The 252,149-nt window shown below is 42.4% G+C and overlaps 4 protein-coding genes, 1 long non-coding RNA gene and 1 other non-coding gene across 43 annotated transcripts; 3 read left to right on the top strand and 3 right to left on the bottom strand.

Annotated features, from left to right (window-relative positions):
- Positions 1–4,164: 4,164 nt before the first annotated feature.
- On the bottom strand, positions 4,165–11,715 carry LOC143681749 (uncharacterized). Its single transcript, XR_013174814.1, has 4 exons — positions 11,507–11,715; positions 9,658–9,767; positions 5,109–5,194; positions 4,165–4,723 (listed from the first exon to the last, which is right to left on the bottom strand). It is a non-coding gene; the product is annotated as an uncharacterized LOC143681749 (long non-coding RNA).
- Positions 11,716–38,812: 27,097 nt separating this feature from the next.
- On the top strand, positions 38,813–85,001 carry SPART (spartin). 6 transcript variants are annotated; one of them, XR_013174809.1, is made up of 10 exons: positions 38,813–38,981; positions 46,602–47,395; positions 50,871–51,068; positions 53,163–53,330; positions 69,047–69,170; positions 73,334–73,528; positions 74,677–74,835; positions 74,917–75,007; positions 81,765–81,932; positions 83,474–83,573. XR_013174809.1 is itself a non-coding variant. In XM_077159039.1 (9 exons), exons 1-9 carry the CDS (start codon positions 38,960–38,962, stop codon positions 81,521–81,523), a joined length of 1,800 nt encoding a protein of 599 aa, XP_077015154.1. In that variant the 5' UTR covers positions 38,813–38,959; the 3' UTR covers positions 81,524–81,715. The 6 variants fall into 6 exon arrangements, 5 of the variants coding, with proteins under 5 accessions (XP_077015154.1, XP_077015153.1, XP_077015150.1 ...); XM_077159039.1 differs by lacking the exons at positions 81,765–81,932; positions 83,474–83,573 and adding an exon at positions 81,475–81,715; XM_077159035.1 differs by lacking the exon at positions 81,765–81,932 and having other exon boundaries at positions 38,814–38,981; positions 83,474–85,001.
- Positions 60,133–88,601, bottom strand: LOC143681748 (olfactory receptor 1J4-like). 7 transcript variants are annotated; one of them, XM_077159070.1, is made up of 4 exons: positions 88,522–88,601; positions 88,253–88,366; positions 62,288–62,415; positions 60,133–61,355 (listed from the first exon to the last, which is right to left on the bottom strand). In XM_077159070.1, exon 4 carries the CDS (start codon positions 61,306–61,308, stop codon positions 60,400–60,402), a length of 909 nt encoding a protein of 302 aa, XP_077015185.1. In that variant the 5' UTR covers positions 61,309–61,355; positions 62,288–62,415; positions 88,253–88,366; positions 88,522–88,601; the 3' UTR covers positions 60,133–60,399. The 7 variants fall into 7 exon arrangements, 3 of the variants coding, with proteins under 3 accessions (XP_077015185.1, XP_077015184.1, XP_077015186.1); XM_077159069.1 differs by having other exon boundaries at positions 88,253–88,595; XM_077159071.1 differs by lacking the exon at positions 88,253–88,366 and having other exon boundaries at positions 88,522–88,586.
- Positions 88,602–88,694: 93 nt separating this feature from the next.
- On the top strand, positions 88,695–200,838 carry CCDC169 (coiled-coil domain containing 169). 21 transcript variants are annotated; one of them, XM_077159045.1, is made up of 10 exons: positions 88,699–88,950; positions 89,859–89,938; positions 138,147–138,257; positions 138,339–138,379; positions 158,187–158,285; positions 158,551–158,604; positions 189,510–189,569; positions 190,476–190,573; positions 197,716–197,827; positions 199,668–200,838. In XM_077159045.1, exons 1-9 carry the CDS (start codon positions 88,868–88,870, stop codon positions 197,813–197,815), a joined length of 726 nt encoding a protein of 241 aa, XP_077015160.1. In that variant the 5' UTR covers positions 88,699–88,867; the 3' UTR covers positions 197,816–197,827; positions 199,668–200,838. The 21 variants fall into 21 exon arrangements, with proteins under 21 accessions (XP_077015155.1, XP_077015172.1, XP_077015160.1 ...); XM_077159044.1 differs by lacking the exon at positions 199,668–200,838 and adding an exon at positions 197,941–198,043; XM_077159047.1 differs by lacking the exon at positions 199,668–200,838 and adding an exon at positions 177,475–177,560.
- On the bottom strand, positions 114,884–114,988 carry LOC143681848 (U6 spliceosomal RNA). Its single transcript, XR_013174904.1, has one exon. It is a non-coding gene; the product is annotated as a U6 spliceosomal RNA (small nuclear RNA).
- On the top strand, positions 199,743–251,765 carry SOHLH2 (spermatogenesis and oogenesis specific basic helix-loop-helix 2). 7 transcript variants are annotated; one of them, XM_077159065.1, is made up of 12 exons: positions 199,743–199,850; positions 212,339–212,452; positions 220,938–221,152; positions 227,246–227,307; positions 227,407–227,499; positions 234,404–234,503; positions 236,000–236,110; positions 241,424–241,571; positions 241,985–242,076; positions 242,485–242,543; positions 247,274–247,523; positions 249,672–251,765. In XM_077159065.1, exons 2-12 carry the CDS (start codon positions 212,339–212,341, stop codon positions 249,703–249,705), a joined length of 1,278 nt encoding a protein of 425 aa, XP_077015180.1. In that variant the 5' UTR covers positions 199,743–199,850; the 3' UTR covers positions 249,706–251,765. The 7 variants fall into 7 exon arrangements, with proteins under 7 accessions (XP_077015180.1, XP_077015179.1, XP_077015177.1 ...); XM_077159064.1 differs by having other exon boundaries at positions 227,395–227,499; positions 249,675–251,765; XM_077159062.1 differs by having other exon boundaries at positions 227,395–227,499; positions 249,672–251,764.
- Positions 251,766–252,149: the final 384 nt, after the last annotated feature.

Genomic DNA, 252,149 nt, shown 5'->3' with positions numbered 1-252,149 from the left:
GAGATAACAAGTTATTACTCACAGATGTTCACACTGTAGAGAAAGAGGACACTACATGCCATGCAGTGCCACCAGCAGGTTGCAGTTGGGAACAAAGTGAACAAGCAGGGACTGTGGGATACAAACATTACAGTAACAAAAGGGGGGGGCTTGTTCTTGTGGGAAGATGCAAGTGGAGTGTTTGAATGAGTAAACTGGCAGGGAAGTAACTGAAGCACGCTACTCAGGTATAAGCAGGAACCGCATCTGGTCCCTTTAATAAGGATGGTTGTTTAGGTAAGGGATGTGATCCATGGGAGAAGGTTAGGGAGGAGAATTTGTGATTAGATCTTTTGAGGCCTTCTTGATTTCACTAGATGTCAAAGCAGCAATATTATTAGACTTTCTTAAACCTCTCCCACTATCATATACCAGAATCTGTTGCTTCATAACCGACTAACTCAAAACTCTCACTGTGACATAAAACAACAACTATTTTCTTACATGTCATGAATTCCTCTACATTAAGAATAGGGGCTAGGCTCAGCAGGGTCCTTCTGGTGACTCATAGTCTCAACTGAGGCATAGATGTTGATCCGTCAGGCTTAGCTGGAGCATGGGCTGGTTCAGAGGGACCGAGGTACCTTTATTCACTGTCTGGTGCCAGCATGGGGAATGGCTGGAATCATCAATATTAAATGCCCAGACATGGTTTCACTGACATGATGTAGACTGGCCTCAGAGCAGGTGTCCCAGGATGACCAAGTAGAAACTACTTCTTACCAAGCCTCAGAAGCCAATCAGAGTCCTTCCTCTCCCACCTTTCCCAGCCCGTCTTTAATCTCTTCCACTCCTGGGTGAGAGGATACCAGAACCCCTAGAACAATAGCTTATCAACCTGGAAACGTGTGGACTAATTCTAGATGCCCTTTACACATAAGGAAGTTGAGGCCCAGAGAAGAGAAGGGAATTTTCCAGGGTCCTACTTTGACTAGGTAGCAGAGTTCTGGCTAACATACCACAAAAAGTAGTCTTCTCTGGGATCTCAAAGATGTTAACAGTTTGCTTCCCATTTCTGACTGCCTTGAGACTAATGCCACTTGTTTCTGTTTTACAACCATTGCCTCACCACTACAGTTTTATTTTGGCCTGCTGGGTCAAGGGGTGAAACCAATGATGTCAGGTTTCTGCACTCCAAGAGACCTATCTCAGCCCTGACCTAGTGAGACTTCAGAGATGGATGAGGGAATGTGGATGGAGCAAATCAGGATCAGTGAGGCCATCCCCTCCATCCAGCCCTCTTCAACCCCAAAGCAAGTAGCTCCTTTCTGATCCTGAAGCCCAAGTATCCTCTGAGCCCTAATATTGGCTAGCATTATATGGGCAAATTTTGAACATTTCTGATCATGTGGAGCTGGTGAATTTAATTCACTCTGTTGATAACTGATGTTGGGCTGAGGATACACCTGAAATGACATAGGCTGAAAAGGCACAACTTTAAAGCCAGGCCCAAAAGGTAACAGCTCTGTTATGTTCAAGTCTGTTTCCTCTGATAAGAATGCCAAGGAGGAGGAGACCAGGCCCAGAGGGGATCCTAGGATGGTCCCCATCCATCTCATATCATCAGAGGCTACATCTTGAGGGGAAGGGCAAGGGCTGGAGAAGACACAGAGCATTGGCACGATTGTTCTGGGATCTGAACAACTAATGATGTGAGGAATAACCTGCCAAGCAGCATCTCAAATATTTTTAATCCTTAAGCTCTAGGCCTCAAGATTGTTTAGGCTGTGACATGGGTGTACTTCCAGGGCAGTCATTTTGGGGCAACTGTGAGAGTTCCTAACACCATCTGTGTGACTTGGGCAGGGCCAGAAAGGGTATCTGTGAGGGCTGTGTTGATAAAATGGGATAGAAGGAATTATTTGTATTGATATAGCTTGTCACATCGTTTAAGGGAAAGACCATGTTCTCAGGCCTAGCATAGATGGGGCATAATGGCACATATAAGGTGCTCCATAAATGATTGTTATGAAGGTCACTCATCATTTCCCTGCATGCACACACAATTGTGGCAAAGGATTCGGGCCGTCCATGAGTCCTCTCCTCCCACACACCTTCTAGCAGCTCTCATCTCACCGGTGGGAGTTTTAGGACATGGAGGGATACTGTATGCCAGTTTGAAAGGATTTATGTACCCTAGAAAAGCCATATTTTGATCCTGATCAATCTTGTGAGAGCAACCATTTCTTCTAGTCCCTATTCAGTACTATAGGTTGGAAACTTGATTACGTTATTTCTACAGAGATGTGACTCACCCACTTGAAATACACTTTTGAAAATTCAAAAAAGTATTAACTTTTGAATAGATGGAGATGTGACCCCACCCATCCCAGGTGGGTCTTGATTACTTTACTGGAATCCTTAAAAAGAGGAAGCATTTTGGAGAAAACTTGAGAATGATGAGAACAGCAGAGACAAGAGAACTGCTCAACAGCCAGCAACCTTTGGAGATGAAAGAGAACACCCCTGGGGAAGCTTCGTGAAGCAAGAGGCTTGGAGAGGAAGCTAGACAACATCACCATGTTCCCCATGTGCCTTCCCAGTTGAGAGAGAAACCCTGAACATCACTGGCCCTCCTTGAGTGAAGGTAACCTTTAGTTGGTGTCTTAATTTGGACATTTTTATAGACTTGCTTTAATTGGCACATTTTCTTGGCCTTAGAACTGCAAACTCACAATTTATTAAATTCCCCTTTTTAAAAGGGGAATATTGCATTCCAGCAGCTAGCTAACTAGAACAAGCCAGGAGCTCTAAGGAGTACCTGGGCTCAGAGAAATAGCCCCAGAAATCCTATTCCAAGGTTAAATAAAGTACCCTATGATCTCAGAATGGCATGTTGGTTGTATTTGACTTTCCATGTCTGTCAGCCTAGTAGTGACCTCAACTGTTCCACAGCTACATCCAGTTAAGGGGAACTACACCTCACGCATGCTTGGCAGAGCTCTGTTGAGCACTTGGGAGGGCTCCACATGCCAGCTCCTTTCTGGTTTTGGCTTCTCAGTGTGCTGGCTGAAAGTGAGACTGTGGGCTGGGAAACTCTACCACCACTATGTCGTTCTTTTTTCCAAAATTTGTTCATCCTGAAGGTCCATAAACAATAGTAGGGCTCATACTCCCTTGAATATTCAGGGGAAATGAGAGTGCAGTAGCATTTGCTGCAATTGGAGCAGGGAAGACCAGCAATTCCACTCCCACATATATATATCCTGGAGAAACTGTCACACATTTTGTATAAGTTTGTTTAAATAACGTGTTCTTTTAATGCTGACAGGTCACAAGGAAGGAGCTCAGGCTCCCACCCCCTGCTCACCCTGTAGCCATGACCGAAACTCATGGTCCACTGGTGACCCTTTCCCTTCTCCCTCCTCCTCGCTGCAATGCTGATGCCTCTTGCCAAATTCTTTCAATAGCCAGGGCAAGAAACCACATCAAAGAAGGACTTACAGAACAAACTTCACCAATAAAGAGCCAACAGGTCAGGATAGGCACAAAGAGAAGGAAGCAAAAATACTAGCCAAAGGCAACCAGATGAGTAGCCAAATGCAGAAGTGAGGACCAATAAGGGACAGCGAACTTCAGAGTATAAAAGGAGAAACACATTACACGGCAGGTGGACATTTTCTTCAGGTTCTTGGAGAAAGTGTTCCTTTACCCTTTTCCCCTTCCCACTTCCTTTTCCCCTTCCACCCCTCCTCCTCCTCCCCCTCCCTCCTTTACAATAAACCCCTTTCAACCTCAGTTCGCTGGGTTATGAGTGTTGGACTGAACCAACCCCCAATTTGTTCTAATGAATACAAATCCAATATGGTGAGTGAAGACCTACTTCAGTGGGTCATTTAGATTAGATGGTTTACTTGGAGATGTGACCTACCCACTTGTGGGTGGGACCATTTAAATAGGTTGTTCCCAGAGGGAAGTGATCCCACCAATTCAAGGTGGGTCTTAATATGCTTACTTGAGTTCTTTAAGAATTTTTTGAAAAAGGCTCATAACTGACACAAACCAAGAAATTTGGAAACGTAGAAGAAAATGCTCCAGAGGAAGCTGTTTAAAACCAGAAGCTGGGGGAGGAGGCACAGCAGATGTCACCAGTTGCCTTCCTACATGACAGAGAACTCATGATTACCATCAGCCTTTCTTCAGATTCTCTAGTGTCTTAGTTTGGTCATTTTTATGGTCATAGATCTGTAAACTTATAACTTAGTATATCCCCTTGTATAAGCCAACTCATTACTGGTATATTGCATTTTGAAAGCATTAACAAATTGAAACACCAACTCTTCAAGAACTTTCTCTTTTTGTGGTTCCTTCAAATACTTAAGTTCTATGTCATGGAGAAGATTCTGAGCTAGAACACAGCATGATTGTTGTGTGGATATTCACAGGAATTTCCTAATGCCACTTTTGGGGGAAGCTACAGGCCCATTCAAGGGAGTTAGGGGGAGGCTGTCCTGTTAGTGGAAGAAATGGTAGGCATTTGGAGGAGGAACTGCTGAAAAGGGAAGAGGACCTGAGAACTACAGGCACCCACCATCTCCTCTTACAAGATTCCTGCTCCTAAAGTCAAGAACTGTCAGAGAACAGTTATTAAGAAAAGATAGAAGATGTCAAAGTTGAGAATTCGTTCTGGGAGAAAACAGTATTAGAATCATTAACTCCAGGGCTTCAGAGAAAATAAGAGGTCCTGTTGGAGACAAAAAAAATGATTTACTCTCAATCCATTTTCCCCTTGACTCAAGGTGGAGAAATTACAAAAAGATCACATTGAGAATTCCTTTGTTCTAAGATTCCATAGAGTTAACTGTATTTAAACATTAGAAGAAGATGCAATAAAAATATTGGCCATTTATACAGGCTTTAAAAATGTATAAGCTCTCTTCTGATTTGCAAAGCTCTCCAATTTCCAGAAGAGCAAATGAAGTTCAGAGCATTTAAAGGGTTTACCCAAGGTAGAAGATGATGGTGCAAAATTGCTGGTGACAGAAACAGTCATCCTGTTACCCCCTCCCCTCCAGCCTTGTGCCTCACCACCACCTGCCCCTGTACTCTTCTTGAGGAGAGATCCTTACCTGATGAAACTGAAGCTGAAGCAATGGCCACAAGGCACAGGAAATGAGAGAAATGGGCTGTTGAGCAAGCATTTGGGAGGATCCTCCTGTCAAGGAATGTGAGAGGTTCCAAATCCAGTACAACACTTTCCATGTAGCACCTACTATGTCCCTGTGGGTGCCATAAGGAAACAAAGCCAGGGGCAGAGGCAGGGCAGGTTTATGAGTAATTATTACCACTTCGAATAGCAATGAGATGTTCATATTCAGGGAATGGGGTTCTTTCAGAGGTGAGATTCTAGGGATAGAAAGGAGTTATAGGTGAGGAAATGCTTCACAGAAGAACACACAGTTTTGAAGGATGAATAGGGCTCTTCCCAGGGAAGAAAGTATTGGGAGAGGATACCAGACATGGAAAATAACTTGTCCAAAGCACAAAGGCTGGAAATATCATGGTGTGTTCCTGGCAATTACAAGTATTTCAGTTTTGCTGGTCAGAAGACGAGAGAAGAGGAGGCACATAAGCCTGACTATCAGGCAGCTGAATCTTGGAGGATCTGAGGTACTGTGTGAATGGCTGGGACTTTGGGAATGCCTAAAGGCCAGCTCCTCATGGAAGTGATATCTCTCTGTCTCCAGAGGAAAGAGGAGATGGGCAAGGAATCCTCTAGGAAGCACTAATCTTGGCCAGATATGCTGAATCCTAAAGTGGGTAGCAACTGTGGGGTCAAGGTAGGAGTGGACCAGGAGACTTGGAGATGAAACAGGATAATATTGCATCCCACATCTGGCAAGACAGAGAGCTCATGGCTTGGCTGAGCACTGAAGGAGGTGGAATAAAAGAAAGTGATCTCCCTCTATGGTGACTGCTGGTCCATAAGCAAGAAGAGGAATTCACATGAAAGAAAGAAGGAACATGTTAGATATATAACAGCAGGTTGTAGACTGCTAATGGGTAAAATACTGGGATATGACAGCCACAGGGAACTGGGGGCTTTGGTGCTTGGAGATGTCAGAGAGAAGAGACTACCTGACCATTTCCTGACTCCTTTGCCTGCTCAAGCACCCCTTATATCGACATCTCCTCCATTCCCAGTAGATCCCCTTGTGGCTGCAAGCTGTTACTGCAAATTGGCACTTGAAAGACTGGAACCAAGTCTGAGGCTGTCACAGTTACCCTTTCCCTTTGTCACAATGCAATTAACCTACTGCTGATTCATTGGCAGCTAACCCAGTCCCTTGGGGGCAGCAGCCCCTAAAGCTGTGGTCCTCCAGAGGTGTGAACAATTGATATTCTCACTTTCATTTTAGCAATTCTGATAGTTCTTTATAAAAAATGTTAAAATATGCTTTAAAAATGTAATATGGTGACCCACAGAAGTCGTCAGCCTTGCTGCAATGTCCTAAAGGGGAAATATCAAAAGTGTGCTACAAAATCAGCTTTGAAAGTTCACAATACTCTAAAATCTCATTCACATATGTTTAAGGATTTGTCTCTACTATTTGAGGTTTGGGAGCTTATTTTCTTAAACCTATCCTATTATCAAATTCCAGAAATTTTTGCTTCATAAGCAATTAACTCAATATTGTTTTGCTTGAAACAATCATTTTCTTATATCTCATAAATTCCTCTGTACTAGGAATTGGGGCTGGGCTCAGTAGGGTCCTTCCGATGCCTCATAGCCTCAGCAGAGGCACAGATGTTGATCAATCATGCCAAGCTGGAGCATGGGCTTGTTTGGAGGGACCAAGGTAGCTTGATTCATCCACCTTGTGGCAGCCTGGGAAATGGCTGGAATTGTCAATATTAGGTGCCTAAATGTGGTTTCTCTGACATGATGGTGTAAGACTAGACCTGCCTTAGAGTAAGTGTCCCAGGATAACCGAGTAGAAGCTACATCTTACCAAGGCTCAGAAACCACACAGAACAACTTCTATTACATTTTATTGGTTACAAACAAGTCATATGGCCAGCCCTGATTTAAAGGGAGAGAAATTAGACTCCACCTTTTCATAGAGAAATGATAAGTCTACATTGTAGCAGCTTTCATTGGGCTAATTGTGGTGGCCACCACAATGTATCTTTTGCACTTTCCCTCCTCCTTACCTCCCTTTCTTTACACTCCTCTTTTCTGCCCTTCTTCACTTTATTTCCTTCTTCCCTTCTTCCCTCCTCTTTTGGCAAACTAAACTCACAAGGACTCTCCCTAGGCATTACTTAGTCCCTTTCTCCCCCACCCTTCCCCACACATCTTCAATCTCTTCAACTCCTGAGTGAGAGGTAGCTTGAGGGACCCCTAGAAACAGCATATCAGCCTGGAAGGCTTTGCTGATTCTAGATGCCTTTTACACATGAAGGGGTTGAGGCCCAGAGAAGACCAGAGCATTTCCCAGGGTCCTATTCAAACAAATAGCAGAGTTCTGGCTAGTACACCACGATATAGTGGAGTCTTAAAGGTTCAACAGGTTGCTTTCCATTTTTGACTGACTGAGACTAATGCCACTTGTCTCTGTTTAACATTCATTGCCTCACCATTACGATTTTATTGAGTGCTTGGTCAAGCAGTCTTCTGTACCTAGAGGAACCATTCTCAGCCCTAGCCTGGCTCCCAGACATCAGTGATGGATGAGGGACCCTTTAGGGCAAAAGCCATGCTTTATTGGGTTCTAGGTCCCCAGGCTTAACATATGCATGGGGCATAATGGCGCACAAAGGAGCTTCAAAAATGTTTGTTATATAGGTCTCTGCTCGTCACTAGTCATTCTTCTGCGTCCAGGCCCAATTCTTGCCAAGAACTTTGGCCATCCACGAGTTCCTTCCTCCCACACTTCTGACCTCACTGGTGGGAGGTCTAGGGCATGGAGAGATAATGCTAATGATTTTCAGTCCCTCTTTGCCCACAGACACCAGATGAGCCAAGCTACCCCAGGGCCTCGCTCATATGGAGGCCCCTGGGCTCTTGTTCCTGCTGGTGTCCTTTCCACTGGCCCACGCATTTCTTTCTGACAAACAAATAAATGGGCAATTCCTTTCTCTTCACACTCCCCTTCTGAGGAAAAAAGGAAAATAAGGAAAGGAAGAAAAATCATTAAACCAAGAGAAAGAACATAAACTGAGGGTGTAATTTCACAGCTTCTCTGTGGCCAGAACACATGATAGTCCCTTATCCATGTGGCCTGCTGCTGTGGCTGCTGAAACTTGAGCTGGAACTCTAGGAATAGGAATTGAAAGCATGATAGAAGGTAGGAACAGAGGTGGCCACCTGGAAAATTTCAGCCTGGATTCAACCTAGCCACAGAGAAGAGAGTCTGAAGGGGTTGTCCTGGCGTCTCCAAAACACATACACACATAGAGAGGCTTCTATGAATTACAACACTAGTCTTGTTGATTTGTCAGAGGACATGATGGCAAGGACACATACAGACATTTGCACACCAGTGTTTATAGCAGCATTATTTACAATTGTCTAGAGATGGAAACACAGCCATAATGTCCATTAACTGGCAAGTGGCTAAACAAACTGTGGTATATACATACAATGGGATATTATGCAGCTGTAAGACAGAACAAAGTTATGAAGTATGTAACAACATGGATGGACATTAAGAATATTATGCTGAGTGAGATTAGCCAGAAACAAAAAGACAAATATTATATGGTCTCACTGATATGAACTGACACTACTGAATAAACTTGAAGAATTTTGTTGGTAACAGAGAGACCATCAGGAGATAGAAATAGGGTAAGACATTGGGTAATTGGAGCTGAAGGGACACAGATTGTGCAACAGGGCTGAATGTAAAGACTCAGAAATGGACAGTACAATACTACCTAAGTGTAATATAATTATGTTAAAACACTGAATGAAGCTGAATGTGGGAATAATAGAGGGAGGAGAGCTGGGGGCACAAATGAAATGAGAAAGAAAGATAGTCAATAAAGACTAAGGTGGTATAATCTAGGAATGTCTAGACTGTATAATAATAGTGACTACATGTACAAATTTTTAAAATGTTTCTGCATGAGGAAGGACAAAGGAATGTCAGTACTGCAGGGTGCTGTAAATACATGGTAATTAATATTTTAAAATTTCAAATTATGTGTGAGACTAAAGCAAAAATGTTTATTTGGTACAAAATTTATACTTTGACTATTACATTTCCTAATACAACTTATGTAGACAGCTTAACTGAACACCATAAGTACAAGGAACCTTGAGAAGGACAGGAGATTTTGTTGGTTTCTCCAGAGTGGTGCCCCAATAATTCCCAGAATCATTTGAACAGTGAATAAAAAATTATTTGGAAAGTCCACTTCAGGGAATGGTGAGAACGGGGAAAATTCATCTTCCCCAAGTTGAATTTTTGATATTCTCACAAGAAATCTGGACAACCAAAGCTATAGGCTGAGCCATGAGTTTGGGGGTTTGTTCATATAAAACTTACCCCCACAAAGGATTGGAAAGCCTACTTAAAATTAGGCCTAAGAGTCACCTCCAAAAAAACTTCTTTTGCTGCTCAGATGTGGCCCCCCTCTCTCTAAGCCCAACATAACAAGTAAAATCATTACCTTTCCTTTTTCATAGACATGACATCCAGCAGTGAAAGTCTCCCTGGGAAAATGGGACTTGACTCCATGAGATGAGTCTAGCCCTGACAGCACGGGATCCACAATGACTTCTGGATCAAAAGGGGAAAAAGAAATGAATAAAATAAGGTATCAGTGGCTAAGGGAGTTCAAGTAGACTCAAAAGGCCTCTCTGTGGGGTACTCTGACACAAGCTTCAGCTAGATACCGCTAATTACCATGGTCTGCCAACTCCAACCAACACCATTGCTGCCAACCCACAACACCCACGGCCTTATGAGAGATTCTACATAAGCTTCACACACTAAGATTACGTCTAGAAACCTACAAACTCCAGATGGTTACTAGGCCAAGTAAGTCCTGAAACGCAGAGGGACCAGCTTCTCCAAGAACATCAACTATTTCCATCCCCGTATGTTATACTGCCGATACCCCTCTGCAACATGAAAAAGTTAGAATGGGCAGAGTCCAAATGTCCTTAAAGATTGGGAGACGTGTCAAAGGAGAAGGAGGTGTTATAACAGAGAATTTAGAATGTAACAAATGAGCATGACTGCTAAATCACTATACTGGCATTTCTACTATGGCGCTAGGGTCTTGGAGCAGTTAGAAAACCCAAAATTGTGAAACTGTAACCCATATCAAACCCTCGTCTGATAACTACTTCTTACAGTGTACTTCAAAATATATTCCTCATTGTATGAATGTTATATTCACAGTAAAAAATATTATAAAAAATAAAAAGAAGGCAAAGGGGCCCAAGATAGGTGAGGCCAGCACCCCCTCCTCTTTAACAGGTGCTTGGAGGAACTCAGAAGACCCTGCCAGACAGATGGGGCCCAAGCCCCCATGGAGAAACATCTAAAACCAACCGCTACAGGGGGCTTTTGCATACCATGGCACCAACCTCCTCAACAGGCAAAAATCACAGTAGTAACTTCTTAACCCAACATAATGCAATTTCATATTTTCAGCCACTCATTGTACATTTTTTTTAATTTACCAAATAAAGAATTAACGTACCAAAAAAGAAGACACTACAATACACCAATAAATAAACCAGCTGCTGATAATTATACACCACCCATGAAAGAGTTGACAAACTACATATACACCCGCATGCGATGGAAATTACCAACAAACGCCACAAAACTAACACAATCAATAAAAACAATAATCACACTCACAAAACGACACGAAGAAACGCAAATAAGACACAGAAACTACACTACAACAACTGTTAAACCTATTTTAACATCAGTTCTGCCATAACAGAGCCTCCAAAAATTCCGTACAAGAATGTTTGTATGTTAAGAATTACAATCATTGCACATTTTAAGAGAAAAGCCTTGATCAAACATCCAGTTGGACAGGTTTGGCCTTTGGGCTGGCGGTAGTCACCAGACTGCGCTTCCAAAGGAAACTGAAGTCGGCGGGTTAAGCCAAAAACGCTCCCACGGAAGGCTTTCAGGCCCTGCCTGCGGGGTCAGGGCCCTGAGAACAAGGACCCTAACCCTGCGGCCCCGCCAGCAGGCCCCTTCCCAGGCCGGAACCCCGCTCCCCGCTCGCTGACCCGGCTCTGCCACCCCTCTCCTGCGCCCAGCCGCCCCACTCCCCTGCCCATCTTCGCACTTCCGCGCCTGGCGCCCCGCTCCCGCACCCGGCGCCCCACTCCCAGGCCCGGAGCCTCACCACCCGCGCGCGTTACTCCCCGTGCCCCGCACCCCACCGCCTGCCCAGCACTACGCCCCGCCGGGTGCTCTTCCACCCCCACTCGCGCCCGCTACCCCTGTCCCCGGTACTCTGCCACCACGCGCCCGCCCCAGCTCACCTTGCCGAGCTGCAAGTGCTCCCCTGCAGCATCTCGGCGATCTCTGGCTCGCGGCTGCAGGGCGGCGGTGGCTGCGCGGCCGAGGACGATCCGGTGTTCAGGCCGTCCAGCCCTTTCCTGACGTGGAATTTCCCCCACGGTCTCTGTGAAGCCCCCTCCCGAGGGTTCCAACGGCCCCAGGGCGCGCGTGGGACCCGCACAGGAAACACTGCGACTGCAGCCCCGCGCCCAGCTGCCCGCTCACCTGGCCGCGGGCGGACCCCGCACCGCCCCCGCCGCTCTCGCTCCGGCTCCGGCTCCCGTCCAGCCTCCGCTCTTGGTCGCGGCCGCCCGGCCCCACGCAAACGCCCGGGACCGGCCTGCCGCTCACTGGACGGCCGCGGCTCCCTGAGGGTCTGCAACCAGCTCCAATGCCCGTCAAGCCACCACAGACACCAACGGCCGTTACCGCACACGGCGCCACGGGGCGGCAAACAGGTCTCAACTGAGCAGGCGGGTGTGCGCAGGCGCAGCACGACCCACCAGGCCTCTGGGCGTGCGCAGGACCCGCTGAGCTGGCAGTCAGGTGTGCGCGAGCGCACCAAGAGGACCCCGGGCGGCGAACTTGGACGTGCGCATGCAGGTCAAACGGCCAGCTGCTGATACAAACAATAAACTATATGCTAAATAAAAAAATAAATGACATATTATCATAAAATACACAAATGAAAGGGCCAGTATTATCCATTATAAGCATGTGATGATATATCAACAGATTTAATAAACATGAAAATTTTTTTAAATGTTTAAAATGTCTCCAACATGTTTTAGGCTTTTCTAGGTGAGCAGGTTGCCATTGAATTCTTTACTATAAACCCAGTGCTATTTCTTGCTGCTAGTTGCATGGAACTCTACAACTTTTCTTCAGATGCTCAGCCATTGTGCTATGAATCTTATTTTCTGGAGAACTAATGTTGTGTTTCCATATCAGAATATTCTTACATATGCTCTACTCACTGTGACATTAAGGATGCAATTACTTTAACTGGGGAAAATAGTTTTCAAGAAGTAGAGCAGTGAGGCAAGATCTTTTTTCAGAACTATTAATATAATTCTCCATTTATTGACATAAGCTTAGTAACACCTTGAAAACCTCAATGTGTCATTGTTCAAATGAATTCAAATATTTCTTTCAAAATAAAGGGGAGAACAAGGTTAATGATAGAAGCATTTCATTTTTAAATTATCAAAATTCTGCTTTGCTGATTTAAAATAGAGAGGGCTATTGAAAAGTAATTCATAAGAGCTCTTCCAATTTATACAGGGCCTAGATTTTATCAATATATATTCTTATGCTTAAAAGTCATTGTTAATTCCATAATTTTTAAGAGAAGATTAGTGATGTAAAATATTTACATTTATTATTGATATGTACCATAGCTCAACTTTTTAAATGATATTTGCAAATATGACCTAAAACTCTATCAATGGGAAAAATATTTTTTCTTATTTGGGAAAGGTTTCTTGGGCATTGTAGGAAGATTAGCTTTCCTTCCCCTTCCCACATTATTAAAAATCAAATAGGAGCAACGACTCATGATTGTGATAACAACTAACCAAAAAATCAAACCAACACCCCACACATTTCCTACTATTATGCAGGGAGAAAAAGTGTGGTCTTCAAGGTAATATTCAACAGTTCAGAATATTATTAAAAATGTGTCCCTTCAGTTTAAATACAAAATTCCATGTCATTGGGTAGTGCGATAAAACATTGGGTAGTGCGATAAAACAAAGAAATTACTAGATATCTCCTCTTTAAATCTTTATTTATTCATATTTCTATTTTTTGTGCGATAAAACAAAAACTGTATTTTGTTTTCTGCTAGTTGAGTGACATGATCTCGTAACTATCTACACTTTCTATTTACCTTCAGTTTTCTTAACAATCATTAGCATGGGTAATTTTTAAAATCATAAAATAATAATGTTTTACTTTTACATGGAACACTACAATTTGTGATGATTTATTTGTAAAAATTCATAAAAAGGAATTGCTATTTAAGTAATTAAATTTTCATTAAAAACTTAGAATCATGTATATTCTTGGCAATAGAAATACAGTTAGGTTTGCTAGCCCAGGCAGGTAAACAAGGTAATTTCTAAAGGTGATTTTGGAAACTCAGAATATTAGAGCTAGTTGGGGCATTAGTGGGCTCAGTGTTTGAGTTTACTATTAATATATTACATTAATAAGGGGAATTGTATAAGAATTTGTGACCAGACAACTAAATGTACTAAACCTGTGAATTTATCTTAGTTTCTGCCATTTTCTACTAGGAACAGACTTTTGTCCATGACAGTTTTAATTGTTCCTGATGTCATACTAATATTTTTGGATCCCCCCAAAGAAATTACTAGATATCTCCTCTTTAAATCTTTATTTATTCATATTTCTATATATGTACATGAATATGTGTATGTACATATATTTATATATATGAATGTTTATTAATATATAATAAAATTCATATACCTACTCATGTCTGTCTGTTCATACTATAAATCTTGAATACAACAGCACAGATGCTAGAAAAGTTACCACATAAGTAATATCTATGATTTGCCAATGTATTTCTCATATCATTTGCTTTCAGTAAAAGAAAATAAAACTACAATTTATAAAGTTCTATCATTAGATTATCATTAGTGATTTACAGCAGCAACATATAGGTTAGGACTTGCTATGCATCAGGTTGCTCTGTATAGTTCAGTAGCAACCCTCTTCCTAATGTTTGGTATTCCATTGTGAAAAGAACTAGAGATGAGGCAGTCTATAGGAATAATTGCACAATTAAAAGACAGACTCAGGTTGGTTTTGTACTAGTAACAAGCCAAAGTCCATTTATATAAGTATAGACTTTTAATGGATTTTATATTAAATTTACAGAAAAAGGCTGGAATTATTTCAGATTTGGAGGTTTCAAAGTACTTTTCAAGGACAACAATGCCCTACAATAGCAGTTAAATATGTCATCATTATCAAGTTCTATTTTCAATAATCTTCATTTCCCAATTTTTCTATTTATAAGAATAGAAAAAGAGGACATATATTAGCATATTTGGGGGGTTAAAATATGTAATTTTTTGTTTGATGTTTATGTTTTGAAACAAATGGGTATTAACATTACATTAAGAAAAGTCTTAAGCAAAAACCTTCTGTAAGATTCACTGCATCCTTACACTGAAGGCCTTATTTAGCAATGGAAAAAATGTCTTGATACCTGGAAGACTTTCAAATCCTATGCAAAATATGAAGATCATTTTAAATAAGTTGTTTTAATTTAGGATAGCTTTAGTTTTACAGAAAAGTTGTGAAGATAGTACAGAGAATCCTCAATTTACCCACACCCCATTTCCCATATTGTTAAAATCTTACATTAGTATGGTAACATTATGGACTTAGTGTTTTCTTTCTAAGAATGTTTAAATTTATTGATTCAATAACAAAATAGTGAAGATTCTTCCTTTCCAATTTGGATGACTTTTGTTTATATTTCTTGCCTTATTGCTCCAGCTAAAATCTCTAGCACAATGCTGAATACCAGTGTTGACAATGGACATCTGTGTCTTGCTCCTGATCTCAGTGAGAAAGCTTTCAGTCTTTCACCATTAAGTAGTATGTTACCTGTGGATTTTTCATACATTCCCTTTTTCATGTTGTGCAAGTTTCCTTATATTCCTATTTTGAAGTGATTTCCTCAAGAAAGGATGCTGAATTTTGTCATACCTTTTTGCATCAATGGATATGAACATGTGTTTTTTCAACTTTGTTTTAATAATATGGTATATTAGATGAATTTATTTTTGTTTTCGCATTCTGCAAAACTAGAATAAAATTCATTTGGTCATGGTGAATAATTCTTTTAATATGCTGCTGGGGTCAATTTCCAACTGTTTTGTTGAAGATTTTTGCATCTATCTTCATTAAAGATATTGATCTGTAATTTTCCTTTCTTGTAATTTCTTGTCTGTCTTTGGTATTAGGGTAATGTTAGCTTCATCAAATGAGTTAGGCAAGTTTCCCTCCTCTTCAATTGTTGTAAAGAGTTTGGGCAGGAAATATGTTAATTCTTACTTGAATGCTTTGCAGCATTCACATGTGAGGCCAACTGGTCCAGGGATTTACTCTCTTAGGGTTTTTTTTTTTCCAGCTTTTATTTTATTTTTAAATATGTTTGAGTGTTAAATATAACATATATACAAAGAAAAGAAAGAAAAAGGAATGATTTTCAAGTACACTTCCACAAGTAGTTACAGAACACATTTCAGAGTTTTTAATTTCAGAATTTTTCTTCTAGCTGCTTCAAAACACTGTAGGCTAGAAAAAATATATAAATATTTTTCACATGAAAAATAGCATGTATTCAAAAAAGCAATACATTTGAAAGCACAACACAACAAGTAGTTGTAGAACAGATTTCAGAGTTCAGTATGGGTTACAATTCCACAATTTTAGGTTTTTATTTCTAGCTGCTCTAAGATACTGAAGACTAAAAGAAATATCAATATCATGATTCAGTAATCATACTCATTTGTTAAATTCTACCTTCTGTGCATAATGCTATCATTAACTTTGATCTTTCTCCTACACTTTAGGGGTATTTTTCATCTTGGAAGGGGCTGTCAATAGTATGGGATGGAAATAGTTGAAGTTCTGAAGAGGTTGGTTCCTCTGCAATTCAGGGCCTGTCTGGTCCAGGGGCCCATATGGAGGTTGTAGATTTCTGGAAAGTTGCCCTACTGCATGGAACCTTTGCAGAATCTTATATAATACCCTAGGTGTTCTTTAGGATTGGCAGAATGGTTTTGGTTGCAATTAGGCAAATTATGGTATGCAGCAAAGTCTAAATAAAGCTTGCATAAGAGTGGACTCTGGACCCTATTTGAACTTTCTCAGTCACTGATGCCTTATTTTATACACTTCTTTCTCCACTTTTGGTTAGGATGGAGTTGATTCCATGGTACCAGGGCCAGACTCATCCTGGAGCATCATTTCCCATGCTGCCAGGAAGATTTTCACCCTTAGATGCCATGTCCCACATGGGAGGGAAGGCATTGATTTCACTTGCAGAATCGAGCTTACAGAAAGAGAGGCCACATTTAAGCAACGAAAGAGGTCATGAAGAAGTAACTTTTAGGCATGGCTATAGGTAGGATAATCTTCTCTGCTTCATACACATAGGCATCACAAAAGCAAGCCTCAAGATCAAGGGCTTGGCCTATTGATTTGGGTGCCCTAGTGTTCGACAGAGTATCAGGGGTTTCTCTGGTAGTAAAGTTTAATAGATTCATATTTTTTCCTCCATCCCTCAAGGGAATTATCCAATACTCTCTGATTATATGCTTAATATTTTCTGAGATATATTCAGTCATCACATTAAGCTATAGAGGAATAAAGGCCTTCATTTTTATTCTGGGCTCACCATGTTTGGATTGTTTAAATGATCTATCCAGACAGCTTGAGTTAGATTATGTGCTACAGAAAATTTAGATTTTAGACAAAACAAACCTTTCTTCCTTTGGTCTCAAAGAGTAGATGAAGTTCTAAATTATAGACAATGCCTTCCTTAACCCTGTATTCTGAATTATCTCAATCTTGACCAGATTAGCTTTGTTCTTATCTCTAAATACCAAGTTTACATTCATACAACAGACTCTCAAAATTCAGGTATAACAAATGCTGGGCCTGGGGCTGGGGCTGGGCCTGGGGCTCGGCCTGGGCCTGGGGCTGGGCCTGGGGCTGGGGCTGGGCCTGGGGCTGGGGCTGGGCCTGGGCCTGGGGGTCAGGGGCCAGAGGCTGGGCCTGGGACTGGACCTGGGGCTGGGGCTGGGGCTATGGATTTACCTAGGGCTGGGGCTTGGCCTAGGGCTGGGGCTGAGGGCCAGGGGCCAAATGCTGGGCCTGGGGCTGGGGCTGGGGCTGGAGCTGGGCCTGGGGCTGGGGCTGGGCCTGGGCCTGGGCCTGGGGCTGGGCCTGGGCCTGGGGCTGGGGCCGGGGCTGGGACTGGGGCTGGGGGTCCGGGGCCAGATCTGGGCCTGGGGCTGTGCCTGGGGCTGGTCCTGGGGCTGGGGCTAGAGCTGGGCCTGGGCCTGCGCCTGGGGCTGTGGGTCAGGGATAGAGGCTGGGGCTGGGCCTTGGCCTGGGGGTTGACCTGGAGGTTTGGTTGGGAATGGGGCTGGGCCTGGGGCTGGGCCTGGGGCTGGGCCTGGGGCTGGGGCTGGGCCTGGGGCTGGGCCTGGGGCTGGGCCTGGGCCTGGGGCTGGGCCTGGGGCTGGGGCTGGGCCTGGGGCTGGGGCTGGGCCTGGGCATGGGGGTCAGGGGCCAGAGGCTGGGCCTGGGACTGGACCTGGACCTGGGGCTGGGGCTAGGGCTATGGATTTACCTAGGGCTGGGGCTTGGCCTGGGACTGGGGCTGAGGGCCAGGGGCCAAATGCTGGGCCTGGGGCTGGGGCTGGGGCTGGAGCTGGGGCTGGGGCTGGAGCTGGGCCTGGGGCTGGGGCTGGGCCTGGGCCTGGGCCTGGGGCTGGGGCTGGGCCTGGGCCTGGGCCTGGGGCTGGGCCTGGGCCTGGGCCTGGGGCTGGGGCTGGGACTGGGGCTGGGGGTCCGTGGCCAGATCTGGGCCTGGGGCTGTGCCTGGGGCTGTGCCTGGGGCTAGTCCTGGGGCTGGGACTAGAGCTGGGCCTGGGCCTGCGCCTGGGGCTGTGGGTCAGGGATAGAGGCTGGGGCTGGGCCTTGGCCTGGGGGTTGACCTGGAGGTTTGGTTGGGAATGGGGCTGGGCCTGGGGCTGGGCCTGGGGCTGGGGCTGGGGTCAGGGGCCTGGGGCTGGGGCTGGGGCTGGGGCTGGAGCTGGGGCTGGGGCTGGGCCTGGGCCTGGGCCTGGGGCTGGGCCTGGGCCTGGGGCTGGGCCTGGGACTGTGGCTGGGCTTGGCCTGGGGCTGGGTGTCAGGGATAGAGACTGGGCCTAGGGCTGGGGCTGGGGCTGGGGTGGGCCTGAGGCTCGGACTGGGGCTGGGGGTCGGGACAGAGGCTGGGCCTGGGGCTGCGGCTGGGGCTGGGGCTGGGCCTCGGGCTCGGGCTGGGGTTGGGCTTGGGGCTGGGCCTGGGGCTGGGCCTGGGCCTGGTCCTGTGGCTGGGCTCAGGCTGGGCCTGGGTCTGGGGCCAGGGGCCAGAGGCTGGGCCTGGGGCTAGGCCTGGGGCTGGGGTTGGAGCTGGGCCTGGGCCTGGGCCTGGGGCTGGGGCTGGGGCTGGGGTTGGGGCTGGGACTGGGGCTGGGCCTGGAGCTGGGGGTCAGGGGCCAGAGGCTGGGCCTTGGGCTGGGACAGGGCCTGGGCCTGGGCCCGGGGCTGTGGCTGGGATTGAGCTGGGTCTGTGCCTGGGGGCAGGGCCTGGGTCTAGGGCTGTGGCTGGGCTGGGCCTGGGGCTGGGTGTCAGTGATAGAGGCTGGGCCTGGGGCTGGGGCTGGGGCTGGGGCTGGGACTGGGCCTGAGTCTCAGGCTTGGACTGGGGGTCAGGGGCCAGAGGCTGGGCCTGGTGCTGGGCCTGGGCCTGGGGTTGGGGCTGGGCCTGGGGCTGGGCCTGGGGTTTGGGATGGGCCTGGGGCTGGGCCTGGCCTGGGCCTGGGGCTGGGGCTGGGGCTGGGCCTATGTCGGGGGGTCAGGGGCCATAGGCTGGGCCTGGGGCTGGGCCTGGGGCTGGTGCTGGGGCTGGTGCTGGGGCTGGGGCTGGGGCTGGGGCTGGGCCTGTGGCTGGGGATCAGGGGCCAGAGGCTGGGCCTGGGGCTGGGGCTGGGCCTGGGGCTGGGCCTGGGACTGGGCCTGGGGCTGGGGCTGGGACTGAGCCTGGGTCTGGGGGTCAGGGGCCAGAGGCTGGGCCCGGGGCTGGGGCTGGGGATGGGCCTGGGCCTGGGCCTGGGCCTGGGGCTTGGGATGGGCCTGGGGATGGGCCTGGGGCTGGGACTGGGCCTGGGGCTGGGGCTGGCCTGGGGATGGGCCTGGGGCTGGGGCTGGGACTGAGCCTGGGTCTGGGGGTCAAGGGCCAGAGGCTGGGCCCCGGGCTGGGGCTGGGGATGGGCCTGGGCCTGGGCCTGGGGCTGGGGATGGGCCTGGGGATGGGCCTGGGGCTGGGCCTGGGCCTGGGGCTGGGGCTGGCCTGGGGCTGGGGCCTTGGGCTGTGCCTGGGGCTTGGCCTGGGGCTGGGGCTGGGGTCAGGGACCTGGGCATGGGCCTGGGGCTGGAGCTGGGGATGGGCCTGGGCCTGGACCCGGGGCTGGGCCTGGGGCTGGGTTGGGGCTTGGCCTGGAGCTGGGACTGGGGCTGGGCCTGGACCTGGGGCTGGTGCTGGAGCTGGACAGGGGCTGGTGGTCAGGGCACAGAGGCTGGGCCTGGGGCTGGGGCTGGAGCTGGGGCTGAGGGTCAGGGATAGAGGCTGAGCCTGGGGCTGGGGCTGGGGCTGGGGCTGGGGCTGGGCCTGGGCCTGGGGCTGGGCCTGGGCTTGGGGCTGGGCTGGGCCTCGTCCTGGGCCTGTGGCTTGTCCTGGGGTTGGGCCTGGGGCTGGGCCTCGGGCTGGGGCTGAAGCTGGGGCTGAGTGTCAGTGATAGAGGCTGGGCCATGGGTTGGGCCTGGGCCTGGGTATGGGTCTGCGGCTGGGCCTAAAGATGGGGCCGGGCCAGGGGCCGGACCTGTCTGGGGCTGTGGCTGGGCTTGGCCTAGGGCTAGGTGTCAGGGATAGAGTCTGGGCCTAGGGCTGGGGCTGGGGCTGGGGCTGGGCCTGGGGATGGGGTTCAGGGGCCAGAGGCTGGGCCTGGGCCTGGGCCTGGGGCTGGGGCTGCGGGTCAGTGATAGAGGCTGGGCCTTGGGGCTGGGGCTGGGGCTGGGCCTAGGGCTGGGGATGGAACTGGGGCTGGGCCTGGGCCTGGGCCTGGTGCTGGGGGTCAGGGGCCAGAGGCTGGGCCGGGGCTTGGGCTGGGCTGGGCCTTGGCCTTGGCCTTGGCCTTGACCAGGGCCTGGGCCTGTGGCTGGGCCTGGGCCTGGGCTTGGGGCTGGGGTCTGGGACCAGAGGCTGGGCCTGGGGCTGGGCCTGGGGCTCGGACTGGGGCTGGGGCTGGAGCTGGGGCTGGGCCTGGGCCCGGGGCTGGGCCTGGGGCTGGGACTGGGACTGGGCTTGGACCTGGGGCTGGGGCTGGGGCTGGGCCTGGGGCTGTGGGTCAGGGCACAGAGGCTGGGCCTGGGGCTGGGACTGGAGCTCGGGCTGCGGCTGAGGCTGGGGCTGGGTCTGTTGCTGGGGGTCAGTGGCCAGAGGGTGGACCTGGGGCTGGGGCTAGGGCTGGGCCTGGACCTGGGGCTGGGGCTGGGGATCAGGGGCCAGAGGCTGGGCCTGCGGCCAGGCCTGGGCCTGGGGCTGGGGCTGGGTTGGGGCTAGGCCTGGGCCTGGGCCTGGGCCTGGGGTTGGGGCTGGGCCTGGGGCTGGAGCTGGGGGTCAGGGGCCTGTGGCTGGGTCTGGGGCTGGAGCTGGGGCTGGGACTGGGGTTGGGGCTTGGCCTGGGGCTGGGGCTGGGCCTGGGGTTGGGACTGGGCCTCGGCCTGGGGCTGAGTGTCAGGGAACAGACGCTGGGCCAGGGGCTGGGGCTGGGGCTGGGGCTGGGGCTGTGCCTGGGCTTGGGCCTGGGGCTGGGCCTTGGGCTGGGCCTGGGGCTGGGGCTGGGCCTGAGGTTGGGACAGGGGCTGGGCCTGGGGCTGGGCCTGGGTCTGGGCCTGGATTTTGGGATGGGCCTGGGTCTGGGCCTGGGTCTGGACCTGGGGCTGGGGCTGGGGCTGGACCTGCGTCGGGGGGTCAGGGGCCATAGGCTGGACCTGCGTCGGGGGGTCAGGGGCCATAGGCTGGGCCTGGGGCTGGGCCTGGGGCTGGGGTCAGGGGCCAGAGGCTGGGCCTGGGGCTGGGGCTGGAGCTCGGGTAGGGGCTGTGGCTGGGGCTGGGGCTGGTGCTAGGGTCAGTGGCCAGAGGGTGGACCTGGGGCTGGGGCTAGGGCTGGGGCTGGGGGTCAGGGGCCAGAAGCTGGGCTTGGGGCTGGGGCTGGGCCTGGGCCTGGGCCTGGGCCTGTGACTGGGACTGGGGCTTCGGCTGGGTTTAGGCCTGGGGCTGGGACTGGGGCTGGGGCTGGGGATCAAGGGCCAGAGGTTGGGCCTGCGGCCAGGCCTGGGCCTGGGGCTCGGGCTGGGGCTGGGTGTTGAGCTGGGTCTGTGCCTGGGGCTGGGCCGGGGGTGGGGCTTGGGCTTGGCCTGGGGCTGGGAATGGGGCTGGGCCTGCACCTGGGACTGGGGCTGTGGCTGGACCTGGGGTTGGGGGTCAGGGCACAGAGTCTGGGCCTGTGGCTGGGGCTGGAGCTGGGGCTGATGCTGAGGCTGGGGCTGGGGCTGGTGCTGGGGGTCAGTGGCCAGAGGGTGGACCTGGGGCTGGAGCTAAGGCTGGGGCTTGGGCTGGGCCTGGGGCTGGGGTTCTGGGACCAGAGGCTGGGGTGGGGCTGTGGCTGGAGTTGGAGCTGAGGCTGGGCCTGGGCCTGGGCCTGGGCCTGGGGCTGGGGCTGGGGCTCGGGCTGGGCCTGGGACTGGGGCTGGGCCTGGGACTGGGGCTGGGCCTGGGGCTGGGGCTGGACTAGGCCTGGGGCTGGGGCTGGGGCTGGGGCTGGGGCTGGGACTGGGGCTGGGCCTGGGTCTGGTGCTGGGGCTGGGGGTCAGGGGCCAAAGGCTGGGCCTGCGGCTAGGCCTGGGTCTGTGGTTGGGGCTGGGCCTGGGCCTGGGCCTGGGTCTGAGGCCGGGCCAGAGGCTGGGCCTGGGCCTGGGGCTGGGCCTGGGAGTCATGGGTCTGTGGCTGGGTCTGGGGCTGGAGCTGGGGCTGGGACTGGGGCTGGGCATCGGGCTGGGGGTCAGGGGCCAGAGGCTGGGACTGGGGCTGGGCCTGGACCTGGGACTGGGACTGGGGCTGGGCCTGGGGCTGGGGCTGGGCCTGGGGCTGGGGCTGGGCCTGGGGCTGGGTCTGGGGCTTGCCCTGGGGCTGGGACTGCGGCTTGGCCTGGGTCTGGGGCTGGGGCTGGGGCTGGGGCTGGGCCTGGGGCTGGGGCTGGGCCTTGAGCTGGGGCTCAGGGGCCAGAGCCTGGCCCTGGGGCTGGGGCTAGAGCTGGGACTGGGGCTGGGCTGGGCCTGGGGCTGGGCCTGGGGCTGGGCCTGGGGCTGCGGCTAGAGCTGGGCCTGGGGCTGGGGCTGGGCTGGGCCTGGGCCTGGGTCTGTGGCCGGGCCACGGGCTGGGCCTTGGCCTGGGCCTGGGGCTGGGCCTGGGCCTGGGGCTGGGGCTGGGGCTGGGCCTGGGGCTGGGGGTCAGGGGACTGGGGCTGGGCCTGGGGCTGGGGGTCAGGGGCCAGAGGCTGGGCCTGGGGCTGGGGCGGGGCCTGGACCTAGGCCTGAGGCTGTGGCTGGGGCTTGAGCTGGGTCTGTGCCTGGGGCTGGGCCTGGGGCTAGGGCTGTGGCTGGCTGGGCCTGGGGCTAGGTGTCAGTGATAGAGGCTGGGCCTGGGGCTGGGGCTGGGGCTGGGGCTGGGCCTGGGCCTGAGGCTCGGGCTGGGACTGGGGGTCAGTGGCCATAGGCTGGGCCTGGGACTGGGCCTGTGGCTGGGCCTGTGGTTGGGCCTGGGACTGGGGCTGGGGCTGGGGCTGGGGCTGGGGCTGGGGCTGGGCCTGGGGCTGGGGCTGGGCCTGGGGCTGGGCCTGGGCCTGGGCTTCTGGCTGGGCCTGGGACTGAGCCTGGGTCTGGGGGTCAGGTGCCAGAGGCTGGGCCCGGGGCTGGGGCTGGGGATGGGCCTGGGCCTGGGCCTGGGGCTGGTGCTGGGGCTGGGCCTGGGGCTGGGGCTTGGCCTGGGGCTGGGACTGGGGCTGGGCCTGGACCTGGGGCTGGGGCTGGGGCTGGACCTGGGGCTGGGTCTGAGGCTGGGGCTGGGTCTGTTGCTGGGGCTCAGTGGCCAGAGGGTGAACCTGGGGCTGGGGCTAGGGCTGGGACTGGGGCTGGGCCTGGGGCTGGGTGTCTGGGGCCAGAGGCTGGGCCTGGGGCTGGGGCTGGGCCAGGGCCTGTGCCTGTCGGTGGGATTGGGGCTTCGGCTGGGTTTGGGCCTGGGGCTGGGACTGGGGCTGGGGCTGGGCCTTGACCTGGGGCTGGGGCTGGCGGTCAGGGGCCAGAGGCTGGGCCTAGAGATGGGGCTGGGGCTCGGGCTGGGGCTGGGACTGCGCCTGAGGGTGGGGCTGGGCCTGGGGTTGGGCCTTTGGCTGGGGCTGGGGCTGGGCCTGGGTCTGTGGGTCAGGGCCAGAGGCTGGGCCGGGGGCTGGGGCTGCGGTGGGCCTGGGCCTGGGGCTGTGGATGGGGCTTGACCTGGGTCTGTGCCTGGGGCTGGGCCTGGGGCTAGGGCTGAGGCTGGGCTGGGCTGGGCCTGGGGCTGGGTGTCAGTGATAGAGGCTGGGCCTGGGGCTGGGGCTGGAGCTGGGGCTGGGCCTGAGGCTCGGGCTGGGACTGGGGGTAAGGGCCCAGAGGCTGGGCCAGGGGCTGGGCCTGGGCCAGGGCCTGGGCCTGTGGCTGGGACTGGGGCTTCGGTTGGGTTTGGGCCTGGGGCTGGGTCTGGGGATTGGGGGATGGGTATGGGCTTGGGCCTGGGGCTGGGGCTGGGGCTGGCACTGGGCCTGGGACTGGGGGCTGGGCCTGGGGCTGGGCCTGGGGCTGGGCCTGGGACTGGGCCTGGGACTGGGCCTGGGGTGGGGGCTGGGGGTCAGAGGCCAGAGGTTGGGCCTGGGACTGGGACCCTGACCCTGACCCTAACCCTGACCCCGAACCCCGACCCCGACCCGACCCCAACCCCAACCCCAACCCTAACCCCAACCCTAACCCCTAACCCTAACCCTAACCCTAACCCTAACACTAACCATAAACCCTAAACCTAACCCTAACCCTAACCCTAACCCTAACCCCTAACCCGAACCCGAACCCTAACCCTAACCCCTACCCTAACCCTAACCCTAAGCCTAACCCTAACCCCTAACCCTAACCCTAAGCCGAACCCTAACCCTAACCCCTACCCTAACCCTAACCCTAACCTAACCTTACCTAACCCTAACCCCTAACCCTAACCCCTAACCCCTAACCCTAACCCTAACCCTACCCCTAACCCTAACCCTAACCCTTTATCTTTCTTTCTTTACCTTTACCTAACCCTAACCCTAACCCCAACCCCAACCCCAACCCCAACCCCAACCCCTAACCCTAACCCTAACCCTAACCCCTAACCCCTAACCCCTAACCCCTAACCCCTAACCCTAACCCTAACCCTAACCCTAACCCCTAACCCCTAACACCCTAACACCCTAACACCCTAACCCTAACCCTAACCCTAACCCTAACCCTAACCCTAACCCTAATCTGCCAGCAGTTTCCCTTTCTGCACAGCTGGAGGTGACCCTGAGTCTGCTTCTTCTTCCAGCTCCCCACTCCCAGTTTATAGCACACCGCCTGCACTTACACCTTTTCAGGAGCATGTGGTGCTCTCAGCTCTCTCTGAGCACACGCAAACACAGCAGCTGGTGGACTGCAAGCTCATCAAGATTGCTCCTGCCTGCAGTACATGGACAGTGTGTCTCTGCTACGGGGACTGGGCAGATGGCCGTCAACCCAGCGATCACTCCCTGTGCCCAAGGCCTGCCCACCGGGGTGACAATGGGGTCTGCCTCCAGGCTCCCTTCAGGGCTATCCACTAAGACACACATGGGGAGGTCCCCCATCTAGCTACAGGGTAGGCTGCAGCCAAGGATGGTCAGCTCCCTTCCATTGCACCTCCCTGGGCCACAGCTGCCTGGTGGGTTCTCAGTCCCCCCATGACCCACCCCACTCTGCTCTCCCGTCCTGGGCCCACACCCAACATCTCTCCTTCCCCAAACTCCCTGGAGACCTTGCTTGGAATGGGGGAGAGAAGTGAAGAACATTGTGTGGTTAGATTAGAATTGGGGCTACCAGCATGAATTCATGATTTCCAACCTTAACCCTAACTCAAACCATAACCGTAACCATAACCCTAATTCTAGAAAGGACACAGGGAGAAAATATCCAGGACAGCAAGTCTCTATGTGTGAGTAAACTAGGATGGTCTTTCGGCAGTTTAGGTGAAAAGAGCATGAGCAAATTAGGTACAGCAAGTGGGTCTGGTGGGTCTGGTGACAGGGATCCCCACTGGGGAAGTGCGATAGGAGGCAACTGACCCTCCTTGGCTCCAGCCTGCACAGCTGCCAGCTGGGAAACCCTCCCGCCATGGTTGCAGTGGACAGCAGCCATGGGGAGCTCGGAGGTGGGTCAATCATGCACTGTGGGGCCTGGTTTTGGGACAGGGAAGTGATCACCCAGCTGGGTGTGGGAATAGCTGCTTTGCACTTGCAGTCTCTGGTAGGCCCGCCAGTGCTGCAGATCTGCTGTCAGCTGATCCCCCACGTGCTGGTCAGTCCCCCACTGCCCGTGGTGGAGCATCCCTGCTGCTGAGCATGCAGACCTCCAGGAGCTTTGGCCAGGAGGGGCGGGGCTGAGGAAGGAGGATACAGGTAGACAAGGTATGTCAGGTCGTCTGCATCAGGCCTGGGGTGGAGCAGAGCAGGAAGGAGGAGGAGCCTCACTGTCGCCGCCTTCTGGGCAGAAGGGGCAAGTACAGGCAAGCTATTCTTTATTTTTTATTTTATTTTTAATAGCTTTCCTTAATTTTTTAATTTCCCACCACTTTAAAAGCATTCTTCCTATACATTTTTAGTAGTAATAAAACGTTCTTTTCATTATTTTAAAAAAATTTTTTCTATGAATTTCATATTATATTTTTATTCTTTATTTTCTATATTTTATTACACATATTTTTATTATTCAATTTCATTTATTTTTTATTGCTATTATTGTTTTTCTCTTAAATTTTCTCTCCCTGTTGTGGGCACCAGCCAGACTTCACTCCCAATGTATCCTGGAATGTCTCCTTTTTTGGGCAGTCACCACGAGCTGAACCCAAGTCTTCAGTATGGCAGGCAAGAACTCTCCCTGCTGAGCCACTGTGGTGCACCCAGGGTGTCTCCTCTCGATTCTAGTTGAAAGTATAATCAAAGAAAACTTCCCAGCCCTTATAAAAAGCATGAACGTGCAAATTAAAGCAGCAGCAAACTCAGAATAAATCAGAATAAGCCCTCTCCTAGACACATATTAATCAGACTTTCCAGTGTTGAAGAGAAACAGAAAGTCCTGAAAGCAGCACAAGAAAATCGATCTACTACACACCAGGGAAAACACATAAGACTGACTTCAGACTACTCAACAGGAAGCATGGAAGTGAGGAGGCAGTGGTGTAATACTTTTAAGATCCTGAATGAGAACAACTTTCAACCAAGAATGCTTTATCCAGGTACTTTATGCTTCAAAATTGAGTGAAAGATTAAAATTTTCAAAGACAAAGAAAGATTGAGAGAACTAGTCCACAGGAGGCCAGACCTATAAGAAATACTAAAGGGAATCCTGTCAGCTAAAAAAAAAAAAATACAGGAGAGGAGGTCTGGAGGGGGGCACAGAATTGAAAAATATGAGCACAGGTAATTTAAAGGGAAACATAGAAAGAGAGAAGGATTGTAGTATGTAAATCTGACAAATAAAACTAAAGGACAAGATGGAAGAGTCAAGAACTGCTTTCAAAAGCAATTACTTTAAAAATAAATGGACTACACTCACAGACCAACAGTGAAAGGTTTAGGAGGCAAAAGAGTGAGAAAGAAGGAAGGTAGACCGGGAAATTTAAAGCGGGTGGGTTTATTTCTGCGCTCCCGGGCTAAGCTCACCAAATCCAAAATGGAGGGGGGTGAGTCAGCGCCTGGGTGATGGCGTGGGCAGTTTTTAAGCAAGCAGGTCAGGTGATGTCCGGAAGGGGAGGTTCTCCAGATGTCAGGTGTCTGGAAGGGGCAGTTCCAGAAGCCATGTTGGGAGGGGCGACACAGCCTCCGCAAGCTCCAGTTGCAGTGCCCTTCCCCGTTCCCACGACCTAACAAACAGAACAGATCAAAAAACACAATTCATCTATATATGCTGTTTATAAAAGATACACCTTAGACTCAAGGACACAGATTGAAAGTGAAAGGATGGAAAAAGATCTTCTATGCAAGCTGCAACCAAAACAAAGTAGGACTAGCTATACTAATATTAGACAAAATAGACTTTAAATGTAAAGACATCACAAGAGACAAAGAAGGACACTACATATTCATAAAAGGGACCAGGACAATCACAAATGCCCCCAACCAAGGAGCACCACAGTACATGAGGGTATGGGAAAAACTGAAGAGAGCTATCAACAGTAACAGTGGGACACTTCAATACACCACTGTCTACTTTAGATAGAACAACCACACAGAGGATCAACAAGGCAATAGAGAACCTAAACATTGGTATAAATGAATTAGATCTAATAGACGTATATAGATCACTATAGGCCAAACCACCAGGATACACATTCTTCTCTAGTGCACATGGAACACTCTCCAGGATAGATCATATACTAGGCCACAAACTGAGTCTCTATAAATTTAATAAGATTGGAATTATCCAAAGCACTTTCTCTGATTACAACAGAATACAGTTAGAAATTAATAATCACCAAACAAACAGACTTTCACAAATATATGGAGATTAAACAACACACTCTTAAATAATCCATGAGCTAGAGAAGTTGGTAAATATCTGGAGATGAATGATAACGAGAATACAACATATCAAAACTTATGGGATTCGGGGTGCAATGGTAGTTTGGTGGCAGAATTCTCGCCCAGCTTGTGGAAGTCCCAGGTTTGATTCCTGGCCATGTACTTCCAAAAAATTTTTTTTTAATAATTTATGGGATGTGGCAAAGGCAGTGCTGTGAGGGAAACTTATCGCCCTAAATGCCTACATTTAAAAACAAGAATGAGCAAAATTTGAGGATTTAACTGCTCGCCTGGAGAATTTAGAGAAAGGACAGCAAACTAACCCCAAATTTTTTTTAAAAAGAAGAGAAATAATAGACTATGGCAGAAATAAACAAACTGGGCAACAATAAAACAGTAGGATCAACAAAATTAAAAGGTGGTTCTTTGAGAAAAATCAATAAAATTCATGGTTCCCTACCTAGACTAACAAAGAAAAGAAGAGAGAACATACAAATAAACAAGATCAGAAATGAGAGGGGGTTCATTAGCACAGATCATGAAAAATCATGAGAATATTATGAACAACTATATGCCAACAAACTAGACAACTTAGATGAAATGGACAAATTCCTAGAAACACATGAATTACATATACTGACTTGAGAAGAAATAAAAGATCTCAACAATTCAATTACAAATAAAGGGATCCAATCAGTCATCAAAAATCTTCCTACAAAAAAAAAAAAAAAAAAAGCCCAGGGCCAAATGGCTTCACAGAGGCAATTTATCAAACATTTCAAAAAGAACTAACACCAATCCTGCGCAACCTCTTCCAAAATATTAAGGAAAAAGAACACTACATAGCTCATTTTATGAAGCTAACATCACTCTAATACCAAAATCAGATAAAGATGATATAAGAAAAGAAAACTACAGTTTGAATGAAACTTTCTCAGTATCATGAAGGGCGTATATGAAAAACCCATAGCCAGCATCTTAGTTAATAGTGAAAAATTGAAAGCATTCTCCTTGAGAATGAGACAAGGGATGAGACAAGGATGCCAACTGTCACCACTGGTACTCAACATTGTATTAGAAGTCCTAGCTGGAGCAATTAGACAGGAGAAAGAAATAAAAGGCATCCAACTGGAAAGGAAGAAGAAAAACTTTCATTATTTGCAGATGGCATGATCCCATACTTAGAAAACCCTGAGAAATCTACAGCAAAACTACTTGAGGTACTAAACAAATTCAGCAAAGTGGTGGGATACAAGATTAATGTACCCTAACCCCAAACCCTGAACTTATCAATTGCAGGATAAATCCATAAATATCTAGAGATGAAGAAAATGAGAATACAACATAGCAGAACTTATTGGATGTCACAAAGGCAGTGCTGAGATGGAAATTTATCAAACTAAATGCCTATATAAAAAAGAAGAAAGAGCAAAATTCAGGGACTTACCACTCACCTGGAGGAACTAGAGAAAGAACAGCAAATTAACTCCAAAGCAAATGGAAGAGAAATGACAAGTCTATTCTGGAAGCTTTTCTGCGCTTCTTCTAAAAGAGTGGGGAGCATGTTTCCAACCCCACCAGGCATCTTATTTAATTTCCGACAAGTGTTGGGGGTGGACTGAGTTAAGTACAGGTGTTTTAGAAGAGGCTGGGCTGCCGGGCTATCAGGATCTTCACTGGTTTGGGTGCAGACCGCATCCCTGAGTCTCTATAGGAACGGGGTTGAGGTTTCTTTTTCATCCTGATAACATTCCTCTACCCGGGATCAGTTGCTGGTGTGAACTGTGCTGGCCTCTGATCCCTGTAAGAAGAGGTCTCAGAAATGAGCCAAGCACTGAACAGGGGAGACATGGGCTTGGTCCCTTTGAGTTCAGGAGTCATCGTTAAAATCCCAGTCCAGATTGGCCTCCCAGTTGAACTGGTCATCCACTGGCCCGTGGAGGGTGATGTTGGCCTGGGAGCTCGCTAGTCTGCAGGTATTTGAAACAGTTTGGGAGATTTCTATTCCCAAAATAGCAGACTTGCCAAGGCCTTCAGACCCTCTCAGGTTGGCTTATGAACGGTGAAGAGGGTTCAGGTACTTTCTACCACCAGTCGGAGCTGGGGAGAGAACTTATCCTTTAATTCAGCTAGCCTAGCTGCCTCTGACAGTCCCAATACATGATGCAAATATAGCCAAACCATAGCTGGAGCCCCCCTGCCCTGGCAGAGGGAAGTAACTTGGTTACGAGGACTAAGGGGTGTTGTCCAGTTGTCCCTGGATTGGGTTTTTCAGAGGTTGAGGCCGAAGGGTAAGACGGTGGGGAACTGGAAGTTCCGACGGGAGCTGAGGGTTGGGTGACTGGCACTGATGGAGGACTGCAGGCCTCAGCAGAGGCCAGGGATTTTCACAAAGGCTCAGCAGGGCTGCAAGGGAGGGAACTGAATTGGAAGGCATAGGAGGCATTCCTGAAAACCATACAATAAAACTCTTCCTCAGACTTTCCAGTTTCATCAAGCCACACTATCCAAGCATTTAACAAATTAATATCAAAATACACTTTTGGCAACCAGCAATATCATATTTTGGCCATATTACAGTAAAATATTTAATCATTTCTCTCTTAGACCTACCCTTTCCTAGTGTCAACCAATTTTGCAACACACATTCTAGGGGCACAAGAGGTTCCCCATTTCCTGGAGAGGACTGGCTATTTCCCATTTTAGACACAGGTTAGTTACAGAACAGTTTTTACACAGAACAGTTAAACAGAGGACCCAATTCCAGTTTTATTCAGAGGGTCTGTGAGAGATCCCAGGGCATCCCTGAAAACGGATCTACTTGCCCAGTCAGGTGGATTCACTTGCCCAGTCAGGTGGATTCACAGACAGATAACAGAGACCAGTGGTCCTGACAGGAATGATTCAAGCCTGCAAAGGCCTGACAATCTCAGGTGTCTCAATCTCCTGAATGGTCAGAGTCCTCTTGAGTCTACTCAATGGGGAGATGGATGCTGGCAATCTGAGGGTCTGGCCAATCCAACAACGAAGCCATCTGGTCCTGGACTTTTCTTTTTGGGGGAGCTTTTTGATGAATGATTCCAATCTCTTATGATGAGTTTGCTGAGGTCATCTATTTCTGCTCAAAGTTGGTTGTTTATGCCTTTCTAGGAAGCTGTCCATTTCATCTACGTTACCAAGTTTATTAGTGTATAGTTGGTCATAATATCCTCTCATTACTTCCTTTACTTCTCAGGGTCAATGGTTATGTCCCCGCATCCATTTCTGATTTTATTTATTTGCACCCTCTCTTTTTTTGTCAGCCTGGCTAAGGGTGCATTGGTGTTGATTTTCTCAAAGAGCCAACTTCTGGTTTTGTTTATTTTGTCTATTATTTTCATGTTCTTGATTTCATTTATTTTTGTTCTAATCTTTGTTATTTCTTTCTTTTAGTTTTCTTTGGGGTTAGTTTGCTGTTCTGTCTCTAGTTCTTCCAGGTGAAAAATTAATTCCACGATTTTTGGCCTTTCTTCTTTTCTAATATAGGCATTTAGGACAGCCAATAAATCTTATTATCAGCACTCCCTTTACCACATCCCATAAATTTTGATATGTTGTTTTCATTTTCATTTGCCTCAAGGTATTTACTGATTTTCCTTGTAATTTCTTTGTTGTCTCACTGGTTGTTTAAGAGTGTGTTGTTTAGCCTCCATATATTTGTGAACATTCTGGCCTTTTGCCTTTTATTGATTTCTGAATTCATTCCATTACCATCCAAGAAAGTGTTTTATATAATTTGAATCTTTTCAAATGTATTGATGCTTGCTTTGTGATTCAGCATATAGTTCAGCCTTGAGAATGATCCATGAGCACTTCAGAAAAATGTGTATCCTGCTGTTATGGAGTGTAATGTTCTGTAAATATCTGTTAGGTCTAATTTATTTACCCTGTTATGAAAAATCTCTGTTTCCCTATTAATCCTCTGTCTAGATGTTCTATCCATTGATGAGAGCAGGGAATCGAAGTCTCAATTACTAATTACTAATACATAGTGTCCCTCTTTGTCTCTTTTAGTTGTTTTACATTTGAAGTCAAATTTATCTACTATTGGTATAGTTACTCTCACTCTTTTCTGGTTGTTGTTTCTGTGAAATAACTTTTTCAAACCTTTCACTTTTAACCTCACTTTAACCTTGGGTCTAAAATGAGACTTCTGTAGACAGCATATAGATGGATCCTGTTTTTTTTTTTTTTTTTTTTAAATCCATTCTACCAATCTATGTATTTTGACTTGAAAATTTAACCCATTAACATTTAGTGTTATTTTTGTAAAGACAGTACTTTCTTCTACCATTTTATCTTTTGGATCTTATATGTCATGTCAAATTTTTTCTCTTTTTCACCTCTACTGGTAGTCTTCATACTATCTTCTCCAGACCTCTCTCTCCCTTGTCTTTTACTATCTCTTATACTGCCTCCTTTAGTATTTCTTGTAGAGCTGGTCCCTTCATCACAAATTTGCTCAGTTGCTATTTGAAAATATTTAAATCTCCCCATTGTTTCTGAAGGACAGTTTTGCTGAGTATAGATTCTTGGTTGTCAATTTTTCTCTTTCAGAGTCTTTAATATATCATACCACTGCCTTCTTGCCACCATGGTTTCTGCTGAGAAATCACCCTTTTACCTAGTGTTTTCTGTTGCATGACTTTCTTCTCTATCTGTTCCTTGGCATTCTGTTCAACTTATTCTAGACCCCTAGCATAGTTCTGTGTAAATGATCTGTTTAACTGAAATTTTCAGCTCTTGTTTTTCTGTTTCTTGTCCTGCCTGTATGGAACCATTTTTTTTGAGGAGGGTCTCCTCAAATATGATCAACCACAGTCAGATTTTCCCAGACCAAACAGGCCCACATCTGAGGGGAGATAGTAGCCAGTATCAATATCAAGATAGTAGCCAAGAACCTGCAGGTTGTCAGACTTTCCCATGAAGCCTCTAGACTCTGTGTTTTTCGTGTCCTGCCTAGCATGTGGTTCTTGTGTGCCCTCAGCCACTCACCTATGCAAATTGTTGCAGTGGCTTAATTTCACAGCTTCTCCCTACCAGTGGTGTGGTTGAGACCAAAGCTGAGGTAGTAGGCGGGCTTAGATTATTTCTGTTGCACTGCCCCTGGGGCCTGAATTCCCTGAAGCAGCCAGATGAGCTGGGTGCTGACCCCCTTTTCTTGGGGAAGATACACCCTTTAGGAATTAACCCCATTCACTTGCCTAGTTACTTAGTTTCTCAAACATGCCTTAATTCCACCCTTTCTTGGGGCACTGCTGGAGCCTGCCAGTGCTAGCAGTTCTAGTTAATGGTCTAATGAGTTATTAAATAGTTAAACACACACACACACACACAAACACACAGATACATACAACTTCTTCAGAGCCTGACCCAAGCTCCCCAGGCTTGCCAATCAAGGGCTGGAGTTGGTACGTGTCCCCAGACTCTATGTGCTCCATTTTCTTGGGATCCAGCCTTTTTCCAGTATTTTGTGATGTCCAACTCAAAAAGCCTCTGTGTTTTGTTTTGTTCTGTTTCCTATCAGTCTGGCCCCCTCTCTGCCAAGGCAAAAACTTCTGATTCCTTTAGTGCTTATTCCAGGTTTATCTGTGCTTGGGACCTGTTTTCAGCAGTCAAAAATTGTTAATTCCACAATTGAGCTAATATCTTCCTGCTAGTAAAGTCTGTTTCTTTTCCCCTTGGGGAACCAGCCTGCTGTGTCCGTGAGGGAAGGCACTGGCCTTGGCAACTTGGGAAACTTACAGTTCTGTGTGGGATCTTAGCCATTTCACCCACTCCAGACTATTGTATGATGTATGTTTGGTCACTGATGACCCCCAACAGTTGTTCCATACTTTTCTTGGCTATTATTTAATAGCTCCTGTGGAGGAAAAACTACATCACCATGCCACCATTTGCCCCACCTGTGGCTAGGAATAATTTTAGGAATATCATTCAAATGCAAGTTTCTTTACATTCCATGTCCAATTGTTAACTGTGTTCCAGAGTTTCACCTTAAAATATTGTAAATGCTGGGTATTGCCATTATATATATGTAGGATACAGAGAGGGCAATATTTATGATGAGGAATAATTTTAATCTTTTAAACCTATTTCACTTTTCAAGTGTTACCTGAGTTCTAGAGACTAAACAAATTTCACTTGTCAATATTGTAAATGCCGTAGATATGAGGGGTAGGCTTAGCTCACAGGTTAGCATAAAAATACTGTTGGTGTTTTCATTCCACTTCATATTTCCCTATATTCTATGTACAAATGTCAACTTGGATCCAGAAATAAAGCCGTGATTGACCTAAAAGTCTAGGAAAGGCTGTGTTGATTGCCATTATATATACATAGGATATGTTACAGTTATGTATAGTATTATTGTTGGGAATTATGCAAGTGTTGTTACCCAGTTTCTGTTCCCCTACATTCTGTGCATGCATGGTAATTGTGTTCCAGTGATAAATGCGAATTGCACTGTAAATCCTTGAATGGGTGTTGATTACCATTGTAGATAGATAGATAATTAGATAGATGGATAGATAGAATGGGGTTTGATTTAGATTACAGAGTAAGATTTATTTTAGTCTTTTCATTTCAATTCATATTTTTCCAATTCTATGTCCAAATGTTAAATATGTTCCAAAGAAAAGTCAAGTTTTACCTTAAGTATCGTTAATGCTGTGGATTACCATTGTATATATGTTCAGTAGATTTAGGGTTAGGGTTATGCTTGGGAATTAGGTTAGAGATTTCATTCCATTGCATTTTCCCACACATTATTCTGATCATTAACTGAGTTCCAATAAAACCTGTAAATCTGTAAAGGCCATGTTGATTAGCATTCACTATTGTAGGATAGCGATGGTTCAGTGGTATGGTAAGAATATTGTTAATGTTTTTATTCCAATTCATGTTATCCTACATTCCACATTCAAATGTAAACTTTGTTCCAGTGATAAAACCAATTTCCCCTGTAAATCTTCTAAAGCCTGTGCTGACTACCATTGTGTATGTGTAATACAGATCAGGATTACTGTGAGCTTTACTAATACTGTTGGTGTTCTGATTCCAAGGCATGGTTCCCTATATTCTGTGTCAAATTCTGAACTTATTTTAAGAGGCAAAGCCAAGTTTTACTTCTAAACTTGGAAATGCTGTGTACTACATCCATGTATTCACAGGGACAAGTATGGTTAGGGCAGCATTGGCAATACCGTCAGTGTTTTCTCTGCATTCTAGGTCCGGATGTTTACTGGATTCCAAGAATAAAGCCAAGGTTCCCCTGTCAACCTGGAAAGGCTGTGTTGATTATCATTTTTTATATGTAGGATGAGGCTAGGATTATGCTTAGGGATACGAATTATGTTACTCTTTTCATTCCAATTCATGTTTCCTTATATTCTATGTCCAAATGTTAACTCATTTTGAGAGATAAAACCAAGTTTTACCTGTAGATCTAGGAAAGACTTTGTTGGTTAACATTGTATGTATGTTGGAAAAGGTTAGGGTTGGGGGTATCATTATGAATAATTTTAGAGGTTTCATTTCAATTCATGTTTCCCTACATTCTATGATGGAATGTTAACTGAATTCCATAGATGAATTGAAGTTTTCATTCCAATCCATGGTTCCCTACATTATATACCTGAATGATTGATTTCCAAAGAGAAAACCAAACTTCACTTGTAAATCTAGGAAAGGTTTTGTATAATCTTTGTATGTATGTAGGATCAGGGCAAGCTTTAGCATTAGAGTTAGCAATAGTCTTGGTGTATTCATTCTAAGACATGCTTTTGTACATTCTATGTCTGAATGTTAACTGAGTTCCAGAGATAAAACCAAATTTCACCTGTAAAGTGTGTATGTGTATGATAGGGTTATTATTACGGTTACTTATAGGGATTATACTAGTGTTGTCATTCCAATTCATGTTTTTCAAAATCTATGTCAATGGTAACTGGGATCTACAGATAAAACCAAACATCACCATAAACCTTGGAAATGCCTAGTTGATTACTGTTGAATATTGTAGGTTGTGGATATGTTTACTGGTATGGTTAAGAATTCTTTTAGTATTTTATGCCAATTCATGAACCCTACTGTTTTGCTTTGCTAATGTTGCCAGAATGCACTATGCCAGAAATGGGTTGGTTTTTATAAAGGGAATTTATTAAGTTCCAAGTTTACAGTTCTAAGGCCATAGAAATGTCCAAAGTAAGGCATTCATAGAAAGATACCTTGAATTAAGAAAGGGCCAATGATATTCAGGGTTTCTCTTTTAGCTAGAAAGGCACATGGACGTCTTATGGTTTTCACTCCTAGTTTCCTCAAATGGCTTTCTCAGGGGGTGGGGATGGGGGGGGGGCGTTTTCTTTCTGCAACTCCAAACTTCTCTGTGTCAGTGCTGAAGCTTTTTACAAAATGGTTCTGTTTTAGTTTGCAAGTTGCCAGAATATTATATACCTGAAATGGAATGGCTTTTAAAAAGGGGAATTTATTAAGTTGCCAGTTTATAGTTCTAATGCCATGAAAATGTCCAAATTAGGGTAAGGCTATAGAAATGTCCAGGCATCCAAGGAAAGACATCTAGGTTCAAGAAGGCCGATGATGTTCAAGGTTTCTCTATTAACTGGAAAGACACAGGGCGACATTTGCTAGTTTTCTCTCCAGACTTCTCCAATGGCTTACCCAGGGCCCCATCCATTCTGTTGGCTGTACAAGTTCTGGTGCCTCTAAAGCTTTTTCCAAATGGTTTCCTCTTAAAGGGCTCCAGTAAGGAACCCCTCCTTGAATGGGTGGAGACACCTCTCCATGGAAACCATCTAATCAAAAGCTACCACCCACAATTGGTGTGTCACTTCTCAATGGCAACAATAAAAAAAGCTCCCACCCAGCAATATTGAATGAGGATTAAAAGTACATAATAGATTCAAACCAGCACACCTTCTATTTTAAAGGACTCTAGCAAGTGATCCATCTAATGGCACATCAAGGCACATCTCCTTGGAAACCACCTAATTAAAAGGTCCCACCCACAATTGGGTGGGTCACATCTCCATGGAAACAACTTAGTCAAAAAGATTCCACTCAACGATATTGACTAAGAATTAAAGACATGGCTTTTCCAGGATATAACGGTTTCAAACTGGCATGCCCATATTTTATACTCAAATTTTAATTGGTTCCAGAGATAAAAACAAGTTTCACCTGTAAATATTGTAAATGCTGTGGATTACCATTGTATATATGTAGGTTAGGATTATAGCTAATGGTGTGAAATTATATTATTGTTTTCATTCCCCAACACTTATTTCCTAATATTAACTGTTTCAGAGATGAAACCAAGTTTCACCTGTAAATCTTGGAAAAGTTGTGTTGATTAACAATGTATGTATGTAGGATAGGTTCAGGGTTAGGGTAAGGGTTAAGAATACTGCTTGTGCTTTGATTCCAATTACATGCTTCTCTATTCTACGCCTGAATGTTAATTGAGTTCCAAAGATAAAGCAAAGATTCAGCTGCAACTCTTATAAAAGTTATGTATTACCTTCATATATATATTAGATATGTGTAGGGTTAGGGTATTGATAAGAATTATAATTTTCATTGAAGATTCATGTTTCCCTACATTCTATGTCTGAATGTTAACTTAGTTCTATAGATAAAGTTACACCCATAAATCTTGGAAAGTATGTGTTAACTTCGTACATATGTAGGTTAGTTATTGTTAGGGTTAGAATTATGTTACTGCTTTCATTCTACTTAATGTTTCCCTATATTAAAATTCTGAATGTTAACGTAGTTTCAGAGATAAAACCAACATTTTTTTCTGTAAATATTGTAAATGCTGTGCATTACCCTTACTTATATATATGATAATGAAAGGTTTAGTAGTAGGGTTAGGAATTCCTTTAGTGCTTTGATTCCAAGTCATGTTCCCTTACAATCTATCTCCAAATGTTAAGTGAGTTCAAGGGATAAACCAATTTTTTCCAGTATATCTTGTCAAGACTGTGTTTTATGTTCATGTATGTAGGATAGGTTTAGGGTAAGCGTTAGGTTTAGATATAGTGTCAGTATTTCCACTCCAAAACATGCTTCCTTACATTTGATGTTCAAAAGTCACAGATTTCCAGGGAGCAAACCAAATTTCCCCTCTAAATCTTGGAAAGGCTTTGTGGCTTTCCATCGTCTAACGTACGAGGCTGGCAAAGACGTTGAATGTTTCGCGAATATGGCGTTGTTGACTCAAAGGAAGTACCTGGAAGTCAACCGAGCAAGTGTTTCAGGTTTAGAACTGAGTTGCATACTAAGTGCTCCGTGAAAACGGCGTTCTGATGCGGCGATTCGCCTGGACTCCGGAGCCTCCTTAGTCCCCCGCCACTGGGCTCGACGCCGCCAGGGCCGGGCTTTCGCGCACGCGCAAACCCCCAGGCGGCGAGCGCGCGCTCTAGCAGCGGCGGAGCCCAGGGCCCACGACGCCGTCGAGAGAAGGCGACTGCGCAGGCGCGGCCGACGTGGCCACGGGAGGCCCTAGCCGGGCGTCGACGCCCGGCCGTTCGCCCCCAAACGAACGGGGCTTCCCACCCTCGCTCCGCTCCTATCCGCGGAGTTTTCGGGGGGAACTCTGGGGTTCGAGACGGACTGATGCCGCCCCGTCCCCCGTCAGGTCAGAGTGCATAGACCTGAGTTGGGTGGGCCGGTAGCGTGCGCAGGGAGCACGGTCGTGTGGGCGTCTTATGAAACAGCCGTGCGACGTCCCACCTCACCCCCCGCGCCGGCTCTGACGCCGCGCGGCCGGTGTCGTACAAGCTCGGAGCGCTTCGTAAACTCGCGCATGACGAGCGCGCGGGGGTCGCCGGGATCGCCGGAGAGTGCGCGCGGGGAAGGCCGGGAGCGCCGGTTTATCGGAGAGCGCAAGGGCCGCCGGGAGCGTAGGCGCGTCGCGCGGTGGCCGCCGGGAGTGCTGGGGTATTGGACGGCGCCGGTCCCCGGGCCGCGGGGCGCTGGGGCGGTGGCGGCGTCCACGAGGCACAGGTGGGGCTGCGGCGGCTGCCCGGGGGTGTCGGCCTTCTGCGAGTTCCGGTCCGGGGCGGCGAGAGCGCGGCGGTCCGCTTACGGGGCGGGCTCGGGTGGGTTCCGGGGAGCCGTAGCGGACGCAGTGATTCCGAGGGGTCCAGCTGGAAACTTTGCTCTTAGTTCCGCTCCGCGTCCTGTTTCTGCCTCGGAAGCCCCTCCGCCTACCCCGACACCTCACCCACCTTCGCAGCCGAGCGAGGGGCCCGGCCGCCAGATACAGTTTCCCAGGCGCCTGCACATCTATTCATGGCCAACCTGCTGGAGCACGGCCGAGGCCTGCCGACCCGATTCTGGGCTGGGAAATTTCTCAAATATCTGTCAAGCCATCCACCATGGAATCTGACTCTTCCATCTACCAGGCCTACCCTTGGGCAAGCTGCTCGATATCTGTAAAACGTTCTCTAAGTTAGAAATAATACCAGTCTCCAAGCGTTTCTGGGCGCGGCCGCGTCGCTCCTCCAGTGTCCAGAGTTTCTCCCGCCGTTTTCCGTGAACTCTGTCTCTTTAGGGTCCTCCTGGTATACCTTACAATTGAGTGAATTTGAAGTCAGCTTTGTTGTCGACTCTGAAATAGTAGACTCAAATAGGAAAGCGTTAAGCGTTTTTTTTCCTTGAAATTTCCAAAAGGAAAAAGTGGAGTTATTTTCTGATGTGCCCCCCGTTAAAATCCGTGTACGTGAGTTGACAGCTTTATATGCCTTTGTTTGGAACAGAAAGCCTTCTCATGTTTAGCTTTCTGCACCCCGGAGTATATCTGGGACACCTAGGCAGCCAGGATAGGATCGGTGCTCCGGGCGAGATCACAACAGACATTAGGGAAACGCCCCCTCCCCGGCAGGAGAGCGACTTCTTCCGCTAGCTCTGGTGTGGTGGTGCTGAATTATTCAAGAGTACTTATGACGCCGACCCGCTGGTGATCACAGGTTTTTGGGTTTTATTTTTACATGGGCAAGCTCCAGGAGTCGAACCCGTGATCACAGGTTTTTAACGTTGCTGAGAGTGTATTTCACAGTTTTACCTTTGCTTCTGAACGATTTATAAATGTGTGCATGTGGATGTTTGAAATAAATACGTTTTACTTATTTTATTAGAATGTTAAAAAGGTAACTTAAGTGCCCCATTGAGATCTAGAACCAGGTTTTGGTTTGTGATTTAAGGCTTTATACTCTTGTAGATACTGCTTTATTTAATAGTTCAGATTGGCATTTCAGAGATTGTTTTCTTTTCTTAGCTTTAAACATTAAAGCATGTGAAAACATGTAATTTGAACATGGGCATTTTTGCCACGTTTTTAAACTTCGAGGCACTGGATAAACACTTAATTGTGCCTAGAAATAGGATAGGCATGATTAAAAAAAAGAGAGAAAATCACCATCTTACAGTGCCTCTTCCTGTGAATGGTATATTCTTAAAGACTGCTGAAACCGTAGCAAATCTCAATCAGAAAATAAAAGTATATTTTAATATGTGCTTTTTGTCTTTCTATATCCAGGCAGAAATTGGTCATTCAGTATGCTTCACCTTCTGGGTTTCCAGGCTCTTCTTCCAGCTAAACTGTGTCTCTATGATGGAGATGCCCTCCAAGGCTACTCAGCTGCCTACCCGTGGAAGTCTCCCTCTCACACCACTGTGCCTCCCCTCTCATAGCCAGCCTAGCTCCTCCTGTGGCACAGTATTTAGGAAATCTGACAGCATGCTGCATGTAAAAGGGACTTTGAACTAGAGGAATGTCAAAGTGAATATTGCTTCTGTCTAGAGCCCCTTTATCATGCCTTCTTCTACCTTAAGATGTTACCTATGCTTTAAGGTTTAAACCTTTCTATCAAAATATTCCAAGTTCCCTTGCTCTGCTAACTTTATGTAGAGTTTGGTTTGGAATAAACCTTTCATCTCATTCTCTTGATAAATATCTTTTGAGCCATCCACCATGGAATCTGACTCTTCCTTTTACCAGGCCTGACTTTGGGCAAGCTGCTCAGTATCTGTAAAACGTTCTGTAAGTGAGAAATATTATCAGTCCCCACGGGTATGAGGATTAAAGGAAATTTACGAGGGTGCCGGGCACATAGAAAAAGCTTAGGAAGTGGTAGTCTATTATGGTGCTTCTTTGGGCCTGAGGGCATTGTACATTTCATCCAGGTTTTTAAAATAGTGCCCTTAATTTGCTCATGTGCACCCAACATAATTTTGAAGACTGTCCCCTTTGATACTTTACATCTTTTAAGTAGTTACAAAGGATAGGATTTCCTAACATGGTATATTGTCATTTTAATATAACGTTTGTACCTCACTCTTAACTGTATCCAAAGGAGTATAATAACATTGCAATTTCATATCCATCACCATCAATTTTTAAAATACATGCTATACAGTTCTTTATTCTTGAAATTGTACCTTGATTTCCACCCCCATGCAGAATATTTTAATATAATGTATTTTATGTGTGAATGCTTTTTATTGTCATACTTTTAAGTGAAATATTCATGAAAATTGAAACTAAAATTTGAAAATTTTCTAGGAGTTAAAAATTTTCTTTTAGATTAAGTTATTTTAAGTAGTATTTAGTTGGAAACAGCATAAATACATAGAGGATTTTGATAAATGATTCTTAAATATGAAAAGTAGAACTTTAGAGGAAATTTGTCTTAAGGCGATGAGTAGTTTGTTGTACCAAATTAAAGGAGGCTTTTTCAAAGCTTTGTCATTTTGCTTGGCTCTAGGAAGGGCTTTCTACCCAGGGGCAGTGCGCTTTAGTAAGAACAGGGGTGGGTGAAAGATGTACCTTCATTTTGTGATGTAGGAGGATTGTGAAAAGGGCCTGGGAGAGAAGACATGGTAACTCCATTGTAGGCACATTCCCAGGCAGTTTAGTTTTAATAAAGACTACCAATTGAAGCAGAGGATATAGAAGTCTTTTCCTTATAATTATATATGCTGTTGGTACATGATCCCTTGAAAAGTCTTATATATATATAAAAGTCTTATATATCACAGGGGTGGTCATTTCCTATTTTGAAGGACATTTAGAATAGTGGTTCTCAACCAGAGGTGATTTTGCCTCCCAGGGGACAAATATTTGGCAGTGTCTGGAGACACTTTTGGTCATCAAAACTAGGGAGAAGAGGTGCAACTGGCTTCTCATGGACATGGACCAGGGATGTGCTAAATGTCCTGCAGTGAATAGGACAGTCTCTCACAGCAAAGGGTTGCCCAGCCCAAAACATCATTTGTGCCCAGATAGAGAAACTCTAATTTAGAAAGATGAGTTTTGGAATCAGACTTAACTCAGTATAGGGCAGGGGCCAGCAAACTCTTTTTTTTTTTTTTTTAAAAAGACTGTTTGGGTTTGCTAAAGCTGCCAGAATATGATATACCATAAATGGAATGGCTTTTGAAAAAGGAATTTATTAAGTTGCAAGTTTACAGTTTCTTAAGGCCATAAAATGTCCAAACTAAGGTATCCAGGGAAAGATGCCTTGACTCAAGAAAGGCAAATGGATCTGGAACACCTCTGTCAGCTGGCAAAATATGTGGCTGCTGTCTGCTGGTCCTTTAGCTTCTGGTTTCAAACAGCTTCCCCTGCATCTCCAGATACCTGGTTCTCCTGTTGGCTCTGTAGGCATTTTCATTTCTGAGGTTCCTCTAAAATGTTTTTTCTTTTAAAACACTCCAGTAAAGTAATCAAGACACACCTTAAGTGGGCAGTGTCACAGCTCTATCTGATCAAAAGCTCACACCCACAATTAAGTGGATTATATCTCCACAGGAAAATCTAATCTCAGCGTTCCACCCTAAACAATATTGAATGAGGATTAAGAGAACATGGCTTTTCTGGGGTACATGACATTTTCAAACCAGCACAGAGCCAGATAGCAAATATTTTAGGTTTTGCAGGCCACGTAATATCTCTGTTGCATAGTCTTTGTTTTTATAACCATTTAAAAATGTACAAATCGTTCCTTTGAAAGGCTCCGGGGCCTTTCAAAACACGTGATCTGGGCAACTAACTTTTCCAAGCCTCAGTTTCCTTCTCTGTAAAGTAATCATGCCTCAAGAAGTGGTGTTGAAAATTAGATGAGGGAAATGCTAGCACAGTGTCTGGCTGGCATACTTAACACTTTCCAAATGGTGTCCGGTGATTATGGTGTCCTGTGGGTGCCAAGGCCCAAGTTGTTCTCTGACCCCCCAGCCTCCTCAGGTGCTAAGGAAGGTAGAGTGCAGCATGTTCCTGCTATAGTCCCTAAGCTCTGTGGAAAGGGGAGGCATCCTGATAGCACAGCAGGATAGGATTCCAGGAAAAAGGATGAATAGCTTTTATGCGAGACTTAGGGGAAGGATAAGGAAAGTGGGTTTTGTAAATTAGAAACTGAGTATATTCTGTTAAATACCACAAAGTAGTTGCATGGTAAGGCTGATAGCGGCTTGCTTAATTTATAGATTTAAAAAATATGGTTAGTATATTGTCGGAAGCTAGATCAGCATCTCTGATGCCTTTGTAGTATAGATTGCTGCTAAACGAGTTTATCACTTTAATTATGTCATAAATTTTAAGGAGAAAAAGTAGCTGTGCAGTTGGCTCTGTCCAGTAGAGGTAGCCCCCAGGCACAAGTGGTTACTGCATACCTGAAATGGGAATAATGGAATGGAGGAATGCTGTAAGTAAAATACGCACTGGGTTTTGAAGACAAAAAGAATATTAAAGTATCTCATTAATTTTTATAGTGATTATACATAGGAGTAATGTTTTTGATGTGTTGGAGTACATAAATGAATTTCACCTGTTTTTACTTTTTAACTCGTGGCTGTTCGAACATTTAAAATTGCATTATAATTCTGCTGGGTAGTGCTGCTCTATAGCTTCAGTTTACTTTTCTTAAGTTAGTAAATAACTTTTTATCATAGTTAATATTTATTAAGCACATAAGGAATTAAATATTTCCTTAAGACTTCCAATGAAAATCAGAGGTCTTACCACCGAAATCTTACCCTTCTTTCCAAATGCAGCTTGTTTCAATTTTCTTAGCCAGTTCTTTTGTTTTTTCTCTTTATATTTCTAAAGCAGTTTGCTTTATATTTTATATTGATGCTTTTTGATTTTTCAGTTCTAGGCATTATCCATTAACTTCCCAGTAGGAAAGATGAGGTTTTAGTTTTTATCCTACACCATGTGCACGCAAACTTTGTATCCATCCATCTTCCCATCTCCTCAGTATAATTGTATCCTAATTTTGCTTGTGTTTTGAGTCATTATTTACGTTGTACCATTGATCAGGACTGATTAATGGTTAATGCAATACACCATGATTTCTTTTTCTTTCTAGTTCAGCATATTGTCTTCCCTGGAGTAAATAATTGTCTTGACTTTTATTTCCTTAGTTTTCCATGTATTTATCATTAATTAAACCCCGAATCTTCCCACAGTTGGGTAGATTGAGCTCAAAATCTGTAAATATTCTATAAATTTCAGTTTCTTGAAGAAATCTTTTTTGAATCACTTCTTCTACTCTAGTCTGGACTGGTTGCACAACTGTCATCTTGGGGTGGAGAGAAATCGTGTCCTAGCTGTTTCATGTAGGGTAAATCTGGGAGTCTAATTTGTTAACGGGCTTTCAACCAATCCTTTTTTCCACCTCCACCGTTACTCTTCCAGAGGAAGATTGAATTCCATTAGTTCCCACAGTTTTTGAAGGTTCTTTGATGTGATGTAAACAGGACTGTGTCTCTGATTTCCCCACTGACAGCTTAGGCTCCTGTGTTCCCATGTCTGCATTGTGGGTTACCCTAGCCTGCTTCCTTTGTTGCCCTCCCTTTTTGTATTTATGGTTTATGGCTTTGTTATTTATCAACTCTGTTGAGGGACGGCATAAAGGGAAGTGCATACAGTGCACAAATCGTGAATCTACAGCTGAGTAGTTTTTATACATGTACCTACCCTTGTAGTTGTCACCCAGATGAAGAGAGAGCATTTATACAAACCACAAGATACTCTCATATCCCTTCTAAGTCCCTACCATAAGTACTATTTTGACTTCTTTCATCACAGCCTAGTTTTGCCTGTTCTTCAACTTCATTTATGTAGAATCTTATAGTCTGTGGTCTCAGAATGATGTCTTGTGTCTGGCTTCTTTAGCTCAAAGGATGGTGGGATCTGTCTGTGTTGCAGGCCTGTTTTGTTTTAGGCCTCTGTGCATTACTGTGTTATATGAATATACCATTCTCCGTTCTCCTCTTGATGAGCATTTGAGTGGATTCAAGTCTCTGGCTTTTGTGAATAAAGATGCTATGAACATATCTATGCATATTTATGCTTTCATTCCTCTTGGTTATATACCTGCCAGTGGAATTGCTGGGTTGTAGGGTGGGCGAATGTTCAGCTTTAGTAGAAATTGCTGATTTTCCAAAGTGGGTGTATTTTTTCATTCCCCCAGAAAAGTATGAGAACTCCAGTTGCTATCTTCTGCCCCAACATTTGTCAGTCTTTTTACATTTTAGCCTTCTGAGGAATGCATGATGGCACCCCATTGTGGATTTTATTTGCATTTTTTGAGGAATGGGGTTGAAACCCAAATGCTTATTGGTATTTAAATACCTTCTCTTGTGAAGTATCTGTTCATGAAGTATCTGTTCATGCTTTTTTCTCATTAACACAATGATTATCCCTTTTTAATGACCTTATTATAGCCATTTTAGTGGGGTTTTTGGAGGAAACAGTGTGAACTATCCATGGATAACCTGCCACCTTTAAATGCAAGTCAGTTAACTTTAAAGCTTCATTGGGATATTTTTTTCGTTTCTGTCCTCTCCAAGGTATGAGTCAATCTCATTTGTAACTAGCTGGCTACTGGATATACTCTGGATTTATATTATAATAAATTAATGAGACTCTCGTTCTAACCATAAAGATTTGTATGCTATCAAACTATTTCTAGTAAGAAATTGGAAAAAGACAATTATTCAGTACATCTTCTGGCTTTATTCTCTTCTGTTTTTTAATAGAGAAGATGTTTACAACCAAGAGCATTCGTTTATTTATCCATTCAAAAATATACATTGAGTGCTTTCTCTGCCAGGTAGTAGGCTTAGAAAAGTATAATATGAACAAAACAAGCGAGGTTACTATCCTTTTGAAATGTATTCAGGTGTGAGAGATGACAATAAGTAAACAAATGACTAAACAAGTTCATTATAAGTAATGTTTTCTGTTTTGCAGAAATGGAGCAAGAGCCACAAAATGAAGAAGCCCCTGAAATTAAGATCATCAGAGAGGCATACCAGAAGGCCTTTTTATTTGTTAACAAAGGATTAAATGCAGATGAATCAGGTCAGAAGGAAGAGGCAAAAAACTGCTATAAGCAAGGAATAGGACACCTGCTCAGAGGAATCAGCATTTCTACCACGGAGCCTGAGTACACAGGGCCTGGGTGGGAGTCTGCTCGACAAATGCAGCAGAAAATGAAGGAAACACTGCAGAATGTGCGCAGCAGGTTGGAGATTCTGGAGAAAGGTCTTGCCACTTTACGGAATGATCTTCAGGAGGTGCCCAAATTATATCCAGAATTTCCCCCCAAAATGTCAGAAAAGCCACCTGAATCTCAGTCTTTCAGTTCACCTTCTCAGCACGCTGAAGTAAATGGAAGCACTTCAAATACAAGTAGGGGATTGGGTCCTGGGTCCTTACCATCTCATAGTTGTCCAGTAGAAGCGCCTCCTGCTTACACGCCTCAGGCTGCTGAGGGTCACTACACTGTGTCCTACGGAACAGATTCTGGCGAATATTCATCAGTGGGGGAAGACTTTTACAGAAATCATTCCCAGCCACCTCCTCTTGAGACTCTGGGGCTAGATGCAGATGAGTTGATTTTAATACCAAATGGAGTACAGATTTTTTTTGTAAACCCTGCAGGGGAGGTTAGTGCCCCATCATATCCTGGTTACCTTCGAATTGTGAGGTTCTTGGATAATTCTCTTGATACAGTTCTAAACCGTCCTCCTGGATTTCTTCAGGTAAGCTGAAGAAAAACCTAAAAATAATTTTCTACATATATAAGATACATCTTTTTAGTTTAATATTTGTAATATGTCCAGGATAAGTACACAAAGGTTATTATAAGTTCTCATTCCTTTGTAAATATATTGCATGCAGTTTATGAGCCTTGAATATCTATTTATGTTTGTTAGTCTTTCCTTTTCCCTTTTAAAAAATACCAAGTCTTGTTTTTTAGGGCTTTGAGGAGAATTAAAGTGTCCATCCCTAAATTTTTAATTCTTGATATGAGGAAGAAACATAGTATCTAAAAGGTTTTCTGTAACTTGGGTGGATTTATAACTGGAAATACCCACAAAGTAGGTCATCAAGCTCCAGCTGAGGCACTGAGCTGGGCTAGACCCAGCCCATTGTCCAGAACAGTGGCTCTCACCTGAGGGTGATATCTACCCAGGAGGTGTCTGGCAATGTCTGGAGACAGTTGATTGGCACAGCTGGGGGATGGGTCTAGTTGATAGAAGCCAGGGGCACTGCTAAACATGTTAGGCAGGATAGCCCTCATTAAAACATGATCTGGCTCAAACTGTACACCATGCTGAGGTGAAAAGACCTGCTCCAGAAGTAGAGATTGTGACGGTAGTTTAGGATGGAATTCTGACAGTCCCAGCACATACGTTCACCAGATGCCACTGTCTGAGAGCCAAGACTGGTACTGATGTAGCTATGGAATTAGTGCAGTATTTTGAAGGTGCTGGTCCAGTAAACAATCTGGTTTTTAAAGGTTGGATGTTGGTATGGGGAGATGGGTTATAAAATAAGGACTAGTAGGATACATTAGGTGCCCAAAAGAGTTTGCATTGAAGAAAGGTCACTATTTAAGCAGAGCAAGTGCTTTTGTCCAGAGTTCAGATATGAATTAGTTACTGTCTACTCGCAGTTCTTGCACATATTTTATATGGAGTCAACTTGAAAGTTCCTTAAAGACAGAGACATAAAAGGGTTGTAGTCAAGAGATACTTTGGGCAGTTGTTGAAAGGAAGGCTTCATTACTGAATAGGAAGAATTGTAAATATTGTAAGTTATTTTAGGAAAGAAGTCTTGTGATTAAAAAGGATGGGCCTTTCTGGGTATCTGCCTGTATATAAAAAAAAGGCGAAAAAGGATGGGCTTATTGATTGGAATGGGGATGGGATTAGGAAAACTATAACTTTCTGCTAATCTGGTACTAGTGTTGCACTGTAACAGTAGAATTTGAAAGATCTTTGTGGCCTCTGCAGCTGAAGGTGAGATAAATGAATGTCAATATCATATATTAGTCCAACCATTCGAAAGATGGTTATACCTTTCTTATACCTACTTTTTGGTCCTAAGTGGAAAGTGAAATTTAATTTGAATCTGTTTACGTGGCTTTCATTTATATGGATTCAGGTATTTGTAGCATTTCCTAGGTAGCCTTACCATATTACTGAGTGTTATTATACTAAAAACAAAAACAAAAATTCAACAACGTATTCAGTGTTAAATATAATTTCCTATGCTGCAGAGGCCCCTAGGATTCTGTCTATTTAGGAAATTAGAGTAAAATAATCTGGTTTTAAGTAGACAGTCTTGGAATTCTAGGACTAGTAAAAAACAAGTTTTCTCTTGGTTTTAGTTTTAATGTAGTTTTTACACCTCTTAGAATCTGTTTTAAATCTTTAGTCATTTCATGCAGAATTTGGACATGAGATTACCCTCTGAGATTGAAACTGGGAGAAATCAATGTGTGATGAATGAGCTCACCAATGTGTGAAAACCTATCCTGAGAAAGGTGTATAAAGTTTTGTTTGAGGAAATTTAGGGGATATTCCAGTCAAACAGGTGACCAGAATGTAGTTAATCTTAGGGAAATCTTGGAATAGTAAAAAGAAAAAAAAATTTTTGTCAAATCCATAACACTATTATTACTTTCTTAATATTTTAAATAAATATTTAATAACAAATGATTCATTTGTTAATCTTAATTTCATCATAAATAACACTTTGAACTGTGGGAATGAGGTACTGTTTTTACTTAATATGTATTTGAATACATAACTTCTCAAATTTTAAGTTTGAGTATTACCTGAAATAGTTTTACATACCACAAATAGTTCATATATCATACTTTGAAAAACAGAGTAATCAGTTGTACTGTAACCAGTCTGAAGTTTGACTTTTAGAAGAGCTGGAGATTGACTTCTGATATGACTAGAAAAGAAGAATCCATTAACAACAAGAATTAAAAATGGTTAGTAAGCAGTTTCCAGGAATGAGTCAGTCTGTAGCTCCTTTATGTACTGGTGGTCAGAGGTGAGGGGAGTATACCAGAATGTTCCATCGTCCATGTGGAATCTTTCATGCTGTCTAACCCTGGATCACCAAACAATGTTTTGATAACAGATTGGCCTCCCTGGGTGACGGGCATCGTTTGAAGAATGTATTTCAATGAAAATGAATGCATTTGGAAATTCCAATTTAAACTTTATCTCATCTGCATTTAGATAGCCAGGGTGTGTTGGCAGCTGGACCTCCCTAGATGATATCTCAGGGCAGCTCTATCATTTTGCTTTAACTTCACAAGAGATAGTAACTCCATAACATTACTTATTTTTTTTTTGCGGGGGCGGGGGGGTGGTACATGGTCTGGAAATCGAACCCAGGTCTCCTGCATGGAAGGCGAGCATTCTACCACTGAACCTTACCTGTGCACCCACCATGACATTACTTAATGTTCTATTTTAGCTATGTCATGTTGGTTCTCTTGGGCTTAAATAATTATTCTGCATTTTGGGAGCTTTGCTTTTAATTAACAGTTGTTTTGGCTTCTCTGGCGCCAGACTGCACGTGTTCAAATCATAACTCTACTTGTTAGCTGTTGAGCCTGGGTAACTTAATCTCTCTTTACCTGTTTTCTTGTCCATAAAATGACAATACCAGTAATGAGCCTTATAGGATTATTTTGAGGATTAAATCCATAAATCATGTAGTATACCTGAAAACAGTATTTTTTATTTATTTATTGCTACAAAGGGATATCTAATTTGAATAATAAAGAAAACCTAAATTAACTTTGACTGTTATTTATTTAAAGCTAGAGTCATTATTGGTTAACACTGGGCTGTTTAAGGCTACCAGTTTTTTTACATGGGCAGGCGCTGGGAATTGAACCCGGGTCTCTGGCATGGCAGATGAGAACTCTGCCACTCAGCCACCGTGGCCTGCCTAAGGCTACCAGTTTCAAGACTATAATTTTTAGTACAGTTTTTATGATTTGCAATATATTCAGACTAGCAAATGGCCAGTTTTCACTGGGGATTTTGTTGATTCTGATGGTTCTGTAAAGCCTTGTAAAATACATTTCCAAATGTTGATCTTGAAATGTATGAAATGTTTATTTCTGGTATAATAATTTAAAAACCTAGGTGAAAATCTAATTCCATTAATTGCTATTTTTTTTTCCCTTAACACCTTTAGGTTTGTGACTGGTTATACCCTCTAGTTCCTGATAGGTCTCCAGTTCTGAAATGTACTGTGGGAGCCTACATGTTTCCTGATACAATGTTACAAGCGTCAGGATGCTTTGTGGGGGTCGTCTTGTCATCTGAATTACCTGAAGATGATAGAGAACTCTTTGAGGATCTTTTAAGACAAATGTCTGACCTTAGGCTCCAGGTAACTTATATGATCATCTTTAGAAGAAAATCTACTTTACCATAAAGCATTTCTGCTATTAAAAGAAATTTTATCAAATAATGTGAACAAGGGAGGATTCTAAGCATATATAACTTGCTTGTGTGTTCACAACAGCAGTTTGAGAACTTTCTGCAAATAGTATTTGGGTTTACGATGGGGGGGTCACATTGTCTGAGTTTGAATTCCAACTCTTCCATTTAATAGCTATTAAACTTGGTCAATTTACTGAACCACTCTATGCCTTATTTTCCTATTAAAATGAGAGTAATGGAACATCTCCCTTGTTGACTAATTGTGAAGATTAAAAGAGTTGATGATGTGAAGCATTTAACATCAGTGCTACCCTGTAGTAATGCCCTGAGAATGTTAATTCTTGGTCCCACCACCATTACTGCTTGGTTGGATAATTCGTCTAATGTAACTAAATGATGATTATTTCAGCAATAGCAGATGGGTTATGGTACACATTTTAGGGATATGGTTGGCATTCTGAAGGGGAAACAGGTTTTAGTTGAGAGAATTATCTTTGTTCTCGTGGTAAATGAAAGCCAAATAAAAAGGAAACTGTGGTTTCAAATGTGACCATCCTGTGTATTTTCTCTCCTTGGTAGCCCATTTCCTCTGTTCACATGCTTATCTGTTATAGGGAGTTGAACTAGAGAGAGGGCTCTCTTGGGATTTTCTTACTCATCCTAATGTATGGTAAGAGGAAAAATAATTTTTTATTATAAATATTGACAGTTGTCTGGGATTGAATGAGATTGACAGCGTAATAGTATATCTTCTTTTCTTTCCTTCAGTCAGCAGATATTGTAGAATCTATTACTAACCAGTTTGTGTCTTAAATGATGGGATTGGAGAGAGTGAGAATAGGAAACTGCAGAGATTCACATATACACATGCAGCCCCTACCCTTAAGCATCTTATAGTCTGTTGAATAACCACAGTACAGTATGGTAGGTGATAAAATCAAAGTATATATCAAGTGCAGGAAGGTGATCAGGGATGGTTTCATAAAATATGTCTCTTTGAGTTGAGTCTTGAAAGATTTGTTCCTGTTTGCTCAGGAAGTAGAGTATATTTGGAATCCATTCCTATATTTAAAAGATCAAAGGTGATGGGAGCTAAGTAAAATATCGAAGAGTCATCTCAGCCTAGGTTGTGAGAACTGTTAGAACAATCTGGAGATCAGTAAGCCAATACTTTGGCATGGGCAGCAGTTGTTTAAGCTGTGTGAACAAAACTCATAGTACCATACGTAATTCTGAGACTCCGTGTGCCATGGGGAGCTGATGCATGCCTGGACATGGTTAGATGGACCTGGTTCAAGGCCTGGTTTTGTGGGGCACTAGACGAGTGAAATGGTATTCTCGGTACTCATGGACCTAGATAGAGCTGTTTGTCCGTCACCCTGTTACTCCTACATTTGTTGGAACTGTGTTACTGGGCTTCAGGAAAGAAATTAAACAGACATTTAGGTTAAATGCTTATTTTCTCTGTTCAGTTTTATTTTTTGGTTGCATGTCATTTTTAGTTTGCTCTGTTCTCTCAGATCTCCACAGTAAATGAAAGTTGCTAGCTATAATTTTGACTTGCTTTTACTCTTAAGCACTCATTCAGCTAAGTCTGTGCTAGCAAGGTATCTTTAAGTATTACATATAAAAAACAAATGGAAAACATCAGCCTTTCAGCAGTGCAGAATAGTTAAACTGGATGTGCTTTTTGTTAATTGCCTTTCAACTCATTTTCGCCTTGTATATATTTTCTAAAACTTATTATTCATTTACTTAAATTCAAAGATAGCTGCATCTGATTAAACAATAACTTATACCAACAACTGCCTTTAAGAATTTGCTACAGGCCATACTATGAACCAAAGAACTCAAAGACTTGAGGTTTGTGAATGAGATAAAACTAAAATATAGGGAAAAGTAGATTGTCAAATCTACTTATAGATTGTCAAATACTGGCATTTGAGCAAGTGGATCATTAGGGGATAGTGTAACAGAGCTTGGAGGAAAGTCATCTAAGAAAATGCTAATTTTGAGCTAAGCTTAGACCCCTACTTCCTAGGCCAGCTGGAACAGGGCAGAAGGAGAAAGTGAATTCCAGATCCCTGGAAGAGCAAGATGTTCCTCTGACCAACAGCAGGAAGCCCCTGGCACTGATGTGAGACAGTTGGGTCCTTCATTGGACCCAGGCAGTAAGGATGTGCGTCATAAAGAGAAACGTGGGAAAAAGGTAAGAAACAGTAAGATGAATCTGTGTTCCATTCTAGAGACACATGTCACCAGTGTCATTTACTAAATTATCTCATCCCCTTTTTCTAAGGTAACTTGCTCAGAGTCACAAAGTGATCCTTGGCAAAAATAATTCAAGTCATCCTGACCCATGTACTTCTCAGACGAACAAGCAAGCAAGCAAACAAACAAAAAAACAACCAAACTAAAACTCAGCAATGGTGCTGCAATAAGGAGATACTCACATGGAAAAAGAATGAAATGTGACCCCTGCCATACAGCATACAAAATAATAATAATAATTCAGGTCAATTATAATATTTAGGAATTCTGTTTTTTTTAATTAAAAATTACAAGAAAGAAACACAAGCATTCTTAACATATGCTAATTGTGTACTGCATATATAATCAGTAATTCACAGTATCATCACATAGTTGCACATTCATCATCATGATCATTTCTTAGAACATTTGCATCAATTCAGAAAAAGAAATAGAAAGACAACAGAAAAATAAAACAAAAACAGGAAAAAAAAATTATACATACCATACCCCAACCCCTCCCTTTCATTGATCACTAGCATTTCAAACTAAATTTAACATTTGTTCCCTCTATTATTTATTTTTATTCCATATGTTCTACTCGTCTGTTGACAAGGTAGATAAAAGGAGCATCAGACACAGGGTTTTCACAATCGTAGTCACATTGTGAAAGCTATATCATTATACAATCATAATCAAGAAACATGACTACTGGAACACAGCTTTACAATTTCAGGCAGTTCCCTCCAGCGTCTCCACTACATCTTGGATAACAAGGTGATATCTACTTACTGTGTAAGAATAACCTCCAGGATAACCTCTTGACTCTGTTTGGAATCTCTCAGCCATTAATACTTTGTCTCATTTCACTCTTCCCCCTTTTGGTCGAGAAGGTTTTTTCAATCCCTTGATGCCAAGTCTCAGCTCATTCTAGGATTTCTGTCCCACGTTGCCAGGAAGGTCCACACCCCTGGGAGTCATGTCCCATGTAGACAGGGGGAGGGTGGTGAGTTTGCTTGTTGTGTTGGCTGGAGAGAGAGGCCACATCTGAGCAACAAAAGAGGTTCTCTTGGGGGTGACTCTTAGGCCTAATTTTAAGTAGGCTTGACCTATCCTTTGTGGGGTCAAGTTTCATATGAGCAAACCCCAAGACTGGGGGCTCAGCCTTAGGCTTTCGTTGCCCACACCGCTTGTGAGAATATCAAGAATTCAACTTGGGGAGCTTGAGTTTTCCCTCATTCTCACCATTCCCCGAAGGGAACTTTGCAATTACTTTTCCACTCAGTGATCAAATCACTCTGGGATTCATCGGTGCATCACTCTGGACAAACCAACAAAATCTCATGTCCTACCCAAGGTTCCATGTACTTATGTTGTTCAACCAACTATCTATATAAGTTATATTAGGAGATGCACTAGTCAAAATATGAATTTTGTACCAAATAAATATTTTTTGCTTTAGTCTCACACATAAGTTGAAATTTTAAAATATTACTTACCATCTATTTTCAGCACCCTACAGTGATGACATTCCTTTGTTCTTCTTCATGCAAAAATATTTTTTAAATTTGCATATTTAGTCACTATCATTATACACTCTAGGCATTCCTAGATTATACCATCTCAATCTTTATAGTCTATCTTTCTTTGTGATTTCATTTATGCCCCCAGCCCTCCTCCCTCTATCATTCTTACATTCAGCTTCATTCAGTGTTTTAACATAATTGTATTACAGTTAGGTAGTATTGTGCCGTCTATTTCTGAGTTTTTATATTCAGTTCTGTTGCACAATCTGTATCTCTTTAGCTCCAATTACCCAATATCTTACTCTATTTCTATCTCCTGATGGTCTCTGTTACCAACGAAATGTTCCAAGTTTGTTCACTAGTGTCAGTTCATATCGGTGAGCCCATACAGTATTTGTCCTTTTGTTTCTGGCTAATCTTACTCAGCATAATGTTCTTAAGGTCCGTCCATGTTGTTACATAGTTCATAACTTTATTCTGTCTTACAGCTGCATAATATTCCATTGTATGTATATGCCACAGTTTGTTTAGCCACCCACCTGTTGATGGACATTTTGGTTGTTTCCATCTCTTGGTAATAATAAATAATGCTGCTATAAACATTGGTGTGCAAATGTCCGTTTGTGTCCTTGCCCTCATGTTCTTTGAGTAAGACAGCATATAGATGGGTCCTGTTTTTTAATCCATTCTGCCAGTCTATGTCTTATGATTGGGGAGTTTAATCCATTAACATTTAGTGTTATTACTGCACAGGTGGTACTTTCTTCTACCATTTTACCTTTTGGATTTTATATGTCGTATCTAATTTTCCTTCTTTTTACTTTTACTCGTAGTCTTCCTTTCTACACTCTTCTCCACACCTCTCTCTTCTGTCTTTTGGTATCTGTCTCTAGTGCTCCCTTTAGTATTTCTTGCAGAGTTGGTCTCTTGGTCACAAATTCTTTCAGTGATTTTTTTGTCTGAAAATGTTTTAATTTCTCCCTCATTTTTGAAGTATAATTTTGCTGGATATAGAATTCTTGGTTGGCAGTTTTTCTCTTTTAATAATTTAAATATATCATCCTACTGTCTTCTCGCCTCCATGGTTTCTGCTGAGAAATCTATGCATAGTCTTATTGGGCTTCCCTTGTATGTGATGGATTGCTTTTCTCTTGCTGCTTTCAAGATTCTCTCTTTCTCTTTGACCTCTGACATTCTGATTAGTAAATGTCTGGAGTACGTCTATTTGAATCTATTCTCTTTCGGGTACGCTGCACTTTCTTGGATCTGTAATTTTAAATCTTTCATAAGAGTTGGGAAATTTTCAGTGATAATTTCCTCCATTAGTTTTTCTCCTCCTTTTCCCTTTTCTTCTTCTGGGACACCCACAACACGTATTCGTGCGCTTCATAGTGTCCTTCAATTCCCTGTGTCCCTGCTCATATTTTTCCATTTTTTTCCTTGTATTTTCTTTTTCTTGTCAGATTTCAGATGTTCTGTCTTCCAATTCACTAATCCTATGCTCTGCCTCTCGAAATCTACCATTGTAGGTTTCCATTGTTTTTTTCATCTCTTTTCCCGTGCCTTTCATTCCCATAAGTTCTATGATTTATTTTTTCAGACTTTCAGTTCCTTCTTTTTGTTCATTCCTTGCCTTCTTTATAGCCTCCCTCAATTCATTGATTTGGTTTTTGATGAGGTTTTCCATTCTGTTCGTATATTCTGAATTAATTGTTTCAGTTTCTGTATCATTTTAATTGTTGGTTTGTTCCTTTGACTGGGCCATATCTTCAATTTTCCTAGTGTGATTTGTTAGTAATGCTGGCGTCTAGGCATTTAATTACCTTAATTAGATTATTCTGGAGATTGCTTTCACTTCTCTTACCTAGGGTTTTCTTGCTGGATGAATTTGTTGTCTATCTATTCTTTGACATTCAGTTCAGCTTTATCTGGACTTCTAGCTTAGGTTTTGTTTAACAGAGGAGAATTTTTCACTTCTTGTTTTCTTGTTTCTTGCCCTGCATGTATGGTGCTTTTTCCCCCCACCCTTAGGAGGGTCTATTTAGGTATTATAGACCCCAGCTGGATTTTCCCAGATAAAACTGGCCTCCTATCAGGAGGAGAGAGTCACTTGCATCGGTTTTCCCTGAGGGGGAGACCCAGCAGGTTGAAAGACTTTCCTGTGAAGTCACTGGACTCTTTTTTTCTTATCCTTCCCAGTATGTGGCACTTGTCTGCCTACAGGTCCCACCAGCATAAGATGATGTGGCACCTTTAACTTTGGCATACTCTCCCTGCTGGGGACGTGGTGGAGACAGAGGAGAGGTTGTAGGCTGGTTTTAATGGCTGCAAATTACCAAGCCCTGGTGTCTGAATTCCTTGAGGGAGGGTTACCACCTGAGTTGGGCTTCACCCCTCTGCTGGGAAAGGCACAGGCTCCAGACAAGCCCTCAAATGAGCTTGTTTCTGCCTATGCCTGGGGCATTTGCAGCCTGAGAAGCCCTGCTGCTGTATCCAAAGGCAGTCGACTCTTTGTAGAAACACAGCCTCAAAAACCTCTGTTTCCTTTTTTTTTTTTTTTTTCCTTTTTCTGTCAGCCCTGCCCCGTTGGCGCCAGGGCAAAAATGAGCAACTTCCGCCTTGACCGGGTTGACCTGCACTGGGGGACTATTTTTAATAGTCAGAATTTGTTAATTCCACAGTTGGCGCTTGGTTGGGCTCAGCCCCTGCTGCTGGTAAAGTCCCTTTCCTTTCCCCTCTGGGAAGCAGCCTGTGGGGGAGGGGCACTGGCTGCCGCAGCTTGGGGAACTCACAGTTCTGGGGGGGCTCACCGCCGGTCCAGCTGGTCCAGACTGGGGTACACTGTATATCCGGTCACTGACGTGGCCCCAGGAGCTGTTCTGTACTGTTTCTGATTATTTAGTAATTGTTCTGGAGGATGAACTAAAATGTGCACATTGCTAAACTGCCATCTTGGCCCGGAACCTATTCTGTGTTTTGTGGAGAAATTTTTTTCTTCAACTGTTTGAAAGATTTTTGTATTTACATTAATGGTGCATACCTTTTTGGTTTTCTTTTTTTTTTATATATTTTTATTTAAGAAAACAAACTAGTATACTTAGAATCACCAAAAATGGATACTGTGGTTGGTTTAACCATTGGCATAATTAAATAAAATATCCAAATAATCATTGTAAAACCTGTGTTTGCACTGTTTCATACACCAATTTAAAATTAAGGCAACAAAGAAAAAAATCTACAAATTCAGATAGTTTCTTAAATTCTAAATATTAAGCACTAAAATATCATTTGATCAGCTGTCAAAACTGTGAATGTTCTCAAAATATTAAGTAGAAAGTTATGACAGTTATGTATACCTACATTGCTTTAGCAATGATTTATGTTACTAAACATTTTCCTGATTTCAGGAAAACTTGAAAGATACAAATGTTTAACAATTAACATATGAAAATTTTAACCACCTAAAATGGATACCTTAGTTAGCTTATCCATAGGCATATTTAAATAAAATATCTAAATAATCATTGTAAAGCCTGTTTGTGCATTATGTTTCATAAACCAATTAAACATTAAAGCAAGGAAGGAAAAACTCCATAGATAGCAGAGTTTCTTAGATTCTAAACATTAAACACTATCTTAAATACCATTTGATTAACTATGAAAACTGTGTACGGTCTCAATATTAAGTAGAAAGTTATTAGAAATATCAACTTTGCTATAGTAGTGGCCTATGTTACTAAATATTTTCAAATTTTTTATTTCAGGAATTTCTTGATCTAATATTACTATAGCTGCCTATAGTTTTTTTTATATACTTTTTTTTTGTCGTTGTAAAATAAAACATATATAAACAAAGCAAAGAAAGAAAAAAGCAATACTTATCAAAGCACACTTCAACAACCACCTACAGAACAGTTTATAGAGTTCGTCATGGACTACCTCATCTCAGATTTTCCCTTCTGGCTGCTCCAAAACACTGGAGGCTTTACCGGAGTCATAATAATGAAATCATACAGTGTCTGTCCTTTTGCGTCTGACTTATTTCACTCAGCATTATGTCCTCAAGGTTCATCCACATTGTCATATGTTTCGGGACATCATTTTGTCTTACTGCTGCATAATATTCCATCATATTTGTACACCATGTTTTGTTTATCCATTCATCTGTTGATAGGCACCTGGATTGTTTCCATCTCTTGGTAATTGTGAATAGTGCCTCTGTGAACATCAGTGTGCAAATATCTGTTTGTGTCACTGCCCTCAACTCTTCTGGGCATGTACTGAGTATTGATATTGCCAGGTCATAGGGTAACTCAATATTTAGTTTTCTGAGGAATTGCCAAACTGACTTCCATGATGGCCGTTATACATTGCCACCAGCAGTGAATAAGTGTCCCAATTTCTCCTTATCCTCTCCAACATTTATAATTTCCTGTTTGTTTAATAGCAGCCATTCTTCTGAATGTGAGTTGATATCTCATTGTCATCTTAATTTGCATCTCCCTTATAGCCAGTGAAGATGAGGAGCTCTTCATGTGCTTTTTACCCATCTGTATTTGCTGTTCAGAAAACTGCCTGTTCACATCCTCTGCCCATTTTATAATTAGGTTGTTTGTTTTTCTGTTGCTGAGCTGTATAACTTCTTTATGTACACAGGATATCAAGCCTTTATCCAGTAATGTGGTTTCCAAATATTTTCTCCCATTGAGTTGGCTACCTCTTCACCTTTTTAACAAAGTCCTTTGAGGCACAGAAGCTTTTGATCTTAAAGAGTTCCCATTTGTCTGTTTTTAATTTTGCTGTTTGTACTTTGGGTGTAAAGTTTAAGAAGCTACTACTTATTACTAGATCTTGAATATGTTTCCCTGCATTTTCTTCTAGAAGTTTTGTAGTACTGGCTCTTACATTTAGGTCTTTAATCCATTTTGAATTAATTTTTGTACTCTTTCATTCTTTTGGCTATTGAAATCCAGCTCTCTCATGCCCATTTACTGAAAAGACTATTCTGTTGCAGTTCAGTGGTTGTAGAGGCCTTAATATCTATAAATTTTTGGTGATCAGTCTCTGCATTCTCAGTTCTATTCCACTGGGCAATCCTTCTATCTTTGTGTCAGTACCCTGCTGTTTTGACCTCTGTGGCTTTAAAGTAGCTTTGAAGTCAGGAAGTGGTAGACCTCCCAGTTCGCTCTTCTTTATAGGATATCTTTAGCTATTTAGGGTCTCTTTCCCTTCCATTTAAATTTTTTTATTTTATTTTATTTTATTTTTTTTACTAGCTCTGTCATTTATTATGCAGTAGCAAGAGCAATGACTAATAATGTCATCTCAGAATTCACATTTGATACTAAAGAGTTATAAGAAAAGAAGAGAATGACTATAAAGAAATGCAATTCAAGGGACCAAATGTGTACTGAGCAGTTATTCCACACTGAGCTTGAGATCAGGGGGTCTAGCATCAGGGGATATGTGAATATATGTGTCTGTTAAAAAGGAGAGCAAATGTCATTGAGATGAGACTGTTGCCCTGCTGAAGAGTCTCTCCAGGGCCCCTTTTATGTCCCTGTTTCTTAGGCTGTAAATGAAGGGATTCAGCAAGAGGGTGACCACTGTGTACGTCATAGAAGCAACTATATCCTTGTCATTGGAGGTGCTAGATGAAGGGAAAAAATACAGCCCAATAATTGTTCCATAATGCAGAGATACCACAGAGAGGTGAGAGCTGCATGTGGAAAAGGCTTTGCAGATGCCCTTGGTAGAGGGGACCTTCAGGGTGTTGGCCGCAATGCAGCCATAAGAAACAAGTATGCATATTAATGGCAGAGTAATAACAGCTACTCCCACTGTGAAAATGACCAGCTCATTGAGGGAAATGTCTAAGCAGGACAGCTTGAATAGGACAGCAAGGCCACAAAAGAAGTGCGGGATGATGTTGTCAGCACAGGACAGCTGGGCCAGGAGGAGGGGTTTGGACAGAGCACTGGCCCAGGAAAGGATCCAGGACACAGCTACCAGTAAAGTGCACAGTCCCTCCCTCATGATGGTGGTATAGTGGAGGGGGTGGCATATGGCCACATAGCGGTCATAGGCCATTGAGGTGAGAAGAAAGTCCAGATCAGTAAAAAATATGAAAAAATACATCTGTGCTATGCACCCTGCATAGGAGATGGATTGCTCCTGAGTCTGCATGTTCATTAACATGTTTGGGACAGTGACAGATGAAAAGGAGACATCAGTGAGGGCCAAGTGGCTGAGGTAGAAGTACATGGGGTGTGGAGGCGAGAGTCCAGCTGATGAGCAGGATGGTGAGCAGTTCCCCAGCACCGTGGTCAGGTACATGCCCAGGAAGAGGCAGAAGAACCAGCCCTGCTGCTCTGGCCGGATGGGGAGCCCCAGGAAGAGGAATTCAGACATGTGGCTCTGGTTCTACAACTTCATGATGGTCTCGCCTCTAAGGTTCTCTGTTACATGGGAAGGCACATGGCGATGTCTACTCGCCTTCTCGCCTGGCTTCTGGGTTCCAGCAACCTTCCCTGGGGCAATTCTTTTCTGCATCTCCAAACATCTGGGTTGGGCTGTAAGTGCTGAGATGAGGTATGCTGAGCTGCTTGGGCTGTGCTGTGCTGAGTTCTCCTCTCCCCAAGTACATTTTAACAAATAGTTATAGAACAGGTTTTAAAGTTTGGTATGGGTATAGTTCCAGGGCTTTTTGTTTTTTGCTTCTACCTGCTACAAGACACTGGACACCAACAGAAATATCAATATAATGATTCAAAAGTCATAGTCATTTGTTAAATCCTATCTTCTCTGTTATATTCCTCCTTCTCTTTAAATAACATATATACATAAAAGCAATAAATTTCAAAGTACATCACAATAATTAGTTGTATAGCAGATTTCAGAGTTTGGTATAGGTTACAGTTCCACAATTTTAGGCTTTTATTCCTAACTGCTCTAAGGTACTGGAGACTAAAAAAAAATCAGTGTAGTAAATGAGCACTAATACTCATTGGTTAAACCTGACTTCTGTATAACTCCACCATCACCTTTGATCTTTCTCCCATTCTTTAGGGGAATTTGGGCTATGCCCATTCTAACTTTCAATTTGGAAGGGGCTGTTGATGATATGTGATAGGGGGTTGGAACTAGTTGATGTTCTGGAAGGGCTGGCCCTTCTGCATTCCAGGGCTTATCTGGTCCAGGGATCTATCTGAAGGTTGTAGTTTTGAGAGAATTACCCTAGTGCTTGGAACCTTTGTAGAATTTTATATAATGCCCTAGGTATTCTTTAGGATTGGCAGGAATGGTTTAGGTTGGGATTTGGCAAGTTATGATGGATAGCAATGTCTAAATAAGAGTTCAACTTTATTTGAACTCTCTCAGCCACTGATACCTTATTTCTTACAGTTCTTTTCCTCTTGGTCAGGATGGCATTTTGATCCCATGGTGCCAGGGCCAGGCTGATCCCTAGGAGTCATCTCACATGCCACCAGGGAGACTTTCATTCCTGGATGTCTTGTCCTATATAGGGAGAGGGCAATGATTTCACTTGCAGAGTTGGGCTTAGAGAGAGAAAGGCCACATTTGAGCAACAAAAGAGGTCCTCTGGAGGTGACTTTTAGGCATACCTATAGGTAGGCTAAACTTCTTTGCTGCATACGTAAGCTTCACAAGAGCTAGCCTCAAGATCAAGGGCTTGGCCTGTTGATTTGGGTGTCCCTAATATTTGGCACAGTATCTGGGGTTTCCCTGGTGGTAAAATTTTATAGTTCCATATTTTTTCTCCCATCCCTCAAGGGACTTTGCCAATACTTTTTGAATATCTGCTTAATATATACTCGGGGATGTATCCAGGCATTACATTAAGCTATACAGGACTAAAGGACCTCATTCTTATTCTGGCCTGCCTGTGTTGGGATTGTTTCAATGATCTATCCAGACAGATTGAGTTAGATTATGTGCTACAGATAGCCTAAATTCTGGCATAATAAAACTTGATTTTTTGGTCTCAAAGAGTAGGTGATGCTCTAAAAAACAGGCAATATCTTCCTTATCCCTGTAATCTGAATTACCTTAATACCAGCCCAATTGGCTTCATTCTTATCTCTAGATTCCAGGTTATACATGTATAAAACAGCCCCTCAAAATCCAGAAATAATTACCACTCCGGACTAAAGGTGACTGCTATAAGAGCTTACAATCTAGGCCCCAGTTTTCTTATAAGTATTTTCTACAAGACATCATGCAATATTAACTCTTTTGTTTCTGGCTTCTTTTGCCTCACCAAATGTCCAACATATTTATTCACATCATTGCATGCCTCATGACTTCGTTCCTTTTTGTAGCAACACTGCTTGATCATATGCTTACACCATCATTTGCCAATCTACTTTTCAGTTAGTGCATCTTTCATCCACCTCTATCTACTGGGCCTCATGTATAATGTCCAAAGTCAGCAATCTGTCAACACTCTCAGTTTTAATAATTTCATTTTTCCCAAGAGAAAGATAGCCAGTAACCACACCCTCACCAAATAGAAAATCCAAACCTCCCCCTAACTCTTGTCTCTCCCTCCATCATGTGCCCCGGTATTGCTGTGGTACTGTTGATATTTTCCTGTTAAACATAGCCCAAAGCATGCAGTATTTTTCACCCTATGTGCTGAAATTATGCAGTCTTTCTACAAGATTCATACCTTTGCAGTAGTTCATGCAAGAATTTATTTGTATTTGTAGTTTTAATTGGTGGGACACATGAGTCTATACAATCCCTTTCAATCAGTTTCACCTTCAATATGGTAATATTACTTACTGATCCACTAGTGAACTGCCTTCATTTCTGTCTATTCCTTACAATTTAGCAAACTGTTCACTCATCTCAAGCTACTATGTGTGATACAGGATACAGGGGATCTAGAGAGATCCCCTGTATTCTGTATTATAAGCCTCTGAGTTTACCTTTACTATGGTCATAAAAGTAGAGTCATAAAGTGTCTGTCTTTTTGTGTCTGGCTTATTTCACTCAGCATTATGTCCTCGTTTTGTCATGTGGTTCAAGACATCATTTCGTCTTACTGCTGCATAATATTCCATTGTATGTTTATACCACATTTTGTTGATCCACTCTTCTGTTGATGGACACTTGGATTGTTTCCATCTTTTACCGATTGTGAATGGTGCTGCTGTGAACATCCGTTAGCAGATCTCTGTTTGTGTCATTGATTTCAGTTCTTCTGGGTATATGCTGAGTAGAGGTATTGCTGGGTCATAGGGCAACTCGATATTTAGTTTCCTGAGGAAATGACAGACTGTCTTCCATAGTGGCTATACCATTATACATTCCCACCGGCAGTGGATAAGTGTCCCAGTTTCTCCACATCCTCTCCAATATTTGTGGTTCCCTGTTTGTTTAATAGCAGCCATTCTTATAGGTGTGAGGTGGTATCTCATTGTAGACTTGATCTACATTTCCCATATAGTTAATGAGGATGAGCATCTCTTCATGTGCTTTATAGCCATCTGTACATGCTCTTCAGAAAAACGTCTGTTCATATCTTTAGCTCACTTTATAATTGGGTTGCTTGTTCTTTTGTTGTTGAGTTGTATGATTTCTTTATGTATACAGGATATCAAACCTTTATCCAATGTATGATTTCCAACTATTTTCTCCCATTGAGTTGGCTGCCTCTTCACCTTTTGACAGTGTCTTTTGAGGCGCAAAAAGCATATGATTTGGAGGAGATCCCATTTGTCTGCTTTTTCTTTTATTGCTTCTGCTTTGGGTGTAAAGTTTAGGAAGCTGCCTCTTATTGCTAGGTCTTGAAGATGTTTCCCTACATTTTATTCCAGGAGCTATATGGTACTGGTTCTTATGCTTAGGTGTTTGATGCACTTTGAGTTAATTTTTGTATAGGGTGTAAGGTAAGGGTCCTCTTTCATTCTTCTGACTGTTGATATCCAGTTCTCCCATGCCCATTTATTGAAAGACTATTTTGTCCAAGTTCAGTGGTTTTGAGGGCCTTGTTGGAGATCAATTTACCATTAGTTTGGTAGTCTGTTTCTGTACTCTCAATTCAGTTCCATTGGTCAATACTTCTGTCTTTGTGCCAGTATCATGCTGTTTTGACTACTATGGCTTTATAATAAGTTTCAAAATCAGGGAGGCTTAATCCTCCCATTTTGTTCCTCCTTTTTAGGATATCTTTAGCTTTTCAGGGTATATCACTTCCATTTAAATTTGATGACCAGCTTTTCCAAGTCTTCCAAGTAGATTGTTGGGATTTTGATTGGTATCGCATTGAATCTGTAGATCAGTTTGAGTAGAATTGACAACTTGATGACATTCAACCTTCCTATCCATGAGCATGGAATGTTTTTCCTTTTAGGTCATTTTTTATTTCTTTTAGCAATTTTTTGTAATTTTCTGGGTATAAGTCCATGACATCCTGGTTAGGCTTCTTCCTAAATACCTGATTCTTCTGGTTGCTATTTAAATGAAATTTTTTCCTTAGTTGCCACCTCAGATAGTTCATTGCTTATGTATAGAAACATTACTGATTTTTGTTCATTAATTTTGTTACTTTGCCTAATTTGTTTATGAACTCAAGTAGGTTTGCTGTAGATATCTCCATGTTTTCTAAGTGTAGAATCATGTCATCTGCAAATAATAGAAGTTTTACTTCTTCCTTTCCTATTGGATGCCTTTTTTTCTTGTCTGATCACTCCAGCAAGGGTTTCTAATACAGTGTTGAATAATAGTGGGACAGTGGGCTTTCCCAATCTTAAAGAGAATGCTTTAAATTTCTCACCATTAAGAATGATGCTGAAGGCAGGCCACAGTGGCTCAGCAAGCAGAGTTCTCACCTGCTGTGCGAGACCTGGGTTTGATTCCCAGGGCCTGTCCATGAAAAAAAAAAAAAAAGAATGATGCTGGCTGTGGGACTTTCATATATGCCTTTTATGATATTGAGAAAGTTTCCTTCAATTCCTGACTTTTTTTTTGTATGCTGTATGGGGTCACATTTTATTCTTTTTCCATTTGACTATCACCCTTTTGGGGGGGAGGGGGAAATACATCGAACCCGGGTCTCCTGCTTGCCAGGCAAGAACTCTACCACTGAACTACCCTTGCACACCCCGATTCCTGACTTTTGAAGTTTTTATCAGAAAAGAATACTGAATTTTATCTAATGCTTTTTCAGCATCAATCGATATGATTATGTGATTTTTCCCTTTTGATTTGTTAATGTGCTGTTTACGTTGATTGATTTTCTTATGTTGAACCACCCTTACATTTCTGGTATGAATCCCACTTGATCATGATGTATAATTCTTTTAATGTGGTGTTGGATTAGATTTGCTAGTGTTTTGTTAAGAATTTTCGCATCTATGTTCATTACATAGATGCGATATTGGTCTGTAATTTTCTTTTCTTTTATCCTTTTTGTTTGATTTTGGTTTGTTTTTGTGTAGTTCTCACCATCCTATAATATGTCAGAGGTTTGGGGTAAGATATGCTACTCTGTCATTTTTCTTTTATGTTCTCTTTTTTTAAATCAGTTTCTTATTTTTTTTCACAGATAGGCAACAGGATAAAAGATTTGGTGTTTTTTCAAAATATGCTTTGTTGTTTCTTTTTTCATTTCTTTGATTCTGTATATAATTTTCTCTAAATGGTAAATTTGCTTTAGAGTTCAGTAAATTTGCTGAGTGCTGGAACACTGGGCATATATAGTGGAAAAAAGTTTAAATCTCTCATCTCAAGAAATTTAGTCTAGAGAGGAGAACAGATTAGCAAAGAGATAATTTCTCTTGAATGTCATTGGATATTAAGTATAGTCCAGCCTAATAGATACGGGGGATTTGGGTAACATGGGAAGCAGTCAAGAGCCTCCAGAGGACATTGTAGCTAAGATGGTTCTTAAAGAAGAACAGTACATTGCAGGGACCCTTTGTGAAAGTAGTTGTATAACCAGATAAAGGAAGGAAGAAAACAGCTTGGAGTGAGTGTCCGGTTACAGCAACGAGTGTTATTCATGGCTATGGCTCAGTGGTAAGTGCTCAGTGGATATTTTTCAAAAAAGTGACTACCCCGTGTTATACTCTCTATATTTACTTGCAAAATGTTGCTGGGGTTTATGTTGAACATCTTAGCCCAGCTTCATGAGGATTTTGGAGGTTCAAAATGGTTCTAGAAATGTGTTACTTTAAATATTCTTTTAAAAGTTAATGCATAAGAAACCAAGATCATAAGGTACAGAAAGGATTTACAGTGAAATGTAAATTTGCCTCCTACTCCTGTCCTCCAGCCATCTATTTCCCCTCCTCAGGTGTATTATTTTTAGCTTCTTATGGTTTTCCTTCCACATTATGTTATGCATATTAAAACATAGGGCGGGCCACGGTGGCTCAGCAGGCAAGAATGTTTTGCCTGCCATGCCAGAGGACCGGGGTTCGATTTCCGGTGCCTGCCCATGTAAAAAAAAAATTTTTAAATAAATAAAACATATATATATTATGTGTGTGTAGATTTAATTTGAAAAATATGTAAATAGTAGCACATAATGGTTTTTTGCTCCTGGCTCTTTTTCCAAACAATATATTTGGAATTTCTATATCTTTAGAACTTTCTCACTTTTTAAAAATTTATTTTAATTTCTTGGTTCAAAATTCGAATTTTGTAAAAAGATACATACACAGAAAACCCTTCCTCCACCATTGTCCCCACACACTAGTCTTCTCTCTTCTATTGAGGTCTCCTGTCTCTTTCCTGGGTTTCTCGTGGCAGATGAAAGCAAATACAAATACCACAATTCTCCCCCTTTCTTACACAAACATTAATATACTATGTACAGTGTCCTGTATTTTGTTTACCTTTTTCATTTGATAACAAATCCTGGAGAACTTTCCTTATCACTAAATAGAAAATTCCCCACACTTATACAGCTGGGTAGTATTATACTTATATAGCATTGTTTCTTTAACAAATTCTTACTGAGGGATACTAAACAATTTCCAGCTTTTTGCTATCAGAAATAATACTGTAACGAATTACTTTGTAGATCCATTGATTAATACATGTGAGGTAATTGATGAGATAATTTCTCAGTCACACGATAGATACATTTGTAATTCTAATGTGTTGCCATCCCTAAAGGTTATTCCATGTGACACTTCTACCAGCAGTGGATAAAAGTGCTCAAGGACAGCTTTGGCAGGAGCCTTTCTGTATCCGGGCTGTCTGGTAGAGGAAAAATGGTTTATTAAAATATCTTCATTTGGATCAATTTTCTTATGAGCAAGGTTTAGCTTCTTTCTGTATGCTCAGGATCCTTTGTATTTCATTTTCTGTGTGTTTATTTCCTTTGTCCATTTTTATTATTGGGTTGGTAGTCCCTTCCTTCTCAATTTCCATGAGTTCTTTATATATAGGAACATGCAAATATTTTTCCCGAGATTTTACTTATAGGTGGCTTCCCCCAGCCCCTCCCCCAGTAAATGTGGTTTTTGTTCACTTGTTTAAATGTTGTTTAAATTTATTAAATAATATTTAATAAATGCAGTTCTCATCTGCATTTATTTTGGGCACTTTGATTTTCAGGTTATTTTATAATACTTGTGAGGTCTGATTTAGCTTGCTCCAAAGTTCTTAGGGTAAATTTGGCTTTGAGATTTTGGGTGTTGGCTCCTAGCTTTCCTAGCAGCTGTCAGGTTAATAAAGTACAGGTCCCGGTGTGTTCTCTGTAGCCATTCAAATAGGATGACAGGTCTTTGTGCTTATATATTTTTACTTATTTTATGTTAATTACTTAATATCTGTCAAAATCAGTTTATTTAGATGCATCCTTCTTAACTAGTTAAGTCATTTGCAGTATCTTTAGCTTAGTCAGTACAAGGCTCACGCTAGTATCTTGGAATGATAAGTATATGAAGGAACTCATAGTCTAGTCAAGAAAGAAAGAAGTTTGTTGTGGTAAATGTGAATTGATAAATGCAACATTAGAAGGTATTTTGTTATTTAAATCTTAACAGTTGGAGCTTGTGTAAGACCAGAATGGCTTTTAGCTTAATGGCAGCTCCTGAATTGCATTTTTATCTGCCTCTTAGTACTTAAATGTTTCACGTTTTGAAATGTTTCTGTTGTTGTTGTTTAGGCTACAGATGCTTCAAGGGAAGAAGTTAATCTGAGTCACATTGTACCCTGTGAACCAGTGTCAGAAGAAAAAGCAAAGGAATTACCTGAATGGAGTGAGAAAGTGGCCCAAAACATCTTGTCAGGTATTAGAGTAGTATTAGTTTTCCCTTATAATGTGAAACCCATATGACTACTTGGAAACAATAAAGATGTTATTCATAAGGGGATACTTAGTAAGATAATATTCTAAATGGCCAGTTAGGAAGTAAGTAGTCTCTTAGAATATCACATATGGTCATTTGAGTGTAAGTTCTTTTTTGGCCTCTTGTTTTACTTTGGGGGAAATTGGTAGTGAAAAGCTTCAGGAATCCTCAAATTCTACTAGCTCCTAACATTAATTAGTTCTTTTCCTTTCCCCTTTGAAATCCCTTGTGAACATACCCTCCAAAAAAATGAAAATATGTCAGTCCCTCTTTGGAAGCAGAGCAGACTACCTAACCACACAGCAGTGCGGTTGTCAGATCTGAAGAAGCTCTGTTTGGGAAGTAAATGTAGCCATTTAAGTACAGTTGAAAGTCTTCAGATCAGTTTTTCTGAATTCAGAATGATAATTACTGATGTATGTTTTCCCACTTAAGTTGATTAACATTTCACTTAACTTTTTTATTGTGTATGGTAGCTTTCATATTTATATCTTCTGTTTTATTTTTTTAAAAAAAACATTGCTGACCACCTCTCAGTAGGTCAATTTCATGACCCAATAAAAGGGTCTTGACTGGTCGTTTAAATGACTGTCAATACAGGTTGCATCTCTGTATTAAAATTTACAAAGTGTCTAAAGCAGAAAAATCCAATAATATAAAAAAAACAGGAAGACAGCCATATTTGCTTGTTCAGCCTGAGCTGTCAACCACAAAAAGTGCCAAGGAGCCTGCCACGGGTGCTACAGTGCTGCCTTGCCACTGCCCTCGAGAACCTGCTCCTGTGCCCACTTCCCTGACCATGGCTGGTGTGTCTGTTCTCCCACTGCCCTGGTGATGTCCTCACAGTACTGCCAGGCTCATCAAAGCAAATATGCTGAGCTGCCAGCCTTCATTGACCAGTGGAGAAAGAGATCAGACCCGCCCACACAGGGAAAAGAAGTGTAGTGGAGAGTCTAAAATGAGGCCTCATTCATGCTAGGGACTGTGTCAGGAGTGCTTGGCTGAATCAGAATGCCAGATTCTAGCCGACTTGTCAGCTTTGTGAGCTTTTCATTGTTTTACAAGATGAAAAGTTACAGTTCATCTCCCCTGGTCAGACGAAACTTGTTTTAAAAATGTTAACAGTTTTTTTTTCCCCATTTCCCTCATGGTTTACTCAGGTCTGAACCTGTCTGTAAGATGAGGAGTGGTTTTGCAGGTGATTAGTATTTGCATTTTAAATAGAAAAATGCACAAATTATAAATAGGGGAGAAGGGACAACCTAGTAAACCTATTTAATTAGAATGTTAAAAGAACTCTTCTCTTAGATACTAACATTTTAGCTAAGACTTGAATGATGGGGGTGGGGAGGTGGGAAAGCTAGCCATTCTAAGATCTTATTCCAGTCTGAAAGAACATCAAATGTAAATACCATATGTGGAAAATAAAAACCACTCTGAAAGGTTTCATACTAAGATTATATGTATTCAGTTCTGGGTTTACTATAAGTTGATCAGAATGTCTGGGGAAAAAATGACTAAAACTGACGTATTACTTGATGTAATAAAGCTTGTTTTCATTAACAAAACCCAAAACCCAACAAGATAAAATAAGTGAAAAATAGTTAACTAGGTGCTAATAATGCCCACCTATAACTTCCTTTTTATCTTGTACCTTCAGAGCTAGATATCCCTTATAGTTGGTGATGGGAAACCCATTTAACTGCCCACCAGAGTGTTTGTTTCTTTAAGTGCTTTTTAATAGGTAGAATGAAAAACAGCCAAGTCACTATGTTTTATTTTTTTAATTTAGTTTTTAAATTTATTATTATTTTTTGTCTTTATTTTAGGTCACTATTTTAGTTTGCTAAAATAGAGTGCCAGGATGCAGTACACCAGAGATGGACTGGTTTTTATAAAAGGGATTTATTTAGTTACAAATTTACAGTTCTTCAGAGGAAAGGCATCTAACTTTCATATGAGTTTCTCTGTCACATGGGAAGGCCCATGGTTGCTTCTGCTGGCCCTCTCTCTAAGCTTCCAGGTTCAGACAGCTTTTCCCGTTCATGGCTGTTTTGCATCCTCAGATGTCTGGGTCTGAGCTGCTGAGCTCTCTTCTAACCTCTCTCTCTTTTAAGCCTCCAGTTAATTAAATTAAGCATCACTCATTGGGAAGGCACTCCACTTAGCTGACCCCAATGTAATCAGCCATAAATGAGTTTCACATACTGATGATATAATTCCATAGCTACAGAACAACTGGGCACAATCACCTGTCCAAGTTAACACCTGAACCTAACTACTACACTCACCAAATTATTAAGGTACAAATACATAAAATAAATGGGTAGAATATATCCAAGATTTACCCAAGGAAAATTATCTAAGAGACTACTTTTATCTGACTTTTATGCAGACTGTATATAAACATGAGTAACCAGGTATCTAAATTGAGCTCATTCACCTTAGCACATGATCGGTTCCTGTTCACTGTCAAAGAAGGTCAGTAAAAGCTAAAGTCTTACATTTTTATGAACTTGCTCCACAACGTGAAAAATGAAATCACAGTGTTTAAAACTTACCTGTGTAGAATGTTGGTGTGAGCAGCCCAGACCTGCACTGTAAGAAGGCATCTGCCAAACGTTTTAGGTGGAGTAGGGGCTAGTAAATTAATTTGGGGGGAGGGAGAGGAACAATAACAACAAAGAGATTGGAGTCCAGCACTGAGGCGTTCTTCCTCCAACAGATCCCCGTAGACTTACTAGTGTCCTTGACTCTGAGGTCTGTAGAGATGTTTATTTTAGAATTGGGTGTTATATTGCCTTCCCCGGCTGCTCTAACAAACTGGGTGACTTAGAATAACAGAAATTTATTACCTCCAAGTTCTAGAGTCTAGAAGTCCAAAATCAACACATTGTCTTTGCCATGCTCCCCCTGAAACCCATAGGGAATGAATCTTTCCTTGCTGCCTGTAGCCTCTGGTATTGCACAGTCCCTGCCATTTCTTGGCCTGGTGATGTATGGCTCCAGTTTCTGCCTCCATCTCCCTAATTTCTGTGAACTCCAGTCATTTTGGGTGGGGACCCACCCTAACCCAGTTTGGCCTCATATAAATTCTATACTTCTTCAAAGTCCCTATTTCCAAATAATGCTACATTAACAGGATGGAGATTAGGACTTGAACATGCCTTTTGGAGGGGCATAATCCAACCCATAATAGGATATAAAATAAACAGAACATTATGCTTAAGTATTTTATGTGTCCATCTTTTAAATTTCATTGTTTCGGCGCACAGGCAAGAAGGAAGTGCGTGAAATTATAAGGTCTTTCCAGAGGTGGTGACACTTTTCCTCCTTGTCTTAGAGGAGGCCATTCTTAGCTATCATTTCTTGCTTCTCAGCACTCTCCCACTCCTTTTCTCACATGCCTACTGAATCAAGGCCTTTTCCCTTTATAAAAAGAGCCCCCACCATCCTGCTTTCCCTTCAGTAACCTCTTCACTCACACATGCTACAGGAATCCTGAGCAAAGAAAGCAGAAGGCAATGGCCCACTCACAGGAATGGCTGCACCATCTGTGCTCTCTTCCATTCTGGTTTGGATTTTCTGCTGTGCATGCTTTGAGTTTTCATGTCTTTCTTATTCAGATTTCTGTACTTTGCAGAAGCATAAAGCAAGCATGAGTTTGCCTTGGCATTTCAGATACAGATTTTCTTTGGTTTCCAGTTTGTTTTTCACTTTTGTGCTTTTCTCTCTCTGTGGGTCATGGGGAAAAGAATGCCTGAGGTAAGGTAAAACAACAGGAATACTTGGGTCCTCTAGTCAGATCCTGTCTCAAACGTACCAGACCTGCAGTCCTTCCCTGGCAGCTGTGTACTATGATAAACAGCACTTCCATGGCGACGACAGAGAGTCATGTTGGACTCTGATCTAAATACTGAAAGATGGGCTTAGCCAGACAAGATGTCAGATAACTGTAGGTACAGAGTAGACTTGAAAGACTACTGCATGTTTGAGATCTGAAGATTTAACTCATTTTCTTTTCCATTTGGTATTATTAATTAAAGAATTTAAAAGTATACTCAGCCCTAATTTTGTTCAATTTAAAATTTTCCTTTGAAAAGGTGCTTCCTGGGTCAGTTGGGGTTTAGTTAAAGGTGCTGAATTTACTGGCAAAGCAATTCAGAAAGGCGCTTCTAAACTCCGAGAACGTATTCAACCAGAGGAAAAGCCAGTGGAAGTTAGTCCAGCTGTGACCAGGGGACTTCATCTAGCAAAGCAGGCTACAGGAGGAGCAGCTAAAGTCAGTCAATTCCTAGGTAAAGTAACTTTAGACAACTTTATCTTTTTTCAGTTAAATTGAAAATCTCTAAATTCAGGGGTTAATTTAAATGCTCAATTAGATAGTTTGATCTCAAGAATAAACATTAAGACAAAGTAGTTTCACCCCACTGTTTATAGTGGGGCCTGCAGATAAGCAATATCTACTCTCTGGGAGCTCATCAGAAATGCAGAATTTCAGACCACAGGCACACGTACTGATTCAGAATCTACAGTTTTACAAAATCGCTAGGTGATTCTTATTTGTGGATTAAAATTTGCTAAACACTGGGGAAAGGGTTGTTGTGATATGTTGGAGAGGAGAGGGTACCTTGGAAAAAGTTATTCCAAGTATATTCGTATAACCTTGATTCCTAAGAGGGAGATGACACATCCTTTTAAGGTCAGTGCACTGCATAGTAATTGAGGGTGGAGTGGAGGGGTGTATCATTTGAGAAAAGTGGACTTGATGTTTCTGGTGCCAACTCTCCTAACTGATGGATTTCTAACTGGTCCTTTGAGAATCACTGCTCCAAAGTTTGGTATTTTAAGATAGTCAGGTAACTCCTTTATGGATTACCATTACACTTAGTAGCATTGTCTTTTGGTAGTTAGCAGTCTTTTGAGTCAGAATTTTGTTTACTCTTTTTTTTTTTGCATGGGCAGGTGCCAGGAATCAAGCTGGGTCTCTGCAATGGCAGGCAAGAACTCTACCTGCTGAGCCACTATGGCTCGCCCAGAATATTGTTTACTTTTATAATTAAATGCCTTACTATTTTAGTATGATATTTGCTGATGCTGTGAAAGAAGATAAATACTGTTAGCTGGAAAAGACAAAAGTGGGCTTCTCAGTCTTGCATTGCAGCAATCAAAAGAAAAGTAGATGGTTTTATTTTAAGCAAAGTGCTGGAAAGACCCATGTATATCTAAGAGGTAGGGTTATAAGTAGGGTCTACAAACATGTCCTTAGATGAAATGATAGCCTATGTTTAAAAACAACCAGCCCTGCTTCTCATCCTTAAGTAGAAGTAGTAACATTATTCAGTAAAAACACTTAGTTACTCATCTAAGGATTTTGCTAAATAAGGGTGGTAAAATCAAGGGAAGAGTACATTTTTCCTAAATCTTTTTTTTATGGTTTTATTAGTTGATGGAGTTTGCACTGTAGCAAATTGTGTTGGAAAAGAACTAGCTCCACATGTCAAGAAGCATGGAAGTAAACTTGTTCCAGAATCTCTTAAAAAGGACAAAGATGGGAAGTCTCCCCTGGATGGTGCAATGGTCGTGGCAGCAAGTAGTGTTCAAGGTAACTAGAGGGCCCGGAATTTACATAGGGGTGTCTTTTTGCTTAGGGCTGTATTTTACTGACTTCTAAATATATTTGCAGGATTTTCGACTGTCTGGCAGGGATTGGAATGTGCAGCCAAATGCATTGTTAATAATGTTTCTGCAGAAACTGTACAAACTGTCAGATACAAGTAAGTTGAACTTTATCATTTTAATGACTAAGTCTTATAATTTATAATTTGTAAAGTACCACAGTAGTTAAACTGATTATATAGGTATTTTCATTATGTATCTGGGAAAACAAATTTTTTCTACTCAATATTTTCTTAAATTGAGAGAAGAAAATAGCTTATTTTTAGTAAATTGATAGAATTCCTATGGCTTTGCTTTATTTTTACTAATCGGTATCAGTATTTGTTCATCAATGCAGAGAACAGGCTTAATTTTTCTGTATATCTTATTAATTACGTGTTCTTTGTCTATAGTTTTGATGGGGAAAACATCAACTAAAATTAAACTCTTATACCATATTAGTATTACTCCATTATGTATGCAAAGTATATTAAATTTTATCACACCTTATTTGAGTCTCTTTCCTGCTGTACATTTGTTTGTAGTGGACAGATGGAATGTCTCTCATTTCATATATTAGAAATGGACAAACATAGAAATGAATGATTTGCCGAAACTCATCTGATAAGTGGTGTTAAAGATGAGATATAAAGCATGATAATCTGATTTTAGTTCTTTACTCTTTCTGACTTAAATAATATTAGAAGATTCAGGGCCTAAAGAACTAAATCCAGTATTGAAGAACTGAGTTGCTTTTTTACCTTTGAATTGTTTTGGATCTGAATATTTAATGTTTAAGAAGAAGAAAAGAAAAATAATATAAATGTTTTCAGCTCTTGGTTATCTGTGCTAATTATTCACTCACAGGCAGTGTTTGAATTCCTACTTTTTTGTTCAGTGCTTTGCCACATCTGTTTAATTGTCAGTACTACCTTATTATCTCCACTTTACTGATGAGGAAAATGATACTTAGAGAGTAAACACCTTGATAAAATTACACCCTTAGGAAATGGCAGACCTGGGATGTCCTCTATCCAGTCTCTCTGTCATCAGTGTGTGGTACTCTGCCACCACTGCCTTTGGTGGATCAGCTGGACAAGTTTAGTACCCCATAGTTATTTTCTCACACTAACATGTTTTTAGATTTCCTCTCAATACAGTAAATTACCTTTGGCTTAGGAAATAACTAACTTAATTTTCAGTTTAATTCAGTTTGATCTGTTCAGTGCAGGGCATGCATAGCTTTGACTCAAAGCAACATGTCATGTCATCTTGGAGTGTCAGTTTTACCAAAAGACTTGAAAATAAAATGGAGTAGATCTGAACTTCTGATGGAAGTGCAAAACCCAAGCCTGCCAGCTCACCCCTGGCTACTTGTGGTATTGACCCTGTTTCCTGGGGATCATTCACATGCCCTGAGGTTACTTTGATGGATCAGTCATACTTAAAAGAGTAGTTTTTTCTTTTGTAGCAAGAGCAGGAGATGGTCCAAAGTGCTTTTGGCCCAGAAGTTTCCATTAGTGTTATCATTGTTGGCACAGATAATAGGCAATCATATTAGAAAAGTAGGAAATGCTTTGTTGGGTGTGTCTATTTCTTACTTTTAACAGAAAAAAGAGCTTACCTAAATACAATTAAGTAGAGCCTTATTAAAAGTGGGGATTCACATAACTAGGTAGTGGTGTGTTTTTTTGTTTTTGTAGATTTAGTATGCTGTCTACTCCATACCCATTTTAACGACTTTGAATTTCTGGTCCTTAGTGAGGAGACACAATAGGATATTTTAAATCGTTCTGAGCTAATTTGTTGCACTATGATGTATATTGCTATTCTTTTAATCCTTTTCTCTAGAGATTCATGGAGTGAAAATTACAGGTACTAGGCAAGTGATTATTTAGTTAAATTATTTTGTATTTCTTACTATGAAGATATTTCAATCTTAGTAGTAATTTCTGCCACTAGAAACTTGGAAAGATTGGAAGGACAGCAGGGAATATAGGGTTTTGTCCAAATAACTTTGTTTTTCTCACCTTTGAAGATAATTGACCCTTAACATAGAAGAAACTGCAGATGGAGTGGAAGAGCTAGTTGTTCCTTCATTTACTTTGGCTCTCAGTTATGCTTGTTCTTCAAAAAGTTTTTGCTAGTGAAGGCATTTGCATTTTTTCTACTCCAGTCCAATTGTTGATAGTATAATGAAGAAAATTTGTATTCTTTCCTTATTGCCCAAGCAGTTATTTTAAAGCTGCCTTAATTGTGTGCATTATGCATAGGAGAAATATAGATTTCCTTCTCTGATTTCTGGGGATAGAAGCCAATACAGAGGATTATCTTTTCATTTAGGCACTATTAGAATCAGATTGCACTAGAGAAGTATATTCTCTTTTGCCTTTTATGGTTTTCATTATGCATGCATGACTGTCTTGATGGATAATGATCTATATAAATATGTAACTGTACTCTTTTTTTTAATTTTTAGGTAAATGTAAAAAAGACTAGTCATTAAGACTCAATTTATTTGATTAGTCATATATGTACTTTTGTATTGTTTTACATTTAGGAATGTGGAGACATATGGGGACAATGAAAGGCAATAAATAATTTAAACCTGGCACACCTGATTATACACAGTATCTGTTAAATAATTCATCACTCTTCCACATAGCTTCCTCATTTTACTTTAAAGACCTTTTCCCCTCACTTTAAATTGTTTATAGAGGAGAGAAATATAGCTGTAGTAAATTAGATCCGTTTCTGTTTTGCCCCTCAAAAATTTTGTGAAGAGTAAGCTTAATGGTAAATATTTTCCTTCAGGGAATATACTGTTTTATGGTACATATTATCTTATTGTTCAGTGAAATTTAAATTCCCCCATAAATTTTTATTTAGGAAAATTACACTTTATCTGAAATTCGTTTTACAAAATAGTAGAACAGCCTGAGACATTCCAAAGGAAGTGATTGCAAACATAACACACTAGATGAAGGGGAAAATTCAAATCTAGTGAGAGTAACTCTGCTGTGTGTCATCTGTCCATTTTTCTTGTTCTGCTCTCAGGCATTAAATAGTATCAATCTTCTTTTTTCTATATAATTTATACAGATATTTAAACATAGTCATTATGTCCACCCCTTAATTTTTCTTCTAAGTGGCCCCAGTTTCTTTCACAATTCCATAAATAGTTTAGTTTCTAGATCCTTCATTCTGGTGACCTCTTACTTTTGATAGGGACATATCAAAGTTTATCAGTGCTCTTAAAATATGATACCCAGAACTAGATCTAGTATTCCACATGTTGTGTGATTGTAATCAAATACAGTGGGATTTGCCCCCCTTGTTCTGGTCATATTTAGTACTTGGTAAATATTATTGAATGAACGATTATTCACACAATATTTACAAAAAATTTACCATGTTTTTAGGAGCTGTTACTCCATTGACCCATATCAAACTTGAGGTCTTTTTAATTGAACCTTTAAAACTTGGACCTTCATCTTATCTTTAGACGATTGATATTAGTGCCTAAAATAAGAACTTTATATTTACTCATTTAATTTGTCTCTGTTGATTTTGACCCATCATTAAGTCTATCCTGTTGCTTCCTATTGAGACGGAGCTCGAAGGATATTAAGGAATGATGAGAAAAAAAGAAAGGAAGAAAGAAAGAAAGACATAGACGGGCTCAGGGGGTCTGAAGCTTGAATTTACTTCAGACAGACTTCAGACAATTTTATTCTCAACCAGATCCTAGTTATATACCACAGGATGTCAATAGATATGCAGGCATTTCCTGAGGGAGCAAGATTCTTATCTCACGGTGTTCTTCATACTTAACATAACTGTTTGGGGTAAACATTCTCTTCCTCCCAGACTGCTCTACATAACAATCTCCATAGTTTACCGCCGCCATCCTGAGGCCAGCAGCTTGCAACAAATTCTGTAGGTCTTGCTTTAAACTCTTGGCTTCTACATTATCCCTTCATTTTGGCCCTTGATTTTATTGTGTCATGTTGGCCAGCCTTCCGGTTTGTGTCATCTGTAAATTTGAAAGACATGTTTTTTTTTACATCTAGATTTTTTCTAGAAATTTTCCTGGATGAAATTTAATCACATGCTTCCTGGAGCCTCCTACACACATTGACCTTGCTCAGTATTTCATGCTTTGTACACTGGTGGTTCACTGTCTGCAGATCTCCTTTCAGTATTCTCATTTAGCTAATCTTTCCCTCTTGTCTTAGCAGACTCCTCAGGGTTACCGTCCTCTGCACCCATCCAGTAATACAAGTTCCTTCTGAGATTTGATCTGTGCACAGGCCTCCTCTACTCTTCTGGGCAGTCTCATCGACATCTTTGGCTGCAGTGGCCACTAAAATGCGCTGTGTACTCTCTGCTTTCTCTCCGTTTTCTCTTATTGTCCAGGCTCATCCTTCCCGACCACACCAAAGCCTGTCCATTTCTGTCTCCTGAGTATCTCTGGAATGCATCCCCTGCTCTCCAGCCTCATTATCCAGCTTACTGCAGTTTCCTCACTGATCCCTCTGCTTCTAGTCTATACCCTCACAATTCACAGTGCAACCAGAGTTGGGGAGATCTTTCTGAGACATAATTTTTCATGCTATTCCTCTGCATTACAAAGTTGTATTGATTTCAAGATCAAGTTTAAATTCCTTAGCTTCACCTCCTGGCATTTTCATTAATTGGTCACAGCCTTTCTGCTTTAGATGAACAGATTAAACTTTTTTTTTTTTATTAATTAAAAAAAGAATTAACAAAACAATTAGAAATCATTCCAATCTACATGTACAATCAGTAATTCTTAATAACATCACATGGTTGCATATTCATCATTTCTTAGTACATTTGCATCGATTTAGAAAAAGAAATAAAAAGACAACAGAATAAGAATTAAAACAATAATAGAAAGAAAAAAAAACAAAAAACCTATACCTCACATGCAGCTTCATTCAGTGTTTTAACATAATTGCATTACAATTGGGTAGTATTGTGCTGTCCATTTCTGAGTTTTTATATCCAGTCCCGTTGTACAGTCTGTATCCCTTCAGCTCCAATTACCCGTTCTCTTTTTTTTTTTTAATTAATGGAAAAAAAGAAATTAACCCAACATTTAGAGATCATACCATTCTACATATGCAATCAGTAATTCTTAACATCATCACATAGATGCATGATCATCATTTCTTAGTACATTTGCATTGGTTTAGAAGAACTAGCAACATAACCGAAAAAGATATAGAATGTTAATATAGAGAAAAAAATAAAAGTAATAATAGTAAAATCAAAACAAAACAAAACAAAACAAAAACCTATAGCTCAGATGCAGCTTCATTCAGTGTTTTAACATGATTACTTTACAATTAGGTATTATTGTGCTGTCCATTTTTGAGTTTTTGTATCTAGTCCTGTTACACCGTCTGTATCCCTTCAACTCCAATTGGCCATTATCTTACCCTGTTTCTACCTCCTGCTGGACTCTGATATCAAGGACATATTCCAAATTTATTCTCGAATGTCTGTTCACATCAGTGGGACCATACAGTATTTGTCCTTTAGTGTTTGGCTAGACTCACTCAGCATAATGTTCTCTAGGTCCATCCATGTTATTACATGCTTCATAAGTTTATCCTGTCTTAAAGCTGCATAGTATTCCATCGTATGTATATACCACAGTTTGTTTAGCCACTCTTCTGTTGATGGAGATTTCGGCTGTTTCCATCTCTTTGCAATTGTAAATAACGCTGCTATAAACATTGGTGTGCAAATGTCCGTTTGTGTCTTTGCCCTTAAGTCCTTTGAGTATATTCCCAGCAATGGTATTGCTGGGTCGTATCAGATTAAACTTTAAGCAGTGAAGATTAATATTTCTGAAAATTGTTTTGAAGGTTACATTTAAATTGAATTGTAGGCAGATTTATTTGAAAGTTAAGGCTAAAATTTTGCTTTAAGGAGTGAAATATCAAATTGTTGCCAGTTTGCTATATTTGCATATATTACTGCAGTAGAGAAATTTCTGTAAATTCTCATTTAAATTGTAAATTGAATCCAGTGGACTTTTTGAGGGCATACTTCATATTCATTTACTGTTGTTTAGTAGGCAGTATTACTATATAAAATCTAATTTATTAAGCTCTAATTTAACTTTTTAAAAAGCAGGAAACCAAAAGGAAACTGTGTCTTCTTGCCAGACATCTGCCTTCTAGGAGTGTTTAGCAGTGTAGTATGACTATGAATGAAGAAAAGGACTGAGTGTAACGTACACAGGGAGAGAATAGATGCCTACCAGGAAAAGTGGTTCTAAGGTATATTGGGACTCAGAGATGATAGGTGAGGATATAGTCAAAAGAGTAAACACACTTGATGAAAAGCGTTTTGCAGGGTCTTTAATAAAAATATGTTTAGTACTTTGGGCTTTTCAGGGTGCTTTCATGTATACTCTCTCATGAGGTTAAAGACGAAATTGATTAAGAGGCAAAGAGGTCATGATTTGACCAAGGTCACATGGCCAGCAGTTGGCATAGGTGGTATCAAAATCTCCTTTTCTGATTCCTAGTTTGGTGCTTTTTTCCAGATTAACTACAAATGCTCCTGGAGTTGAGATAGCATGGAATAACAAGTAAAAATCAACAGGATACCTAACAGCCTCATCTTTAATACATTAATAAAGGCACTGTGGCTTTTAGAATTGTGTCACATATAGAAATATCCTAAATGTACTTAGGGGTATTACACTTTTTCACTAGGATAAGAAACATTCCACATATTCAGTAGCAGAAATGTATAAATCTAGACATTTTCTTGTATTTGAAAGCACTAATATTAATATAGTCAAATTCTTGTTATGGTGTCACTTCTTTGTAGCTCACAAAGCCCTGGAGAGATAAGCCCTCAAGGAAACCTACTCTACTTTAAGGACTTCTGAAGCTGCCTCCACCCCTTTCTTCTTATTTAGCCTTAGCGGTGACCAACTGACGGCAGTATTGACAATGAGGAGACCCAGGGTCCGCTGCAACATCAGCATGTCCTGTGGTATGTTGCAGGCTTGCAAAGCATTAGGCATTGGCAGAAAGCAATTATAAGGAAGCTTTTCTGTCTGGTGACTAGTGAGAAAGCCCCAGTGAAGAATGCAACAGGCTGCAAGTGTGGCTGATGTAGGCTCTGCCATGCTTTACATCAGTGTAATTGATACTAGGCACAGGACAGAATGGAATCATCATCTGAGACACAGTGAGGTTATCTCACCCTTCTAGCGGTGGGGTTAAGAAGAGCCAAACATAGAGCAAGACAGTGGGATCCAAACCACTGCTGTAAACATTGGTAACAGAGGATTTGTTAATTCAAAGGACAGATGTCCAGGTAAAGGTCACAGAGTATCTAGGAAACTTTAGTGTGTCCAAGAGAAAATTGTTAAATTTTGCATTTTTGTGTCTGTGGCTTAAACGATCCTCTGCTTGTGGAAACCTCTGTGCAAGAGAAACTTTGAAAAGTCTCATTCTAGAAAAGGCATCAAGAATAAAGCAAAACAAGGCAATAGGTTTTAGCATCCTTGAGTAGGACTTCAAATTATATTTTTGAAACTGTATTACATGTGGATATTTATCTTATAGTAATATTACTTTTGTATAGTTTCCCAAGCACTTTGCTGTGCATATGTTCATAAAACTCTGTGAGATGAATAGGGCAGGAATTGTTCATTTCATTTGTTCAACAAATATTTATTGACGGATAGGCACTGTTCTAGATGCTTAGGTTACATTAATGAAGAAGCACAGATCCCCTCTCTTATGGGGTTTATATTCTAGTGAGACAAACAATCAGCAAGACATATATATACACAGTAAATATAAATATGTTCTATAGCTTGGAGAAGGCAGTGAGTATCCTGGAAGAAGAAAGAGCAATTTAGGCAGGAATTGGTGGGGGGTGGGGGGGGACAGAGGAGCAAGACAGTTTAAGACAAGACTTGAGACAGGCAAGAGTCATCCAAGCAGAGACCTCCAGGACAGAGGTCTTCAGCAGGTATGTGCTGGGTAGGTTCAGGGAACTGAAGGAAGGCCATTGACGCTGGAGTGGAGTGGGCGCAGGGGACGAGAGTTGTAGAATCTCTGCTTAAAGACACACTCAAATTCTGCTCATTTAAAAGATTTACTCAAGGTCTATACTAAGAAGAAGTTAAGGTAGACTCTAGACTCCTTTACCATAACTGTAGATGATGTGTGTCCTACCTTGCTTCAATGAAAATTTTCTCCTATAATTCCAGAAGAGGAGGATTAAAAAAAAAAACATAACCATTTTATTTTTATTCTGTGGTCTTAATACATTAATCTCAGTAGTCTGAATTTGTTTTCACACGTTTTTCTTGCAAAAGGAGGTGTAGCTTGGCACAATGTGATTTCATTCTCTACTTTAAGTGATGAATTAAAATGGAACTTAAGCTTTGATTTTGATTTCAGGAATAACTGAATCAAGTGATCTTTTAAAATTTTTTTATAAAGCCCATGAAATTTATACAAATTTATACAAATTATATTTGTAATTTCACTGTAGTTTCTCTAATCTTTCTTTTAAAGATATGGGCACAACGCAGGAGAAGCTACACATGACGCAGTGGATTCTGCCATCAATGTTGGTTTGACAGCCTATAATATTGATAACATTGGTGTCAAAGCAATGGTGAAAAAGACTGCAAAACAAACAGGACATGCACTCCTTGAGGACTATAAAATAGTTGACAGTTCTCAGGGCAAAAATCAAGAAGCTAATGTGTACATGGCTGGGGAGAAGGATGAACCAGGAAAGGATGAGCAGAAAGGGAAACCAGAGAAAAGTGAGGTAAAGAAGAAGCCATGAAGGTATCGCAGCTTGTCCCCCTGCCTTATATGTGGGAATGCAGCTTTACTAAAATTGGCACATGTGGAATTCCCCATGCATCACCCAGTATTTTTGAAATGTATTAATTTCTACAGAGCAACTGCTTCTTAAATCTTAGGACATGGAAAAGAATGAGTATTCTTGCATTGTGCCTTTAGAAAGATACAGTTGTGTTTAAGTATTTTTTCCTAAATGTGGCTAAAATATTTTGCAGTTAAAATATAACTAATGATATGTGCTATAAACCTCATTAAACTAATGTTAAACTATTTTTGTATCTGCTATCTTTCAGAAAGCAAAGTAGGAAATTTTATTTACTAAAATTTGGCATTTTAGTAGCCTTAGGTCTATTTGTCTTTCCTTAGAAGGAATGACTTGAAATATTGTCCACTATTTTTGCACTAATTGTTTCTAGGTGCTTAATTACCAGAATTTTCAGTATGTAAGCTTAACAAAAACTGTGATCATAAACAAAAGAAATGCTCAGATAACATTTTGAAAGACTTTCAAAACAGGGAGTAGACTGATCATGAAAAATGAAGTTCCATAAAACTATTTGCTAGCTTACCTTTGTAAGGAAAAATGGGATGGTCTTTTCTATTTAAAATGAATTCAGATGGATTTTTAAGACTTTTAGATTTGAACTGGTATTAAACTACTAGGAGAAATGTTCAGATACAATTGGTATTGTATAAAACTTCAGAGTGGTTATTATTAGCTTAATTGGGCAAAAAACAGTGCTTTATCTTATCTATGTCTGTAGGTTTTTCCAAAAGTCTAAAACTTTATAAAAAAGATTAAAATATAAGTAGACTGAATTCACTGATGGTAAATATATTTTTATTTTGGGATTTGGTCATTGGAATTTTATATATTACGATGTCAAGAAATTACATTATTAGAAAAGACAGCTTTTAATCATAATCAAGGTAAAGAATATAAAGGGTCTTAGCCCTGATCCATGGTGGGTGGGCATGATAGTTTCTACTCCAGCAGAAGATGGGTTCTTCACCAATGTGTACACTACAAAGAGGTAAATAAATAGCTAATAGCATTTTGGTGTGTGTTTTTTGTTGTTGTTGTTGATTTTAAAAGATGGATATTGTTTTTCACAGCTATATTTCATTCCAGTCATTTCTGAGCCTCTGGTGACGTGTATTAGACGGTATTTGAAACTATCTAAAGAATGCACTTTGTGGAAAAAAAAATGAATTACTTGGCCTTAAATATATCCACAAGCTTATATTTTGGGATGACACAGAATTGGTAGAGCCTTTTCCTAAGGCAAGGAGAATGTACTTATTGTTTTTAAAATGGAAATAAAACTGAATTGGTAAATAGCTTCCGCTTAGTCTCTACGTTGTTCAAGTTTAAGAAGTGGGACTACAAATTGTAAAGCCTAAAGTTTAAAAAATTACCTTGGCTCAGGTGTCAGGAATTCTTTGCATGGTTTTGTAAATAAAAAATTACAAAATTGTGGGTGTAGAGCACAACCTCACTATTCATTGATATGTTGGGTTAAGTACAAGGGCAGAGTTCTGTAGTTGCAACAGACACACTACCTGGCTCTCAGGCTGAAAGTAGTGACTGTCTGCCACATACAGAATGTTTGCTGACTTCTGCCTTAGACTAAAGAAAATGTTTTTTTCCCACCTTCCACTGAGTCACTATGAGATAGGCCTCTTCTAAAGAGCTTTTTAAATCTTAGGTATACTTCATACATATGAAAAATTGGATAGAACATGCAAGGTACGAAGCATAATAAAATTAACACCCATAAACCCATTACAACTAAAGACCTAGAAAGTTACCAATTACATATACCTTTGCTTCTGTCTTATCTTCTTGCCTCTCAATCCCACCATGATTTTGTGTTTGCTGTCTTTTTACCTTTTTTAATGACACATGAATATATCTGAATAATGACACATTCAGATATGAATAACACATAAATAACATTATTTTATTTTGTAGTTTTAGAGCTCTGTACATAAAGTGTCTTAATGAGAAGTCCTATTCAACTTACTTTTTACATTTTATCGTTCATTTCATTTTCATGCTTTCTTGTATGATTGGTCTTGCTGTACAGCTTTCCACCATGAGCATACCACTATTTACATATTCATTTTCCCATCAGTCAATATTTGGTTTGTAATTTTTGTTGAGAGAAACAGTTTTTCCTTGAATAATCATGACTGTGTGCCCTGGTACATATGTGCAGATTTGATTCATAGGAACGGAATTATTGGGGCACAGTTAACTACAAGATAATGCCATCTTGTTTTCCAACAAGACATTCTTTTGAGCAATCCTTCCATTAAAGTCTGTATCAACATTTGGTATTCTATGATTTTAAAAATTTTCTTTTATTTTTAGCATATGTAAAAATGGTATCTTATTCTTAATTTGCATTTTCCTGACCTCTGATCAAGTCATTCACTTTTCATGTTTATTCATCATTAATTTCCTGTACTGTAAAATAGCTGATTTGTGACTGTTGACAATGTTGCTTTTTACATTTAAGTGTTTAATTAATCAAGAATTGATTTGTGTGTGTATTGGGGGAGGAGGGGTATATGTATGTGCAAGAGATGTGAGGTAGGAATCTATTGTTTTTTTCTTTATGCATAATTGGTTATTCAAAGCCTATGTATTGAATAGTCCTTCTGTTTTCCATGGCCTATAATGCCGTCTTTATATATCATGTTTCTGAATATGCTTGGGTCCGTTTCTGGGTTCTCTTCTGTTCTGTGAGCCATTTTCTTTATTCTTGTGCTAGTAGTCCACTGTTGGAATTGTTATAGCTTCATATTATGTTCTAACTGTCTGCTCAGCCAGAGATCCAGTTCTCCCCACATCATTCTTCGGGAATATTTTGGCTTATTAAATAAATGTCAGAACTTTCAACAAAAAAATTTTAGCCCCAGAGGGGTTTCTGTGTGAATTCTAGCAGATTTGGAAAACAGCATTCTAGTTTTTTTACTTCCAGAAAAAGGGAATATTCAATAACTCATTAACATTTAATGTCTTCTCTACTAATCCTGTCATCTGCACATCATTTCTGGGTCAGTTTTGATCAGATGCTGAACATTGTGAAGCTTACCTTGTTGGGTGCTAGATAATTTTGTATTCCTGTCAGTATTCTTGAGCTTTGTTCTGGGATGGGGTTAAGTTACTTAGGAAGAGTTGGATATTTTTGGATCTTTTTAAACAAGGGCTAGTTTTTCTCCACTGTTGAAGAAAACCCCTTCTGAGGGCCTTTGAAACATACTTTCCAGTGGATTTTGCCTTATTTTAATTATTTCAACAAAAAATATACAGAATGGCTTCTTTTTCTTATTAAAAACCAGCAGAAAACCTTTCTTTCACAATATATTTAAAAGATCCAGACAGATGAATAAAAAATGTTGGAAAACACAGAAGAGATGAAGAAAAGAAGCCCCGAAGTAATATCTTCACATGGTTTCTATACAGAGAGAAATTGCTTCATCACCCAGACCAAATCCTCAGGTGGTCTTACAAGTCCAGGTAAGAGTCCTTCTGTCCTCTTTTGGTTCAGATTTAGAAGAGACATTTGGAAGCCAGCTGAAAAGAAAGCCAGCTGTGCTGGAGTATGTGATCCCAGCAGCTGCACATCAGGGGGTGCCACAGGTGAGGGCTCTGGGGTCTGACATCTGTGGAGGGGCGTGAGTTTGGGAGCTGGACAAACCGGAGGTTTTAGTCAGACGGGGTCCGAACTTCTATTGCTGAGGTAAAGCCACCCCAGGACAGATGGAGATGAAAGCGACAGGCTGCAGGTGAGACGGTGTGAGTGTAGAAGTCCACTGGGCTAGGAGTGTGGCAGGGTCCCTTTGGAGTCTGGGGGAAGCAGGGAGGAGCAGCTTTCTGCAGGAGCTGGGAGAGGGTCGGCAAGTCGCCTTGGAGGTCCTGGCATCCGTGACCCTTCCTTCCCCTTGGCCCCGAGGAGAGAGCTATGGTGTAGATAAGAATCAGAAAGATTTGAAAGTCTACAGGAAAGGAACTTGGGGGGGGTGGGGTGGGGGGGGAACGGTGCAGCGCATAGGAGGAGACCCGCTGGGGACAGTGAAAGCAGGGAGCACAGTTATGATCCTCTACGAGGCCTTGCACGTTAGAGGCCTCGGTTAACAGCTCAACTGATTTCTCAAAATGCTTGAAATTCCCTGCCGCCTGCGGAGTGGTCCATTGCCAGTACACCACTTGCCAGCTGTTGCTGCACTAAGACGCTCCCTGATACCCTGTTTACCCCGTCTCTGGCCTTCAGACCCCCTTTCTACTGACTTCCCTTAGCTTTAGCACCCCTCCTACCACCACGCTAAGGTTTATTTCGGATAAATGGTAATCACTGCAGCTTCAGGTCCTGAGTTTTCTAATATTTTTCCAAAAATTGTTTTCCAAAACTACGTTGGTATGCTGCAACAAAATGAAACAAGTATTAAGTAAACATGCTTTCTACACACTTTTATCTGGGCGAGCATCTCCTGTAGGTGTCTAGAGTAGCTGTGCCGTTAGCTCAGGATGGGTGGGGGCGAGGCGGCGTTACAGCGGGGTCCTCAGGACCTGGGACTGTGCCCCTGCAAGTCCCAGAACAAGCCTCAAGTCCGGCGCTGTCCGCGAGGCCGGGCCGCTTCCCAGGCTGCCCCTCAGCCACCTGGCCAGGGCCTCCCGGCCAGGGACACGCGCAGCCCTGGTGGTGGAGCCGAGACGCACCCCTCGGCCAGGCCCTTACCTGGACCCCGGACCCTCGCCACATCACTGTGTGACCCGGTCCTCACCACTGCTCCAGGCCTCTCCCCTTAACCTTCTGACATCACAGTGTGACCCCTCCCTCCTCTCTGACATCACTACGTAACCCTGTCTCCCGGGCCCCTCCCCTCTGGCGTCACCGCGTGGCCCCACGCAGGGGCGCCGGCCCCCCCCCCCCCCCACTGTGAGTCAGCTCGCCATGGCTACCGGCCTCGTTGTCACTGGGGCTGCCCAGCGCCAGCCGTCCCGCAGGGCCCGGGCTCGCAGGTGCCAGGTGCACCAGGTGTGCCAGGTGCGTAAGTGGAACGCGGGACTCGCGGAGCTACGCGATGGGGGAAGTAAGGGGCGAGGGCTTCGAGGACGTGAGCACCGACCGCCTGAAGCTGGAGCTGCTGGAGGAGATCCACAAGAAGTGAGCGCGACGGTTAGGGTTAGGAGGGGGCGGCCGGGCCTGGAGAGGGGTTTTGAGGGGGTCCCCGGAGGAAGCATCTTCCCTCCTCCCCTGAGAAGAGCTTCGGAAATGGAGACATGGTAAAAACGGTGCCCACCCGTGTTGGCGCGTCCCGTTAAGTCCTTGGGCCCCCGGCTTGGGCCGCTGCAAGCCCCCCTGGAATTGCCTGTGGACTTCTCAGTCTCCTGCTCAGCCAAGCACCTGCGCGCGGTTCTGGGTCTCCCGAGGACGCAGGGGGCGCAAGGCAGTCCTGCCCGAGAGCAAACCCAGCCGCCGCTCAGGGCGTGGGACCCGGGCAGGCTAATGCGGGAGGCCGGTTACCTCAGCAACGCGCCTGGTCGAGGCTTAGTATCCCCTCCCCCTGTGCCTGCTCCAGCGGCGGGGCAGCTCCCGGGGTCGCGGCTCCCGCAGCGGTGGCCGTGGTGCCGAACCTAAGGGCAGGCGGAGATACGCAGAGGGGTGATTCTGCCCTTGTGGTCCTGCTATGTGATGACCCCCAGGTAGCGCCACTGTCCTCTCCCCCATTGCCCTCTCTCCCGCTGCCTTAGTCTTGCTGCTCCTACTTTGATGAGGGCTGAGCCACCAGATAACCAGCTTCTCTGGCGTCATATTTAAACTAGCACCAAAGGGTTTCTGATGGTTGCTTGGGACCCTTGACACTTTCTTGTGAGCTTAACTGCATATCTGATGCCCAAATTAGCCTTCTGGTACTGGCTAATCAGAAGTTTTCATTTGCCTACTTCCTAATTGTCACCCCTGTCTTCAATAACTGATGTTTCACAACAGATTGTTTCTGAAGTAGTGACAGGTATTATTCTTGTCATGTTATTTATAACCTGAATTATAATGTAAAACATTTTTAATCACAGGGATATAGTGCAGCTCTCAATGCTTGAAATAAGACACAAGATGACAGAACTGGAAGCCAGTCTCAGTGCTGACAATGAAGGTATATATGTGGATTGTGTACATATGGGCATATCATATAATCCTTTTTTATTTTGCTAAGATGCCTATAGTGTATTGAATCACATATGTTGATTAGTAGTACCAGAATTTCAGTATTGCTCTTTGGTGGCACTAATAATAACTTATTTTAAATGCTTTAAAGCTGACATTTCAGAATGTCAAACTTTTATATTATTCTTTTCCCTTACAAATGTTAAACTTTCATCAATTGTCAAAATTTTGTTACAAAACAGCAATATGTTAATTCCTTAATACATAATAAAACATCACAAGTTTTCTATTTAACCTAAGTTATATACTTCAGATCTTTTTTGTTGTTGTTGTTGTAAGGGCTTATAATCTAAGCTCTAATTCTTTCTTTTTTAAAAAAATTTTACTTTTTAATTTTTTTTAATTGACAAACCAAAACAACATACAAACATGAAAATGCTTAACATATAAACATTCCATACATGGTGTACGATCAATGGCTCATAATATCATCACATAGTAGTATATTCATCACCACAATCATTTTTTAGAACATTTGCATCACTCCAGAAAAAGAAATAACAAAAAAGAAAAACTCATACGTATCAGATCCCTTACCCCCCCCCTCATTGACCACTAGTATTTCCATCTACCCAGTATATTTTAACCTTTGTTCCCCTATTATTTATTTATTTTAATCCATATTCTTTTACTCATCTGTCCATACTGTAGATAAAAGGAGCATCAGACACAAGGTTTTCATAATCACACAGACACATTGCGAAAGCTATATCATTATACAATTATCTTCAAAAACATGACTACTGGAACACAGCTCTACAGTTTCAGGCAATTCCCTCCAGTCTCTCCAATACACCTTAAACTAAAAAGGGGATATCTATATAACGCATAAGAATAACCTCCAGGATAATCTCTCGACTCTGTTTGAAATCTCTCAGCCACTGACACTTTATTTTGTCTCATTTCTCTCTTCTTCCTTTTGGTTGAGGAGGTTTTCTCAATCCCTTGATGCTGAGTCCCAGCACATTCTAGGATTTCTGTTTCACATTTACACCCCTGGGAGTCATGTCCCATGTAGAGAGGCAGAGGGCAGTGAGTTTACTTTCTGTGTTGGCTGAGAGAGAGAGAGAGAGACAGAGACAGAGAGAGAGGCCACATCTGAACAACAAAGGAGGTGCTCTGGGAGTGACTCTTAGGCTTAATTGTAAGTAGGCTTAGCCTGTCCTTTGTGGGGATAAATTTCATATGAACAAACCCCAAGATTGGGGGCTTGGCTATTGATTTGGTGTCCCCATCCACTTCAGATCTTAACTTCTGAATTTGGAGTATAACTTTAAAATCTTTATCTAAATTTTGATTAGGCTGTGTATTGGGGAAATGGCTGTATATATGTATACTCCATCAGACCTTTAAAATCTGTAGTAGATAGAAGATAATTAGTCCCATAAATATTGACTGACAGCCTGGCATATGTCACTATTTTGAATATGGAGGTAGAATACCTGCTCTTTCCCTGCCCTAAAGAGATTCAGAAACTACCAAAGGAGAAAGTCAAAGAAACTAAAATATTCCCATGAAAAGTGATATTAGTGAGTTCTGCACTAAGAGAAATGGAAACTCAGGGGTGGGAACCCAGGCAGGGTGAGAGCATAAAGAGCCTTTCCAGGGTGCCTTGCTTGGCCTCAGTGGTGAAGGACAGTAGGGGCATGGAGGTGGGCTTAGGTGCCTCAACTCAGCGAAACTTCTGTCTTCCCCTACTGCGAGAGCCATGAACACAAAAGCAGTAGCAGTATGAGAAATAAAATGCCACTTTTCATAAGTAACCAATGGTCTGTTAAAGCTGGGTTGGAGAGCACCATAGAAAGAAACAAAGGAAGCCAGGAAAATCTGAATTCAGTCAAGGAAACAAATAAAAATTCAGAGGAAACACAGAATTTGGAACAACTAATCAAAGTTTAAACAAATTTCCTTAATCATTTCAAGGAGATGAAGGAAAATATGGATAGAAATAAGCTAATGGTAGGTATAGAGCAAAAGGATATTAAGAAGACAATGTGTGAGCAAAAATAATGATTTAGTTTTAAATCCTTAGATTAAAAATCATAAATTATAGGCATGAGAGGCACAATAATGGGTATTAAAAATACACTAGAGGCTTACAACATCTGATTTAAACAGGCAAAACAAAGCATCCATGAACTAAGTAATAGTAGAGTCAAAATCATACATTCAGCTTCAGCCAGAGATTGCAAATTGCCACAGTATCCCAAGCCCCAACCAACAGTACTTCTGAAAACCCTACAGAATACCCTGGGCTCTATCTAAGACTCTATGAAAGTTTCACTTAGTTTATTTCTTCAGAAACTTAAGACCTCCAGGTAGTTCCTGTGCCAGATAAGCCCTGACACCCAGAGGACCCAGCCTCTCCAAGAACATTGACGAGGGTCACTCCTCTACCTCATAAGGTTGATACCCCTTTGCAGCATGAAGATTTTTAAATGACCATTGCCCAGATAGCCCTGAAGATTGAGAAAATGACTAAATGAGAAGGAGGAGGGGCAACTGAGAAATTAGGATTTAACAAATTATTATGATTGCTGATTCATTATAAAGATATTTCTTTTTAGTTTCTAGTGTACTACAATAGCCAGAAGGAAATACCTGAAATTGTTGAACTGTAATCCAGTAGCCTTGGTCCTTGATAATGATTGCATAACTATATAGCTTATATCATGTGACTGTGTGATTGTGGAAACCTTGTGACTGATGCTCCTTTCATCCAGTGTATGGACAGATGAGTAATAAAAACATGCATGAAAAAGAAATAATAGATCAGGAATATGGGGGAAAATGCCCCTATGTAAACTACAGACAATAGTTTTTGTACCACCTTAATAAGCTTTCATCAATTGTAACTACTGTTAAAAAAAAGTGGAATTGCAAACAAAGTTATCAATTGTAACAAATTTTCCACACCAATGCACATGTGTGTTGGTGGTGGGGTGGTGTAAGGGAATCCTGAATTTATACTTGATTGTTCTGTAAACCCACAACTTCTCTAATGAAAAAAATTTTTGTAATAAAAAATTTAACACAGAAGAAAAGATACCGACAAGAACAGAAAAAAGTGAGCAGTGTCTCAGGTAATTGAGTGACAGCATAAAGTGCACAAACATGCTTGTTATAAGTGTGCCAGAAGGAGAAGAGAGGGAAAAGGGGCAGAAAGAATATTTGAGGAAATAATGGCTGAAAAATTTCCAACTCTTACCAAACATTTAAATATACATGTTTATTTATATAATAAATAAACATTATTATGTTTATTTATAAATAAACAGCATACTTCAGAGTAAAATTTAATTGACCTACTCTGAGACACATACTAATCAGAATGTCAAATGCCAAAGGAAAAGAGGGAATTCTGAAAGCAACAAAAGAAATGCCATTTGTCGCAAACAAGGGATCCTCAGTAAGATTAAGTGCCAATTGAGGGACTGAGAAAGCTTTCTTGGCCCAAAGCGGGGAGAGAAATGAAACTAAAAGTTTCAGTGACTGAGAGATTTCACACAGAGTGGAGAGGTCATTTTGGAGGTTATTCTTATCAGTATACAGATATCCCTTTTCTAGTTTTTGGTGTATTGGAGTAGCTAGAGGGAAATACCTGAAACTGTTGAACTGTAATACAATAGCCTTGATTCTTGCAAATTATTGAATAATGGTAATGCTTTTAAGGTCTGTCCTTGTGATTGTGAAAACCTTGTGACTAACATTCCCTTTAAGCAATGTATGGACAGGTGAGTTTTTTTAAAAAAAGACAAAAATAAATAAATGATAGAGGATATTATGGAATGTTTTGGTTCTTTTTTACTCTTTTTGAGTAATGAAATGTTCAAAAATCTATTGTGATGACAAATGCACAGCTATCTGATGATACTGTGAACCACTGATTGTACAATTTCGATGAATTATCGATATGTAAATATATATCTCAATAAAATTACATTTTAAAAAAGGAAAAAAAAAAAAAAGATGTGCCAATTTATCATCAGACACCATACAGCTGAGAAGACAGTGGTATTATACGTTAAGGTACTGAAAGAGAAAAGTTGCCAGCCAAAAATTATTTGTCCAGAAACGGTCCTTCAGAAATGAGAAGGACTTTAAAATATTCACAGATAAGCAGAAGCGAGAGAGATTCCTGCCCTGTAAGAATCACTGAAAGGAGTTCTTCAGGTTGAAAGGAAAAGACATGGTGTTTTGGAGCAGTGCAAAGAATGAAGGTGAAGCTCTTCAGTGATGGTAACTAAAAGACTAAATGCAGGGCTTCAAAAAGATGGTGGAATAGGGTAGGTCACATTCACCCCTGCTCCAAGAAATAGCTAAGCTAGAGAGGTGACAGAAAAATGACCAGGACAGTGATTCCAGGTGCAAGTGACCTGAGAAGAGTCTTCTCCACCACATAGGGAGGCCCTGGTTGCAAAAGCTGAGGAATTGAGATGCAAGAGCTGGAGACTGGCTAGCTAGTGCAAACAGCCTAACATGCCCCTTTCCAGATGGAGGCCCAGAGCCCTCAGGAGTGCAGGGACAGGGAGGTGGGACTAGGAAGTAAGCCAAGCAGCACCCCTTGAGTGCTTCACACCCACGTGCCCCAACTCCTGACCAATGACACTCCTCAGCACCCCATACACCCAAGCCCTGCCCCCAAGTGCCCAAAGTCCCCCAGGGACCCGTGTATCCCTGCCTCAGGGCCACAACCCAGGCAGGTGCTCACCCCTGGCCCAGCCCGACTTATCCCCCTTGCATGAGCATGACCTTGCCCTGCCCCCTCTGTGCCCCACCCACCCCACCCAAGAACCCCCAGCCCCTGCCACCAACTCACTTGTGTACCCACATCCCTTGTCCGCCAGGGCCTCCATGTCCCCCGTGGCCCACCTTGACCCTGTGCTCCAAGGCCTGCTTGACCTGCACCCTGCCCCCATTGCCCCCATGCTGCCCCTCCCCCACAACCCCATGCACTACACCCCACACTCCTGGGCATCAGCATAGTACCCACACCCCACACCTAGCCCTGGACTGCCACCAACCACTGTGCCACTGTGTCCTGCCCCATGCCCTGCATCCTGCCACATGCCTGTCAGACAAATATAAAGCTTTAGATAATAAAAGAAATCAATTTCCAAAAAGAAAAAGAAATCAACTTCCAAAGTAATCCTATCAAGATAACTACATGCCTTGAAGGCAACAAAATCAGGAAGCATATGAAAATCCAGACAAATAGAGCCCAGCCTGATGACCAAATTAAAACACCAGAGGAGCACAGACTTTGGAACAACTAATCAAAGATGTTCAGACAACTTTACTAAATAAACTTAATGTGTTGGTTATTGACATAAAGGAGATCAAGAAGATACTAGAAGAGCATAAAGGAGAATTTGAAAGAATAAATGCAAAAATAACAGAGATCACAGAGATTAAAGATGCTGACACCAAATAAAAAATATGCTAGAGATACAAAACAGCAGATTTGAAGAGGTAGAAGAAAAAATAAGCAAACTAGTGGATGGGACAATTGATTTTGAATGCCCAAAAGAACAAATGGCAAAAAAGATGGAAAAATTTTAATTGGACCCCAGGGAAATGATGGACAAAACAAAGCACACAAATATAAGAATCACTTGTGTCCCAGAAGGAGAAAAGTACAGGACTAGGAAGAGTAGTTGAGGATATAATGGGGGAAAACTTCCCAATCCTTATAAAGTATATAAATATGCAAATCAAGGAAGCCTAAAGAACCCAAATAGAATAAATCCAAGTAGGTCTACTCCAAGATACATACTAATTAGTCTGTCATATGTTGGAGAGAATCAGAAAATCCTGGAATTGGAAAGAGAAAATCAATCTACTACATACAGGAAAATCATATAAGACTGAGTTCAGACTACTCAACTGGCACTATGAGGGTGAGAAGGCAGTTGTATGATATTTAAGATCCTGAAAGAAAAAAAAAATTCCAGCCAAGAATTCTGTACCCAGCCAAATTGTCCTTCAAAGCTGAGGTAGAGATTAAAATTTTCACAGGCAAACAAATGCTGAGAGAGTTTGTGAACAGGAGACATGCCCTATAAGAAATACTGAAGGAAGTTCTGCTGGCTGAAAAAAAAGACAGGAGAGGGAGGTCTAGAGGAGGGCACAGAATTGAAAGCATACCAGTAAGGGCAACTAAAAGAATAGAAAGAGAAAGCAGTTAAAGAACATATAGATCTGACAAATAAAATCCAAAGGATAAGATGTTGGATTCAAAATGGCTTTACAGTAATAATTTTGAATGTTAATGGAATAAATTCAAAAATTAAGATACAGATTGGCAGAATGGATTAAGAAATATGATCCAGCTATATGATCCAGCAGTTTCTTGTAGCTGCCTACAAGAAACTCATCTTAGACTCAAGGATACAAATAGACTGAAACTAAAAGAATGGAAAAAATGTTCCATGTAAGCTGTAACCAAAAGAAAGCAGGAATAGCTTGTTCTAGTTTGCTAGCTGCTGGAATGCAATATACCAGAAACAGAATGGCTCTTAAAAAGGGGAATTTAATGAGTTGCTAGTTTACAGTTCTAAGGCCAAGAAAATGTCCCAATTAAGTCTACAGAAATGTACAATCTAAGGCATACAGGAAAAGATATCTTGGTTCAAGGAGGCTGATGAATTTCAGGGGTTCTCTCTCAAGTGAGAAGGCACATGATGAACACAGTCACAGTTTCTCTTTCATCTGGAAGGGCACATGGCAAGCATGGCATCATCTGCTAGCTTCTTCTCCTAGCTTCGTGTTTCATGAAGCTCCCTGGGAGGCATTTTCCTTCTTCATTTCCAAAGGTCCCTGGCTGGCAGACTCTGCTTCTCATGGCTGTATCATTCTGCTCTGCTCTCTCTGAATCTCCCTCCTTTTCCAAAATGTTTCCTCTTTTATAGGACTCCAGAAACTTCTCAAGACCCACCCAAATGGGTGGAGGTATGTCATCACCTAGTACAGCTTAACAACCACTCTTGATTGGGTTACATCTCCAGGGAGATGATCTAATTACAGATTCAAACATAAATTGAATAGGGATTATTCTGCCTTTACAAAATGGGATTTAGATTAAAACATGGCTTTTCTAGGGGGCATACATCCTTTCAAACCAGCACACAGCTATACTAATATCGGATAAAACAGACTTTAAATGTAAACACATCATAGGGGACAGAGGACACTGTATATTAATAAGAGGGACAATTCACCAAGAAGAAATAACAATCATAAATGTTTATTCTCCCAATCAAGGAGCTCCAAATACATGAGACAGACATTGGCAAAACTGAAGGGAGTGATAGACACTTCAACAATAATAGTGCAAGAATTCAATATTTCACTTTCCTCTGTAGATGGAACAGACAGAGGATCAGCAAATAAATAGATAACTTAAATTTTGATAAATGAATTAATATATGTAATTCATATATATATATATATATATATATATATTCTTACACCCCAAAACTCCAGGATATACGTTCTTCTCATGTTCATGGAAAAATTTCCAGGATAGATCACATGCTGGGGCATGAAGCAGTTCTTTATAAATTTAAAAATATTGAAATTATTCAAAGCACTTTCTCTGATCACAATGGAATGAAGCTGGAAATCAATAACTACCAAAGAACCAGAACTTTCACAAATATATGGAGATTAAATAACACACTCTTAAACAACCAGCGACTCAAAAAAGAAATTGCTAGAAAAATTGGTAACTAGTTGGAGATGAATAAAAATGAGAACATGAAATCAGAAATTATGGGATGCAGCAAAGACAGTGCTGAGAGGGAAACTTATTGCCCTAAATGCCTATATTGAAAAAGAAGAGAAAACAGAAATTGAGGACTTAATTGCTCACCTGCAGGAACTAGAGGAAGAACAACAAACTAACCACAAAGCAAATAAAAGAAGAGAATTGACAAAGATTAAAGCAGAGTTACTTGAATTAGAGAACAAAGGATAGAAAGAATCAGTAAAACTAAAAGTTGGTTCTTTGAGAAAATCAATAAAATCAATGAGCCACTAACAAGGCTGACAAAGAAAGAGAGGGGATACAAATAAACCAAATCAGAAATTGGGGGGGGGGGCATCCTTACCATTGAGAAACAAGCTACATTGACTCCAAAAGAAATAGAAGATCTCAACAAACTAATCATAAGAAAAGAGATTCAACCAGTCATCAAAAATCTTCCCACAAAGAAAAGCCTAGGGCCCAATGGCTTTACAGAGGAATTTTAACAACCATTCCAAAAAGAACTAACACCAATCCTGCTCAAACTTTTTCAAAAAATTGAGGAAAAGGAAATACTACCTAACTCACTTTATGATGCTATTGTCACTGTAAAACCAGAAGAAGGTAAAGATGCTATAAGAAAGGAAAACTACAGGCCAATCTCCCTAATGAACATAAATGGAAAAATTCTCAATGAAATACTAGCAAGTTGAATCCAACAACACATTAAAAGAATCATACACTATAGCCAAGTGGAGTTTGTACCAAGAATGCAAGGGTGGTTCAAAACAAAATAAATCAATGTAATACAGCATATTGACAAATCAAAAGGGAAAAGTCACATGATCATCTCAATTGATGCGGAAAAAGCATTCAACAAAATTCAACATCCTTTTCTGATAAAAGCAATTTGAAAGGTAGCAATCAAACTTCCTCAATACAATAAAAGGCATATCGTACTCAATGGTGAAAGACTGAAAGCCTCACCTCTTAAGATCAGGAAAAATACAAGTGTACCCACTGTCACCACTGTTATTCAACACTGTACTAGAAGTTCCAGCTAGAGCAATTAGGCAGGAAAAAGAATTAAAAGACATCCAAATTGGAAAGGAAGAAGTAAAGCTTTCATTACTTATAGATGACATCCTGAGAAATCTATGACATAACTTCTTGAGAAATAAATTCAGCAAGGTGGTGGGATATAAAATTAATGTGCAAAAATCAGTAATGTTTCTATACACAAGCAATGCCCTAACTGAGGAGTTAAGGGAAAAAATTCCATTCAAAATAGCAACTAAAAGAACAAAGTGAAGCAGAAGGATTAACAGTTCCTGATTTTACAGCTTGTTATGAAGCCATGTCAAAACAGCATGGTACTGGCACAAAGATAGAAGTATTGACCAATGGAATCAAATTGAGAGTGCAGAAATAGACCACCAAATCTATGGTCAACTGATCTTTGACAAGGTCCCCAAATCCACTGAACTGGAACAAAATAGTCTTTTCAATAAATGGGCATGTGAGAACTGGATATCAATAGCCAATAAAAGAGAGTTTTTGCATGAACTACTGCAAAGGTATGAATCCTGTATAAAGACTGTATAATTTGGGGGTATAGTGGGAAAACTGCTATGGCATGCTATGGATTGTATTTAACAGGAAAACATCAACAGTACTGCAGCATTACCAGGGGTACATAACGGGGGGAAAGACAAGAGCTAGGGGAAGACTTGGGTTTTCCGTTTGGTGAGAGTGTGTTTATTGGTTATCTTTCTCTTGGGAACAATGAAATTATCTAAAATTGAAAGTGTAGATGGGCTGTTGACTTTGGACATTACACACTAGGCCCACTAGATGGAGGGAGCTGAAAGATGCCCTGACAGAGAAGTACATTGGCGAACAATGGTATATACATATGATTGAACATTGTGCTGCTACAAAAAGGAACGAAGTTGTGAGGCATACAATGATTGAATGAACCTGTGGGACATTTGATGAAGCAAAATAAGCCAGAAACAAAAGAGCTAATATAGTATGATCTCATTTAGAAAACCCTTACAAGAAAACTGGGGCCTAGATTATAAGCTCTTATAACAGTCACATTTAGTCCAGAGTGGTAATTGTTATTTCTGGATTTTGAGAGGCTGTTTTATATATACATGACCTGGTATTTAGAGATAAGAAAAAAGTCAATCAGGTCAGGATTAAAGTAATTCAGAATACAAGGGTGAGGAAGACACTGTATTTCAGAACTTCACCTACTCTTTGAGACCAAAGGAAGACAGTTTTATTTTGCCCAGAACCTAGGCTTTCTGTAGCACATACTCTAACTCAACCTGTCTGGATAGATCTTTTAAAACAATACAAGCAGAGGGAGCCCAGAATAAGAATGAGGGCATTTAATCCTGTATAGTTTAATGTACTGCCTGGATACATCCCAGAGTATATTAAGTAGATAATCAAGAAGTATTGGCAAAGTCCCTCAAGGGATGGGAGAAAAAATATCAAACAGGGAATCCCTTGATACTGTGCCAAACATTAAGGGACACCCAAATCAACAGGCCTAGCCCTTGATCTTGAGGCTTGCTCTTGTGAAGCTTATGTACATAGTGGAGAAGCTTAGCCTACCTATAGGTATGCTTAAGAGTCACGTCCAGAGGACCTCTTCTGTGGCTCAGATGTGGCCTCACTCTCTCTAAGCCCAACTCTGCAAATGAAATCATTGCCCTCCTCCCTATGTGGGACATGACATCCAGGGGTGAAAGTCTCCCTGGCTGCATGGGAGATGACTCCCAGGGATGAGTCTGGCCCTGGCACTGTGAAATCAACAATGCCATCTTGACCAAAAGGGGGAAAAGAAATGTAACAAAAAAGGTATCAGTGAATGAGAGATTTCAAATAGAACTGAGAGGCTACTCTGGAGGTCACTGTTATGCAAGCTTCAGTTAAGATATTGATACCTATCATAATTTGCCAAACTCCAATAAAAACATTCCTGCCAACCATAAAGAATACCCACTTCAACTCAGAGGCCAAGCGGGCTGCTCGACAAATAGATTACCCAGGAGGGCCCCCGGGCCTAGCGGTTGGGCCAAACCGCAAGTGGCGCCTGAACAGGGACCCCTCTCTCCTCACCCGGCGAACTCCCACGGCACCCTAGGACCTCGTCCAAGGTAAGCGCCCTCGGCACTAGCCACCCAAATAAACTCCCAAGGAAGTCCTAGGCCCTGATCGGAGTGGCTAGTTGTCTCCCTAAATTTTTGGTTAACATGGGTAGCAGAATTACTCGGCAGCAGGCACCACAGGTCCGTGCCCTAGCAGCACTTTTAGACGCTCATAAGTGTAAAGTCTCTATTAAGCAGCTGCAGGTTTATTGGGATCTCCTGCTTCCTTTTAACCCATGGCTAGTGACTTGCCATCTGTGGAGTATAGACACTTATGATCAGCTAATTGCTAGAGTAACAGACAAAATGGAGCACGAGGGTAAGCGTTTCCCTCCAGGTTTGCTCCCCACTCTCCTTGCCATTCGCTCCTGCCTTCAGGGCTCCTCGCCGCCGACAGACGGCCGCCCGGCCCGAGCGAGGGCCGTGGAGGCTGACGGCTCCGATTCTGAGTCAGACTCGGTCGCCGAGTCGCTGCTCGATCAGCTTAATAATCGGCTAGAGGTAGATCCCCCGAGGGATACAAATGGCGGCCTTCCGGCTTCTTCCTCGAGTAAAGAACAAAGCCACAGGAAGAACCTCTACCCCGCCCTCCCGAAAGGGAGTGGCCAGGAGCCATCTCGTAACTCACTCCCTCCCAACCCACTTCCGCCTCCTCCAGAGTTAAAAAAGCGGAACGACACTCCCTCGACCCCTCCTCTCACAGGGGAGGAGCCTGGTCCGCCATCTTATGCCCCTCCTCCGCCTTTTTGTGAGACCCGTCCATCATTTTGTGACTCCCGGGCCACGGCCGCCGGCCCAGTCTGGCCTGGTAGCCCACCTGTTCAGTCCGCTGCAGCGGCATGGCCTACTGAGCCCCAGCAGCCCCTCCCGCCGCCCATGGTTGGATGCTTCCCTATGAATCTCCAGCCGACGCAGCAGCGCCCACTTGCTTGGTATCCTCACAGTGCAGAGGCAATCAAGCAACTGCGCAAAGTGGTCAAGGAAGACGGGTTTGCGAGTCCATACGCGACCCACCTGCTAGAGGAAATGTCCACGCAGCTTAATACACCTCACGATTGGACAACTCTAGCCAGAGCTATTCTCACCCCAGGCCAGTATGTTGATTGGAAGGCGCACTTCAACTCAGAGGCCGAGCGGGCTGCTCGACAAATAGATTACCCAGGAGGGCCCCCGGGCCTCGGCATCCCTCTCGAGTCTTTCCTCGGGAGCGGTCGGTACTTCGACCCAGCGGTCTATACCGCTGCCCCGTATGGGTTTTGGGTTCAGTTACGAGAAGTAGCCATGCGGGCCTTCCGTAATTGTTCAGCCTCCAGACCAGAACAAATTACCAAGTTAATTAAGAAAACAGACGAGGATTTCGCCTCCTTTGTCTCTAGGGTGCAAGAGGCTTGCAGAAACAAAATATATGAAGCTCACATGGCAGGCGAAACTAGCCTTACACCTTTTCAATGAATGTTTTGCCTCCAGTAACCTGGGTAGATATCAACCTAATCAGTCACTAATCAAAGCAGCAGTTCAGCTGGTACAAGCAGTTTACCTGGCTGCTACAATTTAATCCCGACATGCAGGCGTTAATGCTCGGCTTCCACGGGGAGGTCTCCAGCAAATACCCTCCTCACAAGCTCTGTCAGGCAGCCAGACACATCCCACTACGGCCAAGCTCGGGTCCTTTTCACCCTTTCCCAGCGTCGGCCCCTGTGCCGCGAGCCACTACTATTTTTACAGACGCCTCTAAAACCAAACTCATGTTTGTAGCCTTTGTACTGGCGTGACCCAGTCACAAATACTTGGTCAGGTCCCGCCCCGCTCCTAGCGCAGGGGTGCGGTTTTGCTTGTGTCTTTCCAGAAAGTGAGCCGCAACCCCTCTGGATCCCTTCACGCTCTGTCTGACCAGCAACAGCCTCTACAAATAAAGCCAAAGACCGGGAGCCAGAAGAACTCCTGCTTACAGGTTTACCCCATCACTAACGTTTCATGAACTATTGGTTCTTATTCATTTGTCCTCTGGCCCTAGTGTGGACAGTGATATTAGCAACAATTGCCCCAAAAGATTGGAATATTAACCTGTTAGTTTTTCTCCTTTAATTAAAAGAATAATTAAAATAGCTGTGCAGGACAAAGTGATGCAGGCAGTCAGGGTAGCCGGACCCCAGCTGCTGGGCTGTATTCTGTGGGCTTCATCTTAAAAGGATTTTAGCAGGTGCCGAACCTCCCAACCCTCACCAACCTGTAAAACAAACTTGGCAAATCCTGAATTCCAATGATGATATCGTGGCTACCAAAACTGATAGTAAGCATCCCATGGGACAGTGGTGGCCCTCCCTCGAAGTTGATTTATGTCAGTTAATTGCAGGGGCGGATGACTTTGACATTCCCTCTGTTGATCGAAACAAACCTGGGAAAAGTGTAAGCCCTCGAGCTAGGGCCGCTCTTTATAAAAGGCCTTTTTATGTTTGTCCCCAGGACGGCCGGGACAGGGAAAAGGCATATAGCTGTGGCCAACACCAATATTTCTACGAACCACTGCTATACCAACCCAGCCTACCGTGGCATCCCATATCTTTACTTTAAAAGGGGAGCGCGTTTGAGCCCCCCGTAATTGCATAAAATAAGTTCTCCTTTTAAGTCTTGTTTCTAGGAATCCAGTAACAACTTGCCCAGCGCGACACGTAGCCCATCGCCGCCGGCAGCTGGTACTGTTGCTCTATGGTCACAGTCACTCATCTGTCCCCCCTGTGTGATTGGCTACCTTCCCCTGGAGGCCACGCCCTAACTCTGCCTCTCCTCAAACTGTATATAATCCAGGGCTCGTCAAGCCTCGTGGTCTTTAGCTTCTGGCGGCCCTGGCATAAGCGTCTACCAACAATAAAGCTACCTCGCTTCATGCCTTAATTGGCTCGGCCTCCAGTCCTTTAGACCCGCAGCGAGGTCTCCTGCGCGCGCCCCTTGGACCCAGACCCCCGGCTCGAGCCCCTTTTCTGCGTGCGGCAGTGTCGTCTAGCAAGCAGTGAGAAGCTGAGGAGTAGAGGGTCCCCGATAGTTTAGCGGTTGGCCCAAACCACAACCCAGGGCATTATATAAGATTCTACACAGTTTCCATGCACAAGGGTAACTTTCCAGAAACCTACAACCTCCCGATGGATCCCTGGACCAGATAAACCCTGAAATGGAGAGGGCCCAGCCTCTCCAGGACATCGACTAGTTCCATCTCCCTATCCCATATTATCAACAGCCCCTTCCAACATAAAAAAGTTAAAATGGGCATAGCCCAAATACTCCTAAAGAGTGGGAGAAAGATCAAAGGTTACATTGGAGTTGTACAGAGAAGGTAGGGTTTAACAAATGAGTATGATTGCTGAATCATTCTATTGGCATTTATTTTAGTCTCCAGTACCTTAGAGCAGCTAGAAGTAAAAATCTAAAATTGTGGAATTGTAATCCATACCAAACACTGAAATCTGTTCTACAACTGATTGTTGTGATGTACTTTGAAATGTATTGCTTTTTTTGTATATATGTTATTTTTCACAAAACAAAAACAAAAAAAAAAAGAGAAGGAAGCATTTAACAGAGAAGATAGGATTTAATGAATATGACTATTGAATCATTTTATTGATATCTTTTTTTGGTCTTCAGTGTCTTAGAGCAGCTAAAAGAATAAAACAAAAATCGTGGAACTGTAACCCATACCAAACTTTAAAATCTGTTCTATAACTACTTGTTAAAATGTCCTTGGAAATTTATTGCTGTTTTGTGTAAAGGTTATATTCTCAATTTAAAAAAGTAAACTTACACCCTATACAAAAATTAACTCAAAGTGTATCAAAGACCCAAATATAAGAACCAGTACCATAAAACTCATAGAAAATATAGGGAAACATCTTCAAGACCTAAGTAATAGGAGGTAGCTTCCTAAACTTTATACCTGAAACACAAGCAACAAAAGAAAAAATAGATAAATGGGGACTTCTCAAAACCAAATGCTTTTGTCAAAAAAGGTGAAGAAACTCAATGGGAGAATATGTTGGAAATCACACATCAGATAAAGGTTTGATATCCTGTATACATAAATACATCATACAACTCAATTAACAAAAGAACAAACAGCACAATTATAAATGGACTTAAGATATTAATAGGCAGTTTTCTGAAGAACAAAGTCAAATGGCTAAAAAACACATGAAGAGATGCTCATTTTCATTAACTAAAAGGAAAATGCAGACCAAGACTACCAGGAGATACCACCTCACACCTATAAGAATGGCTGTTATTAAACAGGGAACCACAAATGTTGGAGAGGATGTGGAGAAATTGGGACACTTATGCACTGCTGGTGGGAATGTGTAATGGTGCTGCTGTTTTGGAAGACAGTCTGGTGGTTCTCTAAGAAACTAAATTTTGAGTTATACAATGACCTATCAGTACCCAGAAGAGCTGAAAGCCGTGACACAAATAGAGATTTTCACACCAATGTTCATAGCAGCTTTCATAATTGCCAAGAGGTGGAAACAATCCAAGTGCCCATAAACAGAAGAGTGGATAAACATAATGTGGTATATACACATGATGGAATATTATGCAACAATAAGATGAAATGATGTCCTGAAGTATATGACAAGGTGGATGAACCTTGAGGAGTTCAAAGAGTTGAGAGCTACTCTGGAGGCTACTCTAATGGAAGTTTCAGGTAGACATTACTACTTATCATGGTTTGCCAACCCCCAACCAAAAACATTCCTTCCAACCCTAAAGAATACCTAGGGTGTTTTCTGAGATTCTACAAAGGTTTGATGCACTATGATTACTTTCCAGAAACCTACAACCTCCAGATGGGTTCCAAAGCCAGATAAGTACTGAAACCCAGAGGGACCAACCTCTCCAGAATATACTAGTTCCATCCTCCTAAGCCATATTATCAACAGCCCTTTCTAACATGAAAAAGTTAGAATGGGCATAGCCCAAATACCCCTAAAATTGGGAGAAAGATCAGAAAAGAAGGTGGAATTATAACAGAGAAGATAGGATTTAACAAATGAGTATGACTGCTTGATCATATTGATACTTCTCTTTGTCTCCAGTGTCTTGGAGGAGTTAGAAGTAAAAACCTAAAACTGTGGAATTGTAATCCATACCAAACTCTGAAGTCCATTCTACAACTAACTGTTGCAGTATGCTTTGAAAATTCTTTCTTTATTTGTATATGTTATTTTCCACAGTAAAAAAGAATAAAAGCAAAACCAAATAGTACAGTTTCCTTAAGATATAACTACACTATTTAATTCATATAAGAGTCAGAAAACAATCAAAGAGTAAAAAGTCGTATTTCCTGATAATGGTTATGCAAAATATAAAGAGGTAATATGGGACAAAAACAAGATACAGAGGGGAAATGTGGGGTATGAGAGCAGAGGATGTGTATTCTATTGAGGTAAAATTGGTATCTTTTCAAATTAGTATGTTATAGACATAGGTTGTCCAAAACAAACTCCACAGTAACCACAAAGAAGGCATTTTAAAAATAATACAGAAGCAGAAATGAAAAAATTGATAAAATGATAAAACAGATATATCACAAAAGATCAATTCCACAGAAAAAGTGGATGAAATAAAGGAAAAAGAGACAAAAAAGCGATTACATATAAAAAACCAAAGGATAAAATGGCTGAAGCGAATCCAACACTGAACATTATTGGATTTAACTCCCCAATCAAAAGGCAGAGATTGGCAGTATGCATTAAAAGAAAAAGCACAATCCAGCTATACATTGTTTATAAAAGACTGACCCTAGACCCAAAGATAGCAATGGGTTGAAAGCAAAAGGATGGAGAAAGATATTCCATGCAAATAATAACCAAAAAGGAGCTGGGTAGCTATACTAATAAGGGACAACACAGACTTTAAGTCAAAATCTTTATAAGAGACAAAGAAGGGCACTATCAATAAAAGGGTCAATCCACCAAGAAGTAACAATCATAGATATTTCTACACCTAACCATGGTGCCCCAAAGTACATGAGGCAAACCATAGCAAAACTGAAGGGAGAAATAAATAGACACCTTTATAATAATTGTTGGAAACTTCATTACACCACTGTCATTGGTAGATAGAACATCTAGACAAGATCAATGAGGAAAAAAGAACACTTGAATAATATGATAAATTAGCTAGACCTAACAGACATAAACAGAAAATTGCACCCCACAACAGCAGGATATACATTCTTTCCAAGAGCACATGGATCATTCTCCAGGATAGGTCACATGTTGGGTCAAAAAACAAGTCTCAATAATGTTAAAAGATTGCAATTATACACAATACATTCTCTAACCATAATGGAATGAAGCTGGAAAGGAATAACAGGCAGAGAAGTGGAAAATCCACAAATATATATGGAAATTAAATGACACTCTCCAGTGGGTCACGAAAGAAATTGCAAGGGAATCAATAAATATTTTGAGATCAATGAAAACAAAAGACCCAATGTCTCAAAAGTTATGGGATGCATTCCCTGTGCTTGCCCATGCAAAAAGAAAAAAGTTATGAGATGCAGTGAAGGCAGTGCTAAGAGGGGAATTTTCCAGCCCTAAATGCCTACATAAAAAAGAAGAAAGAGCTAAAATCAAAGATCTAACTGCACACATGGAGGAACTAGGAAAAGAACAGCAAACTAAACCCAAAGCAAGTAAAAAGAAAAATAACAAACATTAAAGCAAAGATAAATCAACCAGGGAATATAAAAGTATGCAGAATATTTGAAAAATCAAGAATTCATTCTTTGAAAAGATCAATCAAGCTGACAAACCTTTAACTACACTGATAAAGAAAAAGAGACGATGCAAATAAATTCAGAAATGAGAAGGGGGACATGACTATTGAACCCACAAAAATAAAAAAAAATCATAAGAGGACACCACGAACAACTGTATCAACAAATTAGACAACTTTGAAAAATGGGCAAATTCCTAGAAACATATGAAGAACTTACACTGACTCTAGAAGAAATGAAATATCTCAACAGACCAATTACAAGTAAAGAGATTAAATCAATCACCAAAAACCTCCCAACAGAGTGATGTCATCAGCATGGTGACATAAACAGCTACTGAAAACTTTGACCCAGAAATTCAGTGAAAAAGGGGGACAATTCTCACTTGTTCAGAGCTCTGGAAGAAAGTAAAGACTGGAGAAGGATCCCACAAATGCTGAATCAAAGAAAGAGAAAAATATCAGGTTAGGAAGCTTCTGCCCCAGACTGGCCAAAGATCCCTCCTCTCCCTCTCACTTGGTTCCATGCAGCTTGGGAAGTGCACAGAAGCAACAGCCGGGATTTCCCACCTCCTGCCAGGGACACAGTGAGACAGATCCCCACCTGTATTCAGACACAGAGACCCAGGCACACAAGGACCCATGTCAGGACTTGAGCCACTGGGGAGGACGGAGTATAAAAGGGCAATAGGGAGGAGTTTCCAAAATGGAGTAAGGAGGGAACTGCAAAATCTTCTCTAAAAGCAGCAATTAGCCAGGCAGAAAATGATCAAGTAAACTTTTGGGGGGTCTGGGAAACAGGAGAGAACATTCCAAGGCCCAGGTCAGTAAGGGACAAAGAGTCTGAGAAAATGAGGACAGAGATGGTATTTCCAGCCAAGGGTCCCCCTGTTTTGTCTGAGAAACACAGGTGACACTCTGTCAGAGCAGTGCCCTGACAAACCTAGGAAACAACTAACCCTGAGTAAGAGAGAGAAACTGACTTTCAGGTTAGACACATCAGGATAATCAGGTAACCAGATATCAGCAAAAACTCACAAGCCATACTACAACTGAAGAAATTGCCCAAAGAAACAAAAGGTCAGAGGAGACAGAATCTAGAACAACTAATCAAAGATGTGCAAACAAATCTCCTAAATCAATTCAAAGAAATGAAGGAACATGTGTATAAAGACATAAAAGATGTTTAGAAGACACTAGAAGAGTATAAGAAAAATTTGAAAGAATATATAGAAAAATAACACATTATGGAAATAAAAGACATGGTTTATGAAATTTTAAAATTATCTTGGAGATGCATAACAGTGGATTTGAAGAGGCAGAAGAAAAGAATAAGCAAGCTAGAAAACAAATCAAGTGAATTTGAACAGATGAAAGAATGAATGAAGAAAAAATGGAAAAATTTGAGCAGGGTCTTAGGGAATTGATTGACAACACATAGTATACAAATATATGCTTCGTGTCCCAGAAGGAGAAGAGAAGGAAAAGGACCAGGAAGAATATTAAAGAAATGACTGAAAATGTCCCAACCATTATAAATGGCATAAATATGCAAATCCAAGAGGCCTATCATATTCCAAGCAGAATAGATATGAATATACCCACTCCAGGACACATACCAACCAGACTCAAATGCCAAAAAGAAGGAGAAAATTCTGAAAGCAGCAAGAGAAAAGTGACTCACCAGATACAAGGGAAGCCAAATAAAACAGAGTGCTGACTTCTCATCAGACACTATGGAGGCAAGTAGGCAGTGGCATGATATATTTAAGCCATTATCAAATTACCTTCAAAAATGTGAGAGAGTTTAAAATATTCACAAATAAACAGAAGCTGAGAGAGTTTCATTAATGAGACTGAGCCGGGTGGGCCACAACGGCTCAGTGGCAGAGTTCTCATCTGCTATGCTGGAGACCTGGGTTCGATTCCCTGCCCATGCAAAAAATAATAATAATAATAACAACAACAAAAAAATAATAACAAAAAAAAAAAAAAGAGAGACTGACCCTATGAGAATTACTAAAGAGAGTGTGGCTGGCTGAAAACAAAACAAGAGAGAGAGGTCTGGAGAAGGATACAGAGTTGGAGAGTATTAATAGGAAAAATAAAATCCAAAGATAACATTATATTAAGAACTGAACTTACAGTAATAACTTTAAATGTTAGTAGATTAAACCCCACAATCAAAAGACACACATCGGCAAAATGGATTTTAAAATATGATCCATCTATATGCTGTTTACAAGAGACTCATTTTAGACCCCCCAAATAAAAATAGGTTGATATTGAAAGGATAGAACCACACAAGTAGTAACCAAAAAGAAAAAAAAGGAGTAGCTATACTGATATTAGACAAAATAGACCTTTTTTAAAAAGTATTTTTATTATAAATAATGAACAAACGTACATTCTTGACATGGTTACAATCAGTGGCTCACAATATCATCACATAGTTTTGTATTCATCACCATGATCATTATTTTGAACATTTGCATCTCTCCAGCAAAAGAAAGAAAAAAGAAAAAACTCATACATGCCATACCCCTTACCACTCTCTTTCATTGACCACTAGTACTTCAATCTACTCAATTTATTTTAACCTTTGTTCCCCTAATATTTGTTTATTTCCTATCCATATTTTTTACTCATCTGTCCATACTTAGATAAAAGGAAAATCAGACACAAGGTTTTCACGATCACACAGTCACATTATGAAAGCTATATCATTATACAATCATCTTCAAGAAACATGGCTACTGGAACACAGCTCTACAGTTTCAGGTACTTCCCTCTAGCCTCTCTAGTACACCATAAACTGAAAAGGGGATATCTATATAATGTGTAAGAATAACCTCCAAGATCACCTCTCAACTCTGAAATCTCTCAGTCACTGACACTTTATTTTGTCTCATTTCTCTCTTCTCCCTTTCAGTCAAGAAGGTTTTCTTAATCCCTTGATGCTGAGTCTCAGCTCACTCTAAGATTTCTGTTTCATGTTGCCAGGGAAGTTTACACCCCTGGGAGTCATGTCCCACATAGAGAGGGGGAGGGCAGTGAGTTTGCATGCATGTTGGCTGAGAGAAAGAGGCCACATCTGAGCAACAAAAGAGGTTCTCTGGGGATGACTCTTAGGCCTAATTTTAAGTAAGCTTAGCCTATCCTTTGTGAGGTGAGTTTCATAGGGACAAATCCCAAGATTGAGGGTTCAGCCTATCGATTTAATCGTCTCCACTGCTTGCAAGAATATCAGGAATTCTCCTAATGGGAAGTTGAATTTTCCCCCTTTCTCACCATTCCCCAAAGGGGACTTGGCAAATACTTATTTATTCACTGTTCAAATCACTCTGGGATTTATTGGGGCATCACACTAACCTGGACAAACCTACAAAAGCTCCTGCCCTGTTCAAAGTTCCGTGTACTTATGGTGCTCAATTAAATTGTCCATTTAACTTAAATTAGGAAATGCACTAGTCAAAATATAAATTTTGTACCAAATAAACACTTCTTGCTTTAGCCTCACAACAGAAGTTGAGGTTTTAAAATATGATCCATCTATTTTCAACACCCTGCAATATTGACATTCCTTTGTTCTTCCTCATACAAAAACATTTTTAAATTTGTACATTTAGTCACTATCATTGTACACTCTAGGCATTTCTCGATTATACCATCTCAGTCTTTATTGTCTATCTTTCCTTCTGGTTTCATATGTGTCCCCAGCCCTCCTCCCTCTATCATTCTCACATTCAGCTTCATTCAGTGCACTTACATTATTGTGCTACAAACAGGTAGTATTATGCAAAAGTTTTATAAGAGATGAAGAAGGACACTATAAGTAAAAGGGGCAATTCGCCGAGAAGAAATACCATAGATAAATACTACGCTTCTAGCCAAGGACCCACAAAGTATGTGAGGCAAACACTGGCAAAACTGAAGGGAGTAATAGAAAACCTCTACTATAATAGTGGGAGATTTCAACACACCACTCTCCATTAGATAGAACATCTGAACAGAGGATCAATAAAGAAGCAGAGAACCTAAATAATATGATAAATGAACTAGACCTAACAGACATATATAGAACATTGTACCCCAAGATAGCAGGATATACATTCTTTTCAAGTGCTCCATATTTAATTACAATCCAATCTTGTGGGGGTAGCTCTTTCTTTTAATCCTAATTCAATATTGTAGTTAAAAATTTTTATTAGATTGTCACCACAGAGATGTGATGCACCCAATTGTGGGTGTGATCCTTGATTAGATGAAGATGTGACTCCATCCATTCCAGGTGGGCATTGATAAGTTTACTGGACTCCTTTAAAAGGGAACATTTTGGAGAGAGAAATGACAGAGCTGACAGAAACTTCGAGCAGAGCTGACATAGATGCTGACACATGGAGAACCAAGATACAGATGTTTGGGGATACTTGGCGCTCAGCAGACGTCACCACGAGATGTTAAGCAAGCCAGAATCTGGAGAGAGCCAAGGGAAGCCAAGAGATGAAAGCCAGCCCTGGAGAAGCAAAGTGAGGAGCCCCCAGGAGCAGAGGCTGTCCCAGTTCTGGTATATTGCATTCTGGCAGCTTGCAAACTATAACAGTAAAGAACCAAGAACAGATGGCTTCTTAGGGCCAAGTGAAGAAACTATTTGAAGAAGGAAACATCAGTTATGTTAAATACTGGTGAAAAGTTGAGAAAGATATTGATTTAGAAATGAAGATTGGATCTGGTGCTATGGAGTCATTGTTGAAACTTGAAAAGCTATTTCAGTGTAATGATAGACACAAAGCCTTAATCATAGTGTTTTCCAGAAGAAATTGTCAAAAAGGAAGTAGAGATAGGACACAGTTCTTTGGATCACTTTTGAGTAAAGAAGAGCAGACAGATGGGATGGTAGCTCAAGGGCAATGAAGGAATGGGGAGTTTTTAAAAAATATATTTTTGTTGACAAATCTTTTATTGACACACATACAATCCATACATTTTATACAATCAATGGCTCACAATATCATCACATACTTGTGTATTCATCACCATGATCATTTTAGAACATGCATCACTACAGAAAAAGAAATAAAAAGATGAAGAAAAAACTCATACATCCCACATACCTTACCCCTCCCTCATTGACCACTAGTATTTCCATCTATCCAATTTATTTTACCCCTTATCGACCTAGTATTTATTTATGTTTTATCCATATTTTTTTACATATCTGTCCAAACCTGGATAAAAGGAGCATCAGACACAAGGTTTTCACAATCACACCATCACATTGTAAACTCATTGTTATACAACCATCTTAAAAAATCAGGGTTACTGGAACGCAGCTCAATAGTTTCAGGTGCTTACCTCCAGCCACTCCAATACACCAAAAACTAAAAAGGGATATCTATATAATACATAAGAATAACCTCCAGGATAATCTCTCAACTCTGAAATCTCTCAGCCACTGACACTTTATTTTATCTAATTTCTCTCTCAATCGATCTCATCAATCCCATGATTCCAGGTCCTGGCTTATCCTAGTACTTCTGTTCCGCATCGCCAGGGACACTTACACCTCTGGAAGTCATGTCCCATGTTGGGCATGTGGGCAGTGAGTTCACTTACTAAGCTGGCTTAGAGGGAGAGGCCACATCTGAGCAGCAAAAGAGGTTCTCTAGGGTGGCTCTAAGGCTTAATTTTAAGAAGGCTTAACCTATCCTTTGCAGGAATAAGTTTTATAAGGGTAAACCCCAAGATCAAGGGTTCAGCCTATTGATTTGGTTGTCCCTCTTACTTGCAAGAATATCAGGAATTGTCCAAATGGGGAAGTTGAATATTTCTTCCTTTCTCCCCAGTCCCCCAAGGGGATTTTGCAAATACTTCTTTATTCACTGCCCAAATTACTCTAGGATATATCGAGGCATCCCATTAACCTGGACAAACCAACAAAGTCTCATACCCTGTTCAAGGTTTCATGTACTTATGGTGTTCAACTAAACTGATCATACAAGTTAGGTAATGCATTACCCAAAAATAAAAATTTTGGTCTCACACAGAGGTTGAAGTTTTAAAATATGGATGATAACATCCCTTACCCTGTATTCTGATCTACCCCAGTCCTCTCCAGATCAGTTTTATTCATATGAATTTGAAGTCTGATCCCTTTTCCAACTTTTTAAATAGTTCTCCTATGGGGTAGTGCTGACTTTCATAGCTTCAGGGCACTAACTCTGAGTCTCAGGTGTCACATAAATACCCGAAATTTCTGGGAATGACCAGCTTATACACAAACAGCTCAATATCTCAGAATTTAGAAATAACAGTTACACCTCCTGAATATATGTGACTGCTGTAACAGCTTACAATCCAGGACCCTTTACAATAGATTCCAACCTGATAACCCATGCTTTTGACTAATAATTCACCAAGTTTTTATATTCTAGTTAATCCATATGATGAGGCATGGTAATATTGGTCTTTTTGTTCCTGACATTTCATTCAACAAACAGTCCTTAAGGTTCATATATCTAGTTGCATGCCTCACAACTTCATTCTTTCTTGCAGACACTCAGTAGTCTGTCATATGCATAAACTACAGTTCCCCCTTCCTTCCCTCAGTCCACCCTTAGGCCACCTCCATCCATTGTGAACTGTGAACACTGCCACCATAAAAATCAGTGTAATGACCTTTTGTGTCCCCACACTCAGTTCCTCCAGGTATATAGTGAACACTGGGGTTCCAGGACCCTATGGCAGCCCCACCGCTAGTCTCCTGTGGAACCCCACATTGCACTCCATGGGGCTGCACCTCTCAGCTTCCCTACCAACAGCGAATAGGTACACCTCTTTCTCTTCATTTTCTCTAGTACTTGTTTCTCTGTTCATTTCTAAACAGTTTTATTTACACACAATAAATCCAACTTAAGTAAATAGATATGGCTTCACCACCATCATCCATATGAAGACATTTCCTTTTCTTACACAAAGAATCCATATGCCTTTCCCAGCGACCCCACCCACCCACCCAGAGACATTTGGTTTTGGCATAATGCCTTTGTTACATTCAGTGGAAGCATATTGCACTGTTACTGTTGACTATAGACCCTAGCTTACATTGATTGCATTTTTCCTGTATATCATCCATTTTCAACCCTTTCCAATATTAACATTCATTTGTTTCCCCTCATTTTGAAGTTTTTTTTTAAATAAACATATGGAACACTTCACAAATTTGCATGTCATCCTTGCACAGGTGCCATGATAATCTTCTGTATCGTTCCAATTTTAGTATATGTGCTGCAGAAGCGAGCACTGTTCCCCCTCATTTTAAAACTTTTTTTTAGTTGTACATTTAATCACCATCGTTGTCCACTTTAGGAATTCCTAAGTTACACAGTCTCAGTCTTTATCCTCTAATTTTCCTTCTGGTTTCATATGTGCCCCCAGCCCTTCTCCTTCAACCATACTCACATTGAGCTTCATTCAGTGTAGTTATATTATTGTGCTACCATCAGGTAGTATTGTGCTATCCATTTCTGAATCTTTACAATCAATCCTATTGCCCACTCTGTATTCCTTTAGCACCATGCCCAATATCGACCCTCTTTTTATCTCCTGATAACCTGTGTTCTTGACTTCAACTCTCAAAGTTCACTCATTAATGTTAATTCACATTAGTGAGACCAAACAGCATTTATCCTTTTGTTTCTGTCTAATCTCACTCAGCATAATGTTCTCAAGGTTCATCCATGTTGTTAAATGCTTCATGACTTTATTCTGTCTTACAGCTGCCTAATATTCCATCATATGTATATACCACAGCTTGTTTAGCCAGTCATCCATTGATGGAAATTTGGGCTATTTCCATCTCTTGGCAATTGTAAATAATGCTGCTATAAACATTGGTGTGCAAATATCCATTTGTGTCCTTGCCTTCAGTACTTCTGAATACATACCTAGTAATGGGATTGGTGGATCATATGGCAATTCTATACTTAGCTTCCTAAGGAACCGCCAAACTGCCTTTCAGAGTGGTTGCACCATTTTATATTTCCATCAACAGTGGATAAGTGTGCCTCTTTCTCCACATCCTCTCTAGCACTTGTTTTGTTTTTTTTATAATGGCCATTCTACTGGGTGTCAGAAGATACCTCACTGTGGCTTTTAAAATTTTTTTATTGTTTTATATTATATATTCACATACCATATAATCATCCAAAGTGTTAAATCAATGGTTCACAGGATCATAACTATGCATTTATCATAACAATTTACTTTTTGAGTGTGTGAAAAATACCAATACAAAAAAGCAATACATTTCAAAACATGCCACAACAGTTAGTTGTAGAATGCATTTCAGGGTTTGGTATGGGTTACAATTCCACAATTTTAGGTTTTTATTACTAGATGCTCCAAGACACTGGAGACTAAAAGAAATATCAATATAATGATTCAGAAATCATAGTCATTTGTTAAACCCTATCTTCTCTGTACAACTCCACCATCTACTTTGATCTTAATCTCACTCCTTAGGGATATTTGAGCTATGTCCATTCTAACTTTTTCATGTTGAAAGAGGTTTCATAATATGAGATGGGGGATGGGACATGTTGATGTTCTTGAGAGGCTGGCCTCTCTGCATTTCAGGACTTGTCTGGTCCAGAGACCCATCTGGAGGTTGTAGGTTTCTAGAAAGTAGCCCTAGTACATGGAACATTTGTAGAATCTCATATAACACCGTAGGTGTTCTTTAGGGTTGGCAGGAATGATTTTGGTTGTGATTTGACAAACCATGTAACAATGTCTAACTGAAGCTTATGTAAGAATGACCTCCAGAGTAGCCTCTCGACTCTATTTGAACTCTTTCAGACATTGATACCTTGTTTGTTACACTTCTTTTCCCCCTTTTGGTCAGGATGGAATTGTTGATCCCACAGTGCCAGGGCCAGGCTCATCCCTGGGAGTCATCTCCCATGCTGCCAGGGAGACATTCACCCCTGGATGTCATGTCCCATGTAACAGGGAGGGCAATGCTTTCATTGCACAGTTGGGCTTTGAGAGAGAAAGGCCACATTTGAACAACAAAAGAAGTCCTCAGGAAGTAACTCTTAGGCATACCTATAAGTAGGCTAAGCTTCTCTACTACATAAATAAACAGCTCAAGAACAAGCCCCAAGATCAAGGGCTTGGCCTATTGATTTGGGTGTCCCTAATGTTTGACATAGTATCAGGGGATCCCCCAGTGGTAAAGTTTAACAGTTCCATATTTTTTTCTCCCATCACTCAAGGGACTTTGCCAATACCTTTTGATTATCTGCTTAATATACTCTGGGATGTATCCAGGCATTACATTAAACTATACAGGATTAAGGGCTTTCATTCTTATTCTGGATTTCCTGTGTGGATTGTTTAATGATCTGTCAAGACAAGTTGAGTTAGATTATGTACCACAGGAAATTTAGGTTCTGGACAAAATAAACCTCTCTTCCTTTGTTTCATTGAGTAGGTGAAGTTTTAAAATATGGACAGTGTCTTCCTTACTCCTGTAATCTGAATTACCTTAATTACGACCTGATTGACTTTGTTCTTATCTCTAAATACCAGGTTATACATATATAAAACAGCCTCTCAAAATCCGGAAATAATAATTACCACTCTAGACTAAATGTGACTGCTATAAGAGCTTATAATCTAGGCCCCAATTCTGTTATAAGTATCTTCCAAGTGAGACCATACAGTAATTGCTGTTTTGTTTCTGGCTAATTCTGTATCACATGATGTCCCACAGGTTCATTCACAATGTTGCATGCCATACAACTTCGTTCCTTTTTGTGGCAGCACAATGTTTGATCATATGCTTACACCATTGTTCACCAGTCCACTTCTCAGTCAGTGCATCCTTCAGTCACCTCCATCCATTGCACATCATGTGTAATGTCCAAAGCCAACAGTTCATTAATACTCTCAATTTTAGACAATTTTATTGTTTCCAAGAGAAAAATAATTGATAAACACACTCTCACCAAATAGAAAATCCAAACCTCCCCTTAACTCTTGTCCCTCCCCCAATTATTTACCCCTGATATTACTGTGGTACAATTGATGTTTTCCTGTTAAACATAGCCCATAGCATGCATTAGCTGTTTTCCTTCTATACCCTGAAATTATACACTCTTTGTACAAGATTCATACTTTTGCAGTAGTTCATGCAAGAATTTATTTGCATTTATAGTGTTAATTGGTGGGACACATGGGTCTGTACAACCCCTTTCAATCATGTTCACCTTCAATATGGTAATGTTACTTATAGACTCACTAGTGAACCACCTTCACTTCTATCTATTCCCTTATATTTAAATTCAACCTTGTTGGCTAACCGTCACCCATCTCAAGCTTCCATGTATCTTTAGGTCTGTATTTATTCTGTATTATAAGCCTCTGAGTCTGCTTTTACCATGGCCATAAAAGTGAAATCATACAGTATCTTTCCTTTTCTGTCTAGTTTATTTCACTTAGCATGTCCTCAAGGCTCATGCATTTTTTCATGTGCTTCAGGATGTAATTTCATCTTACTGCTGCATAATTATTCCATCATATGTATATACCATATTTCATTTATCCACCCATCTGTTGATGGGCACTTGGATTGTTTCCGTCTTTTACTGATTGTGAATAGTGCTGATGTGAAAATCGGTGTGCAAATCTCTTTTCGTGTCACTGCTTTCAGCTCTTCTAGGTATTTATCAAGTAGTGCTATTGCTGGGTCATAAGGCAACTCGATATTTAGTTTTCTAAGAAACCTCCAGACTGTCTTCCATAGTGGTTGGTTATATAGGGTGTAAGGTAAGGGTCCTTTTTCATTCTTTTGGCAATTGATATCCAATTCTCCCATGCTTATTTATTGAAAAGGCTGTTTTGTCCCAGTTCAGGGGATTTGGAGGCCTTGTCAAAGATCAGTTTATCATAGATTTGGTGGTCTATTTTTGTGCTCTTGGTTCAATTCCATTGGTCAATGCTTCTATCTTTGTGCCAGTACCATGCAGTTTTGATGACTGTGACTTTATAATAAGATTTAAAATCAGGAAGTGTTATTCCTCTCACTTTTTTGTTTTTGAGAATATTTTTAGCTATTTGGGGTCCCTTTCCCTTCCAAATGAATTTGGTAACTAGCTTTTCCAAGTTTTCAAAGTAGGTTGTTGAAATTTTTATTGGTATTGCATTGATCTGTAGATCAAGTTGGGTAGAAGATGTCTTAACTGCCCTTAACCTTCCTGTCCATGAGTAGGGAATGTCTTTCCACCTATTTAGATTTTGTTTGATTTGTTTTAGCAATGTTTGTTTTCTATGTCCAGGTCCATAGTTAAGTTCATTCCTATATAATTGATTCTTTTAGTTGCTATTTTGAATGGAATTTTTTTCCTTAATTGACTCCTGTTAGGTTATTGCTTGTGTATAGAAATATTACTGATTTTTGCACATTAATTTTGCATTCTGCCACCTTGCTGAATTTGTTTATTAGTTCAAATAACTTTGTTGTGGATGTCTCAGTATTTTCCATAGTATCATGTCATCTACAAATAATGAAAGTTTTACTTCTTCCTTTCCAATTTGGATGTCTTTTACTTCTTTTTCCTGCCTGATTGCTCTAGCTAGAACTTCTTAGTATGATATTGAATAATAGTGGTGACAATGGGCATCCTTTTCTCATTTCTGATCTTAGGGGTAAGACTTTCAGTCTCTCACTGTTCTAGTTTGCCTGCTGCCAGAATGCAGCACACCAGAAATGGAATGTTAACAAGTTACAAGTTTACAGTTCTAAGGCTATGAAAATGTCCTAATTAAAGCAAGTCTATAGAAGTGTCCAATCTAAGGCATCCAGGGAAATATACCTTGATTCAAGAAGGCTGATGATGTTCAGGTTTTCTCTCTCAAGTGGAAAGGCACATGGTGAATAGGTTCAGGATTTCTCTCTCATCTGGAAAGATACATGGTGAACACAGTATCTGCTAGCTTCCTCTCCAGGCTTCCTCCTTCATGAAGCTCCCTGGGAGGCATTTTCCTTCATCTCCAAAAGTCTCTGGCTGGTGGACTCTGTGCTTTGTGGTCCTGTGTCACTTGATCATCCTTCTCTGTTCTCTCAGAATCTCCAAAGGTCGCTGGCTGGTGAACTCTGTGGTTCTCTCAACCTCGTTGGTCTGCTCTGCTGAGGCTTTCTTGTCATTCTCAAAAGGCATTCTATTAAAAAAAAGTCTCCTCTTTTATAGGATCCCAGTAAAGTAATCAAGACCCAACTGGAATGGGTGAAGACATGTCTCCACCTAATCAAGTTTAATACCCACACTTGATTGAGTCATAGCTCCATGGAGGTAATCTAATTAAGTTTCCAACATACAGTACTGAATAGGGATTGGAAGAAATGGCTGTCTTTACAAATGGGATGAGGATTAGAGCATGGCTTTTCTAGGGTCATAAATCCTTTCAAACTGGCACATTCACTGTTGAATATGATGCCGGCTGTTGGTTTTTCCTATATATCCTTTATCATATTGAGGAAGTTACTTTTGATTCCGACCTTTTGAAGTGTTTTTATCAGAAAAGAATGTTGAATTTTGTTGAATGCTTTTTCAGCATCAATTGAGATGATCATGTGATTTTTCTGTTTCGATTTGCTAATGTGCTATAGTACATTAAATGATTCTTGGGTTGAACCACCCTTGCATTCCTGGTATAAACCCCACTTGGTCATGATGTATAATTTTTTTAATGTGTTGTTGGATTTGATTTGCCAGTATTTTGTTGAGAATATTGGCATCTATGTTCATTAGGGAGATTTGGCCTTTAGTTTTCCTTTCTTATAGCATCTTTACACAGTTTTGGTATTAAAGTCATGTTAGCTGCATAAAATGAGTTAGGTAGTGTTCCATTTTCCTCAAATTTTTTTGAAAAGTTTGAGCAGGACTGGTGTTAGTTCTTTTTGGAATGTTTGATAAAATTCTTCTGTGAAGCCATCTGGCCCTGGGCTTTTTTCTGTAGGGAGATTTTTGATGATTGATTGAATCTCTTTACTTGTGACTGGTTTATTGAGAACTTCTATTTCTTCTTGAGTCAGTGTAGCTTGTTTTTGTATTTCTCAGAATTTGTCCATATCATCTAAGTTGTCTAGTTTGTTGGTGTATAGTTGTTAATAGTACCCTCTTCTGATTTTCTTTTTATTTCTTCAGGATTTGTGGAACCCCCCCCCACACACACACAATTTCTGATTTTGTTTATCTGCTCTCTTTTTTTCTTTGTGTGCTAGTGGTCCATCAATTTTTTTTTATTTTCTCAAAGAACCAACTTTTGTTTTATTGATTCTTTCTTTTGTTCTTTTTCTTTCCATTCATTTAACGCTGCTTTGTTATTTGTCTTCTTCTGTTTGCTTCAGGATTAGTTTGCTGTTCTTCCTCTAGTTCTTCTAGGTGAGCAGTTAAGTTTTTTATTCTTGCTCTTTCTTCTTCTTCTTTTTTAATATAGGCATTTAGGGCAATATTTTTCCCTCTTGGTACTGCCTCTGCCACATCTCATAAGTTCTGATATGTTGTGTTCCCATTTTCATTAATCTCCAGATAGTTACAGATTTCTCTGGCAATTTCTTCTTTGACCAATTGGTTAAGAGTGTGTCATTTAATCTCCATATATTTGTGGAAGTTCTTGTTCTTTGGTGGCTATTGATTTCCAGCTTCATTCCATTGTGATCAGAGAAAGTGCTTTGAATAATTTCAGTGTTTTTTAATTTATAAAAACCTGTTTTATGCCCCCTACATAAGAGCTATACTGGGAAATGTTCCATGAGCACTAGAGAAGAATGTATATCCTGGTGTTTTGGGGTGTAATGACCTATATATGTCTGTTAGGTCTAATTCATTTATCAAACTGTTTAAGTCCTCTATTTCCTTGATCCCCTGTCTGTTTGTTCTATCTATAGGGGAGAGTGTTGTATTGAAGTCTCCTACTATTATTGTTGAAATGTCTATCACTCCCTTCAATTTTGCCAATGTCTGTCTCATGTACTTTGGAGCTCCTTGATTGGGAACATAAACATTTATGATTGTTATTTCTTCTTGGTGAATTGTCCCTTTTATTAATACATAGTGTCCTTTTTTGTCTCTTATGACATCTTTACATTTAAAGTCTATTTTGTCCAATATTATATAGCTACTCTGCTTTCTCTTGGTTACAGCTTCTGTGGAAGATTTTTTTCCATCATTTCAATTTCAATCTATTTGTATCTTTGTGTCTAAGATGAGTCTCTTGAAAGCAGTATATGGATGAACCATATTTCTTAATCCATTCTGCCAATCTGTATCTTTTAATTGGTAAGTTTAGTCCATTAACATTCAAAATTATTACTGTAAAGTTATTTTGAATTCACCATCTTATCCTTTGGATTTTGTCAGATCTATATTCTTTTGCCTCTTTCTCTTTGTATCCTTTAAGTTACCCTAACTGGGACTCTTCAATTCTGTGCCTTCCTCCGGATCTTCCTCTCCTGTATTTTTTTTTTTTTCGAGTGGCAGAAATTCCTTTAGTATTTCTTGTAGGGACAGTCTCTTGTTGACAGATTTTCTCAGCATTTGTTTGTCTGTGAAAATTTTAATCTCTCCCTCAGTTTTGAAGGACAATTCGGCTGAGTACAGAATTCTTGGCTGGAAGATCTTTCAGGATCTTAAATATATCATACCACATGTAAGTGTGCAAGTTCAGTTGAGTAGTCCAAACTCAGTCTTATTTGGTTTCCCTTATGTGTAGTAGATTGTTTTTCTCTTGCCACTTTCAGGATTTTCTGCTTCTCTTCGACATTTGACAGACTGATTAGTATGTGTTTTGGATTAGGCCTATTTTAATTTATTCTATTAAGGTTCATTGTGCTTCTCTGATTTGCATATTTATATCTTTTGTAAGGGTTGGGAAGTTTTCGCCCACTCTATCCTCAACTAATCCTCCTAGCCCTTTACTCTTCTCTTTTCCTTCAGTGACACCAATGATTCCTGTATTTGTGCACCTTGTTTTGTCCATATTTCCCTGAGATCTAATTCAAAATTTTCCACCTTTTTTGCTATTTGCTGTTTTGACTGTTCAAAATCAGTTGTTCTGTCCTCTAGTTCACTTATTCGTTCTTCTACCTCTTCAAATCTGCTGTAGTTTGTCTCTAGTATGTTTTTTATTTGGTATACAGAACCTTTAATTTCTATAATATCTGCTATTGTTCTATTTATCCTTTCAAATTCCTCTTTATGCTCTTCTAGTGTCTTCTTGATCTCCTTTACATCATTAACCATCCCTTGATTTTATTTAGTAGAGTTATATGAACATCTTTGATTAGTTGTTCCAACATCTTGTGTTTCCTCTGGTGTTTTGATTTGGTCAATAGGTAGGTGTCTGCATTGTGATATGCTTAGTGATCTTTGGATGCCTTCAAGGCATGTAAATATCTTGACAGGGTTACTTTGGAATTTGATTTTCTTCAGTAGTTTAATGTTTTGTATTTGTGGGATGGGTGTAGGGCAGGACATGGGGCATGGGGCACAGCAGTCATGGTGCCAGTATAGGCACTGGTCAGGTGTGCTATGTTGGCTCCCAGGAGCATGGGGTGTGGAGGTGTGGGGGTTGAGGGGGTGGGGTGCAGCTCCGGCAGGCCTTGGAATGCAGGAGCAGGGTGCAGCATGGGTGAGACAGAAGTAGAGCATGGCAGGAGGTGGGAGGTGCTGTGTGGATGTGCAGGGGCTGGTGCACGGGCAGGATGTGTGTGGGCATCTGTAGTGTGGGAGTCATGGGTTATGGTGTGGAGGTTGGGGCACAGGAATGGTCGCATGCATCCTTGTGCAGAGGTAGGGGAGCCAGGATGCAGATGTGCAGGAGTTCATGGGCAGGGCACAGGCCACGGAGGGAGCAGGGCATGTGTCAGGGTGGGTGTTTTGGGGTGGGAGGGCCCTGTCGTAGGTGCACACATGCCAGGGGTGCAGGGCTGCACATCTGCACAGGGCCAGGGCTGTGTGGCATTGATGCGCCCGTGAGCACCTTCCAGGTGTGGGAGCCGGGCATTTTGCGAGGGGGTGGGGCAAGGGTGTGCACATGCAGAGGACAGGGGGTGCAGTGCACAGGTCGAGGGGTCGGTGCACAAATTCATAGGTGCCTGGGCAGGCAGGATGTGAGAGTGTCTGGGGTGGGGCTCTGGTGTATGGTGTCTGGGGGTGGGGCCCTGGTGTGCATATGTGCAGAGCTTGGGGAGCAAAGGGGGTTGTACCTGCATGGGCTAGGGGCAGGTGTGGCCCGGATGTGCGGTAAGCACTTGCCCAGAGCCGGGGCATGGGGTAGGAGTCTGCACCTGCATGATGTCAGGGAGTGCAGTGTCGGGTTGATGGGGTGGGATGCTGATGCGTGGGCAGGATGTGGGTGTGTGCATGCACAGGTCTGGCAGGGTGGGATGCTAACGTGTAAGTGTGCAGAGCTCAGGAGTACTGTGGCAGGGTTGCATGACTGCACGGAATGGTGGCAGCTGTGGCCCAGATGTGCAGGTGAGTGCTTGTAGGGGGCAGCGAGATGAATGTGGGGGGCAAGGGGCTGGATGTGGGTGTACTAGTCCAGAGAGGGGCTGGGTGAGAGTGTGCACTTGTGCAGGAGAGGTGGGTCAGGTGCAGGTGTATATATGCACATGTGTGGGGTGGGGTTGTGGGGTGGGGATGCGTGGGTGGGAGCAGTTGGAGTGGGGTGCTTTGATTGAGGGGGCGGGGCTCAGGTACATGGGGTGTGATGGGTTGTGGATCACGTGGTGGTGGCCATGGGGGATGGGTGTAGATGTTCAAGGAACAAGCTTGGCTCACTACCTAGTACTATCTCCCTGTCTGTGTACTCCTGAGGGCTCCGGGCTTTGGAAAGGAGTATATTAGACTTTGCACTAGCTGGATCATCTTTGGTTCTCTGCTTCTCAATTCCTCAGCTTTTGCACAGGGCCTCCCTGTGTGGTGTTGAAGACCCTCTCAGGTCACTCGCACCTGGAATTGCTATCCTGGTCATTTTTCTTCATTGCGGTTTTGATTTGCATTCCTCTAATAGCCAGTGAAGTTGAACATCTTTTCATGTGCCTTTTAGCCATTTGTATTTCCTCTTCTGAGAAGAAGTGTCTATCATATCTTTTGCCCATTTTTAAACTGGTCTGTTTTTTTTCATTGTTGTTGTTTTTGCAATTGTGAATAGTGCTGGTATGAACACTGGTGTGCAAATGTCTGTTCGTGTCAGTGTCCTCAACTCTTCTGGGTATACACCGAGTGTTGATATCACCAGGTCATAGGGCAGCTTAATATTTAGTTTTCTGAGGAATCACCAAACTGACTTCCACAGTGACTGAACCATTTTACATTCCCATCAACAGTGAATAAGTGTTCCAATTTCTTCGCAACCTCTCCAACATTTATAGTTTTCTGTTTGTTTAATAGCAGCCATTCTTATAAGTGTGAGGTGATATCTCATTGTCTTCATTTGCATTTCCCTTATAGCCAATGAAGATGAGTTCTTCATGTGCTTTTTAGCCGTCTGTATTTGCTCTTCAGAAAAGTGTCTATTCATTTCCTCTGCCCATTTTATAATTGGGTTGTTTGATCTTTTGTTGTTGAGCTGCATAATTTCTTAATGTACAAGATAGCAAGCCTTTATCTGATAATGTGGTTTCCAAATATTTTCTCCCATTGAGTTGGCTGCCTCTTCACCTTTTTAACAAAGTTCTTTGAGGTACAGAAGCTCTTGATCCTAAGGAGTTCCCATTTGTCTATTTCTCTTTCACACCCTGTGCTTTAGGTGTAAAGTTTAAGAAGCTACCTCCTATTACTAGATTTTGAAGGTGTTTCCCTACATTTTCTTCTAGAAGTTTTATGATATTGGCTCTTACATTTAGGTCTTTGATCCATTTTGAGTCAATTTTTATATAGGGTGTAAGGTAGGGGTCCTCTTTCATTCTTTTGTCTATTGAAATCCAGTTCTCCCATGCCCATTTATTGAAAAGACTATTCTTTCCTAATTAAATGGATTTCAGGGCCTTCTCAAAGATCAAATGTCCATAAATTTTGTGGTCAATCTCTGCACTCTTAATTCTATTCCACTGGTCAATCCTATTTTTGTGCCAGTACCATACTGTTTTGACCACTGTGGCTTTATAATAAGCTTTAAAGTCAGGAAGTGATAGACCTCCCAGTTTGCTCTTCTTTTTTAGGATATCTTTAGTTATTCAAGGAGTCTTTCCCTTCCATTTACATTTGATAATCAGTTTTACCAAGTCTTCAAAGTATGTTTTTGGGATTTTGATTTTTATTGCATTGAATCTGTAGATCAGTTTGGGTAGAATTGACAACTTGATGATATTCAACCTTCCTCTCCATGAGCATAGAATATCTTTCCATTTATTTAGGTATTTGTAATTTCTTTTAGCAAGTTTTTGTAAGTTTCTGTGTATAAGTTCTTGACATCCCTGGTTAGGGTCATTCCTAGATGTCTAATTCTTCTGGTTACTATTCTGAATGTATTTTTTTCCCTAGTTGTCACCTCAGATAGGTTGTTGCTTGTCTATAGAAACATTACTGATGTTTGTACATTAATCTTGTATCCTTCCACTTTGTTGAATTTGTTTATTAGCTCAGGCATTTTACTTTAGATTTCTCAGGGTTTTCTAAGTGTAGGATCATGTCATCTGCAAATAATAAAAGTTTTACTTCTTTTCTATTTGGATGCCTTTTATTTCTTCCTCCTGTCTAAATACTCTGGCTAGTTCTTCTAATACAATGTTCATAATAGTGGTGACAATGGACATCCTTGTCTCATCCCTGATCTCAAGGAGAATGCTTTCAATTTCTCACCATTAAGTATGATGCTGGCTACGCGTTTTTCACATATGCCCCTTATGATATTGAGAAAGTTTCCTTCAGTACCTAACTTTTGAAGTGTTCTTATCAGGAAAGGATGCTGGAGTTTGTCGAATGCTTTTTCAGCATCAATCGATATGATCATGTGATTTTTCCCTTTTCATTTGTTAATGTGCTGTATTATATTGATTGATTTTCTTATGTTGAACCCATCCTTACATTCCTGGAATGAATCCCACTTGATCATGATTTATAATTCTTTTAATGTGGCATTGGATACGATTTGCTAATATTTTAAGAATTTTGCATCCATGTTCATTAGGAGATTGGTCTGTTGTTTTCTTTTCTTGTATTATCTTTACCTGATTTTTGTATTAGAGTGATGTTAGCTTCATAAAATGGGTTAGGTAGCATTCCTTTTTCTTCAATTTTTTGTAAGAATTTGAACAGGATTGGTGTTAGTTCTTTTTGAAATGTAGGATAAAATTCTCCTGTGGAGCCATCTGGTCCTGGGCTTTTTTTTTTTTTTTTTTTTTTTTTGGGAAGATTTTTGATGACTGATTGGCTCTCTTTACTTGTAATTGGTTTGTTGAGATCTTCTATTTCTTCTCGAGTCAGTATAGGTAATTCATGTGTTTCTAGGAATTAGTCCATTTCTTCTAAGTTGTCTAGTTTGTTGGCATATAGTTGTTCATAATAGTCTCATGATTTTTAAAATTGCATGATCTGTGGTAAGAAATGCCCTCTCATTCTGATTTTATTTGTCTCTCTTTTATTATTTATTAGTCTAGCTAAGGGGCCATCAATTTTATTGATTTTCCTCAAGGAACCAACTTTTAGTCTTGTTGATTCTTTCTATTGTTTTATTCTCCAATTTATTTCTGCTTTGGTCTTTATTATTTCTCTTCTTTTATTTGCTTTGGGGTTAGTTTGCTATTCTTTCTCTAAACTGTCCAGGTGAGCAGTTAAATCATCAAATTTTTCTCATTCTTGTTTTTTAATGTAGGCATTTAGGGCAATAAATTTCCCTCTCAGAACTGCCTTTGCCACATACCAAAAGTTTTGATATGTTGTATTCTCATTATCATTCATCTGCAAATATTTATCAGTTTCTCTAGCAATTTCTTCCTTGACCCACTGATTATTTAAGAGTGTGTTGTTTCATCTCCATATATTTGTGAAAGCTCTGATTCTTTGGTGATTATTAATTTCTAATTGTATTAGTTAGGGTTCTCTTGAGGAACAGAATCAACAGGAAATATTCATAAATATAAAATTTATAAAAGTGTCTTACATAATCATGGGAATGTAGAATCCAAAATCTGTAGGGCAGGCTGTGAAGCTGACGATTCCAATGGACGGTCTGGATGAACTCCACAGGAGAGACTTGCCAGCCGAAGCAGGAAGAGGGCTTGTCTCTTCTGAATCCTCCTTAAAAGGCTTCCAGTGATTAGATTAAGTATCACTCATTGAAGAAGACACTCACTCCCCTTGGCTGATTACAGATGGAATCAGTTGTGGATGTAACCAACATGATCATGATTTAATTCTATGAAATGTCCTCATAGCAAAAGACAAGCCAGCACTTGCCCAACCAGAGAAACAGATACCACCACCTGGCCAAGTTGACACATGAACCTGACCATGACACCAACTTTATTCCATTGTGATCAGAGAAAGTGCTTTGGGTAATTTCAATCTTTATTAAATTTATAGAGACTCAGTTTGTGTCCCAGTATATGATCTATCCTGGAGAATGTTCTATGTGCACTAAAGAAGAATGTATATCCTGGTGTTTTGGGATGTAATGATCTATATATAATTCATTTATTGTTTAGGTCTCTATTTCCTTGTTGATCCTCTGTGTGGTTGTTCTATCTATAAAGGAGAGTAGCATATTGAAGTCTCCCACTATTACTGTTGATATGTCTATAGCTCCCTTCAGTTTTTACAATATGTGCCTCATGTACTTTGGAGCTCCTTGATTGAGAGCATACACATTTATGATTGTTATTTCTTCCTGGTGAAGTGTCCATTTTAATATGTAGTGTCCTTCTTTGTCTCTTATGACATCTTTACATTTAAAGTCTATTTTGTCTGATATTAGAATAGCTACTCCTGCTTTCTTTTGGTTACAGCTTCTGTGGAAGATCTTTTTCCATCATTTCAATTTCAATCTGTTTGTATCTTTGTGTCTAAGATGCATCGCTTATAAGCACCATATAGATGGATTATGTCTTCTGATCCATTCTGTTCGTCTGTATCATTTGGGAAAATGTTTGACCTAAAAAAAAATAACTTCTGTGTGATAATTTTTCCATACCCACCAAACCAAAACTCCCTTTTCTACCCTGCTCCCATCCCCCAATCCCCAGATAATCTCTAGTCTGCTTTCTGTCTCTGTGAATTTGCTATTTCTAGGTATTTCATACCATACAATATTTGTCCTCATGTGCTTCGCTTATTTCACTCCACATGTTTTCAGGGTTTATGTTGCAGCGTGTCTCAGAACCTTATTCCTTCTGCAGCTGAGGACATTCTGTTGTACGGATATAAAACATTTCGTTTATCCATCTAACTGTTGATAGACACTTGGTTACCACCTTTTGGCTGTTGTGAATAATGCTGCTATGAACATTGGGGTATGAGAATCTGTGTGAGTCCCTGCTTTCAGTTCTTTGGGGTATATTCCTAGGAGTAGGATTGCCAGGTCATGTGGTAATTCTGTATTTAACTTTTTGAGGAACCACCCTACTGCTTTCTACCACTAGAATTCCAGTCTCTCTGCATCTCCTCCAACATAGGTTATTTTCCATTTTTAAGTAATCACCTTTGTGGATGTGAAGTGGCATCTCATTATGGTTTAGATTTGCATCTCCCTAACCACTGATGATCTTGAGCATTTTTTCATATGCTTATTGGCCATTTGTTTATCCTCTTTGGAAAAATGTCTAAATCCTTCATCCATTTTTAAAATGTGTTATCTTTTTGTTGTTGCATTATAAAAGTTCTTTATATATTCTGGATATTAAGCTCTTATCAGATACATGGTTCACAGCTATTTTCTCACATTCTGTAGGTTTTCTTTTCACTTTCTTGCTAACATCCTTTGGTCCATAAAGGTTTTTAGGTCTGGTGAAATTGAATTTATTGTGCCTTTTGTTGTTCTTGAGGCATCATATTCCAACCATGAGATTTTGTCCCTATGTTTTCTCCTAAGAGGCTTATGGTGTTAGCTCTTATGTTTAGGTCCTTGATCCATGTTGAGTTAAATTTTGTATATGGTATAAGATAGGGATCCAACTTCATTCTTTTGCACATCTACCCAGTTTTCCCAGCTCCATTTGTTGAAGAGACTATTACTTCCCCATTGCATGTCCTCACCATAAATTTGTGGGTTTATTTCTGGACTTTCAATTCCATTGCATTGGTTGATATATCTATCTTTATGCCATACCAAACTGTTTTGATTACTATAGCCTTGTAATAAGCTTTGAATTTGGAGAGTATGAGTCCTCTGACTTTGTTCTTCTTTTTCAAAATTGTTTTGGCTATTTAGGACTCATTGCAATTCCACCTGGATTTGAGGAACAGCTTTCAATTTCTGAAAAAAAAGACTGATGGAATTTGGTAAGGATTACATTGAATCTGTAGAATGCTTTGGGTACTATTGACATTATAACAATATTAAGTCTTCCAATCCATTACCATAGGATGTCTTGCCATTTATTTAGGTCTCCTTTAATTTCTTTCTGTAGTGTTTTGTTGTTTTCACTGTATACATCTTTCACTTCCTTGGTTAAATTTATTCCTAGATATTTTATTCTTTAGATGATACTGTAAATGGATTTTTTCTTAATTTCCATTTTGGATTGTTAATTACATACAAATTGTGTAGAAACATCATTGATTTTTTGTGTTTATCTTGTAACCCACCACTTTACTGAATTTGTTTATTAACTCTGGTAGTTTTCCTGTGAATTCTTTTGGATTTTCTACATATAAGATCATGTCATCTGCAAATATAGTTTTACTTCTTCCTTTCCAATTTGGACAACCTTTTATTTCTTTTTCTTGCCTAATTGCTTTGGCTAGAACTTCTAGAATAATAATGAACAGCCGTGGTGAAAGTGGATATCCTTGTTTTGTTTCTGATCTTAAGGGGAAAGTTTTCAGCCTTTCACATTGAGTGTGAGGTTAGCGTGGGTTTTTCATAGATGCCTTTTACCATGTTGAGGAAATTCCCTTCTATTCCTAATTTTCTCAGTCATATAGTTATGAAAGGATGTTGAGGTTATGAATTATGAAAAGTATTCATCAAATGCCTTTCTTACATATATTGAGATAATTGTGCTGTCTTTCCCACTTCATTCTGTTTATATGAAGTATGGCATTAACTGATTGCATTCTGGAATAAATCTCACTTGGTGTATAATCTCTTTTTCTTTTTTTTTTTTACATGGGCAGGCACACAGGAATTGAACCCAGGCACGGCAGGCGAGAACTCTGCCACTGAGCCACCATAGCCCACCTGGTGTAAAATCTTTTAAATACGCTGCTGGATTCTGCTTGATAATATTTAGTGAAGGACTTTTGCATCTAAATTCATAAGGGAAATTAGTCCATAATATTCTTGTGATGTCTTTATCAAGCTTTTGTGTCAGGGTAACGCTGACCTCATAGAAAGAATTAGGAAGTGTTACCTCCTCTTGAATTCTTCAGAATAATTTGAGATAATTGATACTAATTCTTAAGTGTTTGGTAGAATTCACCAGTGCAGCTACATGGTCCTGTATTATTTTTACTCAGGTGTTTGATTATTAATTCAATCTCTATATTTGTTACAGGTGAGTTGCTGTCTTTTATTTATTCTTCAATCAGTTTAGGTAGTTTGTGTGTTTCTAGGAATTTTTCCATTTCATCTAGGTTATCTAATTTGTGGGTGTACAATTGTTCATAGTAGACTCTCATATTTCTTTTTATTTCACTAAAGTCAGTAGTGATGGTACCATTTTCATACCATATTTTAGTTATTTGTCTTTTATCTTTCCTTGTCAGTTTAGCTAAATGTTAATGTTATTGCATTTACTTTGCTCTTTTATTTCTAGTTCTTCAAGATGTGAAGTTATGCTATTGATTTGAGATCTTTCTTCTTTTCTGATATAGATGGTCATCACTATAAATTTCCCTGAACCCAGCTTTTACTGGTTCTCATAAGTTTTAATATGGTATTTTTTTCACTTTCTTTCATCTCTAAATGTTTTCTAATTACTGTTGTGATGTCTTCTTTAGACCATTCTTTTGTTTTTTTTTTAACTTTTTTATTATATAGCATAGCCTACATACAAAGCAAAGAAATAAAAAAGCAGTAGTTTTCAAAGCACTCTTCATAAAGTGGTTGCAGGATAGATCCCAGAGTTTGTCATGGGCTACCATATGCTCCTCTCATATTTTTCCTTCTAGCTGCTCTAGACTAAATTGTCCCAATGACCAAGCAAAGGACATTTTGCAGATTTTTAAGAGGTGCTGCTGTTATTATAAGCATGAGGGGTTATTGATTTATAAATTCCCAAATGTTTTATTAAACATTTAAATCTGAAACAACATTTTGTATACAAAAAGGATAAAAAACTGGCACCTTTAAACTATTATGAATGGTCCTAATAAAACATTACAATATCCAGAAGAGCACAATCCATATTTTTTTACAAGGATTTTTTCAGTTTGTTTTATTGACCTTCACCACTGTGAAGTCATGCTGAAATGCGAATCCTGCTCACAGTGCTAATTTTTTGCATGAAAGGCAACATAGTTTTTGTGGCCACTTAATTTATAGGTTCGGATTCACAAGCAGCACAGATTTCAGTGATATAAAAACAGATTTCATTAGGAAAGTAATTAAAGAAAATAATTAAAAGAGCTTTTTTTTAAAAAAATAAAGCATAGTTATATCACCAGATAAGATGGCACCAATACCTGAAGAGAAATGCTGGAGAGTTTCAGAAGCAGCATTTCAAGTTTCAGTAGTAAAAGTTCATGGCAATTTTGAAGACAGCATTTAGAGCTTCCTTAGTTAAAATGCATAGCAGAGCATAAGATTCTGATGAGGTGCTCCCTCTCTTATAAGATTCCTCTTTCTTTCCTTGTTTTTTTCTTTTCACTCTAACTGCTTGCATGCAGTTTTTATGGTATTTTCACACAATAGTGGCCAAATTCCAATTAGCTTACGTGAGCAGGCCCAGTTCAGTCCTCTGGGAACTGGCTGTCCTCCTGGCAGGAGGTGGACTGTGATAAGGATATCTAGGTCCCAGGAAGCTCCTCTCAGTCCCTAGCCTGATCCTTCAAAAACAAAAAGAGAAAATAAGAGAAGAAGTCAAAGCAACAGCTTTGCAAAACACCTGCAGACTCAGAACACTAAGACCAGTGGGTTACCATGGAATGTCAACTTTAGAAAATTAAAGTCAGTCAAGGTTGAGGGACATCCACATGGCTAACATTCCAGTAAAGACAGAGCAAAAACATCCTCTTTGTCCTGTAATCATTACCCTGATAATGACGGAACAGACACTCTCTCTGTCTGCACGTACTGTTAAAGAATCAACACAAACAAAAAGTTACTTCTGTGCACTCCTTGTTGTGCTGAAAAAATAAATATGGTGCTGAGCAAGCATTCGAGGCTCTTGTCCTTTGAGACATGAGTCCCCTGCTCTCATCTTAAAAGACTCTCCTGTGTGTGTCTTAGTTTTTCAGATTTGTGGGGCCTTCCTCGGCCCCTCATGCTGAGCTGGTGTCAGCACAGGATGGTACCTTTTTAGAAGAAAACAGATGATAATTAGGAAGTTGACCTGCTTTGTGGAAATCAGTACTGTTTTGTTGAAAGAAAACAAAAACTTTATTAAACCCCAGTTTTGTGGTTCTCCATCCACTTGCTAAGAAATCAGAAATTCCAACACATTTACTTAGGCATTAGCCATGTAAGTCAGTAATGGCCACATGTTTTGATAAGTTAGATACTATTAAATTTTATACAATTGCATATAAGTGTCTTTTAAATAATGAATTGTTAAAAATGTACATATTGTCTTACCAGCCTTAGAGACTAAACTGAACTGGAACAAGTCAGTGCTTTAATTTAACTATGTGACAGTCCCGTCTTGCCTTCATCCATCCTTATCTGTGTGAGCTTTTGTAACAATGCTACTTAAGAGTTCTCTACATAGATCCCCTCCCTTGTCTGTGTCTTTCTTCATAGTAAGTTATCAAGGCTGCATGCTGTCTCAGGTTGACTTTGGCAATGTGGCAATACTTAGCACAGAGAGTAAGAATAGGTTGTATGAACTATTTGCAACTTACTTTGCAACTATTTGCAAAAATGCCAAAGATCTGTTGAATTGACTCTGGAACCCAGCCTGAAGAATTGGCATCGTCTGGGTAGCTTAGGAGGGGTGACTGTTTGCTCTGAACTCAGACTAGTTTGCATTCTTTATTAGCAGGCTGATGGGAAGCAGCGACGCTTTCACAGCCACAGACCGACCCATCCTTTAGGTCACCCCAAGGGCCCTTGAAATATTGTAATTTATTTTAAAATCAGAAGGAAAAAAAGGAATGTGATCCAATCTGAGTTATATTCCATGTAGCGTTAAAATGTATCTTTTGTATTTTAGGGGAAAAGGGGCCCATGAAGGAAAGAATCCCTCAGGCCCGTAAAAGTCACCAGGAACCCTTCAGCTACAAAGGAAGACTATGTCCCCCCATTCTTACATACTCTACTGTTCAGAAGCATCTGCTTTGAGTCAAGACCCTTCTCTTTGTGCTCCTGCCCTGTGCAGTCCAGGGCCCTCTGCAAACCCTGAAGGAATTGCCCATTGGGGGGATGTGACAGATTCAGGTGATGATGCCCTGTGGATTTAAATCATCAGCATGGAGATTCATTTATGGCTCATTACATCTGTGGTCAGCTAAGAGGAGTGTCTTCCACAACGAGTGAGGTTTAATTTCATTAGTTGGAGGCTGGAAAAGAGAAAGGTCAGGAGAGAGTTCAGCTGCTCAGCATACCTCATCTCAGCACTCGGAGCTCAGACCTAGACATTTGGAGATACAGAAAGGAATCACTCTGGAGAAAGCCATTTGAACCCAGAAGTCTGGAGATGTCCACTGTGTGCCTTCCCATGTAACAGAAAGCCACAGGAAAGCCAGCTGTCTTTGCTCTGAGGAACTATAAATTTGTAACTAAATAAATCCCATTATGAAAGCTGATGCATCTCTATTGTGTTGCATTCGGGCAGCTTTAGCAAACTAAACAGATTTTGGTACCAGCAGTGGGGTGCTGCAGCAGTTTACAAATACTAAACATGTAGGAATGGTTTTTAAATGGATAAGTGGAAGATTTTGGAAGAATTGTGAGGAGCTTAATAGAGAAGGCCTAGAGTGTTTTGAAGAGATTGTTTGTAGAAATGGGGACTCGAGAGATACCTCTAATGAGGCTTAAGACAGAAATGAGGAATGTATCATTTTAGGCCAGAAGAAAGGCAATCCTTGCTTCAAAATGTAAAATATTTTGACCAAATTGAGTACTGCTATTGGATGGAAGTTAGAATTTAAAGGTGATGACCCAGGATACTTGGCTAAGGAAATTTCCAAACTAAATGTTGAAAAATCAGCCTGGCTTCTCCTTGCAGCTTGTAGTAAAATGCGGAAGGAGAGAAATAAGCTGAGAACTAAACTCCTGGGTACAAAGAAATCAGAAATTGATGATCTGGAAAATTCTGGGCTTCCAGAAAGAGAGACCCCAGAGAATAGTGTCCCACGTGAGGATTTAACCAAACATGGAACCAGTCAGCCATCCAGGAAGGATTTGTGCAAAGTCCTTTTGTCTGATAGTCATGATCCCAGCATACATAATAGGAAACCAACAGAAGGGCTGTGGGATCATTTTAAATGGAACTATTTCCAGTTGACTAAAAGGGACAGAAAAGAGACAAGTTGAAGGAAACATAACTTCAAAGGCAGAACCATGGACACTAAGGTCTAAAGCCAAGAAACCTTGGGCCAGGAGAGCATACCCACCCAAGTACTTGGAGAGGGTGAGTTTTCCCTGAAGGCATAGGGTGGGCCTTCCACCTGGGTGTTCTGGAAGAGGTGTGCCCCGGGCCTTGGGAAGGGTGGAGCACATTCACTGGGGATTGGGGAGAGCCTGGTTGCCACCCCATTGTTCTGAGTGAGGGGTTGAGTGTGTGCCCTAGAGATGGCTGACAGCCTGGATGTGGCCCGGATATTTGGAGAGGGCGGGGCTGAGAAAAAGGTGGTCTCCCCAATGTTCCCCAGTGTTTGGAGAGGACAGGGCCACTGTGTAGGACCTTGGAAAGGGTGAGACTGCCACTTTCTAAAGCCCCAGATGAATGACTCTCAGACTTTGAAATCTAATGGAGTTTGCCCTGCAGGTTTTCAGAATTGTTTAGAATTGGTGACCCTTATTTTCCATCCAATTTCCCCCTATGGCAATGATACTGTTTATCCTATGACTGTTCCTTCTTCGTATATTGGAAGTAGATAACTTGCTCTAAGTTCACAGGTCCACAGCCAGAGGAGAATTCTGCTTTAGGACAGACCATGCCTGTAAATGACTTTGATGAGATTCTGTCCTATTTTTGAGTTGGTATTGTATTTGTATTGTCACTGAAATGATTGAAGGCTTTTTGTGACATTTTGATGAAATGAATGTATTTTCTATATGGAAAGATTTAGTGTATTGTATGCAGGACAGATGATCATTGTTAGGCAAAAAATATGTCCGTTATAATTTTCTATTTAGAGATTAAGTATGTTTTAAGGTGACGTGTGCAGTTGCTGAGCTGACGAGGGGGGACGCGCAGTAGGTTCAGGTGTCAGCGTGGCTGGTCGGAGCCCGTCCTGTGGCTGTGGACTTGAACCATCAGAAGATGAAACGCCTCTGCGGCTGATGACGTCACCGGTCAGCGACGGGGGGTGCCTTCCCGAGAGTGACATTTAATTTTTTAGCAGCAGGCTTAAGAAGAGAGAGGTCAGAAGAGAGCTCAGTGGCTCAGCACACCTCATCTCAGCACTTGGCACTCAGCCCAGACGTTTGGAGATGCAGAGAGGAGCTTTCTCAGGGAAGGTGGCTGGAACCCAGAAGCCGGAGAGAAGCCAGCAGCTGTGCACCTTCCCGCGTGACAGAGAAGCCCAGAGGAAAGCCAGCTTGCTGAAGAACTGGACACGTGTAACTAAATGAATCCCCTTATTAAAAGCCAATCCGCCTCTGGTGCGCGGCGTTCTGGCAGCCCTGGCGGTGCAGGGCGGGCTTCGGGGTGGTGGCTGAGACGTTGCCTCCGGACCTTGAGCTCGTGATCTCTGGCGCATTGACACTTGTTGATCTTTAATTATACCTCAAAGTAAGGTGGGATCAGACGTTTATAAAGTACGCACAGACAGACCAGAAATAAACTGCGTTCTTTATTCTTCAGCAGCGGGTTCTCATCTTGCCCTGAAGCCCACACTCCCGCAGCGCGGGAGAGGGTGCAGTCATCTAGAGAAGCGCCACCAGCCAGTTTCAGCAACGATGCCTATGGGTTCAGCGGTGTCTTCTGGATAAATGTCCAGACTTCCAGGGTTTCTTCTCTCTGCTTGTTCCCTAAAATATTTGGATAAATTTACTTTTGACTTCAGGTTCTGTCCCTTTTCTTGGGAGACCCCATATATGTAGAGATGAAGGGTCAAGGGAAACTTGAGTGGCAGGGTCCGGGAGGTTGGCAGTTCCGTGGGCTACGGTTCTTTCTGCTTATCCTCCTCCATCAGCCATGATGTAGCCACAGTAACCTCACATATGTAAACAGCGCTTGGAGTTTAAAAACAAGCCATCTTTTTCTCTTTATAAAGCCTGATTTTCGAGAGGCGAAACTCCCTGTGAGCTTTGGGCCTTGGAGTCTGATAAAGACTTATTCAAGGCTGCATTCTGCTTCTCCTTTCCTAGAGCTAAAGTGTTATGAGCATAATAGCCTGAGGGGTTGAGTGAACAGAACCTGTCAAAGGATGAGAAGATGCCTGAATAGGGAGGTGAAAGAACAGGTTTTCTGGGCTCTGCCCAGTTCTCCCATTTACTAGCTCTCTCATCTCAGCATTTCTGAGGCTTGGTTCCATCATCTGTAAAACAAGTAACTTTATTTTTAAAATGAAGATTAAATTAGTCAATATGTGGGAGTATTATGTGCTTTGCACATTGTAGATACTTAATAAGTTGTAGTTATTAAGCAGACTTCATAATTCCTTTGAAGGGAAGTAAAGATGAACATGACCTTGGATGCGAGGATGGGACTTTCCAGGGTGTGCCCATGGATTCTTCCTGCCCCTGACATTCCCTCTAAGGGCATGAGGAAGTGAATACAGGAAGGAGGGACCAAGCCGCGGGGAGGTTGGCCATGGTGCCCAGAGGGGTGCGCTGAGGGACCCTACAGTGGAAATCCGTCTGTCTCCTCCCCGCACAGAGGCAGCAGCGGCACACGGGTAGCGTTTAGTTCAACCATCAGTGAGGGGGGACCGTGGTCTTGGCTTTCCCCCTTTTCAACTCAGGTGGTGAGTGGAAGACCCGTTATGAGACACAACTCGAACTGAACAATCAACTAGAAAAGCAGATCATTTCTCTTGAAGAGAAAATGGAAAAAATTCGTGGAAATCCTTCAGGTATGGAAGCATCATAAGTGCATTTTATACAGTGAGTTAAAACTGATCAAATATCAATTGCTTGTGTTTGCTTTATTGCAGATAGGCTGTCTTCTATTCGTGTGTATGAGCGAATGCCATTGGTGAGTAAAAGGTGGTTAAACAAACAGAACAACTGAAGGAGATAAGTATGCTTTTTCCAGACAGATTCCAAGGAAGTCTAAAGGCTGTGGGGGCCTCTGCCCAGGCCAGCCCGCGAGGGAGGCTTGGGGCGAGGCTGCAGGACCCGCCAACCATGCCCATGTGGGGGCTGTGCGCCTAACATGCTCCCTCCAGAACGGGTACCACATGTGCGTCCCACGGCTGCCACACGCGTCCCACGGCTGCCACACGTGCTTCCCATGGCTGCCACACACGTTCCGCAGCTGCCACATGCACATCTGCACACGCTAACTGGAGCCCCCAGAAGCATCCTGCAACTGGACACTCACAGGGTGGGGGGCGCTCACGGGGTGACCCAGCCCACTGCATCTCCCCCCTTGAGAGATTGCTGTAATCCCTGATAATTTAGATTTATACAATGTTTTATTCTTTACAAGGCACATTCATTTGCTTTTCATTCACTTCAAACATTTATGCTTTAAAATGTAGAGAAAACCCACAGTTTGACTTCTTCTGGGCCCAGAGCCTGCTTTTAGAAATCATCTTTCCTCCAACCTCTTGATGAACTTTATTTCAAGAAGCAGCAGAAAAACGTGAAAATCTTATAAAAAATGAAGGGTTCTTTTCATAGAAATACAATGTTCAGCTGAGCTGGCAGAACAAAGTTTTCTTTCATTAAACACACCTGATTTGCAAGCTAATTTCATGCATTATCTCAGGCAGCAGCACTGTGAGGTGGATGTAACCGTGTTCCCTTCAGTGCAGGTGACGCTGAGCTTAAGGGGCTGGTGTGCTCCAGATCACCCAGTCCGGAGGCGGGGGGCAGGCTCGGGGCTTCTGCGGACGCCCGAGCGGTTGGCCTGGCTGCAGCAAACCCCGTTTTGTTTATCAGATACAGTGAGCGATGCTGTGAACAGGTTAGAGCCCCCAGTTCACTGCTCCATGCGCAGACGCCCTGAAGACAGAACGTTTACATCTATCGCCTTATTGTAACCCTTTAGGGAAATATGAAGACATGTAAGTCTTTGCTAATAATGAATTGGACAGGAGTACACCTTTTTGAACACCTCTCTCTTTGTTGTTTTCAGCCCAGAAATGCCTTTATTTCTATATCTGGAAACTCAGGAAAATAACTTAGTTTTTTTAATTGGTACACCTGCAAAGGTTTTTCTTTCTTTTCCTGTGAACTCATAGCCCCATCTTGTGGCATTTAGAAATTACTGTTAGGGCTACTTTTCTTAACTGTAGGAGGAATTTTTGATACTCTCTATGGAATTCAAAATATAATGTTGTAGGCACAGAACATAAACGATTCTAACGACGGGTTCTCGGCATCCCATCCCTAGCTGCAGAAACGGGTCGCACCAGCCCCCGGTTTGCACTAAGGGCCAGTCCCAGGTAGTCAATGCCGAGGGTCTCTTCGGAGAATGTGATCGATTTTCCAACCACACATACTCGGCGACATACTCACGGTGGCAAAAACTTACATACATTTTCCTTAACGGATTTTTGTTATTCTTGAAGAAAACGGAGACCTCTAAAAAGTTTGGAGAAAAGGACTTAAGGCGGCCATTTTTGTGGGATAGTGAATGAATTCAAACGCTCTGTAAATTTGCTGATTCTTAACTGCCTCTGCGCTGCACGTCCGCACTAATCGGTTATGCCGGCTTGACCCCTAATTTTGAGTATCGTCAAATTGCAGGTTTGTTTATGGGCAAGAAAATGGAATGAAACTAGTTGCCCATCATGTGCGTAATTTTAAAACTCTACCATTTGTGAAAAAAAAACATGAAGTGTTATTTTCAAACTGGATTGTTAAAGTGGACTTGATTTCAAATTTGGGAGAAGGGCTCACTTAAGTGAAGTCCTTGCTCTAATACAGACGCGCTCAAGGCCTCAGCCTCTTTGAGGTTTACTTTCCTCATCGAATGTAGGCGGATTGGATGGTCTTTAAGAGCCTTTCAGAGGCAAAATTCCAGGCGTGAGCGGCGAAGGCGGACACGGGTTACGGGAAACGGGAGTCCGTGGCGCGTGGGGGCCGCCGCGTGGGGCGTGCCGGGGCGCCTGCTGCCCCACCTGTCCCCTCGCTTTCCCCGCGGCCTCGGTGCTCACGTCCACGCGTGGCGGCTTGGCGTGGGGAGGCAGCGGGTGGGGGCAGCGCTGGAGGCGGGCCCGGGGCTGTGTCCGCGGCCGTGGGTGGGGGAGAAGTGACACGCGTGCTGAAGGCGGCGCTGCGTCCCACTGTTTCAGGCGTTGATTTTCTCTGTTTGGGTACCTTAGGTTATTTCTAGTTTCAATTGAATAAGACAAAACCCAGAGAAGATAATTGTTAAACAATTATATATACTAGCATTTACAAATCTTTACATTTTGGTCAGCTTTTTCATCTCAAAATTTAAAATAAGAAACTATAAGAGTCGAGGTCCCTTCTGTTCCCTTCCCTCTTCACAGGTAGCTGTGTGCCAGATTGGGTTGGTATCACTCAAGTTTACTCTGCGCATCGCTCTCACATACAATGTGGAGTTTTTTTGTTTTTGTTTTTGTTGGCATGGGCAGGCACCGGTATCGAAGTCGGGTCTCCGGAGTGGCAGATGAGAGCTCTGCCGCTGAGCCACCGTCTCACTGCCCTACAGTGTGGTTTTAAATGCAAGTGAGGGCTATTGTGCTGACATATCCTTCTACTTGTTTTTTGTTTTCAACATTTAGGAAAAAATCTATGCATGGAATACATAAAGACCTCCTTCTGACCTTGTCACCTGGGACAGAACTGCGTGGGAATTCGGAGGCCGGACCCACCCTCCTTGCTGCCTCTGGGTCCTTCACTCCCTCTCCAGGGAGCTCTGAGCCACCCCAGAGAGTTGAAAAACCCTCATTCTTGCATAGATACACTTAGAGGTGAAAGTTTTAGAAATATGTGTATTTCCAAATAATGCTTAAGCCCCCTTGGGTTGGTCTCTCTTAAGACAGTTGAGACCTGGAGTCGGTTTGATACACCTGGAATGGGTAAGAGGCGTGCCGGGAGGTCAGGCCGCAGACATGCAGGGCCCTGGGAGGAAGGGGGTTTGTGCCCATGGGATGGAACAGTCACCCCTTATTTGGTGAGGGCAAGCTACTGAAGAACTCCTAGAGAGTTTAGAGGTTTAGTTGTGTTTTTTTTTCACAGAGAAAGGCTTCCCCGGAGCTTGTGAGGCTTAAGGCAGAGAAACCAGTTAGGATACTTTCATGGCAGTTCAGATGAGAGAGGATGAGTGTTGTTTTTGTTTTGTTTAAAGCTTGGGGATGGGGCAGAGGAGACAGTTTAAAGACATGTTTAGGACGAGGGCTGCACGAATACCTGGATGCCGAGGCTGAGACTGGAGAGGGCTGGCAGGGGCTGAGGGGCTGGCTTGTATGACTTTGCGGGTTACAATGTGTCCATCATGAGAACTACAGAAAGCAGAACGAGGTAGAATGTAAGGAATCATGAGCTTAGTTTTGTTTGTGTGTTTTATATTGAGGACAGCAGGCCGTGGGCAACTGGAGATAGTTCTGCGGTGTGTGTGGATTGTTTTCTCTCTAAAGGCAGAAATTATGGAGTCACCTGAAGTTATGAAAGTACCAGAGATTACTCAGGAAAAAAATGGATAATCTGAAAAATAGGATTGAGGATGAAACTGTGGGAAAGACTACATTTAGGTACTAATTAAGGAGGAAATTAAGGGAAGATAATGGAGAAGGAAAGATATTTGAGAAAAGGTTAGGGGGAGAACTGGAAAAAAGAGATATCACTGAAGCCAAGGAATGGGGAGATTTTATGAATGTTTAGCAGAAGAATGTGCTCCAGGAAACTGGTGGTGTGGAGAAAAGAAGCACACACTTCAGGCATGTTATTCAGGAGTGAGGAGAGTAAGCAGATGCCAGTTATGCTGACTGTGTGTGGCTGAAGCGGCGGCAAGAGAGCGAGAGAGGGGGTGTAACCTGTACCGGGAAACGTGCCTCCCGAATCTGTGTCCTGGTTCCAGTTCAGACCCGGGACACCGAGGAAATGCCTTCATCTCTCGGGGGCTTGATGCCCTTGTTTCTGAAAGGGGTCAGTTACCCTCTCTTGCAAGTTTGTTGTGAAGGTCACTGGAGCGTCCTCAAGCAGACAGCGTCATGCTGCCTGCACTGTGCAGGCTCAGCTCCACCCCTAACGAGGGAGACGGCAAATTAAAACATTTTGATGTTTTAAGGGCATTTTTTTCCGTTTGGAAGGAATAAGGGCAGGGAGGGCGGGGCGGGTGGCGTGAAGGTGCAGGGTGTGTGCTCGCTCGTGGCTGAGCTGTTCTGTGCGCAGGGAAACCTCTGGCACCCTCTCAGGGTGTGCGTAGAGTCCTGTGCTCCTTCATCCTGTTCAGAAAGCAGGCTGTTCACTTTTAGTAAAACCAATACCTTTTATCAACTCTAACACTTTTAATAAGAGGCTCAGAGCCCCCATGTGCTGCTGGCTAGCTGGGTGGACATTGCCTATACCCTCAGTTAGTCAGTGTAGGCCCCTCAGACTCAGCACCTGTGATGCTGGGCTGCCAACAGTTCCCTAAACTTCCTTCCTTCCAGGTACCCCACTGTGCCCCCCTGTGCCCCCATGCCCTCACGCCCTCAGCTCCTGGCCCAACTGTGAGAATCACTTGGAACATGTGCTATACGGCACACACTCTGGGAACTTAGCCCCAGAGAGCCTCCCTGGGTCGACCTGGGGCGAGGCCTGGGCGTTGAGTTCTTATCTACCCCCAGTAGACACAATTTGGGAGAAACAGATTTAGGGCATTGTATCCCTCAGAGAAGAATGTGCTCGACATCCTCTCTTGTGCCAAAAGTCATTTTAAAGTCTCTCCTGCAAGCGTCGTTGCTCTGAGCAGCCACCTTTACTGTGAGATGCTCCTTGACTGGTTCTGGGCCATGGAATGGTGTTCTTCCTGCACGTGCCCTTTGCCTGCTGCATGCTGACCGTTCTGCGGGTCAGGTCAGCACCAGTAACAAAGGTGAGAGTGGCCAGAGACGCAGGCTGGGACGGAGGTCTGAGACAGAGACACTCATTTAGGAAATTAGTCTCACCTCAAACATTCTTTGGAGGACTCCGAATCAGTTTGTAGAAAATCAATCTCTAGGAAGCCAGTTTGCTGAAGTTCAAATGTGTGAATATGTTCTTATGAATATGATCTTATTTAGTGCCATTTTAAGTAATGCTCAGTTGGTTAAAAGCTAAGACTCAGGGAAATGGTTTAGCATTTAGTATCACTGAAAAATAAGTTCACAAAGAGTAGGGTGTGTGAAGAATTTAGGGTTTTGATAAATTGGTAATTTTAGAATGCCAGGTAAACTAGTCTCTCTGCAGATTAATAATTTATGAATTGACTTTTTGAAATATTGATTTTTGGCTCTTTGTCTAGCTTCCTTTCTGAAGCATGTCTCAGCCTTCCAAAGCACAAACCTTGAAGAAAGGATGGTTTTAAGTCTTAAAAATTCTCTTCACTATTAGGAGAGTCTCCTTCCCACATTCCTGGGCCTTTGGGTGACTGCCGCCCCCCCTCCTGATCTTGGAGAAGTTGGTGGTCGGCATTCTGTCTTCCGGCCGCATGACTTACTGTCCTCTCCAGCTGTTCCCTGAGGGTGAGACGCAGCCACTCCTCTGCTGTGGCCTCAGTCTTGTCAGTCTGCTGCTCCAGACCAGCAGGGTCCTCACTGGGCCCATGTGCTCAGCAGCACCAGTTCAGGGAGCCCCCACTGGGCTCACACTGGCCACTTCCACCTCCAGAACATGTGTTTCGTCTTTTTTTTTTTTTTCTTTTACATGGGCAGGCACCAGGAATTGAACCTGGGTCCTCTGGCATGGCAGGCAAGCATTCTTGCCTGCTGAGCCACCGTGGCCCGCCCATGCATTTCGTTTTGAAGTCCTAAGTCTACATTGTCAGAACTGATGACCAGACATGAAAACCAGTGGTCCCAGGGCCTGTTGACACATTTCAGCATATATGTGCTTAAGGCTTGCATCAGCCCTGTCCTGAGCAGAGTCCAGGGGGGCCTGGGGTTCTCACCAGGCGGGGCCTCCCCAGCAGCCAGCTTGTCTGGGGGCAGGCGGGGGTCCACCTGAACCTGTGGACCTGGTCTACCACAGCCCTCTCTAGGCTTGTTCCCCCCAAAGATGACAGCGGCCAGCTTGGATACAGTTGTAGCCTCAGATTGAGAGGCATAAATTAGTGCAAATAGATTTTATTTTTCACTCTAATAACTGTTTTCACAGCTTGGTTGAAGCTTGCAGACTGCATGCTCTTTCATTGTTGCAGTTGCCTTCACTGAAAAGTACAGCTCATCTAGGAACTGTGATTAATCGTATTTTTGTTTTTTCTAGTAACTTTCTATATGCGCTCTTTAGTATGAATTACTTTCTTTTTTTTTTCAATAGGTAACTAATGGAGCTTTACTTCTGATTGGGATAGAGCAGAGGGACTTTTTTTTTTAACCTAAATATATTCCCTTTTGGAATATGTAAATAATATCCTTAAATTTCTTATTCTTTCCCCCTTGTTTCAATCTACTCTTAGAAAAGGACCTCTGTCAGCTTTTAAAACAAGAACATCGGTGATATATGATGGCATTTAGAATGGTAAGAACCTATTAGTGTCAGAAAACAGCTGTCCCACGGTAGTAGAAGAATTAATATTTTGTTATTTCTGTGAGACGCTTCAATTTAGAGATAGCTTTAGCATCTCCTTTTAGATGATAGTTTTCTAGTACGTGATTGATTGTACTAGATTGATTAAAAGGCAGCTCCCTGGAAAGATCAAGAATTTAGGTTAAGGGTCTTCCAATGAATTGGAAGTAATGGGATGAGTCTATGCACTTATAAAAATAATATCTACTTCATTTAGAGTTAGTAAAATTAAAGAATCCTGTCAGTTATGTTTCCCTGGAGAACCTAATACAGATATGGTAGTAAGAGTATTTCTTGAGAAAGGGATGAGCTCAGGGCTTCAATTTCCCAATTTAAGATCCACATGAAAGACAAGGAAGTTTCTGTATGTGCCTTATGAAGCCACAGACTTCAGATTTCTGAAATCTAGACTCCCCCAGAGTCTTATTGTGTGAGTGGCTGAATTACAACAGTAAATTAAATCCCCAACCTTGCACGGTGTCTGCTGTTAAAGTGAGGGCATTGACTGGAAAGGGATGGATCCTGAAAAATGGCATGGAGACACATGGGCTGATAATGATGGCAGTGGGGACACTGAAACCATAGATACTGCTGACACCTATTTGCCAGATAAACTTGTAATGATTTGCTCTGAGGAATCAGCCATCCAGCCTCTATCTGAGGAAATTAACCTTTCTGTGCCTGATAAAACTGCGATCGGATCACCTCATCTGAGGAAGCAGCCCTCACACCGCTGTCTGGAGAAATTCATCCTGTCTCACCAGATGACATTGCCACCGAATGCCTTGAGGGCAGTGGCTCATAAGACACTTTCTCTCATGACCCATCTCCTCTACCCTTTTTTTTTCTTCCAGACCTGTAACTAGATGGAAATCCCAACAGGCCCCAAAAAGAGAGGTACAAAGTAAGACCCAAGAGGAGGCACACTATGTTCCATAAGAACTGCATGAGTTTTCCAATTATGTAGAAAGAAATCAGGGGAATATGTGTAGGAATGGATATTAAAGGTGTGGGATTGTGCTGGTTTGAAAGGATGTATGTCCCCTAGAAAAGCCACGTTTTAATCTAAATCCAAATTTTGTAAAGGCAGAATAATCCCTATTTAATACTGCACATTTCAAACTGTAATCAGATCATCTCCCTGGATGATGTGATTTAGTCAAGAGTGGTTGTTAAGCTGGATTAGGTGACGACATGCCTCCACCCATTTGGGTGGGTTTTGAGAAGTTTCTGGAGCCCTATAAAAGAGGAAAAAATTTTGGAGGATGAAGGAGATTCAGAGAGAGCAGAGCAGAATGACATAGCCATGAGAAGCAGAGTTCACCAGCCAGCGACCTTTGGAGTTGAAGAAGAAAAATGCCTCCCGGGGAGCTTCATGAAACAGGAAGCCAGGAGAAGAAGATAGCAGATGACACCGTGTTCGTCATGTGCCCTTCCAGATGAGAGAGAAACTCTGACTTATGTTCACCATGTGCCTTTCCACTTGAGAGAGAAACCCTGAACTTCATCGGCTTTCTTGAACTGAGGTATCTTTCCCTGGATGCCTTAAATTGGACATTTCTATAGACTTGTTTTAATTGGGTCATTTTCTTGGTCTTAGAACTGTAAGCTAGCAACTTATTAAATTCCCTTTTTTAGAGGCCATTCTGTTTCTGGTATATTGCATTCTGGCAGCTAGCAAACTAAAACAGGGATAATGACAGAAGGAATATAAAGTTGGATAAGGCTGAATATTTTTTTTTGGCGTGAGCAGGCACCAGTAATCAAACCCGGGTCTCTGGCATGGCAGGCGAGAATTCTGCCACTGAGCCACCGTGGCCCATCCAATCAGGCTGAATTTATTGATATGGGTCCACTAAGCAGACACTCTGGATTCAATGCTGTAGCTTGAGGGGTCAGAAAGGGCTCATGCGAGAAGCATAAATCAAAAGGTGGCTGACATTGCCTGAGGTTGAAATGCCAGAACACTTGGAAAGAAATAGATGAGCGGATCCAAAGACTTTTAGAGATTGGAATGTTAGAGTGAATTTATCATGTAAGATCTGCTCACCCACCCAGGAATGTCCAGACAACATACCTTTCAGGACTGCGAGGACTATATTAGTGAGACTAACTCCATCAAGAATCTTAATTATTACAAATGGATCAAAAAAACTCACTGAAGGGGATCAGGGAATGAGTGGAGCCTGTAAGACTGATGCAAAAGGACCTGTACATAATTAATGTACTTGAGTTGATAAAACTGCTTCCCACAGGGGTATGGTAAATGGATGACAGATATAGATCATTACACATAGGAGCTCTGTGGTCACTGTTTTCTGTAGGTCAGATGCTACTATGGGAACTGCTGCTGCTGACCTTGGATTCTTACACACAATGAGGATGATCAGATCCTGGGTTGGCAGAAGCCAAGTGGCAGTGCTTAACTGCCAAAGGCAGGAGGGGCATGGCTATCACAATGGGCAGTAGAGTCAAAGCAATAGTTACTATAATCTGACTCACAGAAACCTATGACATTGGGTAATTGACCATGGGGTAGCTAGAAGTGAAAGAGGTGGGCAGTCTGCTGAATTTTTACTACATCCATATAAGCAGAAGAATTCTAGGTCAAGTGAATCAAAGTCTACCTTGAATCACAAAAACAGAGTCATCGCCCCATAATCAATTCCCAAACTTGAGAGAATTTACAGACCCTACACTCCAGCAATAATACTCTTAGGTATTTACCCAACTGATTTGACATGCAAACAAAAAGCTTACACATAGATGTTTATAGCAGCTTTTTTCATAACTGCCACCAAACTGTAAGCAACCTATCTTTCACGTAGGTGAATGGATAAACAAACTGGAATACTTGGACAATAGAATATTATTCAGTGACGAAAAGAAATGAGTTATCAAACCATGATGAAAGATGCCAGTCTGAAAGGCTACATATTGTATAGTTCTAGTTACACAGCATCTGGGAAAGGTAAAACTATAGAGGAAGTAAAAGTTCAGTGTTTGCCAGGTGTTCAGTAGTGGGAGTTAAATAGGTGCAGCACAGGGGACTTTTGAGGGTGGTGAAGCTATTCTGTATGATACTGTATGTTGGAATTTTAACGCTATGCATTTGTCAAAACCCATAGAATTTTATAGCACAAAGAGTGAACCTTAATATATGCAAATTAAAAAAATAATTTAGGACGTTGGAGGATCCCGGGTTAGAATACAAAGTGTGACAAAAGAATCTTAATTATTACAAATGGATCAAAAAACTCACTGAAGGGGATCAGGGAATGAGTGGAGCCTGTAAGACTGATGCAAAAGGACCTGTACATAGTTAATGTACTTGAGTTGATAAAACTGCTTCCCACAGGGGTATGGGTTAACAATTTTGAAACTGCTATGCAAGTATACTGGATATCAACAATTAAGTAAATGGATAACAGGTGGTGGAAATCAAATTTCTCACTGTTGAAGTGAGAAGGGACAGATAAGTGAGGAGGATGCCAGAATGATCTCTGTGGTAATGGACTAGAGTTGGAGACATCAGTATGGACTCGTGGTTAGCTTAATGTAATATAGATCATTACATATAAAAATGTTTATAGATATGTGCATATACACGGGTTAGTACACACACATGTATGTCCTTGCTGTGTCAGCTGAGAAGGCCTACAAATGATACCCCAGAAGCAGCAAGCACAACTAGTACCCAGATCTTGACTTCTAAGACCATTCTTCAGTTAAAAGTTTCCAAGACTCCTTAGAGAAATGGCTGATTCTAGGATTGGGGCAGAAAATATACAAGGTGAGCCTGTAGCATCTTGCAGTGCCAGGAAGTTGTGACAAAGTTGAGGACATGCTCATAAAAAGAAAACAGAAGCCCACAAAGATGGAGTTATGTCACAGGGACCTAAGAGCCAACAGAGAGAGCTCCCAGAGGCCAAAGTTTGAGAAACTTAAGCAACGAATTAAATGAAGTAGTATTGGATTATTACCCAAAATGTAAAATAACCATGGGTTCACACTGAAATAAATGATTGAATAAATAAAAACATGGGGAGAGAACACGTTACTCAAATAATTTATGCAGATAGTTTGCCCTCAAGAAAGTGTAGCATAACTCCCTATTCTTTGACTGTGGACTGCACATAGTTTCTTCCAAAAAACACAGTATGGAAAGGGAGAAAAGGTGCTTTTACAGTGGAGAAACCTGACAAGCCAGTTGTTCAAGGTTGATGTCAACAGTGGTAAGTCATATTGGAAGTATGTACTCCTGATATCTGATGAAAGTGATGCTTTACTTTTGCGATTTGCCTCCCCCAAACCCATAATACTAATCATGAGAGAAACATCACGATAAATCCCAATTGAGGGATATTCTACAAAGTACCTTCCCAGTATTCCTCAAAGCTGACAAGGTCCTCAAAAACAAGGAAAGTCTCAGAAATTGTCACTAACAAGAGGAGCCTAAGGAGAGATGACAGTTAAATGTGATGGGGTATCCTATATGGGATCCTGGAACACAAAAGGGACATTAGGGGAAAACAGAGGAAATATGAATAAAGTACAGATTTAGTTAATAATTATATACCATTATTGGTTCATTAATTATGACAATTAGTGTACTGCACTAATGTAATATGTTAATATGTGGGGTGTCCTAGAACTCTCTGTACTATCTTTGTAAAAAGTTTATAAATCTAAAACTATTCTAAAGTATTTTTAGTTCAAAAATAGTTGGCATTCACATGGGTCAATCAACAATGTTCATTTACAGTTTTGCCTCAGTGCTGTGTCAGCTCTCCTACTCTGTGTGTTCAATGCATGAAGATATCAGGACACCAACCCCTCACTCTTTCAGTATGTTGGCAACATCATGACAAGTGGACAGAATAAGAGGTTGCAAGCCTGGTGGAGGCCTGTGAAAACACATGCTCCAGTGGGTAGGAGAGAAATCCTATGAACATTCAAGGAACAAGATTTCAGTGAAGTTTTTAGAGGGTCCAGTGCTGGGATATTCTTCAAAAGATAAAGATAATTTGCTACCTATTGCATCTCCCCCATAAAAAAGAAAACATAATGTCTGATAGGCCTCTTCAAGTTCTGGATTTGAGTTCTGGACACTATATTCCAAATTAGGAATATTAGTCACCTGCCAAGGGACTCAGAAGGCTCTCAGCTTTGACTGGGGCTGGGAGGAGGAAAGGGCACCAAAGCAGGTCAAGGAGAGAGTCAATCGACCCTGTTGCAGGGCCATGAGATCCTCTGGTAATGGAGATGCCAGTGGTGGAAGAGATGCAGTATGGAGCCTGTGGAATGCTCCATTGGAGGAACCTCTGTATAGTCCCCTGTGATTCTGGAGTAAAGCATGCTATCTGCAGCTGGGAACTACATGTCCTTTGAGAAATTTGCTGGTGGAATGAAACTCCAAGTCCTTGTACCTGGAATTTCAACTATAAACGTGATTCTCTCAGATGCCAAGTCATGAAGTAGACAGGCCTAACAGCCCATTGTAAAATGAGAATGGCACATCCCAAATCAAGCCCAAGCAGGACCAGAGAGCACAAAGAAGTGGCATGAGCCTCAGACCCTCACATTATCCCACAGTGCACCAGCGCCCCTGCCCCAGCTTGCACCTACGGCCATACTTACAAGTGGGGAGTCCTGCAGCCAGCTGAAGGAGAGGCAAAGCCTGAGCTTGGTCCATGAGTGGGGTGGCTCAGTCCAAGGGTGCAGGCTGAAAGTGGACAGTGGCTACATTACACAGAAGGGACCCAAAATATGAAGAGTTTTGTGTCACATTTTAACACCCATCAGAAAGCATTCCCTATAGAAGACATGCTGAGCAATCAAGTCAACAAAATGACTAGGATAGTTGATGTTCACTAACCTTCATCTTCAGCCACCCATCACTGGTATGACCAACATGAACCAGAGGCCATACTGGTGGAGACAGAGGGTACATATGAGCCCAATGGCATGGACTCCCACTTATCAAGGCTGATCCAGCTACAGCTGTGTCCAGGTGTCCTCCTTGTCAGCATCTGAGACCAAATTGAATTTATAACATGGCACTGTCCCTTGAAGAAACCAACTGGCCACTTGGAAACTGACTATATCACCCCACTTCTAACAAGAAGGGCCAGTGATGCATCCTCCATGAATAGCTACTCATTCTGGGTCTGGTTTGCCTTTCCCAATCCGTAGGCCTGGAACCCCCAGAGCACAGCATCCTTTACAGTGAAGGGGTGTGGGCATACACCTACTGTGAGACCCACTGGTCATAGCTCGTGCTGCACTCTCTTGAGACAGCCAACTTACTAGAGGCTGGGATGTGCCCCTCCCAGCTGGTACAAGCAAAGCGCCAGCTCAGAAGAAATACTCTGAAAGGTGGAATACCACTCCTTAGGATGCAGAATATTTGTTAAATCAGAGGTGGCCCCTAGGTAGATCTGTGTCCCCGGTAGGGAGGTGTAGTAGTTGGGTTCAGGTGTCAACTCGGCCAGCGGATGGTGCCCAGTTGTTCTGTGGCTGTGGACTTAAGTCATCAGCAGTGAATCACACCTGGGGTCAGTTAAGGGGAGTGCCCACCCAACACTCTCCAGCACTCCGATTCCTCCTACTCAGACCCACTTTTCTTTCTCCATGGTACTCACAGGATTCTTTAACATGCTCCACAAATGGTTTATTTGGATGTCATCTGTGGTCTCTATCTCCCCTGCTAGGATGTAAGCTCCATGAGCAAGAGGCCTTTGCTCTGCTCGGCAGCATGCCCCAAGTGCCCAGCAGATGCCTGTCAAAGAGCAGAGTTGCCGCCTCGTACCCTTCACTGTGTATCGGAACTGTGCCTTCTTGCCTACCTGGGAATGTAACTCCCACAATTCTTACCTCCCCCTCCCCACATCAGGAATCTTTATCATCATCAACTTGCTGCAATTTCTCCCCTTCTATATATTTTTCCTCTTGATCATCCCACATTTCTTTCTAGCTACAGCTTATTTTTCTTTTTTCTCTTACTTTAAAGCAAAACTCCGTAAATGGGTTTTCTCTAGACACACTCTCCAGTTCCTCTCCAATAAGACTGTAATCCACATCATTCCACTGAAACTAAATTCAGAGATAATTCTCAGTCTTCTTCTTAAACTCTCCACAGCTTTTGACAGGGTTGAACGTTTGAGTAAAGATCTGAAAGAGTGAGCCATGTGATACCTCATGGAAGAGTAACCCAAACAGATGGCATGAGTCAGCGCTAAAGCTCGGAAATGGGCCTTCTTGAAGAACTGTCTTCGCTCAGTCTCGGGACGCCACTCTCGCCTGGTCTCCCTCCTCCCTGGCTGCTCCTGGGCCCTTTTGTTGATCTCCATCGTGTCTCCTATCTCTCCTGGAGTCCCCAGGGCTTAGCCTCTGACCATGCGCCTCTGTTTCCACAGTCACGTCCTTGATAATCTCACCCAGCTATTTGGTCTTTAAAACCATCTTCACGCTGTGGACCCCTGACTTGATCTCTCCTCAATCCAGGCTCGTTCACGCAGTTGCCTTTTGAACATGGCCACTGGGCTCCCACGTCGTCATGCCACAGTGGACACACAAATGGAGCTCTGGGTTCTCCCTTCTCCCCAGCCTGCTCTCCTTGTGGTAGCTTCTCAGTTAATGACAGACAACTCTGTCCTTTGGTTGCTTAGCCAAATTCTTGGAGTCACTCTTGGCTCCTCCTTTTTTTCTTAAACTCTAAATTCAATCTGTCAGCCAATGTATTGACTCTGCCCGTAAAATAGCCCCAGATTCTGTCCAGTTCTCATCACCTCTGTAAGTACCACCCTAATCCCAGCTGGCATCATCTCTCCCAGGTTGGTAACAGAGTTTTCTGTTGGATCCTCACATCCTTTAAGCCTTTGCTGCAGTGTAGACTCTCAAGAGGCCTCACCTCGTCACTCCATTTATAGCGGGGCCCCGACCTCGCCACTCCACTTATAGCAGGGCCCCGACCTTGTCACTCCACTTATAGCGGGGCCCCAACCTCATCACTCCACTTATAGCAGGGCCCCGACCTCGTCACTCCATTTATAGCGGGACCCAGACCTCCTCACTCCATTTATAGCGGGGCCCCGACCTCGCCACTCCACTTATAGCGGGGCCCCGACCTCGCCACTCCACTTATAGCGAGGCCCCAACCTCATCACTCCACTTATAGCAGGGCCCCGACCTCGTCATTCCACTTATAGCGGGGCCCCGACCTCGTCACTCCATTTATAGCGGGACCCAGACCTCCTCACTCCATTTATAGCGGGGCCCCGACCTCGCCACTCCACTTATAGCGGGGCCCCGACCTCGTCACTCCACTTATAGTGGGGCCCCTCCATACATCCTGTCCCCATTGCCCTGCTTTATCCTCCCCATAGTATTCTCACCACCTGACATAATACATATGTTTTGTTTTCATCTCTGGTATCTGACTCCCCCTATTAAAATATAAACATGAAAAGTTGAAAGGCCAGTTGGATCTGTCCCTGCCCTCAGGTTCCACTTATTTGTGATGACTCATATATCTACACCTGGTTCAGAAGTTGTATTTTAAGTATCTCTGTGGGTGCACTGAGCTAAATGATAATACTAAGCAGTGAATATCAGACCCTAACCTATTTTCATGTATCTTATGCTGTTCTCTAGCACAGAAAACAGGCATAATTTTTTAATGGCAAATATGATAGTGCTGGGAATAATATAAGGTATAATCAGAATAGATAATGGGGGATTAGTCCAGCTTTTCTTTAAGCTCTAGACCCATTTACTCAATTTCTTACTTGACCTCCCTTTGCATATTTTACTGGAAGCCACGTTCAATATTTTCCTAAAATCCAGTTCATCTTTTTCCTCACAGGCCTGCTTCTCCCCAGCTCCTTATTTTCATGAATTCCAACAGCATTCAGTTTGTCAGGTTCCTTTCTCATAGGCCCCAAGCAATCTTTTATCTTTCTTTTGTAATGCCTGTCATAAATTCATCACCCAAGTTAAACTCTCCATAACTACTTGTTCAATGAATGAATTGTTGAATGAGTGAATGAATGAACTTAGTTATTCAGGCCAGAAACCCAAGCCGCTTTGACTTGTCCTTCTCTCCCTTTCTGTGCTCCATCTCCTGAGCCTGCCTGCCCAGCCATGGCCTGTACCCGTTGCCTCGTGAGCTGCAATTGCGTCCCAAGCTGTTCTTCTTCCTGGGCCTCTCCAGTGGGCTTCTCATGGAGGCAGCGGGACCGTTCTAGAGAGTGCCTCTGATCTAGTCACTCTCATTGAAAATTCCAGCTGCCCACGCCCCCTTGAAGCCCTTTTGACCCATTCCATGCCCTGGCCTCTGACCTCGGCAGCCCCTGCACGCTGCATTTCCTCGTGAAACGACTCCTCCAGTGTCGGCTGACTTCCCTTTTCCCCAGTAGCTTCGCCTCTGTGTTCTCTTGCCTCTAATGCCTTTCCACGTGATTTTCTTTTTGCCATGAAAACCCCCTGCCAACCTGAGTCCAGTCCCTTTCTCTCTCCTACTTGCTGAGATCCTACAGCCCCTTGTGGGGAAGCACGCTCAGTGGCCCCACTTCGACTGTGTCCGCGGCCCACCTCTGTGCTGATGGCTGGGGCTCTGGACAAAGGCACCCCCCCATGAGACTCAGCCTTGAGGCCGTGTGGGTGTGCAGTTTGCACACCCCTCGCATGCTGGCCCGGCACGTGGAGGTGCTGGGTGAGTGTTTTCTTGAATTAATGAATAAATGAGTGAATTGCAAAATTAGGCTCCGAGACAGCGAATCTAGTTGGGTAGGACAAGAGACAATCTAATCTCAAAGAAAGTCTATGATGTTTTCAAGCCTCAACAATCAGAACTGCAAATCGCTGCAGTAGCAGACACGTTCGTTTCTAAAGCCCGCTGCCTTCCCACCTTGGCTCCGGCTTCCAGGAACTCCAGGGACCCTCACCCGGACCCTCGCCTGGAGGAACTGCCCTCCCTGGCTCCTGCCTTGCTGCTCATTCATGGCGCACACATTTTGCTTCCGCTCCATCATGACCACTAAAAACATCATTTCTGATTCAAGCCTGTGATGAATATGTGGCTCCACTCAGTCCCCTCTTTTTTGTCCATCCAAGTCTTTCCCTTTTGGGGGGCCAGGTATGCTCTACATACATTAATCTATGTTTTAAAAAAAAAACTTGTGAAGCATTTACTGGTCTATGTTTCTCACTTTGGCATTTAATCATATGCAGCTTTGAATTTCAACTGCTCTTTTCAGTGTACATTTCTTATAGGAGCTCCTAGAATTTGGGATCATATCGTATTCAGGCCATCTTTAATATAAAAGCAATTTTTATTCCCAGTACTTTGCTTGGAAGCTCATTTCTTTTAGAACTCAGACTGTGCTTTCCCACTGAAATAGTGTTTAAAAGGGTTGGCGCCTCTTATGTGCACAGACACATGTTAAGTGGGGTGGCAGCCTCTAAACTAATGTCAGCAGGTGGCTGGAGAGCAGTCACGTGACCCTCCCACCCTAACATCTGACATTGCTGCGGTTCACAGGAACAAACTTACCTTGATTTCAAGTCCCTCAAAATAAGTGATTTTTTGTCTTTTTTTATAATCTTAGAGAGCTCTTTGTTCTTCTTAGAAATGTAGGCATTCAGTTGAGCTATGGGCAGGTTTTGTTGTCTTTTATTGACTTTATTTGGGACCCATAGAATGCTGTCAATTGTCAGCTTCATCATAATGTTACATTAAGGAAATGTTTTCCAATCAGAGCTTTCAGTATCGATTCTGTTGACACATCAGGTCTCAGGCAGGTTGGATTTCTATTCTCTCTCATCTACATCTGTCATTCTTTCTCTTTTCTGTTCATGTCTTTGCTATTCAGCAAAGGAGCAGATGAGTCTTGCCACAGCCACCCTTCATTCCCACTTGCATGAGTCACCCACACCTCTTCCCAGGACTTCTTGTCCCTGTCATTGATTCAATAGAGGCTTTACTCTCAGCAGAGGGATTGTAAGATTCTTGAAGTTTCCTCCACATTTCTAGGCTCTGGTGCCCAGGAAACATCCAATGTTGCTTCCTACAGAACCGAAGCTCAAAGGATATCAAGGAATGACGAGAAAGAGATGGGATCAGGCGGTCTGAAGATCAGCGATGACAGACAACAGACAAATTTATTCTTAACCAGATCCTGCTTATATACTGCAGGATGACAAATGGCGTGCATGCATTTCCTGAGGGAACAGAGTGCTAATCTTCCTTCATACTTAAAATAACCATTTGAGGTAAACAAACATTCTCTTCCCCCCAGACTGTTCTACATAAATCAGATAACATAAAGCAGACTACAATCTCCACAGTTTACTGTCGACACCACCCTAATGCCATCTGCTCCCAACTAATTCTGCAGGTCTTATTTTAATCCTATCTCCTACAATCCAAGTCCTCTCTGAAAAGCTAAAGCAGAGTGGTAGAAAGCTCTTAGGAAAAAGCAGCATCAGGAAAGAAGGTTCTGGAGTTTGTAAAGGATGGACTGACACAAAACACAGAGAAAGATTCCAATCAGGAAAATGAGATTTTTCATCAAACCTAAAGAGTGAGGAAAGCAGAGTGGTAGTGTGAACAAGGTTGATAACCAGGCTGTGCCAGTTGAAGGGATGTGTGTCCCCTAGAAAAGCCATGTTTTAATCCTAATCCCATTTCGTAAAGGCAGCCATTTCTTCTAATCCCTATTCAGTACTGTATGTTTGAAACCTCAATTAGATCATCTCCCTGGAGATGTGACTAAATCAAGAGTGGTTTTTGGGCTGGATTAGGTGGAGATGTATCTCCACCCATTTGGGTGGGTATTGATTAGTTTATGGGAATCCTATAAAGAGGAAACATTTTGGAGATTCAGAGGGAGTAAAGAATGCTGCAGCACCACGAAGCAGAGAGTCCACCAGCCAGCGCCTTGGAAATGAAGAAGGAAAACGCCTCCTGGGGAGCTTCATGAAACAGGAAGCCAGGAGAAAAAGCTAGCAGATGATGCCATGCTTGCCATGTGCCCTTCCAGCTGAGAGAGGAACCCTGACTGTGTTTGCCATGTGCCTTCTCACTTGAGAGTGAAACCCTGAACTTCATCGGCCTTCTTGAACCAAGGTATCTTTCTTTGGATGCCTTTGATTGGACATTTCTATAGACTAGTTTTAATTGGGACGTTTTCTGGGCCTTAGAACTGTAAACTAGCAACTTATTAAATGCTCCTTTTTGAAAACTGTTCCATTTCTGGTATTTTGCATTCCAGCAGCTAGCAAACTAGAACACAGGGAAATTAGGAGATCAGTTCAGGAAACTAAGATCACAATCCTGACAGCCTTATTGTGAAGAGCTGAAGCTTTCTGTAAGGATTTGCTTACAAGTATTTTGTAAGTTTCTGGGAAACTAGCATAATTTAAATTGCAAGATATAAATTATACATGCAAATTATACATTGTAATTATGAATTTTATCAGTAATTTATAATTTTATATATATTTTATATAATTTCATATGCTACCTATAATCATAAGTTTTAATTCTATATGGGCTGTGTTATTGAAGCAACTCAAAACAGTCCATCCGCTCTTTCTAAGAAGGAGCCATGAGCTTCTCCCTCTTGTGGATGCCTCTTCTCCTGCTGGCTCCTCAAGTTGTTCTTTCCTGAAGCTTACACCGGAGGGCCTTTAGTTGCATTCCTTGTTCCTTCTTTGCTGTGGTAGCAGCAGTGTGAGTGCAAATGGAATAACGGCTCGCATGCATGGTCTTTGGGGTGAAATTGCCTGGGTTCTAATTCCAGCTTCTTACGGCGTAATAGCTGCAATTTACCCAACAGTAAAACGAAAATAAAATATATTAGCTGTCTTATAGAGTTGTGAAAAGGCTCAAATGAAATAGTCTATGGGGAGCAGCTAGCATGGTATATGGCGTATTGTTAGAGCTCAGTAAATGTTGTGATTATTATTACCACTACTTAAAAAGTCCATATGACAGAGTTATAAAATCACTGAATGTTAGGGGTAGAAAGCATTTTGTTAGTGAAGAAACTGATGTTCATTTCTTATCATAGAATACAATTACATGTAAGAAAATTTACTTTTTATACCTTCAGGAATCCTTAAATTCATTGCTTAAGCAGCTAGAGAAAGAAAAAAGGAGTCTTGAAAATCAAGTAAAAGACTATGCACTTAGATTGGAACAAGAAGCAAAGGTTTGTTTTTACTGTATATTAATCAATTACTTTAAACTTGCCATTATTTTAGTATGCTATTGCAAACCTACTATATATTGTGACAGAAAGGCTAATGAAACCATTTACTAGCCTGTTTTTAAGGATAGAGACATAACTCTAACTTGGCAGCGTCTTGCTACATGGGTCTCTCATGCCGCAGCGCTGACGCTGTGTCCACTCTGTCCCCTCTGTCCCCTCTCTCCCCTCCATCTCCTCTGTCCCCTCTGTTCCCTCTGTCCCTCAGGCTTACCATCGGACCAACAGCGAGCGCCACACGTGTCTAGCTGAAATGTCACAGGTAACTTTTTTTTTATTACTTTGAAATTCTAAAGATTTTCTCATAATATATCTTAAAATTTCTCACTTTTTTGTGGTTTGATTTGATTTGGTAGAGAAAACAGATATTGAAATTGTGGAAGAAAAGGGACTAACTTTCTAAATATAGACAGTGGAAAGGAAATATGAAACACTTATATAGATATAAAAGATATGAAAAAGAGATGGAATGGTTTCCAAACCGGAGGATATTTTGCATATTTCCTTCATTAGTTATGCTTTGAGTTTGACCTATAAGTGCTAGAATTCAAGCAGAGAAACCCTTGCCTCTGTAAATATGAAATTCAAGACATTTCACTTCATATTTGTGCATGGGAGTTGCAGAGAGATGCAGGGAAGCTGTTGCTGGAAAGTTGTACTTGCACATGGTAACAGGACAGGAAAGTGATCAGCAATTATGGAAGATGCTGCACATTTCCCACAGTTTGTCATTTGTCTTTCAGTTTTATTTAAGATGTTGGGATTGTAGAGTTTTTGCTTCGATGTTTTCAGTGCCATCTTCTATCTTTGGCTTCTGATGTCACTGCTACAATTGTCTTCTCCTTCTCAGTGTCCATGGCAGTTGCCACATCTGCTTTTTGTCCTTAAATGTTTTCATATTTGACTCTGTAAATATGAAATTCTGTAAATATGAAATTCAAGACATTTCACTTCATATTTGTGCATGGGAGTTGCAGAGAGATGCAGGGAAGCTGTTGCTGGAAAGTTGTACTTGCACATGGTAACAGGACAGGAAAGTGATCAGCAATTATGGAAGATGCTGCACATTTCCCACAGTTTGTCATTTGTCTTTCAGTTTTATTTAAGATGTTGGGATTGTAGAGTTTTTGCTTCGATGTTTTCAGTGCCATCTTCTATCTTTGGCTTCTGATGTCACTGCTACAATTGTCTTCTCCTTCTCAGTGTCCATGGCAGTTGCCACATCTGCTTTTTGTCCTTAAATGTTTTCATATTTGACCTTCAAATGTTTACTGCTTCATTTGTGTATTTGTTTTAAGATTCGGATATGAGTTCCGTTTTCAATCTGTGCTGTCCAATGAGTGACTGGATATACAAATCTCAGAAAAAAAGATGAGGATTGGGGATACAGATGTAGGAATTTGCAGTATAATGATGGTTAGTGAAGCCATTGAATGAATGAAAGGGAGATTACACAGGGTGAAAAGAATCCAAGATGTGGCTCTGGAGAGCTTCCCCTGAGAAAGCAAAGGGATGATCACAGAGGAGGGTTTGGGGTCCCCAGGACAAAGCTAGGCTAGGCGAGGAGGTAGGGGGCCTTGGACAGTGGGTTTCACAGTAAAGGGTTTTCTTCTGATGATTGACCTAAAATATCTACAGGGCTACACGAAAGGGATTGAGAGAAAGGGGGTTAGATTTTGGGATTGGAGGGGTGAAGCGGATATATAGAAAAGTGTGATGATGAAAGGGTGGCAGTAGGTAACAGGGGCCTTGGACCTGCAGTGGCAATTAAGGTAAGTAGGAAATTAGACAAGGTAGATTAGGGTTTGTAGCCGCTTGTCCATAAAATGGTCAGTCATTCACACTTTATGGTGGGAAGCACTGTGTCCTCCTACAGCACAGTGCCTTTCCTCAGATTTTCCACTCCACTTGGAAAAAGCTTCTTCATATCTGCTAATTCCAGCTCCTTCAAGGGCTAACACAATTACTACCTCCTTTATGAGACCACGATATGATGAAAAGACTACAGGCTTTGTAGTCATGGGAAATGAAATTAAATGGATTTGAATCCAGGCCTGCCCTTATTGCTGTGTGGCCACTCCAGTTGTTAATTTCTTTCCTTGGCCTGTGAAAAAGGAAAGGAGGCCAGGGCTGTGCAGGGCTTTGTGAGTGCTGGAGATGCAATGCGGGCAGAGCACGGCACAAGGTGCCTGGCACAGGACCAGCTTTAGTTTCCAGGGAAAGATGACTCTCGTCTTTCTCGTCGCCGTAGCTACCACTCACTGCCCCTCTCTCTGAAAGGGGCATCAGAATTAAAATGTCCACTTGCCTTAGACTTCTTCCTGGTTCCTTTTTGTTGATATATATTTACTTCTTTCAGCTGGAGGTTCCTACCTGAGGTCAGAGAGAGTCTCATTCTTTTGATTCCCTTATAGTTAGGACAAAGACTGTCAGAGAGTTCATGTCGAACAATATTTGCTGAACTGAATGTAATGTAGAAATGTGCTTTGATAATAAGGAGTCCAAGTCACTGAGGATAAAGTGATATATAAAACCTAGTGGAAGGATTTTTTCAAGGTTGAAAAGTCTTTGAGATTTTCAGTTTCTGGTTCAATATTTAAAGAGCTTGGAGGTTGTCACTCCAGCCTCACAACAAGAAAAAGAGATGAAAAATTGAAAATCAACAACTCTTCTTAGGTCCATTAGAGAATTGAGGTCGAAAGAAAAACCACTGCCATGGAAACTAGAGAGACAGGCAGAAAGTGACTCATAGCTTACTGGGAACAGAACCACCACTGGAGCCAGCATCAGGTGGAATAATTAAAGAGGAATTGACTCCTTACTGAGCATGGACTAACTTGAGAGAGAAAGACTCCTGGAGGCCCAGCCTTAGGGGGCTGCACTTTCATGAGTTTTGCCTCTAGGAGCCCCACAAGGCTGTGACAACAGGAGAAAAAGTCCCTTTATGCTCTCTATGGGGAGGGGAAAAGCACATTTTGAAATGTGCAGGGAAAATGCTGATTTCCTTAACTGCCTGCCCTCAAGGAAAACTTTCAACACAGCATAACCAGTGTGGGCTTTATCAGAGCCCAGCTGACCTGGGGGAAGAGAAAGGCCCAACTCCAGCTCCCTCTGGATTTCTGGCCCATGGAAGGAGTGGGAGGAAAAAAAGCTTCAAAGTGCCTGTGAAGGGCACGGCCACACTGAAAGGCTGAGCCTGATCACAACCTAACCATAGATTGCTTCCCCTCCCCGTCGCCTCACTACCAGCTCAGTCCTACTCCTGTATTACAGCTGAAAAGAACTGCAGGACTCACATCTTAGTTAAGAAAGAGTCTTTAGGGAAACCCAAGGAAAATAGGGGAAACAAAGACAAGGACACCAGAGGGAATTTTAGCCTCTGACACCTACAGCCACAGAAAATAGTATACCTGCAGCATCTAAGTAGCAGTAGATATAAAACCTCAGTAAAAGTCTGCTTACCTCAGCTCTTTTTACCTGATAGGTCATGTTCAGCTTTCAATAAACAATTACATGGCATGCTAAAAGGCAAACCCGTATAGTCTGAAGAGACAGAGGAAGCATCAGAAGTGTACTCAGATATGGCAGAGATTTTGGAATTATCAGACTAGGAATCCAAAGTATGATCAGTATGCTAAGGATTCTGGTGGAGAAAATACACACCATGGAAGAACAGATGGGTAATGTAAGCAGAGAGATGAAACTCTAAGAAATAATCCAAAGGAAATGCTAAAAATAAAGAAAGCACTGTACAGAAATGAAGAGTGTCTATGATGGGCCATCAGAACACTGCTGGGGAAAGAATCAATGGGCTTCAATATATGTCGATAGAAACTTTGCAAATTGAAAAGCAAAGAAACAAAACACTGAAAAAAAAAAAGGAACAGAATATCCCAGAACTGTGGGAAATTACAAAAGGTAGAACAATGTGTAATGGAAATAACAGTAGGACAGCAGAACAGGAGAAATATTTGAACTTAATGATGCTATGATTTTTCCAACATCATTGTAGATGCCAAACCACAGACCTAGCAAGCTAAGAGAATATGATAAAAATATATGCCTAACACCATATCATATTCAGACTACAGAAAATCAAAAACAAAGAGAAGCTTTTGAAAGGAAGTTAAAGGGAAAACTCTCCTTAACTCTGGAGGGACACAAGGGCACGATTTCTCTTCAGAAACAATTCAAGCAAAAAGAGAATGGGATGAGATATCAAAGTGTCAAAATAAAAACCACCAACCTAGAATTCTGTTTCCGGAGAAATTATCCTTCAACGGTGCAATAGAAATAGAGACTTTCTCTGACAAACATATATTGAGGGAATTTGTTGCCAATAGACCTGCCATGTGAGAACTGTTAAAATAAATTCTTCAGAGAGAAGGAACATGATATAGGGCAGACATTTGGATCTGTATTAAGAAAGAAACAGCATTTGAGAAGGAATAAATGGGTAAAATAAAATCTTTATTTTTATTATCCTTAACTGATCTAACAAAAACAGTTCAAAATAATAATAGCTACAATATATTGGATGTTTGTAGCTTATGGACAAATACAGTGTATGATGATAATTTTATAAGGGGCAGGAGGGAAGTATCAGGAGCACTCTGTTATAAGGTAACTTCACTGCCTGTGAAACACTGTAGTGTTATTTGAAAGTGGTCTTGGATTAATTGTAAATTGCAAACTCTAGAGCAACCATTAAAGTAATTTTTAAAAGAAGTATGATATGCTAGAAAAGGAGAGACAATAGAGTCATATAAAACACTCAATTAAAACAGAGAAGGCAAAAAAAAAGAGTGGAAGACAAAAAAGAAACAAAGGACAAGGGCAATGAATAGAAAGCGGTTACAAATACGGTAGATATTAATCCAACTATATCAATAATCCATTTAAATGTCAATGGTATAAATACGCAAATTAAAAGACAGAGACTATCACAATGGGTTACAAAGAAAACCAAGACCCAACTATATGTTGTCTACAAGAAGCCCACATGAAATATAAAGACACAGATTGAAAGTGAAGGGATGAAGAAAGCTATACTATGCTAGCACCAACCAAAACCCACCTGGGGTATCCACAGTAATTTCAGACGAAGCTGATTTCAGAGCAAGGAAAATGATCAAGGATGGAAAAGAACATTACGTAGTGATAAAAAGTCATTTCTCTAAGAAAACATAATCCCAAATGTAAATGTGCCTAACAACAAAACATGAAAATACATGAGGCAAAAACTGATGAACTGTAAGGAGAAATAGTCAAATCCACTTTTATTTTTTGTATGTTGTATGGCAGGGCTCACATTCATTCTTTTCCATGTGAGTATCCCTTATTGCAGCACCATTTATTGAATTTTTATTCATCTGGGGTTTTTTTGTTTGTTTGGGGAAGTGCATGGGCTGGAAATTGAACTCTAGTCTCCTGTATGGCAGGCAGGAATTCTACCACTGAACTACCCTTGCACTCCCAGACAAATCCACTTTTACAGTTGGAGTCAGCATTCTTCTATCAGTGGTTGACACATGAGGCAGGAGTTAAGTGGACTGAACAACACTATCGATCAATTGGATCAAATTGTCATTCGTAGAGTACTCCAACAACAGCAAAACAAAGATTCTTCCTCTAGCTCACGTGGAGCAATCACTTAGCCACATCCTGGCCCATAATAACTCACCTCAAGGAACTTAAAAGTTATAAATCATACAAAGTATGCTTTCACCCACAATGGAATTAAACTAGAAAGCAAAAACAAAAACATAGCTAGAAAACCCCAAGATAGCTGAGATTAAGCAGCACACATCTAAATCACACATGGGTGAAAGAATAAACCTCAAGAGAATTTAAAAAATATTATGAACCAAATTAAAATGAAAATAAAACATCAAAATTTGTGGGATACAGGATCGAAGATCTAAACATTAGGTCTAAGACCATAAAACAGTTAGAGGAAAATGTAGGGAGATATCTTATGAATCTTACAACTGGAGGCGGTTTTATGGACCTTAAACCTAAAGCAAGAGCACTGAAGAAAGAAATAAATAAATGGGAGCTCCTCAAAATTAAACACTTTTTTGCATCAAAGAACTTCATCAAGAAAGTAGAAAGACAGCCTACACAATGGGAGATAATATTTGGAAATGACATATCAGATAAAGGTCTAGTATCCAGAATTTATAAAGAGATTGTCCAACTCAACAACAAAAGACAGCCAACCCAATTACAAAATGGGAAAAAGACTTGAACAGACACCTCTCAGAAGAGGAAATACAAATGGCCAAAAGGCACATGAAGAGATGCTCAATGTCCCTGGCCATTAGAGAAATGCAAATCAAAACCACAATGAGATATCATCTCACACCCACCAGAATGGCCATTATCAACAAAACAGAAAATGACAAGTGCTGGAGAGGATGCGGAGAAAGAGGCACACTTATCCACTGTTGGTGGGAATGTCAAATGGTGCAACCACTGTGGAAGGCAGTTTGGCGGTTCCTCAAAAAGCTGAATACAGAATTGCTATACGACCCAGCAATACCATTGCTAGGTATCTACTCAAAGGACTTAAGGACAAAGACACTAACGGACATTTGCACACCAATGTTTATAGCAGCGTTATTTACAATTGCAAAGAGATGGAAACAGCCAAAATGTCCATCAACAGACGGGTGGCTAAGCAAACTGTGGTATATACATACGATGGAATATTATGCAGCTTTAAGACAGAATAAACTTATGAAGCATGTAATAACATGGATGGACCTAGAGAACATTATGCTGAGTGAGTCTAGCCAAAAACTAAAGGACAAATACTGTATGGTCCCACTGATGTGAACCGACATTTGAGAATAAACTTGGAATATGTCACTGGTAACAGAGTTCAGCAGGAGTTAGAAACAGGGTAAGATAATGGGTGATTGGAGCTGAAGGGATACAGACTGTGCAACAGGACTAGATACAAAAACTCAAAAATAGACAGCACAATAATACCTAATTGTAAAGTAATCATGTTAAAACACTGAATGAAGCTGCATCTGAGCTATAGGGTTTTTTTGTGTCTGTCTGTTTGTTTGTTTGTCTTTTTTTTTGTACTATTATTATTATGTTTATTTTTTTCTCTATATTAACATTCTATATCTTTTTCTGTTGTTTTGCTAGTTCTTCTTCTAAATCAATGCAAATGTACTAAGAAATGATGATCATGCATCTATGTGATGATATTAAGAATTACTGATTGCAAAAAAAAAATTTGTGGGATACAGTGGCACTTAGAAGGAAATTTATAGCACTGAATGCATATATTAGCAAAGAAGAAAGACCTAAATTAATAATCAAAGCTTCCATCTTTGGAAACTCAAAAAAGAAGAGTACATGAAATCCCAAGTAAGCAGGAGAAAAGAAATAACAAAACCAGTAGAAATAAATAATATTTAAAACAGAAAAATAACAGAGAAAATCAACAAAACCAAAAGCTCTTAGAAACAATTGATAAAACTGGCAAACCTCTATTCAGGCTAACCCCCCAAAAAATAAGAGAAAGAGAAGACATAAATGACTAATATCGGAAATGAAAGGAGGGGCCATCACAACTGATGCCATAGACATTAAAAGGCTAATGGAGAAATATTATGAACAACTCTCTGCCCACAAAGTGGATATAAAATAGACTGTCATCCATTTCTACCACAATCTACCAGAACTCACACAAGGAGAAATAGATAATCAGAATAGACTTATTTCTATTAAAGAAATTGATTCAGCAATTAATAACCTTCAAAAACAGAAAGCAACAGGCCCAGGTGGTTTTAAATATTTAACCAGTTAAAATGAAATGGTCCTGGATTCTCGGATCATCAAAATGGCAGCATGAGCTGCTCCAGGGCTCCTTTCCCACACAGACACTTTAAGTAACAAGTAAGAACTGACAGAACCATCTTTCTCAAAACAGTTAAAAGCTTGAAGTAATTGGGCAAGCACTGAATCAAGAAAAGGCAAGCTAAGTGGTAGGAAGCCCTCTTCATGGCACCTGACTGGCCCCTCCCCCATGCCCTCAATGGCCCCACGTGGAGCTGAGCAGTGCCCCAGCGCGGGTCCCTGGTTGTGGTTCCAGAGGGAGCAGAAAAGATCTGCATATATGAGGTGGCGTCTGTCTGTCTGATCTGTCTGTAGTAGCGTGAAGGACTGAACCAGGGAGCCTGTAACAGGCTTGCTGGCCTGGAACTCCTTCCATATGCAGGAAGCAACTCAAGAAGCTCTACCAAAGAAAGCTGTAGGAGAGCAGTCAAATCATAACTGCCCCAGGGAAAGGTGTGCTGGCAGTGGGACGAACAGTCCAGTTCCTGGGACCATTCTTAGGTAAAAGGAGACATTCTCCAAGTAAATGGGGAGTTCATAGGGCATGTGTCCGTGCCCAGGATGAGAGGCATAAGCAGAAAAGACTGGGGAGGATCCCACCCTTGTGCCCCGGTCTGTTTTAAAAATATATCGTTAGTATAGATGAGCTCTGAAGGATACCTGCACAGGTCAATCTGTAAAGACTGAGAAAGGTGGTTGCTTCTTGTTTGGTTGGTTTTGAATTTTGTTTGTTGATGCCTCAATGTCTAAATGTCAGAGATAATACACTAAAATATGTAAAAGTCCAGTTTGCAATGAAAGATTACAAAACACATAAAGAAATGGAATGATGGCTCATGCAGAGAACAGGCTGAAGAAGTAGAAACCATCAGTGAGGAAGGCCAGAGCTTCAACATACCAGACACAGACTAAAAAAGAAAAGCCTTGAATATGCTCAAAAAGCTAAAGGAAAACATGGACAAGGAACTAAAGGAAATCAGGAAAGCAACAGAGGAGTGCAAAGAGAATGTGATAAAGAGTAATCATGAAAAAGAAAGAAACATAGCTGAAGATTCTAATAATAAAATAAAAATTCCCTAGAAGTGTTCAACAGCAGATTGGATCTGGCAGAAGAAAGAATCAATAAACTTGAAGATAAGACAATTGAAATAATTCAGTCTGAGGAAAAGAAAGAAAAAAGAATGGAAAAAAGAACACAGAGCCTAAGAGACTCATGAAACACCATCATATTTACCAACAGATGCATTGTGGGAGTCCCAAAAGAAGAAAGAAAGGGGCAGAAAGAATATTTGAAGAAGTAATGGCTATAAACTTAACATGTTTAATGAAAATACATATTCAAGAAGCTCAATGAACTCCAAACATGTTAAACCCAAGTAGATCCAAAGAAAGACACATGATATTCAAGCTGTAGGATGCCAAAGTCAAAGAAAGGACTCTTAAGGCTGTAAGAGAGAAGCGACATGCTCTATACAAGGGAGCCTCGATGGGAAATCACGGGGGCAAGAAGGCAGTGGGAAGACAAATTTAAAGTGCTTTTAAATCTGAATTGAGAATTGTATATTCAGCAAAGCTGTCTTTCAAAAACAAGGAAGAGATTGAAATTTTCCCAGATAATCAAAAGCTGATGGAGTTTGTGACCACTAGACCAGCCCTAAGAGAAATGTTAAGTAGAGTTCTCCAAGCTGGAAGGACAGGCAGACACTAGACAATAGATTGACGTTGCATGAAGGAACGGAGACCTCCAGCATGGGTAAATATAAATGCCAGTGCTATTGTATTCTTGGTTTATATCCCCACTTCTACTTCCTATATGATCCAAAAGAGCAAATGCATAAAATAATGAAGGATCAATGGTTTTGGACTTAAAATGCATAAATATGTAACTTGTGAAAGAACTACTGAAGGTAGAGGATGGAGGTGTATGAGAACTTAGTTATGCTATCAAAGTTAAATTGGTATCAAATCAAACTAAACCGTTGTAGATTTGGGATGTTAAATTTAAGCTACCTGGGAACTGCAAAGAAAGTAATGGGAAAAAAATGCATAGAAAGAAATGAGAAGGCATTCTAAAGGATTCACTATAAAAATAGGCAAAGGACTTGATCAGATATTTCTCAAAAGAAAAAAGAGTACAAATACACAAATGGTATATCCATTCAGTGGAATATTATTGCGATGGATAAGTTCAAGTATGAACTTGAACTTGGGGAGATGACGTTGTCCAGTTGTTTGGTCGACCCAGAACTGATTTGATTGTTATTGTGAGGATATTTTGTGGATTTAAATAATCAGTAAGTTGATTGCATAGATGGCTCATTACATCCACAATCAGCTGACTAAAATTTCCTTCAACAATGAAAGAAGTCTTATAGAATCAGGTAAAGGCTATAAAAGGAAAAGTAATGATTTCACCAGTCAGAAGGAATAATTTCCATCTCTCCTTCTACCAGCCAGCTTCTCCTGGAAAATTCCCTTCGTCAGGGTTCCCAGCTTGCAGCCTGACCTATGGGATTTGAACTTGCCATTCCCACGGTCTCATGTGACTACAGCAAATCTCATATTTACTTATACATCACACACACACACACACACACACACACACACACGCACGCACCAGTTCTGTTTCACTGATATAATAATCCAACCCTGAAAAGGAACAATTTTGATGCATGCTACTACACAGAAGAACCTTGAAGACATATGCTGAGGAAATAAATCAGATATAAAGGGGCAGATTTCATATGATTCTGCTTAGATGAACCAGGATATGCAAGCTCCTAGAGATAGAAAATGGAGTACAGGTTCTGAGGTGGAGGAGGAGGGATAAGGGGAAGACAATGCACAGTGGGTGCAGGGTTTTTATTTAGGGTGATGGGAAAGTTCTGGAAATGGATGGTGATTAAGGTAGCACAATGCTTAGAAGTGGTTAAGCTGGGAAAGCTCATGTTGTAGATAGGTTTCCACAATTAAAAAGAGAGAAAGAGATTAAAGAGACAATAAAAAGTAAAAGCAACACATGTTCTCAGAATGGAGGAGAAAAAGCCCCCACAAGGACATTACTGGGATATATGAAAAATGCAACATAGACTATAAACTTTTCATCAAGTTTTTAAAAATAATTTAAAATCATCAAAATTTTAAATTTCTTGAGCATGATAACTCTGTTTAAGGTGGTTACATAAGTTAATATCCCTTTTCTTAGGAAAATTACATGAAAGTTTAAAATGTTCAAGAAGCATGATTTATAAAACCTACTCTCAAATGTTCAAAGATAGATAAATAGAAAGAAAGAAAATAATAATACAGCAAATGTGACAAAACATTAAAAGTGGATGGATCTGAGTATCTAGGTGGAGGGTTGATGGAGTTCTCTGTACGGGATTTGTATTAGTTTTGCAATTATCTGTAAGTTTGAAATTATTTCAAAATAAAACGTTAAATTTTTAACAAGAAATGATATCAATACTATGTGATCTCTTCCAGAAAATAGAAGCAGAGGGAACAGTTCCTAACTTACTCTGTGAGGCCAGCATTGCCCTAATACCAAAACCAGGGACAGACAGTTATAGGAAGGATAATTAATTACAGAATCATATATCTCATGAACACAGACATGAAAATCCTGCACAAAATATTAGCAAATCAAATGCAACATATATAAAAAGAATTATACACTATAACCACGTGGGATTTATTCTAAGTTTGCAAGATTTAACATCCAAAAAAATCAACTAATGTAATTCATGACATCAGTAGGCTAGAGGAGAAAAGTCATATGATCATATTGGAAGATACTTTGAAAAAGTATTTGACAAAATGAAACATCAATTCAGGTTAAAAAACCATAGAAAACTCTGAGCAAATTTGCAATACAGTGGAACTTCCTCATTCAATAAAGACCATATACAAAAAAACCTACAGCCAACATAATAGTTAATAGTGAGAAACTAGATGCTTTCCACCTAAAGTCAGGAACAAATAAGAATGTCCCCTCTCACTATTCCTATTCAACATTAGTCCTGGCTAATGCAGTAAAATAAGAAAAAGAAATAAAAGGTGTATACATTGGGAAGGAAGAAATAAAACTGTCTTTGTTGACAAATGATATGACTGTCTGTGTAGAAGCTTCCAAAGAATAGACCAAAAAATCCTCCTGGAACTAATAAGAGATTATAGCAAGGTTGTAGCATACCATTAATTTACCAAATTCAATTTATTTTCTATGTACCAGCAATGAATAACTGTAATTTTTAAAAAAAACTTTTTATTATGTTATAAAACATATATACAAAACAAAGAAAGAAAAAAAGGCAATAATTTCCAAAGTAGTTACAGGACAGATCCCAGAGTTTGCCATGGGCTACCATACCATCATATCAGATTTTTCCTTCTAGGTGCTCCAGAATATAGGAGACTAGAAAGAATAAGTATTTTTTCATCATCATAATCGGCTTTTTAAAATTTTTTGTGAAAAATAACATATACACAAAAAAGTAATAAATTTCAAAGAACAGCACAACAATTATAGAACAGATTTCAGAGTTTGTTATGGGTTACAATTCCAGAATTTTAGGTTTTTAGCTCTAGCTGCTCTAAGATACTGGAGACTAAAAGAAATACCAATTTAGTGATGCAACATTCATATTCATTTGTTAAATCCTATCTTCTCTGTATAACTCCACCACCACATATGATCTTTCTGTTCCACTCTTTAGGGGTGTTTGGGCTATGGCCATTCTAAATCTTTCATGTTGGAAGGGGCTGTCAATAATATGGAATAGGGAGATGGAACTATCTGATATTCTGAAGAGGCTGGGCTCTCTAGGTTTCAGGACTTATCTGGTCCAGGGACCCATAGGAAGGTTGTAGGTTTCTGGAAAGTTACCCTTGTGCCTGGAACCTTTGTAGAATTTTATATATTGCCCTAGGTGTTCTTTAGAATTGGCTGGAATGGTTTTGGTTCGGGTTTGGCAAGTTACAATAGGTAGCAATATCAAACAGAAGCTTGCATAAGAATGACCTCTAGAGTAGCCTCTTGACTCTATTTGAACTCTCTTTGCCATTGATACTTTATTAGTAACCCTTCTTTTCCCTCTGGTCAGGATGGAAGTGTTGATCCCACGGCACCAGGGCTGGACTCATCTCTGGAAGTCCTCTCCCATGCCACCATGGAGACTTTCACCCCTGAATGTCATATACCACATGGTGGGGAGGCCAATGATTTCAGCTGCAGAGCCGGGTTTAGAGAGACTGAGGCCACATCTGAGCAACAAAAGGGGTCCTCCAGAAGTAACTCTTCGACATACCTATATGTAGTCTAAGCTTCTCCACTACCTACATAAGCTTCACAAGAGTAACCCTCAAGATCTAGGGCTTGGCCTATTATTTGGATGTCCCTAACCCTTACTGGTACTCTTCAATTCTGTTCTTCTTCCAGACCTAACTCTCCTGTCTTTTTATTCAATTGGCAGATCTCCCTTTAGTATTTCTTATAGGTCCGGGCTATTGTTGACAAATTCTTTCAGAATGTGTTTGTCTGTGAAAATTTTAATCTCTCCCTCAAATTTGAAGAACAATTTGGCTGGGTACAGAATTCTTGGCCAGAAGTCTTTCTCTTTCAGGATCTTGAATACATCACACCACTGCCTTCTCACCTCCAGGGTGCTAGTTGTGTTGTCTGAACTCAGTCTTGTTTGGTATCCCTTGTATATAATAGATTGTTTTTCTCTTGCCCTTTCAGGATTTTCTGCTGCTCTTCAACATTTGACATACTGATCAGTATGTGCCTTGGGGAAGGGCTATTTGGATTTATTCTGTTTGGAGTTCATTTGGCTTCTTTGATTTGCATATTTATGTCCTCTATAAGGGTTGGGAAGTTTTCCCCCATTATATTCTCAACTAGTCTCCCTAGCCCTTTATCCCTCTCTTCTCCTGGGACACCAATGATTCTTATATTTGTGTACTTCGTTTTGTCCATCATTTCCCTGAGATCCAATTCCAATTTTCAGATCTTTTTTGCCATTTGCTCTTTTGAGTGTTCAAAATCAGTTGTTCTGTCCTCTAGTTTGAGTATTCTTTCTTCTGCCTCTTCAAATCTGCTGTTATGTCTTGAGTATACTTTTTATTTGGTCTACGGCATCTTTGATCTCTATGATATCTGCCTATTTATTCTTTAAATTCCTCTTTATGCTCTTCTAGTGTCTTCTTGATCTCCTTTATGTCGTTTGCTATCCCATTTATTTTATTTAGTAGAGTTATATGAACACCTTTGATTAGTTGTTCCAATGCCTGTGTCCCCTCACGTGTTTTGATTTGGTCATTAGGCTGGGCTATATCTGTCTGCATTGTGACATGCTTAGTGATCGTCTGCTGTCTTCACGGCATATGACTATCTTGACTGGTTTACTTTGGGAGTTGATTTCCTTAAGTAGACTAAAGCCTTGTATTTGTGGGATGGATGTGGAGCAGGGCAGGGCACCGGGCGGGACACAGCAGTTGCAGAGCAGGTACCAGCTCAGGTTGGGGATGCTGTGCTGGTGCTGTGACATGGGCACCCAGCGGGGAGGACGTGGCTGCACAGGTGCACAATTCTCAGGGGCGGGGCCCTGGTGTGCGCTGGTCTAGGGCTTGGGGCCATTTGTGCGCATGCGCAGAGCTCAGGGCAGCGGGTCGGCATTGCACCTGCCAGGGCTGGGGGTGGATATGGCCTGGCTGTGCAGGTCAGTGCTTGCCCAGCCCTGGAGTCATGAGTGGGGGCCATGTGCGTGCCCAGATATGGGAGGGCCGTAAACTGATGTACACATGTGGCCAGCCCAGGAGGGGCAGGGTGGGGCCACTCGACTGCATGGGATGGGACAGGTGTAGGCTGAGTATGGAGGTGAGCACCCACAGCTGTCACCCACTGCCGACCACCTGCAGGGGCAGAGGCTGGGAGGGAGGGCTCAGGAGGGGCTTGGCAGGACTGCCTGTGCACGAGAGGGGGTTGGGCTGGGGCAGACATGTGCGTGCAAGGGGTGGGGGTGTGGGGTGGGCGTGCCTGCGTGGGGTGGGGTGTGGGGCACGGGGACACACACGAGGGAGTGGTGGGGCACGGGGCGCGTGGATTGTGGGGAGTAGGGGTGGGTGACGGGGTCCAGGTACGTGGGGTGTGGGGGTGAGTGGGGTCGCAGGGCTGCGCTGGTGAGGGTGGCGCATTAAGGACAGCAGCCGGCTTCCTTCCTGATCCTGTGGGCTCCGGGATGGGAGAAAAATATGGAACTATTAAAACTTCCCATCAGGGAATCACCTGATACTGTGTCAAACTTTAGGGACAACCAAATCAATAGGCCATGCCCCCGATCAGGAGGCTTAATCTTGTGAAGCTTATGTAGGTAGTGGAGAAGCTTAGACTACCTATAGCCATGCCTAAGAATTACTTCTGGAGGACCTCTTTTGTTGCTCAGATGTGGCCTCAGTCACTCTAAGCCCAACTCTGGAAGTGAAATCATTGCCCTCCCCTCTAGGTGGGACATGACATCCAGGGGTGAAAGTCTCCCTGGAATGTGGGAGATGACCCCCCAGGGATGAATCCAGACCTGGCATCGTGGGATCAACAAAGCCATCCTGACAAAAAGGGGGAAAAGAAGTGTAACTAATAAAATATCAGGGGCAGAGAGACTTCAAATAGAGTCAAGAGGCTACTCTGGAGGTTGCTTTTACGCGCGTTTCAGTTAGACCTTGCTACCTATCATAGCCTGCCAACCCCCAACCAGGACCATTTCAGCCAATCCTAAAGAACACCTAGGGCAATATAAGATTCCACAAGGGTTCCATGCACTAGTGTAACTTTTCAGAAACCTACAACCTCCAGATTGTCCCTGGTCCAGATAAATCCTGAAACCTAGCCAGCCTCTCCAGAACATCAGATAGTTCTATCTCCCTACCCCATATTAATGGCAGACCCTTCTGATATGAAAAATTTAGAATTGCCATAGCCTAAACACCCCTAAAGAGAGGAATGGAAAGATCAAGGGTGATGGTGGAGTTAAGCAGAGAAGATAGGATTTAATCAATGAATATGAATACTGAATCATTAAATAGATATCTCTCTTAGTCTCCAGTATCTTAGAGCAGCTAGAACTAAAAACCTAAAATTATGAAATTGTAACCCATATCAAACTCTGAAATATGTTCTACAACTAACTGTGGTGCTGTGCTTTGAAAATAATAGCTTTTTTGTATATATGTTATATTTCACAAAAAAGAAGGAAAAAAGTCAATTGTGATGGTAAAAAAAATATTTAAGCCCTCTAGCCTCCTTACTCTGGAGCAGCTAGAAGGAACAATGTGAGAGGATCGTATGGTAGCCATGACAAAATCTGGGGTCTGTCCTATAACTGCTTGTTGAAGAGTGCTTTGAAAACTACTGCTTTTTTATTTCTTTGCCTTGTATATATGTTATACTATACAATAAAAACAGTTTAAAAAATCAACAATAAGGGAAAAATCAGCCAAATTACAAAATGGGCAAAAGTTATGGACAGATCCCTCACCAAAGAAGATATATAGATGGCAAATAAGCATATGAAAAGATACTCAACATTATATGTCATTAGGGGGTTGCAAATTAAAACAATAATGAGATACCTCCACACACCTATTTGAAAGTTTAAAATTCAAAAACACTGACCACAGCAAATGCTGGCGGTGATGTAGAGCAACAAAACCCCCATCTATTGCTGGAGAAAACACAATATGGCGCAGGCACTTTGGAAAACAGTCTGCCAATTTCTTTAAAGTTAAACACATGCTTGCCATATGATATGGCAATCATTTTTAGGTATTTAACCAAATGAGTTAAAACTGATATCTACACAAAAACCAGAACCTGAGTATTTATAGGAGCTTTATTCATAATTGCCCAAAATGGAAAGTATCCAAAATGTCCTTCAGTAGGTGAATGGATAAACAAACTATGGTACAGCCAAACGATGGCGTATTAGTCAACGATAAAAGGAAATTAGCTGTAATGCTAGGAAAACACATGGAAGAAACTTAAAAGTAAATTGTTAAGTGAAAGAAGCCAGTTTGGAAAAGCTACATTCTATGATTCCAACTATTTGACAATCTAGAAAAGGCAAAACTATAAACACAATGAAAAGAACAGTGGTTGCTAGGGGACCAGGGGCAGGGCTGAGGGGAGGTGAATAGATTTAAAAAAAGGTTTAAAATAGGGCAAAGAAACTATTCTGTATGGTACTGTAATAGTAGGTACAGGACATTATGCATTTATCCAAAATCCATAGAACAGTACAGCACAGAGACTGAACCCTAATGGAAACTATGGACTTTCATTAATAATAATGTATCAATATTGGGTCATCAATTATAGCAGATGCAATCAGCTAATTATAGGAGAAACTGTGTGTGTATGTGTACATGTAGGAATGTATTTGCAACTCTCTTCTTTTCATAGTAATTTTTCTGTAAACCTAAAACTGCCCTGAAAATAAAATCTATTAAAAAATATACCACAAAGAAAAAAAAAGTCTTTTGTCCTTGACACATCCATTTACGTTTGTTTAGTTGAAAAATTCATTTAGATGGAATAGTTGCCACTGTGATTACATGGGATCACTGAACATTCAATAAGGACCTGTTTGAACAGCTTCCCAAGCAGATGTTAATGCTGTCCTCCAGTGTCAGTGTTAATAAGGGTTTTTAATCCAGAGTGAAGTGTTCATTTTATACTCAAAGCTGGCTCCAAGCATGTGCCCACTGCAGCCACTGGAAGGTGAATGGGTAATTTGCAGTTCTTTTCACGATGAATGCATAAATAATTTATTCTTTGATAGATAACTGGAGCTGTTTGCTGAGTCTTGTTTACATTTCTGCTATCTCTATGTGTTCTTCTCACTTTCAGTTCATTATTTTGACAGAAACAGAGTTTCCCCAAGTGGAGAGTCTTAGTTGACATGCTGGGTCTGTAGTGTGGATGCTGCTTTTCAGAACACACAGGCACAGGGTGTGGTTTACAAGTGCACAGAAAGACTTAGGCCACATGGCACCAACTAAGTCTTCGCTTCTGTTCCCCTAGGCTGGAATTTTAGCAATGGATCTGAGATATCATTGAATACAGGACTTTCAGTTCACAAATAAGGGACCTGAGACCACTCTTATTTCGCTATCAGGCAGAATTGTTGGAATTGTTAAAGCTTTCATTCTCTTTCTTTGAAACTTCCGGACTTTGGTTTTAATTCCATCCTCTGAAATATACAGAGCAGGTGCTACACTTCTTTACAGGACAGCTTGCAGAGATTTGAAAGCAGCCGGCTGTCTTCCCATGTGTTTGGGTTTTTCTCCTGAGCTAAACCATTAAGTTTCATTAGCGATTCCTTGCGACGTAGTTCAGCTGGAAACGGAAGTTCTCGGATTTGAACCCAGTAGTTCAGGTATACTCTCTACTATACTAGTAAAGACGTGTCCGGCCACATCCATTTCTTCTCTGCTCCCTGTGGCCCCTCCGGGGCTCGGACCTGCCCGCGGTCACAACCGCGCTTCTCTGGCGTGGCCTTGCCGGCGCCCCCAGCCGCGCCACGACCTTATGAATAAATATTGTAGTTGGCTTTTCCTTTTCTTGTGCAGCCCAAGGAAACGCGCAGTTCCTGCCTGGAGCGGTTCTGCCCTTGCCGGTCCCGCGCCCTTTCCGTGCTTCGCATTCGGCTGCTACTCAGGGGCTCCCCTGACGCCTGAGCGCCCTGCACCCCGGTGCGCTTTCAGAGCGCCTGTGCCACGCGCCCGGCGACCTCCGGGGCCAGGTCTTTCACTTCTAGATCTTCCCAGGGCGCCGCGCAGGGGCGGCTCGGGCACGTTTGCCGAGCGAGTGAGTGAAATTCCTCAGTTCACACGCGCCCGCCCGGCGGCCTCAGAAATGACCTGGACGCTCATCTTACACGGGGAGGGGACGTCCCCAGGCGCCAAACCCAGGTGTGGCCTCCTTCGCCTCTCTTCGGCCCGGCGCTCGGGCACAGGCCACCGTTAAGGCCCGCCACCCCTCCTCGAGCCACACCAACTTTCGGTTTTTCGCAGTTTCCCCTCTATTTGTTTTTAAATCGCATGGATTGCGACTCTGAGGGGGGCGTTTCCAGAATCCCGGAAAGGGCCGGCGTTCCCGGGCCCTTCCCCTCGGTGCTGCCCCGCACCTGGCCGGGAAGCGGCTCGGGAAGCGGCGGCACCTGAGCGGCGCGTCAGGCGCCGTGCAGGAACAAGCGCGCAGGTGTCTGTGTTGCAGGTGTCTGTGTTGCAGGTGTCCGGCTCACAGCAGGCTTCTAAAAGGATGGAGCAGCTGCCCAGAATGAAGGAGAGTCTAGTGAGAACGTAAGTTCAGCTCTGGCTAAGCTTCCTAAGTAACTCCAGCTGCCGAGAAGGGCTTGGCAAGGCAGGTGCCTGTGGTATGTGGGAAGTAAAACTAGATTTTATAGCAACAATGTAACATACCAGAACTTGAAGTTTCTGCTCTCTTCATTCTTATTATTTACAGACATTTTAATAGGTCCCAGAAATCTTTTTGGTTTTCAAACATGACAAAATCATATTATTTAAGCTAAAGCAATGCTGTACCCAAGGAGGTATAAAAGTACAACAATATAAATACAATTGAATTGTCAGCCTTAATGTTGTTAGTGAGGAAATGTCTTCATTTCAGTGAGCATTGAAGAAAATATAGGTGACAGCACAGTTTAATCTGTTTTCCTATGCAAACAAAAACATTTTAAGATGGACAAGTAACAGATGAATGTTTTATAGGTTTGAGGTTATTTCTGCAAATAATTTTTCTTGGCCCTGTACTACATATAAGAGAATTACTCAGGAAATCCTTGCCTTATGTGACCTTATCTCCACAGGACATAGACCATGAACATATTTGCATATAGTTCAACACTGTAAAATATGAACCAAGATATGAAAGAACTGTCAGTGAGAATCTGTTTAAAATACAGCCAAGGCAAGAGGCTCTCTCTCAGGCTCTTGCGATACAGTGGATTTCTTTAGTGGAGGTTCAGGGAACAGCTTTTACATTTCGTCCAGCATTTGGCTAGTTTTGCTGGATGGGTAAACGTGTTCCCTGAACAGTCCCAAGTGCTCTAAACGGTAATTCACTGCCTTTGCGCCTCTCATAATGTTCTGGAAACACTAAAGCAAGCTCCAGAAAGCCCTTCTTGCTGAAGACTGTTACCTCTCTGGGGCTGGGGCCGCACGTCCACGCCACCCATACCCAGGCCCACTCCCACCGCTCAACCACGCCGTGCCACGCCCGCACCACGCCCACTGCCACACCACACCACGCCCACCCCCCACAACCACGCCCACTCTACAGCACGTCTCGGCCATGCCCACACCACGCCCAGACCCACACCACGCCCAGACCCACACCACGACCATGCCCACGGCCATGCCCACCCCACGACTACGCTCAGTGACGTGCCGGAAGAACACAGGGACGACTCAGCTTCGGTGTGCTCAGAGCTCACAGCCCGATCTGTCAGGACGAAAGGGTCCGAAGTAGAATCGGCAAAGGGAAACCGTGTCCCGGGCAGAGCAGGGAGAAGCTGGCGTGCGCCGCAGAGGGTCTGCGCCTCCCGCCACGAGCCGTGTCCTGCGCGGAGGCGCACGGGATCTCCCAGTGCCCGCGAGGTGCCCGGCCGAACTGGACCCGCTCACACAGGTGTCCTCAGGCTCCTACCTGCCCACGTTCTGGACGCAGGGACGGAAAACAGGTGCTGAGGGCAAACCACTGTCCGCACAGACCACCGGGCAGGGTGGCCCACGCGCCCTCTCAGAGAAGGTTTCCATGCTGGCGGGAACTGTCCACGACGTGTTCTCAGACACCAGCCAGGGCCTGCAGGCCTTCCTGCGGACCCCAGTCTCAGGCCCATGCCAGCTCTTTTCTGCACAACCACCTTAAAGGATCACTAGTGTTATTTTTTACTACTTTCCATCTCTATTCTTAAAAAAAAAAAATTATTGGAGAAGTTGTGGGTTTACAGAACAATCGTGCATGAAATACAGGATTCCCACCCCCCACCACACGTGCATTGGTGAGAAACAGTTGTCACAACCGATGCAAGCACTGGTTTGTACTTTTTTTAAAACAGTGGTTACCTTTGTTACAGTTGATGAAAGATTGTTAAAATAGCACTAGTAACTACCATCCATATTTTACACTAGATGTGTTTTCCCCATATTCCACCCTATTACTAGCACCTTGTATTTGTGTCATACATTTGTTATAATTAATGAAAGAACATTCTTATAATTGTAGGATAGATTATAGTCCATCATGTTCACTAGGGCTCCCTGTGTTCTCCAGTCCTATATTTTATCCTTTAATTTTTTTTTCTAGTAACATAAACGATGAGAAAGTTTCCCCTTTTAACCGCATTCACCTATACAGTTCAGTGCTGTTGATTATTCTCACAGAAATGTGCTGCCACCACGATGTCCATTTCCAAACCTCTACCATCAGCCTATAGAGAAAATCTACAAATTAAGCATTAACTCTTCGTTCTCTAACCCCGGTCTATCCCCTGGTAACCTCTATTCTAGATTGTAACTCTATAAGGTTGCTTATTTTGATTACTTAATGTCAGTGAGATCATAGGCTATTTGTCTGGTTGTGTCTGGCTTATCACTCAGCACAGTGTCCTCAAGGTCTTCTATTTTGCATGAATCAGGACTTCATTCCCTTTAATGACTGAATAGTATGCCATTGTGCATGTGTGTATATACATATCACACATTTTGTTTGCCCATTCTTTGGTTGGTGGATGCTTGAGTTGCTTCCCTCTTTTGGGACTTGTGAATAAATAATGCTGCTATGAGTATCTGTGTGAAAATATGTGTTCAAGTCTTGCTTTCAATTCTTCTGGTTATATACCTAGTAGCAGGATTGCCAGATCGTACAGCAGTCCTATACTTAGCTTCCTGAGGCACTGCCAATCTGCCTTCCACAGCAGCTGCACCTACATATCCACCGGCAGCGAAGGAGCGCTCCGTTCTCCACATCCTCTCCAACACTGGTAGATTTGTTTTGTTTTTGTTTTTGCTTTTAGTAGTAGCCTTTCTAGTGGGTGTGAAATAATAACTCACTGTGGTTATGATTTGCCTTTCCCTGAAAGCTAGTGATATTGAGCATATTTCAAGTGCTTTTTTTGTCATTTGTATATCCTCTTTGGAGAAATGTCTATTCAAATCTTTTCCCCATTTTAAAAATTGGATTTTTGTCTTTTTATTGTTGAGTTGTAGGATTTCTGTATACATTCTGGATATTAACCACTTATTGGATATGTGGCTTCCAAATATATTCTCCAATTCAGTAGGTTGTTCTTTCACTTTCATGACAAAGTGGTTTCATGCACAAAAGTTTTTAGTTTGGAGGAGGTGCCATTTATCTAGTTTTTCTTTGTCGCTTGTATAAAGTCTAAGTAAAAAATCATTGCCTAATGCAACATCCTGAAGATGCTGCCTTATATTTTACTCTAAGAATTTTATAGTCCTGCTTCTTATATTTAGGTCTTTGATTGATTTTGAGTTAATATTTGGATATGGTGTGAGATAGGGATCCTCTTTCATTTTTTTACATAGGGATATCCAGTTCTCCCAGCACCATTTGTTGATGAGACTATTCTTTCCCAATTGAGTGGACTTAGCAGCTTTGTCAAAAGTCAGTTGACCAGAGGTGTGAAGGTCAGTTACTGAATAATCTATTACTGAAGGTCAATATATGTGTCCTTGTGTCATTACCAAGCTGGTAATATGAACACAGCAGCTTTGTAAAAAGTTTAAAGTTAGGAAGTAAGAGTCCTCCAACCTCATTTTTCTTTTTCAAGATGGTTTTGACTATTCAGGGCCCATTATCATCCCACATAAATATTATAATTGGTTTTTCCATTTCTTCAAAATAGGCTGTTGGAATTTTTATTGGGACTGTTGAGTCTATAAATTATTTTCTGTGGAATTGACATCTTAACTGTATTTAGTTAGGGAATCAACTAAGGAAAATCCTTCCATTGACAAGGAAAGTTCTTCCTTGTTTTATTTAGGTCTTTGTTTCTTTTAGGAATGTTTTGCAGTTTCCTGTGTCCAAGTCCTTTACAGCCTTGGTCAAATTTATTCCTAGGTATTTAATTCTTTCAGTTGCTATTTTACATGAAATTTTTTTCTTGATTTCCTCCTGAGATTGCACATTGCTAGTGTAAAGAAACACTACTGGCTTTTGCATGTTGCTCTTCAACCCCTCCACTTTGCTGGATTCCTTTATTAGCTCTAGTAGTTTTGTTGTAGATTTTTCAGCACTTTCTGTATATATAGGATCATGTCATATGCAAATTGTAAAAGTTTTGCTTCTTCCTTTCCAATTCGGATGACTATAATTTCTTTTACCTGCCTAACTCTTCTGGCTAGAACTTCCAGTACAATGTGGAATAACAGTGGTGACAGTTGAGCATCCTTGTCTTGTTCCTGATCTTAGGGGGAAAGCTTTCAGTTTTTCACCATTGAGGATGATGTTAGCTGTGGGTTTTTCATATATGCCCTTTATCATGTTGAGGAAGTTTCCTTTTATTCCTATTTTTATGAGTGTTTTGATCAAGAACGGATGATGGATTTTGTCAAGTGCTTTTTGTGTCAATTTAGATAATCATGTGTTTTTTTCCCCTTAGTTTTGTTAGGGTGGTGTATTACATTAATTGATTTTCTTATGTTGAAACATCCTTGCATACCAGCAATAAATCACGCTTGATCATGGTGTATAATTCTTTTAATGTGCTGTTGAATTCAATTTGCAAGTATTTTGTTGAGAATTTTTCCATCTATATTTATTAGGGATATTGGTCTGAAGTTTTCTTTTCTTTTCAGTATTATTATCTGGCTTTGATTTTAGGTAATGTTTGCTCCATAGGATGAGTAAGGAGTGTTCCCTTTTCTTCAGATTTGTGGAAGAGTTTGAGCAGAAATCAGGAATGTTATTCATTCTTCTTGGAATGCTTGGTAAAATTCACCTGTAACTGATTATGGGTTTTTATTTGTTGGGAGGTTTTTGATAACTGATTCAGTCTCTTTACTTGTGTTCTAGTTTGCTAGCTGCCAGAATGCAATATACCAAAAATGGAATGGCTTTTAAAAAGGAGAATTTAATAAGTTGCTAGTTTACAGTTCTAAGGCCGAGAAAATGTCCCAGTTACAACAAGTCTATAGAAATGTCCAATCAAAGGCATCCAGGGAAAGATACCTTGGTTCAAGAAGGCCGGTGAAGTTCAGGGTTTCTCTCTCAAGTGAGAAGGCACATGGCAAACACAGTCAGGGCTTCTCTCTCAGCTGGAAGGGCACATGGCGGACACGGCGTCATCTGCTAGCTTTCTCTCCTGGCTTCCGGTTTCAATGAAGCTCCCCAGGAGATGTTTTCCTTCTTCATCTCTAAAAGTCTCTGACTCGTGGACTCTCTGCTTCTCGTGGCTGCATTGTTCTGCTCTGCTGTCTCTGAATCTACCATTCTCCAAAATGTTTCCTCTTTTATAGGACTCCAATAAACCAATCAAGAGAGTGACCCAAATGGGTGGAGACATGTCATTGCCTAATCCAGTTTAACAACCACTCTTGACTAAATCACATCTCTAGGAAGATGATCTGATCACAGTTTCAAAAACATACAATATTGAATAGGAATCATTCTACCTTTATGAAATGGGATTTTGATTAAAACATGTCTTTTCTAGGGGGCATACATCCTTTCAAATCAGCACAACTTGTAATTGGTCTTTTGAAGCCTTTCATTTCCTTTGAGTCAGCGTAGCTTGTTCGTGCTTCTAGGAATTTGTCCATTTCCTTTAGGTTGTCTAATCTGCTGGCATACAGTTTGTCATAGCATTATTTCTGATTTTATTTATTTGCATCTTTTTTTTCTTTGTCAGTCTAGTAAAAGGTTCAATTTTATTAATCTTTTCGAAGAACCAGTTTTGGTTTTGTCAATTCTATTGTGTTTTATTCTGTTTCATTATTTTTTGCTCTGATCTTTGTTATTTCTCTCCTTCTGTTTGCTTTAGGTTTAATTTGCTATTCTTTTTCTAGTTCATCCAGGTGTGGAATTAAGTCTTTGATTTGAGCTCTTTCTTCTTTTTTTAATGTAAGCATTTAGGGCTATAAATTTCCCTTTCAGCACTGCCTTCAGTGCATCCCATATGGTTCATGTTGTGTTCTCATTTTCATTCATCTCAAGATATTTACTGTCTTCTCTTGCAATTTCTTGTTTGACCCACTAATTGTTTAATAGAGTTAACTTCCATCTATTTGCAGATGCTCCAGTTCTCTGCCTGTTATTGACTTCCAGCTTCATTACATTATGGACAGATAATTCATAGAGCATAATTTCAGTCTTTTTAAATTTATGGAGACTTTTTTATGACCAGACATGGTCACAAAATGATCTGTGTGCGCTAGAGGTGCAATATTTGGTATAGGTCTCTTAGATCTAGTTCATTGAACATATTCAAGTTCTGTTTCCTTATTGATCTTCTGTAGAGCTGTCCTATCTGTTGATGAGAGTAGTATATTGCAGCTTCCAACTATTATTGTAGAATGTTCTCTCTTCAGCTTTGCCAGTGTTTGCCTCATGTATTTTGGGGACAATGTGGTTAGGTACATAAATAGTTATGATTGCTATTTCTTCTTGTGGATTGTCCCTTTTATTAATAGATAGTGCCCTTCTTTGTCTCTTATAACAGCTTTCAACTTAAAGTCTATTTTGTCTGATGCTTGTATAGCTACCTCAGCTCTTTTTTGTTAAAATTTGCATGGAATATCTTTTTCCAACCTTTCACTTTCAATCTATTTGTGTTTTTTAGTCTAAAGTGGAGTCACTTGTAAACAACTTATATTTGTATCATACGTTTTATCCAATCTGCCAATCTTTGTCTTTGGCTTGGGGAGTTGAATCCATTATCATTCAGTGTTATTACTTTAAAGGCAATATGTACTTCAACCGTTTGTCCTTTGGTTTTTGACTGTCATAGCTTTTTGTCTCTCTTTCCTTTATTGCAGCCTTCTTTTCTGTATAGTTGATCTTTTCCGCATAGTTGATCTCCTTTTCTGTATAGTTGAAATAGATAAAACATCTATTTATCTATTTTATCTATTTTACATTTCTCTTTCTATATAGTTTTTAAATGTTTTATATGTGGTTACCTAGGGTTTGAATTACATAATCTATATCTGTCTCCTCCTAATTTGAAAAGACACTAATTTAGTTTTAATAGCATATATGTTCTCTGTTCCTATATCCCTATGTTTCCCCTCTGTAAACTGTTTTTGTTCCCCATTACCTCTTTCTTTGTTGCATGCCCATTATCAGGAAATGTGACTTTTTCCTGTCCAATTGTATTCTGACTCTTTTAAGAATTAAAGAGTAGAGTTATGTATTGTGGATACAGAACTACTTGTTTTTGCATTTACCTTTTTAGTTATCTTTGCGGAAGATCATCACTTCTTCACACTACACCAAGCCACTCTCTCTTGTCTTTTTCTTTCAACCTGAAGAACTCCCTTTAGTAATTCTTGTAGGGTAGGTCCTTATTGATAAACTCTCTCAGTTTCTGTTTATCCATGACTATTTTAAATTCTCCCTCATTTTTGACGGGCAGTTTTTCTCTTCAAATACCTTAAATATATCTTACCACTGCTGTGCTAGTTTGAAAGCATTATGTACCCAAGAAAAACCATGCTTTAATCCTGATCCAATCTTGTAGCAGCAACCCTTTCTTTTCATCCTGATTCAATACTGTAGGTTGGAATCTTTTGATTAGAACATCTCCACAGAAATGTGATGCCCAATTGTGGGTGTGACCTTTGAATAGATGGAGATGTGACTCCACCCATGACAGGTGCATCTTGATTCATTTACTGAAATCCTTTAAAAGGGGAAACATTTTGGAGAAACCTCAGAAATGACAGAGCCTAGAAAAATGACAGAAGCAAAAGAGCCAACAGAAAGAGAGCCAACAGAAATTTCGGAACAGAGCTGACACAGGTGTTGACACTTGGAGAACAGAGACACAGATGTTTGGAGATGCTTGGAGCAAAAAGCATTTTTTTTGCCATGAGATGTTAAGCAAGCCAGAACCTGGAGAGAGCTAAGGGGGAGCCAAGAGATGAAAGCCAGCCCTGGAGAAAAAAGTGAGGAACCTCCAAATGGATAGAGGCTGACAGCAGTGAAGCCCAGGAGCAAGGGACCAGCAGATGCCAGCCACATGACTTCCCAACTGACAGAGGGGTTCCTGATCCATCAGCCTTCCTTGAGTGAAGGTAACCTCTTGTGGATGCCTTAATTTGGACCCTTTCACTTCCTTAGAACTGTAAACTTCTAACTTATTAAATTCCCCTTTTTAAAAGCCATTACAGTTCAGCTTTATCACATTCTGGCAGATAGCAAACTAACATAACTGCCTTCTTGCCTCCATTATTTCTGCTGAGAAATCATCACTTAGTCTTATTGAGGATCCCTTGTATATGGCAAATACCTATTCTCTTGCTGCTTTCAGAATTGTCTTTCTCTTTGGCATTTAACATTCTGATTAGCATGTGTCTAAGAGTAGGTCTATTACATTTAACTCTGGAGTATGTTGTGCTTTTTGTACATGTGTATTTATATATTTGATATGGAAATTTTTCAGCTATTATTTCCTCAAACATTCTTTCTGCCCCTTTTCTCCCTCTTCTTCTGGGTTACCCATGACAAGAATGTTTGTACATTTCATCACTTCATGCTATCATTCAAGTCCTTGAGACGCTGCTTACTTTTTCTGTTCTTGTTCCTATTTGTTCTTCTGACTATAAGATTTTTATTGTCTTGTCACCTAATTCTCTGATTCTTTCTTCTGCCTGTTCATATCTGTTGTTGTGTATTTTAATCTCTAGTGTATTTTAATCTCTATATTGTGACTTTCATCCCCATAATTTGTTATGTTTCTTTTTACACTTTCAGTTTCTTCTTTATGCTCACACATTGTCTTCTTACTATCCTTTATCTCTTTATACATATTTTCCTTTATCTCCTTGAATTGATTTGGGAGATTTGCTTGAACTTCTTTAGTTAGTTGTTCCAAATTCTGCCTCTTCTCTGAGGTTTAATTGCTCCCCTTGCCTAAACCTTAGCTTCCTGTTTCTTAGTATAGATTGTAATTTTTTTTATATCTAGGCGTCTGATTATCTTGATGAGTTAACTCTGAAGGTCAGTTTCTCCTTGTTGTCTAGGGTTTTATTGTTGATTGGTTTTGTGTTAAGGCTCTTCTTTGATGCTTGGTCCAACTTATTCTAGACCTTTATAATATTCTCATGTTTAACTGATCAGATTTTCTCAGCTCCACTTTGTCTAATTCTTGCCCTCATCCAGAGCACCCTTTCTAAGATTGCATTTTTGTGAAATTATTTCACTTCCAAGAGAAAACTTCCTGTCCTCTCTTCATTCTTTTGGACTCTTGACCTGTTCTGTTTCTTTTTTGTGTAGAACTTTCTACCCAGATCCTATGGTTTGTTTAAATTCTCTTCCTGACTTAGTGCTCCATTGTCCTTATACTTTTCAGTTCCACCTTACAGCAATTCAGTTTAAGCCTTTTTTTACTCTGTGAATCTTTTCTCCCTCCAGTCTTCTCCATGGAGCCAGGTGATTTTGCATTTGCAACCACCATTTTGCATTTAGGTGGTTCAGCCAACAGAAATGGATTGTGTGAGCATACCCCTTGCCAGCCCTTTCCTATCATGGTCTCTCTCTCCTATTTTCTTGCCCTGGGGGCCTTTTCTACACGGTGCTCTTTAGTGGCCTGTGTTCTGTCCTGGTTCCCTGTGGACTTGTGTTCCTGTGCCTGGGTGAGTGTGGGGCTCTAACTCCTGCCGCGAGTGCTCTGGAGTCTGTGTCTATGCTGGGAGGTTTTAGAGATCTGGGCCACTGCCTCTACACTGCTCCCAAGCTGCAAGGGACTGAATGAGCAGGAGGAAAGAGGGCCAGTGGTCCAGGACAGACATTTCCTACCAGGTATTTTACTTTTTCTCCAATTCAGCACTTGTGGAGCCCTTCACTAGTCTGTACCATGCTCTAGAGTTCTAAGCAAGTGGAATTTGTTCTTTTATTCACTGATTCTCTGAGGAGCTTTTTTCAGGGGATATCTTATATCACCATGTTGATGATATCACTCATATATTTAATTTTTATTCTTACATTTATCTTTTACTTCAAATAGCTTTAAAATGATATTGCTTGGAGAACTAGATAACCACATGCAAAAGAATGAAAGAGGATCCATATCTCACACCCTATACAAAAATTAACTCAAACTGGATCAGAGACGTTAACACTGCAGCAAAGACCATAAAATTTTTAGAAGAAAATGTAGGGAAATATCTTATGAAACTTGTAATAGGAGGTGGTTTCCTAGACCTTATGCCCAAAGCACGAGCATTGAAAAAAGAAATAGATGGGAATTCCTCCAAATTAAATACTTTTGTGCATCAAAGAATTTCGTCAAGAAAGTAAAAAGACAGCCTACACAATGGGAGACAATATTTGGAAACAGCATATCAGATAAAGATTTAGTATCCAGAGTATATAGAGATTGCTCAACTCAACAACAAAAAGACAAACAACCCTATTTAATAATGGGCAAAAGACATAAACGGTCAGTTCTCAGAAGAGGAAATACAAATGGCTAAAAGGCATATGAAAAGATGCTCAACTTCCCTGCCTATATTAGGGAAATGCAGATCAAAACCATAATGAGATACCATCTTTCACAGCCACCAGAATAGCCATTATCAATAAAACAGGAAACGACAAGTGCTGGAGAGGATGTGGTGAAAGAGGCACACTTATCCACTGTTGGTGGGAATGTAAAATGGTACAACCACTGTGGAAGGCAGTTTGGTGATTCCTCAGGAAGCTAAGTGTAGAATTGCCATATGACCCTGCAATACCATTGCTAGGTATCAACTCAGAGGACAGGAGGGCGATTTTTCACACCAATGTTTATAGCTGCATTATTTACAATTGCCAAGAGATAGAAACAGCCCAAATGTTCATCAACAGATAAGTGGGTAAACAAGCTGTGGTATATACATATGATGGAATATCATGTAGCTGTAAGGCAGAATAAAGTCATGAAGCATGTAACAATGTGGATGGACCTTGAAGACATTATGCTGAGTGAGATTAGCCAGAAACAAAAGGACAAATACTGTATGATCTCACTGGTATGAACTAACATTAATGAGTGAACTTGGAGAATTTCAGTTAAGAACAGAGGTTATCAAGAGATAAAAATAGGATAGAGATTGGGTAATTGGAGCTGAAGGGATACAGATTGTGCAACAGGACTGATTGTAAAAATTCAGAAATGGATAGCACAATACTACCCAATTGTAGCACAATAATGTAAGTACACTGAATGAATCTGAAAGTGAGAATGATAGAGGGAGGAGGCCTGGGGGCACAAATGAAACCAGAAGGAAAGAGACAATAAAGACTGAGATGGTATAATAGAGGAATGCCTAGAGTATAAATGATAGTGACTAAATGTACAAATTAAAAAATATTTCTGCATGAGGAAAAACAAAGGAATATCAATATTGCAAGGTATTGAAAATAAATGGTCATTCATATTTTAAAACTTCAACTTCTGTGTGAGACTAAAACAAGAAGTGTTTGTTTGGTCAAAAAAAAGATATTGCCTCATTCAAATTTGAGGGCAATGTTTTGGAAAATAACAACAAAACTTACCCGTTTTAATCATATATTAAGCACACACTCATATACTATATATTCCTAGACTATAGGTCTCGGAGCGCAGTTTGGCTTTCCATTGAATACTGTTGTAGGTTGGACCTCTCAGGAATAGACTCTGAAATGGAAGTCAGCATGGGCTCTCTTAGTGTTACACCTGTGGGGCAGGGAAGGAAATAGGTCATGGGGAGGGAGAATTTCAGCTGCATCAGGGCCTCAGCTAACTTCAAGGAGCTCTGAGGCTGAGATAGGCCTTCAGAGTTGCATTGAGCTGGAATGAAGTGGGGCCGTTTTGCCCCTGCACTCACCAGCCATTGGATGTGGGCCATCCTGGGAAAGGGGACTTATCTTGGGAAAGGTGACTCTCTTCAGATGAGCAAATTCCCAAAGAGCACAGACACCTGAGAGCCATCAGCAGACTAACACTAAACCGTCAGGCCTGAAGGGGGGTCTTGGGTGGTACAACCCAACACTGACAACTGACCTTTCTTGGTTTTTCTTCATAGAAGCTCTGGGAGCAGCTCTGTCTTTTCCTGGGGGCAATTTATAAGAGGAGGATTACTAAGGTAAATTAAAGACCCAGTGCTGAACCTGGTCACAGCTGGTTTTCAACCCCCCACGCTCAGCTGGTGTCTCTCTTGGTGAAGGTGACTTACCCCATGGATAAGCCAGACACTTGTCCCTGAGGTTCTGAGCCCCCACTTATGTCCTTTTAGGCCACGTCTGAGGAACTTGGCCATTTACTGTCACAATCTGGCAAGGTAATCCTAAGTGACACTCCAGTAGATAACCTAAGGGTCAAATCCATTCCTCCCTGCCCCCGTATGTAGCAGCAGCCACATATCCTCCTGACGAGTAGGGTCATTTACCTCCACCAGGATGGTCATGCCTCTGCTCACCTTCTGGGTCTCTTTGGCATGAAGTGCCCAGGGGCCTTGTTGGCAGTTGTAGCTTCAAGTACAGTGGGACTCTTGGGGTGCTCCCCTTTTGGGAACCAAGACCTCTAAACTCTCATAGCTCAGTGTTGTGATGATGAGAAACCATACATTTCCCAAGTGACTCACTGAAGGGATGCTAAGTGGCGCACTCCTGCTTCCACCCTTTGGTTTCCAGATCATGCATTCTATGAACAGGGACAGAGTGCCATATGATGGTTGTTGCTTTAGCAGGCATGCTGGGTCCTGGGTACTGATTCCCCCTCTCTCCCAGGGTATTATCTCAGTTGGCCATCATGAGAATGTGCTGTTGGGTTCATGCAGTGCCTTCTACTCAGCCACTATGGCACCAACACTGGGACTGGGAAAGAGCCTGACTCATGTCATTTTCTCTACTTATTTGTTTAATCCTCTTCTTGGGTGGATGCTTTCTGGTGGCCATTAACATGTGATACAGTGTGCACATTCCCACAGGTTTATTCACCTGCATCTAGCCCAGATCTTCTGCCCCTGACTTTCCAATCTTTCTCTTTCCAGGCCCCCGATCAACAGACCAAGCAACTTTTCACAGCTCACAAGTTTATACATAGTTTATCCTCAGGCTGCTCCTTCTTTCCTCCAAAGTTGATGACCAGGTATACCCTCCAAAACTGCCCATATGGAGGATTTCCCTCCTGACTATCTTTCTAGGTGACCCCTGAGTATGAGAATGCAGACTGTCACTGCGGTCCCACAAGCTAAGGCGATTCATCTGTGAACTGAGAGTGGGCTTTCTCTTCCCCTGTCAGTTTGTCTGTGAGGCCCCCTAAACCATAGGTCTGAGCTGCCCTTGAGGTACTGGGCATCAGATGACATGGCGGCATGGTCCCTGTTCATGATCCAGCACCAATCATTCCTAATCCCAGCTATGTCAGCTGCCTGTGACAGATGGCTGCTGGCCTGCCCAACCTATTTCTTGATGCATCTGACAGAACACAGCTCATGATGGGTTACTTGATGTCCCAAATTCAGGATCTTTTTCTCTACCAGCGATTATTTAGCAATGTATTGTTTAATTTCAAAGTATTTATGAACATCCCAAATTTCCTTTCATTACTGATTTCCAATTTATTCAATTGTGGTTGGAAAGCATACTGTGTAAGAATTCTATCCTTTTAAATTGATCAAAGCTTGTTTTATGATTAATATCTGCTCTATCCTGGAGAATATTCTCTGTGCACTTGAGGATAATGTGTATTTTGTTTTTGTTGATTGCAGTATTATATAGATGTGTTAAGTTTAGTTGATTTATCATGTTGTGCAAGCCTTCTGTTCCCTGACTGATCTTATGTTTAGTTGTTCAATTAATTATTGAAGCTGGGATATTGAAGTCTTCGATGATTATTGTTGAATTGTTGGTATACTATTAATATTACATTGGTATTAATCTGAACTGATTGTTGTGTTAAACCATAATCCTCAGTGCGGCCCTAAGAAAATAACTCAAGAATGTAGTAAAAGAAATGGCAAGGGAATTAAAATGGTACACTAGAAAACGTCTATTTATTGCACACATACAAACAATAATGGAGGAATGGAGGTACTTCTCCCTTGTATTCTGTCAGCTTCTACTTCATGTACTTTGTGGTCCTGTTGTTAAGCACATTGTATGAGTCAGGGTTCTCTAGGGAAACAGAACTAATAGGAGATATCCATAAATATGAGTCTCTGAAAAAGCATCTAATGCAGCTGTGGGGATGCATGAGTCCAGATTCCATCAGGCAGGCTGCAGGCTGAACAGTGATGAAGATGTATGGTGAATTCTCCAAGAGAGGCTGGCTGGCTGAAGTGAGACAAAAGTTCTCTCTTCTGACTGCTGAAGTCATCACCTCTCTTTAAGGTCTTCAACTGATTGGAGTAAGTCCAACTGATTGGAATCTCTCATTGTGGAATATACTCCCCTTATTTGATTGTAGATATAATCAGTCATAGATACAATCCACTGACTGATGATTTAATAAACCAGCCATGAAATGTCCTTGCAGTGATGGTTAGGCCAGTGCTTGACTGGCCAGACAACCAGGCACCATCACCTGGCCAAGTTGACACATGAACCTGACCATAACAGTCCACTCCTTGTCAACTTGGCAGCTATACACATCACCTTAAACCATACTTAATCTCTAAATATAACACAATAACAGACATAATTTTCTCCTAAAAATACTCAGCTTATCTACATACAACCAGAAATGCACTGACATAATTTTCTCCAGAATAGAGTGTAAGTCCTTGGGCAACATTCATTCTTAAACTTGATATTTTATAACTTAAATAGTATGAAATGAACAGTACAATTTATGTCATAAGATAATGGGATAAGATAGAGAAGAAAACAAAGATATTTGCTTATGTGCAAATGCATAGATACTCAGTAAAACGGGAGGCAATATTCATACTTTCATGGTCCTCGTTTCTGTAACTGGCTACGTGGTCACAGTTCATATTTATTACTACCTTCTTCATATCCAAACCTTCTGGGCTATTCATAGTCCTGCCTGGATTGGGTTGTTGCAGTTTTCCATTGATTTTAATCAAAAGGCATGGTAATATTAAGAAACACCCTAGGAAATTTCCTGCATTCCAGGGAAACTCTTCTTTACCTCCATTTTGTTGTTGCAGCTCCTATTTCCCTCTGATAGGATTAATCACCCCAGCCAGTACAGTAATGCCCTTCCTTGCCTATTGATTCAGAGACATGAGAAGCCCAATTTGGCCAGGTGGCAGTCTTAATTTCCAGATCAATGGAATCGTTGCTGTGTCTCCTGGTAGGAGCACTCCTCCTTTTGGAACTAAGACCTGTAGACCAGCATAGCTTAAGGTTTCAGGGAAAGGAAGCAAAAACTTTCCAGGTGGATCACTAGGGGTGATAGTGAGTGATGCCACTGCTATTTACATCCCTTGATTCCTGGACCCATGAATCCTGGCTATGGGAAAAACAGCACCCTAGGGTGGGCACTGATTCAGAGCATACACAGCCTCCTGGAGAATAATGCTCCAGCCCTGCAATGTATTGCCACCTAGTTAAGCACCATAATTGGGTCTTCAAAAGACCATTCCACCATTCTATCAACCCAGCTGCCTCTGGATGATGGGGAAATGATAAGACCAGAGAATTCCATGAGCATGTGCCATGACTACACTTCATTGATGTCAAGTGGGCTCCTTGATCAGAAGCAATGCTGAGTGAAATACCATGATGGTGGATAAGGTATTCTATTAAGTCCATGGATGGTAGTTTTGGTGGAAGCATTGTGTGCAGGTAAGGCAAACCCATATCTGGAGTATGTGTCTATTCCAGTTAGAACCAATCGCTGCCCCTTCCATAATAGAAGTAGTCAAATGTAATCAAACTGCCACCAGGTAGCTGGCTGATCACCTCAGGGAATGGTGTCATACTGGGGCCTGAGTGTGTGTCTCTGCTGCTGGCAGATTGGGCACTCAGCAGTGGCTATAGCCAGGTCAGCCCTGGTGAGTGGAAGTCCATGTTGCTGAGCCCATGCATAACCTCCATCCCTACCACCATGACCACTTTGTTCATGAGCCCATTGGGCAATGACAGGAGTTGCTGGGTGTGCTGGTTTGCAAGGATGTATGTACCCTAGAAAAGTCATGTTTTAATCAAAATCCCATTTCAAAAAGGTAGAATAATCCCTATTCAATATTGTATGTTTGAAACTGAAATCAGATCATCTCCCTGGAGATGCGATTTAAGCAAGACTGGTTGTTAAGCTGGATTAGGTGACGACATGTCTCTACTCATTTGGGTGGGTCTTGATAAGTTTCTGGAGTCCTATAAAATAGGAAACATTTTGGAGAATGAGAGATTCAGAGAGAGCAGAGCAGAACAACATAGCCACGAGAAGCAGAGTCCACCAGCCAGCGACCTTTGGAGATGAAGAAGGAACATGCCTCCCAGGGAGCTTCCCCAAACAGGAAGCCAGGAGAAGAAGCCAGCAGATGAAACCGTATTTTCCATGTATCCTTCCAGATGAGAGAGGAACCCTGACCGTGTTTACCATGTGCCTTTCCAGATGAGAGAGAAACTGACTGTGTTCACCATGTGCCCTTCCACTTGAGAGAGAAACCCTGAACTTCATCGGCCTTCTTGAACCAAGGTATCTTTCCCTGGATGCCTTAGATTGGACATTCTATAGACTTGTTTTAACTGGGACATTTTCTCAGCCTTGGAACTGTAAACTAGCAACTGATTAAATTCCCCTTTTTAAAGCCATTCTGTTTCCAGTATATTGCATTCTGGCAGCTAGCAAACTAGAACACTAGGGAAAGAGACTGACTGGTATCCACAGAACAGGTCATCTTATCCACTTGATCATTAAACTTTCCTCTGCTGAAGTCACCCTCTGGTGAGCATTCACATGGGACACAAATATCCTCATGTTTTTAGCACACTCAGAAAGGTCTATCCACATACCTCTTCCTCAGACCTCTTTGTTTTCCAATTATGGTCTTTCCAAGTCCCTGACCATCCAGTGAAACCGTTAGCTACAACCATTGAGTCAGTATACAGATATACCTTTGGCCAGTTCTCCTTCCAAGCAAAATGAATAACCAGGTGCACTGCTCGAAGTTCTGCCCACTGGTAGGATTTCCCCTCACTACTGTCCTTCAGGGACGTCCCAGAAAGGGGTTGTAGTGCTGCAGCTGTCCACTTTCAGGTGGTACGTGCATATTGTGCAGAACCATCTATAAAACCAAGCCTGAGTTTTCTCTTCCTCAGTCAATTCACTGTAAGGAACTCCCCAAGAGGCCATAGCTCTGGTCTGGGAAAGAGAAGGTAACGTGGCAGGAGTGGAGACCATGGGCAGTTGGGCCACTTCCTCATGTAACTTACGTGTGCCTTCAGGACCTGCTCTGGCCCTATCTTGAATATATCATTTCCATTTCATGATGGAGTTGTACTGTGCTCACCTAACTTTATGGCTTGGTGGGTCAGACAACACCAAACTCATGATAGGCAACTCAGGTCTCGTGGTAACTTGGTGGCCCATGGTTAAGCATTCAGTCTCTACTGAGGCCCAGTAGCAGGCCAAAAGCTGTTTCTCAAAAGGAGAGTAGTTATCTGCAGCAGATGGTAAGGCTTTGCTCCAAAATCCTAAGGGTCTGCGGTGTGATTCTCCTATAGGGGCCTGCCAAAGGCTTCAAACAGCATCTCTATTTGCCACTGACACTTCCAGCACCATTGGATCTGCTGGATCATATGGCCCAAGTGGCAGAGAAGCTTGCACAGCAGCCTGGATATATCACAGAGCCTCCTCTTGTTCAGGTCACCACTCAAAATTAGCAGCTTTTGATACCAGAGAAGTGGGGTGCTGCCATTTGCAAATACCAAACATGTTGGAATGGCTTTTTACATGGATAAGGGGAAGATTCTGGAATAATTGTGAGGAGGTGAATAGGAAAGGCAGATGCTATCTGGGGCTTCTGTCACATGGGAAGGCACTTGGCGACATTTGCTGTCCTTCTCTCCTAGCTTCTGGTTTCAAACAGCTCTCTCAGTGCCTCCGGGTCAGTCTGGTCTGCTGGAACAATTTCATTCCGCGTCTCCAAACACAGAACACGTCTGTGTTCTGGTTTCATGTCTCTGCTCTCAAGTCGGCTCTCCAAGCAGCTGTGTTTTCTCCAAAATGTCTCCCTCTTATAAGACCCCAGTAAGCAGATTAAGACCCACCTTGAGTGGGCAGGGTCACATCTCCATGGAAACAACCCAATTAAAAGGCCCCACCCAACAACAGGTCTGCCCCACATGCTTGGATTAAAAGAACATGGCTTTTCTGAGGAAAATAACAGATTCAAGCCAGCGCATGGCCCCACCCAACAACACGTCTGCCCCACATGCTTGGATTAAAAGAACATGGCTTTTCTGAGGAAAATAACAGATTCAAGCCAGCGCATGCATATATGTTTATAATTGTTATATCTTCTTAATGGGTTGATCCTTTTATCATTATAAAAGGTTGTTCAGTGTCACAACTAACAATTTTTGTCTTAAAATCTATTTTGCCTGGTATTAGTACAGCCACTCCAGTTGTCTTTTGGTTATTGTTTACATGTTATCTCTTTTTGCATCCTCTTATTTTCAACCTATTTTTGTCTTTGAATTAAAGTGTCCTCTGTAGACTGCATATAGTCAGATGGTGATTTTTATATCAATTTGGCTAAACTTTTCCTGTTTATTGGAATGTCTTAGCCACTTACATTTAATGTAGTTACCGATAAGTAAAATTTACATTTTGTTTTCTACATGTCTTATGTGTTTGTTTTGGTACCTTTATTCCTCCATTACTGATTTAAAAAAATTAAGTAGATCTTTTCTAGCATACTATTTTCATTCTCTTGTTATATTTTTAATTTATTTTCTTAGTAGTTGCCCTGGGAATTACATTTAACTTAGTAATTTATAACAATCTAGTTCAGATTAATCACAATTTAATTTCAATAGTATATGTAAAATTTGCAACTATATAACTTCATTCCCTCCCTCTTTCTTTGCACTGTTATTGTCACACAAATTATATCTTTAATCTTTTTTTATCTTAACATAGATCTATCATTATTGCTTCATGAAGTTGTCTTTGAATCTGCTAGGAGTTTTAAAAAGTTATAAACAAAAAATGCATGTGTACTGTCCTTTATCTTTACCTCTATAGTTATCTTTACCAGAATTATTTTCCTGTGGATTCAGATTGCTCTCAGGTCTCCTTTCACTTTGGCTTGAATGTCTCCCTTAGTATTTTCATTTGCTAATGATGAATTGTCTTGATTTAAAAAAAAATAATTTGGGAATGTGTTCCTTTCTCCTTCACTTTTTTTTTTTTTTTTTAAAGAGAGAGGGAGGAAAGGAAGGAAAGACAGAGAAGGAAGGAAGGAAGGGAGGAAGAAAGGGAAACATTTTTAAACATTTTCTTGTTTTATTATATTTTGTTTGTTTGTTTGTTTTTTACATGGGCTGGGGCCGGGAATCGAACCGGGGTCCTCCGGCACGGCAGGCAAGCACTCTTGCCCGCTGAGCCACCGCGGCCCACCCCTCTCCTTCACTTTTGAAGCACAGTTTTCTGGATATAGAATTCTTATTTGGCAGTGATACTTTCGGCCCTTTGGACATTTCCTGCCACTGCCTTTTGGGTGATACTCATATGGGCGTGACTCGCTTCCTTATCGCTGCTTCCAAGACTCTTCGTCTCCCCTTGTAACAGTTTCATGTTATCTGTCCAGATAAAGTCTTTGAATTTATCCTACTTGGAGTTCATTTTGCCTCTCTGATTTTTAAATTAATGCTTTTCATGAATTCTGGAAAATTTTCAACCACTATTCTTTCAAATGGTCTTTCTACATTTCTTCTCCCTTCTCCTTCTGAGGCAAGCAGGGTGCACAGGTCAGACGGTGGACGGTGGCCACAGCCGTGGGTCTGGCTGGGCGCCGAGCTCGGCCTGGGAAGACTTCCCGTGGAGAGCTGGGCACAGGGACTGGGTGCCGCGCACTGCTACAGCGTCTCTTTTTTTTAAAATGTATTATGGTAACGTATATATAATATATAAATAACTTAATAAATTAAAATTATTTAAGTTTTATGGGTACAGATGTATAATTTGCCACTTTAACCATGTTAAGCCTACAATTCAGTGGCATTAATTATATTTACAATGCTGTGCATATAACATTTTTGTTGTACAAAATGGTGACTGAAAAATCATGCTTAATACTTATTTTATTTCAGGGGAAGATATAATCCAGTTAATCAGAAGACAGCGAATGTCAAAAAAGGACCAGTGAAGAAGATTACGAGAACAAACTATCTTCCGAGACTCACTCCATGACTGCAGCACTGGGTTGATTTTTAATTCTTCCTTTTCTCTTCTCTAACATTCAATTTGTAAAGTTAATGCTCAGCGCAGTTTGGGTGGAATGAATTAGTTAAGAAAATTTACCGAACTTGCTTTAGCGCCTTTTTCAGATGCTTGTTCCTCTGTGTGCCTGAAAGTAGTGTCCTCAGGGGACTCTGAAACGCTTAGTGTTGGGCTCTGGATTTCCTACACCCAGCCAGAACTGGAGCCTGGCTTCACCGTGCTGCGTGTCATCGCCACCTGCAGTCTGCACTGGTAGGGACATTGCCAGTACATGGGGTACTGTGGCTTAAAAATATTAGTTCATCAGAAATGTTGGTTATTTTAGGCTGTATTATGTTCATAGGTTTAAACGTAGGTTTAAACATAGCTTAAAACAAAGCTGCAAATCAATTGCACTTTACACTTTTGGTCGTGAACTATTGGTTGTAGTGGAAGCAGTTTTGAATTGGGGCTCAGTGTGGCTGTCTTCCCTACTCTGCCATGAACTTCTGAGATTTTGTGCAAATCCCTTCACCAGACTTGAGTTTTCACACCTTTAAATAACCAAGGCAAACTATACAGCGTCTCAGCTTACTCACAAGACAGTCATCAACAGCAAGAACCTCTGAGCAGATGTGATTTAAGGCATTTTGTGGTGTTGATTAATCCACAGTGAAGGCCTAGTTCTTTGGACCAAACTTTCCAAGTGTCCACAACACTTAACTCTTGGAGTGGGGGTAGAGCGGAGATAGAAAAAAGGTTCTTTTACATCATTTAACAGATGTATTGCGCTTTCCTAGTCATGGTTAGACTGTTCTTGAAACTACTATCCAGGTGTGAAACATATATAATTTACATGCCTGTTTTGGCAAGTAAAGTTATTAGTAATCTTTAAATGTTCAGAAATCACCCAGGGGTGAGCATTGTTTTTAGCCAATAGCAGTTTCATCTTATATACAGTAAATCCTAAATTATATTCAGAATCACTGGTAATGACACCTAAATATATTTCTGAATCTACCACTATGGACGATCACTTTCTTTAATGAGGAATGCATGCATCCCACATGCTGTTTGGCTAAACAGCAGTCCTTTCATGTGACTTTAAAAAAAATTAATTTAGAGAAATACAAAGTAACTTCTTGTAAAGTATTCTACATTTGAACTGTTTGAACATATTTTCCCCTGTTCTTAATTAAGCTGACTACAAATATCAGGTTCCATGACCATATTATTGAAGAAATATGAAAGATTTTTTTCTCCCTTTTACTATCTTTCTTTCTTTTTTTTTTTTTTTTGCATGGGCAGGCACTGGGAATCGAACCTGGGTCTCTGGCATGGCAGGCAAGAACTCTGCCACTGAGCCACCGTCACACCACCCTATACTATCTTTCTTCCATAAGCAGAAAGTTAAAAACTTAAATATCAGTAATGCTAATCATCATAGACTATTCCTCAAAATAAACGTTTGTTTCTGTCAAGTGAGCTAAACTAGTGCAGGGATTGGCTCAAGGAGCATTGGGTTACCTGGTCCTGGTTAGCAGAGAAGCCGAGCATCGCGCTGCCGAGACCTACCATGTGTAACTCAGAGTTCAGCACGAGCTGCTCTGGGATATGCTTAGAATATGCCTGTCTCAGGCAGGGCAATAGAGTGCTACTGGAGTCATTTGAAAGTACTGAAATGGAAGCCTCTCTAGGATCTGGGTTCTCCTGTCACTTTTGCCACTTACAAGCTCGTCCCCTGGGGCCGACCTCGGCACCATCATATTGACCCAGTGACTCCCCTGGCACTGCTGTGCACCCCGAGAGGACTTACACAGTTTTTCCGCTTTCTCCTTTATAGCCTACGTCCCTCTAAGAAGATGGGAGTTAGCTTTTAATAAATATGGAGGAATTGCAACAAAACTCATAAGATAAAAGACAAACAACCAAGTACTAAAGGAAAATAAAAGTTAAACAGCTTTGCAAGAATCTTCCACAAAGAAAAGCTCTAGCTTTGAGCTTTTTATTGGCCAGTGCAAAGAAGGTATGAGTTATATAGCTCTCTTTTTGTTGAAATACACAAGGAGATTGAAAGTGCTACCTAGTTCTGAACTCTGAATGCATTTTTTCAGGTAAGGTTTAATGAGAAAATGCAATTATTTACTAAGAATAACCAGAGTAAAAATGACAGTTTGGGGTCTTTATTTTGCTTAATACTGAAATCTATTAATATCATTATCTGTTTTTTGAAAAGTTCGGAATTCATAAAATTAAAAATCAGTAAAACAAAATTGATATATTTCAAAATTTTAAATATCTAAATGTATTACAAAATACCAAGGGTAACCATTTATAAAAACAAATGTTGCTACAATAAAAAAGGCAGATGGTAAGTGTTGGCAAGCATGTGGACAAGTCAGAACCTTCACACAGTGCTGGTAGGAAGCCACAGTCCGGCAATATCTCAGAAGTTAAACAGAGTTACCATGTGACCCAGCAATCCCACCCCAAGTTCATGCCCTTGAGAACTGAAACATGCGTGTCCACAAAAGCTGTGCACAAGTGCTGACAGCGGCATTGTTCATCATCGCCAGAAGGTGGGAACAGCCGAATGACCGTCAGCTGATGAATGGGTAACAAAACTTGGCTGATCTGTACAATGAAAATATTTTTCAACAAATAAAGCAATAAAAAGAAAGGAAGACATCTACTACACTGTGCTCAGTGACAAAAGCCAGTCACAGAAAATGACATTTATATTGTGTGAAGGGTCCAGAAAAGGCAAGTCCACAGACACGGAAAGGAGCCTGGTAGCTGCCCCAGTGACAGCTACGCAGCTCTGCGACTGTTCTAAAAACCACTGAATTGTATATCCTAAACGAGGGAATTTTATATCTCAATAAAGCTGTTCTAAAAAACATGTTGAACATGTGTTAAAAATTTTAATATAAATTAGTAGATAAATTTTATTGAAATATTATTTGCTCTTTCTCAGAAAATGTGATTCCCCCAAAATAAAACACATCACTATGCCTTGTTGACTCGAGAACTTATTTTGACCAGAATTTTCCAATTTACCTTCAGATAAACCCATCTCTTGCTTGATGACCTTGAGGAAATATTTATAAAATATCTTTTGATTTTTGACTGGGACTGGTTATTTTTTAATTTATAGAGAATTATATAGTTTTTGTTTCAAAGAATTTTTTTTAGTTTTTCATCTTCATTAATTTTAATTGTGCTTAGAATGGAGAGTCCAAAGCTTAGTTACTTATGTCAATTCTATTATTGTGATATTCTACTGGACAAGAAATTCTTTATTTTGGACTAGGAATTATTCTTATGACAGAAACTTGACACTATTTGATTTTTTTTTTTTGCTATGTTTGCAAAAGTGGTGACCTGTCTAGACTCATCAATTACATACTCTATGTCTCTTTTTTCATAAAATGAGTAATGGGCTTATAGATACTTATTTCAAGGTATAAATGATTTGGGTTTTTGAACTTTTTATTTAATACAAGAATGACAGGCTTATGCCAACCACAGTGCTGGGAGGGCGGCATTTAAAATTAGCAGAGTATGCCAGAATACCCAAATCCCCAAAAGTGACTGAGTTTTGTAGAGTGCCTTTGTAGTATTAGATGTAAAATCATATTACTATTGGCAGTAGGACGCTATTTTGGTAACAACATCAGATTAATCTGACTTATAAATTAGAAATATTTTAAATGTATAGAGTCCTTTCAACTTTATCAAAACCGTTTCCCTCGGACTTCTTGGCATCTGAGGAAAGTGGCCCTGGGAGCTGCCCCTGCCATTGGGGCACTGACGTGGCTCACTGGGGCTGAGATGCCATGACTCTGCTCACTTAAAGCTATAGAAATAGCAACTAGACGAGCGTTCTAAAGTCTGTGTCGACTGCATCATCCCACCTTTTACAGGCTACAAATAAGGGCTTTCACAATCATTTTTGCTTCACCAGGAGCCAAAAACTATCAAAATCAGATGTAATATTATTAATGGCCATTTGCTAAATGTACATTAAATTAGATACAATTTTTCATCTTTTAAATAAACAGTGGCTTTCAAAAAGATAATGTTTAATGCTAACAAGTCTGAAATGAAAAAATTTTCTAATATACTGCCAGTGGGAATACAAAGTAATGTAATTTTTGGAAAAAATATGATACTATTATTGAATAGTCTTAACTGTTCATGCATTAACTCAATAAGTTCTAGGAATCCGTTCAAATGAAAAATTCTATATAGAAAACACTGAAGGACAAAGTCATTTTATCAGCATGATTTATACTTAACAAGAAGCATAGGTTTCTCATTGCGCGATTATAAGGAGATGCTTAAATGGATTACGATTAACCGCCACAGTTGAATATGCAGCAATTAGGACTTGTTACCTCATATTAAATTTGTATCTTCTCGTGTGTTCCCTGTACTCTGAAGCACCTCAGTGTTACTTATCTCCTGTCCTTTAATTTCTTAAAGAATCTCATCCACTATTTATTGCCAGGTAGCTTAGTATGTAGCACATGACGAGCACTTAATATATTTTGTTGAATCTACATGGATGTTTGGAAAACAGAGTTTATCATATCACTGCAGGAATTAATATTAGAATAATACCATGATACAAAATCACACGTACAATATCATTTCAGCTGTTTAAAATATGCATAGAAGAGGCTACAAAAGGAGGCTTTGCTGGTGGTCTAACAAGTAAGTTTTTGGGATACACAATGTGGAGGATGGTGCGTAGGCACCAAAGATGGCCCTGGGGACGGCCGAGCAAGGGAGGGGCCTGCGAGCGGGAGGGGCATGCTTTGACCAGCCATGTAACTTAGGGAAGAAGTTGTAGCTTTTCCATCTTACTTTCTTTTCTGTAAAATGAAGAGAGGACCAATTGATCTCAAGGGCACCTTTATGTGTGTTAACAGGAAGACAGAGGAGGCAGGAAACTTATGTACTGCAACAGCTCTGGAACCATAATGAAATAAGAAAAATCAGAGAATCTTGTGAGATATCTAGCTATTGACTGGTCTTCAGACACAGAGTCAAGGAAACAGTTGAAACCAGGTGACAGCCACTAGAGGAACGAGTCTCAGTCGTGTAAAAGGAGCTGAGAAAAGAATCCACTCGGAAATGGTGAAAAAATGTCAAGGAAAAGCCACACTAAGGGCTGGGCGCTTTCACAGGGAATACTTTCCCTTGTCTCCTGCCTTCCTTTTTCTTCTCACTGTTACAACTTAGTAAAGGCCTTTATGATAGCTATAGACAGGGGGACAAAAGATGCTAAAAATGTAGTTTGGCTTCTCCAATATGTTAATGGGCATGAGGAACTCTTGAGCATCCCCAGCTAGAACTGACCTCCTCATTCATGGAACTCCCATGATACTTCCTTGCTTATGCCAATGCTGTCTTTCTAATCACCTTTTGTTTGTCTTGTAGTTGCATGTCTTTCGCTTGTAGGGCAATGTCTCATTCATCTTTGTATCTGCATCAGTGCTTAGTCCAGGCACATGCACATGTCGGATTTTCAGCAAGTACTTGGAAAGGAGGGGTGGACCTCAACACAAGGCAAAATGACATGGCTTCTTTAAGGGCCCAGGGAACTAAATGGAGTAGCTCATTATGAGTTAATAACCCAGATCTGGGTCTTAGATTGAGACCCCCCCCAAGCTCTCAAGTAACCCTTACGGAAGTTGGGTACCGTACAGGTTGGGTAAAAAACCTGTGAAGAGCCAAACTGAAATGAGTGTGGCTGTTGCGGCAGCTCTACTGAAAGTCTCCTGATCAACGAGGACACTGAGCTCTGACTGCTGGATCTCCAGCGCCACCCAGCTCTGTGTCAGCCCCGAGCCATTCGGATCAGTTACCAGGGAACTCTGCCTGACCTTGGAGAGTTTCAGCTTAAACGTGGATGTCTCAGTGTTCAGCAAAACTCAAGGGTACCCTTAGGTGGGCTTCTGGAATGCTCCTTCTCCAGGGGATGGTAGTGCCACCAGATGGAAGGAACTTCAGTTCGAATGACTGCATAGCACAAGTCCATCCCCTCATCTCACTGGCCCTTATTTCGCGGTGGTGAGGAAAAGTCAACCTTTTGCATTTGTATTAGCATGTGAGTGTATTAAGTTACTGAGATTTGGGTTATGCTTATTGAAACAGTGCACCTATGTTCACTAATATTGTATCAAATGATATTTTTTAGTAAGCCTTATGTGTTAGGGTTCTCTACAGAAACAGAACAGGACAGATCTGTAAATATGAGATTTATAAAGGTGCTTCATGCAACCATGGAATTGGAAAGGTCCAAAATCCGTAGGGCAGGCTATGAAGCTGGTGATTCCAATGAAGGATCTGGAAAGACTCCACAGGAGAGGCTCGCTGGCTGAAGAAGCAGTGAAAGAGTCTCATTTCTTCCTTAAAAGCCTTCAACTGATTGGATTCTCTCGTTGTGGGAGACATGACTTAGTTGATCACAGATGTGATAAGCCACAGATGCAATCAACTGACTGATGATTTAATACAGCAGCCTTCAAGTTTATCAGCCAGTCATGAAATATCCTTGCAGCACCTGTCAAGCCAGTGCTTGCCTGACCAGACAACAGGGCATCATCACTTGGCCAAGTTGACACCAGGCCCTAACCATTATAGAACACTCCTTGTCAACTTGGCAACTATACCACCACCTTCAAACACGCTTAGTTTCCAAATAGGACACAATAACAGGCATATGTTTCACCTAACAATACTCAACAGCTCTGCATACAACCAGAAATGCACTATATCTCTCTAGAATATGGTGCAAGTCCTTACGTAACATTCACTCTTAAACTTCATATCCTATGACTTAAATACTATAACATGAACAATACAACTAGTGTCATATGATAAGAGGAAAACAAGATATTTGTTTATGTACAAATGCAAACATACTCATAACAAAACAGGGAGGAAATATTATGCAATCATAGTTCTGTAACTGGTTACATGGTTGTAGTTCATATTTTCACTACCTTCTTCTACTATCCATGCCATGTTCCCTTTACCCTCAGCAAGCACTTCAGCTGGCTGTGGTTTGCCAGGTGGGGTGACCCAGACCTTCATTCCTGAAGTTTCTGGGCTATTGATAGTCCTGCCTGGACTGGGTTGTTGCAGTTTTCCATTCACTTTAATCACAAGGCATGGTAGCACTAAGAGACGCCTGTATATCTGCTGTATTCTGAAAACCTCTTCTTTACCTCAATTGTGTAGTTGCAGTCCTATTTCCCTTGATAGTCAAGATCAATCACCCCAGACATAACAGTAATTCTCATTCGTGCCTATTGATTCAGTGGCATGAGAAACCCAAAGTGGTCAGGTGGCAGTCTTAACTTCCAGTTCAATGGAATAATTGTCATGTCTCCTGGGAAGAGCACTCACCCTTTTGGAACTAATATGTGTAGACCAGCAGAGCTTAAGGTTTCAGGGAAAGGAAGCAAAAATTTTCCTAGTAGATCACTAGGGGTGATAGTGAGTGATGCCACTCCCATTTCTACCCCTTGATTCCTGGACCCATGAATCCCAGCTATGGGAAAAGCAGCACCTTAGGGTGGCACTGATTCAGAGCATACACAGGCTCCTGGAGAACATTGCCCTGGTCTTCAAGATATTGCCACCTAGTTGGCACAGTAATTGGGTCTTCAAAAGGCTATTCCACAATTCTATCAACCCAGCTGCCTCTGGATGATGGGGAACATGGAAAGAGAGAATTCCATGAACATGTGCCCATTCCCACACTTCATATGCTGTGAAGTGGGCTCCTTGATCAGAAGCAACCCTGTGTGGAATACCATGATGATAGATAAGGCATACCATAAGTCCATGGACAGTAGGGAATGCAAACCCATATCTGGAGTATGTGTCTATTCAAGTTAGAATAAATTGCTGCCCCTTCCATGATGAAAAGTCCAACATGCCTGCCACCAGGTAGCAGGATGATCACCTCAGGGAATGGTGCCATATGGGGGACTGAGTGTGGGTCTCTGCTACTGGTAGATTGGGCACTCAGCAGTGGCCATAGCCAGGTCAGCCTTGATGAGTGGAAGTCTATGTTGCTGAGACCATGCATAACCTCCAACCTACCACCATGCCCTCTTTGTTCATGAGCCCACTGGGCAACAACAGGTTGACTGGTATCCACAGAACAGGTCATCTTATCCACTTGATTATTAAAACCTTCCTCTGCTGAAGTCACCCTCCGGTGCACATTCACATGGGACATAAATATCTTCAAATTTTTTGCCCATTCAGAAAGGTCTATCCACATACCTCTTCCCCATATATCTTTGTCACCAATCTTCCAATCATGCTCCTTCCAAGTCTCTGATCATCCAGCCAAACTGTTAGCTGTCCACTTCCGGGTGCGCCCTGTATATCATGCAGAACCTCTGTAAACCAGATCTGAATTTTCTCTTCCTCAGTCAACTCACTGTAAGGAACTCCCCAAGAGGCTATAGCTTTGGTCTGGGAATAAGAAGATAATATGGTAGGAGTGGATGCCATGAGCATTTGGGCCACTTCCTCATGCAACTTACTTGTGCCTTCAGGACCTTCTCTGATCCTATCTCGTACATACTACTTCCATTTCATGATGGAGAGCTGCTGTGCACACCCAACTTTATGGTTTGATGGGTCAGACAACACCCAGCTCATGATAGGCAACTCAGGTCTCGTGGTAACTTTGTGGCCCATGGTTAGGCATTCAGTCTCTACTAAGGCCCAGTAGCAGGCCAAAAGCTGTTCTCAAAAGGAGAGTTGTTATCTGCAGTGGATGGTAAAGCTTTGCTCCAAAAACCTAAGGATCTGGGTTGTGATTCTCCTATAGGGGCCTGCCAAAGGCTCCAGGCAGCATCTCTATTTGTCACTGACACTTCTAGGACCATTGGATCTGCTGGATCATATGACCCAAGGGGCAGAGCAGGTAGCACAGCAGCCTGGACCTGTTGCATAGCCTCCTCTAGTCTGCTTTCCTACTCAAAACTGGCAGCTTTTCTGGTCACTTGGTAAATGGGTCAGAGGAGCACACCCAAATGAGGAGTATGTTGTCTCCAAAATGCAAAGAGACCAACTAGGCATTGTGCCTCTTTTTTGGTCATAGGAGGGGCCAGATGCTGCAACTTATCCTTCACCTTAGAAGGGATATCTCGACATGCCCCACACCACTGGACACCTAGAAATTTCACTGAGATGGAAGGCCCCTGTATATTTTTGGATTTATCTCCCATCCCCGACATGCAAATGCTTTACCAATAAGTCTAGAGTAGTTGTTACTTCTTGCTCACTAGGCCCAATCATCATGATATCATCAATATAATGGACCAGGGTGTGTCTTGGGGGAGGCAGAAATGATCAAGGTCCCTGTGGACAAGACTATGACATACGGCTGAAGAGTTGGTATGCCCCTGAGGTAGGATGGTGAAAGTATATTGCTGACCTTGCCAGCTGAAAGCAAACTGTCTCTAGGTGGTCCTTACTAACAGCTTTTGAGAAAAAAGCTTTTGCCAGATCAATAGCTGCATACCAGATATCAAGTGATGTGTTGATTTGCTTGAGCAATGATACCACATCCGGAACAGCAGCAGCAATTGGAGTCACCACCTGACTGAGTTTACGATAATCCACTGTTATCCTCCAAGACCCATCTGTTTTCTGGACAGGGTAAATAGGAGAACTGAATGGAAATGTGGTGGGAATCACCACCCCTGCATCCTTCAAGCCCTTAAGAGTGGCAGTAATCTCTGCAATACCTCCAGGAATCCAATACTGCTTCTAATTCACTATTTAGCTAGGTAGGAGCAATTCTAGTGGCTTCCACTTGGCCTTTCCTACCATAAGGGCCTTCATTCTGAGAGTCAGATAAGCAATGTGGGGATTCTATCAGTTGCTGAGTATGTCAATCCCAATTATCATTCTGGAATTGGGAAAACGACCACAGAATGGGTCTGGGACCCATTGGACTCACTGTGAGATGGACCTGAGCTAAAACTGCATTAATCACCTGATCTCCGTAAGCTCCCACTCTGACTGGTGGACCAGATGATATTTTAGGTTCCTGGAATTAGTGTCACTTCTGAGCCAGTGTCTAATAATCCCCCAAATATCTGATCATTTCCTTTTCCCAGTGTACAGTCACCCTGGTAAAAGGCTGTAGGTCTCCTTGGGGAAAGCTGGGGGGAAGGTTAACAGTGTCAATTTGGGCAGTGTAAAAGGGTCCTTTCTCAAGGGTACTCAGCCCTCCCTTCACTCAAGGGGCTCTGGGTCTACAAGCTGTCTCAAATCTGGGATTGATTAAAGGGCCGTGACTCTGTTTTTGTAATTCAAGTTAGACTTCTGTTCATTTGACCTAGAGTTCTTTTTCTTATATAGCTCAAATAAGAATTTAGTAGACTGCCCATCTGTTTTGGTTCTAGGTATCCCATGATCTACTAGCCATGCCACAAGTCTGTGCAAGTCAGATTATTTTGGCTGCTACTTTGAGTCTGCTGTCCATTATAATAGCCACGTCCACCTTGTCTATGGTGATTAACTGTCACCACATGGTTTCTGCCAACTCGGGATCCAACCATCCCCATTGTGTTTAAGGATTCCAGCTCAGTGACAGCAGTTCCCACAGTAATATCTGACCTACAGAGAAGGGCAACTACAGAGGTCTTCAGGGATGATGGCGCTAGTCTCACAGATTTATTTCTCAAGGTTCTGGTGAAAGATGTGTCCTCTGGACACTCCTGGGGTGTGAGCAGGTCTTCCATGATAAATCCACTCTAACATTCCCATCTCTCTAAGACTCTGGATCCCCTCATCCACATTATAGCAGGGCAGTTCTGGCATTTCCCTCAGTTAATGTTGGTCACCTTTTGATCCATGTTTCAGTCAGCCATCCAAACAGTTAATTACCTTCCTAACCCCTCAAGCTACAACACTGAATGCAGAGTCTCTGCTTAGTGGGCCCATATCAATAAGTTCAGCTTGATCCCTTCCACCATTATCCTGCAGTCTTAATATCCATTCCCACACATATTTCCCCGATTTCTGTCTATATAGATTGGAAAATTTATGCAGTTCTTTTGGAGTATAGCATACCTCCTTATGGGTCACACTTTGTATCTCACCTTTCGGGCCAGTTGGGACATTAGTCTAGCTGTAGGTCTTGAAGAAAAGAGGGGTGGTGGGGTGGGTCATGAAAAGAAACAGAAGTGTCTTTCAAGCCAGTTACCTCAGGACATTCCAGTTTCATCTGGTGAAACAGGATTAGTCACTCCAGACAGAGGAGTGAGGACTGTTTCCCCAAGGGAGGTGGTTACTGAGTTAGCAGGCTCTGAAGGGTTTACCTTGTTAAGTGGAGGTTGGATGGCAGACTCCTCTGGGGACACTGGAGGCTGGGAAGCTGTTTCCTTAGGGCAGGCCAGAGGTCAGGAAACTCTTTCCTCAGGGCAGTCCATTACAGGTCTATCTAGCAAAGGCTCAGCAGGTTCAAGGGATCCCATCTCCCTACCGCCATCATTATCAAGCCATATATTACCATCCCTTGTTTCAGGATCCCATTCTTTTCCAGTCAAAGCCCTTACTTTAACACCAGACACCCTGCAAGGTTGAGATTTTAGTTTACTTGTAAATCTGCTACCCGCACAATGAGGCTCTGTGTCTGGTTTTCAGATATCTCAAGTCTGCAACCACAGGAAATAAGATTTTCTTTCAGGGCACACATCGTTTATAGGTGCTGAAGTTTCAAACTTGAAGCCTTCAGCTCATCCCTTTCCCTCATCACTGTATCCAGCATATCTAATAACAACCAGCTAACATCATTATACCTCTTAATTCCACAAAACTCCATAAAGGTGCAAAAAATATTATCACCCAGAGCCTTGCCATATAAGCATACAATTGGCAAAATCTAATGGTGATATTTTGAGTATTTCTTTTGCCAACTCAGCCCGTGGACTGTCAGTGCCGTTTTGATTATTGGAAACAGAGTCATTAGTGCCTCTGAGTCTAGTCAGAATAGAAAACCATTGTAAAAATCTATTTTTAAGATTCTGATTTCTTAAGAACCACTCCCGGTACCAAGTTGTGTTAGTCAGCGTTCCTCAGAGAAACAGAACCAACAGAAGAGATCTGTAAGTATGAAATTTATAAAGGTGTCTCATGCAACTGTGGGAGTGGAAGAGTCCAAAATCCATAGGGCAGGCTGTGAAGCTGGCAGCTCCGATGAAGGGTCTGGATGAACATAAAGGAGAAGCAGTGAAAGAGCCTCTCTTCTACCTTAAAAGCCAGAAATTAAATATTCCACATTATGAGTATGTGGATATTTTTTGTAGCTCATGTTATCTTCTCTTGGAACTGTATAGAGATAAATTTGCCTCTTCATTGATAGCTCCTGGTCTGCCTGCATTACTGGTCAGATTCTAGAATAGCAATTGATATTTTTTAACTGATTCTAACTCAGTGGATTTTCCAGTCTGCTGAACATAACCAGAACAATGCTTTTTCTTTTTCAGTAACAAAACCTCTTTGCTTCTCCATCAATGTCTTTCTTACATTACTCTTTTAAGCCTTGGTACAAAAATGCTGTACAATCTGATAACAAAATTCAGAAGGCGCCATCCATCAGGCCCTGATCAGGTTCAGCGTTACTCTGACAGAGGAAGGACGCACAGCATCTCTGGCCATGGATTTTAGGGTACCCTCGGGCAGGCACAGGGAGCCCTTCTCCCTTCTTCTTCTGCTTCCTGGCATTTTCCTTAGTGTCCTCTGACTCCACTCCCTGGAGTTTCTTCCTTCTCAGCCTCCTTGCCCTCCTTTGGGCATCCCACCTTTCTTGTGGATGCTGAGCTTTCAGAGCTCATTTTCTCTTTGAACAAACTTGGCTGCCCAATGGTTGCATTTCAACCATTAACTAAAAAGTTAAAGGCTATTTTAGTCCAAGTTTATGGTTTCTTAGATAACACAATTTCATAAAAAGTATTAGGGAATTCCATATGTGATCAAATCCAGAGCCTGATTTGTTAGTTTCTGTGTAGCTATTCTCCTCTCTGAGGGAAGCTCCCTTGCAACAGTTTGAAATAGCAGGGCAGGGCGTGAAACTAACACCCATAATCTGGTCTTTGCCACAGAGTTGAGTCAGTGGCCCTTTATTGCTCTAAACCCTTCTCAGTCTTCTTATTCTCTAGTGCTGAGGAGTAGATGACCTTGCCAATGCCTTATTACCCTTTGACGCCCCAAATTCATAGACTCTCTCCTAGGCACTCTCTATTTTTATTTCTGTGTGCGAACTGGCTAATTCTCACCCAAGCCTATCTGTTTCTTCTGCCTTGCCAAAGGTAGTCAATATCATCATCATTACTATTATTATTAGGTTTTCCCCAACATCTTCCTACATTAACAGGTTTGGCGAGCATGTGGTTTGCTATGGCAAAACAGACATCTCCAGGGTTTCTATCCCCAATATTTGTTTCTGTGCCTTCTACTGCAGGACTGATAAGTTAATACCACTTATTTTAGTATTTTGTTAATGCGAAATCCATGCTATCCATCTTTGTATTATAAATAATTCCAGCTCAACGACTTAACACGAAGACTGATTTCTCTCTTGCAGCATAATCTGAGGATAATAAACAGAATAGTCTTATATCTGGGGAGAATGGGAGAAGGATGGGAACGCGGAGAGGCACACAGGTTTCAAATGATCAGTAATGTCCGTCAGGCTGGGTGCTGGCTAAATAGACATTCACGTTATACTTTACATTGTCCAAATATACTCATACATGTACTCTTTGGTAGCTATGAAATTTTTCATAATAAAAATTAAAATTGCTCCAGTGGTCCTTTAAATCATGTTAACAGACAGATAAGTATTTACAAGGAAAATGTGAGCCAAGTTTTTCTCTCCTCCACCTTCAAATACAAGAAACCTCTCTCCTTAAAGACTCTCTGTCTTGTGTTCAAGCTGGAGAAATTTCTCATGCCTTCAAGCTGCTAAACCAAAGTGCGCGGCTGCGGGATCCATTGCATGACTCCAGAGGTCTGCTTCCGCGGGGGGCGCAGCCCTGGGAGAGTCGGGACTCACCAGCTTGGCCCCGCGGCCTCCCTCTGAGCCCGTGGCACCGGCCCCTCACCTTTAGTGACAGCGTCCCTTGGGTTTAGCTCCACAGGTTCTGGCTAAGATCCCTCATTTTAATGCAGAAAGTAAAGTGAGTTGGGATATTGAATGATGAGAAACCAGCAGGTCTTACTGCATCTATTTCAGGTGCCATCAGAGGTTGATGCCACCGTTTGACCTTTGTCACTAAGGACAAGGGCTCCTAACTCGTTGGGGAAAACGTGTATTTACTGATCACCCCAACTATAAGATGCGAAGACATGAAGTCTAGTGAGGGAGTCTCTGCCTTCTGCTACTGAAATACAATTACAATTGCCGAGCCAAAGTGTTGGGATGGAATCAGGAATACTTTGAAACTTTTCCTGTTGTCTTCCTAGATGAACCACAAAAGGAAAGTGTGGTCCGAAAGCCATCCTCTGCTCTCTGTAGCTGCCAAAGCGCTTTGCCGAGCGGCAGCCGCCGGCGACTTCCTCCTGCCTCGCCTGCTCCAGGTGAGAATTTGGGGCGATGGGGCTACATCACGGTCAGCAGGAGGTGCTTCCAGGGTTCCACACCGCTGGCGCGCACTGGCCCCCCCCCCCCCATCCGATCTGCGTCTTCATCTAGGAAAGAGAAGGGCCCAAAGCGTTCGCCAGTTCTTAACGTTTCAATCCGAGAGTTTGCTCGAGAAGTTCTCTGAGATTTGCGGCCACTAAGGCAGTGCGCCCCTTCTCGGGGGAGGCCTGGGTGGGCCGCCCCAGGTCCCGCGTGGAACCCTGGGCGTGGCTCCCAGCCCTCCACTACCACCCCCCCGCGACCCCCGGGGCACCCCGGCTCCCCAGAGCCCGCAGCCGGCCGGGCCACTTTAAGGCGCGCGGGGGCGTGCGCGGCCGCAGCTGGGCCGGGCCATTAGCGCCGGGCGGGCGCACGTGGGCGCGGCCATGGCGGCCTCCAGCGCCCGCGAGGAGCCCGGGCCGAGCGGCGCCCAGGTAGGCGGCCGGGGGTGGGGTGGGATGGGGTGGGATGGGGTGGGGTGGGGTCCGCGCGGAGAGCCGCGCCCCCGGGAGGGCCCGGGGCAGGGAGCGGGGCCGCGCGCCCTCGGGCAGGGCGGTGGGTGTCCCGTGCGCCCCACACGCAACTCCCTCGCGCGGCCGCCGGCGGGGCGCGCGCTGGGGGCGGGCGGGGGGTGAAGGTCGACCCCGTGGTCTCGGCGGTTTAGAGGCGGGAGCGGGCTTGGCGCCCCTGCCCGGCCGAGCGGGTCCCAGTGGGGTCGCCCCCCACCCCCGCCACGCTCCATCTACCCCGGAGCCTCAGGCCTCCCTGCGCCCCCGGCCTGATGGCTCCAGGTTTCAGCGCTGCGCGGGGGCGGGGGGGGGGGGCGCGCATGTCTGACTTTTTCAGATGAAATTGAGAGCACCTGACCCCCCCGGGAAGAGCGGGCGGGTCCCCGGAGCCCCCACGTAGCCACGGGCAGGCGGGTCACTTCCTGAGTGCCCGTGAGACGCATCACTCCCCGAATGCTCTTAGTTTCCCGGTGGTGACCCCAGAACCCGGGCTGCGCCCCTGGGGGCCCACCGGCCTTCCTCAGCCCTGGGAAGGACCCCGGGCAGGACCAGCGGCCACCACGGATCGGTCCGACTGGCCTCTGGCCCCCGCGGCCTCCTTCCCCAGGTCCCCGTGCGCAGGGAGAAGGGCCGGCTCCTAAAGCCGCGAGGTTCCCTCTGCTCCTCAGACCTTCTAGTAATTTCTAATCGTTCCCACGGAATTTTTTTTTTCTTTCAAAACCCAAGCCGGAAAACGGTACCGCGAGCCTTTCAAAGACAAAGGCTTCGGTCAAGTGAGGTGATCCCAGGGGACAGTAGGTTACTCTCAGGCAGTTTGCCAAAGCAGAATATACCAGAAAGTCCTATTGCGGCTCATCCGTGGTCATATCCGTGGCGCCTTCTCATCACCTGTGTCCCGGTGACGATGCCAGGATTTTTGTAACCGTGTAGTATTCAGACTGAAGTTGCTTATCAGCTTGCAGCTAATTCACCTGGGTGCAGGGCAGTGGATGGAGCCCCGTGGGAATTCATGGGTGCTGACTTCCTGGGCTGAGGCCGGGCGCTGTTGGGTAGGGGGGCACCCGGCGGAGCAGCCCTGGGTACCCCATGTCTCCCCTCCAGGACTGGCCCGTGGAGGCTCCAGCCAGGGACTGCCTCTCTGGGTCCTCCCAGCGTGGGTGTAAGGCCCATGGGTGGGGACTCCTGGCCCCTGCTGCCCCAAGTAGGGGCTCAGGTGTCTAGGGAAGACGTAAATAAATAGCAGCATATGTAAGCGGAAGTGAGGTGGCAGCGTGTTTTAAAGGAAAGCTGATTTGGACATGTTCTGCCACCCTCCGAGAATGCAGGGCCTTGCAGGCAAGTGGGTGGAGGTAAAGTTGGTGATGTTAGGCCTTCCTGAGGGGCTGGATGCTAAAGGCTGATTAGAAAAGGGTGGGTGGGCGAGGGGCTGAGGTGAGCTCAGGGAGGTAAATTGAGCACACCTGCATCCTCTTGGGCCAACCCAAATCCACAGCAGAAAATACTGTAAAAATGTAATAGCTTCAGCAAGTAAATATTTGGAGGTGGGGTGGATTATTCCGAATTGGAAGTCCAAGGAAACCCAGCAGCCAGACACATGCTCCTGAATGGATTTTGGTTTGAACAAGCCAGCTTCTCTCTCTGAACATTAAAAAAAATGTAAATCATGGAAAACTTGAAATTTAGGAAACAGATGGAATCAGATTGCTATTAAAATAAAAGGAGAAAAAAATGTAGCTTAAACAGACATAGAGAAGAGAAGAAATGTGGAAGTAAAACAAGTTGAGATCATTCAGGCTCACTGACAACAGACGTGTGGGTGGACGGGGCCACCAGGGGGATCCCCTGGTGCTGAGGCAGCTGTACCCAGAGCTGGGGCCCCTGCCATCTCCTGTGGCCCCGTGCTCCACCCCCCATCCCCACCCCTATTCTACCTGCTCCCCTGTGGCCCCTGCTCCCCCGTGAGTCCTGTTCCACCCCCTCCCCGGGGTCCCAGCTCCCCCATGGCCCCTGCTTTCTCACACCTGGGCCCATGTATCCTGTTGTCCTCTACACCTGCAGGAGCAGGGGCAGCAGCAGTTTTCACCCCAGGATAGAATAAAACCCAGGAGCAGCTCTCTAAAGAAAATGAGCCATTTCTGGGCCACATCTCCTGGTGTGGTTAGTTTTCAGACCTCTCTAAGGACAACGACATGGAGAAGAGGCAGACAGGATCCCTGCCCAGGAGGGTTTCTTGCTCGCGGGTCTCTGTGCTCCAGCCTTGGCTTCTCCCCCTCGTGTCCACTCCAAACCGCAGTCCACTGTCCCATGAACAGAAGCCCCTGGGAAGCAGAGCATGCCAGCTGCAGGACTGCCAGGCCCGCTGCCCATACACTTGCCTTGTCTCTGGATCACAATTCCACTTGGATAACCAGGGTCGCCGGACATTTGGGGAATAGACAATTTAGGCCAAAATGCACACAGAGCACAACTATTCCAGAAACTGATTACTCAAGGAAAAGGAAAAAAACTTTTAAAGCTGAATTCATATCCTAAAATTAATAGGTTATGATACTTTACCAAAAAGAGAGAAATCTTAGACATTAACAACTAAATTACCTGATATTGTAAAAGCAGAAAAGAAGAATCTTCACTAGAATAGCCTGAGCTAGTGATCTGGAAAAATAGTCAAGGAAATCTCTTCGTCTTGGATCGCCACCATCTGTCCCGTGGATTTATGAACAGAGACAGAGACAGCAGAGGGGAGAAGATAAGCAGAGACTCGCAGAAGGAGGTGTCGATGGCCAAGACCCACCAGGGCCAGCAGGATGGATCAGATCCACGTCGTGCCATGCCCTGGACAGCCGCCAGAGCCCAGAGAGATGCGTCCAGGGGAAGGCAAGGCCGCTCACGCCGTCAGCCCCCTGGATGCCGGAAGAAAATGGACTGACACCTTCCAAGTTCAGAGACAAGATGGTTTTGACCCCTGGGTGAAAGGGGGGCCGACTCGTGGGCGGGCCCGCAGTGCCCCAGGGTGGCGAGGCGTTCCTGGAGCCTGAGCGTCCGTGAAACAGAAAGAATCCAAGAAAGAAGTCAATGATCAGGGAACAGTGGGAATCACAGAAAAGAAGCGAATTGTTACCGTGAATACTGTTAATGAAAAGAGTGAAAACGGAATAATGGTTGGAAATAAAATTCCAGATGTGTGCAGATTAGGGGCAGCGAGGAGGCGGGCCCAGGACCGAGGCCGGCCGGAGGAGTGCCTGCGCCAGGAGCGCTTCGCCTGGCTGGAGAGCTGCTGCGTGGCTTACTAAAATGGAAGCCCATCTGAGCTCCCAGCGGCCAGAGTAATTGGAGTGACAAACAAATACAGTTCTGGACTGTAATGCAGAGAACAAAACAAATATCCATGAGCTCTTACTGCTGTAAGTAAATGCTTCAGTTAAGTAAATACATGGGGGAGAAGGGGCAAATCTTTCAGCAGAAGCATTCCAAATACTGAATCATAAAGGAAATAGAAAATCGCTATTGGAGTATCACAGCGATAATTGCAGCAAGGAGTGCAGATGGGTGGTAAATTACAGGAGAGAATTTTCAGGAGAAATGGGACCTTTGTTCAGCCACAGATGACCTCCTTCGGGTAGTCACTGATTGTGGCTGCTTCACACCCGGACCCTCTCCAGGAGTATGGCACATCAGCTGCCCTTCTGCTGGGTGTAGGCTGCTGTAGGTTGCACCCAGTGGTCCCTCCTGAGAGCAAGGTGGACAGGAGAGGTGGGGACTTCCCAGCAGGTAGGCCCTGCAGGCACCGCTTGGCCGAGGGCCCAGTGAGGAGACTCATGGATGTGGGGCAGAGAGGTGAGGGCTGGGGCAGCCCAGCCTCTCCCGGCAATGCAGGACCAGGCTGGTCACTGTGCAGCCCGAGGCGGGACACTCCCCAGAAGACCTGACCAGTGTCCAGGCCAAACGAGAGGTAGAGAAGCTGCCACAGTGGAGGAGGCCAGGAGACATGTGCTGGCGCCCTGAGTTCAGCCTGGGCTCCGGGGATCGGCAAGGACTAGGCTGGGCCTGTACTTAGTGGACGGCGTGGCACTGCTGCCGCGTCCTCATGTTCCATGTACGCATCCCATGAGGTTCACAGAGAAGCAGGTAAAGGGACCGAGACCCACCAGAGTCCTTGCAACTCTTCTGAAAACCTAAAATTAATTCGAAGTAAAGGGTTAAAGCCAGAAACCACTTTAAGAATAGAAATAAGGGGCTTAACTCCCAGAGCATTGTTGGGGCAACTGATTGGCCTGACAGAAGGCATGGGAAAAAAGAAAATGACAGCGAATAGGAAACATGAAATAAACAGGGAAGAAGATAAGACAATTTCACATAAAATTGTGAATGCTTCTCAGTTAATTAATATTAGCTAACTAATTACTATTCATATTAAATTCCTATATCGAAAAATCTCAAATTGTAAAAAAAGTAACAATTCGTATATATATATATATATATATGCTGTTACAGAACTCACACAATATCAAAATGTATAGAAAAATTCAAAATAAGGGGTTATAAAAAACTAAGGTATATCTGAGAACAAATCAGATTTCAGGTGAAAGGCATTAAGAGACAGGTGTGTTTCATATATACATATATATAAATCTATATAATATCAACATTTAATATTTATACAAATATATACTCTAATCCTGTATAAATATACTGCACATTTACTTATAAATAAATATGTATATACACTGTTAAATATTATTCCTACATATATTTATATAGATAAATACGTAATTATTAGGAACCCTTATGTATCTAATCCACAATTAGAATTAAAGCCCATGATCAGAGACATTGGTAAGTGGACAAGACTATAATGGAGTGGGAGGCTAAGCCACCTATCTCAGAAACTGAAAGATCAGGTGGACCTAAATAAGTAAGAAAACCATTAAAAAGTTTGACCTAAAAGATATATTCAAGCTTCAAATACACCTTGATTCCTAATATCCCATGGAAGGTTAATAAAAATTGTTCGGCCAGAATATAATATCAATAAGTTCTAAAAAGTAGAAATTACACAGGGTGTATTCACTGTTGATAATGCCCTGAAATAACTAATAAATAGTAAAAAAAGAAAAAGCCATAAAACCCCACAAAATCCACTGTCCTCTTAAAAATTAAAACAGCTTTATTAACTCTAAGGTTTAAATGGAAATGTAAACTGAAATTACAAAAGCTAGTAATAAATATATACAATTTAAAATTAATAGATTGAAAATGTAGATGAAATGGATTTCAAAAAATATATATACATGAATAAAATTCACTCAGAAGACAGCAAAGTTTACTGGTAAACATGAAGGGACTGTAAAAGGTAGTCTGAGACTCACATCTATAAATGGCATCACATCCAAATTTCATAGACATATTGTACTGAAACTTCAAGAAGATAAAATCCATGTTTTATAAAATATTCCACACCAGACAATAATTTTGAAGCTTTCACATCTCATTGTCCTGGCATAACCCTGACAACAAAACCAGATAAGATGATACAACAAAACAAAATTGCATCGTTTCACTTAATGAGCACAGATGCAAAAACCCTAAATGGAATGGATTAATCGAGACTGCTACATGCAGTGAACGAACGAGTAGTTTTATACTAGCGGTGCAGTGACTCAACGTTAGGAAATTTATTGTCACTCACCACCTAGAAGGTTGAAGGAGAAAAAAGTACAATTGCATTGTGACTGAAAGAGCATTTGATAAGATTTATCACCCATTTCTAATTTAAAATTTTGAGCCCCCAAATAGGAAGGAACATCTTTAACTCGATAAAGAGCACTGATCAGAATCCTTCTGTAAGTATCCTCTTCAGTGGTTAGATACATGAAATACTCCCAGGCACAAGGCATTGATAGTCATTGTCAATTCTCGTCACCCGTGTTTTGGATGTGTCCCTGCCAGTGCTGGAAGATCAAGCAATAAAAGGCATGAACGCTGAAGAAGTGCCAACAGCATGATACACTGCCTAGGAAACTGAGAAGACTCAACTCAAATCTGTTGGCACGGAATAGAGAGTGCCATACGGCTTCGGAAGTAACTTCTGCAGAAATTAGTAGGTCAGCATAACCCATCAGGAGCATAGTGGGTGAGAAAGGGGACACCCTTCCAGTGACCCCCAAATGTTGGAATATCTGGGAATAAATGTTCAAGGACACATACAAAATCTATATGAAGTTAGCTATAAAACTGAAGGATTTAAAGATGCGTTCTGAGACTCATACCTCCTAAATAGGAAGATTTAATGTTGTAAAGATGCTTCCTAGTTAATTTTTAAAATTAGTGCAGCCATAATCAAAATCCTAATGGGATTCCTCCTGGAACTGATAAACTCTATTTAAAGGGTAATTGTAGGAAAGTATCTAAGAACAAAATTGAAAAATAACAAGAATGGGCCACCTGTTCTTTCACATATCAAAATATGCTATAAAGCACTAGAAATTAAACAATATGGCATTACGAGGAACAGGTATCAGAATAAAATCCAGAAAAACATGCACATTCATATTATATAAAAGTGGCATTTTAAAACACCGAGAAAAGTCTATCCTGTTTAATACTTGTTTGGGGCAGTTTGCTCTGCATTAGAAAATGATGAAATTAGATACCTCACTTTAATCTCCAAATAAATTCCAGATGCAATAAAAAAACTGAAATGTAAAAAAAAACAGTAAAAGTATTAAAATTCACCATCAAACACTTTGATAATATTCATGGAATATTGTAAGCAAGCCAAAATGCACCAAAGCCATAAAGGAAATAGTTGACAGACTTTCTACTAAATATTAAACACTTTTTGTGACAAGGAATCCCATAGTCAATGTTAAAAGCTAAGAGGCAGTCTGGGGAGAAACAGTTGACTAATATCCAGGACATGTAAATTCCTACAGAGCAGTAAGAAAAGATAAATGGGGAGGTGGAGAAAGGTGAAAAATGTTTCAGTGGCTCACAGTGTCATCACTTAGTTGTGTATACATCACCATGATCATTTTTAGAACATTTGCATCACTCCAGAAAAATAGATAAAAAGAAAAACTCACACAACCCATTCCCTTACCCTCCCTCTCATTGACCAGTAGTATTTCCATCTACCTAATTTTTTTTTTACCCTTTACCCCCCCCATTATTTATTTTTTATCCTTATTTTTTATTCATCTGCCCATCCCCTGGATAAAAGGAGCATCAGACACAAGGTTTTCACAATCACACGGTCACATTGTAAAAGCTGTGTAGTTATACAACCGTCTTTAAGAATCAAGGGGTAGGTTATCTTTTGTTCATTTTCTAGAGAAAATAAAATATTAAAATATAGAGGAATAAAAGGCAAAGAAGGAAATTATGTATATTTTTCCTAATTGAATGTGTTTGAAAATATCCCCAAATGGGAATAGAGCCTTTTAGGTTCCTAATACTGGGATTTGAGTAGTATGTATATTTCACTCACAGGACTTTCAGTGTTTCTTAAGATTGAGGAACTTAGACCTTTCGCTAGTCTCTGGAATGCATGTTTCACTGAAATAAACACTGGGAACAGTCAAAGGTTTGGTTCTCTTAGCAGTAAACAGGTTTTCAGGCAGGAGGGGGAGTTGGGAAACTGGAACATAAGAAACCCATCTCTTATAAATCGGATGAGAGAGAAACTTGCAGGAGAACCACAGGGAAGAGCATTTAGGGCAGAACTGTTAAAGACGGTGTGAGCTGAGATCTCTCTGCTCCAGGCACGGAGGGTGTGGTGTGGTGGCCCTGCCCTCGGGAGCTGTGGTCTCCCAGTCAGCCCTGGACAGAGCCGTGGGGTCACCTGTGACCTTTTTATTTTATCCTTCCAACATCACATTTTCTCTATGCCCAACTACTAATTAGGGGGTGTTGTGCTTTTCTCCTTCTCTTTCAGGCAAAAATAGACCTCTTACTAGTTGGCGATGGCATTGTTGGGAACCTGGCTGATACTGTGCAGAAATTATTTTCAAATGCAGCAGAAGCCACCGTGACTGTCAGTGATGTGAAGCAGGCAGCCACGTTTCTGGAGACGGGCGCATTCCACATGGCTTTCCTGAAGATGGCTTCCCTACCAACTGCCGAGGAGCTAGAAGCTGTCAAGTTAATAAGGTAACAGCACTGACACTACCTCTTTAGAATAGATTTGTTAAAACCTATTCTATAAAAATCTTTAAAATATGATACAATTTTTACTTTAACTTTTAAAATGAGGGATATTTTCATGGGCAGAATCCACATGTTTTTTTGCCAGTTTGATGGACTATTATAAGAATTATCATTTTAACTTAAAAAGTAATAGTAATGAGCGAGAATACAAATTATTTAGTCATAATAATTTATCTGACATATAACGCTTACGTTATTCCCATAGGTACTCCTTTTTAATAACCACCATTAAAATGGTGCATCTTTTTGGAGTTGAGTTATTTGCATGGCAGATAACAAAGCGCCTGAGCCCTCCTTAGCTCTCTGTCATGTTAACTGAGACTGCATCTTTCAAGAGATGCCCCACCCTGAGGGCTTGATCTTCAGAGAGCCCTGTGGCCTTCCCAGTCCATTCAGCCCAGACCCAAGCACCTCCAATACTGCTGTTTCATCTTTTCACTCCGTAGAAGGTCTGTTTTCATTAGCTCCACTCCAGCACTAGTGGGAAAGCCAGGTCCTTCCCTGCCTGACTGCGTAGGATTGTGAACTGCTTAGTGTAAGTTTAAACAAGGTAAAGTTGTAATGAATTTGTTCCCTTTCCTTGAGAAAATATGATAGAATAAGTAAAATTTTAAATAATATTGGAGCATATGAGACTTGAAAATTCTGAGACAAGATTGTGATCCCTGAATTAAAAAAAAAAGAGCAAATTATGTCAGGAGAAAGAAAGAAATGTTGCATTGGGTGGAAGCCAAAACCATTGAATCTTTTGTCAAAAAAAGAACACACACACATACATGTCAGCTACTTATGGTACCACTCAGAGGGTTGTGGGACAGCAGCTCTGTGTGGTGGGCAAGACAGGTTGCCACTGCTCCTCATTAACAGATGAGAAAACAGGCTGTGACTTGCTTTATTTTATAAAGGTGACATGCTTTATTTTGACAGAACTGAGACCAGAACTCTTTACCTTCTCCTTTATACTCTTTCTAAAAGTCTATAATTTATTACTTGGCTTCTGTATTGAACTTTCTCAAAGTATGGATAGGTCCAAGAAAACATCAAATACTTACCTTACACCTCTCTCTTGGGCTCTTTAGGCCCCCTCCTGTGAGCAAGAAACTTCCTGTACAGTGGAAGTGTCCATTCTCTTCTGTTTTAGAGCACATAATTAAAAATCTATGTATACATATAAGCCATATGGGTATGTGCCTGTGTGAAGCTATTATGTACCCCAGAGAAGCCATGTTTTAATCCTGATCCAATCTTGTGGGGTCAGAGCTATTGTTTAGGTGGAAAACTATGACTGGATTGTTTCTATGGAGATGTGGCACATCCAGTTGTGGCTATGACCTTTTGGTTAAATGACTTCTGAGGAGATGTGACACACCCAATTGTGGGTGTGTCCTCTTGATTAGATGGTGATGTGACTCCACCCATTCAAGGTGGGTCTTGATTAGTTTACTGGAGTCCTTTAAGAGGGAACCATTTTGAAAGAAGTGACAGAGCCCACAGAGCCAACAGAACCAACATGAGACCCAGATGTTTATAGGTGCTTGGAGTGCTGACAGAGAGAGAGCAGATGCCTAGACACAGGCAGAGCCCAGCAGACAGCATCACATGCCTTCTCATGAGATTTAAGCAAGCCAGAACTGGGAGAGAGCCAAGGAAAACCAAGAGATGAAAGCCAGCCCTGGAGAAGCAAAGTGAGGAGCCCCCCCAGGAACAGAGGCTGAAAGCAACGGAGCCCAGGAGTAAGAGACCAGCAGATGCCAGCCAGGTGCTGCCAGAGGTGTACTGGACGGCATCAGCTTTTTCTTGAGTGAAACTAATCTCTTGTTGGTGCCTTAATTTGGATATTTTCAAGGCCTTAGAACTTTACACTTGCAACTTAATAAATTCCCCTTTTAGAAACCATTCCATTTCTGGTATATTCCATTCTAGCAGCTTAAACAAACCAAAACAGATTTTGATACCAGAGAAGTGGGGTGCTGTAGTTTGCAAATACCAAACATGTTGGAATGGCTTTTTAAATGGATAAGGGGAAGATTTTGGAGGAGTTGTGAGGATCTTGATAGAGAAGGCCTAGAATGCTTTGAAGAGACTGTTGGTAGAAATGTGGACTCTAAAGATACTTCTGATAAGAACTAGGACAGAAGTGATGCATATGTTATTGCAAACTGGAAGGAAGATGATCTTTGTTTTAAAGTCACAAAGGATTTCACAAAATTGGCTGCTGATTTTGGATGGAAGGCAAATTTTAAGAGTCACAAGCTGGGATACTTAGCTAAAGAGATTTCCAAATTAAATGTGGAAGGTGCAACCTGACTTGCAGCTTATAATGTAATGCAACAGGAAGGAGATCAGCTGAGAACTGAACTCTTGGGTACAAAGAAACCAGAAATTGATGGTCTGGAAAATTCTGGACTTCCAGAAAAGGAGACCCCCAAAGAATAACATCCCATGTGACAATTTAACCAGCCGTGGAAGCAGTCAGCCGTTACAGGACCTGTGAAGATTGGATGTGGAGTTATCCAGGAAGGATTTGTGGGAAGCCCTTTTGTCTGATGGGCACGATCCATGTGTACTACATAGGAAACCAACAAGTGTTATGGGATCTGTATAAATGGAACCACTGCCAGTCTGGACTAAAAGGGACAGATTGAAGGAAAAATAGCTTCAGAAGCAGAACCATGGAAGGCAAGGTCCGGAGCCAGGAAACCTCAGGCCAGGAGAGTGGTCCCACCCAGGCATGTGGGGAGAGTGAGTTTGCCCCAGAAGCAGAGGGTCGGCCTTCCACCTCGATGCTCAGGAAGAGTTTCAGTGCCCCAGGCCTTAGAGAGGGTATAGCACATAAACCAGGGACTGGGGGAGCCTGATGGTCACTCCATTGTTCTTAGTAGGTTGAATGTGTGCCGAGGAGATGGGAGAGAGCCCAGTGCAGCCCCAGTGTTTAGAGAGGGTGGAGCTGAGAAAGAGCTGGTCTCCCCAGTGTACTGCAATGTTGTAACAAACACCCCAGCATTTGGAGAGAAGCGGGCTGCTGCAGACTGTCACTTGCTAAAGCCCCAGGGATAAATGACTCTCAGACTTTGAAATCCAATGGAATTTGCCCTACGGTTTTAGGAACTGTTTTGGTCCAGTGACCCTGTTTTCCTTTCTATTTCTCTCTATGGAAATACCCTATACTGCCCCTCCTTTGTATGTTTGCAGCAGACAACTTCTGAGTTTTATAGGTCTAGAGCCAGGGAAGAATTTTGCCTTAGAACAGACCATTCCTGTAACTGACTCTGATGAGATTTTTTATTGTTTCTGACTTTGTATTGCATTTGTATTGTTACCGAAATGGTTTAAGGCTTTTGTGATATTGTGAAAGAATGAATGTATTTGCATTTACATGTTTTTTCTGGGGTCCAGAGGGTGGAATGTACCAGTTTGAAACTATTATGAACCCCAGAAAATCTTGATCCAGTCTTCTAGGGCCAGACCTATTGTTTTGGAGGGGGGGGACTTGGGATTGTTTCCATGGAGATGTGACGCACCAGTTGTGGGTGTGGCCTCTTGAGTAGATGGAGATATGACTCTGCCCGCTCAAGCTGGGTCTTTAATAAGGGAAATATTTTGGAGAAACCTCAGGTTCTGATGTTTGGGGAGCAGCCGCTTCAGAGTTGACAGAGACGTGGATGTTTGGAGATGCTTGGAGTGCCAACACAGAGCAGATGCCTAGACACAGGCATTGCCCAGCAGACATCACCATGTGCCTTCCTGTGAGATGCTAAGCAAGCCAGGACCCAGAGTTATGTCCCAAGGGGCTAAGTGAAGGCCACAGATGCTTAGAGAGGAAGCCACTGGCATCAGAAGCTGGAAGCAGTGGAACCAGGACCAAGGACCAGCAGATGCCGGCCACGTGCCTTCCTAGCTGACAGGCATTGGCCTTCCTTGAGTCAGGGTATCTCTCTCTGGATGCCTTAGTTTGGGCATTTTTATGGTGTTAGGACTGTAAATTTCTAGCTTAATAAATTCCCTGGTATATAAATTTCTGGTATATTGTATTCCGGCAGCTTCAGCAAATGAATATAGGCTATTTCTTGAAATAAAATGAAATATAACCTGTTAACTATAACATCAGGCTTCTGTTAGAATAAAATGAAAACAGCTGCTTAAAAGTGTTTTAAATTTGTACTTATGGAAGAACTATGTTTTAAGCGTGGTACTAATCATTGATCAATTTCGATCATCCATAAAAATACTGATATTTTACAGCCTGGCTTTCGCAAGAATTGAGATATCATTCAACTCTATAATCTTAGTTGTAGGTTGTTAGGGATTAAATAGTACCCCCCCCCCCATATGTTCAGGTTCCACCCCACTGCCCCAGGAAAGATGGCAATAGCTGATATGAGGCAGATGGCCTAGGGGAGGGGCCTGACCTGGTGTGGCTGGTCCAGACCATGGAGCCACGAGCCCCCCGGCCAGTCCCTGGTGTCAACCTCAGCACCTCCAGGCCTGAGACAGGAAATTTCCCTCACTTAAGCCCCTCAGCCTGTGGCATTTTGTCACAGAAACCCCAGGAAACTCGGACATTGGCTAACACTCCTTACAGTCCTCTAACTTTATTTCATTTCATGAATGCTTCCAGAGGGTGGGTTTTTGTTTTGTATACTGTATGGCGGGGTTGCATTTCATTATTTTTCCATGTGAATATCCTGTTATTGCAGCACTGTTTGTTGAATTGTTTGATTGTTTTGTTTGTTTGTTTTTGGGGAAAGTGCATGGACTGGGAATTGAACCTGGGTCTCCCGCATGGCAGGTGCGAAGTCTACCACTGAGCCCCCCTCGCACCCCCAGAGGATGTATTTTAATGGAGCTAAATAATGTAGACAAGCCCAGATGGTAAAATCGTTAAGGTCGTCCCAGGTTTCATGTGCTTGTTTCCCGAAGATCAGGGATGTTTGACCTTGGCGTCCGTCTGTCCTCAAGATTGAACCCCACTCGAAGGGCGGATAGTTTAGCATTCAGACCCATCCTGACACTTGACTGTCTACAGGTGGGCTTCACTGGAGGGTAGTTGGGGTGACTTCCTGATCTGTGCTGATGACAGGGATCCAGGCATCCCACCCCAGCTAATGTAAAGCTGGGGATTTGAAAGTCATCAGGGCATATAAATCCATGCATTCAAATGCAACATATTTTAGAGTCAATAAAATCATTTTTCAAAAATAGATATAGAATGACTTTTGAAAGCAAACAATCTGGGTTGGGTTTTTTGTTTTTAATTCTCTGATTGTAGAGTATGAATTTATGGTAATCTAGTTTTTGTGGATAAAATTTTTCTTTATAAATTTTGAACTCAACTACCCGATCATTTTCTCTCAGTGTTCGGTCCATCTTTCCTTCCACCTTTCTTCCCTCCCCTTCCCTCTTCCACACCTCCGTTGTGCCCCACACTCGCCATACGCACCCGAAGCTCCATGGCAGGAGTTCATCCTGCCCCTCCCACCAGGCCAAGGCCGACATGCCTTTTTTACCTTCACGTTTCTCAACCTAGTTTGCAGCAATCTGGATTTACCTTTACCCTTTCCTCTTTTTTCTTTTTTTGGTCTCATTTATTTATCAGTTCAAATGAAAGACATGTCATTTGTCCTATGGCATGTCCCACATTCTGGATTTTCCCCTTTAGTGTGGTTTAAAATGTCCCTTTCTCCCCTGAAGTTCATGTAAACTGGTCAGATCCGGAATCTGGATCTTTTTTCTCAACTTTTTCTTTCTTTTTTTTTTTTACTGCCTGAGTATCAGGAAGTGAACCCGGGTCTCTGGCATGGCAGGCGGGAGCTCTGCCTGCCGAGCCACCCTGGATCTTTCTTTGAAGCCAGAATAAAAGTAGTATATCTTTTCACTTGCTGATTTGTGATCTTACTTTCACTAAATTTCCACATTAATGCCACCATTTTAAATTCTAAAGGAATAAAATCCCTGTAGTTTATTCCTAATAAACTGAACTTTTGAATCCAAATTTTTAAATGATTTTGTTTCATTTTAACTTTTTTTTCCTCTCAGGTTTGGCAAGAAGAAAAACACACATTTGTTGTTTGTTTTTATAATTCCTGAAAATTTTGAAGGTATGTTCCTGATGGATATACTATTTGGTTTTTTTTTCCTCCAGAGAAAAAAATCATAAGGTCAATATTTAATACAAAGATTCTTAGATTGTATTTCAGGACATGGAGCTGATATTATTTTAACTGAACCACTGACAATGGAGAAAATGAATTTTGTGGTAAATTACTGGAGAACATATTTCTCAAATACTGGTAAGTGAGAAAAATTTTCCAAAAGTTTGAAAAATTCTAATTAAAATTCTACCAGAAGTATATACTTTTTAAGGTCCATTTATGCCTCTTATTTTTTATTTGTATACTGTGCTCTGTAAGGAGCATGTAGTCTGTGTTAATCATAATCCGAGGAGACTGGTTAAGGAAAATAAAGACTGAAACACATTTGTTACCTGAAGAAAAGCCCACACCTTCCGAGGGTGACATGCGCCCCGAGGAGCAGGAGAGGCTGGCGCTGCAGCGTCCCTGCTTCGTCCCTGCGCGGCAGCCCACGTGTTTGCTCCCTCCGTGTGGGCACCCAGCGAGTCGGCCTGTGGCCGTGGGCCCCGAAGTTGCCACGCGCTTGCTTAGGTTCCCCCCACGGGCACAGGGCACGTCCTGGGTAAATGGTGGAGTCTTTTTTTGCTTTCTAGCCTGGGTGGTTTCATGCTTCTCGGACTGAAATCTCTACTTTGCTTCTTATTTTCAACGGCAGCCGCCTCGGCGTCAGGGCTTGTGGGTTTGGCAGTCAGTGGTTTTTTTATTTTATTTTATTTTTTTTTATTTTTTTATTAACGGAAAGAAAAAAAAAAGAAATTAACACAACATTTAGAAATCATACCGTTCTACATATGCACTCAGTAATTCTTAACATCATCACATAGATGCATGATCATTGTTTCTTAGTATATTTGCATCGGTTTAGAGGAACTAGCAACATGACAGAAAAAGATATAAAATGTTAATATAAAGAAAAGAAATAAAAGTAGTAATAATAATAAAAAACAACAACAACAAACAAACAAGCAAACAAAAACAAAAAAAACCCTATAGCTCAGATGCAGCTTCATTCAGTGTTTTAACATGATTACTTTACAATTAGGTATTATTGTGCTGTCCATTTTTGAGTTTTTGTATCTAGTCCTGTTTCACAGTCTGTATCCCTTCAGCTTCAATTACCCATTGTCTTACCCTGTTTCTAACTCCTGCTGAACTCTGTTACCAATGACATATTTCAAGTTTATTCTCGAATGTCCGTTCACATCAGTGGGACCATACAGTATTTGTCCTTTAGTTTTTGGCTGGATTCACTCAGCATAATATTCTCTAGGTCCATCCATGTTATTACATGGTTCATAAGTTTATCTTGTCTTAAAGCTGCATAATATTCCATCGTATGTATATACCACAGTTTGTTTAGCCACTCTTCTGTTGATGGAGATTTTGGCTGTTTCCATCTCTTTGCAATTGTAAATAACGCTGCTATAAACATTGGTGTGCAAATGTCCGTTTGTGTCTTTGCCCTTAAGTCCTTTGAGTAGATACCTAGCAATGGTATTGCTGGGTCGTATGGCAATTCTATATTCAGCTTTTTGAGGAACCGCCAAACTGCCTTCCACAGTGGTTGCACCCTTTGACATTCCCACCAACAGTGGATAAGTGTGCCTCTTTCTCCGCATCCTCTCCAGCACTTGTCATTTTCTGTTTTGTTGATAATGGCCATTCTGGTGGGTGTGAGATGATATCTCATTGTGGTTTTGATTTGCATTTCTCTAATGGCCAGGGACATTGAGCATCTCTTCATGTGCCTCTTGGCCATCCATATTTCTTCTTCTGGTAGGTGTCTGTTCAAGTCTTTTTCCCATTTTGTAATTGGGTTGGCTGTCTTTTTGTTGTTGAGTTGAACAATCTCTTTATAAATTCTGGATACTAGACCTTTATCTGATATGTCGTTTCCAACTATTGTCTCCCATTGTGTAGGCTGTCTTTCTACTTTCTTGATGAAGTTCTTTGATGCACAAAAGTGTTTAATTTTGAGGAGCTCCCATTTATTTATTTCTTTCTTCAGTGCTCTTGCTTTAGGTTTAAGGTCCATAAAACTGCCTCCAGTTGTAAGATCCATAAGATATCTCCCAACATTTTCCTCTGTTTTATGGTCTTAGACCTAATGTTTAGATCTTTGATCCATTTTGAGTTAATTTTTGTATAAGGTGTGAGATACGGGTCTTCTTTCATTCTTTTACTTATGGATATCCAGTTCTCTAGGCACCATTTATTGAAGAGACTGTTCTGTCCCAGGTGAGTTGGCTTGACTGCCTTATCAAAGATCAGATGTCCATAGATGAGAGGGTCTATATCTGAGCACTCTATTCGATTCCATTGGTTGATATATCTATCTTTATGCCAATACCATGCTGTTTTGACCACTGTGGCTTCATAATATGCCTTAAAGTCCGGCATCGCTAGACCTCCAGCTTCGTTTTTTTTCCTCAAGATGTTTTTAGCAATTCGGGGCAACCTGCCCTTCCAGATAAATTTGCTTATTGGTTTTTCTAATTCTGAAAAATAAGTTGTAGGGATTTTGATTGGTATTGCATTGAATCTGTAGATGAGTTTAGGTAGGATTGACATCTTAATTATATTTAGTCTTCCAATCCATGAACACGGTATGCCCTTCCATCTATTTAGGTCTTCTGTGATTTCTTTTAGCAGTTTTTTGTAGTTTTCTTTATATAGGTTTTTTGTCTCTTTGGTTAAATTTATTCCTAGGTATTTTATTCTTTTAGTTGCGATTGTAAATGGGATTCGTTTCTTGATTTCTGCCTCAGCTTGTTCATTACTAGTGTATAGAAAAGCTACAGATTTTTGAATGTTGATCTTGTAGCCTGCTACTTTGCTGTACTCATTTATTAGCTCTAGTAATTTTATTGTTGATTTTTCTGGGTTTTCTACGTATAGTATCATATCGTCTGCAAACAGTGATAGTTTTACTTCTTCCTTTCCAATTTTGATGCCTTGTATTTCTTTTTCTTGCCTAATTGCTCTGGCTAGAACTTCCAACACAATGTTGAATAATAGTGGTGATAGTGGACATCCTTGTCTTGTTCCTGATCTTAGGGGGAAAGTTTTCAATTTTTCCCCATTGAGGATGATATTAGCTGTGGGTTTTTCATATATTCCCTCTATCATTTTAAGGAAGTTCCCTTGTATTCCTATCTTTTGAAGTGTTTTCAGCAGGAAAGGATGTTGAATCTTGTCAAATGCCTTCTCTGCATCAATTGAGATGATCATGTGATTTTTCTGCTTTGATTTGTTGATATGGTGTATTACATTAATTGATTTTCTTATGTTGAACCATCCTTGCATACCTGGGATGAATCCTACTTGGTCATGATGTATAATTCTTTTAATGTGTTGTTGGATACGATTTGCTAGAATTTTATTGAGGATTTTTGCATCTGTATTCATTAGAGAGATTGGTCTGTAGTTTTCTTTTTTTGTAATATCTTTGCCTGGTTTTGGTATGAGGGTGATGTTGGCTTCATAGAATGAATTAGGTAGTTTTCCCTCCACTTCGATTATGTTGAAGAGTTTGAGGAGAGTAGGTACTAATTCTTTCTGGAATGTTTGATAGAATTCACATGTGAAGCCGTCTGGTCCTGGACTTTTCTTTTTAGGGAGCTTTTGAATAACTAATTCAATCTCTTTACTTGTGATTGGTTTGTTGAGGTCATCTATTTCTTCTTGAGTCAAAGTTGGTTGTTCATGTCTTTCCAGGAACCTGTCCATTTCATCTAAATTGTTGTATTTATTAGCGTAAAGTTGTTCATAGTATCCTGTTATTACCTCCTTTATTTCTGTGAGGTCAGTAGTTATGTCTCCTCTTCCATTTCTAATCTTATTTATTTGCATCCTCTCTCTTCTTCTTTTTGTCAATCTTGCTAAGGGCCCATCAATCTTGTTGATTTTCTCATAGAACCAACTTCTGGTCTTATTGATTTTCTCTATTGTTTTCATGTTTTCAATTTCATTTATTTCTGCTCTAATCTTTGTTATTTCTTTCCTTTTGCTTGCTTTGGGATTAGTTTGCTGTTCTTTCTCCAGTTCTTCCAAGTGGACTGTTAATTCCTGCATTTTTGCCTTTTCTTCTTTTCTGATAAATGCATTTAGGGCAATAAATTTCCCTCTTAGCACTGCCTTTGCTGCGTCCCATAAGTTTTGATATGTTGTGTCTTCATTTTCATTTGCCTCTAGGTATTTACTAATTTCTCTTGCAATTTCTTCTTTGACCCACTCGTTGTTTAAGAGCGTGTTCTTGAGCCTCCATGTATTTATGAATTTTCTGGCACTTCGCCTATTATTGATTTCCAACTTCATTCCTTTATGATCCGAGAAAGTGTTGTGTATGATTTCAATCTTTTTAAATTTGTTAAGACTTGCTTTGTGACCCAGCATATGGTCTGTCTTTGAGAATGATCCATGAGCACTTGAAAAAAAGGTGTATCCTGCTGTTGTGGGATGTAATGTCCTATAAATGTCTGTTAAGTCAAGCTCATTTATAGTAATATTCAGATTCTCTATTTCTTTATTGATCCTCTGTCTAGATGTTCTGTCCATTGATGAGAGTGGTGAATTGAAGTCTCCAACTATTATGGTATATGTGTCTATTTCCCTTTTCAGTGTTTGCAGTGTATTCCTCACGTATTTTGGGGCATTCTGGTTCGGTGCGTAAATATTTATGATTGTTATGTCTTCTTGCTTAATTGTTCCTTTTAATAGTATATAGTGTCCTTCTTTGTCTCTTTTAACTGTTTTACATTTGAAGTCTAATTTGTTGGATATTAGTATAGCCACTCCTGCTCTTTTCTGGTTGTTATTTGCATGAAATATCTTTTCCCAACCTTTCACTTTCAACCTATATTTATCTTTGGGTCTAAGATGTGTTTCCTGTAAACAGCATATAGAAAGATCCTGTTTTTTAATCCATTCTGCCAATCTATGTCTTTTGATTGGGGAATTCAGTCCATTAACATTTAGAGTTATTACTGTTTGGATAATATTTTCCTCTACCATTTTGCCTTTTGTATTATATATGTCATGTCTGACTTTCCTTCTTTCTACACTTTTCTCCATGCCTCTCTCTTCTGTCTTTTTGTATCTGACTCTAGTGCTTCCTTTAGTATTTCTTGCAGAGCTGGTCTCTTGGTCACAAATTCTCTCAGTGACTTTTTGTCTGAGAATGTTTTAATTTCTCCCTCATTTTTGAAGGACAATTTTGCTGGATATAGAAGTCTTGGCTGGCAGTTTTTCTCTTTTAGTAACTTAAATATATCATCCCACTGTCTTCTAGCTTCCATGGTTTCTGCTGAGAAATCTACACATAGTGTTATTGGGTTTCCCTTGTATGTGACAGATTGTTTTTCTCTCGCTGCTTTCAAAATCCTCTCTTTCTCTTTGACCTCTGACATTTTAACTAGTAAGTGTCTTGGGGAATGCCTATTTGTGTCTAATCTCTTTGGGGTGCGCTGCACTTCTTGGATCTGTAATTTTAGGTCTTTCATAAGAGTTGGGAAATTTTCAGTGAAAATTTCTTCCATTAGTTTTTCTCCTCCTTTTCCCTTCTCTTCTCCTTCTGGGACACCCACAACACGTATATTTGTGTGGTTCACATTGTCCTTGAGTTCCCTGATAGCTTGTTCAAATTTTTCCATTCTTTTCCGGATAGTTTCTGTTTCATTTTGGAATTCAGATGTTTCATCCTCCAAATCACTAATTCTATCTTCTGTCTCTTTAAATCTGTCATTGTAGGTATCCATTGTTTTTTCCATCTTTTCTACTTTATCTTTCACTTCCATAAGTTCTGTGATTTGTTTTTTCAGTTTTCTATTTCTTCTTTATGTTCGGCCCATGTCTTCTTCATGTCCTCCCTCAATTTATCGATTTCGTTTTTGAAGAGGTTTTCCATTTCTGTTCGTATATTCAGCATTAGTTGTTTCAGCTCCTGTATCTCATTTGAACTATTTGTTTCTTCGTTTGACTGGGCCATATGTTCAATTTTCTGAGCGTGATCCGTTATCTTCTGCTGGCGTCTGGGCATTTAGTCAGATTTCCCTGGGTGTTGGACCCCACAGGTTGAAAGATTTTTCTGTGCAATCTCTGGGTTCTGTTTTTATCCTGCCCAGTAGGTGGCGCTCGTGGCACACGTTTGTCTACGGATTCCACCAGTGAAAGTTGCTGTGGGTCCTTTAACTCTGGAAAATTCTCGCCGTAGGGGAGGTTTGGCAGCCAAAGCGTCTTGGAAGAATGCCAGCTGGCCTGGGGTTCCGAATGCGGGGAGGGTCGCCGGCCGCCGCAGCACAGGAGAGCGTCCGGCCGAATTAGCTAGTCGGCCCGGGGCGCCAAGCGTGGTGGGAGGGCACCAGCTGTCACAGCCCGGGAAAGTGCACTGTTCCCAGCTGGACGGGGGAGTCACGTGTTTGGAAGGGATCCCCCAGTCACTGTTCTCCGCAGTCTGGGGATTTCCGACCCAACTATCTCAGTTGGTCCGGGGGGCCTCGCGTGGTGGGGGCACCAGCTGCCGCGGCCTAAGGGGACCACCTGTCCAATTCTACCAGCTGGCCTGGGAAGGTGGAAGGGAAGGACTCCAGTCGCTTGCCGTCCCACCCAGGAAAGCCCGTGCCCCTTGGTGATCTCACCGGAGCTGGTTCTCCCAGATAGTCAGCCGTTCTAGGATGGGGTACGCTGTCCCAGCCATTCCAGGATGGGGTACGCTGTCCCTTTGATCTCCCTCGTGGCTCCGGGAGCTGCTCTGTATTATCTCCCTCCCCCAGTAGCTGTTCTGGAGGAGGAAAGGTGAGGGCGGCAAGGCTGTCGAGGCTGGTAGCGGAGGAGCTGGTGAAGGCGGGGAAGAGGGCACCGTGGTGGTTGGAGAGCCGCCGGAGCAGTAGGGGGAAGAGAGGGGAGAAGGAGTGCGGGCAGTTCGGCTGCTGCGGGGCGTGGGCGCCGCGCGGCGGGCCGGCGGAGAAAGAGAGGGGAGAAGGAGGGCGGGCGGTTCGGCTGCTGCGGGGCGTGGGCCTCAGTGGTTTTTAGAACTAACACGGCTGCCCTTTGATTAAACTTTCAGGTAAGAATGAAAGTGCCTCGAGGCCCGGGGGACCTGGGCTGCCCCCGCAGATGTCTTGCGGTGAACACCTAGGAAACTTCCCAACAGACCTAGTCACTGGGTTAGTTTTGTTTTGTTTTGTAATTCTTCATAATAGCAGTTTTTACGTGACCATCTCATGAACACTGCCCACAGGACTTGAGTGTGGAACTCCGGCTAAGTGGTGGGCTGATGCGAAAGAGAGAAGAGGCTGTGGCTGGGAGAGGCGCCGCCTTCTCACGCTCAGAGTTGGGCTGGGCTCACGCCTGGGAGTGGGGGTTCAGCCTGGGAGTGGGGGGTTCAGCCTCAGAAGTGCTGCCCAAGTCACAGGTGGTCACAGAGGGCAGGTGTGTCAGCAGCACCCAGGTGATTCTCTTTCAGAATGGTAGACTCCTTTCTTCAAACAAAAAGTTCACCTGGAACCCCAGCGTTTAACCAGACAAGAGCAGCCTCGCCCGTTACCCACCTACCTGTCGGCTTCTCTCTGTTGCTGTCCTCCACACCCAACTATCAGAACCACCCTTAAAAAGGATCTAGAGTTTCCTTATTACACGTTAGATAACCTTTAGAATAAGCTTTGGGGTATGCAGGGCACGTTTTAGTCGTCTGCTTGTATCTGCCAGTCTCACCCACACACACAGGTGCCAGGTCTGGCCTTCGAACTGTGCAGCATGGAGGGCAGGCCGGTCCTTGCCAGGGTTGTGTGCTACAAGCTAATGCTTACTACGTTTCTTCCCTTCATTTTGAGCCAGTTTCCAAGGCAGTTTTAAATAGACTGAGGATGGTAAGAACTTTGAGTCACTTCTGCAATTTGTGGAACGTGGCAGTCAGCTATTTGTAGAATTGTTACCGTCGGCTGTTTGGAACAAGGAAGAGACTTGACAGCCCATCAGTGCAGTTGATCCAAAGGTGACCACTCTTAGTGCAGAGATTTCAGCAGCTTTCTTGATCTTCCTTAACATTTTACCCTCAAAGAGATTTACCGTATTAAACCTTATTTTGGATATGAAGTTGGGAAGCATTTTGGAAAGTTTCTTACTTTTCTTGTATTGCTTGCAACTGCTTTTTGATCACTATTCATCTCAAATTTTTCTTAGTCTTTCCTCAAAATCAGGCCACTAAATTTTCAAATCAAGTTATGTTTCTTTGGGCGGAAGAAAATAAGATTAGCTTGCAAGTTTCTGAGAGAACAAGTTTTTTAAAAACTCAGTCCAAATGCCTACAGAAGTTCCAGAAAAATAGTAAAGCCAGAAAATGACCATCAAATGACTGTTTAAAACGTCAGGAAACTGCCCTTTTTTGATCAGCTTAGAATGGGTTATGGGGCTCCCCACTCCATCCTGCCTTTTTCTTCCGAAGGGTGACTCTGGCCACATCACGTGGGATAGTCATAACCAATGTTTTAATCCTGCCTGGTGTCTCTTATTCTTTTTTGTTATTTTTTTAATTTTGATCAGACATTGAATTCACAGTGATTATGAACCAAATGTGTAGGTTAAAGTGCTCGGATGAAGCAGAAGACTCGCTGGCTGGTTGATGACCCTGTGTAATGTATGGTCCGATTTTCTCTTGTTCTAGTTCTGGATCTCTAGGAGGTGAACTCGGACTGGAATTAAAGGCTCCATTGTCTGATTTCAAGAAAAGCAAAAAGGTTTCTCTTCTTCATTCAAGCAAGGAAAAGCTGAGAAGGTGAATTTTGATCCAGCTCTTTTTTCACATGATTCCTTTGTAAGGAGAAATAATTTCTGTGAATTTCATACTTTTTTTGTGATATTGTTAAAATTCTATATGAATCAGTATACCTAGCAACTAAATTGATGCCACTCATGTCTTCTTTCATTTAGCAAAAATCTGTGAATACCCACTATCTCCCAGATGTGGTTGGAGAACTGAGATAAAAAACTGTTCAGCGTTCAGAGAGGTCTTACCGTACTGCTGAGAACAGACTGCACAGGCTGTTAAATGGACAGTTATGTTTTAATAAATGTCATTAAAAACACAAAGTTTTCTAAAACAGAATGAGGAGCCAGGGAAGGCTTTCTTGAGAAGGTGATAGCTGAGTTGGCGTTTAAGCAAAAAGTCAGTCTTCATTCAGTGAAGAATTCAGAAAAGGGCGTGTCATATGGAGGGAATAGCAGGCACAGAGGCTAAAAATATAAGAAAGTACACAAACTTTTTAGAACTGCAGTGGTTCTATGTGGTTGGCAATGAGAGCACAAGTGGGAGAGACAAGATGGGAGGTAGGAGCTAAGGGCTGGGTACGTCATGCTGAGAAATTTAGATTTTATCCTGAACTCTTGTGGAACCACAAAAGAAATTTAATGAAGTGGGTGACATGATAAGATTTATACCTTAGAGTGAACACTCTAGAAGGATATTAGATAGTGAACTGGAGAGTCATTGAGTCTTGTGGCCACTATATAACAAGTAGTAATTAGGAATAAATAATAAGAAATGACAGGATCCTGAACTATGGAACTAACAATGGAATGGAAATAAATAAGCCAACTCTGGAGGTACTAGAATCAATGTGAGTTGAAGACAGATGTCTGGAATTGGCTAAGGAGGAGTCGAATAACTCCCGGGCAGCTGGTGGAACCGTTGGCTGAGCTAGGAAGTACAGTAGGCTGGCGGGGTGGGAAATGAATATTTTTTCTTGTAGGTCTTGTTGCGTTTGAATACCTGTAGGTTTACGTGAAGCTGTCTGTTAAGCAGTTGGCGTTTTGGTTCTAGAGCGAGATCTAAATGTGTACCCAGAGCCAGAAGGATGCAGCGTTTATTAGGAGGAGTGGGGATAGGGTGGCATATATGATAACTGTAAAAAGCACGTAGGAGAAGAAAACTGTGGGGAAGATCTCAGCATTTAAGGGCAGCCTGGACGGAATTGGGAGAAAGAAAGAGTTACCAGGGAGATGAGAACACCAAGAGGGAATGTTCTTGAGGAGGCCAGGAGAGGAGCAGGTTTCTGAACAAACCAGCAATAAGGAATGTCACCTGGCACAGAGGGATTGAAGTAACGCAAGAACTGACAGTTGACTGTTTTTAGCAAGTCCTAAATGTCATTGATCTTATGCAAAAATAATTTCCTTGGAGTGGTTAGGGAAGATGCACCATTGCAGAAAGATGAGACGTGAATGTGGGTGCTTAGGTGAGAGGCAGGAGAAGGTGAAGGGATGTGGTATTTAAGAGGAGACTTAGGGTAAAGGGAGAGATTTTGATCAAGCTGGGACAGACTTGAATGGATTTATATTCCGAAAAAAAAGAGCTTGGAGGAAGACAGAGGTATTGAAAATACTCATGTTCTGACTATTCCTGAATAAAAATGCCCCCCTCCCCATATTGGCTTGAAACAACCAGCATTTCATTGTATCTCATGGCTTAGGCAGAGTCCAGCTGGGCAGACCTTCTGCCCTGCGTGGCATGAGCCAAGGTCAGTTGGTGGAGTTCAGCCCACAGCGGGGTCTGAGACATCACTTGTCTGAACTTTGGACGGAGGCTGGAAGGTGGGCTTGGCTGGACTGTCACCCCGAGCCTGCCTCGTGTGGTCGTCTCCAGGCTGTCAGACGTCTTACATGGTGGTGGCTCACAACTCGGAGAGCGAGTGCTCCAAGAGGCAGGAAGGGCAGCTGCCAGCCTCTTAAAACGTGGGCCTGGAAACTGTCCCAGTGTCACTCCGCCGCATGCTGTTGGGCGAAGCAGATGCAGGTTCGAGGGCACAGAGCCCCTGCCTTTTGGTGGGGCGCTTGTGACCGGGGGTGGGGCTGGACCTTGAGGAGGCAGAAGGTTCTGGAATCCCAAACCAGGTGAAGGAATACCTGTTCCACTAAAACTGCAAAGCAGGAGCTGAGGCTCAGTGTGGATACAGGTGAAGATTTTTGGTGGGACAGAGAGGGAGAGGGTGTTGAGGACTCCTGCCAGCGGCCTCTGCTTCTGGTGAAGGTTAGTGAGTGGATGGTGGGCTGGTTTGACCCAAGGGGCTTCACTCACATGCCTAGTACCTTGGCTGGGTGACAGCTTAGCACCTGCTGACCAGTGCTGTTATGAGAAATGGGAAAAATACAGTGCAGTGAGTATTTGTTAAGCTGTGTTCTACAGTTATATTCTAAAACTGTGTCCTGCCTACTTTATTTGGTGTCAGATGGCGGTGGTATTAATAAATGCTTTTAAAAAATGATATTAGGATATGGTACTTTTTCCCCTTATTTTTCTCATCCACATCTAATGTTGGAAATTCTTTATTGCTCCCTCAAAGTTGTGTGGTATTTTTTGTTTTTAGCTTTATTATTTAATGATTGGTAAAAATTAGAATTTGAGAATCATGTGTCTAAACCAAAAAGATACAGTTGGGTTTCCAACTATGGTGATGTCTGAAGGACTAGAACTCTCTGTTTCCCCAAAACAAAAGTTGTGACCAGGATCCCCTCTTCCCCTTCAGAGATGTGCCTGGGTGGTGCCAGCAGGGAACACCCCAACCTAGGAACTCTGGCCTCTCCCTTCTCTTAACCCTGCTGGTTATGTCTGTCTCTCCTAAAACGGATGCTTCTAGGAATAGTTAACTAATTCTAATATTCTTGGGGAAATCACTTTCCTTGTGCATTTTGTAAGTATATAAACATATTTTATACTGTTAAAGTGTGTGCTTTTCAAAATGGTGGCATCACACTTTGTGTGTCCCTGAGTCTGACATGATGGTTTGAAATTTTCAGAATGTCTACTCACTTGAAAAGAAACACACTTGAGCTTTGCAGCAGTTTCCAAGAAATGAAAGCTTTTCTGGACTGGTCAAGTTGTAGAAAATCAAGAAAGGAAGAACAGGAAGTTCTCAGAGGGCCCCGCATCATGTCTGGCCCAACTAACTTTGTTTTGATGTTTCATCCTTTTTCTTTATTGGTGGGCTGAATTTGCTAATACTTTGTTGGCTGTTTCTGTGTCTGTGCTCATGAAAAGTATTGTTTTTGTCTGGTTGCAGTGTCAGGGAGATGCTGGCCTCATAAAATGAAATGTAAAGTCTTCTTTTCTGGTCAGTTTCCTGAAAGAGTTTATGTGGGATTGGTATGTTGGACAGAATTCAGCAGTGAAGTCATCTGGGCTCAGAATTTTCCTGTGGGGAGGTTTTAGTTACGAATTCAATTTCTTTAATGATGATAGGATTATTCAGATTTTCTGTTCTCCCCATGTCATTTTTGATGGTTTATGTCTTCCCAGAAACATGACCGTTTAAGCTAAGCTGGCGTATATATTGGCACAGAGTACTCGTGGTGTGTCTCGGTGTCCTTTTACATCTGTGGGTCTGAGGAGTGTCCCTCTTTCATCTGGTATTGATAATTGCCGTTTTCTTTTTTCTTGCTAAGTCTAGAATAGGGGTTATCAGTTTTATAAATCTTTTCATTGAACCAGCTTTTAAGTCATTGATTTTTCTCTATTGTTTGTACATTTTAGATTTCATTAATTTTCATTCTTTGTCATTTCCTTCTTTCTTTGCAGCACTTATCTGTCTTCTTAGGGTAAAAACTTAAATCACTGATTTTAAATTGTTCTTTTTCTATTATAAACACTTAAAGCTGTGTGTTTTCCTTTATAAAAGTTCCCCTCTAAACAGTGCTTTATTGGCTTCTCATAAATTTTGTTATATTGTGTTTTCATTATTATTTAGTCCAGAATATTTTCTCATATCTCTTGTGATTTTTTTTGATCAATGGTTATTTGATCATTGATTGTATTTAAGAGCGTGCAGCTTAATTTCCATACCTGTGGAGATTTTCCTGGTATTGATTTCTAATTTGTGTATGATGGAATCAGAGAACATACTCTGTCAGGTTTCCATCCATTAATATTTTCTGGGCTTGTGTTATGGCCTAAAGCATGTCTCTCTTGGTGAATGTTTCATTTGCACTTGAAAAGAAATGTTTTCTGCTCTTTTGGGTATGGTGCTCTATAAATACTAATTAAGAAGTGCTCAGTAGCATTTTTCATATATTCTGTACCTATACTGATTTTTTTTGAAAGGCTAAAATCATCAGTTATGGTTGTAGAGAGGTCTGTTTCTCCTTTCTTTCTGTTAGTTTTTGCTTTGTGAATTTTGAATTGAATTGATCCATTTCTCATTAGGAAATACCCCTTTTATTTATCTGTGCTGATACTCCTGGATATTATTAGAGCTTTCCTGTGATTGGTATTTGCATGCTTTCCTTTTACCCATATATGTCTGTGTATTTAAAGAGTGACCCTTGTGAACAGCACATAGTTGAATCTTGTTTTATTTGCAATTTTGACAATCTCTGCTGTTCAGTTGAGTGTTTAGTTAATGTACACATAATTATTTTATGGTTGAATTTAGGTCCACAGTTTTTGCATTTGTTTTCATTAGTCCCATCTGTCCATTTTTCATTTTTTCTCTCTCATTGCTTGCATTCTTTTGGATTAATTGAATACATTTTAATATTTCTTTAAATGCCTTCCATTGGGGTTTTTAGCTGAAACTGTTTTCTTTTAGTGACCTCTGCCCTAGTTTGCCAGGTCTGCTGTAACTCTTAGTACCACAGGCTGCTCGGCTCACACTGAAGCTGCAGCTTATTGTCGGACAGTTTTGGAGCCTCAAACTCCCAGGCCAGGGTGCAGCAGAAACAGGCTCCCAGGGCAGCGCAGCACTCTGGGTGGCGGGCGCACGACTCAGCCTTGGCGGGGGTTTAGGGTGCACCTGCTCGGCCCCGCTCCGCTCAGGTCCTGGCTCCCGCCTGTTGGGCCCGGGGTCCTGCCCAAATTCCTGCGCAGGCAGAGCTGAAGGCTGGACCGATAGCCTCACCTTTCCCGTGCGCCCCAGCCAGGGTGGCCTCAGCTGCGCGTGGTTTCCGCGGCCCCTCTCGCCCCTGCGGCACTGCCCAGACCCGGGGATGGAGCTGCCTGTCGCGTGCGGCCTCACTCCCACATGGAGACGCTGTGCGTCCTTGGGCCTGAGCAGGGACGCAGCATCGCTGACCCCGGTGGTGGTGGTTCTCTGAGCAGGGAACGCATCCGGGAGTGTTGCGAGCAGCTGCGGGCCCTCCTGCCCTACAGAAAGGGGAGAAAGAACGACGCGGCGTCCATCCTAGAGGCCGCGGTGGACCACGTGAAGGACGTCCGGGAGAGGCTACCTCCAGCCACCGTGAGGCAGGTGGGTCCCTCGGCCTGGTGGGTCCCCTGCGCGCTCCTGCCCTGCCTTCTATTTATGTTATAAAAACAGCTATCCGTATATACAAATGCTTACATCTCTATGCATGTTTGTTGTGATAATATATGTATTACACAGAATTTCCTGTGATAAGCATGTTCCCTGTGGGCGCCTCAGTGGGTCAGCCTGGCCTCAGCTCGTACCGGAGCTTTTGGGACACGCGGGAGCTCAGTCCCGGCCACACCAGATCCCGGCCCGGCCCCTGTCACGCGGACCTCGCTGTCTCCGTGAACGCGCGTGCCTCCCCTCCGTGTCGCGCAGGGCTCAGTGCTTGGTTCCTTTTTACGATAAAGAGCATGCTGTGTGCACGTGTGTGTGCGTGTACATCCACATGCGCACTTGCGTGCATCTTTTAGGTCACGGAGGCGCTTCAGAACAATCGGAGGTTTTGTAAGAAGCAGCAGCTGCTGGAGCAGCCATACCCCACCAGCGCGGTCGAGACGCAAAGGTAGGACAGGCCCGGGAAACTCAGGGTTGCTTTCCTCGGGCGCACCGAACCCCCAGGCAGCGCATCCTCCAAGCGCGGGAGGCACCTGTGCCCGGCTGCCCCCCCAGGTCCCCGGAGCCGGGTCAGCAGGGTTGGGGTGGGGGCGGGCCCTCCAGCAGACCACGCCGTCCAGCTAGGGGCTCTGCGAGAAACCCCCACAGGATGCATTGTGCCGAAGGCTGCTTTTTGGTGAAGATTATTAGGAAAAGCGAACACGGGACACGTGAGCAGGAAGAGCACACGGTTCTCCGGGCCTGAAGGCAGAGCGGGCCCCTCCCGGGCCCCTCCCTCCCCCCACGTTAGACCCTGCGTGGCAGGGAGCCTCAGGTCTTCCTCTGGAGACGCGTAAAGTAACTCTTTGTCTTCAAGAGACGCAGGCGTGCAGACCAGCGCGAGCGCACCCGCGGGAGGGTCCCGCCTCCTGGCAGGTAGGTGTGGGGATGTGTACCCTGTCTCCGCGGGCGGGACCCCTGGGAAGGTGAGCGGAGCCTGCCCGTGGGTGCGGGTGGGGGGCGCCGGGGTCAACGCGCCGAGCAGGCCCAGAGGCGGCGGGTCCCCGGATCTAGTCTGGCGCAGCTCTCACCTTGTCTGCTCACCTGCCACCTCCTCGAATTCTTCTCTGGGCTCCGACTAAAACCGCCGGAGGCTGTCCTCAGCCCTGGCCTTGCTCCATGCCCTCCACCCCTTCCCGTGGCCTTTTTGCCTTTGGCTGGTTTCCCCGACCCTGAGGGCAGGGATTTCTCCTCCAGTGTCGGGGCTGGATCTGTAGAGCCTGGAGTGGGGACGGTCGCACAGTTCGTGCTCCAGAAATTGCTGCTGTCTGAGTGAATAAATGATCAAGGTGATGAGTGAAGATCTGGGTTATGGAGAGAGAATCGCAGGCGAGCGGGGAAACCTGGGGTGCTCGCAGGGTCTCGGGTCACACTGCTGGGGCCGGCGCTGACTGCCTGCCCCTGCCCCTGCTGTGTCCCCATGTCAGCGTCTCTCTATCTGGGGGGTGGGGTGCCTCCACACTAGGGGCAAATTCCTGCTTCTCTGGAGCCAGTCACCACCTTCCAGGACACAGGAGAGTGGGCAGAAGACACAAAGGCTCGCAGAGTAGCTGTGAGGATGGAGTTCAGGTGGAGGAGGCAGGGAGAGGGTTCGAAGGCAGTGGGAATGTTGCCACTATTATGACAAGACCCCAGAAGCAGAAGCATACCTGCCAGGGTCAGCATGCATAGCCCCTCCCCGCTAGTCCCTGAAAAGCCTCCTCTGCTGGGAAAGGCAGAAAGTGGCATTGGCAGTGATGGCATCGGGCTTGTCAGTGGAAGGTTAATTCATGCCTGCTCTGCTCAGCTGGAGAAACCCAGGTTAAACACATTTCCTTTCCAAACAGTCAGATATTTTTAGCATTTTGCATTAGGATTGTAAGGAAAATGTGTCTTGCGGGACAGATGTTCGTGGCCTGTGTTGCACACGGCTAGGCCCGCATGCGCGGTAGGTGTGGGGATGAGAAGATGGAGAAAATCCCAGAGCCAGAGCAAAGCACATAGCTCTTGGGATTCCGGAAGGCTCTTCTTCCCTGGACAGCCAGTGTCCTGCCCGCCTCCATTGAGCATCAGTCCATGGGTGAGATGGCGGAGCCGCCGCCTGCCCTGTGTTGCGCCTCGAGTGGGCAGCGTGCGTGGCCTCCTTTCTGCGGGAGTGCCCTCGCCGCACGGCTCCTCAGCCGCTCTCAGCCGCAGAGCTGGGCCGCCAGTGGGACCTGCGCCGAGGGCCAGGGGAGCACGGGAGCACTCCACACGTCCCTCGGTGCCGGGGCTGTGGGAATAAAAGAGGTGATGAGGGAGGTGATGGCGGGCCTCACCTCGCTCGCGCTCTCCTTGCTGTGCTCAGATTGCTTGATTGGTCTGTCAAAGCTTCCTCCTGACCTGGGGGAAGGGGAGGAAATAAGAAAAGAAACATTCTGAGCTTGGTTCATCTCCTTAGTAGCTGCGGCAGGACGCAGCCGGGACGAGTAAGTGGAGGGGCTGGACCACGGCATGCACCTCCTGGCACGACTCCAGCTGCCTCTGCGCCTTCACCGCGTAGGTTCTGCAGCAGCTGGAAGCTCTTCATGCAGCGCACACACCTGGCTGTGCACCAGTGCGTGCCCACATTGCACAGACCTGTGCACCGGCGCGTGCCCACATCGCACAGACCTGTGCACCGGCGCGTGCCCACATTGCACAGACCTGTGCACCGGCGTGTGCCCACATCGCACAGACCTGTGCACCGGCGTGTGCCCACATCGCACAGACCTGTGCACCGGCGTGTGCCCACATTGCACAGACCTGTGCACTGGCGTGTGCCCACATTGCACAGACCTGTGCACCGGCGCGTGCCCTTGTCACACAGACCTCTGGGGACACAAAGGTCCCAGAACCACAGACTCGCTGAGTGTCCAAACTGTAGGAGACCTTCAAGGTCAACCAGCCAAAACCCACATTTTTATTCTAGTTCAAAGCTTTTTTACAATCAAAGAGCCAATGTTGACCTTTTCCGATCTGGCTAAGATAATTGTGTCCCTTGTTTATATTTTTCTTTCAGCTCTTTCTCAGGGCGCGTATTTCTATAGTTGTGACCGTATCGGACATGTAATTCTGTGTCCTGATTTGTTTTTTTACGTTACATTATGTCATGTGTACTTTGGTTTTTTATTATGCCATCTTCATCACCATTTTAATGTTTTTTTTTTTGTCATTTAACAAGTGATTGTGTAATTTTTTAGCCACCCCCCAATTGCTATATTTAGTTTCCTGGTTTTGGGAGGAGAATGATTTTAAATGTAATGTGATGAATAGTAATTTCCACAAGTACAGTTTTTCTGTATTTTGAACTTTTTGTTGGGCTGGATTCCTGGAACTGTGTGCTGAATGAGTTAATTGGGTATATGTATACTTTTAAATGATTCTTGCCTAAGTATTTTTGAAAAAGTATTGGACCGGTTGTGATCAGTTAAGTCATAAGAATTTCACTTGTACTACTCAGGACAGGAAAATGAAGGCTTGAGTGGTTAAAGGATCCTCCAAGGTTACAAGATTTCTCTGCTAAAGCCTGGTCTGTAGCACACACAGGCTGACCCGGTTGGTATTTAGATTTGGTCAAGCTGCTTTATTCTTGTCCATAGCACCGCGATTCCCTTATTCATAGTGTTCCTGCTGTATCCAGGTTCTGGACGCTGATCACCGACCCTGGGGTTAAGGTTAGGGTCCTGCAGCCACTGGTCATACATGTTTGTCAGCTGGTCAGCACGAAGCCTTGTTTAGTGTGTGTTTCCGTTTGAAGACTCATTATTCGAATGTATTAACACATCATGCTGGACTCATGGCCAGCAGTGCTATGGCCTGGCCTATAGGAAGCTCACCAACTCCCATGTCTCTCCAGAAGGCATGTCACAGCCACAGCAGGTCACAACAGCACGTCACAGCCAGCATGCTGCAGTGACAGCACGTCACAACAGCATGTCACAGCCAGCCCATCACAGTGACAGCACCTCATAGCCACAGCATGTCACAGCCACGGCAGGTCACAACAGCACATCACAGTGACAGCAGTTCACAGCCACAGCAGGTCACTGTCACAACAGGTCACAGCCACAGCAGGTCATACAGCCACAGCAACTCACAGTCACAGCCACAGCACATCACAGCCACAGCCACAGCATGTCACAGCCATGGCAGGTCACAACAGCACATCACAGTGACAGCAAGTCACAGCCACAGCAGGTCACAGCACATCACAGCCAAAGCACATCGCAGCCACAGCAGTCCCAGCCAGCACGTCATAGCCACAGCATGTCACAGCCAGCAAGTCACAACCAGCACATCACAGCCACAGCACATCACAGTGACAGCAGTTCACAGCCACAGCAGGTCACAGTCACAACAGGTCACAGCCACAGCAGGTCATACAGCCACAGCAACTCACAGTCACAGCCACAGCACGTCACAGCTACAGCAACTCACAGTCACAGCCACAGCCACAGCCACTCACAGCCACAGCTACTCACAGTCACAGCCACAGCTACTCACAGTCACAGCCACAGCAAGTCACAGCACATCACAGCACATCACAGCCACAGCATGTCACAGCCACAGCATGTCACAGCCACAGCAACTCACAGTCAGCCACAGCACGTCACAGCCACAGCATGTCACAGCCACAGCATCTCACAGCCACAGCACGTCATAGCCAGCACATCACAGCCACAGCACATCAGTGCTGTGCTGGGGCCATGTCAAACAGCACAAAATGTACAAAACGTGGCACTGAACAGACCTTGGGATAACAGCTGTTCACACCTCTAAGAGCGGAGACAGAAGGTGCCCGTCCTCGCCTGTCTTCGCGGGCCTCCTTACCTGTCCTTTGCCGGGAGCGCACGTTGGGCAACTCAACTCTTACCCATCCTGCACATGTCTGTAAATGACCCTAAAGCACTGCTGTCGATTTGGGGGTCGCAAATAAACTGTATCCAGTAGGAAAATTTCAGATTCGGACTCCACAAATCGTGAGGAGCCACTGTATCTGTACACATTTACTTATATTGCTTTTCAGAAGTCTTCTAGATATGTGTAGACTTAATTAGATATAAAATTATACATAAAATTGCATTATTTTACTTTTATTCTTACTAAATTATACAAGAAACTAAATAGATATTCATGTATTACTTGAGATCACATTGCTAATTTTATATGAGTATATGTATATGTATTTCTGTCTTCTGTTTCTGTGTAAAACATAGGTATATCCTGAAATATACAATAATCATTGGAAGACAACTCAGACTTTATTTGTGGCTGATTGTAGTTCTTCTTTCCAGCATCTTTCTTTGCTTCACAGGAATGGTCACGATTTTGATTACAGTGAAAGCAGAAAAAAAAAAAGACACACGTTAAAATGCTCAGCTTGTTCCCCTCAAACCTCTGTCTTACAGCCGCAAATATGAGTGTAGAGTGTATGACACCAAGTACCAGGGTTACAGTTCGTCTTCTTTCCTCCCAGTGTCTGGTGTGGTAGTAGAACAAGTGTGTAAGTGAGGAAATGAAATCGAGGACGACTCATCTCAAATACACAAGTACAGAGTCATGGACCCATGTACACTGACAGACGACCATTTTCTTTTTCTCTGAAGGTCATTCAGGCACTGTCCGAGAGCTGTGCAGAAGCCTGGGTCCCTGTGCGGCGCTCTCTCTCAGTTCCTTCTGCGCGGCTCTGCCTGGCCGATGCTGCTCTAAAGCGGCCTCCTTGTGTGATGCAGCTGCCACAGCAGATCACAGCTTCTCAGTCTGCCTTCCGTCAGCCATGCCCCAAGCCTCCAAGCTTCTTCCCCAGCACTGCAGTGCTTGCTGGGCCAGCCCTGTACCGCCTGTCTCAGCTGCCTGGTAAGTCTCCTGGGGCTGCGGACTGCAGAGCCTCGACCTCCATGCTGCTCTGTCTTGGTCAGACCTTGGTGAATGGGCTGAGGTCCTCTCCAGTGTGGGCTGAAGCCAGGTGCCGCTCAGCCAACCCTGTCCCTGGCTTAGGCAGGGGAGCCCTGTGTCCACAGGTGTCCGCCGGTGTCCACAGGCATCCATGAGTGTCCATGGGTGTTCATGGCTTTCCATAGGTGTCCATGGGTGTCCACAGACATCCATGGGTGTCCACGGGTGTCCACAGGTGTCCATGGGTGTCTACGGGTGTCCACAGGTGTCCATGGGTGTCCACGAGTGTCCACAGGTGTCCACAGGCGTTCATGGGTGTCTACGGGTGTCCACGGATGTCCACAGGCATCCATGGATGTCCACAGGTGTCCACGGGTGTCCATGGGCGTCCATGGCCAGTGCATCTGTTGAGGCTCTACTGGCTGGGCCTTAACCCATGTGACCTCCTATGGCCTTTGTCTCCTCCACCTGCTGCTCTGCTTGTCCTCAGAGCTTTCTGCAACCCCCAACCCCTTTCCCCAGCCCCATCCGCAGCTGGCCCCCCCGAGCCCGGGGGCTTGGTCTCCACTCCTCCTCGGCTGCAGTTGCCACTGGACTGAGCCAACATGTGTGTGTTGTCCAGCCACTGCAGGCTGGCTGCGGAGGCCACGTGTGCTGTCAGTGAGGATGCATTGTGTCATGGCGCCGTGGACATAAACAGACACAGTCCCTGCCCTCACGTAGCTTCCTGTCCTGGGGATGAAGGCATGAGAGCATGCCATGCAGAGGGATGCCGTGGAGAGACACCATGGAGAGGAGGCGGGGGGCAGGTGGCCCTGGAAGCCTCGAGGGCGAGTGGGGATGGGCCAGGCCGAGGGGTGAGGAGCGGGGCGTGTGCAGAAGCCAAGAGCCTCCGCTTTGAGGAAGAGCTTCCAGCTCTGAGGGACCCTGAGACCCCCTGCTGGGGCCCTGCCGCTGACCTCGGTACACTGACCTGACTTCAGCACGTTGTAAGAGTGACGCTCTGTAATCACTCAGGAAGCCACATATCGTACCAAATACACAGGGCTTTTTTTTTTTCACTTTTTATTAGAGAATTTGTAGGGTCACAGAAAATCATTCAGAAAATAGTGTTCCATATTCTACCCCCTGAACACACACACACACATTTGTTCCTTTTACTAGCATTTTGCATTAGTGAGGTGATTTTGTTACAATAGTATAATTACAATTTTACACTATTATTGTAATTATACTATTAACTATAATCCATACTTTACATTGGGATGCACTCTTTGTGGTGTACAGGCCTGTGGTTTTTGAAGTTTTTATTCTGGTAACATATGTACAATCCCAAATTTCCCATTTTAACCACTTTCAAGCGTCCGGTTCATGGTGGGAATTACACTGGCAGTGTTGTTGGATTGTCAGCAGCGACAATCCCGAAAACTTTATGGTCAATCCAAACAGAAACCATGTGCTCCTTCCCCGTGGCTCAGGAAACCTGGCTCTGCTTTCCCACTCGGAGGTTGCTTCTTCTAATTATTGGGTTTCAGTGAGATCCTGCGAGGCCCACAGGGGAGTCTGGCTCGTTTCCCCACAGCCACCTCGCAGGCTGTTCCAGAGCTTTGCATGCCCTGGACACCATTACGCACTCAGCGGGGCCCCACGCAGCCCCACGGTCCCAGGGGGCGGTACGGGAGGCTGTCCCCCGAATGATGCCCTGCCCTGGGGAGGATATGACCGTCCCAAAGTACATGTGCGAGAAAAATCTAAAAGTAGTTACAAAGCGATTTTTAAATATGAAATGGCTACAGACGTGGCAAAGCCACTGATGGCCCTAAAAGTTCCAGTGCAGCTGGGCGGTGACGTCCAGTGCTTCCACTTTATTTGTTTTTAGTTGTTGACCTGCACTTACTGTCTGTAGCTTTTGCTGGAGAATGTTATAGGAAAGTAATTGTTTGTAATAGAAATAAATAATGTATGCTTTAAAATCTGCAGGTTTATTCAACTGAAGATTTCAGCAGCTTTGCAGATAACTGCGTGTAGCTTTAGGCCCTAGGACCTAGATTTGTAACATCACGAGAGAGCAGGCCAGGAGTCGAATGACGTGTTTCTTTCCTTCTGCAGCAGCAGGTCTGGGCGTATGACTAGCGCAGTTTGAAATTCAGCCTCTAGACCACCTGCTGGGCACTGCTGGACAATGCAGGAGGACTGCAGCGAAGAATAATCTGGGAAGCTACACCCAGAGACCTTAAGTCAGACGCGTGGGCGTCGCGTGGCTTCTGATAATGTGCTGAGAGTTTCTGCAGATAGAAAGATGGACAGAGAAGGGCCAGCCGTCCACTTTCACTTCTGGTACGCTCGGATCCTCTTCATCCAGGACTGTAAGAACAAATGGCTTAGGTGACCTAGGTTCTTTTTTTCTCAAAAAATATTCTGATTGGTGGTGAAGTGCACAATAAGAAGAGACCGACGGAGGTGGCGGACTTGGTGCAGATCCCTCAGTGTCACAGCCACAGATGTAGCAACTTGGTTCTTATCTTTAGTGTCCCTGTGAATTATTGTCACTTATTCTAGGTGACATTTTCTCCAGAGTTGGCGTTTCAGAGCACTTCCTTCTTTATACCCAAAATAAGATATCGAGAGAGAGAGCACGAAAGAGGTGTTTACCACCTCACTTGACTGGTAATAAATAAATTAACGTGTCTGTTACTGCCTCAAGTGAAATGGTCGCTCATGGTTAAATTTCTCCTTGTGGGTCTTTGGTTACAGACAGGCCTTTGCTTTCATTGTTTTCATTCTCCTCCTCCCTAAGGATATTAGAAAAGATGATTAAGAAATGTTCATTTTATATTTCACTGAAACATTCTTACACATAAGTTTTATTGTTAAAGAAAATAGTCAGTTTTGACCCTGAAAAATGGTTTGTTTTGATTGTGTTACTTCTTTCACTAGTACTGTGCAAGGAATTTAATTTTACTAGATTATATTTGAGAATTTTAAAAATTATTTTAGGCATAGCCTAATTTTCATGTTATATTGCATAACTTTTCTTTGGGGATGCCAAGATGATGGAATCTGTAGATGTTCGACATTCTTTATCTTTATAAAGGAACTAGAAGTTTCCTGCCATGGTTATATGCTTGTCACTAGGTCTCCTTAGATGTGCCATGGTAGGAGAACCTGGTGAGGTATTTTGGGCACTCACAGGATGTCCCGTGTTCACACCTGGTCTCTTCTTGGCACCAGTGTCTCCATGGACATGAGTGGGCTGTGTGATTCAGCTGAGGCTGGGGGTTCTCCAGCAGAGACCCCAGAGCCTGCTGCTCCCCCAGAGCCTGCTACTCCCTCTGTCTCTTGGTGTGAAGAGGGGGCCACAGATCCATTGTGAAAGTTCTGTTTCTGTTTTCTTTCGAAATCACTGCCCATGAAGCTGAGCTTCATGCATGCGCCCAAATTATTTTGTAATCCTAGTATCTCATTTCCAATTGTGTTATTCCGAGGAAGCCCAGCTCTCAGCCAAGGAGGAAGTGCTAGTTTGAAGGAAAGGGCGGCATTTTCTCTGTAAAATCGAGTTGGCTGGCCATGACATAGTTCCTGCGTTATTTTCATAATAAAAATGGTTCAACGTGCTTGCCTAGAAGACATGATGATTTTCAGGTTTCATGAGAGTCCAAACAGGGAGAAGGAACCGAAACTGAAGGTTTATTGAGCCTCTTCCGTGGCCAAGGCAAATCATTAGACGTTTCTTTGAAGTCAAGGGCTTAGCACTATTCATATCAACAGCCACAGCACGAGCAGCTCGTTGGTGGATGCAGAGATGCTTGGATCAGTGAGTGGCCCGGTTGAGACGAGGCCAGGTTCTGCTCCGGGGGTCTCAGGAATGCTTTGGTAACTTGAGAGGTTGTGAGGCCAGAGCACAGCTGTGGGGAAACTCACAAGTGGGCTGGACACGGGGAAGGGGGGCAGGCCCAGCTGCCTTCATTTCTCCAGACCACAGTAGAAATGGCCCATGTGGAAAAAGGTCCTTTTGAATTCTTGTTAAGTCTTTCATGGTTTGTGTTTAAAGGTATTGTTAAAAACAGGATGTCACTTTTACAAAGTAATGAACATTAGAAAAGATATATCATTTCTCTGAATACTTGCATTAGCATATCATAAAATCTTGAGAACACAACCTAAGCCTCCAGGCAATTTTCTGTGCCACTGGCTCCCCTTTTCCTTCTCCTGCGCTCCCCCCATGCGTGGACGAGGGCATGAGGCGCCTGCCCATTGCTTGGATTAACCAGGTGTCTGGAGCTGCTGTCACCATGGAAGGACGAGGCTCCTTTGAAGAGTGGCAGAACCTCTTCTCTCTGCATTGTCCTGGCTGCTTCCACCTCCAGGATTGTCTTTCAGAAAACGACCAAAACAGGACGACACACACAATTACGTCACACAGTGTTTTGTGTGCTGCTGACTTTACGCCTCAAACTCTAGTAAGATATGTTTCATCTTTTCTCAAAAGCTTTCTAGAAGTTAGGCTGGGAACTGGATGGGTTGAGCACTGCTGGGAGAAACTTTGGGGAAACAGACCTGAAGCACACAAATAAATTTTTCTGAAAA

This window comes from Tamandua tetradactyla, chromosome 4, assembly GCF_023851605.1.
Source record: "Tamandua tetradactyla isolate mTamTet1 chromosome 4, mTamTet1.pri, whole genome shotgun sequence".
Lineage (NCBI taxonomy): Eukaryota > Metazoa > Chordata > Mammalia > Pilosa > Myrmecophagidae > Tamandua > Tamandua tetradactyla.
This window is presented reverse-complemented; position numbering and strand designations above follow the sequence as displayed.

Bases quoted from the DNA above. Each gene is read 5' to 3' on its own strand.
- SPART (XM_077159035.1), top strand. From the start codon at position 38,960: ATGCCGCCCCGTCCCCCGTCAG. The intron at 38,982-46,601 runs GTCAGAGTGCAT...TCTGTTTTGCAG, and splicing joins GCCGCCCCGTCCCCCGTCAG to AAATGGAGCAAGAGCCACAA. The intron at 73,529-74,676 runs GTAAAGTAACTT...TGGTTTTATTAG, and splicing joins TAAAGTCAGTCAATTCCTAG to TTGATGGAGTTTGCACTGTA.
- SOHLH2 (XM_077159062.1), top strand. From the start codon at position 212,339: ATGAACCACAAAAGGAAAGTGTGGTCCGAAAGCCATCCTCTGCTCTCT. The intron at 242,544-247,273 runs GTAGGTGTGGGG...TTTTCTCTGAAG, and splicing joins AGGGTCCCGCCTCCTGGCAG to GTCATTCAGGCACTGTCCGA. The intron at 247,524-249,671 runs GTAAGTCTCCTG...TTCCTTCTGCAG, and splicing joins CCGCCTGTCTCAGCTGCCTG to CAGCAGGTCTGGGCGTATGA.
- LOC143681748 (XM_077159070.1), bottom strand. From the start codon at position 61,308: ATGTCTGAATTCCTCTTCCTGGGGCTCCCCATCCGGCCAGAGCAGCAG.
- CCDC169 (XM_077159040.1), top strand. From the start codon at position 101,026: ATGGGTAGCAGAATTACTCGGCAGCAGGCACCACAGGTCCGTGCCCTA.